Source organism: Sciurus vulgaris (assembly GCF_902686455.1).
Source record: "Sciurus vulgaris genome assembly, chromosome: 3".
Classification (NCBI taxonomy): domain Eukaryota; kingdom Metazoa; phylum Chordata; class Mammalia; order Rodentia; family Sciuridae; genus Sciurus; species Sciurus vulgaris.
Window position 1 is genome coordinate 6595775 of NC_136463.1, and position 273390 is coordinate 6869164.

At 53.5% G+C, this 273390-nt stretch overlaps 11 protein-coding genes and 1 long non-coding RNA gene across 36 annotated transcripts in view; 6 read left to right on the top strand and 6 right to left on the bottom strand.

Moving 5' to 3' along the window:
• Positions 1 to 9642: 9642 nt before the first annotated feature.
• LOC306656602 (CMRF35-like molecule 2) lies at positions 9643 to 205267 on the top strand. 3 transcript variants are annotated; one of them, XR_013762578.1, is made up of 5 exons: positions 10041 to 10083; positions 19840 to 20187; positions 20830 to 20938; positions 21661 to 23749; positions 205257 to 205267. XR_013762578.1 is itself a non-coding variant. In XM_079131967.1 (4 exons), exons 1-4 carry the CDS (start codon positions 9654 to 9656, stop codon positions 21857 to 21859), a joined length of 696 nt encoding a protein of 231 aa, XP_078988093.1. In that variant the 5' UTR covers positions 9643 to 9653; the 3' UTR covers positions 21860 to 26364. The 3 variants fall into 3 exon arrangements, 2 of the variants coding, with proteins under 2 accessions (XP_078988093.1, XP_078988092.1); XM_079131967.1 differs by lacking the exons at positions 10041 to 10083; positions 205257 to 205267 and adding an exon at positions 9643 to 9693 and having other exon boundaries at positions 21661 to 26364; XM_079131966.1 differs by lacking the exon at positions 205257 to 205267 and having other exon boundaries at positions 21661 to 26364.
• Positions 33109 to 54829, top strand: CD300LD (CD300 molecule like family member d). The gene is made up of 5 exons (XM_079131968.1): positions 33109 to 33528; positions 39250 to 39592; positions 49743 to 50084; positions 52215 to 52332; positions 54379 to 54829. The coding sequence occupies exons 2-5, from the start codon at positions 39484 to 39486 to the stop codon at positions 54497 to 54499; spliced, it is 690 nt and encodes a 229-aa protein (XP_078988094.1). The 5' UTR covers positions 33109 to 33528; positions 39250 to 39483; the 3' UTR covers positions 54500 to 54829.
• On the top strand, positions 87337 to 98256 carry LOC306656604 (CMRF35-like molecule 6). Of its 3 annotated transcripts, none has more exons than XM_079131971.1 (5): positions 87337 to 87513; positions 87990 to 88188; positions 92257 to 92589; positions 94242 to 94359; positions 95512 to 98256. In XM_079131971.1, exons 2-5 carry the CDS (start codon positions 88128 to 88130, stop codon positions 95651 to 95653), a joined length of 654 nt encoding a protein of 217 aa, XP_078988097.1. In that variant the 5' UTR covers positions 87337 to 87513; positions 87990 to 88127; the 3' UTR covers positions 95654 to 98256. The 3 variants fall into 3 exon arrangements, with proteins under 3 accessions (XP_078988097.1, XP_078988096.1, XP_078988095.1); XM_079131970.1 differs by lacking the exon at positions 87337 to 87513 and adding an exon at positions 87733 to 87852; XM_079131969.1 differs by lacking the exon at positions 87337 to 87513 and having other exon boundaries at positions 87859 to 88188.
• On the top strand, positions 99138 to 107295 carry CD300LB (CD300 molecule like family member b). 4 transcript variants are annotated; one of them, XR_013762375.1, is made up of 5 exons: positions 99138 to 99553; positions 104139 to 104477; positions 105634 to 105715; positions 106377 to 106515; positions 106729 to 107295. XR_013762375.1 is itself a non-coding variant. In XM_079130733.1 (5 exons), exons 1-4 carry the CDS (start codon positions 99514 to 99516, stop codon positions 106509 to 106511), a joined length of 627 nt encoding a protein of 208 aa, XP_078986859.1. In that variant the 5' UTR covers positions 99138 to 99513; the 3' UTR covers positions 106512 to 106515; positions 106729 to 107295. The 4 variants fall into 4 exon arrangements, 3 of the variants coding, with proteins under 3 accessions (XP_078986859.1, XP_078986858.1, XP_078986860.1); XM_079130733.1 differs by having other exon boundaries at positions 106346 to 106515; XM_079130732.1 differs by having other exon boundaries at positions 106346 to 107295.
• Positions 123444 to 141300, bottom strand: LOC306657070 (CMRF35-like molecule 8). Of its 6 annotated transcripts, none has more exons than XM_079132743.1 (8): positions 141180 to 141300; positions 137706 to 137904; positions 133337 to 133669; positions 132568 to 132727; positions 130082 to 130173; positions 127358 to 127395; positions 126838 to 126945; positions 123444 to 125500 (listed from the first exon to the last, which is right to left on the bottom strand). In XM_079132743.1, exons 2-8 carry the CDS (start codon positions 137764 to 137766, stop codon positions 125348 to 125350), a joined length of 945 nt encoding a protein of 314 aa, XP_078988869.1. In that variant the 5' UTR covers positions 137767 to 137904; positions 141180 to 141300; the 3' UTR covers positions 123444 to 125347. The 6 variants fall into 6 exon arrangements, with proteins under 6 accessions (XP_078988869.1, XP_078988870.1, XP_078988871.1 ...); XM_079132744.1 differs by lacking the exon at positions 141180 to 141300 and adding an exon at positions 138863 to 139088; XM_079132745.1 differs by lacking the exon at positions 141180 to 141300 and adding an exon at positions 138381 to 138657.
• Positions 154422 to 170541, bottom strand: GPRC5C (G protein-coupled receptor class C group 5 member C). Of its 4 annotated transcripts, XM_079131959.1 has the most exons (6): positions 169979 to 170541; positions 169425 to 169726; positions 161387 to 162469; positions 159149 to 159243; positions 157137 to 157286; positions 154422 to 155569 (listed from the first exon to the last, which is right to left on the bottom strand). In XM_079131959.1, the coding sequence occupies exons 2-6, from the start codon at positions 169525 to 169527 to the stop codon at positions 155537 to 155539; spliced, it is 1464 nt and encodes a 487-aa protein (XP_078988085.1). In that variant the 5' UTR covers positions 169528 to 169726; positions 169979 to 170541; the 3' UTR covers positions 154422 to 155536. The 4 variants fall into 4 exon arrangements, with proteins under 4 accessions (XP_078988085.1, XP_078988084.1, XP_078988087.1 ...); XM_079131958.1 differs by having other exon boundaries at positions 169425 to 170541; XM_079131961.1 differs by lacking the exons at positions 169425 to 169726; positions 169979 to 170541 and adding an exon at positions 169050 to 169261.
• Positions 169242 to 203728, top strand: LOC306656601 (uncharacterized protein). 3 transcript variants are annotated; one of them, XM_079131964.1, is made up of 4 exons: positions 169242 to 169364; positions 198375 to 198488; positions 200921 to 200968; positions 202465 to 203728. In XM_079131964.1, the coding sequence occupies exons 2-4, from the start codon at positions 198411 to 198413 to the stop codon at positions 203272 to 203274; spliced, it is 936 nt and encodes a 311-aa protein (XP_078988090.1). In that variant the 5' UTR covers positions 169242 to 169364; positions 198375 to 198410; the 3' UTR covers positions 203275 to 203728. The 3 variants fall into 3 exon arrangements, with proteins under 3 accessions (XP_078988090.1, XP_078988089.1, XP_078988091.1); XM_079131963.1 differs by lacking the exon at positions 169242 to 169364 and adding an exon at positions 197614 to 197756; XM_079131965.1 differs by lacking the exon at positions 169242 to 169364 and adding an exon at positions 197614 to 197743.
• LOC306656605 lies at positions 182198 to 189547 on the bottom strand. 2 transcript variants are annotated; one of them, XR_013762579.1, is made up of 3 exons: positions 188028 to 189547; positions 183395 to 187773; positions 182198 to 182923 (listed from the first exon to the last, which is right to left on the bottom strand). It is a non-coding gene; the product is annotated as an uncharacterized lncRNA (long non-coding RNA). The 2 variants fall into 2 exon arrangements; XR_013762580.1 differs by having other exon boundaries at positions 183395 to 188164; positions 188244 to 188318.
• A 1088-nt stretch (positions 205268 to 206355) lies between the features above and the next one.
• On the bottom strand, positions 206356 to 210615 carry GPR142 (G protein-coupled receptor 142). The gene is made up of 3 exons (XM_079131962.1): positions 210140 to 210615; positions 209267 to 209425; positions 206356 to 208477 (listed from the first exon to the last, which is right to left on the bottom strand). Exons 1-3 carry the CDS (start codon positions 210162 to 210164, stop codon positions 207594 to 207596), a joined length of 1068 nt encoding a protein of 355 aa, XP_078988088.1. The 5' UTR covers positions 210165 to 210615; the 3' UTR covers positions 206356 to 207593.
• Positions 210616 to 213473: 2858 nt separating this feature from the next.
• On the top strand, positions 213474 to 219359 carry BTBD17 (BTB domain containing 17). Of its 2 annotated transcripts, none has more exons than XM_079131518.1 (3): positions 213474 to 213971; positions 216481 to 216757; positions 217884 to 219359. In XM_079131518.1, the coding sequence occupies exons 2-3, from the start codon at positions 216537 to 216539 to the stop codon at positions 218956 to 218958; spliced, it is 1296 nt and encodes a 431-aa protein (XP_078987644.1). In that variant the 5' UTR covers positions 213474 to 213971; positions 216481 to 216536; the 3' UTR covers positions 218959 to 219359. The 2 variants fall into 2 exon arrangements, with proteins under 2 accessions (XP_078987644.1, XP_078987643.1); XM_079131517.1 differs by lacking the exon at positions 213474 to 213971 and adding an exon at positions 215072 to 215227 and having other exon boundaries at positions 217884 to 219358.
• Positions 219360 to 219616: 257 nt separating this feature from the next.
• Positions 219617 to 243493, bottom strand: KIF19 (kinesin family member 19). 4 transcript variants are annotated; one of them, XM_079131949.1, is made up of 20 exons: positions 243325 to 243493; positions 241787 to 241867; positions 232305 to 232415; positions 231476 to 231563; positions 231052 to 231188; positions 230120 to 230245; positions 229574 to 229768; positions 227477 to 227623; positions 226551 to 226673; positions 225117 to 225282; positions 224329 to 224503; positions 224014 to 224212; positions 223096 to 223366; positions 222895 to 223016; positions 222329 to 222462; positions 222002 to 222107; positions 221731 to 221893; positions 220864 to 221261; positions 220502 to 220661; positions 219617 to 220224 (listed from the first exon to the last, which is right to left on the bottom strand). In XM_079131949.1, the coding sequence occupies exons 1-20, from the start codon at positions 243361 to 243363 to the stop codon at positions 220136 to 220138; spliced, it is 3030 nt and encodes a 1009-aa protein (XP_078988075.1). In that variant the 5' UTR covers positions 243364 to 243493; the 3' UTR covers positions 219617 to 220135. The 4 variants fall into 4 exon arrangements, with proteins under 4 accessions (XP_078988075.1, XP_078988077.1, XP_078988074.1 ...); XM_079131948.1 differs by having other exon boundaries at positions 219621 to 220266; positions 243325 to 243492; XM_079131950.1 differs by having other exon boundaries at positions 219626 to 220266; positions 221731 to 221818; positions 243325 to 243492.
• Positions 243494 to 250573: 7080 nt separating this feature from the next.
• DNAI2 (dynein axonemal intermediate chain 2) overlaps positions 250574 to 273390 on the bottom strand; it is a 23208-nt gene continuing 391 nt past the window's right edge. Inside the window, exons 1-13 of one of the 3 annotated variants that reach the window (XM_079131955.1) lie at positions 271645 to 271738; positions 270606 to 270799; positions 269107 to 269268; positions 267982 to 268103; positions 264945 to 265087; positions 263717 to 263830; positions 260151 to 260290; positions 259055 to 259177; positions 255728 to 255951; positions 254592 to 254727; positions 253648 to 253794; positions 252679 to 252906; positions 250574 to 250970 (exon numbers count right to left, since the gene is read on the bottom strand). In XM_079131955.1, coding sequence (XP_078988081.1) covers positions 250884 to 250970; positions 252679 to 252906; positions 253648 to 253794; positions 254592 to 254727; positions 255728 to 255951; positions 259055 to 259177; positions 260151 to 260290; positions 263717 to 263830; positions 264945 to 265087; positions 267982 to 268103; positions 269107 to 269268; positions 270606 to 270788 — 1809 coding nt within the window. In that variant the 5' untranslated portion in view covers positions 270789 to 270799; positions 271645 to 271738 and the 3' untranslated portion in view covers positions 250574 to 250883. Of the gene's footprint in view, positions 250971 to 252678; positions 252907 to 253647; positions 253795 to 254591; positions 254728 to 255727; positions 255952 to 259054; positions 259178 to 260150; positions 260291 to 263716; positions 263831 to 264944; positions 265088 to 267981; positions 268104 to 269106; positions 269269 to 270605; positions 270800 to 271644; positions 271739 to 273390 lie in introns of those variants that run through there. The other 2 variants (XM_079131956.1, XM_079131954.1) reach the window with 2 other exon arrangements.

Below are 273390 nucleotides of genomic sequence, written 5' to 3' on the forward strand. Positions count from 1 at the left end.
TAACATCCACACAATCACTATTGACATCACTGTTCACATGGTGCATTGTTTAGGAGAAATAGGAATCAAAAGAGAACAATCTTTCATCATAAGAATTGTCATTTTGTATTGCTAAACATGTCACGCTAAGTAATTGATGATGGGCACAGAGGTGGGTGTTCCCATGGGAGAAGCTCATCTCCTACATAACACGGAGTCTCAGAGCAAAATGGAGTCTGTGTAGCCATTGCCCACATAGCCTGGCCTGTAACATTTCCACAAGCCAAATCTGTCACTCCATCACAGTGGCTTCTGTCTCGAGGTCTCAGGTGAGACCGTGTTCACCAGGACAGCCCCAGCAGATGCTGGTTCACAATGACTGTGAAGTGGTGAAAGGAGACAGCTGTGTGTGGTGTGTAATTAGAGATGTTTTCATGGAGATGGTGACTATTGGCTCAGGTAGAGGTGTCCTGTGAGAACATAGGCTTGTGCCTGAGAGTTGGTGAGTGTGTGTGTGTGTGTGTGTGTGTGTGTGTGTGTGTGTGTGTGCACGCGCGTGTGCGTGCAGGGGAGAGTTACTATTTGGGAAATTGGGAGTGCTTTGGAATAGCTGGAGTAAGGTGTGCAGGGAGATTGGGAAAAGTCTGCGTCCTGGGCAGTTTTGTGTATCAGAGTAGAGTTTGAACTTGATACAGGCAAGGTTCAGAGCAGGAAGCCACTGAATCGGATTTCAGAGTGTTCCCATTTTCTCTGAAGTGCATCACCAACTTCTGCAGTCTTCCAGCACTGGATCTGGGTGTGAGTCTGCTGGAGAGCACCCCCTCTCTCAGCCCCGGGGCCCTGTGTTTATGGTAAGTGCTGCGGGAAGCTTGCTTTGTCTCCTTTCAATAGCTATACTAGTCCTGGGAATATTCTCCCCTTAATCCTCACTTTCTCAAAATTTTGACTCACATTATTCTTCATTTCCATTGTTATATTTGGATCTCATCTGCATTTTTCTTAACACAACTTTTTATCCACTAATTTGATTTTATAGAACTTTTTCTTGATTGTCTCCCCAAAGGCACATAATTTTTAAAAACAAACTGTTAATAAAAGCAATTATGGGACATCTGCTTGGTATTATTTTGTTCCCTTTGCTCAGCTGCCCATATAGGCAGGTATCTAATTAAAAAAAAATTTTTTTGAAGTTGGGTTTCCTGAGATTTTTCCTACTCCTCGGTCATCTACTGTGGAAAGGGGTTAGGGATGGGAGCTCGGACCCCTGCCCAGGTGGCATGTCTTCCTCTGCTGGCCCTAAAGACAGTGCTGGTCTTCCTGAGCCTGGTGCTGTCTGCTCAGCATGAACACACTGGAGGGGAGGCAGAGAAGACCACCATCCTGAGACCCCCTCCCCTCCCTGCCCGTTGCTTCCTGCCCAGAAGTATATCCCTCCACTCTCTGTTCTCATATACTTTTTTAAATAGCTCTATTGAGATTGGGTACACCTATCATACAACCCACCCATTTAAACTGTCCAATTCAATAGTTTTTAGCTTATTCACAGATATGTGTAACCATCATCACACATTGAGAGCATTTTTACTACCTCAAAAGAAACCTTGTAATTTGTAACTATTACCTCCTATCAGCCTTACACCCCAGTCCAAAGAAACCACTAATTGACTTCTGTATGTATAGATTTCCCTATTTAGGATTTTCATAAGAATGGAATCATGTGGTCTTTTATAACTAGCTTCTCTCACTAAGCACAGTATTTTAAGGTTTATCTATGATGTAGCATGTGACAGTTCTTCATTCTTTTTCGTGGTTGAATAACTTTCCATTGAATAGATCTACCACAGTTTGTTTCCCCATTCATCCATCTATGGCCATTGGGAACCCTTTGGCTATTATGTATAAAGCTGCTATAAACACTGGGGTTTAAATATTTGTGTGCATATGCATTTTCATTTCTCTTCAGTATGTACCCAGAAGTAGAATTGTTGGGCCCTATGTGACTCCATGTTGAATTGCTGGAGGAATTATCAGACTGTTTTCCAAAGTGACTGCGCCAACTTACAGCAGTGTGTGGGAGTCCTCCTTTCTCTACATTCTTGCCATCATCTTGTTATTGAATTGTGTGATTTCAGCCATGGAAGTGGTATCTCTTTGCAGTTTTGATTGACATTGCCTCTGATTAACGATGTGCTTATCTTTGGACCACATCAACTTCTACCTCCCTGCTAGTGTGGCCACATGAACAACAAGATGGGGCTTCTCTTCTAGGAGCTAAGCTCCGTCCCTCTGGTAGAGCCCCCTAAATGCAGTGATGGTGGTCACTGGTGGTGCTGGTATCCTGCTGCTCCCAGGAAGACTGAGTCTGGACAGCGAGTAGACCCCTGAACTGTGATGTCCATGCCACACTAAGTCACTCTGTGTCCTGTCAGCCTGCAAACCCCTAGTCCGGCAATGGCGATGCGACCTCCATCTTTCCACTGAGGTCTTGTTCTCCTTTATAAGCAGGCTTCCTCCTTTGGCTTCTCCCAAAATAACAAAGGACTACAGGCAAGCTGGGATTGGTGGGCTTGATTAGATGACCTCTGGGTTCAGGACCTCCCTGAGCCTATGATTCCTCATCTGTAAAGAGGGGATGTGATCTCTGCCTTGCAGCTTTGTCATGGTACAGGTGGTTCTGGAAGCTTCTAGCACCATGCTCAGGGAAGAAAAGCAATGAGCGCTGTTGTCAGGAACCCTGCCCAGCTGCTTCTTCCTGTTGCTGCTTGACTATTTCTTATTTCCTAGAGATGTTTCCTCATGCTTCGGGTCTTGTGTCCACATGGCCAGCTGCCCACTCTGGACTGGGATGTTCAGTGTCCATTTGCAGCTAGTGCCTGCCAGGAAGGGAGGCTGACGCCCTTTGGTGGTTGAACAGAACCACTGACCCAGCCGCCAACCTTGGCCCTGAAGTGTTCGGGAAGTGAGAAACACCTAGGAGATCTGAGAGTCGAGCTCCGGATTCTTGTTCTTTTTTTTTTTTTTTTTTTTTTTTAACTTAAAAAGAATTGTATCTTTTCTCCAAAAATTAATTTTAACACTTTCAATAAAAACAATCAAGTTAATAATAATGATTTAGACATAAATTCTCAAATGTAACTGGCTTTGTTTCCCAATATTATTTCCTTTATGCCACATCTTCCTCAAACTTCAGTTCTTTCTTTGGATTGATTTCTAAGCTGGGTGGAGTACTTTGAGTCTGGTTTTTTTGTTTGTTTGTTTCTTTTTTTTTTTTTTAAGAAAAACTAAGTGTGCATTTGGAGCCCTTGCATTTAACAAAAAATGCCTTTCTATTTTGGTCCCTGAGGTATATCATTCTTGAGTACAGGTTTTATCCCTCAAAATCCCATAGATGCTTCTCCATTGGTATATATTTTTGTATACATATATGTGTATATTTTATGGCAAATATATACATTTGATTGTATGCAATACATAGATGAGACTATGCATAGATGTGTAAAATATCTGTGTAGTTCACAGAATAGTGTTTATGTAACAGTCAACGAGATCAAGAAATGGAACGTAGTCAGCATCCCAGAAATTGTCCTCCTGCTCACATGCTCTGCCTCCTCCACCGGGGGGGCCTTTCCCTAAAATCTGTGATATTCATCCCTCGATTTTAAAAATCACCTTTATAGTCATATTATTTATATATAAGATTTGCCCACTTTGTATGTACTGTTTAATGAGTTTCGATGGATATACACCTGTGCTCAACACCACAGTCAGGGTGTAGGACATTGCCAGCTACCCCAAAGTATCCTCCTGCCCCTTTGCAGACACCTCCACCCCAGGTAAACTGTCAATCGGATGTCTATCAACTATATACTAAGTTTGTCTGTTTTAGAACTTCAAATAAATCATTTTCTTGATATACATTCCCAAATATCAAAACTGGTTTTGCCAGCTTTGGGGATTTACATGAAAGGGGTCATATCCTATGAACTGTCTTATGACTTGCTTCTTTTACTTAACATTAGGCTGGACATTTATCATGTTGCAGCTTTAATTGGTCCATTTTCATTGATGGCTATGTTGCCATCATATGACCATCCCACCAGGCATTTATTTAGTCTACATATATATATTTTTTGGTGGTGCTAGGGATTGAACCCAGGGCCCTGTGCATGCAAGGCAAACACTCTACCACCAAGCCATAGCTCCAACCCTACTTAGTCTGTCGTTGATGAGCATTTGAATTGTTACCAGATTTTGCTGTTCTGAACACAGTTGCATTCTGTGGTCATGCACCTGAGAATCTATAGGACAATATGTTAGTCATTTGCCTGTTTGCTTTTAGACCCACTCCTTGGTCTGTCTTCCATCTCTTTATCTATCTACCTGCCTATCATCTATTTATATCTATCTATCTATCTATCTATCTATCTATCTATCTATCTATCATCTACCCACCAAAAATAACAATAGTTTCTTATCGTTGGATGATTATGATCTTCACGTTTCCAAACTCTTCTTAGACTAGATCAGGAGGAGTGGAATTTCGGGGGCAGGAGAAGGCCCGTTTAGAGTTCCTCTTGCTAACTGTGGTCGAGGGTCGCCTCCAGCAGCCCACGCCTTCCCACAGCACCTCACGGCTCTGGCCTCTGCTGGGACCTACCGTAAAAATCATCAAGGCTAATTTGAGAAAATCGTGCTAATTTTGTGATTTTAATATACCTCCGTGTTTACCGGCGAGGTCAGACCGTTTGTCTATCTTTTGAGAATGGTGGGTTCACGGGCTGTACCAGTTTTTCTTGCAGGGTTTCAGTACTTTTCTTTGTATTCACAAGAACGCTTTACGTTTTCGGCATTTCTGTTTTTGGTTTTTCCAATACTAGTTTTTTTTTTTTTTTTTTTTTTTTTTAACAATCTAGTGATTTTGATCTTTTGCAATTAACTCTTTGTACTTGGATTTCAAGGTCTGGGAGCACCACAGTAATATCTCAGAGACCGCTATCAGCGAAGACAGGTTTGCCAGCAGGCTGCCCTCACCTGCTCAGAGAAATCCCCATGGTTCTGCCTAAAAAGAACGGAAATGAAAACCAACCAACCAAACAAACAGACCCCCCCCACCCCCGCCAGGTCTGTGCATTTTGGTCCACCTCTGCCACTCTTCCAGCTACCACCCGCCACCCTGGGGGACTGCAGAGCCTGTGGGAGTGGTTAATATGTAAACCGCAACACACAGAGCCTGGAAGCTTCCAGTGCTACTGTTGCTCTAGTTGAAAATTCAAACTCCTTCCAACCTTGGCGAGGCCCTCAGTGTGCCCTGCCCTCTTTCCCTGGCCGGCGACCTGCAGCCTCACTGTTTCTTCCCTGTTCCTCAAACATGCCTAGTGCTTTCCCACAGCAGGGCCTTTGCCAATGCTGTTCCCTCTCCCTGGAATGCTTTTCCCTCAGTTCAGAGTTTCTCATCCTTGGCTCTCTTGACATTTGGGGCTAAATAATCCTCTATCATAGGGGCTGCTCTGTGTGCTGTAGGGTGGTTAGCAGCATCCTGGCCATCTACCTACTAGATATTAATAGTATCTTAGTCATAACAACCATGGAATACCTCCAGACGCTGCCAGGTCTTTCTGGGGACAGTATTGTCCTGATTGAGACTGCCTTAGCGCTTTAGATACAGAGAAGTCTCATCCCTTTGAGTCTCTGCCTGAACATTGCCTCCTCCTGATTTTCCCTGATGTCCTGGGTGGCTCTCCTGGCATGTCACTGTTTGATTCTCTCAGAGCAGCCCTAGGGATCTCTATGTGTCCTGCTTCTGTGTTTATTTACTACAAGTAGCTGGGTAGATTAGGTGGCAGACAAGGGTAGATTCTGGGACTCAGCTACCTGGACTCTCAAATCCCAACTCCACCACTTATCTAGCTATGAGGCTTCTGTCGACTGGCCTCTCTGTGCCTCGGTCTCCTCATCTGCAACATGGGGATAAAAGTCTTATCTCACAGGGTTGTTTGGAGGATAACATGAAGAACGTGTGTTTAGCTGTTAGAACAATGCTAACAGCCTACAATAAGTGCTGTGCAGCTGGCAGCTGGTTGGATGCTGTCATTTCCCTTATGAAAATGGGAGCTCCATTCACTGGGGACTTATCTTTCTGCTTCATCCTTAAATGCCCTGACTTTATGAAAGTCTGGCACACAGTGGGTGCTTAGTAGGTGTTTATTGAGTGGACGAGTGGACGTGCCGTGGGGGCCGATGGTGGGGAGATGCAGTTTATGTCCTTGGGAGATGGAACCTTTCCCCCATCCTTGGCAGAAATCTCTCTGAATTGGCCAATTTAAGAACGACTTTTAAATATGCAGTAAACACCTCTCCTCCCTCGATGCTCTTTCTTTACAAACGTCTCCCTTTTCCGATTCTCTACTACTTCTCTGTGCGGAGCGGTGACATGGATCGAGGTGTCTGATGGCCTCATGGTCGTGGTGGGCTTGCGCTGGGATTCCCCGATGCAAACGTACAGGGTTAATGTTTCCCAGTTGCTCTGGCGATGCCGGCTCTTGGCCACTCTGGGCAAATGCTCTGTTATCAGTTCTGGCCTTGAAATTCAGACAGGGTCTCCCAGGGACAGAGGATTCTGGGAAAACAAGATGACTCAATGTCTTGCCATCTTTCGTCCTTCAGGTTGCCTGCTTTGCAGAAACCTTCCCACAAATAACCTTCTGATGATAAAACCTATATAATAAACGTGTGCAGCCAGCTCGGGGGCACGGTTCTCAGTCAGAGTTCAGTTTCCCACCTAATCCCGCTTTTCTGTCTAAATGTGTGCTTTTCTTAATCCCCTTCGCCTCTTGCTGGTTTCTGGATTAACGGCCGTGCAGGTCAGAGGGAAACTTAAAGCTGGCAAGAGTGGTCTCCCAACGTGCTGATCTTCCTCTCAAGGAGGGCATTTCCTGAGTGCAGGGATGTTTGGGCAGGAGTTCTGTGACCGCCCCAGGAGCAGAAAGTGAAAGTTCAGGGTGGGGACCCTCCAGGAGGAGAGGGAGAGAAGCAGGTTGTCGTTTTCGTGGCTGTTGGGTGGGAGATCAGCGAGAGAGAAGGGCTGGACTTTGGTCAGGTTGAATTTGGTCCACTGGTGCCAGTGGATCCAGGGCGAGGTGTCCTGAGGGCACGGGGCACAGCAGACATGTGGGACACAGCATGGGGACAGCAGGCAGGGAGTCCTAGGTCCTAGCTGCTGCTCCGAGGCTCTGGGGCTGTCCTGGGCTGGCAGGGAAGTCCTTGTACTGCAGCTCGCTCTGCGCAGCGCAACTTGGGTGTTGTCCTCGTGGGAGGCTCTTTAATAGCTCCTGGCTCGATGGAGCTGAATGCCGTGAAGCTCCCACGAGCCCAGCAGTGGGGTCTCGCCTCCCCATGTTCCGTGGGTGTAGGGATTCACAGATCCCAGCTCTCGGCAGGGAGCTCTGCTCCTGATCCTCACCTGGGAGGGACCTGAGTCAGTGGCCTCTGGCCTGAGTGACTGTTCAGATTCTAATGCTTCTCCTCCTAAAGCCCAAAGTCATTTCCAGCAGTCTTCATTAGCCTTCGGTATCAGATCTGCTCACATCCTGGCTTTCAGGCCCCTCCACCTTCTGGTACTTGAGAATTACCTCTGCTGAACTTGGCTTCAGTTATTGTATTAGTCAGGGTTCTCTAGAAGAACAGACTCCACAGGAACTGTGATTATAAAAGGGGACATTATTAGATTGGCTTACACAACCAGAAGCTGGAGAGTCCACAATAGCCGTCTGCTGCTGGAGAGCTAGAGGAACCAGCAGCTGTGCAGTCCAAGAAGCAGAAGCCCCAGAGCAAGAGGGACCAATAGTGCTAACCCTAGTCCAAGATCAAGGCTTCTGGAAACTTGTTCACCTTGGAAGAGTGAAGAAGCGGGAGTCCGATATCCTCAGAAGGTTGAAGCAGCAATCAAGAACCTGTTCAAGAAGAGCCGGGCTGCATCTGCATCTGCTTCCTTGCTCTTCCAGCCCTTATTCCATCCTACTGGGCGGTGCTGCCCACGCTTAGGGCGGGGCTCACTGCAGTTCACTGTCCCACCTGCCAATCATTCCTAGACACGCCCTCATGGACACACCCAGAGGCCTCTCAATCATCGGCATCTCTTAATCCATCAAGTTGACAATCCAGATTACCATCACAGTTATATCGTACTACTCTCGCAGCTGTGTTTTAATGAGAATTCCTCTCTTCAGAGCCAGTGGAGAGGTGCTGAGCTGACTCAACCTACTGTATTGTGTGGAATCTGGGCTTTCTTCTTGAATAATAATGAATTGTGCTCACAATTTTGCATTTTTTTCAACCATTAGCATGTACCTTTGCTAACGTCCACTTTCTTTTCTTTTTTAAAAAATAAATAACTTCTGGAATCAGATGCTAAAACAACAAGCAAAAGCAGAACCTAGGATGCTGGAGATTTGTTTGATCTTCCTGGTGGGGAGACCAAAGCCTCTGCCTGCTGTCCCTGCTGGATAATGGCACAGGGTGCATCAGCTTGGCTCATTCTGGGTCCCCCAGACCTGTGGCTAAGTAACAGGCAGGACCAGGATCTAGGTGTTCCCTTGTCCCCCTCAATCCTGCGATGTGCCATACTCATCAGTCCCATGTGGCTGAAGAGATAAGTTAGGAAGTCGCTCTCTCACAGAAAAAGTTTGAAATGGCAGATGGTCCAGTAGAGAGTTCTAGAAGATAGTGAAGTGTCAACACCCAGGGAAAAGAAAAAGGAAGAGCAACTGGTGTGGGTATCACTAGGATTTTGTTTTCAAATACCTGCATTTCCAATACCTGGTGTGTAAGCTGGGTGAGAGAGAATGTGCAGCTGGCCAAGAGAGCCAATGAGAACTGGCCTCCGTGGTTAGGATCACGTTCAGGATCGTTCAACACTTATTGTACAGCCTCTACGTGCCAGGCTTCTTACTCCCATCCACTCATCTGTTTCCTAAGGCAGCCCCGAGAGGAGAGTTGCTCCCTTGGATGGATGAGGAAACCGAACGTGGAGTGGATCACGACGCGCTCAGGGCACTCGGTCAGTAAATGATGGAAATGGGACGTGAGTCAGTGACTCCCCAGTCTACACTCTTCACCAAGACCCGACTCTGCAGTAGGTTAGGGACACCTAGCCCAGCGAGCTTCCCCATAGGAAGGTAGGAAGTCAGGTCTGGAGCCCAGGAGGGATAGTGGGACGTTGGGTCTGAGCAAGAGGTGTGAGGTCGTCTGCATGGAGAAAATGGGGTGCTTCTCGCAGCTCTCTGAGTGGGGGAGTTTATGACCCCAAAGTAGGCAAACACAGAGAAAGGGAGGCTGCTTAGATGGAAACGGTAGCCGTAGACAGGAGGAAGGGTGAGAGAGGAAAGGGAAAGGGTCTCCTCTGTCGGAGGTTCCGCGTGCTGAGATCAGCTTTCACGGAGGCTCCTTGAGTGAAGGGAAGCCCGCAGATTCCCCTCTTTGCCCGTGGTTCATTCTCGGAAGTGCCTGCGGATCCTTTCCCCCTTTTGTCAAATTAGGAGGAAGCTGAGAGATTAAAAAGGAAGTAGGCGAGAGAGAGAGAAATACAAGGGAATTGGAACAAGCAGAAGTGGGTGCCCTAGGCTGGTACACATATCTGGATTCTAGCTGGGACCCAGATTTGCCAAGGAGACAGGACCATGTGGCTGCCCCCAGCTCTGCTCCTCCTCTTCCTCCCAGGTGGGTGTGTGCGTGCATGTGTGTGTGTGTGTGTGTGTGTGTGTGTGTGTGTGTGTGTGTAAGAGAGAGAGAAAGGCTGTAAGCAGGGAAGTGGAAGCAGATTCCAGAGGAGGAAGCCTCTTCTCATGAGCAGAAGGTCCTACCAACTCTTAAGTATGTGACATTTTATGGAATTAAAGACTTTCCAAGTTATAAGGAGCCTGCCGATTCTCTTTGGTGGGGCTGCTCATCTGCTTCTGGAATCTTCTCGATGGGAAAGGCAGGAGTCTCAGGACACCATGGGCTCTGAAGGGGCTGGCTCTGTGCCTGGATTGAAGGCCCCAAGCTCTCCAGGCAGAATTCCTTCTGGAAGGTGCCACATGATGGCTGTGGCCTATGATTTGCCCCTTGGTAAGTTCCCGCTGTGGGCAAGGGCACCTCTGAGCTCTGTGCGGAGCTGGAAGGAGTGTGCTGTGGGGAAGAGACTAGGAGGGGCGGGGGTGAGCCAGGTCTCCGGTCGTGGGGGGCAGGTGGCAGGAGAGTTCTTGGGGGTCAACGTAGGTGCGGAGCAGTGCTCTGTAAGTGAGAAGGTCCCCACAGGCAGGGTCCGGGGTGAACAGGGTTCTCACACTCTTAGGACCGCAGGAGAGATGGTAGAGCTTGCAAGGCGAGGGGCCAGGACCACTTTGCCTTGGCTCAGGGAGCACGGAGGGAGGAGGCCACTGTGAACGCACAGCTTAGCCTCTTTGCTGTTCCTCTCTGTCTCTGTCTCTCTCTCTCTCTCTGTCTCTCTCTCTCTCTCTCTCTCTCTCTCACACACACACACACACACACACACACACACACACGTGCATACATATAGGTATACCATGTGTGCAGTCCACACACTCACGTTCAAACCAGGAGCCCACCTGCTTCTGAGTGCTTGCTTCAGCAAGGGGAGCTCTGTGGGGCCTCCCACCCGGGCACAGCCCTCTGCCACCTGCAGCCTTCCTTTCTCCCACGGCAGCATCTCACATTGTGCATCCCAGATTCGGATCCCTGCTTTCCTTCCAGGTCCAGAACCATCCCACTCAGTGATGGAGGGCAGCTTCCTTCTTTCCTCCAAACACACGGTGACCGTTGACACCCAGGGGCCAGGGGCTGTGACTGTGGGGGACAGCCGTGCCCAACCCAGTGTAAAGAGACCTCTCAGGGCCTCCTCTGGACCAGCCCTGCTTCCCACATGTCGGTTCTCCTTGGAGAGTAGTTAGATTATAACCGGAAGTTTATTTTACCTCCCTTAAACATGATTACCTCATGTTCATGCAGGACTGCGTGACCCATGTGATTCTGCAATATGCATAATCAGGAAAATGAGATTACACTCTTTAAAAAAAACAAAAGAACACATGAAGGGCAGAGGAAAACACAAGTGGCACTTTTATTATTTTTGAAATAAAATTCAAATTTAAAATTAAGATGATTTTGTTTTTTCTTACTTTATATTTGACCTCTCTGTATTTACATAATAAAAATAACCCTCTTAAAACGAACCTCTGGATCAAATGAGAAGTGGTGAACATTATGGGAGATTAATCTAGGAATGAACGCTCAGTCTATCTGCATTCCAGAATACTAGTACATATGAAACTTTGATGAATGCAGTTAGATAATTATTTAATGAACACTGCTTAATAGACTAAGCCCAGCGTATTTATGGTTCTACTTCTTATTGTTTTGTTTTCCTACATTTTTATTGGTGCATTACAGTCATACATAAGGATGGGATTTGTTGTTATATATTCCTACGTGCCAGGGTGCACAATGTAATAATATAATTTGGCCAGTATCACTCCGCACCCTTCCCTGCACTTCCCCACCCACTTTCCTCTACAGATCTCCCTTTGATTTTCATGAGATCCACCCCCCATCTTTCTTTTCTTTTTTCCTCTCTAGCTTTTGCTTATGAGAGAAATCATGTTCCTTGATTTACTTCCCTTAACATAATGGTCTCTAGTTCCATGCATTTACTGACAAGGGTCATATTTTCATTTTTCTTTATAGCTGAATAAAACTCCATTGTGTGTTTAAACCACATTTTCTTAATCCATTCATCCACGGATGGACATCTAGGCTGGTTGGATAGTTTGACCATTGTGAACTACTCTGTTGTAAACATGGGTGTGCATGTATCACTATAGTAACATGACTTTAATTCTTCAGGGTAAATTCTGAGGAGTAGTATAGCTGGGCCATATGCTGGTTCCATGTCTGGTCTTTTGAGGAACCTCCCTACTGTTTTCCATAGTGGTTGTGTTAATTTAAAATCCCATCAACAGTGTAAGTGTTCCTGTTTTTCAACCTCCTCGCCAGCCTTTATTACCATTTGTGTTCTTGATGGTTGCCAATTCTGACTGGAGTGAGATGAAATTTGAATTGCATTTCCCTAATTCCTAATGATGTTTACTATATTAAAAATGTATTTGTTGTCCATTTGTATTTCTTCTTTAGAGAAATATCTGTTTAATTCCCTTGCCCACTTATTAGTTGGGTTATTTGATTTTTTCGTGTAAAGTTTTTTGAGTTCTTTATTTATTCTAGATATTCTAGATATTAATTCCCTGCTAGAAGAGTATCTAGCAAATTTTCTCCCATTCTGTAGGTTCTCTCTTTACATTCCTAATGGCTTTTCTTTGCTGTGCAGAAGCTTTTTAACTTGATGTCATCCTATTTATGAATTCTTAGCATTATTTCCTGAGCTTTAGGGGTCCTAAAGAGAAAGTTGTTTTTTTGTGCCTAAAGGCTGAAGTGTTGACCCTATGTTTTCTTCTAGGAGTTACATAGTTTCTGGTTAAATTCCCAGGTCTTTGCTCCATTTTGAGTTGAATTTTGTGCAGGGGGAGAGATAAGGGTCTAATTTCTTTCATCTACATATGGATAACCAGTTTTTTTTTTTTTTTCAGCATCATCTGTTAAAAAGGGTATCTTTTCTCCAATGTGTTTTTGACATCTTTATCAGGGATCATATGACTATAGGTGTGTGGGATTGTCTCGTGTCTTCTATTCTGCACCATTGGTTTATGTATCTTTTTTATGCCAGTACTGTGCTGTTTTCTGTTACTATAGCTCGGTAGTATAATTTGAAGTCAGCTATTGTGATGCTTCCAGTATTGCTTTTTTGTCTTAGAATTATTTTGGCTATCCTGGATCTTTTATTCTTCCAAATAAATTTTAGGACTGTTTTTCCTAGTTTTCTGAGGAATGTCATTGGTATTTTGATGGGAAGTGCATTGAATCTATCCATTGCTTTTGGTAGTATGACCATTTTTAACAACATTAATTCTGCCTATCCATGAACATGGAAGTCTTTCCATCTTCTGAGGTCTTCTTCAATTTCTTTCTTTATATATATATATATATATTTTTTTTTTTTTAATTGTCGATGAACCTTTATTTTATTTTTTATGTGGTACTGAGGATTGAACCCAGGGCCTTACACATGCCAGGCAAGTGCTCTACCACTGATCTTCAACCCCAGCCCCTTCTTCAATTTCTTTATTCAAAGTTTTATAGTTTTCCTTGTAGTGGTCTTTCTCCTCCTTGGTTAGATTTATTCTTAAGTATTTTATTTTATTTTATTTTTGAGGTTGTCATGAATTAAATTATTTTCCTATTTCTTTCTCAGAAGATTTGTTGTTAGCATATAGGAAAGCTAATGATATTCATATGCTGATTTTGTAACCTGCTACTTTGCCAAATTCATTTATTAGCTCTAGCAATCCTTTGGTACTTTTTTAAATCTTCTAGGTATAAATTCATATCATCTGCAAACAGTGATAATTTGACTTCTTCTTTTCCTATTTATACCCCTTTTATTTCCTTTTCTTGTCTAATTGCTCTGGTTAGAATTTCTAGCACTATATTAAACAATGGTTAGAGAGGACATCCTTGTATTGTCCCAGATTTTAAAGGGAATGCTTTCAGTTTTTCTCCATTTACTATGAGGTTGGCTTTGGGTTTTTCATATACAGGCTTTATAATGTTAATGTAGGTTCCTGTATCCCTAGTTTCTTCAGTATTTTTATCAGAATGGGTACTGAATTTTGTCAAAGGCCTTCTCTGCATCTATTGATGACTAAGTAATTTTTGTTCCTAATTCTATTTATGTGAAGAATTACATTTACTGATTTGAATATATTAAACCATCCTTGCATCTCTGAAATAAAACCAACTTGATTGTGGTGTATAATCTTCTTAATATGTTATTGGATATAATTTTTTAATATTTTATTAAGCATTTTTACATCTGAGTTCATCAGGGATATTGGTCTGTAGTTTTCTTTCCTTGATGAATTCTTATCTGGTTTTGGTATGAGTATGATACTGGTTTCATAGAATGAATTTGGAAGTGTTTCATACCTTTCTATTTCATGGAATTATTTGAGGAGTATTGGCATTAGTTTTTCTTTAAAGACTTGGTAGAATTCAGCTAGAATCCATCTGGTGCTTGACTTTTCTTTGTTGGAAGAACTTTTCTTTGTTTTTATTTCTTCTATCTCAATGCTAGCTATTGTTCTGTTCAGGTTTTCTGTGTCCTCTTGATTCAGTTTTGGCAGATTGTATTTGTCTAGAAATGTATCCATTTGTTCTAGGTTTTCCAATTTATTGGAGAATAAATTTTCAAAATAGTCCCTAATGATCTGCTGAATTTCTGTGATGTCTGTGATGATATCTCCTTTTTCATCTCTAATTTTATTAATTTGGGTTTTTTTTCTCTCTTTTTCTTTGGTTACTTTAGCTAAAAGCTTATCAGTCTTGTTTATTTTTTCAAAGAACCAGATCATTGTTTAATCCTTCTTTGTATCTTTTTATTTCTCGATTTCATTGATTTCAGCTCTGACCTTAATTATATCCTTTCTTCTACTGGCTTTGGAATTGGTTTGTTCTTCTTTTCCAAGGGTCTTGAGATGATCATGAGGTTGCTTATTTGGGATATTTCCAATTTTCTTATGTAGGCACTCATAGCTATAAACTTTCCTCTTAGAATTGCCTTCATAGTGTCCCAAAGGTTCTGATATGTTGAATCACTATTCTCCTTTCTCCCTGGATTTTTTCTATCATCATTCGTCATTCAAATTGTATTGTTCAATCTCTATGTGTTTACATAATTTCTGTAGGGGTTTGTCATGTTGATTTCTAATTTTATTCCATTATGATCTGATAAGATGCAAGGAATTATATTGATTTTTTGGTATTTGCTTAGAGTTGCTTTGTGGCCTAAAATATGGTCTATTTTGGAGAAGGTTCTATAAGCTGCTGAGAGGAAAGTGTATTCAGCTGTTGTTGGATGACATATTCTATAGATGTCTATTAAGTCCATTTGATTTATAATTATTTTTCAGGTCCAAAGAGTCTTTACCAAGTTTATATCTGGAAGACCTATCTAATGGTGAGAGAAGTGTGTTGAAATCACCCAGTAGTTTAATATTGGGATCTGAGACTTCAATTTGAATAGTGTCTCTTTTATGTAATTAGTTGCACCCACGTTTAGGGCATACATATTTCTTATTGTTATATCTTCTTGTTGTATTTTTCCATTTACCAGTAGGAAGTGACCTTGTCTCTTCTGATTAATTTTGGTTTGAAGTCTGCTTTGTCATATGTGAGAGTAGCTACTCCTGCTTGTTTTCCTGTTCCATTGACAGTATCTATTTCCATCCTTTCACTTTTGGCCTGTGGTTGCCTTTACCTGTAAGGTGCATCTCTTGCAAACAACATATAGTTGGGTCTTGGTTTTTAGTCCATTCTGCCAGCCTATGTCTTATAATTGGAGAGTTGACCATTTATTTTCAATGCTGTTGTAGAGAAACGTTTACTCCTTCCTGCCTTTATGATTTATTTATATTGTTTAATTTGGTCATGTTTCTCATTTGCTTAACTACTCTTCAAATGAGATTTGTTCATTTGTGAGGTTGGGGGTTTGTTTTTCATATCTTTTGTTTGTAGTATTTTGTTAAGTTCTATAGTACCAGTTTAAATGTCATGAATTCTTTTAGCTTCTGCTTGTCTTGGAAGGTTTTTATTTCTCCTTAAGTTTGAAGGATAGTTTTGCTGGGTGTAGCAGTCTTGGTTGACAGTTATTTTCTTTCAGGACTTTAATTTCTGGCCCTTCTGGCTTTTAGAGTTTGTGCTGAGAAATCAGAAGTGATTCTGATAGGCTTGCTTCTAATTGTGATCTGACATTTTTATCTTGAAGCTTTTAAAATTCTCCCCTTGTTCTATATGTTAGGCATTTAAAAAATGTGTGTGTGTGTGTGTGTGTGTTTGGTACCAGGGATTGAACCCAGGTGCTCTTAACCACTGATTCACATTCCCAGTCCTTTTTATTTTTTATTTTGACACAGGGTCTCACTAACTTGTTTAGAGACTTGCTAGGTTGCTGAGACTGGCTTTGAACTTGTGATCCTCCTGCCTCAGTCTCCTGAGCTGCTGGGATTACAGTAGACATTTTAATTATAATGTGTCATGAAGAGTTTTTTTGTTTTGTTTTGTTTTTTGAGCTTGTCTATTGGTGTTCTGAATGCATCCAGTATCTAAATGTTCATCTCATTCTCAAGGTGTGGAAATTTTTCTGTTATTATTTCCCCAGAGAGAATATCAATTCCCTTTGCTTGCATCTCACACCACTCCTCAATTTCAGTGATTCTTAAATTTGATCTCTTAATGTTGTCTCAGAATTCTTGTATATTATTTTTATGATTACTTCTTTTCTTTAATGCTTGTGTAAATAATCAAGACTGATCACTTTGTCTTCCAGTTCTGAGTTTCTGTCCAGCAAGGTCTACTTTATTAGAGAGACCTTCAACTAAACATTTTACTTGATTTATTGTGTCTTTAATTTCTGGTATTTTTGTTTGGTTCTTTTAAAATATTTTTATTTCCTTATTAAATTTCTGATTCAACTTTCTTAATTTATTCAGTGAATTGTTTTTCTGTGTTCTCTTGGAATTCATTTGTCATTTTTATAATGCTTCTTTTGAATTCTTTATCTGATATTTCATTCACTTCAATATTTTTTGAGTAGCTGATGATGAATTATGAAGTTTAGGAGGTCTCATATTATGTTAATTTTTCATATTTTTGTATTCCTATGTCAGTTTTTATCCATCCATTAGGAGGTATTTCTCTTCTGCCTTATGTGTGGACATTTTTCAGGGCATAGTCTTCATCTGCCAAAGTGTCCTAGAGTGATCACAGGTGTGGTATTCACAGACTTTGTGTTAATTCTGTTTTTACTATAGAAGTGGATGTCTGTAGGTGGCACCTGAGTGCCCACCTCTATCCATTTGTACTTGGGGCCTGTTTGTTATTCAGGTTTTTATCACTTCTTTTCTTTGTGTTAAAGTATAGCTGAAGATCGAGTGTCATTAATTTGTGCATGCAACAAGATACACTGTCTTTTGGTTGAATTGAGTTTGACAGTAAAGTCTCTACCCTGTGAATTTGTAGTGTTCCTGTAGGTTTCCAACACTTCACAGAATAGGGAAAAACAAACAATAGCAACAATAAATGCAAACAGTATATAGCATTAAAATAAATACCCCCCAACAATAAATAACTACCCAGTTCCTATCATGTCGTGTATAAAATTAATTAATACACACACACACACACACACACACACACACACAAAACAACAGGAATGCTGGGGTCAGCAATAGTCAACAGTAAAATCAATATCCATGAAGTAAATCTGGCTTTAAAGCAAACAGCGTAGTTGACACTATGTCATCCACAGCAGAAATAATTGCATCACCATTAATGGCGGGGGCAGAAGTTCTATAAACCAGTCAGTTCTGAAAGATGGTAAAAATACAGTTTTAAGGAAAGAAAATGTACTAGGAAGGTAGACAAGAGTTTACAATTTCAAAGAGTGAACAGAGAGAATGCAGAAGAGATGTAGCAGGTGATGTTCACAAGAAAGAAGGAGAACAAATGGGGGAACTAGGTAAAGGGAGATAGAAAAACAATAGAATTTGGCTGTTAGCAGAAGAAAAGACAGAGAAACAAGAGGAGCAGATGAAAGCAGTGCAAAAAGCTCCAAATTTACAAACATAAAAACCCTAACCCTCAAGAGACAAGGCCTGGGGTTGTGGCTCAGTGGTAAAGGGCTTGCCTAGCATGTGTGAGCACTGGGTTCGAGTCTCAGCACCACATATAAATAAATAAAATAAAGGTCCATTGACAACTAAAAATATATTGAAAAAAGATTCAGACAGGGAAAAATACCTGCATTAAAAATGTTAAAAATGAGAAAAATGAAACAAATATTTATATGTATATATGTCCCTGAACCAATCGGCACAGCAAGAATTCCCTCCCTGCCCCTCTCTCCCTCTCTCTCTCTCTCACACACACACACACAGAGGGAAAAAAAAGATTCTCAATGAATATTGACAGAATCATCTACACTGAGGTGGTCAAAATAGTTGAAGAACACAGATCATTTCACCTGCTTTCTTTCCATTTCTTCTTGAGCTATGTTGAGGGGCGGGTGCCCAATGTCTGGGGCTTGTTCACCTCTTCCTCTTTTTGCATGGCCCTCGGAGCTGCCAGCTGGAGTGGCCTAACCTGAAGCTGGTTGAAGCCAGTCTTAACTTCCCTTCTCACCACTCTGAGGTAGGATGGAGTGGGGAGAACTGTGAGTTGGAGTTTTGTCTGCACAGACCAGATCGGTGGCTCCCAGGGTGGAGCTGCTGCTCTAAGAGGGGAGTTCTGGTGGTTGGGCTTAGGTCTAGTCAGGCCTCTGGGGCTTGGTTGGGTGGTGTCTGCTCCGGAGAGATTAGATCAACACACCCCTAGAGCAGGGCAGTTGCCGATCTCTGTTGGTGGGGGGTCTAGACCTCAGGAGTCTCCAAAGAATTCTACAGGTGTGTTGGGGAGTCAGTCTTCCATCCCCTGTGCTGCCCATGAACACAGCCTTCCTGGGTTTAGTCCCTGAATGTGTTCACACCTGTCGGATCAGATTCCCAGCCCTCTTCAGCTGGTCCTGTGAGTCACCAGGCTCAAAAGAGAATTGAGCTGGCTCACCTTCACTTTTCCAATTTGAATCCCCCTGGGTGCAACCTTCTGTGCCTGTTTTGCTCCTGTTCTGTTCGGTACACCCCAGGCCACATGGCAGGTGCTTGTGGGGATCCTGTGTCAGTTTGTCCTGGTCTCCCAGCTCTGCAGCGGCAGCTGCAGTCTGGCCTTCAGTTCAGCTCTCCGTGACCAGTTGGGAAACAGCACGTTTTAAGCACCAGAGCACAGTGCAACCTCCGGATCAGCTAAGAGCGGGTTGTCTTTCTGATGGCAGGTTTTTCTGTACCAAATCTGTTTCTCTGGATTGTCCCTCCCTCTCAGCTGGAACAGCACTACTCCCACGGCTGCTGCCACAGCTGGCTCAGCTTCAGTGTATTCTTTCTTCTTTGTTGAACGTACCCACATTTCCGAGTCTCTAAGACACTCTGACTCCAACTGAGTTTTGGTGAAATTCCACCTTGCTGAGGAGCAGGCCTCCTGCTGCTTGACTCCTGAGCCAAAATCTCTAAGACTGCAGCATTCTTTTAATTTACCATCCTGAATCACCCTTGGAAGTTATACTTTTATTTTTAAAATTTATTTATTTTTAAAGTATTTTTAAGGTGTTGATGGACCTTGGCTTACTCATTTATTTCACTGTGGTGCTGAGGCTCGAACCCAGTGCTTCACACATACTAGGCAAGCGCTCCACCACTGAGCCCCGCCCCAGCCTGGAAGTTATACTTTTAAAGAAGAGGTTCGAGTTGCAGAAGATTCTAGAATGCAGAGACCTATGACCAAATCTCATGCCTGGTAGAGTCTGCAGGACAAGGGGTGGGGCCAGACCTTTGCTCCTCTCTGCTCTCACCTTCAGCATTAGACCAACTACCCCAGGTCCCATGGCAGGGTCCACTTGAGGCCACTTAGTGTTCTGCTCTTACAGGGGACAGGCTTCTATTCATCCTTCTGGCCTCTGCCTCTGGACTCTTTGGTGTCCAGAGGTTCTTCCACGTCCTCCTTCCTGGAACTTTTCACATCTCCCCAGCAACTTCCCCCTCGAGCTCCGGGCAGGCAGCTGACAGGCCCCTGAGCGTGGAGACCGAGACTCTGGCTTGTGTTTTCCAGGCTGTTTCTCTCTGACGGGCCCTGGCTCCGTGAGCGGCACGCTGGGAAGCTCTCTGAGCCTGCAGTGTCAGTATGAGGAGGCGTACAAGGGATATAACAAGTACTGGTGCAGAGGACAATATGACACAGGATGTACCAGCATTGTGGAGACCAAAGGAGGGGAGAAAGAAGAAAGGAATGGCCGTGTGTCCATCAGAGACTCTGCTGACGACCTCACCATAACCGTGACCATAGAGAACCTCAGTGAAGATGATGCTGGATCATACTGGTGCAAAATTCAGACGATATGGATCCTGGACATATGGTCTCGTGACCCCTCAGTTCCTGTCGAGGTGTACGTGAGCCCAGGTCAGCGCTCCCCTGGCTCCAGCGACGGGGCTCATGGAGGGTGACTGGACGTGGGCATAGGGCGGATGCCAGGGTGAAGAGCGGCTCCGAGTCCTGCCTTGTCCTCCCTTGTCCTCCCTCAGGGGTCAGGGCAGGGAGAGAGTGGCTCATCCCTCGGCCTTGGGCAGGGCAGGGTGGGGATATAGGTCATGGATAATCTGACACCTGATGTCCTTGGAGGAGCTGAGGAACGACCTGGCCCTTCCCCAGTGGTGGGTTCAGGTGTCCTTGAGTAGTCCAAAGAGTGGTTGGAGCGCCTCTCCTGGTCTCTGGGAGGATCCTTCAGCCACAGGCTGAGCTGTCTTCCTCCACGCTCCCTCCCATCGAACTGGGTGGACCTTGAGAGACCCCTGCCCTCCTCCTGGCAGAGTCAGATAGGGATGGAAAGACCTGGCACTTCTTAGAGGCGACCCTTGTGATCAGGTCTGTTAATAGGCTCCTTTGGTCCCCGAGGGGCTCCACCCAGGAGGTGGGTTTGGTTTGGCGTCAGGGAACCTCTTGATCTTCTGAGTGGATGATTCTGTGCAGCGTCAGATCCAAACAGGGGCTTAGCACAGGCTGGGGGCAGAGCAGTGCCCTGATGTGTGATTTCATCTCTGGCAGCAACTCCAGCCCCCAGGGAGACCACAGTTCCAGCCACGACTCCCGCCTTGCAGAGAGCGGACCCCGGGCAGAACATCAGTATCAAGGAGGCGTCGGCCCAGTACCCATGGTAAGGGCCCAAGGCCTGGAGACGGAAGGGGAGTCGCAGGCTGAGGGCCCTGGGGTGGGGACTAGAGGCGGAAGCACACCCTGCCCAGCAGACCTCGCCACCTGCCGCCTTTTCCTCCAACTCTGGTCTCCCCGCTCACATTTTCTGAGGCGCATCTGAATGCGGTGTGGGGAGGCTGCAGGGACACAGGCCAGAGGCCCCCTGTCCCATTCCCACCTCTCTTGCCCACCCGATTCCGCACTCGGGCTCCTAGATCCGTGGCCTCTTTCGAAGGTCTTTGCTCAGCTGGGCATCTTGCTCCCGGGGGCCTCTTATGGGGTCTGTGGGGAGACAGGCAGCTTCAGGCTGGAGCTTCACTCCCAAAGATCCCCAGAAAGGGCTGGGTCTGCCATCAGACCCTGAAGGGAGGGACAAGGGACGCGGACTTTGAAGTGAGAGTGAGGATTGGTTTCAAGAAGCCAGCGGGTAGAAGGGACAGAGGGGGTGTCCCTGGAGCTCGCTTTAAGAGAGTGGGGACTTCCTGGGACCCTGTTCTCCGTCCTCTCCATCACCTCTCCTTAACGAGACTCCTGTGGCCAGTCCTTGGGGGAGAGGTGATTCCCTGGGTCCTTTCTCTGTTTAATTCTGAATTATTTTGGGCTCTACAATCAGGGCATAGGGAGAGGTGGAGAGAGAAAAGTCCTGAGGAGGACACTCATTTCCTGTCCCCATGTCCCCCCCAGGTCCCTGCTCAGCAGTGTCCCCTTCCTGCTTCTCATCTTCTTGAAGGTGCCCCTGTTCCTGAGCATGCTCAGTGCTGTCCTCTGGGTGAACAGGCCTCAGCAGGGCCCTGGGGGAAGACAGAGGCAGCTTGTCCAGGACCTCTGCAGCCCACCACCCCAAGAATGCCCCCTGCAAAGGCGAAGCTCCTTCAGACTCTAGAAGAAGGACTTTCGACTCGACTCCAGGCTGGGGAGACGGCAGTCACCAGCTTCTATAGGGACTTATGCTCCTGTGCCTCAAAGGAGGACCTGGGTCTTAGAGGACTCTTCTTTGCAGTCCTCAGCATCAAAGAGGGAAGGAAACTCTCCTGCACCCCTGTTTGCAGGGTCTTCTTTTCTCCTCCCAGGTCAAGTCCACTTCCCAAGGGCAAGAATTCTCTGGGATTTTCATGCTCATGAACTCTGCCTGACGCAAAATTGTCTGAGGTCATTTTCCCCAGGGAATGATCACCTCCTTCCTGCAGACAGGAGGCTCCCTGAGGACACACCGTACAGCCCGGGCTTTGGGCTCACAGGGCTCCAGCCCCTCCTCTAGGACAGCCCCAGGGGACTTGGGTCCTGCTCATGCAGCTGCCCACTTTCCTGAGCACTCAGTGTTCCTACATCTCTTCGGATGCTCTTGGGTCTCCCTGGGCTTTCAGCCTCTCTCTGTCCCTGAGACCAGGGAGCAAGTGGCTGGGCTCAGCACACCTGCCTAGGCTGGACAGGTTGGAGCAGCAGTGGGAGGTGGTGGCTTCCCCTAATGTCACTCCCGGAATTCCCCAACCTGGGGGATCTCCGGTGCTCAGTGTTGGCCAAGAGTCCCCTTTTGTCCATGACCAAGAGTCTGTCTGACTGAGACCATCTGTCGGTAGTTAGTTCTTTCCCTAGGGGAAAAAGCCAGTTTTTCACAGGCAGGGTGCAGGGCCCAGAGTGAGGGGATTCTTCCTACACTGGGATGGAGTCATGCCACAGCCACTGGGACCCCCAGCGCAGGAAGAGGCTCAGTTGGCTTGCTTGTCAATCACTGCCCCCAGGAGATTTGCAGGGAGGACTTGCACAGTCTGCCACAGCCAAATGTCACCATCTCCACTCATTCCCTGCATCAAGGCCAGTCCCCTCCCTCCACCCCTGGGGACACCCCTGCCCTGAACTAGTGACGCCAGTTTCCAGAGAAGGGACATGTTCAGAGGAACAGCATAAATGAAAGCAGAGTAGCAGGAACAATCACCCTAACAACAGTGACTCATGGAAGACCTACCAGCAGATGAAGTGTGCTTTTCACGAGATTTTCATGGTGTCTAAGCAGGCGAGCTGACCTAGAACTCAGACGGAACACGTGGCGGAGGCTGAGGACTCGACTCTCACCCAAATTTTCATTTTTCTATTTCTTCGAGGTGCTGAGGATCGAGCCCAGGGCCTCGGGCATGTGAGGCAAGTGTTTGACCACTGAGCTACACTTCCAGCCCCTAAGTTTTTATTGAAAACACTTGGGTGAACTTGACCAGAACATGATGAGATCACGGATGTCCTTCAGGAGAGCTTACGTAGCAAATGTGAAGCAGAATCTGAAAGGAAGAGTCTGGAAGCCCGGGAGACCAGAGGAGGGGTGTCATTGACAGGTGTGGGCTAGTCAGGAGCTGGCGTGGTGATGCAGAACTTAGGTTTCTGTGTGACTGGGGCCACCAGCAGAAGGCCTCACAGGAAGCTAGAGAGGTGAGTTGGTAGCCTGTTGAGGGCCCGAGAGGAAGGAGTGTGTAGAGAGTGACCGGAGTGTGTGGAGAGTGACCAGGGTCCAGAGAAGGGTGAACTGGGCGAGGGGAGAGTTCAGTACCAAGGACAGAGCCTGTGGCCCACCACCAAGGGTAGAGGAGACCTTGAACCAGGCAGAAAGTGGGAAGCCAAAGACCATGACTGTTTCAGGGAGAGCCCAGTGAGAGAGGTAGAGGTGAGCAGGGTGGAGAAGTGGCCAATGAACTTGCAAGTCACACGGTCACTGCGGAAGTCCAGGAGAGCAGGTCAGCAGGCAGAGTCCAGAAAGAGTGGACAGGTGGTGAGCCCCAGGGCAGCAGTGTGGGAGACTGGCCTGGTGGCTTCCCCAGGCTTCAACACTTCCTTCCTCCCCTCCACCCTTCCTTCCGGCTTTCCTTTATTTATCCAGTCATTAACAGGGTTTCACTGAGGGTCTGTGGTGCTGTTCTGGGCATTACGGATAAGGATTTAAACAACGTGGAGTCCCTGCTCCCCAAGGGAGAGCTGGGAGATAGGTCCGCAGTGAGGGCACAGAACACGGTACTCGTGAGGCCGAGCCCAGGGGACTTGATTCACGAACGTCAGGGGGGCGGGGATGGTTGTCTCAGGCAAAGGCAGGGATGGGGCCCAGAGCATGCTGGGTACCAGCACCTCTGCTTCACCCACGGCCACGTACACTCTGGGAGTGAGACCCGGGACTGGAGTCACATGGGAAAGGCTCTGTGTCCTAGTGGGATCTTGGTATCCAGGAGACCAAAGGCAGTCCCTGGAGGTTTCATACTTTCAAACTTAATTTTGAAGTAATATTGAGCTTAACATGGTGGATAGAGTACAGAGGGCTAGGGACCCCTCCTCCTGGTTCCGCAGTGTGGCTTGTCAGATGACTGCAGGGCCGTTTCCAAGCCAAGGAGCTGGTGTTGGTGCAAGCCCTTGGTTATCAGTTCTCACCAGCTTTTACATATATTCGCGTGTGTGTATGTGTGCACGCGTGCGTGTGTACGCAATTGTATCCCATGTATAGGTTCATATAAACACCACCACAGTCAAAATATGGAGCCGTGTCATCATCACAAGAATCTCTTGCTGCGCCTCTATATTTGTATCTCATCTCTAATCCACCCTTATGCCCCGGAATGCATGAATCTGATCTCCATCTCTGGTTTGTCATTTTGACAATGCTATATAAATGGACGTATGCAGGATTGAGTTTTTTTTTTAACTAAGCATAATGCCCTTGAGATCCAGAGTTGTTACACTTATCATTCATTCCTTTTCATTGCTGAATAGTATTCCACTGTGTGAATATACCTCACTTTGTTTAATGATTTGCCTGTTGAAGAATGTTTGGGTTGTTTCCAGTATTTTACCACTATAAAGCTGTTGTGAACGTTCACACATGGGATTTGTGTGTGTGTGAATACACATTTTTTATTTCCCTGGGTTATATCACAGTGAAATTATCATCATGTGGTGATGACAGGTTTAGTCTTTTGAGAAACTTCCAAACTATTTACAGAGTGGCTACATCATTTTAGGTTTCTACCACCAATGTCTGAGTGATCCAGTTTCTTTGAATCTTCACTAGCATTTAGTTTTTTATTTTTATTTTTATTTATTTTTTTTGGTACTAGGGATTGAACTCAGGGGTGCTTAACCACTAAGCCACATTCCAGCCCCTTTCATTTTTAATTTTGAGACGGAGTCTCACTAAGTTGCTTAGGGCCTTGCTAAGTTGCTGAGGCTGATTTTGAACTCACGATTCTTCTGCCTCAGTCTCCCAAGTCACTGGGATTACAGGCATGTGCCATCAAGCCTGGCTTGCTATTTAATTTTTTTTTTTAATTTGGATATTCTAAGAGGTGTGTGGGTTTAATTTAAGTTTTCCTTATAGCAAATGGTGTTGAACATCTTTTAGCATGCTTACTTTTCACCCATGCATCCTCTTTGGTGAAATGTCTGTTCCTGTCTTCATGTAACTAAGGGTTTTGTTGTTGTTGTTTTACTATTGAGTTTTGAGCACCCTTCATATGTCATAGACAATAATTCCTGACTTCTCTTTTCACCCTCCTCGCGAGCTCTTTCGCGGTTTTTAACTGTGAAGAAGTACAATGTGATCTTTTCTCTCTTTAATGATCATCTTTGGTTTCGTCTAACCCCAGGTGCCCAGGGTTTATTCCTGCTTGTTTTTCTAAAAGTTTCATAGTTTTTATGTTTTACATTTCAAGTCATGGGCCGTGGTGTATGTTGGATTGCTTGTCCCTAGTGGCACGCAGTTGGAAGGTCTGGTTTAGCTCGGAATTTGTTGAGGCCTGTGGACGTCCAGTGGCTTCAGCTGCATTTGTTGAAAAGATTTTCCTTCTTTCGTTGAATAGGTTCTGCTCCTTTGTCAAAAATCGAAGGACCTGAGGTCGACCCTAATAACCTAGGTTTTCTCCCAGCCAGCCAGCCAGAAGATGTTCTCCTTAGAGAGTTTGGTTTCTATTTGGTTTTACTTTTAATTTCATCATTGCCATTCCCTATAAACTAGATAATAGTATGAATTAGTAATTATTTTTCAGGGAGCTGTTTCAAGTTACCAATCAGACACGAATACCAGCTCTGGTGGACAAAAAGAAAAAACATACGGCTTGAGAGCAGAATGGAGCTGACACTTTTTTTTCCCCTCATTTTATGAAGTAGAAAATCTTTTGTGATACAAATAAGTGTAAGCAGGTGTTATACAATGTTTATATGGGTCTATTTACCCAACTCTGTGTGATAAGTGCTATGAATGTCCTCAATTAATATCCCCAAAACTGATGAAGGGTCTTTTGTCAAAAATGTCACAGATTTTTCTGGGTTATGTTTCAACTTTCTACAACAGTATGAAATTGAGAAATAGTTTTGCTTAGGAAGAGATGATGAAATGGATTTGTGAATGATTCTGGAGATAAATATAGTATGAGTAAGAATCTAAACTGGAAAGAAACAGTCTAGGTGTCGAAAAGAAGAAAAAGGAAATACATATTAAACCCAGGAGCTATTACTGTTCCATTCACACTGTAGACCAAAATGAGTGTCTACCTTTTTGATAAAATGGTAGGTTTTTTGGGAAATGTGATTATTGTAAATTATTGAAATATTTATGTAATGGTTAATCTGCATTGTCAACTTGATGGATTAAGAGATGCCGATGATTGAGAGGCCTCTGGGTGTGTCCATGAGGGTGTGTCTAGGAATGATTGGCAGGTGGGACAGTGAACTTCAGTGGGCCCCTCCCTAAGCGTGGGCAGCACCGCCCAGTAGGATGGAATAAAAACTGGAAGAACAAGGAAGCAGATGCAGATGCAGCTCTGCTCTTCTTGAAGAAGTTCTTGAATGCTTCTTTGATCTTCCGAGGATATCAGACTCTGGTTTCTTCACTCTCCAAAGTGGACTCTGCCGGTGATTCTCCAGGGAGAGTTCCTGAAGGCTTGGTCTTGGACTAGGGTTAGCACTGTTGATCCCTCTTGTTCTGGGGCTTCTGCTTCTTGGATTGCGCAGCTGCTGGTTCCTCCAGCTCTCCAGCTGCAGATGGCTATTGTGGACTATCCAGCTTCTGGTCATGTGAGCCAATCTAATAAACCCCCTTTTATAGTCATACTTCCTGTTGACTCTGTTCCTCTAGAGAACCCTGACTAATACAATTCATGTTCATTATTTTGCTTGAGTGCTTGCCTTTTCCATCTTTGATAGATTTCTTTGCATTTCATTTATTATTTGAGCTCTGAAGGCCATGTTAGGAATGACAATATAAAATGCCCTGTAAAAAGAATTTCTAAAGCAGAAATGAATAAAAATTCTTTTCAAGCAATGTTGTTTGAATGACATGACATGCCAGAGTTTGTCTGCTCTACTGTATCACTGATTAGTTGGATTGATGACTTTTGAGATTCTTGGGCACAGAAAGGGACCTGAACTGTTAAACAGTGAATGCCTCTATTTTTGGTGCATGCTTATTTTGACATTGAAGCTCATGCTATTGCGGTCTCAGCTCTCCTTGTCATATAGATACCTTACTATGACTTAACCCATTTAAATGCCCCTTGCAGTTAAAAAAAAATCAATGGAACACATTTGTGTTGGAAGACGTGATGTGAACTGGAACCCAGGGAGAGCTGGGTCCTCAGAGGACGAGTTCAGGACCAAGGACAGAGCCACGGGAGCCATCTTGGTGACACCTGCTCATGCTTAAATGCCATCATAAAGTATAGTGACCAAAGCTTGACAGATGTGTCTTCATGTCTGTAAGTCCACGCAAGCCGTGGATGCTTCTCTGTGGCCTCTGAGCAAGAGAGGAAGGTTTCAGAACTGGGTCCTTATGCCTGAGGCCATATGGTGCCCCCAGCAGGCATGGGGACTGACCTTCCAAGGTGCACAGATGGGCCTGGAGGGACGAAACGGAGGCCAGCCCCCGCCTGGCACTCAGGGGCAGAGCCAGCTCTGCTATCTGCCTGGTGACTGGGGACCAGGTGGCATCACACTGTCAGGTCTCTTCAATCTTACACGTGACGCAAAGGTGCTAGGTTAAGAATCTTCCATGTGGCAGTTTAAGACCATGGCTGGAGATTCCTTGACACTCCTTCCATTAAGAGTCTGGGTTTATGTCCCCTTCCCATGAGTCTGGGTGGGCTGGGAATGATCCAAATAGCAGACTACAGACGTGTTTCTCCGCACGTACTGGGGATTGAGCCAGGATGCTTAGCCACTTAGACGCATCATCCCAGCTCTTTGGTTTTTTTTTTAAATTTTGAGGCAGGGTCTCACTAAGTTACTTAGGCCTCACTGAGTTGCTCAGGCTGGCTTTGAACTTATGCTCCTCCTGCCTTAGCTTCCGGAGCCACTGGGATCATAGCTGTTTGCCACCACAGCCAGCACCGATGTGTCTCTCCATCTCATTTCTATCTGCATTTTCCTCAGGAGGCTGGGTAGGTGTTTTCCCCCTAAAACCTCTGCCCTGTAAAGTTTTAATGAGACACGGTACATGTATTTATGTCCATATACAGTTACCCCTTGAATTTCAACCACCTGCAGATTGAAAATGCTCAAAAAATTGCATCTGTGCTGAACATGTACAGACTTTTTTCTTTCCTAAGCAATATGCCATAACAACAATTTACACAGCATTTATATTGCCTTCTGTATTTTAACCCAGAGATTATTTTTATGGGAGGATATAAACATGTAGGTTATATGCCAACACCTTGTCATTTTATACAAGGGACATGAGCGTGAGCATCTGTGCATTTTGGTATCCTGGGGTAGGGAGCGGTTCCCCTACAGAGGCCAAGGGACAACTGTATGGACGTATGTTTTGTATCTGAAAGAAGCAAATATTTTCTCCTGCCGGGAATGCACTATTGAACGTGCATTCACCTGTCTCCCGAGGTTACATCAGCGATCAGCCACCCTTTTCTGGGTCTGGCCACGTTTGCTCTGTGGATCTTGCTCTGCACTTAACCCCTCTTGGAACCAGCTGCCCCAGGGAGGCCAGGGTCTCCGGGCTTAACCCCTCTTGGAACCAGCTGCCCCAGGGAGGCCAGGGTCTCCGGGCGAACTTCCCAGCCGAGTTCAGTCCTCGGTCACTCCAGCCTCGAGCGTGGAGAAGCTGCAGGTGATAACAGCGCCCTTCCATTTGCCACCCCTAGCCATCCACGGCATCCCAACCGAGGCCCAGAAGCAAGCCATCTCTTGCTCCCCCATCTGACCAATCTGCAGTGTAAGCTCGTGGATCTTGCTGTAGGCCACAAAGTGACATGTGGGCATGTGACGGTTGGGACCCTCCGGCTCAGTCAGCTGAGGGGGAATGAAGTTCCAGACAGCGGTGCGCGCAGGGCTGTGCACTGCCGTGGAGGTTGACAGCCCTCAGTTGTTGACCCCAGATGGGATGCGAGGCGGGGCTTCCCACCTGCAGCAGCACGGGCTGGTCTGTGATTCACAGGCTCCTGAAGGAGGTCTGCCCTTCCCTGAGAGTGAACTGTGGTCACAGGAAGTGAGACGTGGCCACAGAACTTCCCTTGCTTTGGCAGCTCTTCTCACCCTCTGTTGCCCCTCAAGCCACTGTGACCAATTCCCAGCCATTCGATCATCAAAAGTGACCGGTCGACTGAGGAGGCTGAGGCGGGAGGATTGCAAGTTCCAGGGCAGCCTCAGTAACTTAGTGAGACCCTGTCTCAAAATAAAAAAAATAATAATAAAAATAAAAAGGGCTGGGGTTGTGACTCAGTGTAGAATGCTTACCTAGCATATTTGGGGCTCTGGGTTTGATCCCCAGTAACCAAACAAACAACAACCACCCCCCCAAAACAAAAGGTGGCCTGTTCATAGCTAACAAGATCAGGCAGAGGGAAGGTACTCCTGCAAATGTCACATTTACATTCTTTGTATTTTTTGGTACCGGAGATTGAACTCAGGGGCACTTGACCACTGAGCCACCTCCCCAGCCCTATTTTGTATTTTATTTGGAAACAGGGTCTCCCTGAGTTGCTTAGTGCCTCACCATTGTTGAGGCTGGCTTTGGAACTCGGGATCCTCCTGCCTTAGCCTCCTGAGCTGCTGGGATCACAGGCCCACATTACTGTGCCCAGCCACATTTACATGCTTGTTGAAGAATCAGATCACAAGAGGAAATACTCAAGGGAGCGGAAGAAGAGATTACATATTTCCGCCCAGTCTCAAAAATCACAGATGTGCAGCTGAAGTCCTCTGAAGAAGCCACTTCTACATTAAAGTCCTGTCTTCTGTTTGACCTTGACCAAGTAGAGTGTCATGATTGTGGAGAGATAAAATGTTGGAGACCAAAAGCCAGAACTGCCTTGGGCTACTGTAGTCCCTTTAATAGCCAGTTACTTTCATCTTCTGTATCTGACCTGACAGCCTTTGGACTACGAGGTAAAACTCAGACTCCTCACACACTTTTCAGACCTCTAGTCTCCACCAGCCCTAAAGCTGAGGATGCTCTAACATCTGAAACACAAAGAGAAGACTTCCCCGCTCTGTGGTCGCCTGCCCACCTAATGCCCCACCAACCTATTTGGCAAATGTGTTTGGTTTATGACCTTCTTTGTTCTATGGCTAACCTCTTTGTTCATGTAACCTCTTCCATGGTGGAACCTTGCAACCCAGGCAACTTGCAATCACGTTCCCAGGCCATGGTCACTGATATTTGACTCAGAATAAACTCTTTTCTTATTCTTTTAGAGCAGAGTCATTATTTTACAGCAACACAGAAAACCTGAACTCTCCAAAAACTAAGCTCAGCAAAGAGATTGAACAGTTTAAGAAATGGTTCAGAGCTGGGGGTGTAACTCAGTTGGTAGAGTGCTTGCCTCGTGTGCACAAGGCCCTGGGTTCAATCCCCAGTACCACACACACACACACACATACACACACACACACACACACAGACATGCACACAATGTTTCAAAATAAAATATGGAGAAAAATGAGCAGACAGAACCCAAGAAGAATGTAAGTGACAGCCTTCTCGTTCCTTCCTCCCTGAGCCAGAACAGTGGGTCTGATGACCTATGTGGTCCCTGGACAGAGAATCCCTTCCAAGTAGTAGTGCTGCCCAATGCCTAAGCCCAAAGTGGCATCCCACTGGCTTAGCTGGGCCAGCCCTTGCTGTCTGTGGCCGACCTGAAGTTTGGTTGGTCTCCTTTCCCACAATCCCCTGTCCTTCACACGTGTTCCAGCTGAGTTTGGGGGTTTGCAATGTTCTCTGCTCTCTGCTTCTGCTCTCCTGCTACCTTCTGCCTCCCTTTGTAAATTCCATCCATCAAACTCTGATTCCGCTTTGAAGCAGAGGAAGACATGACCCCCAACCCCCTCAACCTACCAAGTCCTCCTGGAAGGGGTGTCTTTCCAGGCTCTGACCCCTAGAGGGCAGCAGCAGTGAGTTTCGCCATCTCCCATATCCCATACACTGGACATCCATTTGGTCTGCTAGATTATTGAGCCATTCCTTATTCACGTCCTTTGCAAAGTCCCTATCATTGTGTAAGAGCCTGACCCCTCCTGTCACGCTGTGCCTCATCATCTTCCCCCATACCATGCTGGGACAGCTCCATCCCCAGGGACCAACCTGGTTCTCTCCTTGAATTGGCCTTGATCCCAGTGCATGGCAGCACTGGCGAGTCATGTGGATTTCAGAGAGCAGGATGCCACCTTGTGCATCCTAAAAATATCCTTTAAGCCACTGTGCTCTGCTCAGAAGTTCCACACCCTGCTGCCCACTTTGTCTCTCCTGCCAAGCTTCCTCTGGTGCTTCTCCAGTCTTGCTGAAGTCCTAGTTCTGCACTCTCAGTCCATCAGAACAACCTTTCTCCAGGCAGCGGACAGCAGAATAATGACCCCTCAAGACATCCCAACCCCCAGAACCTGGGAACACATTATGTCACAGGGCAAGGAGGAGTTAAGGCAGCAGATGGATTTAAGATGGGCATCAGTGGACCCAGGGGAGACTGTCCCAGGCAGCCTGGATGACCCAGTGCAATCTCAGGGTTCTGATGAATGAAAGGGGGAGCCAGGAGGGTCAGCATCAGGGTGATGAGATGTGACAGAGCACAAACAGCCTTTGCTGGCTTTGCAGACAGAAGGACATGCGTGTCCTTTAGAAGCCGGAAGAGGAAGGGGAACAGATTCTCCCCTGGAGCTCCAGAGGAAACCAGCCTGCTGACACCTTGGCTCTAACCCAGTGAGACCCACGACAGACTTCTCGTCTCCAGAACTGTAAGACAATTAAACTGTGTTTCAAGCCACCAAGTTTGCAGTGACTTATTACAGCAGCCACAGGAAACTCACACCGAGAGCTCCCCTTCCGGCTTACTCAGGTTTAAGCACACCTTTGCCTCTTGGGGACAGGGGACCTGTGGGAGGGAGGAACAGTGTTCGTTAAGGTTCTATGTGGGGAATGTCCTGAGGTCCTCAGAGCTATAGGCAGGGGACGCCCCTGGTAGACTTTGCTGCTTCCGCCTGGACCAGGCCACACAGGAGTCCCCAACAGAGCCCTGCAGGACCAGCCGTGGGGTAGCGGTGGAAGAGTCTCACAAACCGAGAGGTCTGCTCAAGGCCGTGGCTTTGCTGCAGGGGTTTGCTGTGTGGGTGGCTGCAGGCAGGAAGTCACCCGTCATGGAGTCCGTTGTCACAGGCTTGGGTGGGTTTGTTGGACCTGCTGCCAACACACAGAGCAGCGTGTGTGTGTGTGAGAGGCGATGCAGCTCTTTGTCTTAACAGTACAGGTCGCTCCATCTGTCTCTTTGCAGATTGTCATCCAAAACAGAAAATTCCTTCGATGACAAAAGCAAACCCACACAGATGGGAAATAGAAAAGAATCAAGAAGTGACACGGGGGTAGAGATAGCATGTGACAGAGCAAGGGCAGAGGGACCCTCTGAAGGAGGTGCGGACAGACGGGAGAATCGCCCCGAAGGTCATAGAAGAAGCAGTTGTGGAGCAGTGTGGTGACCCAAAGCCACCAGCCAGGGTGACGCATGCAGAGAGGAAGCTCCCCAGGCAAAAGGAGGTCAGAGAGAAAGTGTGGCTTCTCCTTCCTGACACTCCCCGCACAGGCCAGTGCTGCAGAGTGACACGGGACCCCGGAGGAAGCTGTCCTAGGGGAGACGGGTCAGGCCGGGGCGGGGAGGACAGCCCAGCGCAGGAGGGGTGGTACGAGAGGCCCTGTGCCCGGCCGTCTGGAGGGAGCGTGGGGCAGCAGCCGTTTGGCCAGCGAGGCGGGGCGTGAGCCCTGCGTGTCCTCGGCCCTGGCGGCAGCCCGCCACCATGGCTCCTCGGTTCCTGGGCTGCCTCTCCTCCGCCACACATACGGAAGTCATGACGCGGTCTGCAGCTTGCGCCACTCGGGCGACTCTGTCTTCCCAAAGAACACCCTCTTTTCTGCTGACACGTGAAACGGGGAAGTCGGTGCAGACAAAGCAGACGTCGGCCAGAGAAGCCCAAAGGAGGCTGAGGCAGAGCTGGGCTTCGAGTCTCAAGGTCCTTGGGTGCCTGTCACCACCCACAGGAGTGGACACAGGACCATGAGGCTGTCCCCTGCTCTGCTTTTCCTCCTCCTCCCAGGTGAGTGGAACCGGAGGTGGGCAGGGAATGTCGGAGGCCAGGCCGGAGTCGGAGGCTCTGTTCTGGGGAGGAGAACAGGGCCAACTAGTCACCAGAGGCTTCTGCATTCAATAAAAAGCTATTTTCTGTCACCTGGTGGGTTCTGTGGTAGGTGTGGAAACGAGTAAGAAACAAAGCAAAATCAAAATACCCCCCTTTTCAGAAGCCCGCTTCTCAACCCTGGTGGTTCTGCACAAATGGAGGAACGAATGAGTGAAGTAACGAACAAATTCAACCTTTCAAACTGCATTTTTATTTTCAATAGACAGAAATCATGCACATTTAGGGATGACGGTGTGACATTTCAGCACGGGTGTGCAGGGGACAGTGATCAGAGTGGAGTCTTGGGCACATCCGTCCCCTTGGCAGCCCACAGAATTCACCATGCAATGGATGGTTGCCAATCACAGTGTCCTGCAGGGCTGGACAACTCTGGGAGCTATTCCTTCCACCCAGCGGCCCCCTGTCGTGTCCACAGCCCGTTGTGCCAGGGCAGAGGGGCAGGTTGCAGAGAAGCCAAAGAAAATGCCCAGAGACAGTAATTTATTGGGAAAAGCTTACCAGAGATCTGTGGCTGCTCAGGGAAATGGTCAGAGGTGACAGACCAACAGACAGCACCTCCGTCCCCCAGCGTGCCTCACCTGCAAGGCTTCCTCCCCTGGTGGAGGCCAGCTGAAGGAGTGACAGGTAGCCTTTCCACAGTGCCCTCAGGTGGCCCTGGTGGGCTGAGAGAGGGGTTTTATGTGAAGCTGAGGAAGCAGCAGCAGCTTAGTTTGCTTATCTGAGCAGCATCCCAAGGAGCGAGTGTCCCGGTGCTGGATTCGCCCTGGGTCCCGTGTGCGTGAGGAAAGCCAGCGTCCTTCGAGATGACCCGTGTCTGGACATCCTGACCCAGGCCTGCTCTCGCTGTCCCCTTAACGTGGCTAGGCCTTGGGGGGATGGAAAGGGAGTGTTCAGGACAGGGCGTTTTCCTGTCCCCTTTTGCTTTAAGGCTGTAACAACCCTCTACCCACTAACCCATCTCTCAACCCATCCCTCCCACGTGATTCCCCTGCACTGGGAACCATTATTCTGCTCTCTGCTTCTTTGAGATCAACGTGTAAGTGAAAACGCGCAGCATTTGTCTTTCTCTGTCTGACTTGTTTCACTTAACAGTCTGTCCTCCAGGTCCATCCACAGTGCCACTAATGACCGTTTCATTTGTTTATGGCGGAATGAAATTTCACTGTGTATATGTCATAAGTTTTTTTTGTCCACCCCTCCATCAATGGGCACCCAGGGTGATTCCACTCCATGGCCCTTGTGACTCGTGCTGCAGCGTGAGTGCAGACGTCTCTTCGACATGCGAATTCCATTTATTGTGGCCATGTACCCGGGGATGGGCCTGCTGGGTCCTATGGTAGTGCGTTTCTAGCTGTTGGGGAACCTCCATGCTGGTTCCCCACAACAGTTCATGAGAGTTCCCCTTTCCCCACACCCTCACCAGCATGTGTAAATTTTTGTCTGTTTGGTAATTGCCATTCTAGTTGGGGGAAATGACAGTGCCCCAACACTTTTTCATCTACTTGTTGGCCACGTGCATGTCCTCTTGGAGAAAGGTCTATGCAGGTCATTTGCTCATTTTTAAATTTCGTTCTCCTCCTCACTGTTATTATTATTGTGCTGTTGCGCTGTTTGAGTTCCTTATATATTAATCTCCTGTTGGAAGCGTGGTTCCTGAGTATTCCTCCCACTGCGCAGGCTGCCTCTTCACCCTGCCTATTGCTTCCTTTCTCATACAGAAGCTTACTTGCTTGGTGTGATTCCACGTCTCAGTTTTTGCTTGTGTGGCATGCACTGCGGGGGCCATGTCCAAGGAATATTTCCTGAAGCCCACGTCCTGAAGCATTTCCCTGTATTTCCTTCTCGTACTTTCAGGTTTTGCATTTAAGGCTTTAATCCGTTTTGAGTTGATTTTTGTGTATGGTGAGAAATAAGGGTCTAATTCCTCTCTTCTGCATATGAATATCTGGTTTCCTCAGCACCATTTGTTGAAGAGATTTTCTTTCTACACTGTATGTTTTTGCTGCCTTTATGAAAAACCAGGTGACTTTATTTCTGTGGCTTTTTTCTCTTTACTGGTCTCTGTGTCTCTTTTTCTATCGGCACCGTGCTATCTTGGTTACTATTGCTTTGCTCTATGTTCTGAAGGCAAATGTTGTGATCCTCCATCTTTGTTCTTTGTTCTCAGGATTCCTCTGGCTATTTGGGGTCATTTGTGGTTTCACAGAAATTTTAGGAGTCCTTTTTCTATTTCTGTGATGGGTGCTATTGGTGTTCTAAAAGGAATTGCATTTAATCTATGGATTTCTTTGGGTAGTATGGACATTTTAACAATAATTCTTCCAATCCAGGAACATGAGCTATCTTTCCTTGTTTGGTGTCCTCTTCAATTTTATTTTGTCAGGATTTTTCAGTTTTTTATTGTAGAGATCTTTCACTTCCTTGATAAAGTTTATTCCTAGGGATTGATTTCTTGATTTCTTTATTGGCAATTTGATTGTTGACATTTTTTTTTAAATTGCTGATCTTTGTAAGTTGATTTTGTATTCTACAACCTTAGTGAGTTCATCAGTTCTAACAGCATGTTGGTGGAATCCTTAGGTTTTTCTCTCTATAAAATCATGTCAAAAAAACAAAAACAAAAACAAAACAAAAACAAACAAACAAAAACAAAACAAAAAAAAATCATGTCATCTGCAAACAGGGATAACCTGAACTCCTCCTTGCCTCTTTGGATGCCCTTTATTTCATTCTCTTGTCTTTTTGCTCTGGCAAGAACTTCTAATACCATATTGAATGAGACTGATGAAAGTGGACCTCCTTCCCTTGTTCCTGATGTTCAAGGAGTCATTTCAGCCATCCCTCGTTCAATATGGTATGGACTGTGGTTTTGTCATATATGGACCTTATTAGGTTGATGTACATCATACACCTAATTTTTGAGGGTTTTAATCATGAATGGATGCTGAATTTTATGCAAACACTTTTTCTGCTTCCATTGAGATGGTTGCTCGGTTTCTATCCTTCATTTTGATGATGTCTTACGTTTAATCATCTGTGTATGTTGAACCATCCTTGCATTCCTAGGATGAATCCCACTTGCTCATGTAATGGGGGGGGGGGCAGAACTCCTCAAAAAGAAAAACCCAGAACCAGACGAATTCACTGTTGACTTTTACCAAGCTTTTAAAGAAGAAATGATTGCCAGTTCTCAAATTATTCCAAAGTATTGAAGGGAGGAAACCCTTCCAAATTCACTGTATAAGGCCAGCGTTACCCTTATGCCAAAACCAGACAAGAACACAACGAAAGGAGAAAACTCCATGCTAATGTCCCTGGTGAACACAAATACAAACATTTTCAACAAAACACTAACAAATCCAATCCAACAGCACGTAAAAAATATTATACACCACATTCAAGTGGGATTTATCTCAGTGATGTGATGCAAGGATGTTTTTTCTTTGTGAGCACTTGGGGAGGAAGAGAGGGAGAAGGTGAGGGAGACAGAGAGAGTGCTCTAGTGTCCCTTATAAAAGAATTAATCCACTTAGGAGGCTCCTCAGGACTTCATCTAGCCCTGATCACCTCCCAAAGGCCCCATCTCTATCACCACATGGGAAGCTAGGGCTTCAGTGCGTGAATTTAGGGGTAACAGATTCAGTCCATAACGTGAATATGGATGTGGGGTTGATAAGGGCCACACATCCCAACCTTGGGATAGTGCCACATGTTCAGTGAGGGGGCCTGTTTTGAATACTTAGAAGTACTGAACACCTTCATAGCTATTGCAATACACTCATTTTGATTATTTATGCTGCATCATTTTTATGGATTACTTTGTTGCAGGATTTTCTACTTTATTGTTATGTCTTACTCCCTTCCTACATCAGAACTAGACAGTTTTTTTTTTTTTTGTTTTTGTTTTTGGTGGTGCTGGGGATTGAACACAGGGCCTTTCTCATGCTAGGCAAGCACTCTACCAACTGAGCTATATCTCCAGCCCAGAACTAGACAGTTTTGAGATTTAGTGGGTCAATGTTACTGTTTTTATTCTCTAATTATTAATTTCTCATATGTACAACTTTTTCCTCTCATTGCCTTGGGATGACTAATGCTATCTTCTTGAAGCTAATGACTGCACTAATTTCCTTTCTTTCTAAAATGAATTCAAGAGAGTTTAAGGTTGAGAATTAACTTTTCTCCACTTTTCAAGCTCCAGATAAAGGGCCGGGGATGTCCATCAGTGGTCGAGTGTCTGCCTAGCATGTGCAAGAGCTTGGGTTCCACCCCTAGTGCTTCAGAAACATTGAGTTACAATTCACACACCATGGCATTCACCCTTTTAATGTGTAAAACTCAGTGGCTTTTAGTATATTTGCAAAGTTGCACGACCGTCACCTCTGTCCGCCCCTGGACATTTTCATCAGCTCAGGAGGAAGCTGGGAACCCACTAGCAGTTGCTCCCCTCCCCACAGCCTCAGCGTTTGACAGCCACCAATCTGCTTCCTCACCTCTGTGGATTTGTCTATTGGGGAAGTTTGCTAAGAATGGAATCACTCTTGGGTCTGACTTCTTGCACATCACATGATGTTTTCAAAGCTCATCAATATTACAGCCTGTATCAGAACTTCACTCTTTTTGCTGACTGATAATCCATTGTGGATATACCACATTTTGTTTACCCATTTATCAGTTGATGGATCTTTGGGTTGTTCTCACTTTTCGGCAGTTGTTAGTAACACTTCTATGAACCGTCATGTAGGTGTTTTGTGTTGGGATATGTTTCAGTTCTCTTGGGTATATACCTAGGAGTATATTTGTGGGGTCAGTTGTTAACTCTATGTTTTACTTTTTGGGGAATTGTTGAAGTTTTTTCCTAAGAACTTACTTTTGGAGTAAGTTACTACAGCTATGACCACATCATTCAAGTTTTAATATGTAATGTTCTCATTTTTTTTAAACTCGAGTACATCTTTATATATTTTTTTTTCATATTGTCTGTAATGAGATCAACTTCTGTAAGGAAATTTTACCTTCAATATCAAATTTTGTTTTCTTCAAGTGATTTTCAATCATATTTTTATTCCTGGTAAGTAATTTTCAGATATACTTTTAAACAATATTTACCTTAATGTTGTCTTGCCTTTTCGAGGCAGAGTTTGTTTTCTTTCTTTTTTTTTTTTTTTCATAATTAACACATGGAACTTCAAAAGCTCATCTTTCTTCAAAAGGATGTGTGTAATTGTCTCAGTTCCCTGCAGATATCCCAGAAGCAGATTGGAGGATGCAGACCAACTTCTGATCCTGGCAGATATTCATGATGGAACTCTGTCTGTGGTGACATTGTCCCAAACTCTCATCACTTTGAACTCTGGCAGAGAGGGGTGAATGACAGAAGCCATGATTGCTGTGCTGCCATTTTGGTTTCTGAGGTGTCCTGGGCTCGTCAGTGACCTTCCTGAGCCTGCAGCCCAGCGGCATGTTAAAGTAGGCAGGTCTGTCTCCTGGAAGGCGGATCCCCTCCTTGACCACTACTCAATTCATGGCGCACTTGGGTTTGGGAACTCTTCCCAGTGCAGGACTCTGGCCATGCCCTTGGGGTGGGAAGTGACAGCTACTTGGATTTGTGTTTTCCAGGCTGTTGCACTGCTCAGAATGAAGTCACTGGTCCAAAGACTGAGAGTGGCCCAGAGCGGGGCTCACTGACTGTGCGGTGTAATTACACCTCAACGTGGAAGACCCACCAGCAAGTACTGGTGTGGAGGAGCTTATTGGAGTTCCTGTGTAATCCTTGTTAGCACCACTGGGTCAGAGCAGGAGGTGAAGAAGGACCGTGTGTCCATCAGGGATGATCAGGAAAAGCTCACGTTCATGGTGACCATGGTGGACCTCAGGAAAGATGACGCTGGCACTTATTGGTGTGGAATTGAGAGGTCTGGACGTGACCACGGGTTTCAAGTTAATGTGACCATTGATCCAGGTAAGAACTCTTCCCTCATGCATCATGTGACCACTGTGCTGAGGATGGAGGTTTCAGAGATCCTGCTCTCTCTGCCCCAGCAACAAAAACGAATCTCCTTGTCCCCATATGTGTATGTGTGAGACTCCTTGAGGTAGAGACTTGAATTAGAGACAAAAAGTGGGATTCCAGAGACATCAGAAGAAGAATACCGCCTTAGCTTCTCTGCCTGTCATTAGTGCTCATTGCCATCAGCAAAGCAGGACAAACTCAGCTTGGGTATCAGGGTTGGAAAAGACAGTGGCCCCAACCTGCTTATTAGTGGCACCAGCTCTGCCCTACCAGGAACCTACAAACCTGATATTCACGTTAAATAGAGCCTCCAGTTTGGTTTCTGGGGCCCGAGTAATTCACTTTTGCACACTTTAAGTAAAATTAGCTCTTCTCTTTTAACTCATTAGGTACAGAAGGAGGTTTAGAATCTTAGGAAACTAAAGTCTAGATAGTCCAGTATTCCTTTCTACCATGAAAGTGCTAAGACATTCCAGGAGTTCCTAGCTAGGGGTGTGGGAAAGAAAAGGAACACATTCCACTCCGCGGCAGACGCCTTCCCCTCTCTTCCTCTGACTGCTTCTGAGACTTACTGGGGTCTCTAAACCAAGCCTCACTTGCCTGAAAAACTTGAGCTGATCCCCGGAAAGAGTGATGTATGCAGAGATGGAGCAAAAGACGCTGTAGATCTACCGGCAGAGCCCCAGTGCTGTCTCCAGTGGGGTGGAAGGTGAGGCAGGGAAGAATTCCTTCACCCTGTTTTGCGCGCATGCGCGTGCACACACACACACACATGCACACACATACACATACACACACAACCACACACAGTCATATGAGAATCTTGCATATTCTCATTTATACAGAGATAAAAGCCTTTTTTACACAAAATAAACAATGGAACCTCTGCTTCTGGACAAGTTAGAATAGAAGGAATCAGATTTCCCTCCTGCCTTAAACAGCAATAAACATATAGACAAAATATATGAAAAGAATATTTTCAACACATTGGATATTAGGCAAGAAAAACAGTGGCCCATGAGAGGCAGTAAATTCAAAATGTGAACCAATCGACTGCCCAGCTCAGAGCCCTGAGAGGAGTTTGAGGTTCGAGACCCACAGAGGGTCACTCAAGCAGACCCTAGAAGATCTCTGGGATTGAGGAGATGTTGCTTAGCATCTGTGGAGATAAAGGTGGTTAGAGTTCACAGGACCCAGTACAGAAAGGAAAGAGTTGAAAGGCGTGAGAATCCCAGAGGTCTGCAAAGGGGCTCCCATGAGCGTTCAGGAGAGTAAAGATCACCCCATGTATGAGGAAGCTATTTGAGGTCGGGCAAAGAACCACCCAAAGTGATCAGAGGGAGTGGAGCCCAGCTTCCCCAGGGCCAGATATTGTGACGATTCTCATGAGCCAGATTGGCAGGACTCATATATCTGTGGGGATCAGGCTGTGTTTATCAATGTCTTGCCTCCGTAGTGGTGAATAATTATCTCTGGGCTAAATGCTACTTTGATATGTAAGGCCTTGCAGATCTTTTTTTTTTTTTTTTTTTTTTTTGCAGTTTCTTGTTTTTTAATTGTTTGTTCTATTTAGTGATACACGACAGCAGGATGCATTTTGATTCATTGTATACCAGTGGAGTACAACTCTTCTTTTCTCTGGTTGTACACAATGTAGAGCCACACCATTCCTGTGATCATACTTGTGCATAGGGTAAAGAGGTCTGTCTCATTTCTCCATCTTTCCTACCCCTTGCCCCCTCCTTTCCCCTAATTTCCCTCTACACAATCCAAAGATTCTCCATTCTTCTCTCTCCCGCCAGTTATGTATCAGCATCCACTTATGAGAGAAAACATTTGGCCTTTGTTTCTTGGGTTGGCTTATTTCACTTAGCATGGTATTCTCCAACTCCATTCATTTGCCTGCAAATGCCATGATTTTATTCTTCTTAATGGCTGAATAATATTCCATTGTGTATATATACCACAGTTTTTTTATCCATTCATCAACTGAAGAGCATCTAGGTTGGTTCCACAATCTTGCTATTGTGAACTGAGTTGCTATAAACATTGATGAGGCTATGTCACTGTAGTATGCTGATTTTAAATCCTTTGGGTATAGGCCAAGGAGTTGGATAGCTGGGTCAAATTGTGGTTCCGTTCCAAGTTTTCTAAGGAATCTCCATACTGCTTTCCAATTTGGGATTCCAATTTGCTATCCCACTGGCAATGTCTGAGTGTGCCTTTTTCCCCATATCCTCACCAGCACCTATTGTTGCTTGTATTCTTGATAAAAGCCATTCTAGTTGGAGTGAGATGAAATCTTAGGGTAGTTTTGATTTGCATTTCTCTTATTACTAGAGATGTTGATCATTTTTTCATATATTTGTTGATTGATTGTATATCTTCTTCTGTGAAGTGTCTGCTCAGTTCCTTAGTCCATTTATTGATTGGGTTATTTGTATTTTTGATTTTTTGAGTTCTTTACAAATTCTGGAGATTAATGTTCTATCTGAAGTGCATGTAGTAAAGATTTTCTCTCTGGTCCGTAGGCTCTCTCTTTACATTATTGATTGTTTCTTTTGTGAGCAAAAGTTTTTTAGTTTGAATCCATCCCATTTATTAATTCTTGTTTTTATTTCTTGTGCTATGGGAGTCTTGTTAAGGAAGTCTGGTCCTAAGCCGACGTGATGAGGATTTGGACCTACTTCTTCTATTTGGTGCAGGGTCTCTGGTCTAATTCCTGGGTCCTTGACCCATTTTGAGTTGAGTTTTGTGCAGGGTGAGAGATAGGGGTTTAATTTCATTTTGCTGCATACGGATTTCCAGTTTTCCCATCACCATTTGCTGAAGAGGCTAACATTTCTCCATTGTATATTTTTGGCTCCTTTGTCTAGTATGAGATAACTGTATTTATGTGGGTTTGTCTCTGTGTCTTCTATTCTGTACCTTTGGTCTCCCTGTCTATTTTGGTGCCAATACCATGCTGTTTTTGTTACTATTGCTCTGTAGTATAGTTTAAGGTTTGGTATTGTGATGCCTCCTGCTTCACTCTTCCTGCTAAGGATTGCCTTGGCTATTCTGGGTCTTATTTTTCCAAATGAATTTCATGATTGCTTTCTCTTTATCTATGAGGTATGTCATTGGGATTTTAATTGGAATTGCATTCAATCTGTGTAGTGCTTTTGGTAGTATTGGCCTTACAGATCTTTAGAGCAAGTCTTGAAAGATTCAAACTCTTCCAAGTAATTTAACTACATACCAGCACAAATCTCAGGATTTATAGGAATACAAAAATACCTGACAGTAACAGGGTGAAGATCACAAGATGTGCAAGACAGGCAAAGACTGTGAGATGTGATTATGTGAAAAATCAGGAAAACACCACTGATGCTGAGATGAGTCACAACCGAAACCAACCCAGAACTGACATGGATGTTAACCTTAGCACAGCAGGAGATAAAACAGTGTGGTAACTAGATTTCAAATGTCTAGGAGACACGGAAAATATAAAAAGACCCATTTCAGACTTTTAAAGCTGAAAACTGTATCTGAGAGGAAAAACACACCAGATGAGATTAATGGCATATTAAAAATGACATTTACTCAAGCAAATATGGGATCATATTTTTTATTTAAAAAAATTTCTTTAAAAGGTAATTATCTTTTAATAGCTATCATGTATTGTGTAATTTATAGCGTGTAGTGAGTAAAAGTCACTGACAGCATAAAACGTGAGAATGAGAAAATGGAATTATATGATTGTGAGTTTATTATACTATACAAGAAGTGCTGTGCTATACTTGGAGGTTATTATTGAAAAATGTACATGATAAGACCGTAAGCAGCCAGTAAAATAACAAAACAAAGAGTTATAGCTGATATACCAACAAAGATATGAGAATCATGAAAAATACTCAATAAATTCCAAAAGGCAGAAAAATAAAAAAGGAACAAAGAACAAATGAGATTAATAAAAAATTGATAGTAATATGATAGAAACCTAGCCATATAGATCATTACATTAAATATAAATGTCTAAACATGCCAGAGATCGAAAGATTAAATTTAAAACCAAATTCAGTCTAACTTAGATGATCCATCTCTATTATCTACAAGAAGCGTACTTTAGGTATAAAGATATGAGTAGACTAAAAGAATGGGAAAAGTTATAGCATGTAAACAATAGTTTTTTTAAAAGCTGGAATGTGTATACTAATTCCAAAGTGGATTGCAGAGCAAAGACTTCTGCTAGTGACAAAAATATTATTTCATATTTTTATTTCTTAAAGATCTAGAGGTAGATTCAAGAAAACATAGTAATCTTATTTACTTATCTACTAAAAGAGTTCATAACAGAGCTCCAAAATGCATGGAACAAGACCTGATAGAACTACAAGTAAAAGGGGTAAATAACCCTTTTAATTCTCCTTTCTTGGTTGTTGATAGAACAAATAGAAAATCAGTCAGAAGGAGTAGGTTTGAACAGCACTGTCGGTCAACTTACCCTTAATGCTGTTTAATGGTCTGTCCAACAACAACAGAATATATATGCTTTTCAAATAAACATCTACCAAGGTATATACATGCTGGATTATGAACCTGTCTCAATAAATTTAGAAGGATCTAAGTCATTCTCTGATCACAATAAAATTAAATTGGAAATGAAAGACAAGTTCTTGGAAAGTTCCCAAATATTTTAAAACCAAAGAGCTCCCTTCTAAAACCCCCAAACAAACAAAAAAGGAAACTGTAAAGTTTTTTAATTGAGTGGAAATAAAAACACAATGTATTAGAATTTGTGGGAGATAAGTCACGAAGGCTCTGCCCTCCTGAATGGATCAGTGCCTTTACAACACGGGCATACCCCAGGATATGCATTTTTTCTTACTGATATTTAAAATCTGCTTCTACATTTAGGAATTTAAAGCCTGTTATGAAATATTTTCCCCATTTTTCATTTACTTTGTTTATGATGTTTTGAGATTTTAGGTAGACTGATCAGTAATATTCAGTTTCCAATTAAAATCCAAGATTACTAGTCGGGTGTAGTGGCACATGCTTGTAATCCCAGAGAGCCAGGAGGCTGAGGCAGGAGGATGGCAAGTTTGAGGCCAGCTTCAGCAACTTAGCCAGACCCTGTTGCAAGATAAAAGTTTAAAAGGACTGGGGATGTAGCTCAGAGGTAAAGTACCCCTGGGTTCAAGCACCAGTAGTAAAATAAATAAATCAATCTTACTAAACAAGGTACAGTTGTGCCTGCCTACAATCCCAGTGACTATGTACAAACCTTATCAGACAACAAATCTGCTCATGCCTTTAGCCTTGGACTTCTCAGCCTCTAGGATTGTAAGAAATAAATTTATGTTGTTTATAAACCACCAAGTTCATGGCAATTTGTTATAGGAGCCTGAATGTGCTAAGACAGTGAGATGCTACTAGTGTAGTACTTAGGGGAAAATAACTAAAGATGACTGTTGGAAAAGAAGAAAGATTACCTTAGCTTAAGAAACTACAAAAAGAAAATAAGATGAAGCCCCAAGTAAGCACCAGGAAAGAGTTAAGAAAGATCAGAGTAAAAAAAAAATCAATGAAATAGAAACAGAAAATCAACAGAAAAAAGTCAATGAAATGAAATGCCATTTCAGTGATAAGATACAAACACACTGATAAACTTCTAGTCATTGTGACCGGGAAAAAAAATAGAGAAAAAATAAATTGCTAATATCAAAAATGAGAAAAGTGGAATTACAATAGAACTTTCAGAGGTGAAAAGAACAATAAGGAAATATCATAAGTAACTTACATATTTACCACCTTAGATGAAATGGAAAAAATCTTTGAAAGGCACAAACTATCAAAGTCACTCAGGAAGAAATAGATAACTGAAATAACTCTATCTGTAAATGACAGAATTTGTGATTTACAACCTTCCCACAAAACCAAACCAAAACAACAAAACCAAACACTCTGGGCTCAGATGGTATGCCAGAGAATTCAAATTTAAGGCCCAGACAATAGCAATTCTATAAAACTCTAGAAACTCGAGATCAACAAGGCCACCATTAACCTGATACAAAAACCGGACCAAGACATCACAGGCAAATATTTATGTGAATGTTTGCATAAATGAAATTGCAAAATTCCTAAGGAAAATTTTAGCAAATTGAATTCAATAGTATGTAAAGGAATGAAGCATCATGACCAAGCAGGTTTATCCTGAGAGTGATCTTCAAAAATTAATCAGTGTAAATCAAGCACACTACAAAATAAAACTCATACGGTCATCTCAATAGACACAGAGAGGGCATTTGATAAAATCCAACTCTGTTCCTGATTTAAACAAAAATCAAAACAAAACAAACAGAAGATCAAGAAAAACTCTTGGCAAGAAGGAAACATTTTCAACCTGATGAAGGGCAATTATAAAAGGTAACAGACCAAATGCTTTTTCTTCCTTAACCTCAGGAATGCTTTCTTCCACCATTTCTGTTCTACATTGTAGTGGAGTTTCTAGACAGCACTAAGATTTTTTAAGAACTTACTCATATATGACATCCAGATGGAATGAAGAAATAAAACTCTCCTGAGCAGCAGACAACACAATTATCCATTCAGAAAACCCTTGAAATATCCCCCTCTCTAAAGATAACTACTGGAACCAGAGAGAGAGTCTCCCCAGGTTGCAGGTATCAATTGATACCTATATATAAGTAATAACTGAGCAGAAATTGAGATTTTAAAATACCACTTATAATAATATAAAAATATGAACTCTTTAAGGATAAACCTACAAAAGAGCAAAACCTAAATGGCAAAAATATACAATGACACTGAGAGAAACTAAAGAAAACCTAAATAAATGAAGAAACTTATCTTGTGTATGGCTTGTAAGGTTCAACATTGTTAAAAAGACAATTGACTTGTAGATCCAATGCAACCCCTAAAAATCCTAGCAGAATTTCTTTTCTTTACTTTCCTTTTTTTTTTTGGTAGAGATTGACAGGCTGATTCTAAAACTGATGTGGGAATATAAAGGACCTGGAATCGTTAAAATAACTTTGAAAAAGAAGGACAGAGTTGGAAGACATCCACTCTCTAATTTCTAGACTTAAAATAAAGCTGTCGTCCTAACATCAGTATTGGTGTCAGATAGAAACATACATCAGGGTGTACCAGAACAGGGAATCTGGATGTAGGTACACCCCACACACATACATATAGGCAATGCTGCAAGGCAATTAAATGAAAAAAATGATGAAAATACATTCTTTTTTTGTTTTTAAAATTTTTAATTTGGTCTAATTAGTTGTATATGACATTAGAATGCATTTACACATTTGGATAGATCATATGTCAATGGAGTATAATTTCTCATTTTTCTGATGGTACGTATTGTACGATCACATTGGACATGCAGTCATATATGTACATGAGGCAATAATCTGTTTCACTCTACTATCATTCCTTCCCCCATACCCCTTCCTCTCCCTTCACTCCCCTCTACCTAATCCAAAGTACCTCTATTCTTCCCTATCTCCCCTTTATTGTGAATTAGCATCTGCATATCTGAGAAACCATTCAGTCGTGGTTTTTGTGGGTTCTCTTATTTCACCTAGCATGATATTCTCTCACTCCATCCATTTGGAGAATTTCATTCTTCTTTAAAGCTGAGTAATATTCCATCATATATATATATATATATATATATATATATATATATATATACACACACCACATTTTCTTTATCCATTCATCTGTCGAAGGGCATCTAGGTTGGTTCCATAGTTTAGCTATTGTAAATGAGCTGCTGTAAACATTGATGTGTCTGTTACTGTAGTATGCTGATTTAAGTCCTTTGGGCATAAACTGAGGAGTGGGATAACTGGGTCAAAGGTGGTTCCATTGAAATGCATTCTACTATTGTGTATAACCAAATAGATCAAAAAAAATTTTTTTTATAAAAAGCAACAGAAATAACATGGCAAGGGATTAAACTGACACAGAATTGTGAACTGGAGCATACATATGGAACGACACTGCAATCCATAATGGCATTTCAACTACATTTTTTAGTTCAGTACATGGATAAATCTGGTTTTAACTTTAATACTAATGCCACAAAGTCCTTCTGGGTTAATTTAAAAAATAAAGAGGAGTTGGCTCTCTAATACAGTGGTTAATATCAAGAGACTCCTTCCTTTAAATTTATAATGGTAATTAGGTTATCTTGGCTTATGAACAATAACATCTCAGTGACAAAAACATTGATATTAAAAAAAAGAAAGAAAAAAAATGATGATCCCGTCAACAAATTGTGCTGGTATCCCGATGTAAAAAATGGATTTTCACCCATACCTTGGATTATTCACAAAAATTAGTTCAAAATAGATCACAGATCTAGATGTAAAACTCCAAACCACAAAACTTCCATAATAAAACAGGGAAGAAATCCCAGCCGCTAGGGAGGCTGAGGCTGGAGGATCGCCAGGTGAAAGCCAGCCTGAGCAATTTAGCAAGGCCCTGAGCAACTTAGCAAGATCCTGTCTCTGAATAAAGTATAAAAAGGGCTGGGGATGTTGCTCAGTGGTTAAACATTTCTGGATTCAACCTCTGGTACCAAAACAAAACAAAACAACCAACAAAAAACCAAAACCAATGTATACACTCTTTGAGGTACTGGGTTGGGTACATTTTTTCCCTAGGTTTCACACCAAAAGTACAATCTATAAGACTGATAAATTGGACTTTGTCAACATTAGAACTTCCACTCTTTGGTAAAAAGCATTAAGAGAATATAATGAGACTAGGAGAAGTCATTTGGGAGGTAGCTGCAGAAGCTGTGCGTAGGGCGCCTTGAAGGTGGATCCAGGGATCTTCACCTCTGGGCACTCAGCCTGGTGTGATTTCTTCCCGAGTGTGGGCTGGACCTGGTAACTTGATTCTGGTGAATAGAATATGGAACAGTTGGCGGACTATCGATTCTGAGATTAGATTACAAAAAGGCTGTAGCTTCCATCTCACGTGCCCACTCGCATTGTCTTCTCCTGGACCTTGCTCTCTGTCAGACTCAAGCTGCCATGTTGTCAGTAGCCCTGTGGGGAAGCCTGAGTGTCAAGGAACTGTCACCTGGCCAACAGTGAGAGGGAACCTGAGACCTGCTAAAACCCACGTGAGGTGCTTTCAAGCAGATCCTCCTCCTTGAGGCATCTGAAGCCCCCGCTGGCTGACACCTTGGCCACAACCCCGTGAGCCAGGGGACCTAGTCAAGCCATGTCCAGCTTCCTGAACTGAAGAAACTATGAGATAATAAATGTTTGATGTACCACTAAGTTTCTTGGTAACTTGATACGCAGCAATAGACAACTAGTGCAATCTGATAAATAATTTGTTCCAGAATAAAAAGAAGTCTCAAACCTCAATAATAAGAAAACCCAATAAAAATGGGTTAAAGATTTGAATAGACACTTTACCCAAGTCTATATTTGGATGGTAAATAAATTCATGAAAAGATGTTCAACATAGCTGGGTGTGGTGGAGCACTACCTGTAATCCCAGCAATTTGGGAGGCTAAGGCAGGAGGATCCTGTTCAATCCCTGGTACAAGGAAAAAATAAATCCTCAACACCATTATTCAGTGGAAAGGTGAATGAAAACCACATACTCGAAATAACAGCATTATGTCTACCCATGAGTTTGTATAAGGACATTCATAGTTGTTTTATTTGTAATAGTCCAAACTGGGAACAACCCAAATGTTCACCAATACATGAATGTATTAAAAGACTTGTGGACCATCCATACAATGGATAGTACTTACAATAAAAAACAATGGCTCATTGGCCATCAGAGGCAGAGAGGGGTGAATGACGGAAGCCATGATTGCTGTGCTGCCATTTTGGTTTCTTGAGAGAGGTGTCCTGGGCTCGTCAGTGACCTTCCTGAACCTGCAGCCCAGCGGCATGTTAAAGTAGGCAGGTCTGTCTCCTGGAAGGCAGATCCCCTCCTTGACCACTACTCAATTCATGGCGCACTTGGGTTTGGGAACTCTTCCCAGTGCAGGACTCTGGCCATGCCCTAGGGGTGGGAAGTGACAGCTACTTGGATTTGTGTTTTCCAGGCTGTTGCACTGCTCAGAATGAAGTCACTGGTCCAAAGACTGAGAGTGGCCCAGAGCGGGGCTCACTGACTGTGCGGTGTAATTACACCTCAACGTGGAAGACCCACCGCAAGTACTGGTGTGGAGGAGCTTATTGGAGTTCCTGTGTAATCCTTGTTAGCACCACTGGGTCAGAGCAGGAGGTGAAGAAGGACCGTGTGTCCATCAGGGATGATCAGGAAAAGCTCACATTCATGGTGACCATGGTGGACCTCAGGAAAGATGACGCTGGCACTTATTGGTGTGGAGTTGAGAGGCCTGGACGTGACCATGGGTTTCAAGTTAATGTGAAAGTTGACCCAGGTAAGAGTGTGTTGATTTGTCCCTGAGGTCCCACTCAAGTGAATTAACCATTACTCAGAGTGACCTGTCACAGAGGGGACTTGAGTCCCCAGGTCTCACAGTGAACGCTTGGGATTGGGGAGGGGCGGGGCTTCTCTTAGATGCCCCTGGATCCTGGAACCTCCTGCAGGAAGTCAGCAGGCCACTCAGACACTTTTCCCTCTGCATAGCCCAGTCCTGAGTCTACTACCAATAAAGGTCAAGGTGATGGTCCCCAGTTTCAGCTGGTCTGGAGAGACCCCCCTGCTATTGCTTTCCGGGACCTCAGTGTCCAGGGGTGCCCTGCTCTTTGGGCTGGACCTTCACAGGTGCTGTTCTCACCCCAACTCTGCATCTGACCCTGGGGCGACCCTGGGGTGAGAGAAGCCCCACGTAGGCAGCCAGAGTGCTGCTGCTCTGACTCCCGAGGCCTGGCAAGGCCACACAGACTGCTGCACTTCTGGTGCTGGAAGTCCTGCTGGGAGTCTTTCATGCCTCTGGCTTAACGAGTCTGGTTCTGGATCCTCCAGAACACAGGCACTCCTGGGAGGCTCCACCAGGGTCCCAGGGCCTGGGTCTGAGGGCGTTTCCTGTTGAGTCTGTGGTCCTGCCCTCAGGCACACTAGCTGGCAGGGGTCTAGGGGCATGAAGGAGCAGCACGGTCACCAGAGCCCATGCCTGGGACTTCTGAGCATGTTTGCTGACACAGTGGGGAGCAGGCATTGTCTCTGAATCCTGACAACGCCCAGGAGGAAGGTGACCCCATTATCGAATCTTCAGAACTTGCCTGAAGTGAAGGCCTTCTGGAACATTCTGTTTCATTGCATGTAGCATAAAATTCTAGACAGTGCAGACTCATGGATAATCTCAGGAAGCAGATCAGTGGTTCCCGTTGTGTTAGTTTGCTTAGCTGCCACGCCACAATCTGGGTGGTTGAGACAACGGAAACATCCCTCACCGTTTTAGAGGTTGGAAGTCCAAGATCAGGTTTGGGATCGCCTGAGGATGCCCATGCAAAGAGCCACCCTCTTGCTGTCCTTTTGCGTGGTCATCCTTTTGAGCTTGCACAGAAGGGATCTGGGATCTCTCCATGGGTTCTAATCTCTTCTTCCAAGGAAATCAGCCAGCCTGGATTAGGGCCCATCCTCTGTGGCCTACCTATGTGGCCTAGTTCAGTTGTTGCCTCTTCGAAGGCTCTGTCTCCAAATACTGTTCCATTCGGAGGTACAAGGCATTGTATGGATTCAATGATTTTCAATCCACAACACCTGGGGACAGCATAGGAAAGAGGGTATTACTGAGGAAGCTTTGGGTATCTTGGATGTGTCACTATCTTGATCGAGTGGTGGTGTGACCAAGTGAATGTATCCTCAACTTAACAACTGTATACGTCAAACATTTACAGTTTATTACATGCCAATCATGCCTGGATCTAATATGGAAAGATGATATCATCAAAAAAAAAAAAAAAAAGAGCCAAATGTAATGTGATCTTTTATGTTCAGATTGTTCTAGAAGCTCAGCAGGGGTGAGAACAATGTGGTGCAGCCGGTATTGACATCACAGTGGAGGCTGGACCTCCCCAAGCACCAGACTCACTGCAGAAGGGATGGGGACATGACGAAGCTATGGGAAGATAGGAAAGGATGGGAAAGGAAAGATAAAAGAGAATGGCACTTGGTCCAGTCCTCTGGCACCCAACCCTCAGTGCCAGGAAGCCTGGGTTTCCCAGAAGAGGCTGAGGAAAGGGGACCAGCTCAGCAGGTTGTGTCACCTCTGAACAGGTGGCAGTGAGCTAGCTTCAGCCCAGGCATAGACTCAGAAAGAGCTAGTCTGGCCTAGAGACCACAAAATGCCCGAGTGTATTCAGCAGTACCAAACAGGGCTGTAACTGATTATCATATCTTGCTTCCTGAGCTTGGTCCTCAGAATCTCTTGTGTGGTCATCAAATTATTTTCTTTATTAAAGAACTACTGTAATATTTTAGATGACAGCCAAAGGGTCCTGGTGGCAAAGGAGAAACTCCTTAATTCTCAAGTGAAGAACGTTTTAGGCCACATCCAGAGCTGGGCTGTTCATGGAAGGAGTGAGCTCTGTTTGGCCTTGTTTAGCCACAGGAAACCCAGGGGCAGTAAGGACAACCTCAGTGCCAGGTCTGGCTTTCATATCTTCAATCACTGAGAAGACCCGCAACCCACCAGTGACTCACACCACCAGTCCCCTCAAGTGGTAAGTGGAGCTGGGTCCTGCTGTCCTTTCTTGCTGGCCTGGCCCTGTGGCTTCTCCCCTGGGAGGGTTTTCAGATTTAATATAGCATGCCCAGGAATCCTGGAATTCAGACAAGCAATAAATAATGCTTTAGCATAAGGGATTCCAAGTGTTTAATGGGACATACTAACACTAAAAAGTACATGTTGTTTATCTGGATACCGACTTTACCTGAGCATCCTGTACTTTCATGTGCTAAACCTGGCCACTGTATCTTGTGGGTGTACTCAGGATGGCACCCCCACATGGCCCCTCTGATATACCCTCACATTAGTAGAGTCACTGTGAAATCTGAGGTGGTTCCTCCAACTTCAGTTTACTTTGGAGCATGGTAAGATTTCCCACTGATCATGCACGAAAGCCAAGTCTTCCACTGGGTGGCAGGAGTGGAGACTGAGCATGGGCCTCTGGTCTCTCTCCGACTTGGCCCCTTGGGGACAAGAGACTGTTACAGTTTGGCTGGTAGTGGGTTGCCAGAGACTCCTCTCCCATCTCTCCTGGCAGGTCTCACTGTCCAGCCCACCTCTCCCAAGCACCAGAGTGGAGGTGAGGGAAACGCAGAGGGGGAGGGATGGGGAGCTGGAAGTTCGGCTCGCTTACTCATGGCAGAGGGCCCTGGGGGCCAGTCTGATGCTTACTTCCCAGGAAGATCTCCAAAGGAAGTCAGCGTCTGATAGCTCTCCCGGTTTAAAGCCCCGGTCAAGGTCACAGCTGAACACAAACCCCCTGCTCCTTCCAGAGCTGCAGAAGTCCCTTTCTCCAGCTCCTTGCCTTGTCTGGTTCCCTCTCCAGTCAACTCTGTTCCTCCTACTCTCCTGATTTAGGTAAATACGTCTGAAGAACTCCACCTTGGGAACTGGTGTAGGCCTCCTTGCTTTGACTTTGACTTTTTTTTTTTTTTTGGTACCAGGGATTGAACCCAGGGGCACTCAACCACTAAGTCACATCCCCAGTCATTTTTTTTTTTTTTTTTTTTTTTTTTAAATTTTGAGACAGGGTCTCACAGAGTTCTTAGGCCCTCTATAAATAGCTGAGGCTGGCCTTGAACTTGCAGTTCTTCTGCCTCAGGCTCCTGAGCTGCTGGGATTTATAGACATTTGCCACTGTGCCCAGCTCTTTGATTATTTTTGTTCGTTTGGTCGGTTTCCTCCTTTGTGTTTTGGAAGTGCTTTTGTGTAAATGTATGGAATTTTAGCTGCTGAGAGACAGAGGGCAAGAGACCAGAGTGCAGAGCAATGGGAAAGAGCACACTGCCTCAGGACATTCAAGGGCATTTGATCTACGGCTGCCTAGTGGCCGCTCCCTCATCTCTCAGGAACACATGCACTTTAATCCAGGACTCATCCAGCATTCTGAAGTTGGGTAGCCTTCAGATTTTTCAAATCTACCCATGAGCTGAGGATAGCCTCCTATTGGACTGAGGGAAGAAACAAAGATGGCCCCAGGGGGTCAGGACCTATGAAGGGTGTGGAGAGTGGTGCGGAAGGTGGGGGATTGAGGATTAATAACATTCAGGGCCTTACAGACCCAGAGGGAGCAACAGAGGACTGCAGGGCCAGGTGTCAATCCATGGGACAGAGGGTCAGAGCAGAGGTAAATGATTCCCAGGTGTGGTGTCCCACAAGCCTCCGAAGATGTGACCTCAGATCTGACCCAGGCAGCAACGAGGATGGGGAGGGCCATCTGGGTGGAGAAGCCAAGACAAAAATTCAGAAAACAGCCAAGCCTCAGCCTGGCTGGGGAAGACTAGGTGAAGGGAACAGGGGGAGGCCAGGCCCCGGGCAGGCTGGTGGTGGACAGGAAAGGGAAGTGGCTTCAGGCCAAGCAAACTGGGGTGGGGATATCCTGTGGGCAGCAGGACTGCACCCCTCTAGGGGACCATCCTGATGCTTCCAGGCTTGCCCTCAGCTGGCTGCTGGAACCCCGGATCTGGGCACAGGGACGACTGGAAGACTGCAGACTCCTGCCCCAGGTGGCAGCTTATCTCCTGTGCTCTTTTTCCCACAGGTCCCTGTTCAGCAGCACCTACTTCCTGCTCCTGGTCTTCCTGGAGGTGCCCCTGCTCCTGAGCATGCTCTGTGCTGTCCTCTGGGTGAACAGGCCTCAGAGATGCTCCGAGAGGAGGTAAAGTCAGCAGATGAGAACCAGTAGCCCTGGTGCCCTCGGTGCCTGTCCAGAGACAAAGACCCTCCAGTAGAAGAGAGAGAACGTTTCTGTGAGGAAGTGATGCGGTCAGCAGCGACTGTGGTTGAGGCCACTCAGGCAGCTTCAGGGAGCAGCCTCTGGTCCCCGCTTCTGCAGCTGCGACACCGGGGCGGCCAAGGACGTAGGAAGTGCGAGCAGAGACGGTGCTTCCCCTGGGCCTCCAGTTCCTCGGAGGTCACATGTCATCTCAAGTGTGGGTCACCTGTGGCATTAATGGACCTTTCTTTGCATTCCACAGGGTTCAGGACTCCAACCAACGAAGTGTTTCCACATCCTAAATCTCAAGACAAAGAAAGGCTGCCAGCCCCACTCCCGCCAGCTCCGCCCCTGGCTCGGGGACCTGAATGAGTGAAGGTCGGAGACCACACCCTGCCTGCTGGCACTCCTGTCAATCTCTCCATGTTTTCTTCCCTTTTTTGAGCAGTTAACGCTGCTGCTCTTGGAAGATGAGGCGTACATTTTGGTAGTAATGACCCACTTGATAATGCACATTTTTTTTTTTTTTTTTGATCCTGGGGATTGAACCCAGGGGTGCTTAACCACTGAGTCACACCCCCAACCCTTTCATTTTTTATTTTGAGGAATGGTTTCCCTAAGTTGCTGAGGCTGGCTGTGAGGTTGCGATCCTGCCTCGCCTCCTGAATCGCTGGGATTACAGGCATGTGCCACCACACCCGGCTAGACATTTTGGGAACTGTGGCGGAACCACGGGTCAGAGGCCGGATCTAGAGCAGATCCAGGGCTTGGGGCGGCGGGAGGGAGGGGCAAGGCTGGGACACAGCTGTGTATCCTTTCAAATGAGCCCAGACTAAGATTCTACCGAATGGGTGAAGCTTCCGGGGTTGACTGTTCAGAAAGTGACGCTGGTGATCAGGAGAAAAGATTTCCTTATCTCAAGTCCACCTCCTGGACTTGTACTTCTTGGAAGGAGGCCACTATGGAGAAGGCATAGCGGTCAGGGGCAGAAGCCTCAGGGCCCTGGCCAGGAAGGACATTCTAGGGCACAGCGGGAGGGAGGCTGTGACATTGCAGCTCCCTTCTAGAAGCTGTATGGGAGTCGGGGTTCTCCAGAGAAGCCCAAGCAGTAGGATGAACACCTGGGACCTGTATGGCAAGATGGGTCGGCTAAGGAGTGATGGTGGAGGTGGTAGGGCTGGCCGCAGGCTGGGGAGCCAGGGAGAGTTGCTGCTGCAGGTGGAGCAGGAGGACCGTCCGGAGGCAGCATCTCCTCTTCATGGGGCACCTTGGTTGGTTTCCTCTCAAGGCCTGAAACTAGCTGGATGAGGCCCGCCTGCATTTTGGGGTAACGTGCCTGGCTCGACGTCTACTGGGGCCTGGGACTGTGGCTCAGTGGTAGAGCCCTTGCCTAGCCCTCAACGTCTACTGGTTTGAATGTCTACTTCTCAAACATGCCTCACAGCCACACCCAGCCCGGTGATGGACCAAATGCCTGCGTCCCGTGGCCTGACCAAGTGACACAGATTCGCCATCACACTGGCTGTCCTGGCACCTGGGGCACCGCTGGTACTTCACGGAGCCTCCGTCTCTGAAGCTCTCCTTCCCACTCTCCTGTATCGCTCCACCTGGTTTGCCTTGCCTTTGGCTGCCACTTCCTGCTGTCTCTGGTCCATACAGCCTGTGACTGAGCCCATGCTCAATATGGCCAAAGCAGGGGCTGGGTCCCCAGTGCCACCTGCCAGGGTCCCCTGCCCAGTGGGACAGACACTGCTGCTCCTTCAGGAAACATTAGTCCAGACCACCCCATGGCCCCACTCCGGCCAGTCTCTGCACCCAGGCCAGGTCCCTGTTTGCTCAGCCCCTCGTTCACTCAGCAAACACAGGGTGTCTATTAAGTACCAGGCCCTGTTCAAGTCTAAGCCCCAAAATAGACAAAAAAAAAAAAAAAAAAAAAAAAAAAAAAAGGCCCAGTTAAGTGCCAGGAAGGAAATCCACAGGTTCAAAGATAAAGGCTCACTCAGATAGAGATGGGAAAATTATAGTTATTATCCAGACCCCAGCTCCACCCTTCCTGGGCTCAACCACCCCTCTCTGAGCCAACCCTCCAGAGTCTTCTTCCCTTTGCCAGACTCTGATGTCCGTGCCCGTGTTCGTGTCTCTTGTGCAGATGCCCTTTGCAGAGGCCCCCGTTAGCATCTTTAACACATGCTTCAGCTCTGTAGATGTGCTGTGAAACAGGACCTTTTCCTCTTAACCTCCACCCCCTCTCCTCCTCTTCCCGGGACTGGTTTTGTTAGTATAGTATTTTTTGTATGCACGATATTTTTACTCTCTTCTGTTATGGTTTGGATGTGAGGTATCCCCCAAAAGCTCACGTGTGAGACAATGCAAGACAGTTCAGAGGAGACATGATTGGATTGTGAGAACCTTAACCCAATCCATGAATTAATCCCCTGATAAGGATTAACTGATAACTGAAGACTAATAGGGTGTGGCTGGAGGAGGTGGGAATTGGGGTGTGGCTTTGGGGTATATATTTGTGTCTGGCAAGTAGAGACCTCTTTCTCTGCTTCCTGATCACCATGTGAGCTGCTTCCCTCTGCCACACTCTTCTGCCATGGTGTCCTGCCTCACCTGGAGACCTGCTGTCTATGGATTGAGACCTCTGAACCTGTGAGCCCACAAATAAACCTTTCCTCCTCTATAATTGTGCTGGTTGGATCTTTTAGTAACAGTGGTGAAGTAGCTAACTAAAACAATGGGCCACCTTACAGTGGGGCCTGCACACCTGTGAGATGTTTGTCCAGGTTGAGACACCAATGTCCTGGCTGGGTGCGTTTGGGAGGTGAGGAAAGGGGCAAGGCAGGGCAGGAATCTCAGATGCCATTAGTGTCCTGCCCACGACCCCTTGGTACCTGCTCTCCCTTCAGAAGAGCATGGGCATCCTGTAGTAGTCTGGATGGATCCAGAAAGGGCAGATAAGGGGCCTCAGTGGACGCCTGTTTGCACCTGTGTTTACTGCCCTAAATTTTCTTCACAGATGCAAACCTCCCCATGAAAGATCAGCTTTTTAGAGCTACTTCTGTCTGGCCCCTCTGAAAAGTCATCTCAAAATTACAAGAAAGAAGACAGTTAGGGGTGGCATGTTTTAATTTCCCACAAGAGGAAAACATCTCTCTGATCATAGAGCTCGGTTTTATCTAGCAACTTTGAGCAGGAATCTGGTGGGCATCACGCAAAGCTCAGGGCAATATCCACACAGAGAACAGTTTTGGTTACAGAATAAGCTTTGCTGTACAGACCTTCAAGGTAAGGGCAGCATAATACAGAGTGCAGTCTCCCATCCTTTCATGTGACTGAGAGGCATGATGACATGCTTCATGCACAGGGGTTTATACTCCAGCAGAGAGACCTTGCCCCTGCTACTTTCCATTCTCATAGGACAAGTTTGAGGAGGTCCTTGTGAACTGGGGAATATTATTCAGGTTTCTCCTGAGAAAGAGAATCAATTGTGTGTGTGTGTGTGTGTGTGTGTGTGTGTGTGTGTGTGTGCACATATACACATATATATCCTATTCACATACATATCCACACATATGTATCCACAAATATGTACATATTTATACACTTACATGTACAAATATATAGATGTGTGTGTGTGTGTGTGTGTATATATATTTCTAGAGATTTATTATAAGGTGTTGGCTTGAGGTAAGAGAAGAAATAAAGATAGGTAGACAGGCAACAGAAGGAAGGGTGAGGGAACACAATCCAGATTCAAGCTCCACATACCTTTCAGCCTTGTCTCTCCCAAATTTCTGGGAAATCCATAAATCTTAGAGTTACAGGAAATCCACTCACTTGTGAAAACTAGCTTGTACACTGTTAGCCCACATGATAAATGGATTAAGCAAAGGGACATTTGCTAATTCAAAAAACCTATAACCTAGGTACTGTCCAATGTTTCCTACTGGTCAGATAATGGAGACCGCATCAAAGAATCCTGAGGATCACCAGGCCACCATAAAACATACTGTGATCACCAGACTGATGTCACCTGTACATACCTACCCATTCCCACCAAGTCTCCTTAAAGAGCCCGAGAATCCCCAAAGCATCTCTCACTCGACATGTCTCTGCTCTCCTCAACACATCTCTGTGCCTTCCCTCATGCATCCAGACATTCATTTCTGGGCTGTTTGTCCAGAACTCCACTCATCCTGAATTGAAGCCCCCCTCTCTGAGAACCCTTCAGGCCTCCTCTGTTGCCAGGTTTCCATGGAGGCTAAGCAGTCCGTGATCTGCCCGATGTCTGTCTGCAAGATGGACATCCAGGAGAGCCAGAGTGGAGCTCAGAGGCCCGAGCCCACCAAGGGAAGGGGTTCAACATCCCAGCTCCAGGAGTCAGGCAGAGGGCAAATTCAACCTTCTGCTTCCTTTTTGTTCTACTCTGGCCCCCAACTGCTGGGATGGCTCCCCATCTGCTTTGGGGAAGGCAGTCTGCTTGACTTGGTGCACCCTCTAGACACACCCAGAAATCATGCTTGACTAAATATCTGGGCATTCCATGGCCCAATCAAACTGACACATAAAACTGATCAATGCAGGAGGATAAGCAGACTCCTGGGCACTACTGAGTCAGGGATGTGACACCAGCTATTTCAGCTTTCCCGAGCTACTCGAAGAAGTTTCAGGTCCTCCTGCTGTACTTAGTAGCCACCAGTCCCATGGAAGGTGGGTGGGCATGTGTCCTGGAATGCCCAGCTCATGCAGGAACCCAGACAAGATTCCAGGCAGGCTGGCACAAGCCTGCTTGCCAGGGGGCAGTCTCACAGGGCAGCTGTCCCCTTCCTGAACACTGATCTACTCTAGGCATACCTGTGGCTCAGAAGCTGTGCTGGCCCTCTTTTGCCCAGTTACTGCCCTGAAACCCAGGCAAACCCGAAATAAACCCTCTAGCTGGATTTGCTCTTAGCTATTTGCTTTCATCACCTGTTTTAGTGGTCGCCTCACCAAGCAAAGGACTATAATCAGCTTTGCCATAGCTGACACCTCTGACAGTTCAAGGTGGCCACAGTGGCCCGAGTTGTTTTTCAGAAACTTAGAGGTAGCTCAAACTGGTTGACATCTGACCCTTCACTTGGGCCTGCAAAAGTGACCATTGGGCAACGTTTTTATGTCAGAACCTGCTGATGCTACCATTTTCTGAAAATCCTGTGAAGAGCCATGGAATTGGTTACTCGTGCCCAGATCACTGATTTCTTCACTTCTCCCTACCTCCATCCCTTCTCCCCACACCGCAGACCATCCTGTTTCTTTACTACTTGAGTCCCCCGACCCCATCCTCAGGGATGCTCACTCTCCATTTCCACATGATTGACATCTCATGCATCAATTCTCTTTTTTAAAGTTGTCTTTTCAGTGATTGGCATTTTGCCTATACAGCAGGCACCTAGACCTGAGGTCTAGGTCTCTTGCCCATCCTGAATCTTGTATGATGCTTTACTCTAAGGTGCAAAAATCTGGTCACCAAAGAAATAAACTTTGAAATCTTGGTGCTAATCTGTTTCCTAACGATAAATGAAAAAAAAAAAAAAATCTCCTTTGCAAAGTAAGTGGTGTTATACGTTGAATAGCCCTAAGCCCAGCACCTCAGAAAGGAGTCTTGTTTGGATATAGGTTTCAAAGATGTATGAGGGCAAACTGGTATAGAGTGGGCCCTAATCCAATGTGACCAGTATCCTCACCATAAATGTCATGGAAGAGACAGGAAGAGAGCGGTGTGAAGATGCAGGCAGGTGGGGGATGATCCAGAGGCAGGGACACACGACTGCTGGCAGCCACAAGAAGCCACAGAACCTCCCTCAGTCTTAGAAGGAAGTCCCCCTGCCAACACTTGAATCTGGACCTCTGGCCTCCAGAAGTCCAAGATGGCAGCTTTCTTAGGTTTAAGCCATCTGCTTGTGGTGCTTAGTTCTGGCCACTGTAGGCAGTGACCTGTTCTTTACTTTCAGAAAAGAACTGGAAGAGGTTATGTAGTAATAGCCCATAAACAATTCTGAGATGTTTTGATTGTAGAGCATAAGGAGATCTCCCTGTTTTGTGTATATTCAGAAAGAATTTAAAGATTTGGATGCTGTTGTTCCAAGAAAATATTTCTGGTTCCATCAACTTATTTATGTAACTAAGAGTCTTCAACTAAAAACATGAAAGGAATAGGAGGACATTTGATACCAAATCTTAGTCATTGGGGCAGAGGATACCCATCCCTAGACACATGACCTAATTGGATCAAAGAGCCTCGTCTGTTTCATTAAGAGATACAGTTCAATTAAAATGTTGGTTTTATGCTTTTAACAGGTATGTATTGATATCCTGATTGAAGTTACATAGTTTTCCTCGATTATGTATTAATTATTGGAAGTAAAAGGCTAGCAGGTGTTCGTGTCCTTGGACCTCAGGGATGCCTAGCACATGTAGTTGTTGGTTAAATACTTGCTGCCAAGTCAACTTGAGGACACTTTGTAGGAGTAGAAGACTCCCCATCCTCTCTATGAGCTGCTTCCAGTTTCTCTCTCCCTCCCAGACCACCCACCCTCCTTCCTTCCTTCCTTCCTTCCCTCCTTTCTCCTTCCCTCTTTTTCTTTTTTTTTTTTTTTAGCAGACTCTCCTGTCTGCTAAACACGTGCTCTACCACTGCACTACCCAGCCCTTTTTTCAAGTAAATTGTTTTCTGAAACAGGGTCTCACTATGTTGCCCAGGCTGGTCTCAAACTCCTGGGTTTGAGCCATCCTCCTGCCTCAGCCTCCCAAGTATCTGGGACTTCAGGTGTGTGGTACTGCACCTGGCTCCCGTTTGGGGTTGGAATCTCTTTCTCACCTCCTCAGACTGCTCTGTCCTTTCTCCTCCGCTCTTCCAAATAAATGCTGCTTCTGGCTTCCATGTGGATCAGGTGTCCTCAGTCCTGGATGCCCATCAGACGCACCTCAGGCATAGTTTTAAAGTGCAACCTGAGGAGGAAGGCTTGGGGAGGACAAGAGCCACAGCTTGACACTCACTTCCTAACTTTCCAGCATTAGAGCAACCTCCGCAAAAATGAGACAGTTCTGCCAGCAACCAGCAGATGGCGAAAGCGGGCACTGAATTCTGTGCACCTCTGATTGCCTAATCGGCTCCCTCGCAGCTGACTGGACATGGGCACACGACCCCTCAGGGTTCAGGATCTGGACCATCGTTCTTCCCTCACACCATGAGGCGGCCTGCCTGCTCCAGTCCAGCCCCAGCTGCCTGGCCCTGTTCTCTCCCCTCCCAGACGCCCCTCCCTCTGGGGCTAACCAGTCGGGGGCCCTTGGAGTGCATCTCAGCTGGGTCTCCATAGCCTCAAAGACCTCAGTGCTGAGCTCGCTGGGATGGGAGAATGAACGTGTGTCTCAAGCATCCCTGCCCACTGCCGCAGCGCCCTCCCTGACGCTGTCCTCCATGTGCTCCTGGTATTGTGGAGAGCCACATCCAGGCCTGGGTTCAAATCCTGATTCTAAGTCTCCCAACAAGTTACTCTGAGTTCCAGTTTCCTTTTGTGAAATAACACCCCTGGTGCAGGGCCCTGGAGGGGTGGAGAGCTCTGTGCAGAGGCCCCTAGGTCCACGGTAGGAGCAGCAATCCAGCCTTCCAAGACGTTCACAGCTCATGCAGGCATCTCATGCTTCTGAGATCCACGTCCGCCCTTTCAAGTGGTTGGAATGTGGGGTGAAGATCGTCATTCTGATTTTCTAGATGGACAAACTAAGGCTGAGGACGTTCGAGTGATTTGCGTAACCAGCAAGTGGCAGAGCTACAGAGTGACCGGGAGTGCTGGTAGACGGAGAGATGCAGACGGTGCCCCAGGTCAGGAGCTGCCTCCTAGGCACTTGCCACGTGCGTTGGGGTGACCTGTCCCTTGATGTGGCTACAAACTTCCCCTTCCAGTATCTGAAGGTCACGGCTTCCTCCGCTTCTTAATCCCTTTTCTTACCTCTCCCTACAGGATAGAGTTTGGCAAGTGATCAAAGGAACCTCATTCCATTGTCTTGGCTGTTGCCCCTTATCTCATTGTGGCTGCCTGGGTCATCTTGGTCAGAGGAACGTGAGTGCATGTGATCGGACACCAGCCTGGGACATGCTCTGGCCACTACCTTCCCACCTTCCCCTGGCTGGAATGCACGTGTGGCGATTGCCATCTTGGACATGCATATGAAGCCAATTCTTTATAGCTGGCAGAGCAAGAAGGTAGAAGGAGCCTGGGACCCTGAGTTATGGAGTATGTACCTCACCAGACTCCAGCTAGAAGCCGTGCTATGCAGTCCCCGTGTCCTGCAGGCAAATGTAGTTTTTAACTAATGCAGGTCCCGTGAGCAAGGCACAGAGGACAGAAAATTAGTGCCATCTCTACTAACAATTTAGTACCTCCAGGTATTCTGCTTCCACCCCGGGCTTGTTCCAGAGCGGGGCGATTGCTCTGAGCTGCCCATGCCGTCAAGTCTCCTTCCCAGAGCACAGGAGAGTAGGCATCTGCTTTATCCCCACAACGGGTTCCTGATGTCGGTTGTCTCCTTCCAAGGAGCAAGGTCTAAACCACAAGGCAAGACAGCTCAGGCGCTTGGCTTCCTGCTTTATCAGCTACATGGACACCAGCCAGAGCACCTGGTCAACAGAGCCAGCAGCTCAGGGTGACTGACTCTGCTTACGGTCCTGTCCCTACCCTTCGTGGCTTCTGTCTTTGTCTGATTCCTTCCCCGACCTGCCAGTGAGAACCAGCGGACCAGACCTGTGCCCTCATTCTTAAGGTTTCAAGCTTAAGCAAACCGCTTCTTCATTCTGCCATTTTCCTCCTTTGATTTTTGAAATCTCCCAAGATCTCTATCTGTCCTGTCAAGACTACCGGATTTACACAATTTTCCCCTCACTTCACTGACTTAATTCTTTCCCTAAGCTGACTTCTCTATGGCTGCCGTCCATACAAGAAATTCCTTCTCTGGCCAAGACTCCCCGCTGAAGAGGATTTGTGGTATTCACGGTTCTAAAGTAGCCAAAACTAATTTTTTAAAAAAGCAATCCAACCAAAATCGAATGCCCATGAAAAATAAGACCCAAAGCTATTTCCTTGGGAAGACATCAGCTGGTCTAATGAAATCGAAAAGATACATGATGCAGGTGTCTGCCACTGAATGAGCCCGACACTTCCCGCGCCGCTGGGCTCATTGTCTGAGTGGAATTCTCTCCTCCTGCCCCACGCGCCCTCCCACCTGTGGCACCCAGTGGTCAGGGTTCCAGTAGACACACTTTGGGACCTGGCTTGATGGCACCTGCCGTGGCTCGGCTCTCCGTCACAACAGGTGGCCTGTGTCATGTTGCACTCTAAGTTCAGTCTAACTTTCCCTCTGGGGTTGGAAGTCCCGAGAACACCCTCAGGCTCACTACAAGGACTCAGAGAACTGGGAACAGCGGTAATGCTGGTGGCTATTGAGGAGAAGTGGGCACCGTGCCTCGGGTGGCCGTTTGTGCCGGCAGAGGGAGATTGCTGACTGCCCCTCCCGGGAAGAGGAGCGTGCTTCACCTGCTGACTTCAACCTTGGCTGTGCAACTTGCTTTGGACGATGAAATGTGACCTGAAGTGACATGTGCCTGTCCTGAGCAGAAGCTCTGAGTCCTGTGTGGTTCCTTCCCTCTGCATGTGGGGCGGCCCCTCCAGCCTGGGTCCCCAGGCAAAGCCGACTCACTGCTCACATGAGAAACAAATTTTGTGGTTCTAACAGTCAGAGGTTTGGGAGATTTGCTACAGTAACGTGACCCAGGAAAGGCCAATCGACACGCCCCAGCACACACGTCCCTCTGGGGACGTCTGCAGCCGCGAGTCCTGGCCTTCACAGACTCACACTGCCTTCCACGGGAGGAGCAGCCTCTCCACGGCCACCTCGCCCCAGGAGAGCTCCTCCAAGGACTAAGACCAGGCCACTTCTCAGACATCCAGAGCCTGGTGCAGTGGTGGCGCCCGCCCTGGCAGGACTGGTGGTGTGGCACAGGGTGGAGGCAGGCTGCCTGTCACTCATGGATAGTTATGCAAAACGGGCCGGGTGCCCATGCCACCCAGCCAGGTGTAGATGGAACCTCCACCCAGGCTCGGGAGGGACATGCTTCATCAACCCCTGCCTCGACCTCACACACACGCACACGCCACACACCACACACAGATACACACACCACACACCACACACTCCACACCCAGCACACACTCCACACACCACACCACACAGCACACACCAAATCTACCACGTATGTACACACACACACACACACACACTGCACACCATTCCACGTGAAACCCCAGAAAACGTGGGGACTCCGGGGGCAGCCAGACGTGAACAAGCAGGAAATACATTTACTAAACAGAAGCTGTTTGAAAATAGAATCCCGGGACTCAGAATTTTCTAGTTACACAAGTCTGAGTTCTGGGATGAGGTTTCCAGGTTTGTGTCTGCCTTCACAAACCTCCACAGCTATTCTGTGCACATCAGGTGACATGTGAGAGAACTTTGAGGGCTTGGAACGTTTATATCAGTGAGAATCTGGGGTAGGGGGGACCCCCAGGTTCTTGGTGAGGCTTGGGACAGCTGGTCTCATGGTGCTGGGCGCAGGTCTTGGAGACTGGTCAGGAGCGTGTGTTCCCCACGAGCTGTCCCTCCTGGACAGAGCCGAGGCTGGCTTCATGGTGCACTCCCTGGGCAGCCACACGGCCTGCACACACAAGGCCTCATGGAGGTGGAACACTGCAGTTGCCATCTTGAGATTCTTAATTTTGGAGCAAAGGTCCTGTGTTTTCGTTTTGTACTGGGTCCTGCCAAATACTGGTTGCACCCGAGAAGGCCAAGGCACGCCAGCTCTGCCCGGACCACTCTCCATGGTCACAGGAAACGAGCTTTTCTTGAAGGGCAGGACCCACTGGGAAGGTGGCCCAATCTTGCTGCTGTCCTGTCCTGGGTGCACTGTGGTCTGGAGAGGGGCAGGCTTGGCTGCTGCGGGTGAGGAATGGGGGAACATGGTCTTCACAGGAAACAGAGATGGGAACAGCAAGCGTGAACGTGTTTATCGGGAGGAACTGCGGCCATCCTTCAGCACCATTTTCCACTGACCACGCCGTTCCCTGGTCCTCCAGCTCCGACCAGCTATGAGAACAGACCAAGAAGAAGCCGGAGACGGAAACAGGTGCCCAGTAAAGCAGAAGAGGGGTTCTCAGGAGCTGAGCCTCTGTGAGCACCTCCGGCCTCAGGCCCAGCTGCTGAGGGACCTCCAGCTGGAGAGGGAGCCCAGGGGGCCGGGCCACAGGGCTGCCTTCAGCTCCACTACTTCTCTGTGTCCCAGGTGAGCGGGGTGGATGCAGGGAGGTCTACTCTGGGGCCAAAGTGAGGAAAGGGTGGTGAGGGGCGAGGGAGGAAGCAAAGACAGGAGGGAAGAGGGAGGAGGGAGCCGGGCGGGCCCAGGAGACCCACACACTCGGGATGGATGGGGACTAAAGGTAGAACGCTCCCCTCGCAGTCAGCCCTAGGTAAATCTGGCCACCTTCACCATCACGGCCATTGCTATTAGAATGCGCAGTGCTGTCTTGCTGCATCAGTGGAAGAGGGAAGAGGGAAGAGAGCAGTCAATGGGCCCTTCCCTGTACTGCACAGGTTTCCCCATTATCTAATTTAATCCATATCACAATCCTTATTGAAAGGAGAGGCTGAGTCTCAGAGAGGGGTAAATAATGTACTGTGGGTGAAACTGTGCAAAACCCAGCCAAGCCCCACGCACTTCCATTTCCACGATCGCTCCTATTTTTATGAAACGATGACAATTTCTGCAACGCCTCCTTGCGAGGATCCATCTGCACAATGAGAGGGGCTCAGGCGCCCCGCCGTGGGGACCCTGTGCGTCCCAGCAGGTCTGGGCTGGCCCCAGGTGCTCTACACAATGGGCCCGGGAAGGTGAGGCCGCTGCTCAGTCCTGGTCTGGGAGTTTGGATGGAGGCCGTGGACAGAGAACAGCTAGCATTTCTTTTCAAGGCCTGTGCGTGGGGAGCTTGCGGGGTGGGGTGCAAGAGGGAGGGGGAGTGATGCTGCTCAGGTCTGGCTGAGTCTCAGAGAGGAAGGAGGCTCTGCAGTGGGACCCAGTGTGCCCTCCACCACGTCTTCCCGTCCAGACCTGAGAAGGTAGCACCAGATCTCCAAGAGGGGGACTAAGGACCTGAAAGAGCAGGCAAGATGGAGTCCTGCCCTGGGCCTCCACCCAGCCTGTCAGAAGTGGAGAGAACAGTGCTCCCGAGCCTGAGCCCAGGAAAGCTGATCAGACAGAGAAGGGCCAGGGTCCCCATCCTGGGAAGTCCTCGCTGGGGCAGATGGCCCCCTAGGGCAAGGCTCCTCAATCTCAGTGCTGTCGACGTTGGGAGGTTCTGTCCCGTGTATTGTTCCAGAATATTCCCCAGCATCTCTGCCCTCTATCCACTATATGCCAGGAGCACCCCTCCCAGAGCGTGGCCACCAAAAATGTCTTCAGTCATTATTAAATGTCCCCTGGGAGCAAAATGACCTCAGTGTCCATCCTGGGTCATTCTGGGACTCTCCCCTTCACTCTGACCTTGGAGACCCTCACGGTAGAGGCTGCAGGAAGATACCGGTGTGGGATTGCCGCAGCGACGGAGGAGGACAAACTCAATGCTTCAGAGGATGTCCGTGGGCCTCTGGTGCTCATTTTCTGGGAATTAAAGTGAGATAATGTGAGACGTTGAAATGAAGAAGCAAAACACAAGGGTTTTCTTTAAATTTACATTTGAAAAAAATCACAGAGTCTTACCTCTGACGAGGACAAAATATTCCCTCCATGAATGGGCGAGTGGACGGACGGATGACACAGCAGATACGTGACACCCATAATTCTTTTTCAAGAGTTTGTTCCTCCCCTTTGCTCTGGGTTGAACCCCTTCCTGTGAGGAGGATCAGATGATGGTTGAGTGCTGGCGAATACCTTGGGTGGTCAGCACCAGCAACTCCCCAAGCAGGAAGCAGTGAGTCTATGGGGCTGGATCCTAATAACTTGGAACTGGGGCTTCCAGAGTAGATGGAGGGACCAAAGAGGGGCCTGGAGGAGGGAGAGCAATGTCAAAATCTCGGAGGGGACAGAGGACCTAGAGAAGAGCTTGGTGAGGCGGCCGTGTGGGTGGTGCTGGGGAGAGCAGGGGAGGAGCCGGGGGTGGGTCTTCAACATGGAACAGGGGGCACTGAGATGTCACGGACGGCAAGTGTCTGCAGGATGCTGTCCCAGGAGGGAGCTCCAGACGCAAATGTCCTTGATCAATAGCTAAGAAGAACCATTCCCGGTGGTCTCTCTGTGTCCCCAGGGCCAGCCCCTCTCCTTTCTTACCTCCGCCTGTGAGGATGATGAGCTTGAGACCTACAGATGGATTTGGAAAGGCAGCCAACCAGAAGCTGAAGGTCTTCTTCTTGCCGGGAGAACTGGGCTTCATCTTGTTTTTTCCTAGCTCCTATTCTTAGATCCTCTTTCTTATTCCATCCATCCATAACCCTTCCATCTGTTGTTCGTTCCAACTGTTTATCCAGGGTGTACCTAGGGGCTCCATTCAGTTCTTGGTGGTTGATGGGCACAGGTGTTTCCTCTCAGGACAGACCCTTCTGGGGGACCCAGAACTTGTCAGAGGCCATCAAAGTCTCATTTGCCCCTACTATTTTAAGTTGGCTGAGCACATGCAGGCAGGGCTTGGCCTCCCCAGTCCCAGGATCCCACACCAAGCATCTCCCTCCCTCTCACCCTGAACACAGCCCCTAGCTACTGGTTCCTGCCCTCTGCCTCCTCCAGCTTTAGGGAGACACTGGGCTGCTAGACAACCTGATGCCGAAGGTCTCTCTGGTGCAGGCTCTTCAGGGTGAAGAGAAAACTGACTTGGGTTTTCCATGCTGCCTGACCTTGTCTCTGAGCACTGCTTACACTGTGACGGGCACCGTGGGGAAGTCTCTGAGCGTGCAGTGTCAATACGAGGAGAAATTCAATACCTTCACCAAATACTGTTGCCCATAGCCATGCTTGCCATTTTGGAATCAGATTGTGAAGACCAGAGGATCTGAGGGGAGGGGATCAGCTACCGAGGGTCCAGCATGGACCATTCTGGGAATCTCACCCTCACCGTGTCCTTGGAGAACCTCATGGTAGAAGATGCAGGAGAATGCTGGTGCTGGATTGCCACAGTGACGAGGGAGGACGAACGCTTTGCTTCCTGCCTAATCTCAGCTTCCTGTTGAGTCTGACTGCCTTGATTCTGTCTTCTAGGTTCAAGTGCTTGTAGCCCAGGTAGCGACCTCTTGTCTCTGGCACCAGAGAGGATTAAGTCTGAGTTCATTTATGCAGAGCAGCCAAGGAAGTTTCAGCTTTCAGCTCAGGAGGCAAGAACTGGGTCTAGAGTGTGTGTCAGAGATCAGGACTGAGTGTGTTGTGTGGATGGAGGTGGGGTGCCTGTGTGTGCTTGAGGGTGTGAGAGAAGCACGCAGGAAAACACAAGTGCTTGTGTGTGCATGACAGTGAGTGTGCTGAGCGTGTGAGTGTGAATGTGCAAGTGTGTGAGATGACTTGTGAGTGTACATGTGAGAGGTGTGTGAAAGCATGTGTGTGTGTTGTGAGTTGTGGGAGTGTTAGAGTGTGTGTGTGTGTGTACGGGGTGGGTGGTGGTGGAGTGTGCATGCGCTGACTTCAGTACTCTGTTTCCAGGAGATGATGGACGCTAAAATACTTAACAGGAGATGATGGTTCTCTGGTCTTGGTTTATGAGTCATCCACCTGGTCCCAGAGCTGAGCCTCTCCTGAGGTAGATTTGGACAGACATGCTGACAGGGAGATGCTGGTCCCAGAACACCTGTCCAGCTGTTTTCCTGAGTGCCCTCTGGTTCATGAAGTGAGACCGTCAGGTGCCAGGTTCTCTGGGACTCTATTCTTCCTCAGTCCCCACCACAGCCTTCAGGATTCAGAGCTCTACAAGGACAACTGAACCTCCCCCAACCCTGGCAGCGAGCGCCAGACGCAGCCAACACCAAAGGTAAGGTGACTCCACCCAGTGTCTTCTTCCATCTGCAGAGCTTCTTTCCTAGGATGGGGCTTCCCTGACAGGTGTCTCTGATTATCATTTACTCAACAAGTATTTATTTGCTAATTCCAGAAACCAATGTAGATTTTAGGGACAGAGCAGTAAAAAACAATCAAGGTCTTGCTTTCAAGAAAGTTTCATTTAAATAGGTAGATTTAGGCAATGTCCAGATGGATAAGAATATAGACAGGTTAGATAATAGAGATGGATGGATGGATGGACATATAGAGATGATAGATGATAGAGACAGAGATACGTTATAAAGATAGAGATGATAGATAATGATAGAGATGGATGGATTAATGGATGGATGGATAAATGGATGGATGCATGCATAATGATAGTAAATGAGAGAGATAGACATGTAATATGGATGGATAGATATGGTGTGCTATATGATATGATATGATAGATGATAGAGATGAATGGATGAATAATGATGATAAATGATAAAAACAGACACACACATATGGACTGATAGGTGGGTATGGTAAGTATGTCAACTAGTGATGATTACCATCAAGAAACATAAAGCAGGAAGTTGTCAGGGGGTAGAATATGGGAGATGGGAAGATAATGGGGCATGACGAGGGTCATCAAGGAAATGCAAGAGGATCAACAGAAGCAAAGAGCCAAAGGACTGTCTTAGAGTGAGTTCCTCAAATCGCCCTGAGACAAGGGTTTGGGTGGAATTAGCTTGGGACATCTCAGGAAGCAAAATGAGGATGGAAAAGCCTATGAGGGACCACAGGAGGTTCCATGGCAGAGTCTCCAGGCAGAAGGCACACCTGGGGGCTTGAAGTCTGTGGCCCTTCCGCCCTGCCCTTCACTGCACTGCAAGTCATGCCCACTTCTGTAAAAGGTCCCTGGGCAAATAGATGTGGAAGCTTGCTGTGGGATGCCTGTAGCTGCTGAGAGCTCAAGTGGACAAAGGGGACAGAGGGCAGGCCACCAACTTGGTTGATACAGGGGTTATTGGTGAGGATGAGGGACGGCATTAGCCAAGCCCTAGAGTTGGGGGCTCTAGAGCTTGAGAGTGCACAAGCTCCCAGCTTGGGGAGTGGACAAGCCCTTGAGCAGCCGGAATGGGCAGTGTTCTGGGACCCAGAGATCAGGGGATTGGCCACGAGCTGAGGTTAGAGAGGTTACCCCTTGGGGTTGAGGTTCTTGAATGGTTTAAGAGGAAGAGCTGCTTTCATGGTTGGATTTAAAGATGAGTCAAGACTTTGAGTGAGGATGGTTCTGATACCACCGTTTATCAGTAATGAGCTCTGCTCCCTCAGATGTTGAAGTATAACACCAGAGAAGTACACGGAGGCAAGCATATGAAGCAGGTTTAATTTAAAGGTAGTAACACAGACTTCTCCCAGGAGGGAGAAGGGGGCCATGGCTGATGTTCTGGTATCCCAAGAAGTGATTGCGCCCTGCATCTTTTATAGATTATGGTCTCCTTCGTTCTCCTGATCTCTCCCCCCTTATCTCTCTCCTTCCTGCCTACATGACTAGGCCCAGAGATGCTGGTGAGATGGCAAAATGGTGAGGAGCAGATGGGCAGGAGGGAAGGGCCAAATGGAGCAATTCAGGCAGATAGGGGTCTAGGGAGCATTAATTAGCAATTCCCTGCCTGCAGCTTTTTGGGAGGGATAGTATAGGCAGGCAACCTTGGTGATCAAAAGGTCTCTGGAGACATTGACATTCCAAACTCCCAGGAGCGGTCTCCAACTTCCCAGACTCAGATGGCCTCCATTCCTTGATTGGACCAGATTCCCCTATTCTACATTAACTGCCTGTCCTCGATTCTGGCTTCAGTTCCTTCCTGGATTCCTTCATCTTCTCTCCATTCCTCACCACCATGCCCTCCTGCATCTTCTAGGTCTTGATGCTCAATGTAGATTCCTGAGTTGAAGGACAGGAGCTTGTGGCCCTTGAATTGGGCTGCCTGACCTGGTACCACCAGGTTTGATGCTGAGGTTGAGTTTTGAGGGCACGAGATCAGAGCTCAAAGGGAGGTAAGGGAGAGGCTGGGCTGGGAACTCCCCTGAGGAGGCAGCTCACTTCTGGTCACGTCTCTCTACAGGTCCCCATTCAGTGACATTGACTTCCTGCTCCTCATATTCCTGAAGGTGCTGGCCTCTGGGTGAACAGGCCTTGTTGAGAACAGGGTGACATCTGTAAAACCCCTCATAGGAAAGGACGCGCAAACACTAAGGAATGAGAAACTATCTTAATCACCAGGATGCAGACGGTGGCCACAGCGCCCTCAAGAGCCAAAACAGGACAAATAGGACATGCTGGGCCCAGGGCTTATCAAGGTTATTAAGAGATACCTGTCCGAGGAATGTGCAGCTGCCCAGGAAACTTATCTATCAAGGACGGGGGGCCTAGCCCGACTCATCTCCTGCACAGTTCACCCCTTCCCTCCTCCCTTCTTCCTCCAGGACCGTTCAGTTCTGGCGGGACCCAAAGAGAATCAAATAGATTGGCGGGACCCAACCAAAGAGGACAAATGTTTAGCTGTTCAAATGTTAACCAATAATATACAGGTCCTCGTGTGTGAATGCTGGAAGATCTCTTAAATAGAGTGCTTTCTCACCCCTCGGGGCCGCTCCCCACTCAGCCATTGTAGTGGTCTGAGAGGCTGGTTGCGGTCCAAGCTCGAGCTTACAATAAAACCTTGTTGTGTATCTTACATTATCGTGTGTGCACTTTGACTCTCTGGGGATCGGTCGATACTGAACCCCAACAGCCTCAGAGTGCTCCTTGCAGGCTGACAGCATCGGCCTGACCAAGACAGCTGAAGGCCCCAACACCCTCCAATGGCCTGTCCTGCATGGCCTCAGACGCAAGAGGGAACCTCTGACCCTGACCCTTACATCCATCTTCATCGCATTGATGGACACTTAAAGTCACTTTAAAATGTGTCACATCCACAAAAGCGTGTATATAATGCAAGTGTACATTTCAAGGACTCGAATAAACGTGTGCTTGCCACTCAGCCTATCTCAAACCTTATGGAGATTTCTGAAGCCCGGAATGCTCTCCCTAACTTCCTATCTTTCTCCTACTTTCAGAGTCTGCCGGCATCTTCGTTTTTCTTGTGGTAATCATTCCCTTGCTTCTCTTGAGTGCTCTGAGAAGAGTGTGGTTGTTTTTGAATCTTGAACAAGGGAAATCTCACTGTCTGAAGCGCCTCTGTTCGCAAAGTCACACTGGCTTTCCTCCTTGGTCGGTGGGTTGTGGGGAACTCCCCATGAGGCCCAGTTGCACAAGACGGCAAGGGTCTCTGTGACTGGAGTCACTCTACTGACTGTGCGGGGCTACTGTCACAGCCACCAAACTGTAGGGTTGGTCAGGCCTTCTGCCTTTTCTGTGCAGTTACATGCTCAGGAGCACCTGGTGCAGGGCAGGTAGCTGTCTGTGTGGGATGGCGTGTTCGGCCCCAGAACCTACCGTCAGCACCACTGTCAATACTGAGGCTCACCAGGGAAGCCACAGCGCATCCTTATCTCCACTGAGACTCCTAGCTCTGTGGAATCATCCAGAGCAATATTTCCGTGGTTGGAAGGTACTAGTCTCCACAAAGAGGCCCACCAACCCCTCCCGCTCATCCATCATCAATACAATAAACCAGGGTGGTGGTCTGTGGAGTGTCTAATCAAGTCCCCTTGGACTGAATTGTGACAAAGGTGTCGATGTGATGTGATTGACTTGAAAAGTGTACTATGAACCTTCCCAGGTAAACGCGAAGCACTTCTCATCTCCCTCTCGGGCTGGAAAAGAACCACATCAACACAACCACGTCAGAGTCAGCAGCACGTGAGGGCCAGAGGCAGTTCTTGTTAAGACAGCACATCACCAAAAACAACCGTGAGGGGGCTGTCGAGCGCTTAAGTGTGAGTGGTCAGGGGCAAGGCTAGCGAATTACGCAGGAGTTTAAGTAGGTGTGCAGCACTGGGTTAGATCAGGTGTGGTGAGGCAGGCGGACATGGAAATGACCTTCAGGAAAGAAGAAGTTTGCACTCACAGGTCCCTAGAAGCGGGAGGCCTGTCAGGTCACATAGGGTCACACGGGGAAGCTCCAGGGACAAACAGGAGGCAGAGGGAAAGAGGAGGCAGAGGGAGAGAGGAGGCGTGGGCAGCAGCCTCTACTGTGGTTGCCACAGGGAGCAGGAGGCAAAGCAAGGTGAGCCAACCGAGCCGGCTGAGGAATGGGCAGTCGCCATGATTCTGCCAGGCTCTGGGCCACAGGGATGGTCCCTCCTCGTCTGGCACCTGACCCTGGGTGGCTTAGGGCAGGGGGATATTGTCCCAGACTGCAGGAGCCTAATGAAGGAGCCAGGTGGGCATGCGCATTCAGGATTGGTTGGTTTGCAGATAAAAGGCATATTTGCAGGCAAGGCCCCCAAATATTAGAGGATCATAAAGTATAAAAAAATCATACATGACTAACAGAGAGAGGATGAGAACTCACCCCCTTACATCCTTAACCCTTGAAGGGGCATCAGTCTCTGCCATTGCGCTCAGAACAGGGATGGCCTATAAATTGCCGTCTCTATGGTGGTTAGGGGCACAGTTCCAGGGGTTTTCTGCCATTACGGATTTTACTCCACATGAAGCTTCTGCCTGCTTTTAGGCATATCTATCCTGCTGGGCATGATGGTGCTTGCCTATAATCTCAGCTACCTGGGAGGCTGAGGCAGGAGGATGGCAAATTCAGGGCCAACAAGCCTGGACGACTTAGCAAGACTCTTTCTCAAATGTAAATATTTTTTAAAAGGGGCCGCGTAATGCAGTTCAGTGGCAAATTTCCCTGAGTTCAATTCTTAGCACCTCCCCAAAAAAAACTATCCCAATTATGCCAACATGAATCTGGGTTATGGCCACGCCTGGAGACCCCAGACTCATTCCTGTCACTAAGAGATGGTTTGGCCAGGAAAAAACTGATCACCTGTTTGCCAGGCATCCCCTGCTTGAACAGAGATCTCTCCTCACTGAGACGGTGGTGTTCTTGGTTCCCTAGTGCCCGTGACTGCCCCGACTTGGTGTCCAGTGTCCCAAGGACCTCGGCAGCCCTAATATGGTGTGTGCTTTCCTTCTCTTCCTGGAGGCCTGTGTGACCCTTAAGGGAGGGGCATCCTTATTGTACATACCTGCTGCGGCCTCATGGGGAGCTTCCCCAGGGAAACCAAGACTCGAGTCGGTCAATAACTCTGAGCTGGAGAACGGTCACAGGTCTGAAGTCTGAACAAAGGAATCATGATTTTTCTATTAAAATAGCTAAAATAGCCCTTCTGCTCACCCACTCTGCATCTCTTTGGTGACATCTCTCTTGCCCCTGGGAACACTGTGGTCTGTCGGCCACTGCCAAGGATCTCCGTGAGTCAGGACCTCTGGCAGTTTCTCCGATCTGGCTGCCTTCGCTGCGATCATGTCTGTGTTGCCTCTGAGGATTAAGCGATGCTCCCTGGCTCCTGCTGTCCTGGACCACCACCCTCAATGACACTATCCAGCTCCTCATCAGCATCTCCCTACTCTCACCTCTGGCCCTTGTAGATGGCCAGCGCCCAGCTGCCCTGAAGCCCAGGAGACCTTATTATATAACCTTACCTTGGTGACGCGAGCATTTCCTGCCACTTTCGGGAAACATAGTCCCATTTATGCATCTATGAGAGCTGCATCAGATGGCAGTGGGGCCAGGGTCCTCCTGAACACAGGCAGTATAAAACAGGTGGTACCTAATTTGCCTCCAGTTATCTTTGGTATTTTAAGCAGCAAGTAGAGTTGGTGCTCACAAAAGCTTTGTACAGGCTGAGAAAGTTGTTTCTAGTCCAGACCTCCTGGAATGGCTTCCAGAACAATCAGGAGCTCTGTGTTCTCCACTAGAAACCAGAGAACGGGCTCCCTGTTCATGATCCAGTCAGGAAGTCAGCCAAGACGCCCAAGAAGCTGGACGTAAACACTGGACCTCTGCTTCACGCGAGGCCATGTTCCTAAAACCTATCAGCGAGCGGCAGCAGCTGGCCATCCCGGGAAGTGGCCAGGCAATCACTGCCAGACCTCATATAAATATCAAAGTCACAGCTCAATTTGTGTCCCACTGTCACCAGCTGCCACCATCTACAAGGAGTCGGGTATGTAGTTTTCAGTGTCCCCGGCTCCCCAGATAGAAATAAGATGGAATGTACACGAAAGTATCAGACTTAAGCCACTGCCACCTGGGGCTGCAGGCAGGCTAAGTATCCTCCTAGGTGTAAACCATAAACTCAGAAAAGGTTCCCTTGGGTATATGGAAGCAGCTGGGGCATTGTTTTCAAATCAGAGAAAGTAAATAGCTGGAGCTAAATAGCAGAGAGGGGGGGGAGAGGGAGGGGGAGGGAGGTGGCGGCAGCGGTGGTAAGGTGATCAGAATCCTCGTGTTAAAAATGCAAGCAAGCTGATGTGGAAAACCACAATGATATCGGATCTGCACTGTGTGTGCATGTGTGCATGTGTGTGTGTGTGCATGTGTGTGTGTGTGTGTGTGTGTGTAAAATAAAAAATCGCGACTACACCAAAAACCAGCACTGATGTGGAGAAACTGGACCCCTCATACGGGACCGGCAGGAAGAGGACAGTGCGACTACCCTGGACAAGTCTGACTGCTTCTAACAAAACTAAACAGGCAGCTGCCATGTGACCCAGAGAGTGTGTTCTTGGGTGTTTATCCCAGAGAAACTAAAACTTTCATTACATCTGTACTTGAAAGCTTATACGGACTTCATTTATAAGAGTCCCCAGCTGGGGACGGTGGTGGAGGAGGAAGGTGATATGTGTGCAGTTGGCTTGGATCTGTGTTTCAGAGACCCTCAAATCCCCTGCTTAGCAGGATGACCCCCTCCTCTAAAAGAGCACACTGGCCTTGGAGCAGCTGGTGAGCGGGTAGGAAGGGCATCCCAGGGTCTGACCTGAGTGCGGCCACAGGATGTACCGGACTCAGGACATTGTCTGGCATGCCCAGATTGACCTCCTCTGTGCGTCAGAGGTAGGTGGGCGGAGAGCAGGAGATCCAGCGGTGGTCACCATCCCTGACCTGTGCTTCACCCTCAGCCCTGACCGCAGCTTCCAGCCCTGAGAGCCCCACAAGCATCCAGGGCCCTCCCACGTCCCTGTCAACACACACCTGGCCTGTCACCACCAGAGAGGACAGCCCCGGTCCCCACCGACAGCCTGGGTAAGGCGGATGCTCAGGGCTGGGCCTCTGGGTGGTGGAGGTGCTGAGGTCTCTGGGGGGCACTCGGGTCTCCCTCCTCGGGGCCCCAGCTTCACTGTGAGGCTCCCACCAAGTGCCGGGAGCTCTTCTTGGCACTGGCACACAGCGGCCGCCGCCCAGACAGTCCTGCGTGGGCTGAGCTGTGTTCTGCTGGTGGACTTGGGCGGTGAAAGGTGGGCACTGACGGCATCTAAAGGCAGCAGAGCAGGAGGAGCTGGGCAGGAGGACTGTCCCTCGGTCGGGGTGAGTGGGGCTGCTGTGCTCACGGGACGGTCAGGGGAGGCCTCGCTGACCAGGGCCCGTGGGTGGAGGCCTGCAGGGCTGGGAGCCAGGCACCGGGAGCTGCAGGGAGCGCTCCAGGCAGAGGGAGAGAGAGCACGAATGTGCTGCCAGGGAGCCCAGGACCTGGCAGCTGGCAGGGCGCAGGTGCTTGGTGGCTCAGCCCTCTCTCCCCTCTGCCTCCCTCCCCGTGCCTGGTCAGGGTGTCGGCCTGTTTCACTAACCCCGTCCTCTGAGGCAGGTGGGGCTGAGCCGGGGGCCTGGTTCATTCCATCAGCAGCTGGGAGTCCACAGCTGTGCTGTGCCTGTACGAGGACAGCGAGGGCCACTCTGTGAATGAAATGCAAAAGCAGTACGTGCACATAAGAGAAGGGAGATAGGAGAGACCAGGAGTGCACAGGGTGAGATGCAGTGAGCAGGATGTGGCTGGGCCGCAGACAGGGCAACTTCTAAGCAAGGGCCAGCTTGAGAAGATGGCTCTTGACCTGCCTCCTCCACCTTCAGGAAAATGCGATGCTAAGAGACACTGTGACTAAGGATGTAGGTGTGTCCACCAACCTGTGGGCCTTCTGTCCCCTTCCATGCACTCTCACTACAGGCCAGGGTACCACTGTAGATCCAGGAGGCTTGCCAGCAGCCAAGGATCTGGCAAGCCGTCCTATTAATGATAAGCCTGTGCTCTCTGGGTATTTGGGGAGGAGTGTCAGCCTCCTGCCATCCCACACAACCCCTCATGCCTCTGAACCCCTCTGTTCCTGGTTCTCTGCACTGACTCTCACTGGGCAGTAGTGTTTGGTGAGAAAATAAGAGTGGAAGAAGCAGGTCTCAGAGGATGGTGCCAGCTGCCCGCCACTCCATGCCTAGGTCTGAAGGTAGGGCACGAGGCGCCAGAGCCGCAGCCGGGGGATTGATGCTGGCTGGGACTTAGCACCAAGATGGCGCCCCAAGGAAGGCGTCTAGGTCACAGCTCAACCCCACCAGGTGTGAGAGGCCAGAGGTAGAGCTGGGGGCTAAGGGAACAGAGTTCTCACTGGTATCAGGAGCTGAGGTTGGAAGGACACGGCCCCTCTGTGGTCACCATTCCAGCTAGGGAGGATGGATGGGTCTGAAGTCCAGCACAAAGACTGTCCATCTAGACCACGAGGAAGCGACTCATCACAGAGGGTGGGGAGGCCCCATCATGGAGGAAGTGCCCCAGCTGGACTCGGCTGCGTGTGCAACTGTGAGTCCAACTGCTCTGGGCAGTGGGCATGGGGCAGCTCTGCAAAGGTGTGGGCCCTGGATGTGCCCAGTTCCTGGGAATGAGAGGCAACAAGGGCTTCAGGGCCTGGGGGCATCTGCACTGGCCCAGGCAGCCTCTCTCCCTGGGCTTCCTGTACCCCCAGCTCGAGGTTATCACCAGAGATGGGAGGACCAGGAAGCAGAGTGGGGCAAAAAAGCCAAAGTGGGCATAGACCCTCTGTGAGGAGCCTCCACCTGCTCCCCCTGGACCTGGTGAGCGTGCAGGCGACATCTGTGCTGGAGAAACGACCTCAGGAGACACGACTTGGTGGCTGTCTTCAGCTCTGCTCCTCCTACAGGTCCCAGGTGAGAGGCTGACCCTGGACGTGGGAAGCCCTGTCCTGGGTGGGAGGGAGCAGGTGTGGACGGGAGTCAGGAAGGAGATGCCCATAGAGGTCAGTGGGGCCTGGGGGGAGGGCTGGAGTTTGGCCAGCACCTGCCTCACCAGTGCCTGCCAGGCCTCACTGCCACTCATGTGCACTCTGCCCAGAAGCAGTGCTGGTGAGGGCTGCTCTTCATGGTCATTGCCATGATCATACCTGCACGATGTCTTGATCCGACACACACAACACGCTCTCACAGCCACGCCCCAACATGTGACACATGTGCATGCACAGACATGCAGTCATACAATCACAGGCAGGCGCACACACACACACATACACACACACACACACAAAGTGTACACCAGGGGCACCCATCCTGGGTCCTCTCCATCACCGTGGACAACCCCTCTGCCTGTTCCCACCTCTGGAGGAGGGAACGCTCACCCATCAGTCCTGACGCCTGGGTGTGGCAAGGCCAGTCTCCTTGTGCTGGGTCCTCCAGACCTGAGGGCCCTGGGGACCTGCCCCTCTGTGAGGCCCAGGATCAGAGCTTGTGTTTTCCAGGGTCTTTTCCCCGGCTCTGCCCCAGCGCCATGACGGGCACCGTGGGGGATCCCTGAGCGTGCAGTGTCGTTATGAGAAGGAATTTCAGGCATACGACTGAAATTTCAGGCATACTGCTGCGGAGAACCGACCTTGTCACCCTGGAATATTAAGACCAAAGACCTGGTGAAACAAGTGGAGTCTAGCCGAGTCCAGGACCTTCCTGAAAACCTCACCTTCACCATGACCTTGGAGAGCCTCAGCGTGAATGGGACAGGCTCCTACCAGTGCTGGGTCGACACCAGGGTGTTTGTAAAAGGAGCACGAGGACCTTGGCATGACTCCCCCTTCCAGGTCGTGGTGTCTGTCCCCAGATGAGCCCCGCACTCCACCTGCACCAGGCTGCCTGAGCATCTCGTAGTTATCCTGTTCCTGGGGAAAGACACGGGATGGAAGAGTTGAGCCCCAGTGACAGGCGGGGGACTTGGAACCAGCAGCGCGTGTGTGCGTGTGTGTGAGCATGTAAGTGTGCACATGCGTCTGTATGCACAAACACACAAGCAGAGGGGTAGCTCGATGTGCCCCACACTGAGTCTCAGGACTAAACATTTCCAGGGGAAGTTGGGGAGACTCCGAGTCCCAGACTCCTTGCTGCCTCCTAATCCTGGTGGGGGCTGTGTCCTCTCTGAAGCTCACCAGACCCGTTTCCATCCCCCCAGTGCGAACAGGACCCTTAGGACATTTGCTTCCTGCTTTCAAAGGCTCCCTTGAGCCTGCGTCCAGGTGGACATCTGCTTGCTGCAGGTGGTCCTGAGGCACCAGCCTCATCACTATTGTACCGGGGTTTCTGAATGGCCCCCAGAGAGACCCAAAAAGGAGCCAGCCCAGGCCCCATGCAAGGCTCCCTGTCTCCTGGGGGACCCTGCCAAGTCCCTCCAGGTGACCTCTGCCAACTTTTCTCTGCCACCTTTTACCACAGAATCAGAAACCCAGAGAATCTCCTAAAAGGGCTTGGGCAGGGGACAAATGGGCCCTTGATTGCTATGGAGCCCAACGCTCCTCTGCACCCTCCCTCAGGTAGTAAGAACAAACGCAGTGCCTCTGCCTGAGGGGCAGGTTGGCGCCAGGTGCTGTGATTCTAAGTGCCCTGGTTTCTCTGAGTTCCTCTGAATCACAGTTTCTCCCCTGTGCCCTTCATGGGTTCCCACTGAAGAGTGGGGAGTTTAGCCCCCACTGATGTCTCTGGGTGTGTGCAGGGAAGGCCTGCTGACCAGCTGGCCTCACGTTAGGCCAGTCTCCATGGGGTCTTCCAGGTGTCATGTGAGTAGAGGTCTATGGGGCTGGGGCCAGGCGCCCAGGGACTTGGAGAGGGTGGTCCAGGCACAGGGAAGAGAGTGCAGTGCCTCGCCAAGGAGCCTCGGGACCTGGCCAGGCTGGGTAGGGGGCGGAGGGACTCTGACACTCTTCACCGTGGAAAGACCAGCCGTGGTCACAAGTGCCAGCCTCTTGCAAACCCAGTCCGCCGAGGCTGGCAATGGCTGAGCTGGGTCATTCATCACTGCACCAGCTGCCAGGATTCTAAGGCTGATGTCTTGGAGATGCTGGGCAGGACCAGGTTCTGTCTGTACAACAGAAGGTCCCCGCCCTCCCGACGGAGGCGGTGCTGTGCAGAGGCAGGCTCCAGACGGACCACGTGTTACGGAGCCCTGTGCCCCGACCCTAATGTAGAGAAGTAGCAATTCCTCTCCAGACACCCCTCCCGCCTGGGTTCCTGGGCTCCCATGTCATTCTCCGGATGGCTGTGCCCTTCCTAAGTCCACCGTCCTCCGTTCCAGGTCAATTCTGAATCTGAGGGTCATGGGACGGGGCGGACCTGTCCTGGTTTGGTCTTTATGTGGATTGTTGTGTCACCAGAACCTGGGCATAAGGAACTGGGGAAAGTAGAGCATCCCCCCACCAGGAAGGTGACTTACTGTGTGTCACTGTGTCACCCACAGGCTCCCGTTCAGCAGCACCCACTTCCTGCTCCTGGTCCTCTGGCGCTCATGCTCCTGAGCATGCTCAGTGCTATCCTCTGGGTGAACAGGCCTCAGGGACACCCTGGGAGGAGGCAGCACCAGCGTGACTGAGAACTGGTGCCACCCTCGTCCAGCGACGGGCCCTCTGGTGGGTTGGATGACCTTCTCGCTAATAAATGTTGTGTTGCTCTCCATGTATCTATCAGAATATTCTGTCTCCTTTTTCTTCTGTAAGGCTCGGGGCCTCCACCATTTGACCCAGTTATCCCACTCCTCCATTTATACCCAAAGGACTTAAAATCAGCATACTACAGTGACACAGCCACATCAGTGTTTATAGCAGCTCAATTCACAATAGCTAAACTGTGGAACCAATCTAGCTGCTCTTTGATAGATGAGTAGATAAAAAAAATGTGATATATATATGTGTATATATATATATATATATATATATATATATATATGATGGAATATTACTCAGCTTTAAAGAAGAATAAAATTCTGGCATTTGCAGGTAAAGAGATGGAGTTAGAGAATATTACGCTAAGTGAAATAAACCAAACCCAGAAAACCAAAGGCCAAATGTTTTTGCTGATATGTGGATGCTAATTCACAATAAGGCAGGAGGGAGCTAGGGAAGAATAGAATGATTTTATATTAGGTAGAGGGGGGTGAAGGGAGGAGAAGGGGTATGGGGGTAGGAAGGATAGTAGAGCGAAACAGACGTTATTACCTCATGAACATACATGACTGCATGACCCATGTGATCTTATAATATGCACAGTCAGAGAAATGAGAGAATACTCCATTTATGTATGATTTATCAAAATGCTCAAATGCACTCTACTGTCATGTATAACTAATGAGAACAAATTAAAACATTAAAAATTTAAAAAGAATACTCTGTCTAGAAGATTCTTGAGCACCTTTTCTTGCATGTTCCTTGTCCTCCTGGGGTGCACCTCATAGGTAGGTACTCCTTGAAGTACCACTACACTCAGCACCACCTACCCACCTGCCTGCTTAGCCTTGGACCCACGTCAACACCTCTGAGCCCGTGGAGTCTTCTGTCCAACCAGCAACAGGGCATTGCTGTGTGCACACAAAGAGGAAGTTCCGTGACCTCGCCTTGTCCTTCACTCCCGTAACTACCCACATCCCTCGACTCCCGAAGGCAGTGTGCGCATTCTCCCATTTACTGAGTCTGTCTATTCAATTATGAAATCCGGCGTTCATGAACTAAGACAGGTCAGGGGCCCACTGTGTCCACTATGAGACAGGCCCAGGTCAAACTCCATGCTCGCTGATCTCCACAAGCCTCCATTCAGACCAGTGGACCAAAGGGAGACATTGAGCCTGTTGGTGACCCTGTCAGTTCAGAACAGTATCCAGGACCCCCCCGCAAAGTCCGATGAGTCCCTTCTGCATGCAGACAAAGTGGTACTGGTGTTGGCGTCTTGACAGCAGGACAGTCAGGATTAATACTGAAGAACGTGGGCAGCCCAGCCTGACCCTTCCTTCTTTCCTCAATGTGCACCCAATATAGCCTCCATTCCAGGGCTGTGGGATTTTGAAATAGCTCAAGTTTGGAAATTAATTGACAGTTCATGACATTATGTTGGGTGATATTCTAGTTCACTTTTCTACTTAAGGGTTAGACCTTGTTTGCTTCTTCAGAAAAAGGAAAACCAGAGGCTGCCCATCAGTTTCAGTTCTGAGGAACGATGATGAATTTGCCAACACCCGAGATTTGAGAGTCACACACGTCTGATGATTCCTCCAGGTTTACCAGCCCCCATCCTGTGTCCCCTCGTCCTTTTCTGTAACAGCACACACTTAATGAGAGCTGAACTGATGTCAAGACCTGATTGTGGCATTCGAGTCCAGCTAGGAATAAATATGGCTCTGGGTTCAAGTCTCAGCCTGGAGGAGGAGGAGGAAGAGGAGGAGGGGGAGAGAGAGGAGAAATGGAAGGAATGCACACAGACATTATGAAGCACAAGTCGGAGGGGAAGAACGCCATGAAGCATGTAAGCAGGATCAGAAATGAACGGAGGTGGTGTGTGGACACCGGGAGGAAACCCCTGAGCAAAGTAGTGGCAGGTGCTCCCCACAGAGCCTTTCAGGCCTCCATTCAGGCAAGGTTGCAGGTGACGCTCAGGATCAGGTGCATCCCTGAGTTCCAGGAATCCTCTTGCTTTCTTTCCTAACCTGAGTAGGAAAGGTTCAACTACTGTTGGAGGACTGAGCCTGTTGAAGAGAGGTCCCAGCCAATCACTCTTCCACTCATCTCCCAGCACCCACGACTGTGCACCCCTCCACATCTAGATCTGGGGCAGGAGGACCAGAAGACACAGTTTCCGCCTAAGGGCTGTGTACCCTGGCTGAAGGCTCAGCACCAAGATGGGACACGGGGGACCCGGTCAGAGGTCACAGTGTGAACCAGCCCAGTTGTGTGCAAGGAGAGCGCTGGGGATCCATCAGGGTCAGAGCACACCCTGGATGAATAAGCTCCCCTGAGGTCACTACTGGAGCGAGAGAAGATGGACAGCTCCACTGCCACTCCCAAGATTGTCCGTCCTGACAGCACAGTGAGCGAGCCCAGGTCCCCGCCCTCCTTTGCCAGGTCAGATCCTAGGGCTGAACTGGAAGTCTCGTGGCTGCACTGCACAATCCTGAGCCACTTCTGTCCAGTGGGGCATCTCAGGCCAGGGGCTGGCTCTATCAGCTCCGGCCAAGTCCTGGACCTGGGATCCCCAGCAGGGCTGCGTCTGCAACTGTTCACGAGCTGTACACTCTGAGACCTTCTGCCCCGCCATTCCCGGACTGGACCCGGTGGCCACCGCCTTCATCCCTGTACCTCTCAGCCCTGCACAAAACAGGGGTCAGGAGGCAGATCCCTGCCCCCCGGAGGAGGGTCCCCTCCGGTCCTTGGCTTTTCCATGTGGTGTGAGGGAGCCGTTGGCTGCGGTCGGTCGGGCTACAGGTTCTCAGCCTGAGCACCACACATCTGGGAGGGTCCTTCTTTGTGGTGGGGGCTGTGCCTTGGAGGACGCTAAGCAGCATCCATCTGAACCGCTGGATGCCCGGAGCAGCAGCACCACCCTGGGTGTGACCACCAAAGATGTCTCTAGATGTGGCAGATGTCCCCAGGGGTCCAGCCCCCTAGGGTGTTAGAGAGGACATAGACCCAGGGCCCAGGGCACTGGATCTGAGCCCGGGCCTCTCCCCAGCAGTGTTCCATGGTCTGCTTGTGCTCTGCCCTCTCTGCTGGTCCAAGTCGCCTCAGGTCAGCCTGGGGACAGAGATCCTTGACCACATTTGGACAGCACGTGACTTTTCCGGTCCTTTCTCCATTTGAACATTACAGCCCAGTTCTGGTTCCCTCTCCCCAGACTATGTGGGGCTCTGACCCCTCTCTCCAATCCCTGGATGAGCCCGAGGCTGTGGGACCTTTGCGGTCCTTGCTTTCCTGAAGTCTTACAGTCTTACCTGGAGCAGGGCACACAGGTGAAGGTGATCAAAGGCAGAAACAAGCACAGCCAGGGACAGGGACGTGGAGGGTGGCCCTGAGGCAGGGGTGTCTCCTGAGAAGGTGGCTGTGTGAGCCCTGGGGAGTGAGGGGAACACAGGGAGGCTGGAGATGAGGAAAGGCGAGGAAGAGCCTCCACACACCCCGTCCCCTTCCTGCCAATCAGCATCTGCTGGGCAGGTCCCCAACTCTGCATCGTGACATGGGGAAGCCAGAGCCCTCTGTGCAGGGGGAACCAGGTCCTAGGTGCTGGTCCCTTCCTGAGCTGGCCCTGGGAGCCCCTGCTGAGCTCGCAGGCCCAGCAGGGCCAGGTCTCCTTCCTGGCTGCTCTGTGGAGTGAGGGGACAGGGCTATGTGGAACAGGGGCCCTACGGGCAGGAAGCCTTGGCATGGCCAGGGTCCTGGGTCTCTGCTGCTCTGCAGCTTCCTCTTCCTCTCTGTCCATCATGACCACAGCACCAGGACAGGAGGGGACACGCTATGGCCACCATGACTCACAGGTGTGGACTGAGCTTGGGAACTGAGGGGTGCACTAGAACCCAGGTTCAAGGTGGCCAGGCCCTTAAGGGTCCACCAGGCCAGGGCTGATTCCCAGACACGGTCTCTCCCTTTGGTTTCTGGTCTGGTCGTGCAGTACTTGGGGTGAACCGGGGCCTTGCTGTGCCAGGCAGGCTCTAACACTGAGCTGTACCCCAGAGATGGGCAGGAGGGTGGGTGGGGTTGGGCCACCCCGCTGGTCTCGCCCATCCCCTTGGGAAGAGAGACCAGAGCCCTCTGTCCTCAGGCTGTCCGCACTGTGTCCACTCTCCGGCACTGTGTCCTGCAGACTTGGTCTGTCTGTCTGTCTGCATCTTGCAGGTGTGAGAGCCCTAGTTGCGTGCACCTGGCCTCAGCGGAAGCGCAGGGTCCTGGTGGCCGTCATTTGTTCTCAGCTTCCATCACATGCTCATTCAGCTGTCGGGTCCCTCTGCCTTTCCTGGGCACGACCACAAAGACCTGCTTCCTGCTTCTCAGGGCCTGGTGCCTGGGCTCTGGCTGCACTGGACGGCCACCCACGGGTCAACATCCTCCCTGAGGCCCCCTCGGCCTTCCTCAGGGGAGAAAGTGGCAGACGGGAGGGGAAGCGTGGCCTGTGGTGGGCTGGGGCTCTGACTGCGCTGTCTTGGGGGCACAGCTCTGCTGACAGCCTCCCCAGCTTGTCCTCGCCAGACCTCTCCTGGGGACCCTGCTGCCTGCGGGACTCAGTGGCTCCCACTCACCACCGCCAGCAGCTCCCCGCCTGGCCTGCAGGGTGTGCGTCTACACTGGGAAGAGACTGGGGCCAGAGGCTCTGTGGCTGCAGAAAGGGGGCTCAGCCCTGGGGTCCTCAGGTTCTCCTCCTTCCCCTGCATCGGGCGCTGGGGAGCTGTGGGAAGGTGCCGCCTCCCTGGTTTGAGGTCGTGAGGTCGCTTTGCATCGTCTGTGTCGTCCTGTGGGTCTGGGGTCAGCAGTGGGGGAGGGGCCGCCGGCCATGGCAAGGATCGGACCCTGGACCTCTTCCTCCTTCCAGAGGTCCTGATGTTTCTCCCCGTCCTTATGGAGAACCATGTCGCGTGGGCGATCTGCAAGCCCTTCTCCCCCGTCCCAGGCTCCTACTGGAGACGCCTGCCTGGAGGGAGGCTGTCGTGATTCAGGGAGCAACACTTTGGGGTATCTTCACAGCCATCGCGGACTAGTCCCCACATTGGGCCTGTTGTGCTGGACCTTCAGCAGAAGCCACGGGTTCTGCTCAAGCGGACGAGCCGCCCGAGCACCCAGCCTTCGGCTTCTTTGTGTGTTCTGGACACTTGAGCCCCCAGCAACGTCTTTGGGAACATGGTGGAACTGAAAAAATATACCTGTGGGGCCAGGTGTGGTGCTCATGCCTGTAACCTCAGCAATTTAGGGGCTGAGGCAGGAGGATCGGAAGTTGAAGACGAGCCTCAGCGACTTAGTGAGAACCTGTCTAAAACAAAAGACAAATAAATTTTTTAAAAAAAGGACTGGAGACAGGTTCAATCCTGTGTGTGTGTGTGTGTGTGTGTTTACATTACAACTGGAAATGTTAATTCTGGAAATGATCAAGCCAGGTAAACCACTAAATTTGGCACCTCTCCTACACTCTCATGTTCAACTCAACAAGGTCAACTCCTGAAGCATCGTGGGGCTCATCCAGCTTTAGTGAGTCTATTATGGTATTCTCACAGATTCTTTTTTTCCCTTGGACTCCAGAGCCCAAGTGATCCTCCTAACTCAGCCTCCCGAGTAGCTGGGACTAAGGAGCATGTCACTTGGCCTGGCTGTTAGGCAATTTCCCCGGGTCTGCCAGGCTCTCCTCAATCCTTCCAGCAGTAGAACTGGCGAGTCTCCTGGGCGGGCTCTCTTGAGGTCAGGGGAGAGGAGGAAGGTGAAGCTCCCAGGGAGCCCCAGGAAGGGCACTCTGGGGACCTCAGAGCTGGTGGGGCTCCCTGTGGGGGTGCTGACTTCAGTAAGCTCCAGCTGCTGGGTGAGCACAGAGCGGCCTGTGCTCACACGGTCACCTGTGCCAGCTGGGGACACGCATCATAGGCAGGTGTGTGGTGGGGGAGGTCCCTGCAGCCTTGCTGGACCCTGGCTCAGGGCCACAGGGGCTACGTGGGAGAAAGGGAGACTCACAGCCTGTGGGCCTCACAGTCAGATTGAGGACACGTTTCCAAGACCAGGGACCATTCAGGGGTTGTAGGGCCACTGTGCCATCTTGGGGTCAGGCCTAGAGCTAGGCTCCTGCAAGGGCAGCTCTGAGGTTGGCCTCCCGCAGGGCACTGCCCAGAGCTGTGGACGCAGGCTCCACGGGCCCCTCCCAACTGGTGCCATCCTGACCACAAGGAAAGGAGGAGGGGCCAGAAGGAAGCGTGGCCCTGCAGGCCTGAGGGTGAGGGCGGGCCTGCCAGCTTGGGGGCCGTGATGGGGTTCCATCCTGCTGCACCCCCTCCCTGGCGTTCACAGGATGTGGGGCTCCCAGGGCGGCCTTGGGCTTGCTTGGTCCCGCAGCTTCTCCATTTTCCCCAGGAACAGAACTGAAGAGGACGAGCGAGGAATCAGCAGCACAGAGAAAAGCAGAAGTGGGACCTTGGAGGCTGACCCCCTGGGGGCTGAAGCCTGGGGCCAGGGGGCCTGGCACTTCCCCGTGACAGCTGTGCGGGAGAAATGAGCCCCGGAGGCCCGGCTGCCTGGCCAGCTTTGGCCCTGCTGCTCCTGTGGCTCCCAGGTGAGGGGCCCTCTGCCCAGGGAGGGTCTGCTGCAGGGAGGGGAGGCAGGAGGGCGGCCAGGAGGCGTCCTTGAGGAGCCCCAGGAACAGAATGGGCTGCACCGCGCCCCCCGTGTAAGATGGACTGACCAAGCCCCGCACCCCTGGGAGGGAGGGCCGGGGCTCCCTCCTCTGAGCCCCCTGAGCTTGGACCAGCCCAGGGGAAAGGGTGGCCAGGCAGGAGGGGTGCTGAGAGAGGTCTGAGGAGTCAGGACAGAAGAGAAGGGAGGAGGCAGCCTGGCCCAGGGTGGGCGTAGAGGCCACCCAGAGCGCACCTGGGGGCCTGTGCTGGGGAGGCCCTCCCGGTTCACAAGGTTGGGGTGCAGAAGAAGGGTGGGGACTGAGAGGAGAAGGTCTCTGTCACAGGACAGGCAGGTTCAGCCAGGGCAGCTGAGGCTGAGGCTGAGTGGGAAGAGTCCTGTGTGGGGGCCCAGGGGCTCAGTGACCCCCAGGAGGGGAGGTGGGGACAGGAGAAGGGCAGCGGGCAGGGAGGGGGAGACCGAGGGGAGGGCAGGAGGAGACTTTCTCCAGGCAGAACTGCCAGGGGGCGGAGTCTTCCCATAGGAGCAGCCCTGCTCCCTGGGGTCCCCAGCAGGTTCACAGAGGGCTCCCCCAGGTGCTGCATCCTGGGCCGAGTCCCAGGACAGGGTCGTTTTACTTCACTTACCTCACAGAGCTGGACTATTTTGAATCTTTTGGTGGCTCTTCTTACCAGTCACGTGCTTTCTCTGGTCATAGTTGCAACGTAAACTCAGCGTCGCTGGGGAGCTGTTTCTTTGTGGGTCCACTGGGACCGGATGTCCTCCTGTGACCAGCATCTCTTGGTTCTCAGGGTCTTCTTGGGCTTTCATGGCAACTGCGTGGGCCGAGAGTCTGGCTCCTTCCTGACACCTGTTTCTCCGCCTATCCCTCAGCCCAGGTCTGGTCCAGGCGAATGAGGCTGCATGGCTGTGGTCATCTGCCTGGCCCTGCCTAAGGGGACGGTGACCAGTGTTTCCTATGAGGCAGGAAAAGGGCCTACCCATAACTTCTCACACAGCTTTGTTATTTTTCCTTTCCTTTGCTTCTCTCCCTCCCTCCCTCTCTCTCTCTCTCTCTCCCTCCCTCCCTCTCTCTCTCTCTCTCTCTCTCCCTCCCTCCCTCTCTCTCTCTCTCTCTCTCTCTCTCTCTCTCTCTCTCTCTCTCTCTCTCCCCCTCTCTCTCTCTCTCTCCCCCCCCCCCCCCCCTCTCTCTCTCTCTGTGGGCGCAGGGACACAGTCCAGGGCCCCCTGAGCCACTCTCCAGCCGCCACAGACCCTTAAAACAACAGTGACAAGCAATCGGAGCTTCTCCTGATCTACGGAGCTGATTTTCTTTCTTCCTTGAACTATTAAGCTGTTGAATTATAGGACGAGATTTGGCCCAGGTGTGGTGGAGCTCACCTGTAATGCCAGCTACTTGGGAGTCAAAGGCAGGGTGATGGCAGGTTCAAGACCAGCCTCAGCAACTTACTGAGACCCCATCTCCAGCGAAAATCTTCCAAGGGACTGAGGATGTGCCTTGGTGGTTGAGTGTCCCTGGGTTCCACTCCTAGTGCCCATCCTCTGCCTCCCCCACCCCACCCCCACATGGAGAGATTTGGCCAGATGCAGTCTCAGTTTATTATGACGACTTCATGAAAGAATCACAGACATTTCCCTAATTCTGTATTTTGGGTAAAGGTAAATGAATTGGGATTGAGTGAACTTGACGGGTTTTCCTTCAGTACAGGGGCTTGAGCCCCGAGCGTCACACGTGCCAGGAAACGGTACTGCACTGAGCCACATCCGGCGTGAAGGTTTCAGAGAGCTCTCTGGTCAACCTGCCCCAGCTTTGGCCATTTGGGGGAGAACTCTTCATAACTCTCATTATTATGGATGCTTCTATTTTCTCTTATTGCTCACTTGTATTTCCTAGAAAATAAATCGTTTCTTCCGAGTTTACAGACGTACCTGCAGAGACTGGAACTGACGCTGCTGATTTTTCCTTGTATTTGTGATTTGGCCTCTTCGTCCTCCTCCTCTTCCTCCTCTTCTCCTTTTCTTTTTCTCTTGACTGAGAGACAGGACTGGGTGTGGCGGGTGAGGTGGAGGCCAGGACCAAGACCCCAATGAGGGGAGCCAGCAGGCCAGAGCAAGGAGACGTGGGCACAGGGGAGGTGGGCAAAGGGGAGGTGGGCACAGGGGAGGTAGGCACAGGAGAGTGGGGACAGAGAGGTGGGCACAGGGGAGTGGGGACAGAGAGGTGGGCACAGGGGAAGTGGGCACAGGGGAGTGGGGACAGAGAGGTGGGCACAGGGGAGTGGGGACAGAGAGGTGGGCACAGGGGAGGGGGGTACAGCGTCAGGAGCAGGCCAGGGACAGCATCTTCATGGAGGGCTGGGAATTGACATTTATTATTAATCACTGAATACTTTCCAATTTTAGCGATTCCTGTTTTTCTGGAAAATCACTCTTTCATCCAGGGGACACGCTTATTTATAGAGAATTTCTATGACATCTCCTCTTGGCTCCTAATTTTCTACCTGGCCTATTTTCCCTCTTCATTTCTCACGGGTACTGGACAGTTATCTGGTCAAGTGTCGTCACACCACATGGAAGTCCTGTTCTCCTGGTCAGGAGCAGGTGACCAGCAGTATCTCTGTGCGTCCCTGACGTTACCTGCAGACAGTGGACAGCCACCATCCATCTTTCTTCTTTCCTTCCTCCCTCTTTGGTTTCCCTGGTGCTGGTGGAACCCGGGCCTGGGGCTGCTGGGTGGGTCTCTCCACTGGCCCTGGCCCCAGTCCCACTCCTGATCTTCCATTGAACCCCCAAATGCCATGTCAGGTGGGTATGATAACCTGCCACTTTGTGACTGGCCTCTGAGGCCCAGAGAGGCCAGGTGCTTGTCCGGGGGCACACAGGATGCCAAACGGAGCTGAGGCACAAGCCCGGTTCATCTGAGGCCCCTTTGGCTTCACCTTGGCAGTTGCTACTGAGCTTCTCAGAGAATGTCACACTGTGACAGTGTCACAGGCCTTCTCGGCAGGAACCTCACACCCAGGCTGGGAAGGGGTCCTACTGGGCCCTGGCAGAGGGACAGAGGTGCTACTGGGCAGCTGTGGGCAGCTGTGCTCTGAGTGGGGTCACAGTGGGCAGGGTCTGGGCTCAGGCTGAAGTATTTACCCATGGCCTCCGTGTGCCAGGCACAGTAGGCACTGAAGGACAAGGAGGAGGCTGTGGCCCTCTTGGCTGTGCCCACGGTGTCGCACAGTCTCGGGTCAGATCTCAGGTCCCGAAAGGGTAAATAAACAAAAGAATCCAATCCCAGGTAGAGAGCAAGACACCCCAGTCCCCCTTCTCCCCGCCCGCCTGGGCCTGATCACAGGGTCACCAGGGCGAGAGCGAGGTGCACATGCAGATGGCCCTGGGCTGGGGCCCTGGTGCAGGGCAGGCCTGCTCCTCCGCCTGGAGGTGGTAGCCTTGGGGTGCTCACCTAACCCCAGCTTCATGTCTGAGCCATTTGGGAAAATCGATGCGAATCATGGGAACACGAAAGAGTTTCCTAGGAAACGAGGTCCCCAGAGCTGGGCCCACTGAGGTGAGAGGGTGACGGCAGGCCCTCGCCGTGTCCACCCACACGCTGGCCAAGAGCTCAGGTTCTCATGGTCTGCAACCCTGCTTCTGCCCTGGCTCGCGTTCCTGCTGAGACCAGCTCCATCATGGCTGCTCCTCCGAGTCTGGAGAGTCACGGGGCAGGGTGGCTGTCCCAGGAGAGGGGTGCTCAGGGTGTTTGCGGCCCTGGGCTCAGGAAGCAGGAGGCGAGGTTGGTGAGAGGTGGCGCTCTGGGCTGAGGGGAGGGCTGCTGTGTCAGCCTCTTGGGGTGGAGGAGCAGGAGGGCAGGGTGAGGGCTGATCTGGTGGAGGCTGCGGGATGTGAGGTGAAGGCGGGAGGACTCCTGAGGACCCGCCCAGGGCTCCCTGACCCAGGGCCATCTGCGAGGGCCTGGGGTCCGGACGTGTGTTTTCAGGCTGTGCTCCCCTGAGCGGCCCCAGCAAGGTGACAGGCACCGTGGGAGGATCCCTGAGCGTGCAGTGTCGGTATGAGGAGGAACACAAGGACAAGCCCAAATCGTGGTGCAAAAAGACAATCCTCTGTAATGACTTTGTGAAGACCACAGACTCAGAGAGAGAGGTGCGGAATGGCCGAGTGTCCATCAGCGACCATCCTGCAAACCTCAGCCTCACAGTGACCATGGAGCACCTCACGCTGGAGGACGCAGGCTCCTATGAGTGCCAGGTGGACACACCGTGGAATGAAGGCTTTGATCCTGGCTTCAGGGTTGAGGTCACCGTGCTCCCAGGTGAGCCCCTCACACCAGGGCCAGGACTTCCCTGTCTAGGCCTGGTCATTCCCTCCCTAGGGAAAGCCTGGGGCAGGGGCGCATGTGCTTGGTGATTCTGTGACTCAGGCAGGGTGTTTGTGTGTGTGCACAGGCCCTTGTGAAAGCAGGCTTCTGGTAAATGTGTGTGTGTGCCTGTGTGTGTGATGTGTGTGTCCCAGCATGCAGGCACCTGTGTGTGCACACACACAAACACACCGCTGTTGCTCGAGTCTCTGCGTGCCCCTAACACTCTCCGGCTGAGCCTTTCCTGTGGTTAGGCGTGGGACTGGCCATGGGCCCCTGGCTTTTTGTTGACTTCCTGACCAGACAATGGCCAGGTCCTCTCCATAGGGGCCTGTGTCTTGCCTGGGCCTTCTCCATCCTCCCTCTGGGAGCAGGACCCCTGGAGCATCTGCTTCCCCTGTAGGAGGTCACCTGCACCTAGGTCTGCATGCCTGTCTCCCTGCTATGGATGGTCTCTGGACACAAGCTCCACCATGATGGTCCTGGGGGCTTCTAAGTGACCACAACAGGGGCAGAGGAAGGAGCCCATGCAGAGACATGTTTAAGCAGCCCTAAGATGGCGGCTGGCATTGGGCCAAGAGGTGGTGCATAATTAGTGTTAACACGGCATGATCTACCTTTGCCTGATTAGTTGATGTCTCCTCTGCGCTAGTGGTCAACAGATGTTCCTCATTCTTTCTTAGTTGGTACGGTGGAGCATGCTCCAACCCTGCTACTTAATCCTAAGCTGATTGGCTGCCTTAGTGTATATAAACATTCTCTTCACCTGGGAGGAGATCGCAGAATGCGGGACTAAGAACACACTCTAGATCGCAGGTCGCAGAATGAAGGATGCAGTACACGGGTCGCACTACTAAGAAGGACCTCTGATAGCACGCACCTTTAGCACTCAGGATGCAGGACGCACCTTTAAGAAGAAGCAGCAGACCTCTAAGAAATAGCTCCTCTGAAAGCGTAGCACCTCTAAAACTAAGCAAAGTCTCTCTTCCTCTCAAAGCCTCTCTTCCTCTATAAACTAGCGAACAAGCAAGCAAGCAAGGAAGCAGCTCAGAAATAGAAGTAGTTCATTCACAGTCCACCTCCGATAAATTCCCGCGGGATTGTTGCTGCGGGCGGCAACAAGCCCAGACCCAGTGCAGTGCTTCCTGACTCCTAAGAGGACTCTGCCTTAGTGGACCAGGTGGACATGGGGCACATCATCCCTTGTGGACCCCATAGCCTGTCCCTGCTCTCATTTGAAGTCACTGTGGCCATCATCCCTGCCACAGGCCCTGCTCCGTGTCGCCTCTGTATCCACCTCTGCACAGCAGGCCTCACTGTCGTTGTCCCCATGTAGGAGGGAGAGGGTGTGGCTCTAGCAGGACCGAGGCTGGGGCTGTCTTCCCTCGGAGCTCCAGTCCCTCCTCTGCAGCACAGTCCTCCAGCCAAAAGTGCCACCAGGCCACGGTGCACCTTAGAGGGGCTGGGATAAAGCCTTGCTCAGGCCAGGTGTGGCCATGAAGCTTGCTGGATGCAGGACCTTTGTCCAGGAAGCTCCAAGTGACCTGGTCTGTGTGGGTCAGAACAACAGGAGAGGCAGGGTGTGCTGACCTGTGCTTCACCCTCAGCCCTGACCACAGCCTCCAGCCCTGAGAGCCCCACAAGCACCCAGGGCCCTCCCATGTCCCTGTCAACACACACCTGGCCCGTCACCACCAGAGAGGACAGCCCCCACCAACAGCCTGGGTAAGGCGGATGCTCAGGGCTGGGCCTCTGGGTGGTAGAGGTGCTGAGGTCTCTGGGGGGCACTCGGGTCTCCCTCCTCGGGGCCCCAGCTTCACTGTGAGGCTCCCACCAAGTGCCGGGAGCTCTTCTTGGCACTGGCACACAGCGGCCGCCGCCCAGACAGTCCTGCGTGGGCTGAGCTGTGTTCTGCTGGTGGACTCGGGCGGTGAAAGGTGGGCACCGACGGCATCTAAAGGCAGCAGAGCAGGAGGAGCTGGGCAGGAGGACTGTCCCTCGGTCGGGGTGAGTGGGGCTGCTGTGCTCACGGGACGGTCAGGGGAGGCCTCGCTGACCAGGGCCCGTGGGTGGAGGCCTGCAGGGCTGGGAGCCAGGCACCGGGAGCTGGAGGGAGCGCTCCAGGCAGAGGGAGAGAGAGCACGAATGTGCTGCCAGGGAGCCCAGGACCTGGCAGCTGGCAGGGCGCAGGTGCTTGGTGGCACAGCCCTCTCTCCCCTCTGCCTCCCTCCCCGTGCCTGGTCAGGGTGTCGGCCTGTTTCACCAACCCCGTCCTCTGAGGCAGGTGGAGCTGAGCCGGGGGCCTGGTTCATTCCATCAGCAGCTGGGAGTCCACAGCTGTGCTGTGCCCGTACGAGGACAGTGAGGGCCACTTGTGGAGAAAACACACAGTCCCTTCTCCAGCGGCAGATGCTCCTATGGAGGAGCAGACGCCATCACATAGCATGTTACAGATTCCCGCCCCAGGGGGGTAAGCCCCAGAGGTGGTGGGTGAGGTAAAAATCCCTCTTCTAGCTGGGGAGATAGCTCAGTTGGTTAGGGTGCTTGCCTCACATGCTCAAGGCCCTGGGTTCAATTCCCAGCACCACAAAAAAGAAAAAAGAAAAATTCCTCTTCTGGACATGGGTCCCTGCTAGACACCTGGGCTCTCCTCACATCCTCCTTGTGGCCATGCCCTTCCTACAGCCTAAGTTCAAGGGCCATTTTTAGGATGCACTTGGGGTACTGTGGTGTTTTATGTGGGACTGCCTTGGCCAGGGCTGGTCTTCACATGGATCCCAGTGGACACAGGAGCTGGGTGTAAGGGACTGAGGAAACATGCAGGGCACCAGGGCCTCCCCCTGGGGAGGCAGCTCACAGCTACCATGTTCCCCACAGGTCCCCGGGCATCAATGTCCATCTCCTGCTCCTGATCTTGAAGGTGCCCCTGCTCCTGAGCATGCTCAGTGCTGTCCTCTGGGTGAACAGGCCTCAGAGAAGCTCTGGAGCAAGAAGGGGGCATGACTATGAGAACCAGTGACCCCTGCTGTCCAGGAGGCCATGTCCAGTGACACAATCCTGCTGGAGGACGGGGACGACCTCCTGATTTACCAATCTGCATTTCTCTTAGAATGCTCAGAAGCTTTTGTGAACATTTCAGAAGCTTTTCCTCGGTCTGTACCAAACACATAAACAGATACGATGCTTCCAGCCAAGAACAGTCCAGCACTGCGTGTCCCCCTCCAGCTTGTCACAGAACACCAGGAACATTGAAGAAGCAGCCCCTTTTTCTTCTCTGGCGTCTTCTTCCTGCCCACCTGGAGACAACCCCACCAGGGCTTCACGTTCCTCCTCTGCTTGATCTAAGGGTTTTGCCTCTCACATGCATATGGGGTTTCCCAAGGGTATGAGGTTTAGCTTTGCTTATTTTTGAACTTTATATAAAGAGAATCATGCAATTTTTCCTCCCTGGCCCTGGCGATGGAACGCGGGCCTCGCGCCAGCTTGGTGGTCAGTCGCTGCGCCACCCCGCCCCGCTCTGGCCCCGATGGCTCCTTGGCTTCCAAGTACTGTGATGGATGCTTCCACGTCGTACTCTGGAGATTCATCCATACGGATGTGCGGATGCCCCACGTGATGTTCATTTGTGTTGCTCTGGATCTGCTGTGAGAACGTACCCCAACTTACTCTGCCCGTGTTTTGTGGAGGGACATCAGAATTCTTCCTTCCTTCTCTCTCTCTTCCCCTCCTCCCTCCCTCCCTCTCTCTTTCTTTTTGTTCTTTTCTTTCTTCCTTTCCTGGTCCTGCTGCATCTCCTCCTCCTTCTCTTCTTCCTCCTCATCCTCTTCCCTCTCCTCCTTCCCCTGTCCTCTTTACCTCCCCTCTACCTTGCTTGGCTCTCTTCCTCCTCTCATCTTCTCTTCCCCTTCTGTAATTTGTTTGCTTCGTTGCTTACCGTGTTGCACAAACATTCTTGAACATGTTTCCTAGCATATATGTTTTTAGTGTCTCCTGGAGCCCGGCTTTGGATTTTACTGGGCGTGCTGACTCCACTCTGCTAGGCAATTCCAATCGATTTCCAAGGTCCCTGTACTCAGCAGCTGTCGCAGGGCTCTGACCCTCACCAGGCTTCCTAATTCTGCCCCCTAACTGGATGTGAAAGGACATCTGCTCTGTTCATCTGGATGCATCTGAGCACTCACACCTTTCTGCACAGTTTAGATTTTCTCTTTTGTAGAATTCTGTGTCCTGTTGTGGGGCTGTGTTTTCATATTGATTTTCGGTTTGTAGAAATTATTTACAAGTCCTGTGTTAGTTACATGTGTTCTGAATATCTTTCCCCAGCTTGTTGACTTTGAGGTACCTTTTGAGAAAGAGTCTTTTTTTAAAAAAAAATTTTCAGTACTAAGGATTGAACATAAGCCCTCTTACATACTAGGCAAGTGCTCCAGCACTGAGCTATGCTACCAGCCCCCTTTTTAAATTTTATTTTGAAACAGGGCTTCACTAAGTTGCCCAGGCTGGCCTCAAACTCATGATCCTCCTGCCTCAGCCTCCCAAGTAGCTGGGATTACAGGTGTGCACCACCATGCCTGGCTTCCAGTTTTCAATTTTAATGTAGCTAATTATTTAATATTTTCCTTTATGCTTTATACCTTTTGTCCTTGCTTAAGAAATTATTGGTACACTGAATTTTTACTCCTCTAAAATTTTTTAAAAATTCCTTTTACAGGAAAGTCCTTACCCATTTTTAATTGTTGTGCCTATGCAAATCGTTTTCCTTTCTTCCACATGGTTGAACTTGTTCACATCTCCTCCTTGACTTGCAATGCCTGTCTTAGTCTACACTGATTTCTGAATATGCTTGGATCTTTTTCTGATTCCTCTCTATTCTGTTTGATTTGTCTAGTTGCATATCTCTTAACTAATACAGCATTGTATTAATTACTGCAGCTTTATTTTTAAAGTCTTTAGATATGGTAGCACATGTCACTGTACATTGTTCTTTGATATTGGAATATTGTTGCAAACATTGGCCATTTCCCCTTTAAATAAATTTTTGAATTAGCCAATTGAGTTTCTAAAAAGGAAAAGAAAACTGTTGGGACTTTCAGTGTAAGTGTATTCAATTCATCTTTATGATAATTTCCCTATCCATGAACACAGTATGTTACTCCAATTTTTTTAAGCCTCTAAAATGTCTTTTGATAATATGCTATTTTATCCTTGAAACTTGTTTGTGTGTTTGTTAAATTTAATTCTGCAACCTTATGTTTTTATTCTTAGTTTAAGTGCTGTCTTTCAATTGCATTTCCAAATTATTCATTGCAGGTGTGTAGATAAATAATTGATTTTTGTATGCTGATTTCATATCTACATGTCCAGCATCCCTGACAAATCTTAGTAATTCTTTTCATTTTTCTTTGTAGACAATCAATTATTTATGATAATTTAGAGTTTTGTTTCTCCCTTGCCAGTGCTTATATTGTTTATTCCTTTTTCTTATTATATCATGCAAGATGATCAAATGGTGGATGATAGTAGTGATTTCAACCTTGTTTTCTTCTTCATTTTAAATAGAAGACTTTTAATGATTTGCCATTTATTCTAATTTAGTTCCTTATAGAAACACTTCAACTAGCCTAGCATGAAAAGTAATAATATAAAATGCTTTTCGGCATCTATTTACATGGCTATGTGGTTTTATTAATGTGACTAATTATATTAATTGCTGATACTCAAAGAAACTTGCTCCAGCTTCCCAGAGGAAAGAAGATGGTGGGGTAATGACCTGTCCTGGACCCACCTGTGCAAGGTCCATGTCCCAGACTCTGCTATTTCCCAATGCTTTCCACGTGACCTTTGTCCTCCCCAGCTTAGGAATGAGCCCTTTTTCCTCCTTTCAGTCCTCCTCTGTGAATCCTGAGCCACCACAACCATAGGACAACCCAGGACAGCCCCGCCCTCCTCGGCTGGCCCTAGAGATCTGAAAAAAAATACACTCATCACTTCCCAAAACGTTCTTCTTCATGAGTTTTAGCTGTGGGTTCTAAATAAAGATCCAAATTAATTGTCAGCTAAAGGTTAAAATTTGTGTTCTTACTAGTGAAGGAGACTTGCCCACCAGCTTCCGCCTGACCTCCTGTTCTGGGTTTGTCCTATCTCACTCTTCATCTAGTGGTTAAAGTTTTACACAAGTACCAACAATAACAGAGTACTAACTCTATCCTAGCACTCTGTCCTTAAAACTTCACATAAGTTTTCTCATTTAATCCTCTTACACTAGCTGTGATGAGCCCATTTTATCAATAAAAAACTCTAAGACTCAGGGAAGTTAAATAAATTGTTCCCAGTCACACAGCTTATTAATGGGGCAAGATCCAGGTCTATCTGATCCCACAGTCTGCATTTTTATGCTGTGACACCTGAGTAAATGCATCTCCAGGCGTGCTGAGCACAGCCCACCTGACACCTGGGTTGGGGGTTTCCTGCTGCTGGGGCCTATCACTGTAGTGCAGATTCATTTCTGGAGTTGGCACCTGGAGGGTTGTACCCCTGACCCAAGGCCTGATAGGCCAATTGTCCCCCAGTCGGTCTGCAGACTCATCTGCCCTGCCCCTCCTCACCCTGCACAATCCCCTTGCCTCCTCTATCCTACCCAGGGAGGCACTCTTGACCTATGATGAAGCTCTGCCAAGACAGGATGCCCCTTTTGCTGAATAATTGAAAGCAGGAAATACCCACTCTATAAAAGGAAGTGGGTGAGTAAGACATTCAAAGGCAATCTGGACATGTAGAAGAGAGGTGCGCCTGGACTCAGACAGAGCTTCGAGAGTGCAGCTGAGGTCCACGTTGACTGCTCGTCCGAGGCCCAGGGGTGAGGAGCTGGGAGGCAGGACCATGTGGCTGCCCCCAGCTCTGCTCCTCTTCAGCCTGCCAGGTGAGTGCAGCTGGGGCCTGGGGGCTTGGTATGACAGGAGCAGAGCAGGAGGCAGAGGGTGTTGGAGAGCTGTTAAGTCCGAGGAAATGAGAAGTGGCTTTGTCAATTCATCCAGCAGAAGTTCAGTGGGTCCCACACACAGGCATGCATCAGCCCTGAGGTCATGAAGGGAAGAGAGAAATGGGGTTGGCCACTAGAGAAGACCCCACTGGGCTTCACAGGAGAGACACAGGTACCAATCACAACCAAGGGCAGGATGCAAAACGGTACTGCAGAGGTGTGCTCAGAGGACGAAGCCACTCCCCTCCGGAGGAAGACAAAGCCTGTCAGAGGCTGTCCCTCCAACAGAGTAGAGGGAGGGCATTCCAGGGAGAGGGTCCTGCAGGGGTAAAGGGACGCAGGCTCAGAAAAGAAGGCAAACTGGTGCAGAGGAGCTCTCGGGGTACAGGATGGCCAAGGGGCCACATTAGATTGCAAGATGATGTGGGGCTTTGGAGGTCATGGACTTACTAGAAGAAAACTGCTCAGGAGCCCAGCAGGAGGGTCTGGGGTATCATCCTGTCCATGGAAAAACTATGGACACCTCGAGGACCTTAGAGGACAATCTGGAAGTTTGAACAGTGTGGGCAATGTGTTGGGTCACATGGTTCCCCCCTCAGGGTCTGGGATCTGACCGTATGGACAGGAACAGACTGGTCCACGGGGGTCTGCCTGACAGAGCACAGCCAGGACATTGAGAGACCAGCCCTTGTCCTGGGACCTGGATTTCTGGTGGGAAATCCCAGAAGTCCTTCCCAGGTCGAAAGTTGTAGAACTCTGCAATTCAGCTCAGACAGAAGGTCTGAAGGCATTCCCTGAATTAGTGCTGCTGCTCCTGATTTTGCTGACGACGATTAAGCCCAGCGATGACACAGTGGCCTGGCGAGAAGCCAACAGCCCTGTTTATTAATCAGGATGCACAATTCACAGAGGATTGCACCTTGGAATGTCTGCATTACCCCAAACCAGGCTTGCATGTGAGTTCCGATATCCCAGCTGCTCCTTCTCTTAATCCCAACACCGGGCTCCTTTGGAAGAAGGGGGCGGGAGAGCCATGCTGGAGCCGGCACCGGGCACACGCACAGGACACACTCACACAGTGCACTCAGGGCTCACGCATCACCCATGCACACCTCAGTGTCACACACTCATTCACAATTACACACACACACACACACACTCACACGCTCACACACACACTGCGACACGAAAGGACACCCATCCAGACCATTCACACAAGAACTTTGCACAGGTGGCAAACTTCCCTGCGGAATCGACACAAAGGAGAAAATTGACGTCCCACAAAATGCAAAACTAAGTGTGGACAGCCTTACGCCTGTTCCCCGAGCTCTGCTGGGAGCTGACCGCTGTCCCATCACTGCCACCCCGGCCCCAACGCCAGCTCCTCCCGATCGCCTGCCAACTGGCCCCATCACCCTGGGAGCGCAAAGGCCGGGGCAGCAGCATCCCTCCTGCTGAGGGCCATGGGTACTGAGTCCACCCAGCTCTCCTTTCTACTCCTGCGGTGTTTTTATTTTCTTAAGAAAGAAAACGTCCCTCTGGGCAGACTTGGTGACACTGGATCTTAATTGCAGTAGATGCTGTCCTAACTGACCCTGGTTTATTTTTAAGACTTCTCCTGCTGTTTAGCCTGTTCATGGCTTTGCAGACGTCTTCACCCCATCGAAATGCATGATCCCGAGAGAGAAGCGTCCCCTACAAAGCCTCAGGACTAACCACCTTTGAAAGTCACATGTTTTCACATGTTTTTCTACGCATGTAATGTAGGAAAAAACACAGAAAAGAAATAACATGTATTCTCTGTTCAGTAACTTTTAGAAAACAATAATAACACATCTTGGACATCCTTCCCGTCCCTGTCGGGAGGTCTGCCTCTTTCCTTTCACCATGTTATGCATGGACCGTAGTCTGTCAGTGCAGTCCTGAGAGTAAGTGTCCCTGCATTCCCTGTCCCCTGGCTAACGGGGTTAATCTCCTTCCCTTCATTGTCCACGGGTGCAGAAACTCCAGCGAATGCTAGAATCGAAATGACTGTGTCCAAGGTCGTGATGACTGATTTGCCAAAAACAATCATGAGCTTTATTGGTACCTGTCTGGACCAGAAGCCGAGCAAGACCCCCAGACTGGGGAGGAAACGGGGAGGAAAAATGAACACCTCTGTTCTTTGGGAGTGAGCATCCTGGTGAGAGAGGCAGGAAGAGAGACAGCTGACCAAAATAAAACAGCAGCCAGCCTTGAGACTCTGGTTGAATGGTCAAGGGAGCAGCCGAAGGAGGTGGAATCCAGCTTGCAAAAAGATTCCAGTGCCAAATGGAAGCATTTAATGTTACTCTGCAGCAGTGGGGAGGGGCTGCGGGAGAGGTCTCAAAGACTCCAGGGCTCACAGCCAGCGCCCGGAGGCGGAGACAAGCTCAGAGGATAACTCTGGCAGCCACGTGGACAGGAGCTGGGAGAGTGGGTGCTCTGGACTTCTCTGGATACTACTGCCATGATCCAAGCACCAAATGAGGTCCCGACCTGGTGAGCAGCCATCGCTGACATAACAACAAATATCTGGTGTTGGACACACACCCCAGTCTCCTAACAACTGAGCAAGGCAGAAAGTAGCATGGCCGTTTTACAAATAAGGAAGCAAGTCTGAGTTAAGTAACGTACCCAGGATTTCCCAACTAGCCTGTAGGAGACATGTCTTTCTGTGTCCCAAGCTTACTGTGACAGCTAGAGATGGAAGGAAGGTGGTCATCCTGAGGAGCGTTTCCACAGTAGAGTTCACAGAGTTGATTGCCAATCACTTCTGGGGAGTGAAGGGGAGGTCAGAATCAATGACGATGCCAGTTTCTCCAGTTTGGCTCCACAGCAGGGTTTTTGGTCAAAAATCACAAACTTGGTTCTGCTGATCGAATAGTTTATCAGTTATCTGGTTTACTGTGTTAATGACTGCCATAACCAAAGATCACAAATTCAGAGGCTTAGAGCAACATAAATCTGTTGTCTTACTGTTCTGAAGGTCTGGGGTCTGGAATGGTCTCAGTGGCTAAACTCAAGTTTGTGTTCCCTCTGGAGATCCTAGGGGAGACCTGTTTCCTTGCTTCTCCAGAAGCCTTCTGCTCCCCTTGGCCACGACCCTAGAGACCGGGTGCAGTGACACAGACCTGTAATTCCAGCAGTTCGGAAGCCTGAGGCAGGAGGATTGAGAGTTCAAAGCCAGCCTCAGCAAAAGTGAGGCACTACGCCACTCAGTGAGACCCTGTCTCTCAATAAAATACAAAATAGGGCTGGGGGTGTGGCTCAGTGGTGGAGTGCCCCTGAGCTCAATCCCCGAAACCCCCCACACAAAAATCAGCCTGGAGCATCTTCAAACCTCTCTTCCAACCCTCACTTGTGAGGACCCACAGGGTAATCCCCTCGTCTCAAGATCCTTAATCAAAGGACCCTTAATGCAAAGCCCCTTTTCACCTCTTAAGGGTCATGGTTTCTGGGCAGTAGGACCTCAACATCTCTTGGGTGGGGGGCGTATTCTGCTGACCACAAGCACAAAACTCAAGTAAACCGAACCGGCTTCAGGGAGCACTTAGAGGGGTGGGGAGGTGGCACTAGCCTGGTGCGACAGATCTGCTCCACCTGTGGAGACCTGGGCCAAGGCCAGGAGTCACCAAGGGAGGCCTCCGCCTGGGTCTCTGCCCCTTGGTCTACTCCCATGGACCCAAGGAACAAGGGCTATCGGAAGGAGGGAGCGGGCGAGAATTGAGTCCACACAGCCTCCCCTCTAGCCTTCAGCCTCTGTGAGGACTTGCTATTCTTTCCGCGCTGAGTCTGGATCTCTAAAGTGGCTGGAGAACTGGAGTGGCAAACAGGGCCGGGGGACACCAGGAGACAGGCACTGAAGGAAGCCCTGGCAGTGGAGAGAACCCCTCTGTGAGGCCCCCTGAAGAGAGGCGAGTGCGGGCTCCAGACGGCGGGGGCAGCGGGACCTGGGTTTACCCTGGGCGTGCTGGAGCCGGCTCTTGCTGATGCAGAGTGGGTCTTGGGCGTCTCTCCTCAGCTGTGCCAAGTGACATCTCGTCAGAGCCTAACGTCGGCCACGGTGGGAGCAGTTACACTGCAGAAATTAGCAAAGGTTGCAAACCAGAGAGTTTGGGGAGTTTGGTTTTGCTTTGCTGGAGAGCTGGAGGCTAGGTATTTACCAACACAGCCCTGGTCAGGTTGAGACTTATAGAGAGAGGAAGAGAAGAGGAATTGTGGGGGCCTTGGAGACAGAGTAGTCAGAGAAGGAGATCAGACGAGAACAGCCCAAGATGGGGACAGAAGCTCAGCGGTGTCACATACTGCAATAGGCCTAGGGAGATGAGGCTGGAGAGGCCAGGGGTCATCACTGAGGGGGTGACGGGAGGCTGGGCCTTGGAGGAGGTGGGGGTGAGGAGGTGGGTATGTGGGATGGAGGGGAGTGGCTGGGACCCAGGTCCAGGCCCTGGACATTGCCTGGCTCCGGGCAGCAGGGGCTTTATCTTGAGATTCTGTTTTCCAGGCTGTTTCTCCATCTTCTCCATCCAAGGCCCAGAGTCTGTGCGAGGTCCGGAGCAGGGGTCAGTGACCGTGCTCTGTCGCTATAGCCCAGAATGGAAGGCCCACCACAAGTGGTGGTGTCAAGGAGCTCGTTGGCATACATGCCATATCCTCGTTCAAACCAGAGGGTCAGAGCAAGAGGAGAAGAGTGGCCGGGTGTCCATCAGGGACAATCAGAAGGACCACTCATTTGAGGTGACCATGGAGAAGCTCCAGCAAGATGACACGGACACTTACTGGTGTGGGATTGAGAAAACTGGAACTGACCTTGGGACACAAGTCAAAGTGACCGTTTGCCCAGGTAAGAACGTGCCTGTCTGCGCATTCTACTCAGGAGGCTTTCTACTGAGGATGGGAAGCCTCTTACCCCACCTCCCCGAGGGCTGAAAGGAAATGACAGACAGCCTGGGACCCAGCAGACAGGTAGGCCGGTGGGGCGGGGAAAGAAGCCCCTTCCTCCTCCTCTTGCCCCCTGAGAAATAGCTGTCCCCATGTCCACCCAGCACAGTCGGCTGATCCTCAGCCAGGGACCACCGGGTCTCCTAGACGGCGATGCGCAGACAGTGCCAGCTCCCGCGCAGACCCGTGTATGGTCGTGTTGGAACCATGGCCCACGCATGGGCTGACCCTGGGGAAGTGGGTGCAGAAAGAGTAAGCAAGACGTCCTAGAGCTACCACATAGAGGAAGCAGAGATCTGTGGGGACAGAAGGAGGACTGAGTAAGGCATGTGGGTGAACCCGAGAGGTCAAAGAATGTGCCTGGTGTGCAGCTTTAGGGGGAAGGCATTTAGGGATCTTGAGTGGGGGCCCACAGCCTCCAGAGGCACCAACAGGACCGGAATTACCCAGAGCTCATTCCGTAGCTGCCTAGCATGGCCAATGCCTGGGACCGTCCAGAGGAGTTTGCCAGGCTGAGGACTAAAATAAAGAACTGCAGGTCAGGGAGGATCAGTGCCAGGCTGGTCTCAGGAATTGATGAGCTGCCTTCATGTCTCTCATAAAAATGTCCACTATTTAGCTGAAATGTGCCCCCCTTACTTCCCGGCCTCCAGAAGTCCCCCCTCTCCCTGAGCCCCCTAATCACTAGATTCCCCATTTCTAGAACCTTCCATCTTGAGCCCTGCTCAGGTACTACTTGAGTGAAAAGGACCAGAGATAATTTTACCCCCCAACCTAGAGTAAGTGGAAAGAGACAATGGAAAGATGCATCTCTCTCCCCCAGAGGACACGATGCTGCTTTTTCCTGTTTGATCCTTATTTCTTCTTGCCATACCTGAAGGTGAAGGGAGATGACTGTGTGTGGAGAGTGAGGAGGCTTCGCTGAAGCCCAAGCAGCTATTTTCAGAGGGACAAAGCTCCCCAGGCCAGGGAAAGCGGGGTCTCCTGGGGACGGCTGGCAGGGCAGGACAAATGCCAGGCCTGCACCCTTAACCTGTGGCCGGCTTGCCTGTGTCTAGTGAGAACAGACGATACATCTTCCAAACCGCCCGCCTTGCCAACTACCAACAGTCTGGGGATGTCCTCTGGCTCCTCCAAGAGGTGAGTCCCTGGAGGCTTCTCTACCCCCCACCTGGGGCCCTTCCATGGAACTCTTGCTATGTTCTGTCACCAGGTGCCAGTACCTGTTACAGCCAGAGCTAAGGCCCCGAAGCCCCCTGCCCCTATTACTCCTTACCTGCCATCTTCCCATTCTGGCCCTTAACAGAAACCCCCTCTGCAGAACTTGCCTCTCTAAGCATCATGGTCCAGGCAACTGGTCAACAAAATGCCTTGGTGGCATTGTGGGTGGTGAGGAGATAAGGTGCCTTTCTCCAGGGACCAAGACATCATGGGACCCAGACAGGGAGAGTGACTTTCCAGCCTGGAGTGGCATTAGGCAGAACAGACTGGAGAGCACAGCCTGCACATGGTGTCCTACTGGGCTAAGGAGAGTTCCAGAAGATAAAATTAGAAAGGAAGGAAGGAAGATGGACGGGCCCAGTGTAAGAGCAGCTGAGTTTACTGTCCGAAGAGCCCTGGTGGTCGGATCATGTAGGAGGTTCTGAGCATCTTCAGAGTGGGGCTGCAGGCCACTCTGAAGTCTCAGGTTCTACTTAGGTGGCGATTGGTCCCCGTATCAGGGATGGGAAGTGACGGGGCTGGAGGGTTCTGATGCTGTCCGTCTCACAGACACCACTACCTGCTCCTGGTGCTCCTGAAGGTGCCCATCTTACTCGTCCTGGCTGGTCTCATCCTCTGGTTGAAGGGGTCTCAGAGGATCCCCAAGGAGGAATGGGAAGAGTCTGTCTACACGAATTTGAACTTCAACCTTCCGACCAAAGACGTGGCTCCTTAGGCAGGTGGGTGAGCAGTGCCTTCCCACCCCAGACCTGTTTCCAGAGGAACCAGGCTGTGCAGGAGAGTCCCCTGAGTCCTCGGGGTGCAGGGGCTGAGGCTGGCGTGTGGGGGCTGGCTGGGCAGCTGCCCTGCTCTGCACAGCTCGGGGGTGCAACTCGGCCCTTCCTGGGGTTCATGGCGCCTGCAGTACCAGCACCTCACGTCCACCTCTCCAGGGACAGATGCCCACTCATCCCCTGGGGCTGGCTCCCAGTGGGAGCTGCTGGGATGGAGCCCAACCTGCAGACAGCCACATCCCACTTCTGGAAAAGCTCCGTGCAGAGCCGGGAACGGAAGTCCAGAGGAGACAGAGAGGGACCAGCTCAACACCCTCCCTCCCTGAGCGCCTAATGTATACTTATTTTTTTAAATCACATTTTCTTAAGCCCATCAGATTGGGTTTGACGACCTGAGGCCATGAGTCCCTGACTGAAGGGTGAGCCTTTCTTGCCTGGGAGGTGGTTCTGGGTGAGTTCCTGATTCTAGGGCTAGAGGTTGGATGTCCCCTTCACCAGGGGGGACGTGGCTCTGAGGCCACCATGCCGAGGGGTCTCGGTTTCCTCCTCCCTCTTCTTCCTCCCCCTGTGGGCTGCAGCCTGGGCCCAGGGCTGCTCTCGTCTCAGCGTAGCGCTTGGCTTCTCCTGAGGACCTCACTGAGCCTCTCTGATGCCGTCTCCGGTCGGGGGTGGAGGGGGAACAATGAGAGGGAAATGATGTTGTCCCTTTTAAATAGTGTTTGAAACTTGTCTCAATGATTTAAAATGCTTGAGGAAATAATGTCTCAAACACCTCACCCCAGCAAGGACACCCTTGAATAGGTAGGTCACTTTGTGCCAAGAAGGTCAAGGGACGTTATCCTGAAGCAGGCTTTCCTTCCCGTGAGGGAAACGGTTCCTCTGGGACGTGCCCCCACCCCCACACGCAAAACGCACAGATGCAAACCTTTGAAGGTCCCTGCGAGGCTGTGTCTACCTGTTGTCCCAACAGGCAGACCTCAGGGGCCAAAGGGACGAGGCCACCACAGGGGACCAAGGACTCCTGTCCCTAGCGTGGTAGCTGGAGCCTGCACGCCCCACTGGGGCTCTGTAATCCCCTCTTGTCCTTCAGCCAAAGAGAAACGTCCTCTGACTTTGAACTTAGCTAGGGCTCTGGCCAGTGATGAGTCAGAAGGCACCGCAGTGCCCAGAAGGTCAGAGCGGAAGCCAGGCTATGGTGCTTTGAGTCACTCTGCGGGGGACCAGGGCCCTCAACCCACCAGCTCGGGGCCCTGCCCTTGTGAGCCCTAGACTCAGGGACGTTGCCGCACTCTGGGGGAGAGGCGCCTCTGGCAGGTGCCAGCCTGTGGCACGGGTCGGTGTTTCCCCCGTTTCTGACTGTTCTTGGAGGCAGCGTGGTAGGGCTGCCACTCTCTCCACTCCCCTGCTGGAAGAGAGTAGGCTTCTTCCGACTGTTTGTCCTGAAGGTCGCCCTGTGCACACTTCTGGAAGGCAGCCCTTGGAGTTCCAAGGAGAGCTGACCAGCAAAGGTTGCCAACTAGGCTCGCTCTCTGGGGTAAAGATGAAGAAGTCGGCGCGTGAGCCAGGAGAAGCCGTGCTTCAGTTAGGGGCAGGCACGGGAGGCCTCCAGCCCTGCGTGGCAGCAGCCGCAGCCCTGACCAAAACCAAGGTTGGAAGTGGAAGAGCAGCAGGGGAGTAGCCGTCTCCACCCACCCAGATTCCTCCTGGCCTTCCCCTCCAGCAGACAATGCAGGCAGAGGGCAGCTGGCCCAGCCAGGAAGTGACCTGGGACACGGGCTCACCTTCTTTTAATTGTAAAAAGTGCCCCACATGAAATCTGCCCCCTTGGCCAAGTTTCCAGTGCCCAATGCTGAACTGTTAATTGTCCCACACGGCAGTGCAGCAGGTCTGAAGGACTTTTTCATCATGCTTTCTGCCTGTTCCTCACTGTTGTCATCTTCCTAGGGCTGGCTCTCCTCCTGGTCCCAGAAGTCCCTAGCACATAGCCATCACACGTAGACACCAAAGCTTCCAAGGAATAAAACCAGACCTCCTTGGGGAACCTTCCCTGAGTCTCTCTTACCTCATCTCCCCTCCTATCTCTTTGGTTGCTTCAGACTCCTATCTCCACCCTTAAACCAATCAGTGACAAGATGACTGGGACCGTCCTCTCCTGACTCCCACCCAGGCAAGCTGCTGGCTCCATGTTGCTGTGGAAGTTGGGTAGGAAGTGACCAAAAATGTCTGCTACCCGTGACTCATAGGACGCTGCCGCTCTCTTCTCTGGCTCTCCTCCTGTCTCCTGGATCCTGTGCCTTGGCCCGCGTGAACACGTCACTCTCCCTTATCTCACCCCCGTTCCTCGAGGCCTAGGGCCCTCCCTGGGCTGCAGCCGTGGGACCTTGACACTTTCCTTCTCTCCTTGGCCACTCAGTTCAGTCTCCTCCAAGACAGTGTCACCCTTGTTTTGTGACAGAGGCTCTGTGAGGCACCAGCTCCTCACAGCTGAAGTCTGGCATAGGTCACCATCCCTTCCCAGGTCCTGGGGACAAACTCAGGACACTAGGTTCCTGGCAGTCAATACTAGGACTTCATTCCACTGCCAACTTCTCTCCTAAATCTATTCTTCAGGGAATGGCTGTCCCTCACATGCTCATGGGCCTTAACTCAGCTGTTCCCTGCAACCCCAGAAAATCATCCTCAGGCAGCATCAGCCAAAGAAGACAGGCATGGCCAGCACAAGCCTGAGACCAGGAGGGGCAGAATTCTGCCAGGCATAGCTCAGAATCCCTGTCAGGAGGTCCCCTGTCTGTGGCTTGGAAGCCTTTGACAGAGCTACTTGACTGGGCCCCTGTCTCAGACACCTCTGTTCTCCATTGGTGATCAGCTGTTTATCCAGAGTGACCAAAGATGGCACAGGTTGCTACTTATCATCTGACTTCTCAAGGGGAACTTTCAATGTGTCTTGGGGCCTCTCATTTGGTGATGTATCCCTGTTGTGGGTCCTTGGTATGCTACAATCTGCCACCCACACCCACCAGCCCTAGAAAGCCCCAGCAGATCATTTTCCAGAACACCAATTCAACGGGTCCTGCAGAGCAAGTGTGAGAATCCAACTCTAGTCTGTCCCTACCTACCAAGCACAGAAGTGCTCTGAACCTTTGCTTTAAAGGGTTTTATTGAAGAACACTGTCCTGACCACAGCAGGGAAGGACAAGGACTTTGGAGAGAAAGGGCAGCTGGCCAGAGGCAGGAGGGAGCTGTAACCAGGACTCAGGAATAGTGCACCTGCTGTGGGGACTGCTGTGTTCAGTGGCCTGTACAGGGGAATCCATGTGCATTCTGCTAAAATAAAGCTGTCCGTCATGTTTCCCTTGTTCCTCAAAGTCTTTCTCTCTCTCTCTCTCTCTTTTGGTACTGGGTACCAAACCCAGGAACACTTTACTGCTAAGTTACATTCCCTGCCCCTTTTATTTTTTACTTTGAAACAGGGTCTCACTAAGTTTCTGAGGAGCTAAAGGGGGTCCTGAGGCTGCCCACCCAGTTCCTCCTCAGCCTCCCGGCCCTGGAGGGATCAGGGTGCAAGGGCCTGTCCTGTCCCCAAGTGGGGCAGTTTTGAGGGAAAGGCAGACGGCACAGGAACTCATCCCACGCACACAGACACAGGGGTGTCTACCTGTGCCAGGCACTGAGCTGGGCTCCGGGGACTAAATGTCCATCCTGCACGTGAAGATCTCACACCTACAAACCATCTCTGTTCCAGGAGCAAGGGCTCTAAGTGTGTCACAAAGTGCTATGGAGGTGGCTGCCCAGGGGTGGCTGACATCACATTCTAGGGGGGCCAGCAAAGACTTCAAAGGGTGGGACATCTCTCGTGGGCCCTGAAGCAAGAGTCTCTTCAGTGGAGAAGGAGGGAGAGGCCTTCCAGACAGAGGGGGACATGGGCACGACATGAGGCTGTTGAGGAGCTGGGGACATCGCTGAGGACGGCAGGAGGAGAGGACATAAGCCACCCAAGTAGGTTGGGTCTCGTAGTTAAGGGCATCAAATGCCACGCTAAGACCAATACCTTCTGAGAATAAAATCAGGAAGGATGAAGGAGCATTTCCTTGTCTTTCCTCGCTTGGGCAAGTCTTTCAGGTCCTTTTGGACTCCATGATAAAGGTGTTCAGACTGGGAAAGTGAAGTAAAAGACGCCGTGGGTTTGTAGGGTGTTTTCTGCAGCCGAGCTCCTAACGCGCCCTGCTAAATCCTGGGCACGATCATCTCAGGACAGACACACCCTGCCCAGAATGACGGAAGCCAGGGAGGCTCCTGGGTTCTGGCTGGGCCGCACTGGTCCCCTCTCTGAGGGCCCGGCTCTTGTCTTCCCCTGTCGTGAGCACACCAGGGCAGGAGCGGACTTACTGGCTTCCAGCAGGCTCTTCCCCACAGTGCTGAAGCACACAGGAGCCCTCTGCACCGTAGGCACCAACAAACCTTTGCTTGGTGACCAGCAGAAGGAGGAAGAGGAACCTCGTTATCTTGCTTCCTTCCCCATCCCAGGGCGAAGACAGCTGTACCTCTCAGACGGGCCACAAATAGTTGCTACGCAATGGAATGAAGAACCGGGGAGTGTGGGGGTAGTGGTGAGCATGAGCAAGGGCTTGGTTCCAGGGAAGGTCAAGATGATTAAATTAGAGGTCAACTTGGGGGTTGGGAAGGGAGGAAGTTGAGAGAGACATGAAACGTTTTCTAGGTGCAAAGGCCCCGGTTTTTCTTTAATAAGCCAACGTACCCTTTAAACCAGTGGTTCTCAACTTGGCACTATTAGGAGTCGATTTGGGTTGTCACAGTTGTAGCAGTTCTCCCTCTACGTTTACACCTGAGAGAACTGACAAGGTTTGCCATGACGAACCCTCAGGGCAGGGTATTCACAACAGCCAAAGGCTGAGACAACGGAATGCCTGTCAGCTGATGAGCAGATAAACAGAACACGGTATAGCTCTGTCAGCAGATGTCCAAGGAGGTCTCCTAGCGGAGCAGCGAGACTCTGGCTGAGTGGGACCCCTGGTGTGCAGGACAGAAAAGAATTTCAGCCCGCACCAGTCAGAGACCCAGACGGAGGTTTCTTTAGGAAAGCAGAGGCAGAGTCGAGGGGGCATGTGGGCTCTCCTGAGAGTCGGGTAAAGCAAGAAAGATGGCCCAGGAAGAGCACAGGTGGCCTCAGAGGGGAGGCAGCACCCCCCTGGAGTGGGTGTCCAGGCGTATAGAGGGACGGTGGCTAGGGGCTGGACAGGAGGTAGAATCAGGATGCCACTGCACAATGTGGAGCCAGTTTTTCCAGCACATGGGTATTGTCCTTATGTCACTCTTTGCAGGCAAGGGCAGGGCCAGGGGCTCAGCTGAGGACCTGGGCTGGTGGCTCACAAATGCTCGTTTTGCATTTCAAAGGCTCATGGGTATCTCCTGCATTCCAGCAGTTAGTGGTCATTTCTTTTGAGGCTCACGTGCATGCAGTGGAGTGAAGCGCTGGTACACACTGGGACAGGGGGGGCCTGAGAACGGATGGCGCGTGGAAGTAGTGATACCAGAGGCCACGTGGTGTATGATTCCATTTACATGAGGTGTTCAGAGCAGGCAGAGCCACAGAGACGGAAGCAGATGGGCGGTCGCCAGGGGCTGGGGCAGGCAGGGGTGGGGCAGTGACTGCTGGTGGATATCAGGTTTGTTGGGAGGGATGAAAATGTTCTGAAATTAAACCGGTGGTCCCACGATCTTGGCCTCTGCTAAGAGACACTGAATTGTACCCCTTCAGAAGTTGGACTTTATAGTTCACGAATTATAGCTTTTTAAAAAATCACCCCGGGGACTGGGGGTGTAGTGCTGAGTCAGAGTGCTTACCCAGTGTTAGGGCGGCCAAGGCAGCTGGATGGGGGCGGGGCTTCAGGCCGCGAGGCAGCTGGATGGGGCGGGGCACCAGGCGGCGAGGCCGCTGGATGGGAGCCCGGCATCAGGCAGGCTGCGCCAAAGAACAACCAATCAGACGCCGACAGATAAACCCTGGTGGCCTCTGCAACTGCCAGTCAATCAACGGAGTCCTCAGCCAACCTCAGGGGGACTCAACCTTTGAGCCTCCCTCCAACTCTCCCCGACTACAAAAACACCACCCCACTGGAGCCACGCCCTCCACCCTGGTCCTCACCCTGGAGGACCTGTGAACCTCCCCCGAGAGCCGGCCCAATAAAATTCTTTTTAAATTACGCCTGTCCTTCGGTTACCTCCATCTGATCTTACACCCAGTATGGGCCAGGCACTGGGTTTGATCCCACAGAAGAGTGCGAGGTTTTTTTGTTTTGTTTTGTTTTTTAAGTTTTTATTTTTTTATTTCGAGATAGTGTCTCACTATTGCTGAGCTCACCTCAAACTTGCAGTCCTCCTGCCTCAGCCTCCTGAGTTGCTGGGATTACAGGTGTGCACCAACATACCCAACTAAACACTAACTTTTAATGGGACTAATTTAATAGCATGCCCCTCCTATTAGGCATTGAGAAAAACAGAAAAAAGTCCTGAAAACAATGTAGAACCTGAATCTTACCATGAAAGACAAACAATGGGCATTCTACAAAATAACAGCTGTTAATGTCAAAGACGTCAATGTTATGGAACAGAAAGAAAGATCTGGAAACTGTTCTGGATGTCCAGAGATATGACAAAAAATGCAACACATAATCTTGGATTTTCTTTAGCTAGAAAGGACAATTATTATAGGACAATTGGCAAAAATCTGAGTAGATAACTGTATTAAATCAGCATTAATATATTTTAGATAATTGTGGGTTTGAGAAGCAGGATTTGGAGGCAAGCATTTAGGAAATGCAAAGTGTGAGTTTTTAATCCACATTTTATAAGAAAAAATATTTGGCATTATTTTTAAATGTCTCTATTTGAACATTTTTCTACAACAAATAGATATTCTATAGTTTTTAATATTAAAAACACACCTCCAGGGCTGGAGTTGGAGCTCAGTGGTGGAGTGTTTGCCTTGCACGTGTGAGGCACTGGGTTCGATCCTCAGTACCACACAAAAATAAATAAATAAAAAAAAATAAAGATATTGTGTCCATCTACGACTAAAAAAATTTTAAAAACACACATAATTCCATTAACAGTAGCTAAGGTATGGAACCAAACTAGGTGCCCTTCAACGGATGAGTGGATAAAGAAAACAAGGTGAATCGGTGGAAGGTAGATAGCAGATGAAGGGTCATTGGCTAATTATCAAAGAAAAGGAAACGGGTTACTAACATCTCCAGAAATCGCTGTCCCCAACACAAGGAGTTGCTAATGACCACCCGCTGGGCTGCTCTTTTTTTCCTGCCCTTAGGCACATGGGCAGGTCAGAAGGGACAGGAAAACTGGGATCTATAAAAAGGCAAGACACACTCACTCCTGCTGATACCCAGCTCTGGGTCCCATTCTCTCTGGAGAAGTCTATCTCTGTGTCTCTTTTTTAAATAAAACTTGCTTTCTACACTTGCCTTGATGTCTCTCAGGTATTTAATCTTCAGCACTGGTGGGGAATCAGGACTTGATCCTGATTTACAAGACCGGTACCATATACACAATGGAATATTACTCATCCATAAAGAAGAATGACTTTATGAGTTTTGCCGGTAAATGGATGGATCTGGAGATTATCATGCTAAGTAAAATAGGCCAATCCCCAAAAACCAAAGGTTGAACGTTCTCTCTGATATGTGGATGCTAACACACAATGGGGGTGGGATAGAAGTTCATTGGATTAGACAAAGGGGAAGGAAGGGAAGGGAGGAGGATGAGAATAGGAAAGACCATGGAATGAACTGGACACAACTTTCCTATGTTCATATACGAATATGCGACCGGTCTGACTCCACATCATGTACGACCACCAGAATGGGATGTTATACTCCGAGTACGTGTAATATGTCAAAATGCATTCTACTGTCATGTGTAACTAAAAAGAACAAGTTAAAAATTAAAATTAAAAAATGGACTCCTGATGCCTCCTAAACCATTCACAACGTGAAATCTAGGCCCTGGTGTCACCCAGCTGTTCCTGACTGGGCTTTGCCTGCCAGCCCCCTCTCAGCACCTGCCACTCGTTCTGGCTCCAGGCTCCTGCCATTCCCCAGGCCAGTCTGCCCCTCCTTGGCTGCCCCGCCTCTGCTGCCTGGCTCCTCGGGGCTTCTATTCCACGACTCCCGGCATCCTGCATGTCACCGTGTTCAGGACGCCGCCCTGACACCCACTTGCCTCCAACAGAGTTGGGTGTCCATCCCTCCCCTGCCCCCAATCAAAAATGGACATTTGGTCATTTATAGATCAGTCTTTTCCTTGGGTCTCTGGGCTCTTTCTACTCTGACCCCACTTGGAAGTCCATACATATTTTTAGTAGAAGAAAGAGGAAAGAAAGAGAGGAGGGGGGAATGAGGGGAGGTGATCTGCAGAGAGGAAGGATGTCTCAGGGTGGAGGACCCACCAGGTGTGCTGTGTGGCTCTCCATGGTCCTGAAGGATGTCTCAGGGTGGAGGACCCACCAGATGTGCTGAGTAGCTCTCCATGGTCCTGAAGAGTCGAGTCCTCCGGTCCTGCGTTCCACTCTCCTTCCCAGGTACATGGGGACCCAGCGTGGCCTCAGCCTGGGTTTCAAGAGTGTGTTGTGGGCTCTGCTGCACTGGATGGCCCAGGTTTGTAGGTCAAAGGGCAGCAGAGTTCAAAGGTCAAATGCAAAGGAGCCAGGAGAAACTTGGCAACAAAGAGCAAGAGCAGAAGCCCAGGGTACCTGGAAGGAGCACTGGAGGGGCCCAGGCCGCTGCTGTTCCCAGTGAGGGGATGGACACTCAGATGACCTTGAGTGCTGGCCTGGGGCCAGGCAGCTGGCAAGGCAGAGATGAGAGGTAGGACCTGTTCCGAACTCCAAATCTGTTACACCAACCACAGGGGCAACTCCTTCCCTGGTCTGCAGCAGGCAGGGTGGGGAATCCAGGAACCCTGTATGGGAGACTCAAGGTTGGGAAGGATGGATAGCATCCTGGAGTGGACAGCAGCTGGCCTGGAGGGCTGGATCTTGACCTGCCCCGGGTCAAGTCTTTGGAAATCCCTCTGCCTGACCTCACCAGCTGGAGTAAATGCCTCAGGCTCAGCTGTCTGGGGCATGTGACTCCAGACATGGCCACTGGGTGGCAACCCTGACCCTTGGATCCTTAGGTGTCCATTCAGGGAGGAGCCCCATCTTCAGACCACTGCTGGGGCTTGCCCAGACAGAACCACCGGAGCTCACAGAGGGAAAAGCAAAGAAACACAGCACTCCCCAAACCCGGGTGAGTCAGCCCAGACTCCTCCTTCTGAGGACTCGGGCTACTTTAGGAGCACCTCGGTGTCCCTGGACCAGTGGGAAGACACTGATAATTAACCTGACGCTATTTAATCCTCCAGATGCTGGCTGCGCTGGCCCTCTGTGCCAAGCCAGGTGCAGTACTGTGGGTTATAAAACAGACAAGGAACCACAGGGCAAGGTCCACCCAAGGTCTGCTCTCAGGTGGTCCCAGGGTAAATGTATGGAGTGGGAGAATGCTTCTGAAAGTAGGTGGAGCTGTATAAAAGATACATGGGCGTTCTTTGTACTGTTTTTCACAATTTTTCCATAAGTTTTAAATTGTTTCAAAATAAAAGTTTTGCCAGGGGTGGTGGTGCACACCTGTAATCCCAGCAACTCAGGGGGGCACAGATTGGAGGATGGCAAGTTGGAGACCAACTTCAGCATCTTGGTGAGACCCTAAGCATCTTAGCAAGATCCTGTGTCAAAATGGACTGGGGATGTGGCTCCATGGTTAAGTGCCCCTGAGTTCAAACCCCAGTACCCCCCCCCCCAAATTTTTTTTCTAAACCATAAGGTCTGCACCCTCTCATCTACACCAAGTCTTAGACTCAAAGCCCTTCTCGGTTCGTACTGGCCCGTTTCCAGGGCTGATGCCGTCCGTGGTGAGTGGCTCTCGTGTTGGGCAGCACAAGTGCCCGAGCCGGTTCCCTGGGCTCCTCCATGCCCTGCCTTAGCTCTGAGTCCCACTGGCCCTCCTTCCCTGCCCTTGTCCAGGCCACTTTTTCCCACCTGTGGCTGGAAGTTCCTCTGGTTCCTCCCTGTTCCCTCAAATCTGCCTGCACCTTCCTTCCTCCTCTGGCGGAGGCCGGAAGGCTTCGAGATGACACAGCCAACACAAGTTTTCAGCTCTGCTTGCCGCTGTCTCTCCTGGTCCCTGAAGAAGGAGGGCAGGTGGCCAAGGGGGCCGGCTGGATTAGAAGCCCTGGAACTACATCAGCCATCTCCAAAATAGCTGGTCCCACCACATGCCTTGACTGGGCTATGTGCGTACGTGTGCGTGTGTGTGTGTGTCCACTGAGCACTGATGATGTGTGGGGTCACCTTGATCATGTAGGTCCCCGTATATGAACCACATGCACTACGGTCCCCACAGGCACGAAGGCAGGGTTGGACCACACACCCCAGCTAAATGAAGCTCCTTGCTCCAGCCCTCATCTGTCTGTCTGTCTGATTCTGTGCCAATTTACCACACCTTTTTAATTCCTGTGGCTCGATGGTCTGTCTTAACAACTGGGATGACAAGTCCCTTGGCTTTGCTCCTTTGAAAAGCCTTTGGAAATCTCTCTGCCTGACCTTACCAGCTGGAGCAAATGCCTCAGGCTCAGCTGTCTGGGGCATGTGACTCCAGACATGGCCACTGGGTGGCAACCCTGACCCTTGGATCCTTAGGTGTCCATTCAGGGAGGAGCCCCATCTTCAGACCACTGCTGGGGCTTGCCCAGACAGAACCACCAGAGCTCACAGAGAGACGGAAAAACAAAGAAACACAGCACTCCCCAAACCCGGGTGAGTCAGCCCAGACTTCTCCTTTGAAAGGATGAAGTAGATATTCACAGACTTGTATCCAGCTGTATACATTTTAAAATAAGTTTTAAGTCCACCCCCCCCCCAAAAAAAAAATTGTAGCCAAAATTTTTTTTGGCCTGGTATTGAATGTATTGATTAATTTGGGAAGAATTAATCTTTGTGATAGGAAGTTATCCAAAATCAGAATCTAAACTATCTCCACATTTATGCAGGGTGTCTTCTGTGACCTTTATTAGGATTTTATCATTCCATACATTTATCAAGACATTCGACCGTCTTGTTAGAAATCGGTACATTACTTTTATAGACTGTGGTTCCCCAGCATCCATCAGAAGGACAGTGCAGACCCTGGGACCCCCTGGACTCTGTCTCTCGCCTCTACCTGCCCATGGCCAAGAGTGTATGTGTATCTTATAGGACAGTCAAGCAATGGAATATGACGGAATGTTTCCCGCATTTACAGGAGGACGTAAACAACCTCTGAGATGGTTGTGACATGAAAACCCCGGGGTTCCGGAAGCTGGGGGCGAGGGGAGCACGGTGTGCAGGCCACCTGCGCATGCGGCTGTGTCCCCGCAAAGCGACTGACCGCAGTCGTGGGCCTCACAGCCGCGTCCAGGCCCATGCGGAGCCCAGGTACCACACTGGTTCTAAAAGGTCCTGAGAGCCAGGAAATCCCGCCCCCCACAGAAGCGGCACAGCGCATGCCTGGTGTTCGTGGTGACGCAGGTGCAACCAGGCCGGCTGCGTGGAAGTAGACGGTGCGCACAGCCCCGTGCTGTGGGTGGCGAGAGCGGCCGCGTGACTGCAGCGGGCGTGTGTCCCCGTGTCCTCCCCCCGACTTATTAGAAAAAACAGTTTGCTAGGGGACAATACACCGCACCGTGCGGGCAGCAGCCTCGCGCGGCTGAGCCCCAGGAGCAACAGGCGACACCCGTACCTGCTCGCTACGCGGCCTCGGCGTGCGGCAGCTGTCCGTCCGGGTCCGCTGCGCACACTCCGCGACTGTTCCCAAGGGCCGAGATGACCCACGACCAACTTCTCAGCACTCCTCCGCCCCGCGAGGCGACGCGTGGTCTGAATGCCCTCCCCACGGCTTATGTTGAAATGCAGTTGCCACCGGAGGCATGGGGAGGAGGGGCCTTGAAGAGGTGATTGGAAGCCAGGGGAGGTCGCCACGGTGGGACGTGTCCAGCTGCTTGGGAGGCTGAGGCAGAATTGTGAGTTCATGGCCAGCCCGGACAACTTAGTGAGACCCCGACTCAGAATAAGAACTAAAAGCACTGGGGTGTGGCTCAGTGGCAGAGCGCCCCTGGGTTCTATCCCAGCATGGGGGTAGAGTCCTGGACTCTGGGGAAAGCCAGGTGAATGGCCCACAGCCCAGAGCTGGGCAAGGTGGTGTGCACCTGCTGTCCCAGCTACTTTGGAGGCTGAGAGAGGAGGGTGGACTGAGCCCAGGAGTTCAAGGTCAGCCTGGGCAACCTATCGGGACCCCAGCATGATATGGACAAAGGAAACCTGGAAGGCAGCTCACGAGCTCTCCAGCTTGGTGAATGGGTACATTCAGGAACGGGCTAGTTATTGTGGGAGTGGTTGCATTTTGAGTTTTTAGTCCTGTGTCACCTCATTTTTAGTAAATAAAAATTTAAATGACAATAAAATAAACTGAAGCTTGCCGTATTTCCACGTGATAAATCATCCTGGAATGAATCTCTGTTAGGAGGTTAGGGTCACCTTAATACTGCTCCTTGTTATGCAAGAATAACACCAGCATACCCCAGTCGCCCTGGAGGAAGAACATTTTTGAAAATCTGGTTTATCCTCATGCAGGGGTGCACACCTGTAATCCCAGTAGCTTGGGAGACGGGGGCTGGAGGATTGCAAGTTCAAAACCAGCCTCAGTAACTTAAAAGACCCTGTCTCAAGTTAAAAAATAAAAAGAGCTGAGGGTTTAGCTTGATGGTTGAGCCACAATACCCAGTACCAAATAAACAGATTAATTAATTAATCAAAATTAAAATCTGACTTGGTGAAGATGGACCTTCCTGAGGTCCTCTGTATGCAGAGCTTCCTAGAATGGAGCTGGGTGAGTCTGTACAGATGAAAACAGGCTTCTGGGAGGAGGACACAGAGCCTGCCACGCCCTTAAGCTGCTAGAGCGTGTCTAGAGATGTGGGGAGGTGCCCATCACCTTGTGGGGAGCTTACCCTACACTCTTCATGAGATTCATGGTGGCAGGGGGCTGGGAACAGTGTACGGCTGGAAATAAAATGCCCTCTAGGCCCAGCCCCCAATACCACGCCACCCAGTTTCATTGGGCGTTTGTGGTTGTTACAGCAGCTGACATTAGTTATCCTGACTGATACCTAGATGTGCACATTTGGCAAAGGATTCATTTCTAATTGGCAGAAATTCCAGCTGAATAAAGAATCAAATTCACTCTGAGGAGAAAGTGCCCTTCAAACAACTCCTTAAGTCCTCGACCCTGTCTTCTACCACATCTCTCTGTGTTCATACTACCTGGCCAAGTCCTGTCTCTAGGAACAGGTCACCTGGAAGGTTACTTCAGGTCAGGCCTGGAATGTGATGGGACTGAATTCAAATCAACAGCGCCTTGAATGCCCCTTCGTACCAGGTGCCTAACTAAGCCCTGCCCAAGTTACAGGAGTGTGTTAGTCAGCTTTCTGTCACTGTGACAAAATACCTGAGAAAATCCATTTCTAAGGAGAAAAGGGTTATTATGGCTCACAGTTTCCAAGGCTTCACTCCCTGGTCCCCTTGTTTTGGGGCCTGTGGTAAGACGGCATGTTATGGTGGGCAGGGGAAGCCCATTCTTCTCATGCTGCCAGGGAGGAAAGATTGAAGGGGCCAGGGTCCCAATATCCCCTTTGAGGGCACACCCCAGTGACCCAACTTCCTCCCACCAGACCCTACCTCCTAAAGGATCCACCACCTCCCAGGAGCACCACAGGATGGGGACCAGGCCTTTAGCATGTGGGCCTTTGCAGGACATTTAAGATTCAAACCATAACAGGTCCACGGCACACTCCTGCCTTCAGACCCTCATTGCCCGGACGCCACGTCACAAGCCTCCGGGCCACACCTAACGCTGCTCCACGTGAGAGTGCCGCCAGGATGGTGCAGTGCTCGGACTTCACAACTGTGCGAGGCCCTCCTGCTCTTCCTCCTGTAATTTCCTGATTTCACTTCCTCACTCCACAGGCTGCAAGTTCCTTCAGGACAGAAACGGTGTCTTTTTCGCCGTTGAATTTAATAACATGCCTGTTGTACCCATGACCACGTGAATGAGGGAGTAAAGGAGTGACCACTGCCCAGATTAGAACATCTGGAAGGAACTCCACCCGGTGGGCATGAGTCCTCGGCAAACCCCGGACAAAATAGGAAAGGGAGCTGGGTTGCACAAAATGTGAGTCAGATTGCAATTTCCTGTAAACAGCAGAAGCCCAGCTAGCTGTGACATCCAGATTTTCAGGTCTGTTTGTCTCATGACAGGAACTTGGAGGAGGTGGCTTGAGCTGAGGCAGGGTTCAGAAGCGCCCTGTTACAGCGCTGCTGTAACAAAATACCACAGACCTGGCGGCTTGTATGGAACGGGAGGTTATTTCCTCGACATTCTGGAGGCCGGGAGTCCCAGGTGACTGCATCCTCTAGGGCAGGGGCACCAGGTCTTTGCAGGGCAGAAGGCAGAAGGGCAAGAGAGAAGAGCCCCCCTCCCACCTCCAGTCCTTTTGTGAGGCTCAGTTCTCCTGTGGCCTTCACCCTTTAAAAGTCCACCTCTCCGGAGGCTGAGTCTGGAGGATCACAAGTTCAAGGCCAGACTTAGCAATGTAGCAAGGCCCTAAGCAACTCAATGAGATTCTGTCTCAAAATAAAAACTAAAAAGGGCTGGGGGGTGTGGCTCAGTGGTTAAGCACCCCTGAGTTCAACCCCAGGACCAAAAAAAAAAAAAAAAGTCCCTTACTCAGTCACATTGGGAATCAGATCCTAGCAAGGAAATCTGCGGGCACCAGCATCCACCACAGCCCCGGACGGCAGCTCCCGTTTGCCCACCTGTGACCTTCTGCTGGGCTCCCGTCCACCCCTCCCTCCAGGCTCCTCCTCAGCTCTGGGGCTGCCTGCCCTCCTGTCTGCAAACACTGTCCCTCTGTTCTGGACACAGTGCCGCCCCTGCTGCCTGGGTGGCCTCAGGGACCCCTCAACCCGTCCACCCGATAATGCAGGCCTGTGAAGGCTCTGCTGGGCGTTGGGGTCAGCTGGGTGGCAAGAGGACGCTGGGACTCACGTTAGAACTGGGTCCTCCGGGGATGCCCCGGGGCAGAAGGGAGGATGAGACCCCGCCTCCATCCTCGAGGCCGGCGCAGCCTCCCCAGACCTCTCTGCTCCCCGCTCCCGCCTGGGCCACCACCTCCCCACCCCGACCTTCCTACCTGCCCCTCTCCTTACGACCCTTGTGAGTCACTGGGCACAGCCGGAAAATCCAGGAAAGCCCGGCCTCTCAGGATCCATGTCGCCGTCGCCTGCGTGGAGGACTCTGCCTCAGAGCAACGGGTCCATAGGTTCTAGGGAGCGCCACGTGGGCACCCCCGGGGCTCACCGCTCTGTCAACTGCCGTAGCACCAGGGGGACCCTCGGTCGGCAGCCCAGGCGGGTCAGGACACTCCAAATCCCATCCTTCTGGGGTCCCAGCTGGCGTGATGTGAAGACGTCCCTTCTGACAACCTCAAATGAGCAGAAGAGAAAAGCTTGCTGAAGACCAGTTTGGGGGAGTAACCGGGGACAGCAGTGGGGGTGCGTGTGCCTTGGTGACCTGGGGGCCCTGGGAGTACCAGAGGGCCCAGGAAGGCAAGGACGTCCACAGGTAAACCGAGGGAGGTCGCATGAGACGGCGCGAGACCGTTCCTCTGGGCTAAGAGACCGAGACGAGGAGTGGCAGACCTCACCCGCCATTGCAGGGTGGCCTTTGTGGGAGGCCGCCATAGCTTCTGTGCCAGTGGTGCTTTTGGCAGAGTCTTTTGTGATCTTTCTCATTGCCAGGCAAATATACCCTCTTCACAGATGCCATGGTGTCAAGGACCCCACCAAACCCCATGTTGAGATTTAATCCCCATTGTGTGGACCAGGCGGGACCTAGAAGAGGGGATTAGTCCTGGACCCATGGGCTCAATGCAATGGGCTGTCCTAAGAATGGATCTCTTGCCAGGCACAGTGGCCCACGCCTGTAATACCAGCAGCTCAGGAGGCTGAGGCTGGAGGATCGCAAGTCCAAGGCCAGCCTCAGTAATTTAGTGAAACCCTAAGCAACTTAGCAAGGCCTTGTCTCTAAAAAAAAAAAAAACATAAAAAGAGCTGGGGATGTGTCTCTATGATTAAATGCTCCTGGGTTCAGTCCCTGATACAAATGTGTCTCTTTAAAAACAAAAGCAAAAGCAAAACAGTTTGGCTCTCATCTCCGGGAAAGCCCAGGCTCCTAACCACACAGCCAAACCTAGGTTTCCAGTCAGCCTAAAACGACAGTCCCTCTCCCTTTGTGTTGCCTGGCGAGACCTCCAAACTCTGCAGAGAGCCCCCTACCAGCAAGAGGGTCTTCACCAAGTGCAGCCGCTCAGCTCTGAACTTGCCAGCTTTCAGAACCATGAGCCAGATAAACCTCTTTTTCCTATACATTTCTGAGTCTCAGGAATTCCGTCATAGCAACAGAAAATGAACTAGGACAATGACCTCTGGACTCCCTTTTGCTGACTTAAGTAACTCCATTTTGATTCTGACTACTTTCACACTCCTCTTTCTCCCTGAAGACTTCCTGTGACCACACACACACACACACACACACACACACACACACACTCACACACACTCACACACACACACTCACACCACCCAAAGGCAAACAATAATTCTTAGAGACGGCACCACCTGAATTCACAACTGGGCACAGGTTTCCTGCTCTCCGTGGGGAAGCTCTTTTATTTGGGGATGCTGAATAAATAGCTGTTCCACTTGATTCTTTCTCCTGCTTCACTCCAGCCCAGAGGCCTCTGCCTCGTCCAGGCCTTCGACCCCTGGTAGCCCCTGTGACTCAGGTGTGAATGTCCAGCTTTCCTCTTCCTTGGTGGGACGAAGCCCTTCAGCAGGCCTCTTCTATTGCTCATCTCTGCAAGTGGAGAGCAACTGCCTCTCTCCACGGACCCAGCTCCAGGACGGGAGGTGAGTGGAGAAGGCCTGAAAGTTCACCTGGGGTGGGGGCTGCGTCACCTCGTCCCTGTGTCCCCAGGGCCCAGCCTGCTGGTTGGCATGGAGCAGACTGTCCAATGCTCGGGAATGGACAGGTCTGTCCAGGCAGTGGAGAGACGGGGAGGTGGGAGTAAATAGAGGAAGGGACAGGGGGCTGCGGCCTGAGGAGGGGAAGGCTCCGTCTGGCCGTGTAGTTGGGAGCCCGGGCTTTTCCCAGAGATGAGGGGCTCGCCCCAGGGAGCAGGGCCCTCCCTTCTCCCCACTCCGACTCCACAGCCCACGTTTGGTGGCCCAAGGGCACCCAGTGTGCGCCTGCACTTCTTTGGGGCCCAACCCTCTGTTACTTTTGGCCATGGCTTCTCCACCTCCTCCTGGGGTCCCATCGGCAGAGCCCAGTGCCCACTCGGTCCCTCTTGGCCATAGCACGCTGCACCGCGGGCTTGGGGCTGAGGGCACCCCAGGGCTCTGTGAGCCGCACCCACGGGCCCTGCCGCTGACACCCAGCCAGCCCCACCCAGCAGGACCGGCTGAGGCCACGAGCATCCACGTGAGTATTTGCGTGTTTCCTTTGTGCATCTCAGAACGTTAGTTTAAAAAAAGAAGGGAAAGTATCTGGGATGGCCACGGGCATAGACTCTGAAGACGACACCAGCCAGGGCAGCCCCGGGGACCCTTCCTCTTCAAGAATCTTCCGGAACAAAGGTCCACACCCAGAAGGAAACTGCCCACAGGGACCTCTGGTCGTACTATCAGGCTCCAAAACCCTAGTGGAAGCGGAGGACAGCCCCTGCCTTGGCTGACATGTACTAGACAGGAGGTGGACGCGTCCTTGGGGCTACAGGAGGTGGCCGGGGCTTCGCACAAGCGGGCGAGGATGGCAAGCGGACCCGGCAGGCTGAGGACAGTCCTGGCTTTCAACTCTCCCCAGCAAGAAGACCTTGCTGCGCTTTCCACCGGGGAGAGCAGTGGCCACGGCCTTCTCCCCCCAGTGGACGCTGGCACGGTGTCCCCAAGCCCTTGGGTCCTCAAAGCTGTCCTGGGCTGGCCGTCGGAACGTCCTTTGAGAGGGGGTTGTGGACAGGTAGCGGGTGTCACTTCAACCACTTTTTCTCTTGTCCCTTAGGATGATTTTCGGACTTTATTTATATGCCTCGTGATAAGAACGAGGAGTCCAGGGGAACTTGCCGGTGGTCAGCTCCTCTCCTCGGGCCTGTTTCTTTGTGTGTGAGACGGGGAGGGAATGGACATCCTGCGCCCTCTCTGGGCCCCTGCGCAGGCACCAAGCGTCCCTTTGCGTCCTCTTGGCTCTTCTTGCCCCCCTCCCACTCCCCAGCGGTCCCGGACATGGCTCTGGGGCCACGGTTCACAGAGCGTTTGCAGGTGCCTTCCTACGTGAGCCTTGTCATTTCCTGGAGCCACAGGGGACGGAGGAGCTGCATCCTCCACATACGGAGCAGGAATAAAGCAGAGGCAAAGAGGAGAGAGACGGGGGCCTCCCTCCGGCCCTGCAGAACCCCAGTTCCTGTTTGTCCTCCGTGGAGCCAGCTGGGCTGATGGCAGGGCAGGGCAACCTGCAGGGAGTTCGGCTGCCTGGTGGTCACCATCGAGGGCAGCAGGCTACGGGGGACATGGGTGAGGGCTAAGGTGGCTGTGCCTGGGCTTCCCGATCACGCTGTACTCTGGTTCCTCCCCCCGGGGCCTCTGGGAGGAATCCTGCTTCTCCGAGTCGAACACCACTGAGGTGTAGTGAAGATCTTCGCTGGCACGTGCCTGCAGAGAGAGATCCCCGGCTCAGGAAGGTGGGGGCAGGACAGCGCCCCCCGGCCCAGGAGGGAAGAGGGGGGACACCTGTGGGGCCCTGGGGAGGCTCCACTGTTGAGGCTCCAGCCTCCCCACTGTCCTGGCCTCTGTCTCTACAGAGCTGATCTCAGCCATCCTGCCCCCCCACCTGCTCAAGCCACGGCACAAAGTCCCTGGACATCAGAGTCAGGGACCCCTGGGATCCTCAGTGCTGACCGGGTGGGTCCTTTTACAAGGACACTGACTCTCTGAGAGGGTTGCAGAGTTTGGGGGGCCCCCGAGAGGCCTCTGGTTCCCTTTGATGGGACATCCTGGCCATGGTGCAGGGGTGGGTCTCTTTCTGAGGACTCAGACTCTCACCTGCAGCATGCCTGGCCATCTAGGTGGGGCCTGGCTGGCTCTATAGATCTACCCTGAGCTTGCCGTGCCAGGGACACAGGTCCTGGCCTGTCCCAAAGCAGCTGGCAGAAGAGTCAGGCTGTGCCCCAGGCCAGTTGAGACCAGTAGTCACCACATGAGATGAGCGAGGCAGTTGGTAGTCTCAGACCTAGCAAGTGGCCATGTGGGCATGAGAACATCACGTGAGAAGGAAACAGGCCTTCAGATGACGGCCAAGAGCCACCAAGGGTAACTAGATCCTGCCAGTGGCTCAGAAGCCCAGGGATGAAACCAGATGCCAGGCCCACCATGCCTCAGCCTCATGCAGACAGCTGACAAAGGGCAGGGCGGGCATGCCTGGGGCGCAGGAAGGGGGACAGCACAGTGCCCCTGCTTCCCCTGCAGGGTGCAGGAGCAGCAGCCAGGATACGTGGTGCCATTGGACACAGAGAGCTGGGCCACCTTCCCAGAGCAGACCAGCAATGGTGTCACGACTGAGGTGGGCTCAATGGGCTGCAGGCCTGGGTGGAGACTCAGAGGGCTCCCCGGCAGCCCCCCTCGGATGTTTAAATCTCTCCTCAGTCTGTCAAAATTCCCCACCAGTGGGTGGGTCACCCCCGGGAGGTCACCCGTTCCATTATATCCTTTTAAGGTGACAGTGCCTACTGCTTGTTCAGGTCATGGACAAAAACCTGGAAAGCAGAATTGATACCCAGGAGATGACAGGATCCACACAGAGGAATCGTGAGCTTTGACCTTGGCCGTGTGGTATGCCGTAGGAGTTTAATACATGCTATACTCATTGACTGTGAGGCCACCGTCACTGGGCCATACCCTTGGCCCAGCCACCACACTCTTCCCTCTCTGCCCACTCCCACCCCTCCTGGTGTGCGCAGGCTCCCGGGCCACCCAGCCAGGCGCTGACTTACCACGGTGCTGTATTCCACCTCCACCTGCTTCGGGGGCACTGGCTCTTCCTGCAGGGACCATGTCTGCAGCTTCAGATTCGCGTAGTAGGGCTCACTCTGCTCCGCAGCCTGCAGGGGGCCAGGGGATGTCCACGGGGCCCTCCCCACCCTGCCTCTGTCCCTCCTTCTCTGCAGATGCCGCTTCCTCCCACGCTCTGGGTGCCAGCCCCCAACGTCCCACCCTGCACCCTGGGTCTGCCCGCTCCTGCACCCTCCTCTCTGGGCAATGAGTGCCACTGGCTCGCTCCTCCCCTGCCCCACTTGCCCTGGGGAGGCAGGGGGCAGGCCAGGCCTGGGGCAAGACTAATGACCAGCTCTCAGGAGCCTCTCCTCCTGCTCTGGGGAGAGTCCTGCCCCATCCACCTCTGATCCACTGGCCCCTCCACCAACTCCATGGGAATGTCCAGCTGCAACCCAACATCCTCGGTGCCTCCCTGCCACCTGGCCACCCTGACACACCTCCTGCTGTGGCCCTCCTTACCTGCCTGAGGTGCTGGGACAGTTCTGAATGCTCACCAGCTGGAGACGAGAGAAGAGCAGGGTGGGAACCCAGGGTGAGCCAGGGTGGGGGTGCCCGGGAAAAACCCTGGGCACCTCTCCCTTCAGATGGGAAGCTTGGTGGGAACCAGCGATGCTGAAGGAGTGAGGGAACGCGCGCACGTGTGCAGGGAGCGCGCCTCTAGCCAAACGACATCGGGTAGGCGCAGGCAGGAGGGAAGGCAACCCACCAGGGACCCACCGAGACTGCACCAGACCTTGAGAAGAATGCCGGGGTCTGGCCCTGAGGCTGTTGGGGGAGGCCTGGCAGTCGCAGGTTGCAGCTCAGGCCTGTTCTGCCATGGCTGTGGTGCCTGTGGGGTTACTGTAGGTGTCCTGCCTTTGGGCACATCTACATACACCCTGACCTGTCAATCCCAGGTCCCCGGGGGGCTGACAGACAGCGGGCAAGGCATGGGTCTAGGTTCACAGCCAGGCCCCCCAGAGCCTATTGCCCTGCATGCTGCAGAGACACTGCAGGAAGCCCCAGGGCCAAAGGGCAGAAGCCAGAAGTTGGGAGACCCAAGTCGGCAAGACAGCTAGCACGCACGTGAGTCATCTGCTGAACTGAGACCACCGGCCGGTGCTCTGGGACGCGAGCGCAGTCTGTTCTGAACGCTGTGTGCGGGCTCTGCGGCACACCTGGGACAGGTGTTCTGGTGGGAAGGAGGAGGAGGGCTGGTGGGGAAGATCCAGCTCCATGCCAGGCAGGGGAGGTTTGCAGGGAGCCAGCTGCCCGGAAGCTCACTGAAGGCGGGACTCAGTCTGCACTAGTCACAAGGTTGTCCCCAGGGCCCAGCACAGGCCCTGGCACACCGCAGGCGCTCAGGACAGCTTTGTGTGAATGAATGGATGATGTGAGGAAGCTGGGGGAGAGCTGGGCAGGGTGATAGGCAGGTGTCCGGCTGGGGGCGGCCAAGTGGGGCGGTGGGGAAACAGCCCCAGGCAGTCAGGAGGATGGGCGGGCACTCGCAAAGCAAGGGACAAGGAAACCGAGAGCCTTTCTCCTGTGCCTGAGGATTCGCTCAACGAGTACAGTACGCCTTCTCCAGTGAAGAGTGCAGCGTGGTTCCGGAATGTTTAATAGCAGGGAACGGGACAATATGTTAAGTGCAAAATTGTAGGCCTTCAAGAGAACTCTTGCTATGCAGCAAATTCTCTAAGAAATCATCTCTGCGTCTGTAGCCTCGAGGAAAGGCGCGGGAACACGCCTTGGAAGTCAGTGGCTGGATTTCTCTGGGTGGTGGGATTTTTTTTTTTTTTTTTTTGTTATTTTCTGCAGAGAATTTACCAACTTCTTGTGCTTTTCCTCATTTTTTAAGTTCCCGACAGTCATCATGTCTCTCTTTTAAAAGAAGAGGAGGCTATTTGAGGAGCCAGAGACTTTCTAGGTGAAAGGGCACTGGGGAGCCTGCTGGGGCCCACAGGACTGAGCCATCCAGGCGGGAGAACCCCCGTGTGGTGAGCAGCGTCCACGTGGAGGCTGCAGCTCGGGAGGGACCAGAAAACCACACCAGAGAAACAGATGGGAAAGAGGAAGCGGGTCTCTCTCCATGATCTGCACAGATGCTGAGGCTGACCTCTCCCCAAAGTCCGAAACCCCCCGGGAGAGGCTGACGTGAGAGCGCAAGGCCATGTCCCCCGGATCCTACAGCATCCAGTGGCTCACCCTGCCACTGTGGAACAAAGGAACCCATCTCTGCCTCCCAACCTCACTGCTGTCCCCAAAGGCTTCGCACTGCCCTGAGAATCCTCCCCTCTCAGAAGTGCCACTCAGCACGGGAGAGGAACTGGAGGCTCTCACTACCTCCAGGCAGAAACCAGCTCCCGGGAGGGGGCTGGTGGCCTCCAGCCAGTAGCAAGGCCACACTTCTGTCGACTCTTCCATTCCCTAACTTGTTTAACTTGCTCCTCTGCCGTTTCTGGAGCACCTCCTTCCTGCGGGCCAGGCACTGAGTGTCCTCTCTGTTAATCTGAGCTCAGAGAGGACGAGGCTTCAGGATGCGGGGAGCTTCCTGGGATGCCCTTCGTGACTGGAGATATCCAATGACACATAAATCCAACAGATTCTCATGCCCCTGAGAGTCATGCTCCCTGGCCTGAAGCAGTGCATTGGCTGGGGGGACACAGGCAGGGACATGGATATCGATCTACTTCTAGCCCAGGTACGAAGGTACACCCGGGAGGGGTCCGGGCCCTGTTGGGAGGCCAAGAAAAAGGGTCCAGGGGAGAGGACATCTAAGGGCGGTCTTTGGAGTCCAGAAGGTAGGAGCCAGGGAGAGGGCAGGGGAGGCCCTCCAGGCACCTTGAGCAAGCCCAGAAGGAGGGACTGAGGCTGCCGAGTTACAAGAAGGGGCCTTCCAGAGTGGCAGGGAGAGAGGTGGGCAGGGCCACCCGTGGAGGCCCTGACTGTCCTGTGGGGGCTGGATGGGGGAAGGAGCCGTACAAAGGGTCAACAGAAGAGGGCACTGTCCCAGGGCACTGTCCCGGCCCCTGGCAGAAAAGGGAATCACCTCCCACAGCCTACAAGTGCACTCCCAGGACGCATCCTCTGGGCCTGCCCCTGGGAGAGCCCTTGCCGCCCACTCTGAGGTCCAGGAGAGTGTGGGAGGTGAGCTGTGGCCCGGGCTTCCCACAGGGCCTGCAGAGGAGCATGGAGTCGACTCACCTTCCACCCGTCTCTGCAACCTGCGCCAGGCCAGCAGCGAGGAGCCCACCAGGAGCAGCAGCAGCGCCAGCCCGGAGAGCAGCAGGGGGAGCCTGCGGAGGGCAGGAGCTGAGGCCGCGCATGCCCCCCAGGTGCTCCCGAGCCGCCTCCCCTGCCCTGCCCTGACTCTTCAAATAGATAGTCTTTTTTTTTTTTCTTTTCTTTATTTATTTCTTTGATCTGCAGAACCCAGAGGAGGTCTACCACAAAGCTACATTCCATTTTTTATTTTGAGACAAGATCTGGCTAAGTGACTGAGACTGGTCTTGAACTTGTGATCCTCCTACCTCAGCCTCCTAAGTCTCTGGGATGACTGGCATGTGACACTGTGCCCAGCCAAGTCAATTTTAGTTTAGTTTTGTTTTTTTTTTGCGGTGCTGGGGATTGAACCCAGGGCCTGAGCTTGTGAGGCAGGCACTCTACCAACTGAGCTATCTCCCCAGCCCTTTTTTTTTTTTTTTTTCATTTTATTTTTTTTCCAAGTCAATTCTTTTTAAAAAGACAGACAGCAGTGGAGCACAGTGGTACACATCTGTCAGTCCAGCAAGTCAGGAAGCAGAGGCAGGACGATCACAAGTGTGAGGCCACTTTGGGCAACTTAGACCCTGTCTCAAAATTTTAGAAAGGCTGGGGATGTATCACTGCAGTAAAGTGCCCCTGGGCTCAATTCCCAGTACAAAGACAAGAAAAAAGAGGTGGACCCCAGAATGTCCCCTGTCTACACTCCCACCTACACGTGCCCCGGTCCTTGCACTACACACGGTGTACTTAAGAACTCTCCAGGGACCCAGAGACTCTATTCACAGACACGTGTGCACAAATATGCAGGGCTGGTGAGGCAGAGCACAGTGGCAGGGCACGTCCAACCCCATGCCAGGTCTGGTTCCATCCCCAACATCCAACAGTAACAAAGGTGTGGTGTGGTGTGTGTGTGTGTGTGTGTGTGTGCGCGCGCGCGCACACACACACAGGTGCACGTACCCATGTGGTGCTGGGGGTGGAACCCAGGGCCTTCCTTCATGCTAGGTAAGCACTCTGCCCCTGAGCTACACCCCAGGCATAGCCTTTTCTTAAAGATATACCCCTCCCCAGGTCCCCAACACACACACACACACACACACGCACACACAAACACAAACACACACACACACATTGCACAAGCTTCAGACCCCAATGACAGCTGAGCTTCTCTGCCCTGCGCCTCTGCAGGCCTGAGCTTTGCCTCGTCTGATGTAAACCTTGTGACTGGCTCTGGAAGGGCTTGGGGGGTGTGGAATCTGGCTGGCCTTTGACCCGGGTCTGGGGAGGGAGGTTGTTATCCTGGGAATTTCAGCTTTGCTGTTCGGGGACCACACCTGCCTTTTGCTAAGAGATTAGATGACAGGATGGGGCTGGCCCCCGGAAAGACCACGTGGGTGCAGGTACGCAGGGACTCTGACCTCCAGGGAGGGAGGGCTGGAGCCCGAGTTCGATCATGTGACCAGTGATTCGACAGTCGTTCCAGTGTCGCGAAACCCCAGCAAAAACCTGGACGTGGGAGATGGGAGGGGCTTCGGGGGACAGACACACAGAGGTCCCTGATCCCACCTGAGAGGGCCTGGGAACTCTGTTTGGGAGCCTCCCAGCCCTCGCCTACCTGTCCTTCCGTTTTGGGGATCCTGATCTAGATCCTTATTGACAAAATTGTCATCTTAAGTATTTTTTTGCAGAGCTGTGAGTCCAGTGAATCACTGACCCCAAGGGGGCCATGGGGCCCACATTTGCAGCCAGCTGGTCAGAAGCACTGTGACCAGGGCTGCCCAAAGTGTGGGGTCCTGGGGTCAGAGCCCTTAACCTGGGGCTCTGCACTGACTGCGGTGGTCAGCACCAGGAGCACCTCACTGCCCCTCGGCGAGGTCAGAATGGGGAGTCTGTGACCCACAGAAATGGCTTGTGACTGCTTGCATTTTTCTGAGGAGTCTATAGATGTGGTCACATCCTCCATGAGATTGGTGAGTCCCCACAAGAAAAATGAGACCCATGATTTAGAGGTGAGAGTCCCAGACTGTGGGGTCAGGCAGGCCGAGCACAGCCCCACACCTGTGCCCATGACAGACGGCACAGCCTCCCTGCATGGAGTCAGCGGAGGAGCATGAGAGCAGGTCTGGCGCTGTGAGGAGCGAGGGAGGACCGCTAGGTGAAGCTCTGAGCGTCCTGGCGGGACAACCCCGGCCCCCAGTAGTAGCTACCGGCTTCCTGTCCCCTAATTCCTCCTTGGCCTGAGCCCTCTCTCCAAGCCTGGGGCAGGTCCAGCGTGGCCTCAGTGACCCAAACCAGGTTACACAGACTTCCAACCTGGGCCTGGGGCCAAGGGTCAGCAGGCCTCCGCCAACAGGGTGTGACTTGCCCCCCGACTGACCAGAGCCCTCCCATGCAGAAGACCCCAGTCAGGGACGAGGACACCTTACCCTGGGCCCTGGCCATGGTGGAGGCCCTGGTGGCTGGAACCAGGAGTGTCACTCTCTGTGGCCAGGATGGTGGACAGTGCAGCTGGTGTTTTGATTGTGGTTGTCGAGGTCTTGGGAAGAGGGACACTTGTAGGTGTCTCTAGTGTTGCTGGGGGCAAAACTACAAATGAGACACAGGGGTCTGTCCTCCAACTCACCCGCCACCGGCTGACGCCTGTTTGGTTTGATTTCATGCCAAATGCTCACAGGCGGAGGGGGTGGGTTGTGGCCCAGGACCGAAGCCTCCTCGGGACCCTAGGAGCATTTCTGAGCTGGACACAGGTCACCCCCAATGGGCCTGATCTGTTCTGCTGTGAGGGCCTTGGCGCTCCTGGGGGCTCAGGATCACCTCCCCATGCCCCATCTTGTCCCCCTCTGGTCACAGCCACACGTCACAGGGACGTCTAACTACAAAGACAACTCGTCACTTGACTTGTCACTTGTGGGCGCTGCCTCTGCACACAGCACCTGTACCATGAGGCCCCCTCTGCCCCACGCAGAGCTCTGCCTGTCCGTTTCCCCAGGCCCAGCGGGGGTGCTCGCTCACTCTGCCCTGCACAGTCTGCCCTCTGGCCCTCCCTGGCAGCTCCTCCAAGGACTGGGCAGGCTGGCAGCTGCTCCCTGGCCCCCAAGAGTCCCCTCCCAGCGCTGAGCTGCTCCTTTCGGATTCTTGCCCAAGGCGTTCCCATCGGAGACTCTACAGGAGCCCCGAGGGGTGTGAGGGGCTCACCTGGGAGCACGGTGACCTCAACCCTGAAGCCAGGATCAAAGCCTTCGTGCCACGGTGTGTCCACCTGGCACTCATAGGAGCCTGCGTCCTCCAGGGTGAGGCACTCCATGGTCACTGTGAGGCTGAGGTTTGCAGGATGGTCGCTGATGGACACTCGGCCACTCCGCACCTCTCTCTCTGAGTCTGTGGTCTTCACAAGGTCATTACAGAGGATTGACTTTTTGCACCACGATTTGGGCTTGTCCTTGTGTTCCTCCTCATACCGACACTGCACGCTCAGGGATCCTCCCACGGTGCCTGTCACCTTGCTGGGGCCGCTCAGGGGAGCACAGCCTGAAAACACACGTCCGGACCCCAGGCCTCACAGGTGGCCCTGGGTCAGGGAGCCCTGGGCGGGTCCTCAGGAGACCTCCCGCCTTCACCTCACATCCCGCAGCCTCCACCAGATCAGCCCTCACCCTGCCCTCCTGCTCTTCCACCCCAAGAGGCTGACACAGCAGCCCTCCCCTCAGCCCAGAGCGCCACCTCTCACCAACCTCACCTCCTGCTTCCTGAGCCCAGGGCCGCAAACACCCTGAGCACCCCTCTCCTGGGACAGCCACCCTGCCCCGTGACTCTCCAGACCCGGAGGAGCAGCCATGATGGAGCTGGTCTCAGCAGGAACGCGAGCCAGGGCAGAAGCAGGGTCGCAGACCACGTGGATGAGAACCTGAGCTCTTGGCCAGCGTGTGGGTGGACACGGCGAGGAGCACAGAGGCTCCCGAGGGCCTGCCGTCACCCTCTCACCTCAGTGGGCCCAGCTCTGGGGACCTCGTTTCCTAGGAAACTCTTTCGTGTTCCCATGATTCGCATCGGTTTTCCCAAATGGCTCAGACATGAAGCTGGGGTTAGGTGAGCACCCCAAGGCTACCACCTCCAGGCGGAGGAGCAGGCCTGCCCTGCACCAGGGCCCCAGCCCAGGGCCATCTGCATGTGCACCTCGCTCTCGCCCTGGTGACCCTGTGATCAGGCCCAGGTGGGCAGGGAGAAGGGGGACTGGGGTGTCTTGCTCTCTACCTGGGATTGGATTCTTTTGTTTATTTACTCTTTCGGGACCTGAGATCTGACCCGAGACTGTGCGACACCATGGGCACAGCCAGGAGGACCACAGCCTCCTCCTTGTCCTTCAGTGCCTACTGCGCCTGGCACACGGAGGCCATGGGTAAATACTTCAGCCTGAGCCCAGACCCTGCCCACTGTGACCCCACTCAGAGCACAGCTGCCCACAGCTGCCCAGTAGCACCTCTGTCCCTCTGCCAGGGCCCAGTAGGACCCCTTCCCAGCCTGGGTGTGAGGTTCCTGCCGAGAAGGCCTGTGACACTGTCACAGCGTGACATTCTCTGAGAAACTCGTAGCAACTGCCAAGGTGAAGCCAAAGCGCCCTCAGATGAACCAGGCTTGTGCCTCAGCTCCGTTTGGCATCCTGTGTGCCCCCGGACAAGAACCTGGCCTCTCTGGGCCTCAGAGGCCAGTCACAAAGTGGCGGGTTATCATACCCACGTGACATGGCGTTTGGGGGTTCAATGGAAGATCAGGAGTGGAACTGGGGCCAGGGCCAGTGGAGAGACCCACCCAGCAGCCCCAGGCCCGGGTTCCACCAGCACCAGGGAAACCAAAGAGGGAGGAAGGAAAGAAGAAAGATGGATGGTGGCTGTCCACTGTCTGCAGGTAACGTCAGGGACGCACAGAGATACTGCTGGTCACCTGCTCCTGATCAGGAGAACAGGACTTCCATGTGGTGTGACGACACTTGACCAGATAACTGTCCAGTGCCCGTGAGAAATGAAGAGGGAAAATAGGCACAGGTAGAAAATTAGGAGCCAAGAGGAGACGTCATAGAAATTCTCTATAAATAAGCGTGTCCCCTGGATGAAAGAGTGATTTTCCAGAAAAACAGGAATCACTAAAATTGGAAAGTATTCAGTGATTAATAATAAATGTCAATTCCCAGCCCTCCATGAAGATGCTGTCCCTGGCCTGCTCCTGACGCTGTACCCCCCTCCCCTGTGCCCACCTCTCTGTCCCCACTCCCCTGTGCCCACCTCCCCTGTGCCCACCTCTCTGTCCACACTCCACTGTGCCACCTCCCCTTTGCCCACCTCCCCTGTGCCCACGTCTCCTTGCTCTGGGCTGCTGGCTCCCCTCATTGGGGTCTTGGTCCTGGCCTCCACCTCACCCGCCACACCCAGTCCTGTCTCTCAGTCAAGAGAAAAAGAAAAGGAGAAGAGGAGGAAGAGGAGGAGGAAGAAGAGACCAAATCACAAATACAAGGAAAAATCAGCAGCGTCAGTTCCAGTCTCTGCAGGTACGTCTGTAAACTCGGAAGAAACGATTTATTTTCTAGGAAATACAAGTGAGCAATAAGAGAAAATAGAAGCATCCATAATAATGAGAGTTATGAAGAGTTCTCCCCCAAATGGCCAAAGCTGGGGCAGGTTGACCAGAGAGCTCTCTGAAACCTTCACGCCGGATGTGGCTCAGTGCAGTACCGTTTCCTGGCACGTGTGACGCTCGGGGCTCAAGCCCCTGTACTGAAGGAAAACCCGTCAAGTTCACTCAATCCCAATTCATTTACCTTTACCCAAAATACAGAATTAGGGAAATGTCTGTGATTCTTTCATGAAGTCGTCATAATAAACTGAGACTGCATCTGGCCAAATCTCTCCATGTGGGGGTGGGGTGGGGGAGGCAGAGGATGGGCACTAGGAGTGGAACCCAGGGACACTCAACCACCAAGGCACATCCTCAGTCCCTTGGAAGATTTTAGCTTGAGATGGGGTCTCAGTAAGTTGCTGAGGCTGGTCTTGAACCTGCCATCACCCTGCCTTTGACTCCCAAGTAGCTGGCATTATAGGTGAGCTCCACCACACCTGGGCCAAATCTCGTCCTATAATTCAACAGCTTAATAGTTCAAGGAAGAAAGAAAATCAGCTCCGTAGATCAGGAGAAGCTCCGATTGCCTGTCACTGTTGTTTTCAAGGGTCTGTGGCTGCTAGAGAGTGGCTCAGGGCAGGGGGCCCTTGATTGTGTCCCCGCCCCCAGAGAGAGAGAGAGGGAGGGAGGGAGAGAGAGAGAGAGAGGGAGGGAGGGAGAAGGAGAGAGAGAGAGAGAGGGAGGGAGGGAGAGAGAGAGAGAGAGAGAGGGAGGGAGGGAGGGAGAGAGAGAGAGAGAGAGAGGGAGGGAGGGAGAGAGAGAGAGAGAGAGAGAGAGAGAGAGAGAGGGAGAGAAGCAAAGGAAAGGAAAAATAACAAAGCTGTGCGAGAAGTTATGGGTGGGCCGCTTTTCCTGCCTCATAGGAAACACTGGTCACCGTCCCCTTAGGCAGGGCCAGGCAGATGACCACAGCCATGCAGCCTCATTCGCCTGGACCAGACCTGGGCTGAGGGATAGGCGGAGAAACAGGTGTCAGGAAGGAGCCAGACTCTCGGCCCACGCAGTTGCCATGAAAGCCCAAGAAGACCCTGAGAACCAAGAGATGCTGGTCACAGGAGGACATCCGGTCCCAGTGGACCCACAAAGCCACAGCTCCCCAGCGACGCTGAGTTTACATTGCAACTATGACCAGAGAAAGCACGTGACTGGTAAGAAGAGCCACCAAAAGATTCAAAATAGTCCAGCTCTGTGAGGTAAGTGAAGTAAAACGACCCTGTCCTGGGACTCGGCCCAGGACGCAGCACCTGGGGGAGCCCTCTGTGAACCTGCTGGGGACCCCAGGGAGCAGGGCTGCTCCTATGGGAAGACTCCACCCCCTGGCAGTTCTGCCTGGAGAAAGTCTCCTCCTGCCCTCCCCTCGGTCTCCCCCTCCCTGCCCGCTGCCCTTCTCCTGTCCCCACCTCCCCTCCTGGGGGTCACTGAGCCCCTGGGCCCCCACACAGGACTCTTCCCATTCAGCCTCAGCCTCAGCTGCCCTGGCTGAACCTGCCTGTCCTGTGACAGAGACCTTCTCCTCTCAGTCCCCACCCTTCTTCTGCACCCCAACCTTGTGAACCGGGAGGGCCTCCCCAGCACAGGCCCCCAGGTGCGCTCTGGGTGGCCTCTACGCCCACCCTGGGCCAGGCTGCCTCCTCCCTTCTCTTCTGTCCTGACTCCTCAGACCTCTCTCAGCACCCCTCCTGCCTGGCCACCTTTCCCCTGGGCTGGTCCAAGCTCAGGGGGCTCAGAGGAGGGAGCCCCGGCCCTCCCTCCCAGGGGGCGGGGCTTGGTCAGTCCATCTTACACCAGGGGCGTGGTGCAGCCCATTCTGCTCCTGGGGCTCCTCAAGGACGCCTCCTGGCCGCCCTCCTGCCTCCCCTCCCTGCAGCAGACCCTCCCTGGGCAGAGGGCCCCTCACCTGGGAGCCAGAGGAACAGCAGGGCCAAAGCTGGCCAGGCAGCCGGGCCTCCGGGGCTCATTTCTCCCGCACAGCTGTCACGGGGAAGTGCCAGGCCCCCTGGCCCCAGGCTTCAGCCCCTGGGGGGTCAGCCTCCAAGGTCCCACTTCTGCTTTTCTCTGTGCTGCTGATTCCTCGCTCGTCCTCTTCAGTTCTGTTCCTGGGGAAAATGGAGAAGCTGCGGGACCAAGCAAGCCCAAGGCCTCCCTGGGAGCCCCACATCCTGTGAACGCCAGGGAGGGGGTGCAGCAGGATGGAACCCCACCACGGCCCCCAAGCTGGCAGGCCCGCCCTCACCCTCAGGCCTGCAGGGCCACGCTTCCTTCTGGCCCCTCCTCCTTTCCTTGTGGTCAGGATGGCACCAGTTGGGAGGGGCCCGTGGAGCCTGCGTCCACAGCTCTGGGCAGTGCCCTGCGGGAGGCCAACCTCAGAGCTGCCCTTGCAGGAGCCCAGCTCTAGGCCTGACCCCAAGATGGCACAGTGGCCCTACAACCCCTGAATGGTCCCTGGTCTTGGAAACGTGTCCTCAATCTGACCGTGGGTTCCACAGGCTGTGAGCCTCCCTTTCTCCCACGTAGCCCCTGTGGCCCTGAGCCAGGGTCCAGCAAGGCTGCAGGGACCTCCCCCACCACACACCTGCCTATGATGCGTGTCCCCAGCTGGCACAGGTGACCGTGTGAGCACAGGCTGCTCTGTGCTCACCCAGCAGCTGGAGCTTACTGAAGTCAGCACCCCCACAGGGAGCCCCACCAGCTCTGAGGTCCCCAGAGTGCCCTTCCTGGGGCTCCCTGGGAGCTTCACCTTCCTCCTCCCCCCTGACCTCAAGAGAGCCCGCCCAGGAGACTCGCCAGTTCTACTGCTGGAAGGATTGAGGAGAGCCTGGCAGACCTGGGGAAATTGCCTAACAGCCAGGCCAGGTGACATGCTCCTTAGTCCCAGCTACTCGGGAGGCTGAGTTAGGAGGATCACTTGGGCTCTGGAGTCCAAGGAAAAAAAAGAATCTGTGAGAATACCATAATAGACTCACTAAAGCTGGATGAGCCCCACGATGCTTCAGGAGTTGACCTTGTTGAGCTGAACATGAGAGTGTAGGAGAGGTGCCAAATTTAGTGGTTTACCTGGCTTGATCATTTCCAGAAGTAACATTTCCAGTTGTAATGTACACACACACACACACACACACACACACACACACAGGATTGAACCTGTCTCCAGTCCTTTTTTTAAATTTATTTGTCTTTTGTTTTAGACAGGTTCTCACTAAGTCGCTGAGGCTCGTCTTCAACTTCTGATCCTCCTGCCTCAGCCCCTAAATTGCTGAGGTTACAGGCATGAGCACCACACCTGGCCCCACAGGTATATTTTTTCAGTTCCACCATGTTCCCAAAGACGTTGCTGGGGGCTCAAGTGTCCAGAACACACAAAGAAGCCGAAGGCTGGGTGCTCGGGCGGCTCATCCGCTTGAGCAGAACCTGTGGCTTCTGCTGAAGGTCCAGCACAACAGGCCCAATGTGGGGACTAGTCCACGATGGCTGTGAAGACACCCCAAAGTGTTGCTCCCTGAATCACGACAGCCTCCCTCCAGGCAGGCATCTCCAGTAGGAGCCTGCGACACGGTTCTCCATAAGGACGGGGAGAAACATCAGGACCTCTGGAAGGAGGAAGAGGTCCAGGGTCCAATCCTCGCCATGGCCGGCGGCCCCTCCCCCACTGCTGACCCCAGACCCACAGGACGACACAGACGATGCAAAGCGACCTCATGACCTCAAACCAGGGAGGCGGCACCTTCCCACAGCTCCCCAGCGCCCGATGCAGGGGAAGGAGGAGAACCTGAGGACCCCAGGGCTGAGCCCCCTTTCTGCAGCCACAGAGCCTCTGGCCCCAGTCTCTTCCCAGTGTGGACGCACACCCTGCAGGCCAGGCGGGGAGCTGCTGGCGGTGGTGAGTGGGAGCCACTGAGTCCCGCAGGCAGCAGGGTCCCCAGGAGAGGTCTGGCGAGGACAAGCTGGGGAGGCTGTCAGCAGAGCTGCGCCCCCAAGGCAGCGCAGTCAGAGCCCCAGCCCACCACAGGCCACGCTTCCCCTCCCGTCTGCCACTTCCTCCCCTGAGGAAGGCCGAGGGGGCCTCAGGGAGGATGTTGACCCGTGGGTGGCCGTCCAGTGCAGCCAGAGCCCAGGCACCAGGCCCTGAGAAGCAGGAAGCAGGTCATTGTAGTCGTGCCCAGGAAAGGCAGAGGGACCCGACAGCTGAGTGAGCATGTGATGGAAGCTGAGAACAAATGACGGCCACCAGGACCCTGCGCTTCCGCTGCGGCCAGGTGCACGCAACTAGGGCTCTCACACCTGCAAGATGCAGACAGACAGACAGACAGACATCCAAGTCTGCAGGACACAGTGCCTTCACCTGTGTGCCCTGCTCCAGGTAAGACTGTAAGACTTCAGGAAAGCAAGGACCACAAAGGTCCCACAGCCTCGGGCTCATCCAGGGATTGGAGAGAGGGGTCAGAGCCACTATATGGCCCAGGGGCGGGGGACCAGAATAGGGCACAGGTACAAAAAGCCTTCCCTTGAGCTCTTGCCAAACTCCACCCAGCAGGGAGAAGAAGGGGCAGAACTGAAGATGTGCAGATGTGCAAGTGATGGTGCATGTCCCTCATGTCCTGCTACACCTCAATAAAACAGAGGTCCAGGCAGACTCAGGTGAGGAGGAAGCCATGGCTACCTGAGTTGCTGATCCAGGCACGTGCGCGCGCGCACACACACGCACGCACACACACACACGCATGCACACACATGCACACGCACACACACGCACGCACACATGCACACACGCACACTCACACACATCCCCAGGGACGTGCAAAGATGGCAGATTTGAGAGGCAGCCTCTCCTGGCACTGCCCTCCTGTCTCTTCTGAGTCACAGGTACCTGCCCAGGACCCCTCCCCAGATGACAAGGGGCAGGAGTTGGGTGAGAGGTCCCCCTGCCGGTGACAATGGCCTTCCCAGCTGGAAGGTCAGAGCCCTGAGCTGCAGGCACGTCCTGGCTCAGTTTTCTCCTTGCAGGAAGGAACACTGTCACTCACCCTGCCCGCATCTCCGGTTATTGGGAGGCTTGAAAGGCATGGGCAGCCAGGTGCCAAGGTGCATGCGTATCGTTCCAGCAACGGGGGAGGCGAGGCAGGAGGGTCGCAAGTTCAAGTCAGCCTCAGCAACTTAGCAAGATGCTGTCTCAAAATTAAAAAAAAAAAAGAGAGAGGTGGGGGATCCTGGGGTGTAGCTCAGAGCTAGAGCACCCGGGTCCCATCCCCCACACAGGGACAGCAGGCGATCAGATGTGAGTGACCTTCAGGGATGTTTCGGCCGTTGACTGGACACCCGCCGCGCACACGGTTTTATCCCTACTCCTCCCACACAGAGGGATGAGATGACTTACCTGTCAGAACCCACGCCTGTCCTTTAATCTCTGTCACCGTGCTGTGACTCACTGTGGGGTGACCACACGGGGCAGGGGAGAGTGGCTGGGAGGAGACAATGGGGGCAGGAGGAGGGCACTGCAGATGCTGACCCAGGGGCACCGTGGGAAGAGGGTGCGGGACATTTGGGGCAAGAGAACCCCAGGGGACAGACTCACAGGAACTGGCCGCCTCCCGGGGCCTCCCAGGCCCCCACCACCACCCTTGCTCCTCCCCTTCCTCACCCCAGGATGGCCCGGGCCTCTTTCTTAGCACGATGACCTGGTGCAAAACGGTTCCTGTCAGCTCTGGCCTCTGCTCTGGTCAAGGGGGGAGCAGCATGAAGCAGTAAGGGGTCAGTTCAAATCACTTATATCTGACCCCAGGGCACATCTGACCTTGAGTTTGAATGTGTGAGTTTCTGAACTGGCGATGACCACCTACCAAGTCCTCAGGAGGGTGGGCAGCTTCCTCCTGCCCACACCCGGCCATCTCTATGCCACAGATACTTCTGGAGCCTGTGGAGAGTGTGTCCTTTGAAGGGCGACATCTCCTGGGCTGGGCTGGCCTGGAGGTGACTCCAGAGTGCCCATCTCATTCCTGTCTGGTCCCAGACTTCTTGGACTCCAACTCCTGACTGCTGCCTGGCTCCAGAGCCCTGGCTCCATGCTGGCTCCAGCCCAGCCCATCCCTGATGTCTGTCCTTCTGATTGGCCCCCAGGGAACAGGCAAGGGCCCTAAGGACTCATAGTGAGAGGAGGGAGCAGACAGAGAGGAGCTGGGTGGACCCATGGCCACACCGAGCCTGGGAGCAGGGACATGGCAGGGCAGTGCGTGGAGAGGTCCCACAGTGCTGGTCCTAACTCCACAGTGGCCAGAACCAGGGGCTGCATACAGGCTGTGAGACGCTGCTGTGGAAGCAGAGTGTCTGCGGCCAACAGAGGCAGCTCCCGTCCAGCAGGCCAGCCCTGGGCCCACCAGCCATAAGCAGCCCCGTCGCCATCTTCTGGTCACTGCCAGAACTGCCGGCTTTCCTGCCGGTAACTGCCCCCCTCAGCAGGTGGACAGGCTTCTTCGAGTCCAAGCACGTAGCATTGACCCTCGCAGACTGCCCAGCCACAGGCCTTGAGCAGGCGCAAGGCTCTGGCTCCATGGCAAGCTGGTCCTCCAGGTGGAGGTGGACAGCGTGAAAGGAGAGAGGCAGAGACAGGAGACAGGAGAGCGCCCGCCCCCAGCCAGGCCAGCAGAGGGAGCTGGGGGCTTCTGGTCCCTCGGCCTGGATGAAACCCAGGGGGCTGAGCTTACGGTCCAGCTGCCCCCATTAGAGTGAGCAGGCCGCTGCTCTACTTCTTGTCTCTTCTGGACTATTCCAGAAGAGAGATGAGCTAGGTGAGAGGCGGAGGCAGCACCCGCCTTGCTGCCTCAAAGACTGGGAGGCAAAGGCAGGGGACAAGGATGTGGCTCGGTGGCAGAGCACTTGCCCAGCATGCAGGAGCCCTGGGCTCAGTCCCCAGCATCTCCCTAAGATTTGTCCCTGTAAGGCTCTGTGTTGGGGCACAGCACCCCAAGGCTTTCAGCTAACAAGAACCCTTTGGCCACAGGGGGAGGGGCCCAACCATGTGACTTTAACCACTGCTGAGTTTCCAGCTCCCAAAGAACAGGCCAGCTTTTATTGTGGGCCATTTAGGGGGGGAGAACATAGCAGAAACAGAGCTGAAGGGGCTCTGGAGTGAGGCAGGAAAAGGCAACATCCTTCCTGTCTTCACACCAAGGCGAGCACATTCCGTTCCCGGATGCTGCCAGCGCTCCAGGCAGGTGCACGTTCGAGCGTCGTAAAAATACTCATGTCTGCTGGGGCCCTGGGGCACCCTCAAGCCAGCCAGCCCAGAGACGGGAGCAGAACGATCACAGGGAGACTGAGGTAGGGGAAGCACAAGTTCAAGGACAGCCTGAGCTACTGAGCAAGACCCTGTCTCAAAATAAAACTGGAAAGGACTGGGATGAGGCTCAGAGGTAGAGTGGCCTGGGTTCAGTCCCCAGTTCTGGGGGAAAGCATGCCGGTGCCTGAGCCAAGCAGCCCCCTGCTTTCTCCTACCCAGCTGCACCTGAGCTCCTGATTCAGTAGAAGTGGGATTCCTGAAGAAGAGGGAGGAGGAGGAGCTGCAGATAGAGCAGCGAGGGTCCAGGCAGTGGTCAGCCTCTTGGAGGGGCGGGGGAGGTGCCCAAGTCAGCCGTCGATTCTAATCACAGGAGCACTCTCTGATCCTAGGTCACCAAAGCTCTCCTCAGGGAAGGAGAGGGTGCCCACAGGGAGGACTCCACAGGATAGCAAAGGACAGAGCAGCGTGGCACCTGTTGTCCTGCCGTAACCCCAGTACTGCACATTTGGTTCTGAAAAGGAGAGAATGAATGAACCAGTGGATGAAGCTGAAGTGATTCAGAGCATTAACCCTCCAGGTCTAGGCCTCACTGCCTGACTTTGAGTCCCAGCCCTGCCTCCAATAAGCTGTGTATCCTGGGCTAAGCTACTAACCTCTCTGGGCCTCACCTTCTCAACCAAATTGGAATAACCGCACCACTTTATTGTAGCCATATTCCATAAAGGCTCAGGGGTGTTGCTGTGTCCATGGCCTCTGTTACATCATGACCACCCTACCATGTTCACAGGGGATGGAACAGTGGCCTCTGTGGCACATGCCTCATCTCACATATCCAAAGCAGGCCGGGCAGCCTCCTGTCCTTGCTCTGCCCGTGCAGCCTCCTCTTTTGGCCTCCTAGGAGAGCCCTCCATGCCCTAACAGACCTTGTCCAGGGGTCCTACCCCTCACACTTGAGCTGCCCCAAATCCAAGGGCCAGGCCACCTCCCTGCAGGCCCGGAGCTCCAGACAGGATCTGAAATGGACCACACTCCTCCTCCACCAGGGGGCGCTCGATGCCCACAGCCCATTTATTATTCAAAGGCTGCCCCTGTTGTGCCAGGCACTTGCCCAAAGAGGGGTTCCTGGAGATTACAATACAACGAGGAGCTCATGGTTTAGTCAAAAGGACATAAACAAAGTCAGGAAACAAAGGATTCCCTCAAAACGTGAGAACTGCTGCTGAAGTCAAGGCCAAAATCCCAGAGGTCTAGTGAGGCAGGTGCTGGCCCTTCCCTTCCAGCACACACAGGGAAATGGCAGACGGGTGGCCGGGGTTGCTGGGCTGGCCTCCTTCTCACTCTGCTTGGTCTCTGTCCTCCTTGAATTCTGGGAATGGAGGCCTTGAAAACACATGGTCTGGCCTGTCCCCAAATGGATCCTCAGCCATGGGGGTGTTGGGGGACCTCAGCCTTAGGTCACTAGGCCCTTCCCCAACTGTTCCACAACCCCACCCCACCGTGAGAAGTGGGATTCCCACCCAAAATGTGAGCAAGAGACTATTTTATGTTTGTGTTTTGAAGTACTGGGGATTGAACCCAGAGGTGCTCTACCCCTGAGCTGTATCCCAGCCCTGTTCATGTTTTATTTTGAGATAGGGTCTTACTGTTACCAAAAGCTCAGTCCTTGTCCCCAGATGTCAATCTAATAAGGAGGACACAGTTTTGAGAAAAAGGAAAAAGGTTTATTGCTTTGCTAGCAAAGGATAAACACAGGGGACCCCTGTCCCAGAGGCTGTGATTCTGCCCGTCAAGGGAACACGGGGTTTTTATAGAGGTGATTTTTCTGAGATCTTCTGGTGCCTTCCCCAGTCTGAATTACTCGGTTCCTGTGGTGGGTCTGTACTTAAGGACAGATAACTCTGCCTAGGATAGGGAAGAAAGGTCATCCTGTTTCTCCTGAGATTAGGAAGGGGAAGAGATTAGGGAGGAGCAGGAAAAAAGGAAAAGAAACAAACATGTGTTTTTAAAATAAATTGCAGCGGGGCATGGTGGCTCACACCTGTCATTGCAGCAGCTCCGGAGGCTGAGGCAGGAGGATTGAAAGTTCAAAGCTAGCCTCAGCAAAAGTGAGGCGCTAAACAACTCAGTGAGACCCTGTCTCTAAATAAAATACAAAATAGGGCTGGGGATGTGGCTCAGTGGTCCAGTGCCCTTGAGTTCAATCCCCGATACCAAATAATAAATAAATAATAAGTAGCAGTGGCAGAGCGGCAAGGGCTATATTCAAAGCATGAAGTGGACCACTGTTCCATTACTGAGTTACCAAGGCTGGCTGTGAACTTGGCAATCTTCCTGCCTCAGACTCCTGAGAAGCTGGGACTGCAAGTGCGTGCCCCTGTTCCCAGCACAGAGATCAATGAGAAGACCTCCCTGTCGCCCAATCATGCTGCTCTTCTGACTCCTCCAGGCAGCCCTTGTGGGATTGGGGTCTCAGTGCAGACAGGTTCAGCCCCTCCGGCTCATCTTAGGGCAGGGGCTGCCCCGCATGGGCAACTGTGATGGACATCTGGGGTTCCAGTTACGTAGACAGATCCTGGGTCCAGCTTCGCACCCACTGAATCAGGATGCTCTCTGGCTGGGGACTGGGGATCTGCTATTGGAAACGCTACTTATCAGGGTTTACGGGAATTCCTGGCCCTTCCCTGGTGCTCAGTGGGGCTGGCGGGATGGGGTGGGGTGGGGTGGGGTAGGATGAGACAGGAGCGGGGGCATGTCGAATGCAGTGCATGGGCATCAGTGGGCTTAAAGAGCCCCCGTGCTGGGGCTCCCCAGCTTCCCTCACACGGCGTCGGAATACCTCTCGGTTCCTGGAGGACTGGGGCATTCAGGGGAGTGTCCACTGTCTAGGGCAGCCATGTCCTGCTCTGAGCCACATAATGCAAAGAACAGCAGTTCCCAGGCTGTGCCTCGCCCCAGGTCACTCCGTTGTACAAAGCAGTGGTTTGCCACGAGCTACTCCATGTTGAGGCAGGTGCCAGGGCAGAAGGACTACATACCTTGTTTGTGCAAGTGAACGACCTCGCCTGCCTGGCACCACCAAAAAGCACAAACTGACAAATAACCCTGCCAATAAAACTGGCCACCCCTGGACCTATCAAATAAATTAGAAGCAAATAGATGCATATCAGAAAAACCAGGCCCAGGAGATTTGCAGACCCCAGACCAGCCAGTGAAGCAAGCCCCTCACCTGAGAACACACAGGAGGAGCACCTCAGACTGAGGAGCACCCCAAGACGGATCACAGCCGCACACACCAGCCTCATCAGACTCTCCGGTGAATGTGTCCCAAGTTCAACAGACCACATACTCCCAACTCTGCCCCTGGGCTTCAGCTCGGCTAGCTCACTCTGCTTGGTGAGGCCCACTTTGAAGCTGCCTGCCGTCGGGACCTGCTCTAGAGACAGCTCCCATCAGGTTCTCCTGCGAGTTCATAGTCTTCTCTGACCACCTGCAGCTACTCCTGAGCTGGGCATGCCCTCTGCCTCTGCTCCCAGGGCAGCCTCCAGGGACCTTGTGGCCCCTCATCCTTTCCTCACTGTGGTGTGTGACTGGAGCGTTAAGGACGTTAATTATTTAAGACTGGAGTAAAAGAACCTGTAATTGCTGATGACCCCAGGTGACCCCCAAAGGCTGGGTGGATCACAACTGCTGAAGATGTAGCGGCTTGTGAATTTGTTATCCAGTTAATCCTGACATTGTAGAAAGGCGCAGACTTGTTTGGTAGGCTAATGGCCCAGACGACTCACGACACCCCCCTAGAAGGGGGCTCCGGAGTCCACGTGGAGGATTCAAAGCTGTGCCCACTGTGCCTCACGCTCCCAGGTCAGCAACACTGGTTGGGCAAGCAACAGAAAGACCAGGGCTGCGGGGAGCTTGACCCGCCCACGAACGCACTGATGGGCCAGGGTCAGGGGAGACGGAAGGCTCCTGCAATAATTCCTGCTGGGGACAGTAGTGGCCTGCACCTGCCCCTGGTCACCGCTCACAGCACCTCATTCGTAGACCTTGCAGCTGGGTTTGCCACTAGTTGAGGTACCTGGGAGGGAGGAAGGAGCTGGGAGCTGGGATCCCAATGAGAGGGAGAGTGAATCCAGCAGGGGGAGGTGGGTGGGGGCACAGAGGTCATGTGCTGGGGAGGAGGGAGGGGGCTAGAGGTCATGTGCAGGGGGAGGAAGGAGGGGGCATAGAGGTCATGTGCAGGGGGAGGAGTTCAGAATTGGAGGTTTGGTGGGGGCTTATAAAGACACTCAGGGTCCTTACCCAGGTAAGCCCCAGATCTTCCCAGGTTGCAGTGAACTAACATGAGATTCCTCCAACAGACAGGAAGGGCAGAAGTCCTGACTCTCCCAGTCCCTGCTGGCCCAGGGGAGCACTGCACATCCTTAACACTGGTGCAAGGGTGACCGAGAACCTTCCCTTGGGCCATCATTAGGACCACTGAGTCAGGGTGGCCAAATTAAAAGTCATTGTCCTGAGTGCTGTGCACCGCAGGGACCAGGACGGGGAGCTGTCTTCTGCCGGGATGAGGATGAACTCCCTTATGAGGAGTGGGAGGGGCTCCCTCTCGCTTTCGCCCTCCAGTTGGAACAGGGACCTGTGTCATTCAGGGTTAGTTACCCGAGAGTTCCAGCCCAGTTACCTGGGAGATGGGATTCTTCTCCACCTGCCCAGGGGTCTTGGCCTCAGGGCTGGCACTGCTCACTCTTGGGGTGGGTGGCAGGCACCTATGGGTGGGGAGATGGCCATGGCTTTGCGGCTTTTGCAGTGGGGACACTGAGCCCACCGTGGCATCGCATTGGGACTCCTACCTATGAGGACGCTGAGGGGCCAGCTTCCTGGTTTTTCACTGAGACAGGAAAGTCCAGGAGGCATATAACAAAGAGACTGAGCTGCAGTCCTCTCACCCAAGCCCTCCCTGGGCCCAGATCTGTAGACGGAATCTGGAAAGGGGCTCACACAGCGCCCTGTCCTTGGCTTACTGACCACCTGCTTTCCTGGAGGAAGAAAAACCTCAACATGCCAGAGCCTGGGCTCCCGTGTAGGGTGTCCCCATCGCCACACAGGTCCAAATGCACAGGATATTGGCACCCAGCGGCCCTACAGCAGATTCCACACCAAAGGCTGCCCCAGGGCCTCTCCCTAGCCCTCAAGCTGCCTCACGAAGCAGCCGTGGTCCACAGGGCCCGCTCCTTCAACCCCCCGGGACGCCAGCCCTAGTGTGTCCCCCACAAATTCACATTTCTGGAGTCCTCAACCCCAGTACCTCAGAATGTGATCGTATGTGGAGATAACCAAGTTATGAAGAGGTCTTTAGGGTGGGCCCTAACCCAATGCAACTATGTCCTTCCAGAAGAGAGCTGTGTACCCAGACACACGTGCAGGGGGAAGATGACGTGAAGACACACTGGACGGATGGCCACCTGCAAGGCAAGGAGGGGCCTAGGGCAGCAGACCTTTCCTCAGCCCCTCAGAGGGACCAGCCCTGCCCACACCTGGGTCGGGACGTCCAGCCTCCAGCACTGAGATGAGAAGTCCCTGCTGCCACGCCTCCAGTCTGTTGGGCAGACGCAGCAATGAGGAGCCCAGGGTCCTCACTCATGGGCCCAGGGGACGCACCGTCGAATGAGCCAGGCACCACCCGCTGACTTTCCTGATGCCCACAGAGGGACACTCTCCTCCCAGCCCAGGCTGGCCCCTTAGCCCCACACTCCAATCTGAGACAAGGCCTCTCCCATGAAGAAAGCCCTGGTCACAGCACAGGTCCCCTGACATGTGCACTCAGGGAAGCTGCTTCATCGCTGCAGACCCAAGAGCACATCTGCTTACTGATGCAGGAAAGCAGGCAGAAGTCACACGTCCCCTAGGAGTCCCCTAGGACACGCGGCACCTGGTCAAAGTGACCTGGGGACAAGGAATTCCCAGATTTCAGGAGTACTGGAGCCAGATGGACTGGGGACCAGGAGAGAGGTCAGAGAGGGGATTGAGGTCAATTAGGATGCTGGCGGGGAGTGGCCTGTCAGAAGCATCGACAAAGAACCCACGGACGAGTGAGCTCATGAGCCACCAGCTGTTCCCATGTCTCCGTTGTCTGCCCTGTGGGACGTGGCACGTCCACAATGAAGAGCTATAGGCAGGGACGCCGCAAATGGTGACAATGCACCAATCTGTTCCAGAAATGCTGGCATCTGTCTTCTCAGAAGTGCTGGGGTGGGGGAGGCACAGTCAGGCAACCAACATCCTCCCTTCCCAGGCCTCTGTCCTCTGCCTCCTCACAGAGCCTCCCATGGGAGAAGGAATTGGAAACACCAAGCAGGGTGAAGCCCTGGAAGCCTCCTAGGAAGAGGGACGAGGAAGGACAGGCGTGGCCAAAGATGGCTGTGGTCTGGCCTTTGTGGAGGCAGGGCCCGGGGTGCAGGACACCACAGAACCACAGACACGGGCTCCAGGCTCCTTTTCTTTCTTCCACTTTAAAAAAAAAAAATGCTTTTGGGATTTAAAAATTTTTATATTCTTTGCAATACTGGAGATGGAAACAGGGTATCATGCAGGCTACACAAGTGCTCTACCACTGAGCTGTATCCACAGTTATTTTTTAAAAAATTATTTTTGAGACAGGACCTTGCTAAGTTGTAGAGACTGGCCTCGAACTTTCGGTCTTCCTGACTCAGTCTCCCAAACACTGGTACTATAGGCATACACCACCCCACCGGCTTCTTTTTGAATTTTTTAAAATATGTGATTCAGGGCTGAGGGTGGAACTCAAGTGCTGGAGCACTTGCCTGGCCTGCCCTGGGTTTCATTCCCAGCACCACAAAAAATTAATAAAATAAAAAATGTTATTTATTGTCATGGAAAAGGAAAGAGAAAGGGCAGGAGGGAGAGCAGGAGACAGAGTGGGGAGGGGAGACAGTGAAAGCCGCCTTCTGCTTGTCCGTCTGGCATGGTGACACCTGTCTTCTCTTTTCAGAGTCACTTTGTGCAAACACAGGTAAATGTGAATACGCAGGAGAGGGGCAACTAGGAAAACTGTCCCCTTCTTTTTGGGACTGGATCCTCCAGAAACTCCTCTTTGCATGAGGGGTAGAAGTCAGTGCACCTTGTCCCCACCCTCTTTCCCTCCACCCGGCCCTGCTGACCACCAAATGGTCAGTCCCTGGCAGCAGGGACTGAGGGGCTCTTCCCTACTTTGAGGGTGTGTAGGGTGTGTTAGGGGTGGCCTTATTTTTGCCTCCCTGATGGCGAGAGGACAGCGGCCTCAGGGGCTGAGGTATCTACACAGAGAGAAGAGTGGGTAAGTCACATGCTGTCCAAATGTTGTGGTCCCCAGGCTGACCAACCGACTTGGACCAGCAGGGAGGGCAGAGCACAAGCAGACCATGGAACACTGCTCGGGAGAGGACCCAGGCACAGATCCAGTGCCCTGTGCCGTGGATGGATGTCCACTCTAACACCCTAGGGAGCTGGACCCCTGGGGACATCTGCCACATCTAGAGACATTTTTGGTGGTCACCCCCAGGGTGGTGGAGCTGCTCCGGGCATCCAGTGGGTCGGATGGATGCTGCTTAGCATCCTCCAAGGCACAGCCCCCACCACAAAGAAGGACCCTCCCAGAATGTGTGGTGCTCAGGCTGAGGACCCTACCCTGGAGCCCGACCGACCGCAGCCAACGGCTCCCTCACACCACGTGGAAACTCCACGGACCGGAGGGGATCCTCCTCCTGGGAGCAGGGACCTGCCCCCTGACCCCCCACTTTGTGCAGGGCTGAGAGGTACAGGGACAAAGGTGGTGGCTGCCGGGTGCAGTCCGGGAATGGCGGGGCGGAAGGGGGCAGAGTAAAAGGCTCGCGAACAGTCGCTGTCGCAGCCCTGGAAGCTCCGGGTCCAGGCCTGAGGGTGCCGAGGGCTGGGCGCGCGACGGCCCCGCAGCGGCAGCGGCAGGGACAGCCGGTGCGGGCGGGTGGGCTCGCCCGGGGGATCGGGTTGCATGGCGTCGGGCGGGGCTTGGCGTGGCAGCGGAGGCGGCCGCGGGCAGGCTGGGGGCGGGACGCGGGGCGGGGAGCCCGGGCGGAGAGTGACGCGGGGACGCCAGATGCTCGGGGCCAGCTCCCCTCCCGCGCCGGGAGCCAAGTGGAGGGGAGCCCTACGCGGGGAGGGGGACTCGTGGCCTCCCGCGTGGTCAGGGTGGCCCGCCCCTCCCCCGACAGCTCGGCCAGGACGCAGCACAAAGCCCCAGCCCTGCGGGCCGTCCAGAGCCGTGCGAGTGTGAGCCCCGCCCCGCCTCTGCGCGCTCCTTCCGTGTGGACCATCCAGGCAGGGCGCCTCCTCCGGGGCTCTGGAGTGGAGGAGCCTGGGGGGCCACCAACCGCTGGCATGGGATGGGTTCCGCTGATCCCAGGACCGACCCAGCGCCTCTGTCCAAGGCACATACAGGCGGTGGCCCTGCGCCTGCCAAGTTCTGCTTCTGACCTTGAGTTGCGGTGGCTGGGTGCGCCCATAGCTCAGCTGTGAGTCTTGAGGTTCCTTCCCAGCTGCTGGGTACCCCAAGACCAGGGCCTAGCCTGAGCTAATAGAGCCTGGCCCTGTATGGAGGATGCCCAGCTGATCAGAAAGGGGCCGCTCAGGAATGGGCGATGCAGCTACCATGACTACTGCCACTTCAGCCCTGGGGTCTGACCTGGTGGAGGGTGGGGACCAGAGCTCCCTCATCTCTAATTGCCTGGAGTAGGTGCTGGAGGAACACTTGTTGGACTAGAGGCAGTTTGATCCCAGCCCTTCAGCCTGGTTTTCTGGACCTCCTTTGTGCCCAGGCCACCTTCTAACTTTTAGGTTAGCTCCTCTCCCTTGCCAATCAGGGAGTTGCCAGGATCTGTCCTCCTTGGCATCCCCTGCCATCACACTCACCCTGTGCAGCACAGGAAAGGGGAGATGTGGCACCCCAGCAAGTGGTGAGATCTTGCCTGAAGACCAGCTCGTGTGGAGAGGACAACTGGACAGCTGGTATCTGGATGCTGTGCAGTGGCCATAGGGGTGACCTGGGGCTAGAACACTTAACATGAACCCACGGTTTTGTACTCCCATTTTCCAGATAAGGAGAGTGAGGAAGGGCCTAGGGGGCTGCCCAAAGTCACAGACCTGGTAAGAGAAAGCAACTGAACTGAGGGCCACTGATTCTAAAGTCATGTTCTCTTCATTGCAAAGCTGCCTCCTGCTTCAAGGGCAGTTGGGTCTCAGGTCCCCTCCTCCTTCCGTCAGTCATCCCCCACCCTGGAGGGACCCTGCTTCTGCCCATTAGCAACCTTTTCTCAAGGAGGATGAGGTCAGAGCTGCACCCCAGCCCAGGAGGATGAGGTCAGAGCACTGCCGGCTGGTGCAGGTGCTAAATTATTCATGGGGCTGCTGTGAGCAGGGGCGGCAGCTTCCTGGAGCCCAGTGTGGAGACAGCAGACAGGAAGCAAAGTCTGGTCCGTGCCTGACCTTGGATCGTCCTCTGGGGGCTAGAGAAAGTGCTGGTCTTGGTGAGAATGGTTGGAAGGCTGACAGACCCCTCTGCGCTGCTTGACCATGGGCAAGTCACTTAACCTGTCCATTTCTTGTCTTCTGTGAACTGCACGGGGCTGAACTAGTGCAAAGAGCCGCAAGCGTACTCTGGAAAGCTGGGTGTGGCATGTGACAAGTCCCCCTTACCTGGGGCAGCTGTCCATCACTCCTGGCCCAGTACACCTTTCTGTGCCAGAGGATTTCACCCCATAAGCTGCCCCGGCCGCTTTGCCAGCAACACCAGGCAGCAGCAGGGCTACCATCAAGGTGACCTCCCAGTCTTCTGTGTGGGTCGCTACTGGTCTCTGGTCTTGGCTGGTTGAGAACTCAATCTCTCTCTCTCTCTCTCTTTTTTTCTTTCTTTTTTTTTTTTTTTTTTTTAATATTTTTTAGCTGTTGAAAGACCTTTCTTTTTATTCATTTATTTATCTGTGGTGCTGAGAATGGAACCCAGTGCCTCACACGTACTAGGCAAGCGCTCTGCCACTGAGCCACAACCCAGTCAAGAACTCAGTATCTTTGAAGACCTCATTTTCCCCCTTTAGAAGAGTAAGTCCCCGACCAAGAGAAAGGTTAGTTGGGGTCAGTCAGCCTTTGCTGGTGTAGAAGGCAAGGTGTCTGTGAGGCGGGGAACACACATACACATCCCAGAATTCCTCAGGAATACACAGGACTCCGTGGCAGAAATTCCTCCCAGATAGAGGACAGTTGTTTAATTCTGAGCACAGTTGTGAAGTCCTGTTTCCAGCTGCAGGGGCAGACAGGCAGGTGTTATTGACCAAGGGGGTGCCAGAGGACAAGGAACCCGCTCCAGGTCTGCCTCCTCCGGTTTTCTCCCACTGCATGAGTCTCCCGTAGGATGCACCTTGGCCACCTCAGAGAACACGCCTCCTAAAACACATCCGTCTTCCCCACTCTGCCCAGGACGGCAGGAAGCAGGTCCACTGGGCACTCCAGAAGCTAGACTGGCCTGCATCTTTGAGGAGCCCATCCCTCCTGAGCTTCACCTGCAAGCCCGAGGAGTCTGGCTACAAACCCACCTCCATCCGCTGCAAGCTGAAGCCCCCTGATCACCCGGCACAGCCCGAGACTCCTGTGAGATTGTTACCAAGAACAGTAAGCAAGGGCTTTCACTCCCTGTAAGGGACCTTGGGGTCACTAACTCAGATCAAGGGCAGTCTGAAGTGCAAGTAGCCCCCTTCCCCTGAGGGAAATACTACCCTATTCGTGGAGGTGAAAGGGAAGTGGCGATCACAGCTGGAGACACAGCTGTACTCTGTGGGAACTCTTCACCCGGTTTAGCTCTGGAAAAAATACTCCAGTGATAAAGGCACAGGCTGCTGGGGACAGGAGGGTGGCACTGGGGAACCTGTGGGGCTGACCACAAGGTGCCTCTCAGAGGCCCTTGCCCTCCGCCTTGCAGACATGACGCTGGGCTGAGGGCTGAGCTCCCGGGCACACTCAGGGAAGCCCCTTGGGTGGGCCAGCTCTGTCAGGCACCAAGGGCACGACAGAGGCAGGAGGGAGGTGCTGTGGCGATCTCAGACCTGCCAGTCTGGAGCTGTGCTCATCCCTGTCCTTGGGACCAGCATCACGCAGGTCCTGAGAACGGACCCTCTTCCCTGGGTACTGTCAGGACCCTCTAGAGCATGCCCAAGGCCAAGGACACTAGAGGCCCCTCCAGTGATGAAAGCAGTGCCAGCCTGGCCAGGCACCCCAGGAATACCTGCTAGCCAAGCTGGGGTAGAAACAGCCACCTGCCCATCACAAGTCCCACCGGTTTGTCACAGGAGAGGCCTGGATCCCAACTCACCTGGACCAGGACCATCAACAGGTCTCTGAGAATGCAGCCTTGACCCAGCCTTGTATCTCCTAAGGGTACTTCCAGGCCCTGACCACAGATGCCCAGGCAGTCCCAGCAGGCCCCCTTGCACCTCAGAACCCGTGAGGCCCCGGTCATTCAGGGGCATCCATACCTGCCCCTATCCCAGGAGCCACCTTCCAAACTAGCTGAGAAGCCAAATGCAGACCTGGGAAAGGAGGTCACAGAATCATGGCATGTAAACAACACAGGGCCCAAATGCCACTATGGCCTGACAGCTCTCCAGCTTCTCCGTGGGGTTCTTCTGCATGAGGTAGCACTGGACGATGAAGAGCTTCCTGGGTCAGAACCAGAGTGGGAGTCCCTGTCCCAAGGGGCGGAGGCAGCTGGGACCAGGGGACAGGCAGGGCTGGTCCTGGCCTGGTGGTGGGACCCACTCCATTGAAGCTGGGGAAGGCTGTCAGGGTCCTGGTGTAGAGGGGCTCAAATTCAGGATGTACAAGCCATGAACAGAAGCACCGCCGTCCAGGCTGCGCACTGGCCTCAGCTCAGTGGCCTTCCACAGTCTGGGTGGTAGCAAAAAGCTGTAGGGAGAAGGACAAGGGACAACTTCTGCCATGGTTTGGCTCCAGAGACTCACAGAGAAGATTCACCTAGGTGCAGAGTGGGACAAACCAATGCTGGACACCAAGATGGCCAGCCAGGAAGGTCCAGGGTCAAGACAGAGGCAGCTGAAGCTGCCGTTCCCCAACAGGAGGGCCGTCTGCAGAACCACAGCTTGGAGACACAGGCTGTGCTCTGGAAGGAGGGGAGATGGGAGTCCACCAGCTCCTTCCAGTTGCGAACACCTGGGGACCAGGAGGCTGGCTGGGCAGAAGTAGGAAGGCCCCAGGAGGCCCAGGCCTTCCCAGGGCCTCCACTCAGTCCACTGCTTCAGGTTGGTGGCCTCTGGTCCCTCCCAGCTCCAAGGACAAGGGCGGGAGAGGTGCTGGGCCCTGCCCAGCCTGGGTAGAGAGGAATGAGGACATCAGGAGGCCGAGCAGTCCAGGGAAGAGGGCGTCTACCGTCTCGTTTTATTTTGCGGGGACTGAGCCTAAAGTAACCAGAAAGAACAAGAGTCAAACGGGGGGACCCTACGGCTCAGGCCCAGTCACTTGCTTTTATTTACTTATTTTTAAAAAAGGGCTTCAGTCCCCAGGGGGCCGGGGCCATGTGAACATAGAAGGAGAAGTTTGGAGAAGTTTATTTTTCTCTCTCTTTCAACAAAACATGTTCTTCCTACAACCAGTGTGTCAGAAAATAGCTCCTGACCAGCTGGGGAGAAACATTCCCAAGCCTGGGAGGGGCAGCCTCACAGCCCCTGAAGAGGCCTGGAACCAGAGTCCAAGGGCCAGGACGCCTCCGTCCCAACCACTCGGCTGAGAGGAGCCTACAGCCCAGGCCACCAGGGTTCTCTGGCTTTCATTCTGGAGAAAACCTGACCTGTCTTGGCCTGGCCACCAGGAGGCCACGAAACTCTCTGGGTCACTCTGCTTAACCTGTAAAAGGGGGTGGGACAGCTATCCATAAAGCCCTGCCTAACTCCAACATGGTACCACTACAGGATTTCGACTCTGGAAAGAGATTATTAGTCCTGTCCCCTTCCCTTGTAGTCATGGGATTACACTCAGCTGTTGGGGACAGGCTTGGGCTGACTGTAAAGGGCAGCAAATGGACATTTTAATTCCTGAACCCATAGGGACCTGGTGGACCCTTTCCACCTCTGTAAACCCGTGTTGGAAACAAGTCCTGATCCCTCTGAGCCATCCCATCCACGTACTGCCAGGCGACCTGAACTCTTCCCCTCATGAGCTGAGACTGGCTGACCTTCCCTCACACAGAGCCTGCGGGTGGCCTGCCTTCTCTGTTCTCTCTGTCACTGAACATAACCACTGGACAGAGGTCCCAGAGGTAAGATGCCCGGGGTCAGACCAGCCCAGATGTGGGACCACATCCACAGCATAAGTGGGGCCCAGGTATTGGTTCTGGTGGCCCTCAGGGCAGATAGGGGATCACTTCCCTGGTGGAGGCAACCACTAGGTGACTTCAGGAGGACACACCTGCAACAATGTGTGGACTGAGCTGCTGTGGAGGGAGGAGAGGAGTCTCCCACTGCTCATCGAGGAGGAGAGAGAGGGTCACCAGAGGCTGAGAGCCCTACCAGAAACCACGAGCCCAGAGCATGAGTTAATAAAGCAGAAACATGTTTATTAGGCACCTGTTCCTCACAGAGGAGCAAGACCCAGGCCCAACGTGCCCACTTGGAGATTTCTTGAGGCTGCAGGAATCTCCAGAGAACGTAGGTGCGGACCGGCCACCACCCCAAGAAGAACACTATTTGGCTGGAGCAGGACCGCCGGAGGGGGCCCTGGCACGAAGCCAGGCTGGCTCCTGGACTCCGTGAACACTGAGGAGTGGGTGGGGCACCCAGGACACCCCCTGAACATTGGCAGCTCTGGGCACAACCACCTTGAGCCTGTGCGGGGTGGGGGTAGTCACAGAGCAGGGGGGTCCTGGAGGTCCCTCGCCCAGGCCAGGTCCTGAGGGCCCTCCCCAAATCTGCCCGCTTCCTCCTGGCCATGGCCACCGCCTCAGTCCCACACATAGGGGTTTCTAAAGACCTGAGAGTTCTTGCCGTCTTTCGGTGGCGTGGCCGCCTGGTGGCTCTGGGCCGCGTACATGTCTTCAGCCCGCAGGGTCGAGTTGGCACTGCTCATCACCTGGCTGTTGGCAGTGGCCCGCGGGAGGATGACGTCGTAAGCGCCTTCGGACTGGAAGGAAGAACAGGCGGTGTCACAGTGAGGGGGATCGGGCCGGGCTCCGCCAGGGCGGATGTACAAATACTCTGCTTCCTGCAGGGCTCCCTGTGCCAGCTTCTCCTTGTCCCCTCTGCCCCGCTCCAGCCAGGTCCCAGTGGCAGCCTGGGGTTGACGACCGTGGAAAGACAGGACTGACCTCGAGCCCCTAACTCCTCTGCTTCTGGGGATGGGAATGAGGGCTTCGCTCGCCTGGGGGCTGCCCAGTGCGCATCCCCTCCAGCTGCGGGCTCAGGGAGAGCTCCCGACCAGCTGCTATTACCTGCCCCCGGGCTCCCTTCCTCCAAGAACCTTACCAGAGCCCCTTAAATGCCGCCACAACACTGGGACACCCTTCTCTTAGGCAGTGAGTATACCCACACAAATCTGCTCTAGGCGTCTGGGCTGACCAGTTGGATTTAGAGACTAAATCCCGGAAGGCTCTGGAGCTTGGCTGCCTATGGGGCCAGGGTCCTGAAGCAGCCAGCTCCCACCTGGAGGGAAGATGGACTCCTGCCCCACCTGCCTTATCCCAAAGGAAAAGACCTACCACCAACCCTCCGTAGCTCAGAACCAGGTTCCCTCCCACCTGTTTGCAATCTCCACCTCAGGAACATCTGGATACATGGTCTCAGCGTACCTGGGTGTGCACCAGATCACCTGGACTTTTTGTGAAGGCATACATGCCCTTGGAGCTAAGCCCCACCTGGAGGTGGGAAAAGTTTAACTTCTGGGGTGGGGAGGTGGGAGCCCTGAGCAATAGGACTGCCGTGTCCCTTCCTGGTGGACACCAAGCTACCCAGGTGGTGTCAACAACCCTGGTGGTCTGGGAACCACAGTTTGAGAACCAGGTAGAAAAACTATCTGTGCTTGGGCTGGGGAGGAGGCTCAGTGGTAGAGCGCTTGCCTAGCATGCGTGAGGCACTGGGTTCGATTCTCAGCACCACATAAAAGTAAATAAAGGTATTGAATCCATCTACAGCTATAAAGAAAAATTTTAAAAAAGGAAAAAGTATCCCTGCTAGTTCAGATCTCCAACGACACATGCCGGGAAGGACAGAGGGGTGGTGGCCATGGTACAGCACCCCCTTAAGGGAAGGGTTCTGCGGCTGCCCACACCACTTGGTGACTGCCGGTGGGGGAGAGCCTCTGCTCATGGTCTCAGGGGAACTCCTCGCTGGTCACAGCTCCTGGCTTGGACCTGCTCTCCCTGGCTTAGGGAGAGGGACAGAGCTGGGGAGGGGGTAGAACTGAACCCTGCTGACCTCCCGGCTTCCTGTTCCCAGCATCCTGCCAAGGCAGGTCGCTGACCTCTCCCCGTAGCCACTGCCAGCCAGGAGGAGGAACATATATGGAGTGGGAATCTAACTCACCGCCTTCCTGTCCCCTCCCTGCTTGGCTAAGGGAGCATCTGGCTTCCAGAGCCCAAGGGAGGTGGCAGGGGGTGGGGAACCGGAGGCCCTCCCGGGACAGCTGTGGTTGAGAACTAAATACCGGTACAGACCTGCTACCGTTGGGTCCTCTGTCACTTTGGGGAGTACCTGGCTGAGACCTTCCTCTGTCCCTCCCCAAGCTCTTTAGGGTAAAGTTGGGAGCTCCCACCAGCCCACTGAGAGTGGTCTGCATTTTTAACAGCAGCTGGCCCCAGTCTGTGTGACGCCCAGTGACACAGGGCAGGTCCCACGGCAGTGTGGCCAGAGGTGGTGGCTACATCATCTCCAGGCGGTTGGTAAGAACTAGGGCCCTGGGTTCCCTGGGCACATTCCCCAGCTGAGAAGCCTGCCTTCCCCCTCCTCCCTCCCAGCAGGGCTCTGCGGGCTTCCTGGGACCCCACTCACCGGGCCTTTGTGCATCAGGGTCATCTCGGTGGGCTGGTACACACTGGTCAGCAGCTGACCGTTGTAGCCACTGTAAGGTGACACCGGTCTCTTAGCTGTGAGGAAAGACAGGTGTGGACTGAGGATGCCTGGCTCTGACTGCGTCCCACCTCCCACAACCCAAGCAGCGCTCTCAGGGGTGGAGGGCCACGACAGCCCTGGTGGGACACCTGACCAGGAGTGGCCCACGGTGGGGAGGATGTGGAGGGGCGGGCCCTTCCAAGCCAGAGCCCCTTGGTGCGGAAAGAGGCACGGAAGATCACAGTGCTGGTCAGCTCCCTGCAGTACCGGAGCCCCCGCCACCCAGCAGCTCAGAAAAACGCCCCGTCAGCATCCTTCACATCCCCATCCGCCCCAGGGCCAGAGGCCAAGAGGGGCACATGGGCCTTCGGCTGCCTTCCAAGATGGCCAGCCTCCAGCTCCAGCCTCTACTGCTACGGGCCAGCTGCCAGGCGCTGGAGTAAACACTGCTGAGACCCCTCAGCCCACAGATCTTCACACCCTCCCAGGGCAGGGCTGGCGGCAGATGCCCCTCCACACCCACCCGGGGCCCGGCCAGGGAGACTGCTTGCCTGCCCCGTCCTGGGCCCTTGGCAAGTTTCCAGAACTATTTGCAGCTCCAGGAATTCTCCTCTGTGCCTCGGGGTGTTGGTTTCCTGATCTGTTCCAGCCTGCTGGGCAGGCACCCTGAGGTGTTGGAGGAGACCCGCTGACCAACCCAGGGGTCCAAGCACAGGCCACAATGCTAGGCCAGCCTGGCCTGTCTCCTGCAGGGCTGAGGGACCACAACCTATATGAGGCTTCCAAGTGCTGGGTTCATGCTATTGATTTCTCCATTGGGGGGGGGGGGACTATAAAGTCACAGCCCAGAAGTGTGCCGTGAGAGGAGAGGAGAGGAGAGGAGAGGAGAGGAGAGGAGAGAGGAAGACAAAGGCTGGAACTCTCTGGTCTGACAACAGGCAGCAGGGAAAGTGCCCGGGGCAGTGGGCAACAAGCTGCAAGCTCCTGACACCTGCCCACAGTCCCCCTCTCCTGTGTGTAGGAGCCACCCCAGGGTGAGGCCAGTGGTCAGCCCCAGTGGGAGGCAGATCAAAGATCCAGTGCCCAGTAGGACAAGGGTCACTGCTTTCCCCAAAGCAGGAATTTTGAAGATCTCACAGTTTGAAGAAAAGCAACAGACTTCTCCGATTCTGGATCTTCCACAGCCTCCGACTCTGACTGTCCATCCCACAGAGGCCCCAGAACTGGCACAGGGTGACCAGAGACAGTAAGAACCCGAACTCGCAAGCATCTTAATCAGCACACACAATTTAGGGTCAGGGTAGGGCTTCAAGGCTGTGCCTCCAGTGTTTTCTCTTATGTGTGGAAGCCAGACAGGAAACAGGAAGAGAGAGATGAGGGAGTGGGTCTCACGGAAAGGGACGGGGGGAGGGAAAGGGGAATACTGGGGAGTGATATCGGCCAAATTATATTGTTACATCGTGTGCATGTAAGAATACGTAACAACAAATTCCACCGTTATGTACAACAATTATGCACCAACAAAAAAATATGGGGAAAATAAATATGCTGCTGAGGTCACAGTTTGACACCATGAGTGCTTTTTGGGGGTGGGGGACAGGCGGGATGCTGGGTGGAACCCGTGGTCTGGTGCATGCTAGGCAAGCTTCTGCCACTGAGCCACACCCGACCTCCCCAGGCCCCAAGAGCTTTTTTTCTTTACTAAGATGATGATGGAAATATACACAATAGAAAAACAAGTTCTAAAAGGATAAAATTAGAGTAAAATAATGAGACACCGAGCTAGTATTTCTAAGAGTGTTCTCCATGTGTCGCACAGCCGTTATTGATTTAATCCTCACCAGAGCCCTGAATTACTGTCATCACCCCATTTTATACATGAGGAAACAGAGGCACAAGGTACACCCACCAGCAGTGCTCGGTACTGGGATGGAACAAGACGGGCTCAGGTAGGATTAGGGAGGCAGCATCTGTAATGCTTGAAATTTTATCATGAGAATGTATTCAGGAACTACGTGAATAATGAAGGAAAACTTTAAAAAATGGAATTTTGATGTGTGTGTGGTGCTGGGGATCAAGTCCAGGGCTCTGTGAGTGAGTGCCACTGAGTCACAGGCCCTGCCCTGCAGTGAAGGACATGGGATCAAGGAAGGGGACTGGAGAGTCTCTGGGACCCACCTGAGATCGGCTCGTCCATGGAAAACGCCTTGTTCTCCACAAACATGCTCTGGCCCGTCTGCTCCTTCAGGATGGTCTCGTAGCCCACGCCCCGGGTGGGGTACATGTCCCCCTGGTAGCTCTGCTCTGGACTGGCCTTGGTCACCTGGGAGACCTCGGGGATGACATATAAGAGAACAAAGGCCCAGGCATTGGCGGCAAGGGCGATGGCCAGCGTGGGGTCATCCCAGGTGGGGCTGTTGTGCTGCCTGTTGCCGTAGGTATACATGACAATCCACACCACCCAGATGGCCATGGAGGTGGCCGTGGTGAGCAGCACGAAGACCCCGTGCTTCCGCCAGCGCCGAAAGCGGCCACACAGGGCGGGCCAGGCCCCCACGAAGGCGCCCAGCAGCAGCAGCATCACGTAGGTGAGCGCGGTGACGAAGTCCTCGTTGGCGATGGCGCAGGGGGAGGCCGCGGCCCAGCCGGCACTGCCATTGCCCCCGGGCCCGCCCTCGCCCGGCCCCCGGACCAGGGTGATGATCAGCCACTCTGTGTTGATGATGACCTCCACGAGCGTCAGCAGCAGAGCCACCGCGAAGATCACCCAGCCCCGGGGCCCGTGGTTCTTCCGGGCCAGGAAGTTGAGGGCGAAGACGTGGGCCAGCAGGCAGGAGAAGCAGATGGCGAACAGGACCCCGAAGAGGAACCGGCGGGAGGCACAGGTGGAAAAGTCGGGCTTCACCACGCAGGCAAACACCAGGCAGAAGAGGCCCAGCGTGCCCAGCAGGAAGAACACCTGGGTCCCCAGCAGGCTCCGCTTCTTGGTGTCCTGCACGAAGGGCAGGCTGGCCACGAGGATGATGGTGAGCACAAACGTGGTGACGATGCCCGCTCCAGCCACAGCCTCCAGGACGATGCCCCAAGCGCCGGAGCGGTCACACAGGTTGTAGTAGAGGGGGTTGAGGTCTGGGCTGCAGCCAGGCGGGGCAGGGCCCTGGGCCTGGGCCCCCGGGGGCAGGAAGAGCAGCAGTCCCAGGCACAGCAGGAAGGCTCTGTGAGCGGCCATCCTGGCTCCCAGGCCAGGCACCAGCTGGGTCCCTGGAGACAGAGGAAGAAGGGCAACATGAGTCCTTCGAGAGCAGCTTCCGGCATGCGTGGCACTGACCGGGGCAGACGGCACAGCTGATGAGAGGACACTCCCGCCGGGCTTCAGAATCCTTCTTAGCCCAGAAATTAGGGAGGCACATCAACTGACCAGAGACGACGAAGCCTATCTGACATCCCTACTCCTCACCGTGGGAAAGAAGGACTGTCACTGAATTTTCAGTTCCTCCCTCTCATCCACCGTAAGGCAGGTCCAGATATTCCGAGCGCCTAGGGCTGCGGGGTGAGAGAGCCCACCACCCATTCAGCTCTTCCTTGCTGCCCTCGGCCTTCTAGGGTTCAGAGGGTCAAAAGACCCCATTCCCAGTAATGCCCAGAGCACGGCTGGCCAGTCAGCCACGCATTCCTTCGTCAAATCAGCCCTCGTTCCACACGCACTTAAAAGGCACTGGTGGCAGGCAGAACCTGCAGCCCCTAAAATAAAGACAGTTGAAAATGTGAGTTTCCCCTCCTTCCCTTCTTTGCCCTTGATTTTCCATTTTGAGTGCCAACTTTCTTCTTCAGAAGAAATTCTCAAGAATTTCTCTATCTAGTTCAGAAGCTCAAGTCAAGGATAAAATAAACCTCCCCCCAAGGACTTAATGCAAAAATCCTCCTATGAGGCATTAACATTTGAAAAGAAGAATCAGGCAAGGGCAAGGACAAGCAAAACCCCAAAGAATCTTCAGTGGAAGACTTTAAGACACTGTAGCTAGAAGGGGAGAAAGGTGTCTTCTATTGACACCGGCAAGGTAACTAACTCATCACTGGGTCTCCTGGCTGAACCTCTGCCGAAGGCTGCTCATCTGCCTCACAGAAGGAAACTAAACTCTCCCTACCAACTAGATTTTCCCCATGTGAAGTGGAGGTAAAGGATGTTGCAACTGGCTGTAATTATGCCTGTAATTCTGGTGACTAGGGAGACTAAGGCAGGAGGGTCGAAACTTTGAAGCCAACCTCAGCATCTCAGCGAGACCCTGTCTCAAAACGAAAGATAAAAAAAAAAGCAGTGAGCCGGACGCGGTGATGGACGCCTGTCATCCCAGCAGCTCGGGAGGCTGAGACAGGAGGATTGCAAGTTCAAAGCTAGCTTCAGCAATGGCCAGGTGCTCGGCAACTCAGTGAGAACTGTCTCTAAATAAAATACAAAATAGGGCTGGGGATGTGGCTCAGTGGTTGAGTGCCCCTGAGTTCAATCCCCAGTACCAAAAAAAAAAAAAAAAAAAACGCAGTGGCAGAGCAGCCCTGGGTTCAATACCCAACTCCTCCCACCCAGAAAAGAGGTTGTTGCAGGTTAAGAGAAATTAAAGACCCAACCTGAGGAGCTGGGTATGATGCTCAGTGGTACAGCACCCCTGGGTTCAATCCCCAGTACCAAAAACAAACGAGTTGTAGTCCTGACTCCTGCTTGTACAGGAGGAAGGCTCCAGACCAAGCTCTCCTGGTTAGCAGGAGAATCCTACCATTTAACTCATCTTCCCCAACATCTTCTGCCAGTGGGGGTGGTGATTTGCCCAGTTTACCTCCTTTCTAGTTTTTTTTTTTCTTTACTAGGGATTGAACCCAGGTCTTTTACCACTGAGTTATATCTCCATCCATTTTTGTTTCTTATTTTGAGGGGGGATCTTGTGATCCTCCTGCCTCAGCCTCCTCAGTCTCTGAGATTACAGGTATGCACCACTGCACCCTGGCTACTTAATTTTTAATAAGCAAAAGTCCCAAATCTCAATCAATAGAAGTTCTCTCTGTAACTGATAAGTGGAAAGGCACTTATTAAATCAGAAGAAATAAAATTTGAAAAATTAATGGAAAATTGACATTATAAAGATGATCAGTTTTTAAACTTTCACAGCGCTTGAAAATACTGTAGGTACTTTAAGCCACTTTGGGGGCCCTCCTCATCTGTCAGTGAAGCTAGCCTTTCACGGACCACTCACGGTCCTGATGTAAATTTACTATTGTTTTTCTAAATAACCCGCTTTGTAACAGCTAGTTTCTCTTCATTTTGATGCAAAAGCCTGCCCCCTCCCACACCTCAGGTGGTGCTGGGGATTGAATCCCGGGCCTTCTACACATTGGGCAAAGGCTGACCACTGACTCCCCGCCAAGCCCAGGATGTAAACTTGTGGAGGGGACTTTGCAGTCGTAAATCAATAAAGCACCAACTGTATTTACAACTGCTGGGAAGAGGAAGAGGAGACCGAGGGAATTGATGGGTAAGAAGTAATATCGAGCCACTCTGGGAAACACTTTATAGATAACCTGGTTCCACTCCATCTTAGGGGCTTGTGGCCCAGAGAACCAGCCAGAACTTGGGGTGAGGTTGAAAATGTGGCACTGAACACTGAGAATGACTAGGATGGTCTTGGGACACCCGCATCTTCCTGGGCTTCTCATCCCACCTTCCTGGACCAGGTCCCAGTTTAGAACAATTATTCCAAATCAGCAGACATGGACTGCAGGTCTAGGGGACCAGGCCCTCTGTCCTCAGAGCAGAAGGAAACACAAAAGATGAACAAACACAGTCCTGGACTTGATGGCACTTAAAATCTAACAGGTGAGAGCTGAAGAAATAGCTCATGTTGGAGAGCTCTCGCCTAGCATGCGCAAGGACCCCGGTTCGAATCCCTAGCCCCTCAGACGGGAGGGGGGAAAAAAAAATTCTAACAGGTGAGATAAGGTAGGTATACAGCAAAACAGCTCAAGGAGGAAATATGCTAAGTGACCTGTGAGAGAATTTACCTGAAGGAGAGAAGGTGTTGCAGAACACAGAAGAGGAAGATGACCAGTAGGGCCTGACCTACGAAGAAGCGCTTTACTGGGCTGGGAGATAATGGCTCAGCGGTAGAGTGCTTGCCTGACATGTGTGAGGCCCTGGGCTAGAGTGTCAGTGCCTCAAAAAAAAAAAAAAAGGCAATTTTATTGGGGGGTTCAGGGTGTAGAGTGGTAGAATTCTTGCCTCGGGTTCAATCCCCAGCACCACAAAAAAAAAAAAAAAAAAAAAAAAAAAAGGCATTTTATTTAGCATAAAACAAAAATGCACCAAGAATGTTACTACTAATAAATAAATAAGCAAAAGTAAAATGAACCACATCCCAGACACTGCCACGGGCGGAGGCAGAAGGACGCTAAGCCTTGAAGAATGTGAAGTAGGGGCTGAGCACGCACAGGGGACCAGGAGACAGACAAGATGACAAGTCAAAGCCCTGAGAGCAACCAAGTGCAGACCAAGAGGGAAAAGGTCAAGTGCACCAAGCATGTTAGCTGTTTTTCTTTCCTTTTTGCAGGGCTGGGGATGGAACCCAGCGCCTACCTGCTAGGTGAGCACTCTGCCAGCTGAGCTACCTCCCCAGCCCCAGCTGGTTCCTGTACTTCTCCAGGCATGAAGTGGGCTTGGAAAGGGAGGCTCACGGGAAAAGTGGTTGGGAAGGAACTCGGGGCTTTATTCCAACAGGAAATGAGGAACCACTGAAGGTCATTTTTTGCAAGATAGGGGCACCATCGGGGTGTATGCTCTATGAGCGGTGGTGCACACCTGTAATCTGGAGGCTGAGGCAGGAGGATGGCAAGTTCAAGGCCTATTTGGAAAACTTAGTGAGACCCTGTCTCAAAAAAAATAAATAAAAGGGCTGGGGATGGGGGTGTAGCTCAGTGATAGAGCAACTCTGGGTTCAATCCTCAGTACAAAAAAAAGAAAGAATGGAAGGAAGGAAAGAAAAAGATAGAGAGTGACTTGGCAAAAAGCACAAGGAAATCAATTTCTTGGGGACAAATTCACTCCAGTTTAAAGATCAAAACCAAAGGTAAAACCATAATGGCCAGATCTGAGAGATACTTATCAAAACACAATCTAAGGACTACTAGGACGTAGGGGGAAAAGATGCTAAATTAAAAAAAATCCATACTCCCGACTCACATCTGATAACAGCCATGTCATTACAAAAAACCATGCCAGGGCTGGGGAGTAGCTCAGCGGCACAGCACTTGCCTAGCTTGTATGTGGCCCTGGGTTCTGTGCCCAGTGCCACAAAAGTAAAAGAAGAATAAAGAAATATTTGTCTCTACCCTGCTGGCCCCTCGCACCCCATAGGCACTTGGGCCAGGGTTAAGCAGGCTTTACAGCCCCCGCCTCCCCACTTCCTGCTGACTTTGCTACTGGCCCACCAGCTTCCTGGACCTTTCAAGTCTCACTTCTGCCACTCGATCCCCCCAGGAGTCTACTCACCCCGCCCTCAACCAGGTACCTTGCTGCCATCCAGCTGCCCTGGCCTCAGATGAAGCAGTCCATTCCCATCCCACAATGTCTTAATCCTCTGCTTCCCCCCAAAGTAGAAGGGCAGGTGTGGAGGCAAGAAATACAGTGACTCAGGTGGAAAAAAATGGGCCAGCTGGGCCTGGCTCTTATCCCCTGCATAGGACAGGGACCCTTGGAAGTCAGCAGGAGAGTTCAAGAGAATAAAGCTAGAGGCGCTGGGTTCCAACCTTTGACACCCAGGAGTACAGGCACATTCGACCATCCAGTTGGTGCCCTTTTGGGGATGGTGGCTAAGGGTGAGGCCAGATGACCCCCGCTCTGCCCGAGGTTCTTCCTCAGGGCTCTGGAAGTATCTTCTGCCTCCTATGGATCCTTCCACTGAACCTCCTGAGCCTGGAACATTAAAATCATGAATGCCTGTCTTCCCTCCTAGGCTAGTCCAGGGCTAGTGAACAAGACTGAGCATCCCTTGAGCGTCTATGCTGGGGCTTGAAAAGAGCAGGCATTTAAAAATCATTCTCTGAATGGACACAACGCTCAGTTCTCCTCACCCACCCAATCTTTCCCGCCTTCCTTTTGGAGTCACATCTCCTGTTTAAAGGTTTTTAAGAGATACCAGGGCAGGAATGGGAGAGGGACCTCCTGTCCTGGAAGCCTCCCCCTCCCACAGCTGAAGTCCAGCCTCAAATTTTCCTGGACAAAAGGGCTCTTTTGCCTCACCTCTCTAGAACCAGTCACACAAATATTTTTAATCACCTCTGAAATCAGCCTTTCCCTGGCTCAGCCACCCAGCCCCCAGGTCTGGTCTGAGTCAGTCCAGTCCAGCTCCAGAACCCTCTTCCTTTCTCTCTCCAGTGGGAGCAAAGAGGCCTCCAGGCTTGGTGAACGGAGGCCCAGCCAGCCCTGACTGGTTTTACCCAGCAACAGGTGAGGCACCCAGCCCCCCTCAACCCTCCAGAACAAGCCCCCTTCATCACCCCACCGCCATCCACACCAAAGCCTGAGAACTCCCCGGGGGTAAAGGATATCATCATGAAAAGAAAGCTCCAAGAACTTGGGAAAGCGGTCCTGGTCTTTCTCCCAGGTTCAAGGGTGCACAGTGAGATACAGACCTAAGGTTGCTCTCAAGAGTGCCAAGAACATTTGGAGCCCCTCCCAGAGGGGGCTGCTGAGCCAGGGAGAACACAGAGCATCCTTCTTCCTCCCTGGCTGCCGCCTCTCAGCAACTGCAAAGATGGGTGGACTCTGCCAGTTTCCTCTCACCTCCCATTCATCTCCTCCTTTCTCTCTCAGTCTCTGGCTGGGTCCTAGGGTGTTAGCCCTCAGTCCAGAGGGCTCTGATATTTAACCCATCCAGTAAGGGGTCTAGGAGATGCCTGTGCCAGGAAGAAGCCACTTCAGTCCCCACCCCACCCCACACCAAGAATTGGCATTTGGGCCAAACTGCCTGGAGCATTCAGAGACTCAGAAGTCTTCAATCCAAGGGTCTGCTCTGGAATGTCCCTCTGGAATGCGCCCCACCCCCCATCAGCACTCCCTGTCCCAGCCACACTTGAAGGCACATGGTTGGTGGTGGGAGGTGGGGCTCAGGTCACAAAACCCTGTTTGTACACATTCTGGTACCGGTGCTTTAGAATCAAGATCGGGGAGCTCTAAGTGATGAGTCTTTCTGGGTGTAAAACTGCGTTCTGGACTGGAAGTGAAAAGGTCGCTGGAAAAGCCAGGAGGGTGGGGGTGGGGTCTTCAAGTCAGAAGACCCCAGAAATGCAGGCGGTGTGACCGTCTTAAATTCCAAACTCCTCGCACACAGATCCGAAACCTTCCCCTTCCCACTCCAGTCCCCAATACTAAGGTCTACACCGCGCTTCCCTGGATGTCTGAACAGAAAGGGCAGGGAGGCCAGTCACTTTTCGCCCCAGTTCCCCTGTCCACGGAAACCTGCCCTCCCCATCCACAGCAGCTGGCAGCGGAGAGGGGCCACTCGTCCGTGGACTCCCGCTGAGAAGCAGGGAGGTCGAGGGGCACCCTTGGGACCAGCCGACAGTGAACTCCTTCCTTTGCACTCCACCCTGAGCCGCAGCGCCTGGCTTCCTCCACCCCCAGTCCCCAGCTGGCTTCGGTTTGGAAACTTTCCGCGACGAAGTGGAGTTGGCGAGGCGTCCCCCGCCCCCCGGGTCTCCACCCCAGCGCCTCTGCCCTCGCCCACTCCCTGCCAGCCCTACCCGGCTCTTCCGGGCGGCCGAGGGGAGGGCGGAGCGGGAAGGCAGCAGGCAGCCTTACCTGGGACGCGCCGCCAGCCCGGCTCCGGCGCGGCGTCTGGGGCCAACTCCAGCTCCAGGCAGAGCGCGGGCGGGGGTGGGAGGGACTGCGCAGGGCGCAGCGCCAGCCTCAGCCTTGGCTGGGGTGGCGGGGCCCCGGCGGGGGCGCAGGGCCTGCCTCCCCGGGACCCGGGCTGAGCTGGGCGCGCTCGGCGGCTCGCTCTTGCGCCCGCTCTCCGGGTGCACGGCTTCTTTCTCTCGGCGAGGGTGGGCCGGCCGGTATCGCCGTGACATCACCTCCATTCAGGGCTCTTATCCGGCGCCCGCGGCGCTCCAGGTACGTGCAATCCGTTTACACAGTAACAAAGCCCGCCCTGCCCTCCCCCCGCCGGCTCACCTCCAGCCTCGGCCGAGGCGCACTTTCCGGCTGGTTCGGGAGATCGGAGTTTCTGGCCCAGCTGGCGTGTGGGTTGTTGCTGTTTACTGCCACGCCCCCGCATGCGAGCACGCGCACACTCACGCGCACTCACTTTCTGGACTCGGCTTTTTCTCTGGAAAGCGGTTTGGGGTGCAGCCCAGCGGGCGGGCTCTCCCTCGCAGCATCTCCCAGCTCGCGTACGCACCGACTGGCGCGGGGGCTACTTTGGCGCGTCTCTTGGTGGCGGACACCCAGCCTTTGTCACCTTCGTCCTGGCTTTCCTGTGAGACACGCCAGACACCGTTCGCTGCCCCGGGTTGGAGCGAGGCGCACACTCAGATACAAAGTCGGTCTTTGTCACGCCTTCTGCGCCCCCTCCCCTCCCGAGCTGGCACACGTGGACACACCACACACCCAGCGTCCACCTCTTTCACGCGCGGTCCTTCCCCGATACCCCCAGTCACCAAGATCACGTGGGAAGGCCGCCGCGCACGCCCCTAATCCCGGGGGCCGAGCCCAGCACCACTTCGGACCGTGGGCAGACGTCGCTCTGGGTTGACTGTCCAGCGCTCGGGTTTCCCGAGACCGCCCCAGACGTGGCTCCACTCGGCGCGCGCGCTCCCCTCCCCGCGTCCCTGTTCCGCGTTGCGACTTGTCCTAATTAGCCTTCACGGTGTTGTTCCCCGAGGTACAGTGTTTAACCCGGCCCCGATCTCTGCGCTACGGGTCACGCTGACCCTGACTCCGAGTCCAGCCCCTCCCGCTGCCGGGGGACTTTTCCACGAGTTCGGGTTCCCCTGCGCCCCGCCTCCTTGCCGGGGTGGATCAGCGGGAAACTATCCTATCCCCCTCCGGCCCCAGGAATCTGCTGAAAGGGAACCGCAGACGAGGAAAGCGAATCCTGGCTGAGACCGCTCTGGCCCAGTAAACAGGAGATTTTCCGGACGCCTCCTCCTGGGGCCGCGGGCCCCTCGGGAGGTGGGCTGCGCTGCCCCTGGAGGCCGGGTGCGGGCCTGCTTGGCTTGCGCTTGAGGCCCTGAGAGGCCAAGGCGCACGGAGAAAGGGGAGGTTGTTGGGCCTGGCCCGGCCCCTGGGGACGCGGGGGCGGGCAGGGCGACGGTCTCGGGGTGCCCGTTCTCGTGACGCCTAGTTGCCTGGGGGATCGCCAGCAGCGCGCGGTCGGAGCCAGCCGGTGGCGGGGCGGACTGCTGGGCATGTTTGCTCAACCCCGAGCGCCCGCGAAGGGGAGGGGAGGCAGCTGGTCACGGGTGAGGGAGTAGCCAGGTGGGGTCGCGCAGGGAGAGGGAAGGGGTACCTCCCGGGCTGTTTGTTTGCGTGCCTCGGTCTATGACAACCGGGAGTCTAAACTCAATCAATCACCCAGAGTTGCCGGGGCGATAAACCTCAGGCCGTCCCTCCCCTTGCACACCGGGCTTTCTGACCAGGAGAGAATGTTTGCTTAGCCCGGTACTGGCGGTAGGGCCCTGGCTTTCTAGAACACTATATCCCTTCCTGTGCCTTGTGCTGGGAGGCTTATCTGGAGAACTGCTAAGACCATATTGTTTCAGTGTTGCTGCTCCAGAGCTCTCTATCCCCTATATTCACTTCCCACCCGAGTCAGGGACCAAGGCTTGAAGAGGATTAGCAGCTCCATGCCTCTGAGTGAGAGATGCTAAGTTGTACTGGCCTCTATTTTTCCTTAACCAGGCCACTAATGCCTAACTGGCCGCTCGCTGGGCAGAGTTGGTGTGGGAGAAATAGTCTGAGACTAGAGACGGTAGCCCTAAGGAGTGGGCGATGAGCTGTGGCCCTGCATACTATGTCAATTTGCTGTCCATCTTCAGGAGCCTGTCACCCCCACCTGCGTTCCCCAAACATCAACTCTGGTCCCCTGCAACCCTGCCTCAGGCCCGTGAGGGGTGGACTGCCTGTTGCCTGATCACTGATGGCCACCTGGGAGTCCTTTGAAAAGAGGACCCCCTCTCAGAGGCTGCGACCTGCCCTCAGCCAGTCCTGCCAGGCAGCTGGCAGTGGAAATGTAGGACAGTTTCTGAGGACTCTCTGCTCTTCCCTGTTCACCTGTTCAGCTCTCTTCTGTCTTCAAAGGACAAAGCAAGTCTCTTGGCGCAGATGACCTGGGCCTCTGAGGGTCTAGGATTCCTGTTGCGCTCTGCTTCAGTCCCTGGGCCTGTGCTGGTCAGGGGTAGGGAAACTGGAGTTGGGAGCCCCCAAGCCCCCTGAGCCTCACCCTGGTGGGCAGAGCTGCACCCACCCAGCCAACCATGCTGGAAAGGGAGGTTTTAGGGAGGTGCTGTGTTTTCTAAGACCTCAGCCATAGGGTCGTCTGTGCCCCCCATGCCCCTCACCCTTATTTAATAACCCAGCAGGCATGGAACCCACTGTGAACTCCCATTTGAGACACGGTCCCTGCAGGTACTACACACCCGCTGATCCAAGCCCTCCTGGACTTACTGGATTGAGGCGGAGCACCCCACTGCCCCCCCATCTGCCCTCCCCAGGCATTTGAGTTCTACTGGAATGCAGAACGACGCCACCTTTACTCACTGGAAAGCCCCTTCTAGCTGCCTGAGTGCTCTCACAAGGCCAGGGTGCTACCTGCCAGCTGTGTGACCAGCAGGTCGCTTCATCTCTCTGAGCCCGACCTTCTACTGTAAAATGGAGGTGATAACACCACCCCCAAAATGCAGCGGGTCTAACATGTTCCTCCCACAAGCCTGGCACTTACAGATGGTCAGTGTCCAGCCTCTCCTCTATGTGACTGTCCAGCCTCTCTGAGCCTTGGCTAAAGACACCTAGCAGTTTTGAACCCAAACTCCTGTCAAATCTGCTTTTCTAACACTTCCAACTCCATATCACCATCAGGACAGCCTTGCCTGACCACTCCTTGGGACATGTGCTCTGGGCCTTCACCTGTGCTGGTCTTTCTACCTCAGATTTCCTGTCCCTCCCACCTCCTGTCTCTGTTTGACCAAAAGTTTTTAAATCTGCCTGCCTCGGTGTGAAGACTTCCTCGGTTTCCCCAGGAAGCACCGTTGTGAGCTGCCTTATTCCCCACAGTTCATTATGCATTTGTGATTTATGCTAGTGTCTCATAAGTAACCTTCTGAGCCTTTCTCAAGAGCAGGGACTCTTCTATCTGTCCCCAGCATCTGACCCACAGCCTGGTACATGGTAGATGTTTTCAGCAAATGCCTGCAGAGTAGCCATTTTGCTGCTGCCACGGGGTCTGCCCCTGAGCTGCATTTAGGGGAATCGCCATTATTCCGTAGCAGACCACTGCCCACCTTCCCTCTCACACCAGCAGTCCTGCAAACGGTGCCACACCTGCCCGGGTGACACTATGCCTGCTGGAGAATTCCACCTCCCCTGGGCCAGCCAGCAAAGCCCTGCACCAGACCCCGGGGTAGGGGCCCTGACAACCCAAGTTTAGAGATGGACGAGCCTAGCTGGGTTGTCCTAGAGGTCACTATGTTCCTCAGAGGAACTGCCTAGTTTGCCCGGTGCCTTATTCCCATTCCCTGTCCTGGGTCACCGTTTCAGCTTGCAGAGACTCTCTTGGGGTGGGGAAGCATTCCTTCCTCCATGGTATGGAGGTGCAGACCCTTTTCTTAGGGGGTCGAGGGCCCCAGTGAGTGAGAACAGTGCCTCACTGAACTGAGGGTGGGTCCAGACACCCTGACAGGTAGGGGCCTTGTTCCTGAGCTGGGTGGCCAGGAGCCCCACCGCCTGCTGCTGGTTAACCGTTTGCATTTCACCTGGCCTTGCTCCCAGGCTCTGTATGAACTGGTCACTGCCCCTGCTGCCGTGTTGGGTCTAGTCTTTTTCTTGGTCTCACAGGACTTCCTGCTTGGAGCAGCAGAGACGGCCTGGGTTTTGTTTTTGAGAGGACTGTGATATCATGATGGCCCTTTAAGAAGCAGGAAGCCAGACAAGTTAAACACTCATTCACCTCAACCGGCTACCCATGGGTGACCCCTCTGGAAATGTACCCGGAAGCAGGCTTAGGGCAGAGCCGGCTCGAATGCCAACCAGTGCGGCTCCCTCCTACGAACCTGCATCCGCCTTAGCCCCACTGCCTGTCCACAGCTCAGTGACCATTAACCAACTCCCTGGGAAGGGGAGAACTGCATTTTCTGAGTTGCCCAGATCTGGCCAGCCTCCATTAACAAACTCAGCAAATCCTACCACCAGACCCTGAAGCAAGGGGCCAGGCATGCAGGCCACTCAACCCGCCACCCGTTGCAGAAACAAAAAGGAAATAAGTAACCACGCAACATTTAGTTCCCCCTACCTCCAGGAGTCTCACCCTCATCTAAGAGCATTTCAGGGGTGAACATACCTTCTGTCTCACCCCAATAGCTGCTCTAGCCCCCAAAGTGATGACCCTGCTTGCGATGTCCCCTCCAGTCACCTGCGAGCCCCCATCTAGTATGGGACATTGCCTGACTTCACTCCAGGGCTCTGTAACATTCACTGGCTCCTGTTGCCTTTAAAGTCCAACCCCCGTTGCCTAGCATTCAAGGGCTCTGCAGCCTGTATCCAACAAGGACTCCTTCCTCTTCCCCACGGGAATGGTCACTCCTGCCTGAGAGGCCTGAGCCTGCCTTGCTGTGACTTGCTTCCATTGTCCCTGCCCTCAGTCTAGGAGGCCCTCCTCTTAGAGACCATGCCCTAGAGCCCAAGGCTCCTCCTGTAAGAAGTGCTGGTGACCTCAGAGTCCTCCCCGTCCCACCCCTGGGCTCCCCCTCCCCCAACATTTGCTAATCTTATATTTTTCACAGTGTTAATGATATCTTGTGCAGAGACACCTTGCCTCCCTAATTCTGTGAGGCCCTGCAGGAATTGGATTCTAGATTCCGCCCCTCTCCTTCCCAGCACAGTGCTCTATACATTCAAAAAAAAAAAAAAAAAGCATGAAATATTGGTGAATCGATTGTATTGATTGGCCAAGAGAGAGGCTGTCAGCCTTCTCTAAGTGGGAGAGGAGAGAGGACACAGGATCAGCAGGAATCCAGTGAGCAGAACCTCATGCGGAGAAGTTCAGAATGCTGACTTTTTGATGATATGATATCCCTGAGAGCTTACCCCATGTAGTGTGTACAATCTCAAATCTTCTTTTACATAATTTGATGCTTTCAACCCTAGAAGCATCCAGAAGGGTAGATCTGAATCCTTAAGGGAGAAGTTACTATCTCCGTTTTATAGACTTAAACAAATCTGAGGTTCGCAGAGGCTAAGGCCAGCTGTGGATGGGCCTGGGTCTTCACTCTGTGCCTGCCTGTGCTTCTCTTGCCTCCTCCGCAGCCCTTACCATTTCCTGCCTGTCCCTTGGAGAGCTAGTCAGGCACCTGCCGTGTCCCTGGAGGGAAGGGTGTGTGCTCCCTTCATCCTGGTGTTTCCCTTCCTGCCTCGCTGGCCTCCGGTGGCCGCATCCGCTCTGCAGCCTGTGGCCCTGTGGCCCTTCTCCAGCCTCTCCAGCCACCACCAACACAGCACACTCAACAAACCCTTTCAAAGACCTGGTCACTGCCCCACCCCTCGCCTGGGATTTGAAGCTGCCCCAACCTCTAATCCAGCCCAGACCCCTAGTGATGTGGGGAGAGTCATGGGACCACAGGGGACCCAGATTCGGTGCCTCCAGCAGGGCAGGGCAGGGCTGGCCAGCTGGCTTCTGGTTCGTGTCCAGTCCCAGCTGTTCCTGGCACTGTTTGGGGCTTGACTGTCTCCCTCACCGGAAGCCCAGTTGCGGTGCAGCCTGGGCTGCCGGGAACCCGTGCGCTATTCTGGGAGGGTGATGGGGCTCTGAGGGGCCTGGCAGCGGCTGAAACTCCAGCCCCTTTGGTTTCCAGACTGTTCTCCTTCCCTCTGATGATAAGGCGGCCTTCAGTCATTATGCAAAGTTCGGAACCACTGATGGCGCGTTGGAGGGTCTTAATGGCCCTTGTGGTCATGCTAAAGTGGGACCTGGGCAGAGGCGGCCTGCGCATCAGCCTTCGGATGCAACGGCAGCCCTCATTCCCGCTGTCACTCACACGGCCCACGTGCCTTTCCTTCAGTTTGTCCACGCTCACCCTGCTGCATTACCCCAGGCCCGGGTTCCGGCACCATCCCTCCCAGTGCAATCCAACGGCAGACTTCCTCCAAGGGCCTTTCTTCTTTCTCTTTTTAAATCGAAACTGGATATTTCTGCAACGTAGGCAATAAAAGCCTGAAGGCTGAGTTTGGTTGACAAAAGATTAAAGTCGTAACCCAACTTAGAGCAAATTTAAGCCCTTACAATTGACCTGGTTTTGGTAGAAGCCTGGGGATTTATGATCCTGGTGTGGAACTAGAGGCCAGGACTGGAAGAGAGCCCACCAGGGTCAGTCGCTGGTGGACAGAAAGCAGATATCTGGACCTTTCTGATCGTGGAATCCAGCTCCCTAGGCAAGGAGCCCATGCGCCTGCCTTGTGTCCACGCCCCCACGCGTGCCTAGAGATGCATTGGCCTTGAGAATTGGTGAGACTAGGTTAGAAAGAATTGTGGGAATCAGCTAGGAGAAACAGGCATGCCACAGCACAGGACGCCCTTGAAGGAGTCTGGCCAGCCGGTCCAGGCTGGCTGCTCCTTTGATGACAGTGGACTTGAGGATGTGCAGAAGCAGGGCCAAGGTGGGGGAGCACCGAGGGCCCACGCTGAATTGTTTCGGAAGTTGAGCGCTGAACCTCTTTCTTCTCTTCCTCCCAGGAGTGGGGTCTGCGTCCCACATCGCGGAAGGGATGATTAGGGAAGAGCGAGTCACTGTGAGGCAGCCCCTCTGTTCTCTTGCCCTCTTATCCCCCGGCCCCAAATATTTTCCAGCCCTGTGGGAAGTAATCACATGAGGGCATATGTCCTCAAGTTCAAGGTTCACTCCTTCACAGTTCCCTGGAGCATATTAAGACTCAGGGCTTCTGAACCCACCCAAACCTGTTAGATAAGAATCTACAAGTGCAGCAGGTGACTCTTAGGTCTCCTACAGTTTGAGCCACTGAAATACGAATGCATTTGGGATGCAAGCCGCCGTGCATGAGCATCACGGTGGGCCCTGGTTGGGTGGTGGATGGGGGAGGGCGATCCTATTAAAAGCACATCCTCTAGGAACAGAGTTTAGATGGATCAAGGAGTCTTGGGAGCAAGGGAGAGCCTGCAGTGAGAAGCTCAGCCAGACTCACAGTGGAAGGGCACAGAGCTCCGGGAGGAAATGGGAGCCAGCCCCAAAGGTGAACCCTTTGGGGTTCATAAACATTTAAAATTTTTGTTTATTTGGTACTGGGGATGGAACCCAGGGCATCTGGCATGCTAGGCAAGCACTCTACCACTGAGCCATCTCCTCCAACTCTTTTTAATTTTATATTGAGATTGGGTCTTGCTAAATTGCCCAGGCTGGCCTCGAACTTGGATTAGCCTGCCTCAGCCTCAAGAGTGGTCGGATTTGAAGGTCTCTCACGCGCCAGGTTTCTGACAGTTTTCTGAAGCTGAGCCCCTATTGGTTTCCTCTTCCTGGGCATCAAAGGCATCGATCATTGAATTCAATCATTTTGTATTGGACACCCAACCTTCTCTTTCTAGAAATGGCAAAGTTGCAGAGAAAAGGCAAGTTGGTGAAGGGATCCCAGGGCCTGGGATGTTGCTATGGGGCATTTTAGGTCTGGTGACAATCTAGGGACAACCACACCCAGGAACACTCCGCCTAGCAGGAGGAGCCCTGGGCGCTTTGAGCACACCTGCAGGTCTTTGCATCCTATTTCCATAGGGGCCTTTGCTCACTCGAAGGTAAATTTCACTTGCCATTATCTTGTTTCTGCTCTTTTTTTCTGGAAATCTGGCCTCATTCACTGGATCATTGACTGTTTCCTGCTATCAAATGTGGGACCAGAGCCACGGACAGAAGAGAAAGGAGAGTGGGCATTTATTCTAGGGGAGCCTATGGCTCTTCTGCTTGTCCAAGGTCATTTTGATCAGCTGGAACTAAGGCAGCCAGCACAGTAGAGATTTCCTCCCGACAGCCCTTTCGCCCTAATGCCGTATTGCATTTCAAAACAGTTGTCTTGCTCTCCTGGCTATTTCCTAACTAGGGCTGCACACAGCCCAGCTTGGCTCCCTCCCTCTCCTTGGACCTGCTCTGGCAATGAAATGTGATCCACAAAAGCCCCTCTCAGAATGTGCCCAGCCCACTGCCTGCTCCTGCCCACCTTCCTAACAGCTTGGTGATGGGGGTGGTGGGGAGAGGGGGCTCTCTGCCCAGAATCAGGCCCAGAGCTGTAGACCTAGACCGACCCCGCTGGCTGCCCTCCCCACCCCCGAGGTGATGTGCACAGCCAGCTGTTGGCAAGCACAGAGTGGGCAGGAAGTTCTAGACTCGCAGAGCGTCTGACTTCCCCAGCTGATGTGCTCCTGGGTTCCAGTTAAACAGAACCTAACATTATTATGGGATGGGACTGTTAGAAGTTATATATTAACTCCTGCCCCCCCCACCCTGCAACAATCTTATCAGTTGGATGCAATTACTCTACCTACTTATAAAGGGAAATTGGCTGGGTGTGGTGGCACACGCCTGTCATCCCAGCTACTGGGGAGGCTAAGGCAGGAGGATTGCAAGTTGAAGCCAACCCTGGGCAATTTAGCGAGACCCTGTTTCAAAATAAAAGGGGCTGGGAAAGTAGCCCAGGGTTACAGTGCTCCTGGGTCAGTCCTCAGTACCACAAGTAAACGTGGACACTAAGAGAGGCTGAAGCAACATGTTCAAGGTCAGTAGGCAGGTGTGTTGTGCACCCCAGGCCCTGACCACCGCGCGTGCTGCTTCTGGTGGGATAGGAAAAGTATGCAGGCTGCCTCTCGGGAAAGCGAGCGGCGTCAACATGAACCCCCATGATGTGCGGTTTCTGTGGTCAGGAGTTGGAGGGGCTTGCGCGGAGGGTCAGGCCCAGGGCATCTCATTTGGTTGCAGTCAGGATGTGGGCTGGGGCCTCTACAGTCGCCCAAAGGCTCACCTAGGGTGATCTGCGTCCAGGGCTCACTCTTATGATGCTGGTTGATGGCCAGGGCTTGCAGGTCCTCACCACAGACCTCTCCACAGGCCGTTTGTGAGGTGTTTGTTTCTTTGTTTGCTAGTTTTTTGGTACCGGGATTGAACCCAGGGGTGCTTAACAACTGAGCCACAACCCGGCCCTCTTTTATATTTTATTTAGAATCGGTCTTGCTGAGTTGCTTAGAGCCTCACTAAGTGTTGAGACTCGCTTTGAATTTGCGATCCTCCGGCCTCAGCCTCCTGAGCCACCCGACTGTTAGTGGGCTTTTCCTGGATCAAGTGATCCAAGGGGGCCAGGCGGGTGCTGAAGCCTAGCTGTGGAAGGCAGGCCTGGTCGACGGTCCTTTTCACAACATCCTGTTGGTTACACAGAGAAGCGAATGCCAGAAGAGGGACCACCGGGGCCACTTGTAGGCTGACGGTCACACACAGCAGTTAGCAGGGCGGTCAGGAAGCTCAGATCAAAGAATAGTTGTAAACGCGGCGCTGCTTGAGTTTGCTAGGGCTGCCAGTCATGAATTACCATAACTGGTGACTTGATACAACAGGAATTTATTCTCACACTCCTGGAGGCTAGAAATCTAAAATCAAGGTGTCTGCAGGATATGTGTCCTCCGAAAGCTCAAGGGGGAATCCTTCCTTGCTCTTCCAGCTTGTGGCGATTCTTGGTGTTCTTTGATTGCAGGGGCATTGCCCAGCCTCTGCGTTTGTTGTTCGTGACCCTCTCCTGGTAGGTCTGTCTAATCACGTGACCTTCTTTTAAGGACACCAGTCCTATTGGGTTTCGGATCCACCCTAAGGCTGTAGAACTGCATCTTGACTTGATGACAGCAGTAAAAAATCCCAGTCCCTGGGGTCAGGACTGATGCAGACCTTTGGGGCACACCATCAGCCGACAGCACGCTCGGTGTAAGGTGTAAGTGCTGTCTAGGTGGGAGCTGCTGTCTTCCTCACTGCAGTGGCGAGATGGTAGAAGCAGTAATCATGGGAGCTGGAGAAAGGGTGCTGGTTAGGCCCCAGCACAGTGGCCATGCCCAGAATCCCAGCAACTCAGGAGGCTGAGGCAGGAGGATCACAAGTTTGAGGCCAGCCTGGGCAACTTATTGAGACCCATCTCAAAACAAAAATTTTTAAAAAAGGACTGAGATACAGTTCAAAGGTAGAACACTCCGAGCTTCAATCCCCAGTACTGGGAAAAAAAAAAAAAAGGTGGTAATTACAGTGGACAGTCTGTTGATGTCATTGTCATGGCATGGCAGCACAGGTGGGCAGTTTTTAAAGTCACTCCGAAAGCCCTCAACATCTAGGCCATTTTCCCAAGTGTGGCTGTTCTCTCTCACTGAAACCTCCTCATGGTTTTCCATGGATTCTGAATTTTGTCCATTAAAATTTTCTCTACCAATTTCTTCCATGGATATTTCATTTCCTTGTGGCCGATCCTGCTTCAGCGCTGTCTCACCCAGCTGTCTTGGAGGGCCATCCCTCCAGGATACACCACCCAGGCCCTCATTCCTGGTGCTCCTGGACCCCAGCCAATTGGGGCATGCGGCAATGTGTGCCAGAAAAATATGGAACTGGCAATTGGCTTTCCAGTGGGCCCTTCCCGATTGGCTCACTGGCCCTGCTTCCAGGGAACTGGGTGACCTCAGCTGAGTTCCTCTGCCTCTTCAGACCTTGGCTTTCTGATTTACAGACAGCATGCACTTTGTGACCAGAGGATCACTTCTGGGCACGATACAGTCTAGGTGGCCACACAAGAGCCAGCCCCTCCCGCTGGGCTCACGCTGTTAGCAGGGCCACAGGCGAATCCAGAAGTTGACCCCAGAGCCAGAGCCATGCACACGAGGGCCTGAGCTGGTGTCTCTTGCCTCTCCTCTGTTCCTCCAGCCTGGGAGCCAGGCAACCTGGCTCTGGCCCTTACGTTGCCATTGCTGCCTGTGGGGCTTCGCGCTGCTTCCTGCTGGATGGCACTGAGAGCTGGTGCCATGCTTCCTTTGATGGCCGTGCTAAGTGCCTGCAAAGCTCTTTAATGCTCTTTAAATAAAAGGTGTTTTCTGTCCCTTTGATTCCTCTGAGTGCTGCGGACATCTAGCTGCTTTACAAATATTTGTTGGTTTTAGTTTGGGATTTGCCAACCCCAGGAGCAGTGCCACAAGGCAGCTCTGACTGTCACCACGACCGGACACCAGGGACAATGTTGGGGCAGGTCAGTAATGAGGGACTGGGGATTTGGAGGTTGGGGGACCTTTTGCCCCTAAGTAGCAGTGAGACGGGAAAGATGGGAAAGAAGGTGATGGGTGAATCTTCCAGAGCATTCCCATGACCGATAGCACTATAGAAACTACCCGGAAACCTAATGGCCTAAAACAACAATTTATTTCCACCTCTCATGGTTCTATGGGTTGGCAGGGTGGTGGGTTCTTCCTTGGGGGTCTCTATGCAGTCAGATGGCAGCTGGGGCTGTGGTCATCTGAAGGCCCCACTTGGCTGCATATTCAAGATGGCAGGCAGCGCAGGGTCCTCCCCATGGCCTCCCTCTCCAGAGTAAAGAACATGTCACCAGCCTCATTTATTTGCACTTCTCAGACCTAGAGGAGGTGAAGTCATGCTTGTCTTCTTCCATGAATTTTCTGACCTTGCCCCTACTCCTGGCTCCCAGCAGGGGCTTGCTTCCCTTGAACTGGATTTCCAAGCCACCCACTCCCCACCAACTGATTTCTTCCTTCCTTTGTCTCTTTGCTTGTCCATTCTCTCACATACGGGCGTTGCTGTATGCCTCAGAGTTGGCTGGGCCTGAGGGACACCCAGAACCACCAAGCCCACATATAATGTATTAGTCTCTTGTGGCTGCTGTAACAAATTACCCAAAACTGGGTGGCTTCACATGAGAAATTTATTCTCACAGTTCTGGAGGCCAGAAATCCAAGTTCAAGGTATTTGCAGAGTTGGTTCCTTCTGGGTGTCCCAGGGAAGAATCCATTCCTTGCTTTTCTCCCAACTTCTGGTGGGGGCCGTCAATCCTTGGCACTCCTTGACTTTTAGACACATCACCCCGATTCATGCCTTGTCATTACATGGCCTCCTCTAAGTCTCCAAGGATCCTCTGTTTCCCATGGTGACAGTCTCTTTAGATTTAGGGCCCATTCTGATCTAGTACCATTTTATCTCAATCCTTGGTGTGTGTGTGTGTGTGTGGTGCTGGGGATCAAACCCAAAGGCCTGTGCTTGGCAGGCAGGCACTCTACCAAGTGAGCTATATCCCCAGCCCTTCCTTTTCTTAATTATATCTATATAGACCCAATTTCCAAAAAAAGGTCACATTCTGGGGTTCCAAGTGTGTAATGAGACAAGGAAATAATAGGAATTGCTATAGTTGTGTGTTATGTAGCAATAATATGCTGTATTTGGTATTTGCTTGGACTTGTAAAACTAAAATAAAGGTGCCAGGTGACAAACTTGCTGTGTGGCAGGATGACACTCCTGAACAATGCTGATATGAACCTTTATCTATGATTTGAGTGGTGGCTTCTAGTCTAGTCATGTTCTGGTCTTTATCAGTGAAGACCAGAACATGACTGGGCTGAAAATCACTACTTAAACCCCTGGACTTTTGGAGCAAGCTGTCAGCAGCTCCATGACCAGAGGACTCCACATTGCTCTGTCTCTTGACGGCCCCAGCTGCTGTCCACTCCACTGATGGGTGACAATGGTCGATCAGCCAGATGACTGACCACCTCTCCCAGGGTAACGACTGCCACCCAGCCTCCGGCTTATGGGACACCCGAGGACACCCAAAGACATCCAAGGAGCTGAGAGAGGCTACGGCTGAGAAGAGTCCCCTCGGTCTTGCTGACTAACTTCTTGGCTAAGAGACGTTGCATTGAGTCAGTCTATGAGGATTGGACTTAGGTGAACAAGAGAGTGAATCCTCAATGTATTTGTGACTTGCTATCATTAGGAAGGTTAAGTTGAGTGTGCATTGCATGAATAAATCCACTTGTTGGAACCAAACTTGATTCCTCTCTTACTCACTGCTTCAACAAAGTGGACATATAAAACAGTGAGGGACACCTGTCAGCCTTTTACAAATGGCCTTGGATGTTTATCCCAAAGGTCTTTCTACTCAGGGCAGTCTCAGCGTTTCCAGGAAAGACTGGCAGGTGTACCAGAGGCAGGACCCCTCAACCGCGCTCACAGTGACTTGGAAGCAACCTGCTCTTCCTCTGCAGAACGTGCAAGCAGTTACTGCACTGGGGAACCAGTTTTCCCACCGTCTTCCGAAGGCCCCAGGTCCCTTGCTCCTGCCCATTCTTTTCCGGTACAGTGACCTTCACGTTTCCCTTGAGTGTAGCTACATCTGTGTGCCCTTGGGCAAATTATTGCTTCTCTGAACCCCGATTTCCTCACCTGTAAAATAGGAATAAGAGCTGTCTCAGAGTTTCGTATTAGATAAGATGTCCCTTTGCGTTTTCTAGCCCACAGAGCAGCCCAGCGGTCACCAGTCATGGCCACAGGTCTGGTCCCGCCAGTACTTGCCAGGTATTGTGCTAAGTGTTTCATGGGGGTTATCTGATCTAAACCCCAGGGCTCCAAGTACGATTTTTATCTCCCTCTTTTCAAACAAGGAGACCAAAGCTTAGTGAGATGAAGTAACTTGCCCAAGGTCACTCAGTAAGGAACAGCAGATCTAAGTTTTGAACCCTCCTCTGCCAGTTACTGATGGATCCTTAGCCCAAGGCAATAAGATAAAGATAAAGGGCTGGGGAGATAGCTCAGTCGGGAGAGTGCTTGCCTTGTAAGCACAAGACCCTGGGTTCGATCCCCAGCACCGCAAAAAAAAAAAAAAGATAAGGATAAAAATATCTGGCAGGCACTCACCTGCGATCCCAGCTACTTGGGAGGCTGAGTCAGGAGGATCACACGTTCAAGGGCGGCCTGGGCAACTTGGGGAGACCCTGCCTCAAGACAAAAAAGGAAAAAGTTGGGGATATAGGTTAGTGGTTGAGCACCTGCTCGCAAGCCTGAAGCTCTGGTTCAGTCCTCAGTGCCAGGAGGCCCCCTGGCCCCCTCCCCACCCTACACAGCCTACCTGGGTGACGTAGGAGTCCACAAACCTGTTCACTGGGGAGGTATCTACTGAAGGTCAATTAAATGGGTGGATGAGGAGGCTTTCCCGGGGAGCTCTCCAGCAAGCATCTGCTTCCCTGTTCTCCAGGCACGCGCACCAAACCATCCTGCCCACAACCCTGACGGGCAGCCAGGTTCTTGGGGCACCTGCGATTCCAGAATCTAGGGAGGACAGCTGGCCCTAAAGGGTACACAGACCTGCCCTCGGAGGGGGCTGGTAAATGAGAGCAGGAATCAGCAAACTGCACGTCACAGGCCAGATCCAGACCGTCATTTGTTCTTTTAAATAAAGTTTTATTGGAACACAGCCACGGCTGACTTGCTGACATGTTGGCTGTGTCTGCTTCCTTTCATGCTACAAAGACAGAGCTGTAGAGCTGTGATGGAGACCACGCAGCCACAAAGTCAAATATCTTTGCTCTTTGGCCCTTTATAGAACTTGCACGCCCCTGAGTCAGGGAAGTGGCACATCTTCTGGCTGCGCCCTGCGTCCCGTGGTTCCTGTCTGGGCTTCTGTGGGGCAGAGAAAGGAGGCGAGGGTGTGTTAGTGTTTGTCTCAACCTGATGGGCTGGACTAGTTCCAGGCCAGAGCAGGGCAGGGATCTGAGGTGACATTGACCCAAGGTCTGTGTCCCCCTTCACTCTTGCCTGAGCCTGCTCATGGCAACCGTGCAGCTGCAGCCCTCTCAGGCTCTGTGCCTCTCACCAGCCCCGACAGCTGGTTCCCCACAGCCCAGGACAGGGCAGAACTTGTCCAGCACACAAGGAATTCCCCCCACCCCATGCCCCAAACTGACTGGGGCCTGGGGGTAGGAGGCGAATCCCTTTGAGCCCCTGGACTGAGAATAGCTGCAACTTGATCTTAGCTGTATGACGGTGACCTGGTTTATGTGGCTGGCTAGAGGGCCTGGCCATCCCTGCCCTCCTGTCATTGGTCAGAGGGACAGTCCATTGGGACTGCCTGATGAAGAACACCAGTTATCTCCTTACTTGGTCTCTTTTCTTGCTCCTGGGGTGTCCTGGGTTCTTGATGGGCTGCAACCCTGCCACTTTCCAGATCTGGCAGGGGATCTAGGAAGGGCGGACCTCTCCTGGGGGGCCTTTAGCCACATAAGGAAACCAGAGCACCTTCCTGCACCTGCCAGGGCCTTCAAACAGCAAATAAACAAGTACAGATGCACACAGCCCCATTCCTCCTGGCTGCTTGGTGCAGTGTGCCAGCCCCGGCTGTGCCTTTGGGCACTGTACCCTGCTGGCCCAGGCTGGCCACAGGGCCTCCTGACATGCCTATTATAGCCATTGGCACGCCTATACTCCCCAGGGCAGCCAGCTCCTGGGGAGGATGGCCTCGGAGCCTGGCCCCCTTACTCCAGCGGGCTGGAGCCCCAGGATGGATTTTTGTGTGAACTCTGTCCTGTTCTGCAGTGTCCCTTGCTCTGGCACCACTTGGCCTGCCTGCAGGCTAATCCGGCCAGATTGCCAGGGAGGAACATAAGTGCCTTACCTAGGAGGCCCAGGGAGGAGGGAAGAGCCTGGCTCATAGTTGACAGGGAGCCTGCCATTTCTTCTCCTCCATCTCCCACCCCAGCTGATTTCACTAGCACCCTCAGCTTTCAAATATCTGGGGACTCAGCCAGTTGTGCCCTGAAATCCATGTGATAAATGCAGGGCTCCGTGACCCACGACGCGGGCTTTAAAGAGTAACTAGCTGCTTCGGGGTGGAGACTTTGCAGACCACAGAATGTGTTATTGCATGACCATATTTAGTCACTGCAGTGAACATTTCACCCTGTTTTTGGTTTGCTTTGGTTTTTAGTGCTGAGGGTCGAACCCAGGGCCTTGCACATACAAAGCACGCTCTCCACCCCTGAGCTGTGCCCCCAGCCCTACAAACTGTTTAACCATAAAAAGAATTCATAGTCATTAATAAAAATTTTGAAACGAGATCAGAACTGCTTGAAGAGGAAAGTAGAAATCCCCATGATCCACTCATTCTCTAGAGGAGCCACTCTGAACTGTTTGGGTGGTATCTTTCCAGAACTTTTTTTGTGACTGATCATTTGTATCTTGCAATAATTCCACGAGATGGGCAGTTCAGATTGCAGAGTGGCCAGTTTACATGTGAGCAAAAGGAGCTGAGGAAGTCAAACTCCTTGCTCAGGTCCAGCAGCCAGCCAGTGGGAGAACGGGTCACGCCAGGCACGCCCTCTGCTCTTGCCCCTGGGATTGGCTGCCCTAACCAGTGGCCCATGATTCCCGCCTCCCCACCCCCTTCCCTCATTGCACAGGTTGCAAACTCTAGGCCTCCTTTCAGGTAATAAATGATGTAATATTGGCAGAGTGACCAGCTCAGAGAGGACTTTGCTCTCCAGTTCTCCCTGGCATGTAGAAAGGTCTGGAGCCTGGAGTCTTCCCAGACTGAGTAGAGGATCTAGAGCCAGGGGCAGGGGGACAGCAGGCTCAGCCCAGGGGTCCTAGTAACAGTACAACTAGTCATTCCCACTCCCTAGTTGGCTCAGCTCTTAAGCCACGGCCTCAACAGAGGGCTGGAGCCATGTATTCAGAGCTGCCAATGACAGAGCCAGATGAATTCCCACCCCTACTTGGAGGTTGTGTGCAGTTCTGGCAAGTTATTCGACCTGGTGAAGACCACGTTCCGAGCAGGCAAGTCATACCTTGCAGACAGGTCAGAAGTGTCGTCACCGTTTCGCTGTCAGAGAGGGCATGAAGCCTGCCTTGCAAACTTGTGAAGAGCGTTTATTGGTCTGGATCTTCTCATAAAGCCTCAGTAGTGGATGAGAAGCGAATTTGCATCCTGCATGTTCCTCAGGCAAAATACCATCTGTTCTTCCAGGAAGCAGGTGAATGGCTGCTCGAGTTTTCTAAAAAATTGGCATTTTTCCTCCTTCCCCAGAAATTACCCAAAGGTTTCTACCTAGACGGATGAGTGTTGAGGGCCTACCTAGAACAAAGAAACACAGCCAGGGCCCCAGACATCGGTGCCCTGGGAGATCAAAGACAAAACGAGGTGGTAGATGGAGACAAGATGATCCCACTATTTCTATAGAAGGGCAAAGGAATTGGAATAACCAAAAATAGCCATTTTGAAAAAGAAGAGAGTAATGTCACTCTGCCCAGTTGGGTGCGGTGGCACTCACCTGTGATCCCAGTGACTCGGGAGGCCAGCCTCGGCAGCTGAGCAAGAACCTCTCTCAAATAAAAAATAAAAAGGACTGAGGATGTAGCTTGAAGGTGGAGCAGCTCTGGATTGAATCCCGAGTATGAATGAATGAATGAATGAATGAATGAATAAAATTTAAAAGTAATCATCACACCACCTGATTTTAAGGTTTAGTATAAAGCTCTCGTTATCACAGAGCCAGTCTTGTCTTTTATTTTATTTATTTTACTTTCTTCTTTGGCAGTGCTAGATATTGAACCCAGGGCCTTGTGCATGCTAGGCAAGCACCATACCCTGAGCAACATCCACAGCCAAAATTAACAATTTTGCCTCTTGCTGGGCATGGTGGTGCCCACCTTTAATTCCAGAGACTCAGGAGGCTGAAGCAGGAGGATTGCGAGTTTGAGGTCAGCGAGACACTGTCTCAACGTAAAAAGGGGTGGGGATGTGACTCAGTGGTATAGGGCCCCTGGACTGAATCCCCAGTAACACACATGCACACACACACCAACACACACACGACACACTTAAGAGAATGGAAAGAGAGCAGAAAATACAAATCACATACTTCACACATGAAAACACTTGTACCCATAATATATAAAGAATTCTCAAAATTCGACAGTAAGAAACAACCTAATTTTAAAAATGGGCAAAAGATTTGAACAGATACTCACCAAAGAAGATACACAGATGGCAAATAAGCACATAAAAATATATTCAACATCATTAGCCACTAAGGAAATGCAAATTAAAACTGTGATAAGATACTGCTACACACCCATTGTAATGACTAAAATAAAAAGACCCACAGCAGCAGACCCGGGGAGATGTGAATCTCCCAGAACCCAGACGCGGCCTTGTGGGAATGCAAAACAGCTACCGCGGGCTGGGGCTGTAGCTCAGTGGTAGAGCTCCTGCCTAGCATGCTGTGTCTGATCCCTGAGCCCTGGGAAAAGAAAAAAGGTAAAGCCATTTTGAAGATGGTGTGTGGATTCCTTACAGAGTTCGACATGCCACGTGACCCCGTAGGCTCAGCCCCAGGTGCTCCCGGGGCAGGGTTGCTCACTAAGCACTGTGGATACTTTGGGCCAAATCATCCATCGCCGCGGGGCTGTCCTCTGGGTCTGAGGGATTCAGCAGCACCCCGACCTCTACCCACCAGAGCCAGCTGCACCCCTACCTCGTGACAGTCAAAAATACCTTAAGTAGTTGCCAGTTGCCTCGTGGGGGCCAATCGCCTCCCAGTGAGAACGCTGCCCCAGAGAAACGAAGACGTTGGTTCTCACAAAAGCCTTTGCACAGAGATCTACAGCAGCTCTGCTCATAGTCACCCAAACCTGGGAAAGACCCAAATGTCCTTCTGTGAATGAATGAAGAAGCAAACCCTGGCATGCACAGGCCATGGACACCACTCACCAACACAGCAGTGGGCTGTGGATCCGCACAGCTGCTGAGGTGACGCTTACAGGCACGATTCTGAAGGGGGACACCTGTCAAAAGGTTAGATGCTGCATAATTCTATTTCTGTGACATTCTCACAAAGATAAAACAACAGTAACAACACATTTGGAGTTGCCTGGCAGAGGTTAAGGGTGGGGAAATGGTGTGGGTCCCTAAAGGGGCTGCTTGAGAGAGGAGTTTTTGGCAATGGAACTGTTCTGGATCCTGATTGGGGTGGTGGTTCTATGAATTGAACACACACACACACACACAAACACACACACACACAGTTTTATTATTGTGTTATTCAGGTTTCTGTTACTATCACAAAGTACCTGAGACAATGAACTTAAAAAGAAAAAAGGTTTATTTTGGCTCACAGTATGAGGTTTGAGTCCAAGATCTTTGGCCTTGTTGGCTTCGGGCCTGTGGTGAAGGACATATATGATGGTGGGAGCATTTGGTAGAGGAGGGCACCTACCTCATGGAGGCTGGAAAGCAAAGAGAAAAGGAAGAAGAGGGACCAGCATCTCAGTACTCCACTCCCATATAGCCCATGGACTGTGACCATGTCTTTAACTTGGGCCTTTGGGAAACATTCAGATTCCAATGATAGCACTATGTATTAATTCTAAAAATAAGAACAAGGAAGGGGAGGCTGAATTAAGAGGACAATTTGTTTTTTCTGCCCATCTTTTCTTTGGCGATGCCCGGCTAAGGGCTCAGTGTTCAACGCCACTTGGTGGAGAAGATGGAGAAAAGCTCTTGTCATTCATTAGCCTTCTCCCCTCCTTTGCCCTTCTCTGGTTGATTGTCAAACAAAACAAAATTTGTCAGACAAAACAAATATTTGAATATTTAAATGGAGGGAGGGTGAGAAGATTTAGAAGGGAGTTCCACATCCGTCCATCCTCCCCTACCTGGTGGGAGCTGTCCCAGTTCCCAGGTTGCTGAGACCCAGCTCAGGGGCAGGAAGGAAACGCTAGACCAGAAATCAGAGAAGGGAAGGAGAGAAGATTGACAGAAAGAATGCGGGAAGGCGGACAATGCGAAACAGATGCTGGAGTAAAAATAATTTTTTAGAGTTTGTACAAGAGTCATAAGTAGCCAGCAGCCCCCAGTGGGGCAGGAAACTTGGCCTGATTGTAGTTGAGGCTACTGATTTCTTAGACCACAGAGCCATCCTCTGAGCTGGCTTCTATTATTGTTCTGTCTTATCAATGAAGCAACTGAAAGTCAGCCTCAGTCCATTCAGGCTGCTATAACAAAACATGTCAGAACAGCAAAGAAAGTGCATTACCCACAGTTCTGGAGGCTAGGAAGCCCAAGATCAAGATCGTGGCAGATCTGGTGTCAGAGGAGGGCTCACTATTTGCTTCAAAGATGGCATCTTCTTGCTGAGTCCTCATGTGGCTGAAGGGGTGACAAGCTCCCCTCAGTCCTCTTTTATAAGGGCACCAGTCACCTCTTGAAGGCCCTGCCTCTTAATACTATCACATTGAACAAAGTTTCTATACATGAATTTTGGGGGAAACAAAACCTCAGCATGGCCTAATAAGCAACCTGATGCAGCTGACTCAGAATTTCATGCTACCCCCGGACAGTTAGTGTCTAAGCCAGTATACAACATGGCCCGGATCATGTTCTGGGTAGAAATGGGGACATAGCCCCCAGGACTCTCCTATCACAGAATGAGGGAGAAAAAGGCACATAACAGGAATCTCCAAAGCTGGACTGGAGGTCTGGCTCAGCCACTTGCTGTGTGACTACCAAGAAGTCACTTTGCTTCTCTGAGCCTCCATTTCTCCATTTGAAAACACCAGACTGTCCTGAGGATTGAACAGGGAAACACAAATGGAAATATTTATAAGATATGACAGATGGCATGAACATAAAGTGGCATGAATGCTCTCTCCCCCCTCCACCACCTCATTCAGTCCTGGAACTTGCTCACTTTCAAATACTGGGGTCAAGTTGTCATCCCCAGCTACTCAGGAGGCTGAGGCAGGAGGATTGCAAGTTTGAGGCCAGCCAGGGCAATGTATCAAGATCCTGTCTCAAAATAAAAATTTGAAAAGGACTAGGAAGGCGGCCGAGTAGTAGTGTGCCTGTGGGTTCAATCCCTAGAACCCCTAAATAAATAAACGCAAAAAAAAAAAAAAAAAAAAAAAAAAAAAAAACAAACCACCCTACATAGTGGAAATATTATTTTCATTAAAGACCTGGGGTCACGTCACATGTTTTAAACTGCACTTTTTATTTTTTAACAGATAACATGTCCACACAGCTCAAAACTTTCAAGTTATAAAGCTGTATATTAAAAAAAAAATGTTCCTGGGCTGGAGTGTGGCTCAGTGGTGGAGCGCTTGCCTAGCGTATGGGAGGCGCTGGGTTCGATTCTCAGCACCGCATATAAATAAATGAATAAAACAAAGGCCTATCAACATCTAAAAAAATATTTAAAAAGAAAAATATTCCTCTAGGGGCGACGCAGCCAGTTTCCTGGGGATGCAGCCAGAGACACGCTTCCCCGCGCACAAGCACGGAGCATGCGCACTGCGGCTCCTTCGCCCGGGGTAGATGCCATTTCATCTGCTCTTTGAGACCTGAAGCCAGCCAGCGCCCCCGCCCCCCGACCCGTCATAAGCATCCAGCTCGGCCACTTCACAAATGGTTGGCTGTGACCTTTCTAGAAGTGGAATTGCTGGGTCAAAGACTCTGCGCTTGGTAGCTACTGCCAGATCGCCCTGCGCAGAGGTCGGATCAGCTTACAGTGCTGCGGCGGAGCCTGGGCGCCTCTTGCCGCCCTTGCCAGCTGAGCGCCTCACCAGCCTTCAGCTTTGCCAAGCGGCTCAGTGGACAGTGGGGTCTGGTGTGGCTCCTGGGCACTCCTACCCTCAGATTGAGCATCTTTTCAGGGCTCACCCCTGCGATGGCCCTGGTTCCTCTCCGTCCACAACCCACGGCCTTGGCCTGGCACCTCATTCCCTCTGCACGATGTGGCACTAGATGTGTTTCCATCCAACGGCTCTAGCTGAGTCACTCCCAAGAAGGAAAGGGCACCAGGCTTAGGTTATTTCTGCCCCGGAGCCATCCAAGCGTCCAGTCCTGGGAAGACCTTGGGCTCTGATATTTCCTGTAGCACCCTGGACATTGCACCTGTCGAACTGGGGCTTCCTGGGAGGGATCAGTCATGGAGAGAACTCAGGGCAGATTGGGAGAGGGGGCAGTTGGAGGGAATTCTTAGCACAAGGTCCTCAGTTTTTGTTTGTGCTACTAAGGATCGAACCCAGGGGCACTCTACCACTGAGCCACATCCCCCGCTGTTTTACATCCTCAGTCTCCTAAGTCGCTGGCATTATAGGCTTGGGCCACCATGCCTGGCTCACCAAGTTTTAAGCTTTAAGTGACAAAATCAGAGGACCCAGGCTGAGTGTAGGGAAGGGATTTGAGTTGGTGGACAGGGCAGGGCGGGGAGGAGGGGGAGCCACAGGGAAGGGATGGGAAATGAAGAAATGTTCTCCCTGGAGACGGCATGAGATGCGGCTCACAGCGCCCACACCGGTGGCGAAGCTTTGTGAGCTAACTGCTAAGGGCTGCCTGGCGTCAAAACCATAGACGCCATAAGGGATTCGGGTCATGGTTGGACCAGACCAGTTAAAGATCTGGAGAGGCCCTATTGGCCACTGACCCTCCCTGAGTGGGGGTCTCAGCATCCGCGGGGACACATAGATCAGGCTCTTGTCACTTCACTTCTGTGCTGCCTGTGCGGCTGGCTGAATCTAGCTCACAGAAGGACAGGAGGAGCCAGTGGCTGGATTCCTGGGCCCCTGGGGAGTCTGCAGCCTGTTATTTCCTGATTCAAACAAACAGCAGATTTGTTCTGGAAGTTGCTGAGGCAGAATCCTCCTGGAGCCCCCTGAAGGATGGGCCTTGTCATTTTATAACCTCCAGAGCATCTGACCCCATAAAGGAGCCAGGCCTTTGTGTCTTGGAGCTGCGGCAGAGACCCCAGAGACCCGGGGCTATTCTGGGCTCAGCCCACCATCCACAGTCCGGCCTCTACTCTCTCCTCTGCTGAAACCTGCCATCCAGAGCCACACTTCAGGGCTGGGGACGGTAGCCCAGTGGCACCGCAAAACAAGACAAACAATAACAACAACGAATTGATCTGAACAGAGCCAGACTTCAGAAATGGACAGCTCCTTGGTGTCTTGGGCCCCATTACGGCCCATTCCGAGGCTCCCCAGAGAGGAAGCAGCCTGGATGGCAGGTTCGTAGGGGTCGGGCTGCCTTTCTGCAGCGAGCTTTTGCATCTTCCCACAGCCCCAGTATGAAGCAGAGTTTTCAAGAACGGCAATCATGGATGTCTTCCTCCTCTGCTCTGCAGCCTCCCCGGGGAAAAGTACAAAAACTTGAGATTGTCCCTGAGGTCACCAAGAAATGCTTAATTGCTTTCTGAGAGAATTGTCCCTGTCCCCCTCCCCCCTCTCCACTGCTCCCCTCCACCTCTCCCCCAACCTCTGGAGGCTCTTGCTCAGGGAGTTGGAGCTGAAGACATAAACTCCCTGGCTGGGTCCCAAGCAACCAGGAGCCGTGTGCGGAAGAGCAGCTTGCCTCTCCAAATATACTGCACCACCTTTGCTGAAAAAAGAACCCTATGTTTGGGGGAATAAATGTGCATTTTGCTGGGAGCCAGGCACTCATCGACAGCAGATGGATGGTGGCCCAGGCCGGCTGAGTCGGCCAGACTTCAGAGCAAGCAGACAGTGTGAACCAAGACAGGGATGGGAGCCGGCCAAGGAAAGTGAAATACAGGGATAGCTGGAGGTTTTCATCCCAGGAGCTTTGTCAGCATCTTGTGCAACTTGATTTAAGTTGAAGGCCAAGCAGAGGGATGTGCCTTGTGAAGAGCAGGCTAATAGGCACTCCCAAGCAGGCTCCCAAATATATCATGGTCCAAAGGCCTCAGGAATTTCACCCTTGCGTAACAGGTGAAGATGGCTGTTCTGATTGACCAGTGGCTTTCCTCCGCATGGTGATTCAGGGACCCAGGCTCTTCTCATCTCAGGGCTCTCACATTCCCTAGGGTCTCACTATCGCCGACATCCAGCTGGAAGAAGAAGGCAAGCATGGAGGAAGTCAACTTACTTCTCAGGGCCTTCACTCAGGAGGGTTGGACTCTCTTCTGCTCACATTCTATTGGCGGAGGCTTGTCACATGACCACACCTAGGTGCATGGGCAGCTGGGAAATGTAGTCTTTGCTCCTTAGTGACTATGCTAAAGGGAGTGGGAATTTTGGTAGACAACTAAGCATCTCAGTCACGGGATGAAATCAAGGCATTTAGGTCAGGGGATCAAGATAAAGCAACTCCTTCTGAGTCTTAAGGGACTATGTGGAAGAGTCTTAAATTAGGAAGTCCTGCCTGAAAAACTTGCTAGAAAGAGTTTTGCTTTTGCCGAGGACTGGAAGATCTGACAGCCTCAGAACTGGGCAGAAATAGGGGAAAGTTAGCCGAGAAGCGAATTTATAAGAGATTTGAATAATTGGGTCTATGAGGCTAAGCTGTTCACCAGCAACTTGTCTATCTGTAACTAGTTTGCACTCTGAGGACAAGTGCTCCAGCAGAGACTGAGTGGAAAAGAACTGGACTTCTCTGTGCATGGAGCAGGGCTCGGCCAGAGAGCGGGGAGGGTGAAGGGGAATGCTACATTTCCTTCTCCGCTGGGACCAACGTACGCCCTGGAACCTCCATTGCGTAGGTGCCTGTACTAGATGTTAGGGCTGCACAACAAATCACCATACATTTAGCAGCTTAAAACAACACCTGTTTGGGCTGGGGTTGTGGCTTAGTGGTAGAGCGCTGACCTAGCACGTGTGAGGCACTGGGTTCGATCCACAGCACCACAGATAAATAAATAAATAAATAAATAAAATAAAGGAATCCTCTCCACCTACAACTAAAAATATTAGGAAAACAAAACAAAACATTTATTAGCTGTCCACTTGAGAGTCTCCCAAGGCCAAAATCAATGTGTTGGTCAGGCTGAGCGCTCATCTGGGAGCAATGGAGAAAAATTCCCCTCCAAGTTAACTTGAGGTTTGACAGTGAAATCACCCAGAACACCACTTTGGATGCGGGAACTCACACAAGAGATTTTATTAAGCAGAGGAGCAGCGTGTCTGCCCTGGGGCGGGGGAGCTATTCTTAAGTAGTGGAATTTTAAGGGCTAATAACAATCTGACCAAAGACTGAGGAAGTTCCCATGCTAACAATCTAGGTTATAAAATGGTGTGTGGGGGGTGGGGGACACAATAATGGCGGCAGTAAAGTGGCAGGGGAGAAATGGCTGCAGCCCTGTTAACCCATTGTCCCTTCAGACAGATCCCAGTTCCTTGTGGCGTCTGAGGCCTCCGTTTTCTTGCGGGCTATTGGCGGAAGGTCTCTCAGGGCTCCTAGAGGTCAAGTCCATTCCATGTATCACCTCCATCCTTAGATGCCTAGAATGCTTCCTGTGCTTAGAATGGCTCCGATTTGCCTTCTCTGTGCTAAATGGGCTCATGGATTAGGCGAGGCTCACCCGAATAGTGGCCTTGTAACAGTGTCCACTTTATGCTTTGAGTACAGCCCTTGCTGCTGTTACTGCAACTTATTTTTTCGATGGACATGTTTCTTCCTCTTCCTCTTTCTTTCCTCCTCCTTAATCTCTGCCCTCTCCCTAATCTCAAGGGAGATGGGATCACCTTTCTTCCCCATCCTAGGCAGGTTTATCTGTCCCTGAGCACACACCCACCCTAGGAATGAAGTCATCCAGACTTTGGGGATGGTACCAGAGATCTCAGAAATGACTACCTCTCAAATTAACAAGTGAATTACAACTCCAACAAAGAATACGTGGAATGGAGCCTTTGAGTCACCTCTTTAAAAGCCCCTGTTCCTGCTGATAGGAGAATCACAGCCAATGGGACAGAAGTCCCAGAGCTTCCCCTTTCCTAGCAAAGCAATAAACCTTTTTTTTTTTCCTTTTTCTCAAAACTGTGTCCTTGTTATTGGATTGGCATCAGAGACAGGGACCGAGCTTTCAGTAACCGCTTCAATCACATTTCAAACCCCTTTTGCCACAGGATGCAGTGGGGTTGTGGGAGGGAAACCCAGGGACAAGACTCGGTGGCATCTGAGAATCCTGCTTTCCTCAGCAACTGAAACTCTGAGTCTGAGACCAGGGCATCATCCATCCTCTGCAGCCAAAGTGACCGTCGTCTTCTGACCAAAGGCTGCCCACTTGGCTCCATCCAGCCATGGTGGGGAGACCAAGGGGCTGGGCCCTAGTTCTTGCCACAAACAGAGGAGATCTAGGAACAGAGAGGGATTGTCCCCTCCCGCTGCCAACTCCACACTCAAGCCTTGTGGATACCAGATGCCTCCTTAGTTCCCCAGGGAGGCTCAAGACTGTACAGAGTCCTCTGACCCTCAAATACATACAGCTGGCCCTGCCCTCAGGGAGCCTGCCCACTAGTGGCCCCCACCTGCCTCTTGACACCCCACCGACTCAGGGAATGGCAGGCCTGGGCACAGTGACTTCAGGACCTGGCAGTTCCCCAGGCATTCCCTGGCCCAACTCCTGGCACCCAGAGAGGCAACTCCTAATTTGTCCCCACAGGTGGTACAACACTGGGGCAGGCAGAGGGGAGAGGAGCTGGTGGGCTTCCCAGCATCTGCACACGGCTCCTGAAACGGTTCTAGTTCCTTCTGATGCCTCCTCCTGAGCCAGTTCACCTGGAGACCCTCCCCTCCCCAACCTAGGGCCTGTCCCCTGCAGTGACACGCGAGAAAGTGGGCACCCCCACAAACCACTGAAAATGTCTTAGCGGCAGAGCCTCTGCCCTGGATGCCATGGGGGAGAGTGACCCCGTGAGCAGCCTTCCTTTTCCGTCCCTCCGCAAGCCGAGGGCCCAGCCTCACCTCGGGCACAGTCTCGATCTTCCCCCTGATGGTGTTTTAGATCCAGGGTGCTTGAAGGGGGACCCTCTTGATACTGCCGTTTAATGGTGACGAGTCCTGCTCCCTCTAATGTTGAAGTCTGAACACTAGAGAAGCACGCCAAGGCAAGCAGATTAAGCAGGTTTTATTTAAAATTAATAATACAGACTTCCCCCGGGAGGAGAAGGGGGCGAGGGCTGATGTTCTAAAGTCCCACCCTACATCTTTTATAGGTTAAAGTCTCTTTTGTTCTCCAGTTCTCTGCCACTTATCTCTCCTTCCTGCCTACCTGACTAGGCCTGGTTTTGCATAAAGTGAGAAGCCATGGGCAGGGGGAGGGCCAAGGTGATTCAGGCAGGTAAGGGCCCAGGGGCACTAATTAGCAGCTCCATGCTTGCAGTCCTTGATACAGGCGGGTAAATTTGGTCATCAATGGGCTCCTGAGATCCTTGACATTCCATTCTTCCAGGGGCAGTCTCCAACTTCCAGAGGCAGATGGCTTCATGGCTTCATTACCTCGATTTGACCTGATCCCCTATTTCTACACTAACTGCCTGGTCTTAATTCTGGCTTCACTCTCTTTTCACTCAGACCCCTTAATGCAGAGCCCCCATGTGAAGCTGTCTGTCCGTCTCTCACCTGGTCTTTCCACTGGGATGCTGTGGAGAGCAGCAAGAGGTGTGCTGGATCCTCGGCAGGTGACAGAGCTGGGCCCCAGACACTGACTACAGAGTCCGCTGGACAGGACTTGGCACAGCCAAGGCAGTAAGGTCAGTGGCCCTAGTGTGTCTGCCCTTCCCTGCATTTCAAAGCCAAAAGGAAAGCAGAGCGACTGGTTATCACGCATGCATCCCATGCACACACCTGAGGGCAGGACCTGGCACCCTGTCTGAGTTAGGTGTTGGGAGTCCACGGTCAGTGCCTCGGCTTGACTGGAGCGTGGCTGGGGGTATCTGGGGAGAGACAGGGCTGAAGCTGGGAGTGTGAGGCCATGCTGACAGGTCAGGATTCAACCCGGAGTCCTGAGAAGCCACTGGGAGCTTTGCACTGTGACAGGCTGGATCTACCTCGGGGGAGTGCCTGGCCACAGGGAGGAAGGTGACTGATGTAGGCGCATGACTCCCCCACACGAGCGCCCAGAATCCACTATTGATTCTACCTGGGCAACAAGCAGCTGTCAAAGCAGAGGTTGGTCTCCCAGCCTGGGCTGCTTTTGCTTTGTCTCCTCCTGTCCCCTCTCAGCCCTCTGGCTCTAGACAGGTGGCTGCCTCTTTGTCTCCATCCTCAAACGTCTGCTCCGTTCTGTTCCTCCTCACTCTCCTGCCAGTCACATGACACTTCCCCCCTCAGCCTTTCAAGGCCGGAGGCCACTGCTGGACTCAGAGGAGGCTGATGATAACAGGGGCCCTGAGATGCCCCCAGGCTGCCTACAGACCCCGCCCACCACCGGCCACCTCCCCTCCCTGGACTCGGGCTCCGAGGCACAGCGTTGGGTATAGCATGGAGGTTGGCTGGATGGTCCCAGGCTCTGGGATTGGAGAGGCTTTATCAGGTCCTCACCACACCCTTTCTACATGGCCTGGGGAAGCGTTCAGACAGCGGCAAGCAGAAGAAAGCCCTTGTGAAAGTAAACAGCCACACCTGTTGCTTACCAAGTACCTTTTTGCTCTGTAGGTGTGGTCCTTCCACCCTGAGGTGGCACCCAGGGGGAACCGGGGTGGAGGGATGACACAGCAGGAGTCCTAAAGCCCACCCATGCTGCGGCCACATTCACAAGTGATTTCTTCTGCCCCGCCCCCCCCAGAACCGAGGCTCCACCTCCCTCCACTCACCTGACCACATGACCCGGGGGAGACAGCCTTAATCCTGGCCTCTCTTGGGCTCCAAAGAATCTGGATCACAATAGGTAGGGTTAGGTTACTTGGGCCGGTGCCCAGCTTTGCAGATATAGAAACTGGGGCTTGGAGATGGGCAGTGGCCTAGGGCCATAAGGCCAGTCCAGGACACAGCAGTTTGCCCAGACAGGTCACCTGGTCCCCCCAAGTCACCTGACATTCAACCACCACTGGTTCCCTGTGGTGCAGGTCTCTTATACCCTAAATCCCTTTCACTGTATAACCACAGATATGACAGAGTCCTGGGAGTCACAACAGGGAAGGAATGAAGGCCATGGCGCCATCTTGGAATTCTCTCTGCCACCTAGTCCTGCTGTCTCTCCCTGCCTGGCTGGACTCCCAGGTTAGCTCCTAGGTGGAAGTGCCCTTCTCCACCACTGACTGGCCCTCCCTACTCAGTAAGACCCCACCCCACCCCAATCATGGATGAGATCAATGTGACTGGTTGGGTGGTCTGCAACCAAGCCAGGGAGCCTGCCTGGGTCCTCACTGCCTAGATTTGGTTGCCCACTTACAGAAGAAATAAGCAAATGAAGTAAAAAGGAATAATGAATGTAATGCAGTTTGGTCAGAACTGGGGAGAAGCGGCTGGTCTCTCTCTCTGATGGTTCTACAGGAGCACTTTCAACCTGTAGAAACAAAAGCTAGGAGTACACGTGTGTAGATTTAGTGAGGTTGTGCTAGCCAGAGAACCTGTCACAATTCCTGTTCCCCGGGGCCAGAGGGTAGCTTTTCAGTTTTCATTCTCAGCATGAGGAAGTTCAGGGAGAAAAAAAAATAATAACTTTTACCAGGAAGTTGAGAGTGGGTTGAATATTTCAAAGGTGCTCTGTTTCAGACAGGACCCCTCAGATACTCCACCCTTACTCTTACAGAGGCCCAGTACCTCAGCCATAGGGGCCAGCTTCGTAGTAGAACAATTTCCTAGCCTGCCCAAGTCCCTGGGTTGGATTCCCAGCAACCAATAAACACACACACACACACACACACACACACACACACACACGATCCATACTGGGTGCAGCAGTGCATGCCTGCAATCCCAGCTACTTAGGAGACTTAAGCAGGAGGATCAGAAGTTCAAGGCCAGCCTGGGTAACATGGTGAAACCCTATCTCAAAATAAAACAAAAAGGACTGGGGACGTAGCTCAGTGGTAGAAAGTGCTCGCCTAGCATGTAAAAGGCGCTGGGTTAGATCCCCAGTACTGGAAGAGAAAAAAGAAAGAAAATGTGCAGAGAATCAGTGGATTCTTGTTCAAGTTCTGAAATTTACCAGTTCTGTGACCTCAACGAGGTTCGCTTATCTTTGCTTCCTGCTGTGCTTGCCTGAAACCTTATTGACATGTTGTGGGTGGATGAATGGCCCAACCAGACATCAAAATAATACTCTGGCCCCAAACGATGGTGCACACCTATAATCCTAGAGACTTAGGAGACTGAGGCAGGAGGGTCTCAAGTTTGAGGCCAGCCTCAAGTAAGACTCTCAGCAATTTAGCAAGACCATCTCAGAATAAAATATAAAAAGGACTGGTGGTGTGGTTGAGTGGTAGAGCACCCAGTTCAATACCAAGTACCAAAAAGAGAAAAAAAGAAGTCTGAGGCTCAAGGCCCCGGGTTCAACTCCCAGCACCAAAACCCAAACCAAACCAACCCCCCCCCAAAAAAAAAAAAAAACCCTTGGACCCTGATCTACTGCTACCAGCCCAGAAAACCAACCCATTTCCTATGGTAACTGGCTCAAGAAACCAGCCTGTACCTACAAGTCACAACCTGGAAGTCAGACCACCAGCTGTAAAGGCTAGCTGGTCCAGGAAGCCAATCTCCCCCATAATGAATAGCCCAACAGGGTCAGGACTTGTATCATGGGCAGATTGTCTAATTCTTGTTCCTGTTTCAACCTGTGCCCCCAATTCCCGGAAGACAAATATGCTCCCCCGGCCAGCAGGGATGGCTAGCTTCTAATTAGCACCTCCCACCCCCCAGGACAATAGCCCCAGGGTGGGGGGCACAGCTGAAGTCATTTGTTTTTCCACTTCACAGGCCTCCCACTCCTTGGCCACCTGAGAGTCCCTTCCAAATGCAAGTGACAGGGGACTCCCTGGCCTTAGCAAGGCCTGGATAAATAGCCTTGGTGTATTCTTATTCGGGTTGGCTTTATTTCCACACTGAGATCAGAGGAGTTAGAGAATGTGGGGGAACCAAGAGTCCAGAACTCAGGGCAAAAGATGACTTCAGGTGTGCCCCCTGGGGGGCTATTGTCTGGGGAGTGGCTCAGTGGTAAGAGCACTTGCCTAGCACGTGCAAGGTCCTGGGTTCCATCCCCAACACTCATGCATACAGAGGTCCAGAACCCCTAGGAGGAAAGGTCAAGGTCAGTACCTGAAGAGGCCTTCAGAGAGAGGAGTGGTCCAGGCCTCCGAGGTTATGGTCTGGACTTGGTCCAGGCCACTGGGCTGGGCTCTGACCTGCACCATGGTTTGGGGCAGCTGTCTCACATGCACCATGTGAGAACAGGCTCTGGCTCCCCTTGACACTGGAAGTGGGACAGGCAAAAGGAGAGAGGGCAAGACCAGGTCCCCAGGCGCACCAGGTGGTGCCTCTCTATGAAGCGGGAATTTTGAGGTGAAACTGGAGTCACTGTTCTGCTGTCAGGGGGAAGCTGCGCAAGCTGCAGCCTCCGCAGCCCGGGAGGGCTGAAGCTCCTAAAGGCGGGCCCTGCCCTCCAGCCTGGCAGCAGACCCCAGCAGCTCACCACCAATTTCTTCTTCTTTCAGGGTTCTTGTCTCAAGCACTCGAAGAACAAAATCCACAGACCAGGACCGGTGAGTGTGCAGAGAAGGATTTATCGAGGAATAAAAACAGGACCAGAACTCTAGAGTGTGCGCTGGTCCAGGGGTTTATACAGCACTTAGGTCACTGTGGTTGATCCAAACTCATACTAATGAGGGTCTGGAAGACGTGCCAACACTACTGGTCCAAGTTCATGTTGATTAGGGTTTGGAAACGCAATGACCTTATTGGTTAGCCCTGAATTCCATTCTGATTGCCTTACTTCCATTTTCTCCCGACTTTGGGAAGCTGGAGCACGAAGTCACTGATTGCACATGCTCCATGGGCTGTCTGGCCTGGAGTGCACTTCCACCGCCAGTCTACTGCGGGGAAGCAGACTGTCAAGATGGGCTTGCCCCAGCTCACCATGGCACTGGCCCACTGGGCACCGCTGGGTCTCTCAGGACCACCCTGCAGCCTCACGTGGTCACGGGCCATGCTTGCCACCCACCTTGCAACCCACCTGGGCTGCTGCTCCGCTGCTGCTTCTTGACAGGGATCAGTAGGCCGGCTGTGGGCCTGGCAGCGGGGGAGCCCTGTCATCTGTACCCACACCCGATCATCCCTTCCTTTCAGATCACCTCGGGTGCATGTCCTGGAAGACACCTGTGAGATCCCTGGACCCAGGGCTAGCCCACTATGGGCACAGGGTGGTCAGCTGAGCAGGGCAAGCTGCAGCCCCATCCACGTAGTTTCGGAAACCCAGGGGAGGCGCAGTGAGGTCTGTTCTGCCCTGGTGCCTGTGGAGGGCACCTCTTCTCCCCCCGAGTCTCTCACTTTCTCCCTGGAACTGCCCCAGGGACCACAGAGGGTGTGAGCATTGTGTCCCTTAGTCTCCTCCGAACTCAGGGTACCCTGCAGAGGCACCCTGTGTCCCTCTATCCCACTGCCCCCTCTCACCCAGTCTCCCTCACCCTCCTCAGCCCTCCCAGGGCCAACAAAACGAAACAAGTTGTCGTCCCTGTGAGGGAACCTCCCAGTGTCTCTGACACCTGAGGGAATGGAATGCAGGTGGTTCTCAGGTTTCTGCTCACCTGGCGGTGACATCACTGAAGACTGGGCCTTGGAGGACTCTCAGTGGAGGACAGAGAAAAATCCTACCGTCCTGACCTACATCACTGACTTCCCCGGAGCTGGTTGCAACCCCAAGTGGACGCACGTCTCCGAGAGGGTGGGCACCGGGTCCTCCCAGGTCTTCCAGCCCAGGTGCTCCTTGCCAACATGGTCCCTGCCCCAGGGTCCCAGCCGCTCGGTGGGCGGCAGGAGCTCTCGCAGTCAGCCCTGCCCAGCTGCCTGCACCACGAAGCTCTGTCCCAGTGTCTTTTCCACAGTCCGTCCATGACCCTGGGAGACTGGATCACGTGGTCCTTCTATGTATAAAGAGCAGCACCCTTGCCTCTGGCGCCCGGAAGTCCTCTCCGGGACCGCAGCCTCCACTTAGTGACAACTCGGTCCCCCTGTTCCCTTCCCTCTGTCTTCTTTTCCCCAGAGACAGATCTATTTAGGAAAGCAGATACGCGTTGGAGGAGAACTGTGGGCTCGCCCGAGGCAGCAGTCTTGGGGTAAAGCGAGGCACGCACACCTGAGGGAGGGAGAGCCCTTCCCTCCGTCTCAGGGCCTCCTTCCGCCACCCTCCTCGCCACCCTCCCCGGCTCTCAAAGCACTGCGCCCCCCTTGGGAGGGTGTGGTAAATCAGGGCGTCTTGGCATTCCTCTGCTGCCCGCCTGCCCTGCCCTGCCTGCTAAATATACATCGAGGATTCTGGGAAGAAACCACCGCAGACACGATGACCTCTTCCACCCGGCAGCCGTGGGAAGAGGCTGGGCAGCATGGAAAGGCACTAAGGTCAGAGGCGAGGAGCCCCTGCCCAGGCCCAGCTGAGAGAGTGGGGGAACCAGCCCTTCCCACCAGGCTGGGGTTTGGGGAGGAGGGAGACGCTGGGCCTCACCACCCTCTCCTCCATTCCCCACCCCTGTGGTCCAGAAGGAGGCAGCTGAGTCAGGAGAGGGCAGGCGGGACCTCACTGCTCAAAGCCCCCTGCAGCCATTGGAGTCAGCCCCGGCCACCTTCCCCAGGAGCCTGCAGGAGGTCCCAGGTCACCCTCCATGGGAAGGTGAGGGGGGCTCACTTCTCCCCAGGGCGGGTCTTCTCCAGCCTTCTTGAAGAGGAGCTGACGGTCTCAGGGCAGGTCTCTGGCATCCTGCAGCTGGGTGCTGGGTCGCCTCCCTTTCCTCCCAGCAAGGCAAGTGAACTCACCAGCCCAAGGTGCCCCAGAGGCCCAGCAGGCCCCACCAGCTAGGGACAGGGCCTGAAGACTGGGGACGGCTGGAGTGGACTTCAGCAGCTGCTGGGGCATCTCCAGGGACAACAGTGGCAGGCAGGGGACGGAGCCCGCTGGTCCCCTTCCCACCTCTGCCCATGACTCGCTGTGGGCTTTGGCAGTCTCCCTCCTCACCTTCCTGGCCCCTTTCCCTCCATCCTGTCGGGTGGGACCCCTGCCAAGGTTCAAACTCCCTTGGTGGGCAGGATGCCCAAGCAGCTGCCCGCCTGGGACAGGAACCACTGGCCTGGGGTGGTGTTGGGGGGTCCTGGTGGACCTGGACTGGAGAGGGGCAGCTGACTAAACCCAGGTGCAGAGTCCCCCATGGTGGGGAGGGCTGGCCAGCAGGATTCGAGGCCAGCAGGAGGGTCTGGCAGGACCCTGCTGATGGAGGGGTGGAGAGAGGGGTGATGAAAGGGCCCTTCATACCATGCCACGCACAGGAAACCACCAGAGTGGTGTAGGAAAATTGCAGGACCTGCGGTCCTCCGGGTTGGCCAAACCCAGCATGGGGGACGTGGCTACAGGGTGGAGATGACCAGGGGAACAGCTGAGCCCTCTCACTCAATGACCCCAGCTGGTTTCAAGGTCCGCCCTCCTGCTCCTACCAATTGTCCAGCCAGCCGGTCCTGCAGTGCCCCCTGCTGTCTGAGCCGCTGGAGTTGGGCTCAGGAGCCAGCGAGGGGCTTGCGCGTCCCTCATTGAGGAGGGCAGTGCACACTGGGGGTGGTGGCAAGATTTCCCAGACACTCACGCCAAAGACTGCCGCATGGTTCCTGCCAGCACATCCACAGCCTGGCTGGCCAGGGCGCTCAGTGTCTCATACAGAAACAAGGCTGGCTGTCTGGGAACTCCTGCCCTGGGCCAGGGGTGCTGAAGACATTCTGCACACTCTCTCCAGAAGCCTGTCTCCCTGTTCCCGTCAGGCCCCAGCCATTGGTAGGCCATTCCCTAGGTGCAGGCATGAAGAGAGGGGGGACCAAACTGCCATCTCGTCAGGATCAGAGGACATCCGTGTATCTGTAGTATTGCGCTCCTACGAAAGACCCTGAAGCAGGAGGTGGACAGCTGCGAATCCCTTTTATCCAGTCAGCTTGTGCTCTGTTTGCGGCAATTTGAACGTGTTCCCCAAAAGTTCACACGTTGGGAACGATCCCCAGTCACGTTAGTGGTATTTGGAAGGGGCACCTTTGGGAGGTGATTAATATTAAAAGAGGTCATAAGGGTGGGGCCCTGGGGATGGAATTGGTGGCTTATAACAAGAGGAAGAGAGACCCAAACTGGTACACTTGTGCCATTCTGTCACAGGATACCCTCTGCATTGTTATGATGCAGCTTGTGGCCCTCACCAAGTATTGGCACTTGCTCTTCAGCAATGTAGATCAAATAAACCTCAGTGCTTTATAAATGTCTCAGTCTCTGATATTTTGTTATAACAACAGAGAACAGACTAATACAGACCAAAGGGGGGAAAAAAAAGTTGGAAGGAAGAGAGTACTAGGGGCCCCTCAAGGGAACAACTCAGGTTGGAAGTCAGAAGGGGAGAGGCTACAGCTGGGGCGGGGGAGTGAGAACATCATGGGTAAGCAAGTTGGGTGGGTATCTTGATATTCATTCCAAAGAACAAAAAAAGTGCTGTCAGAATGGAGGCTGTAATGGTAAAGCAGGAGTCTCTGTGCAAACCTGGAATCCAACCCGGAAGGAGAAACACTGCTGGGGGTAGAGGCAACAATGGGAACCCAGAAGCTCCCCCAAGCCAAAGAAGAACATTTGGCCTGAGAGGAAGTAAGAATGGTAGCAGGATCCAGGGGCTGGCAACCCAATGCGACTAAGAAAATAGCCTGTAGCCCCAGCTACTTGGAAGACTGAGGCAGGAGGATCGCCTGAGCCCAGGAGATCCAGGCCAACTCGAGCAACCTAGCAAGACCCTGTCTCTTAGAAAAAAAGAAAGACAGATGGAGAGGTGGGGGAGGAAGAAAGGAAGAAAAAAACTTTTCTGAAGGAAAAGATTACTCTCAGAGTGGAATTTAAGATCTATATTAGGCTTTGGCAAGTGACTTTGAGAAAGAACCGCTCTCAGATGCTTCAGTGAGGTCTCATACTTCAGAACCTGCAAGGGCTCTCAAGAATTCAAGAAGAAAGGAGAACTCATGTTTAAAGATCCAAGACTGCCTTTGAATCCCGTTACACCAACCAGGGAGAAGAGAAAGATGAGGCATGGATCCGTGAAAAGCTACGAGAAAAGTTCCTTTCATCGAAGACTGGATGCACAGCCAAACTAACATTTTAGTTTAAAATAACCATAGCCTTATGGATTGTGTGCCCCCAAATTCATATGCTGAAGATCTAACTCTCAGTGCCAATTTCTCCAAATGTGACACTGTTTGGACCTTTAAGAGGTAACTAAGTTAAAACAAAGCTGTTGGGTTTGAGCTAATCCAGTCTGAGTGGTGTCTTTTTTTTTTTGTACTGGGGATTGAACCCAGGGACATCACATCCCTGGCCATTTTTATTTTGAGACAGAGTCTAGCAAAGTTGCTTAAGGTCTTACTAAGTTGCTGAGGCTGACTTAAATGGCAATCCTCTGGCCTCAGCTTCCCAAGGTGCTGGGATTACAGGTGTGCCCCACCTAACCCAGCTGACTGGTGTCCTTAAATGAAGAGATTGGGACACACAGAGACACCAGGGGTCTGGGTGCACAGAGGAAAAACCAAATGAGGACACAGGGCAGCCAACTGCTAGCAAGTGAAGGAAGAAGGAGAAACCTAGCCTGTCCACACCTTGAGCTTAAACTTCTGTCCTCCAGAACTACAAGAAAATGCCTTTGTGTCGTTTAAGCCACCGGGTCTGTAGTACTTTGTTACAGTAGCCCCAGAAAACTAATATGCGGCTGGGCGCAGTGGTGCATGCCTGTAACCCCAGCTAAGGGGAGGTTAAGATGAAGGGTCACAGTTCAAGGCCAGCCTTGGCAACTTAGCAAGATCCTGCCTCAATATAAAAAGGGCTGGGAGTGTAGCTCAGTGGTAGATGCTACACCCAGAGCCCCCCACCCCCGACACACACACACAGAGGACGCTAATACGCCTGAGTCCAGAAAACAATTCTTCAACCAACTCCCAAACCAGCAGAAATCATATGTAGGCTTGAGAAGAATTGAGAGGTATTTGACAAATAACATCCCCAAATGTTAACAAAGGGTCAGTGATAGAATAAGTCATCTGACAGGAACGCGAGTCGTGCCCCACCCCACCCCGGCCCCAGCCGTCTAACCTGCCTCCGCACGCCCCGAGAGGTCTACCCTGCCTCCTCTTAGCGACCTTCACATGCCACGGCCACACCAGGACTGGAAATCAGTTCGGTTCAGGTCAGGTTGTGTCACTATGTGTCTGTGGCACTCTTGGGAATGACATTTTGGTTTTCAGCACTTTTTTGGAGCCGAGTGTGGTGGCTAAGGAACTGGGCACCTGCCCACCTTCTTTCCCGGCATGGCCCAAACTCCCCTTCTGGATGTCCTTGCTCTGGGGGGGAAGCAGAAAGCACAGGGGGGAGCTGGACATTTATTCTGCACCAGTTGTATGCCTGGTGCACATTAGCTCTCTAGCCCATGTCACCCACTGAGGGGTGGGGGTGGGGGCGGGGGTTGAGACTGGGCCTGAACCTCGCGTTCAGGGGAAAGGTCAGCTCAGGCTGACCGGGAAGCAGAAAGGGGCCCAGCTCAGCCGGCTAATGTGTTTACCCAAGGCTTGGGCAGGTGGGAGTTCCATCTGCCACGTTCTCCCGGCTGCCTTCCCAGAGTCACAGCTCAGAGGCTGGGCGGAGGCCAGGCAGAGCCCCTCCCAGCCCCTGAGTTCAGCCACCTCCTCTGTGCCCATGCTGGAGGAAACGACCTTCCCAGGGGAATGGGCTCTGAGGGTCGGGGCCACTCCAGCCTGGTGCTTCCTTCCTGAGCTCCTGGACCCAGGGCTGAGAGGCCACTTCCTTTATCCTCAATGGCAACAACAAAAACTTCAGCCCCAGAGCCCGTTCTGGGCCCCCGAATCTGTTCTGGCTCCCAGCATGGAGTAATGGACAATCAAACCAGGATGTTCGACACCTGAGGGGTTGTGTCCCCAGGGATGGCCAAGATGGTCTGGGGGCCTCCGATATACTTTAAGACCACCCTCTTCCAGCACGCCCTGGGGACTTCTGCTCCCCAAGTAGCCCCCCGCTAGGAAAGGCCTCCAGTCCAGAAGATTGTCCTAGTCAAACCCCAGCGTTGCCACTGGAAGTCCGGGGAGTGGGAGGCAGGCCCAGGCCATTCACACGCTCCTCTGCCATCCTGCCGCCTTGGGGATTTCTGGAGGCCTCAACACAGGCTCCCCTGCCGTGCCCTCTGGCCGTGAGCCCAGGGTGCAGGGTAGGTGGGCATCACAGATGACCTGGTGGACAGTGGCCCGGAAAGTCTTGCTGACAAAGCAGTAGAGGCCAAAGTTGACCGCTGTGTTGAGCATGGCCACCATGTTGGCTACATCCAAGGCCAGGTGGACCCTCCAGTCCCGGTGGACGGGGGCCACATACAGGTGGTAGAGCATGACGAAGATGCGGGGTGCCCAAAGAAGGACAAAGAGCAAGGTGACCCCCAGGAGGATGGCTGTGCTCTTGCCCACCCAGGGCTGCAGCCCGCTCTGTGCCCTCTTCCGTAGCCGGAGGACAATGGCTGAGTTGGTGACCAGGAAAACACTACAAGGGATGAAGAAGACGATGAGGCAGTGGGCCCACTTGAGTACCTCGTCCAGCGTGCCAGGGGGGCCCGTGTCCCTCCACACGTCCAGCCACCAGTAGAAGGGGATGCCAGTCAGCAGGGCAGCGCTGAGGACAATGGCCACAGCCCTGAGGGTCCTGCCAGGGGACGAGGTGGCCCGATGGCGCAGGGGATGGCACAGAGCATTGTAGCGGTCAACAGTAAGCAGGACAGTGATCCAGACCGAGGCGTGGTTGGCAGCAAACTCCAGGACATTAGCCACGCGCACCACAGCCTGGGGCACCTGGCGGGCCAGGAGGGCGCCCTGTAGGATGAAGCCCATGAACACGATGACCACCTGGGTGGTGACATCTGAGGCTGTGAGCGCCAGAAGGTAGTAGTAGGAGGGCTTCCTGGTCTTGGTGGCAAGGCGGGCCAGCGCCACTGTGGTCAGGAGGTTGACTGATGGCGATCAAGGTCATGGCGGGAGAGGTCACGGCGGGCAAGGTCACAGAGGGAGAGGCCAGAGGTGTTAGAGGGACGTTCAGATTCTGCTTTCCAGAGTGTTCACTGTCCCTTCCCCACTGCAGTGCTGGGGCCAGTTCTGGCTTCTAGATTCTTCCCCAAACCCACTTTGCCAGTTAGGGATGTAGCTGAATGGAAGAGCCCAAGGTCTGGGGTTCCAGCCCCAGCACTGCAAAATCAAAACAAAATCCCCACTTTGTCAGCCCTTCCCTGTCCTTCCACACCCCAGGTCACTAGGCCACTGACTACCTTGGTAACACGTGGGTGAACACACTATTGGGTGTCCACCTGTCCTGTGGAATCCCTCCTCCTGGGTCCTTTCCAGATACTCTGTGTCCTCTGGAGCACAGGCTTCCCTGGACGAGGTGCCGTTAACTTACCAGCCTGAGGCGCTCCCCCAGGTGAGACCCCCTGTCCTTTCCTCTGTCCGTCCCCAGCCCACGCACGCTCTGCCTCTGGGCGCGGATGCACAGGGAGCTGAGCAGGGTTCTCCATGTGCGCAGTCCCTCTGCGAAGGTCAGCTTTGCACGTGGCAAATCCCTGGCCTCACTTCCCCTCCCCTCCAGGCTTTGCTCCCGTGTGACCCAGAACACGCTCTCCATTAAGGCAAGGGGAGAACTGTGGGCCACCAGGGTCTCAGGGGCCGGTGCAGAGGACTGGCTCCCATTGAAGGAGGACCCCAATTTCTGGCCACGCCTAAGACCCCAGTCCCAGTTCCCCGCTCACCAGGCAGCCCCAGGCTCAGCAGAACACTGTAGTAGATGACAGGGATGATACCAGCCACACACGGTGACCTCTCTGGGCTCTCTGGCCAGTGGCCTTCAAACTCCTGGCCTGGCCCACTCCCGTTGGGTGTGGACAGCAGGGCTGCTCGCGGCTGGCCAGCTAGGGAGGGCAGAAGGGCAAGGTTAGAGCATTCGTTTTCTTTCCAACCTGGGCCGCCAGCAGCTCTCCATTCAACCCTACTCCGTGCAGACCCCGGTCTCCATGGCCATGAATATTCTACCCCACACTGCTGATGGGACAAAGTCTCGGCAGTGGGGACTGCAGGCTGTCTGGGGACTTCAGCCTCCAGAGCAGGGAGGCAGATGAAGCGTGAGGATCACTGAGCACACTGGAAGCTTGGGGTCTGCAGCGGGTGGAGCGGCTGCCCCTTTAATCAGCAGGCGGAGAGGCTGGCGAGGCGGCACCCGGCAGCTGCACAGCTCACCCGACAGCTGCCCCCTCTCCAAGGAGAGACTGTTACTAGGTTCCCTCTTTTCTAAGTCAAAGAGCGTCTCGCTTCACAGGTCAGCAGCGCTGAAGCTGGGTGGCTCTGTTTTTGGGATGGGGAAACTGAGTCCCCAGGGGTAAGGTGACTCAGTCGGTCTGTGGTCAGTGGGGAAGAGGGCCCTCCACCTGCTGTGGCCCCCAGCCCCCTCAAACCACATTTCAAGTCTCTTTAGGTTTTTCCGTTCTCTGATTTCCTGCTGAAGGTGATGGAGGACCCCCGGCTAAGCCTGGTTCCCCACCCCACTGCCCTTTCGTTATCAGCTCCCGCCAGTCTCAAGCCTCAGGGTCCCTCACCTGCCCCCTGCCTTCCACCCCCCAATCATTTACCTGTCTCTGGTCCCTCAAGTCCCATGCTCCAGGGTCCTGGGCCCCAGGTCACCAGGGGCTTTCCTGGGTGTCTCCACAGCTCCCTGCCAGCATCACCAGTTGTCCCTGTCACCCCCAGCTCTCCAAGTGGTGTTTGCCCCTCCGTCCTTCCAGCAGCACTGAGCCTGTCAGCATGCAGAGTGGGGGTGGCGGGGAGGAGGGAGGCGGAGGGAGGGTGGGGCGGAGGCACAGGGCAGCCTTCAGCGGATCCCACCAGGAGCAAAGCGCCCTCTTCCCGCAGTCTGTGGCAGGGAGGGGGTCTGCCAGGTGGGGGCTGGAGGACAGAGAGCCTGGCACCCGTGTGGGGTTAGGGGGTCTGTCTGTGCCTTGGGAAGGGGAAGGAGGGGAAGCAGCAGGAAGGCAGAAGCTGGCTCTGGACAGGCTGCCTCGTGGTGCAGGGCACTCTGCAAACTGGCCAGCTTACCTGGGGCAGCCACACCCTGAGGTGAGGATGCGGGGGAGGTGGAAGGAGTCAGGCAGCTGATCCGTGGGCATCATACTCTGAAAGGCCTGCGGGCAGGAAGGGAAAGCACGCCTGCTGAGGGGCCGGGGGAGAAGGGCCAGCGGGGAGGCGAGGCTGCCTGGGCAGGGCTCAGATCCCCTGAGAGGCCTGAAGGACCCAGCGCAAGTGGGTCAGACGGCAGAGGCAGCAGGGGCTGGGATGGGGTGAGGGATGTCCCGTGGCGCTGCAGGCCCGGAGGAAGGGCAGGAAGCCGCGTGCAGTGGTGGCCACCCTGGCAGAAGCTTGGCCAGGCTGCCAGGGGTGCTGGGAAACCAGGACCGATGGGCCCACGGGCTATTGTTTTCCTGCCCTGGTGAAGTGGAGCAGTCCTCAAGAATATCAGTAAACAGCAGCTGGAGCTGGTGGCTTTGGAAGAGGAGGAATCTGCATCTAGCAGCTCCCCTCACCTGGGAAGGCGTGACCAGGGCAGCCCACCATGGGCCCCAGGACACGGGCATCCAGGGACTTCCAGGGAGTTAAGACCCAGCCCTGCGTTACTTCCCACTTCCCATCCTCTGGGATGCTCTCGAACATGTAGCAGGACATGTGGGTGCATCTCCCTGGCTCCTAAGTTAGATCCTGGGCCTCTGGGCTGGAGCCAACCTACCTTGACCCCAAGGCCCGCCAGGGTGCTCACAGCTGGGGCCTTGCTGCCTCCAGGTGGCCGTACCCCGATCCTGCAAGCCTCTGAGACCCAGCTGGCTTGGGCCAGGCACTCCAGGCAGGCACTACAAGTCCAAGGTGGAGTGTTGGAACTCCAGCTCCAGAAAGGACAAGTAGGACGGACAGCTCCCCAGCCTGCCACCTCCCTGCCCCATGAGGCCAGGAGTGAGTAGAGGCACTGGCCCTGCTTCACGGAGTTGGAAAGCCCAACCATGTTGAGCGTAAGGAAGTTACCCCCGTCCTCCACAAGAGGAGATCAAGGCTCAGAGAAGTTAAGCCAATAGGTCAGGGTCACAGAGCTAGTATACAGCAGCTGGAATTTGAACTTGGGTTGGTTCTTGCCTCCATTTCCTCCAGAGCTGTTTGCTTTTCATTCCTCACACAGCCTTCTGGGAAAATAAGAGATTGCTGTAAACTTGGGCTTCATGGAGGAGGTGGCCATGGATCAGACAGACAGTGCTCAAGCGGGGAGGGCACCCTAGTCAGGGGGAACAGCTTCTGACAGTTTGGGGGTTATTTCAGGGAAAGATTCCTCCTCGAGGAGGCGTTTCTCCCTGGCTACAAGGCGCCTGGAGTCCCTCTTTTCCAGTGAAGTACCCGAGTCACTCCTGGAACCCTAACCCAGGACAGGGACGTTATGGATGTAAGGGAGGCTGTGGGTCAGGGTAGGGCTTCATGTTCCCGAAGCCCAGCGCCTGATCACCCCCTCACAGATCCAGATGGCCTCCTCCTGTCCCAGGCGTATGAGCATTGCCAGTTAGGGCACGGGAGAAACCTTGCTCAGTGGGGAGCCCTTTATCAGGACTGAAATGCCTCTCAGAAAAGAAGTCATGGGGTCATGAAAGGCAAAGACAAGCAGAACTTGGCGACACTTGAATTCTGGATCTACTAACTTCTGCCGAGTTCAGAGGAGTCACTTAGGTTAGACACCCTCTGGGACAGGAAGTTACACTCCTCTCAGGAAACTTCTTTATTTATTTATTTTTTCTTTTTTTTTTGGTACTGAGGATTGAACCCAGGGGTGCTTGATCACCAAGCCACATCTGTCGCCTTTTTATTTTTTATTCTGAGACAGGGTCTCACTAAGTTGCGCGGAGTCTCCCTAAGTTGCTGAGGCTGGCCTTGAACTTGCGATCCTCCTGCCTCCGCCTCCTGAGTGGCTGGAGTTATTGGTGTGTGCCACTGCACCCAGCTTGTCTGGGGGAACTTCTTGCTGTGGTCTCCAGCCTTGCTCTCGGTGATGGATCTTCCCGGCCACAAAGCAAAGTAAAATCTGGTGCTGCAGATCTGATCTTGAGAACTCTGGGGTGAATGTCCTGCTGCCTCTCTCCTGCCCCGACTCTCCTCCACGTGCACACGTGCACACACACACACTGTGCACAGAGACGTATGCACACGTGTGAACACTCTACAGTGTGCATCAAGTTGAAGGGTGCACACTAAAAAAATGACAAGGACACACTGTTATCTGGAAAGTGCGTTTCTACTTGGTAGAGAAGGGTCAGGAATTAGGGAGGTTAGAAATGGTGGGAGGAGGTCTCTCAGGGGTGGGGGAGTCAGAGGTGACCTTCTGGGATCTTCTTGGCAACCTGAGTCCTCCCAGGCCCCTTCACACTTTTTGTGTGTGTGTGTATGTGTGTGTGTGTGGTACTGGGGATTGAACCCAGAGGTTTTTTACCTCTGAACCACACCTCCAGTCCTTTAATTTTTTTTTTTTTTTTTTTTTTTTTTTAATTTTGAGACAAGTTCTCACTAAATTTCTTAGGGTCTCACTAAGTTGCTGAGGCTGGCCTCAAGCTTGTGATCCTCCTGCCTCAGCCTCCAGAGTTGCTGAGATTTCAGGTGGGTGCCACTGTACCTGGCTCCCCTTTACACTTGGAATGCCACCTGTCTAACTCAGATAGGTAGGTTTTAGCTTGGGGAGTCCACAATGATCAGCTGGGGTGGGTGTTCAGAAAATACAGATGCCCAGGCCTGCCCCTGGGAATTCCTCCTTAGATGAGCACAAGAGACTCCTGAGCAGGTGAACCGCCCCTCAAGAGAGGCTGGTGCAGATCCTCCTGGAGGCTGGTGTTCAGAGGCATGTCTACGGGATGGCCGTTTGGTGGGTGCTGGGTTCTCTGATCAGCAGCTCTCCATGGGCAAGCACTGTGCACAGAAGCTGGGGCGCCTCTGGGCCTGAGCTGCCCTGTTGCACAGAGGCTTCGACTTGCTGGGTGAGCCAGGATGTGGTGCAGCCCACAGGAAGGGCAGGCGGGCAGCCAGTGGGCAAGGGATGGTGGATCTGGAGGAGGGGGACCAGGCGCTAGAGTGGGGGCAGCTGGGAGGGGTTTCCGCTGAGCAGGGCAGCTCTGACTCTGCCAACCCGGATGACGCTGGTGCCAGACTCCGTTCTTGCTTTCTTTGTGGCTCCAGAGAGGGAGGGAGTGGGCTGTTGGGTCTCTGTGCATCGCGCTGAGCCCTGGGATCCAGAGAGCAAGGGCAGAGACCCTTCCACCCGTCCTTAACCCGGCCTTGGCCTCCGAGGAACTCAGTGGGATTTCTGGGGAGCCACCCACCTCATTCATCAACCTCAAGGATGTCCCTCCCTGGAGGAGCTGGGGCCCGTCCTGCTCCCTCGGTGCAAAGGTGAGGCCTGGATAGCGCCCGCCCGACCTCGCGCACACTCACTCACGGCCTCTAGACCGCCCCTCTCTTGGTCGCCTTTCTTTCTGGAAGAGCACACTGCTGTACTTCCCAGCTGAGACTGCCACCCCGCTCTCTGCCTCAGTTTCCCTGCAGGCGGCCTGGGGTGCTGCAAGTCTCCTTGGAATTTGGGGAAGGGAGAGGTTACAGCCGGAATTGGAAACTGGTGGAGGAAGCCTTCCAAAGACGGGAACCTGGAGAGTGGGGCTATGTGGGGAGGGAATTGAAGGAAGAAAGAAGAGGGGCGGATGGGGGCCCAGCATCAGGGTCTCCGGTCCCCACGCCCTCCGAGCTACTGCACTGCCCTAGGACTCCAAGGCCTGCTGACCCGGGGGTAGCCCTGCGCTGGGCAGGGGTGCTCCTCCGCAGTGGAGCATGGGGGAGGCCGAGTTCCTCTGTGCCAGCCCTGCCACCTGGGCTCGCTGAGGCCATAGTCCCTAGGGATGATCTTTCCTAAAGGCCCGTGGCCCACTCCAGAGTATGCCAGAAACTTTTTTCAACAAAGGACATGAGAATGATCCCAGGGACCCCAGGGACCCCTGTTGGAGATCTTGTCCTCTCTGGAGCGCTGGCCAACCCCAAAATGGGAGCCGGGAGATGGGAGCTGGAGCCATCTCCTCCGCTCTTCCAGGCCCTTCCGTCGCGGTCGGCTGGTCATGGCGCTTCAGCACGATGCTGCCAAGTGCTCTGAGCCAGGGTGGAGGCTGGGCCTGGGGGTTGGGACAAGGGCTGGGGACCCTGGGGCTGGTGGCTGCCAGTGGTCCTGGAGCTCCTTGCTCGCCCTTCAGGAAGCCTAAAACTTTCTGGGAGAAGAACAGCCTTGCTGGGTCATAAGGAGAAGTGGGGGAGGAGGGTGCCGGATCTGTTCCCCTGGGGGCCCAGGGCTGCACAATAGTCCCTGTGGCTGCCACTCTCTGGCTTAAGTGGTTGCCTGGGCAACAGCAGGGGCCAGTTTCCACCAATCCATGGCAGAAGCTGGGTGGGGGGAGGGGGCCGGCAGAAAGGGGGGTGTCGTCCTGCTGTGCTGGATCCTATATAAGGAGGAGGGATGCAATTGATCAGAGTGGCTTGGACTTCAGTGTCCCTGCAGTGGACCTGGGGGTGGAGCACAAAGATGTTTAGGATAGGCCACTGCAAGCCTGGGTCCTGGGGCAGCTTCTGGACCATGCTGACCTTGGTGGGTCTGGCCACTCGTGCAGGTGAGGGGGCTGTGGGCAGGTGGGGCGTGGGCCAGGGTGCAGGGTCAGGCCCTTCTGGCCCTAACTGCTAGTGGCTGCCGGGAGGGGGCAGTGTCCAGCCATCCAGGGTGGACTGGACAGCTCCACAGACACCTCCCAGAAGGGAGGAGGGCAGCCAGCCTGAGAGGGAAGAGGGCTGGGCATCAGGCAGGGTCTTAAGGACAAAAAGACCCTCCATTGTCCATTGTCCCAGGCAGCTGGGTCCCGGCAGAGGCTGAATGGGGACGCCATTAGCATTCAGTCCCCTCAAAGTGACAGCTGAGCGGGCAGGCTGCAAAATGCACTCCCCCGGCCTCTCTCCCTTGCTTTCTCTGAGTCTCTCACACACAGCCGCTCCACTCCGTGTGAGCCTCATCCCCACCAGAGCAGGCGTGCCACAGCCTGCGCGTGTGTGTGCACACTTGAGTGTGCCCAGCCGCCATCTGCTGCCGTCAGACACCCTCCTGGCTCCTTCCGCCAGCCTCCTTGCACTGCTCTCAGCTGGGGAGAGCTGCCAGCAGCGACTCTGTCAATGGGTTCTCTGTAACTGAGTGCACGTCCCCATCTAACCGCCACAGCGTCCGTGGGAAGGAGGAGCCCACTGGTCAGCCTCACACCAGTGATCCAGAGAGGGTCCCGCTCCAGCTCCAGCTGGCCCTTGGGACTTTCTCCTGTCCCTATCTGCCTCACAGATCCAGAACTGCAGGGGCAGGGCCGGTCCTGGAAAAGGGCTTCCCTCCCCTCCCAGCACCACGGAAGTGCGCTTCTTTATCCACTGCCATACTCCACGCTCCTAGGAGAGTGTCTGGCGCATAACAGGTGCTCGATATTTGCTAGCGAGTGTGCCCCTCCCACAGCTCCTTTGAGGGGAGGGTGGACACCTGCTCAGAGACAGGAGGGGTGGGGCCAAGTCTCCAGTCCTCTCCTGGGGGGTGGCTGGCATCTTGGACACCACTTCATGGATATTACGAGAGGGCCTAGAACCGGCCCCCTTAGGAGAGCATCCTCTCAGGTCTGCATCCGTAAGAACTGCCCGCCTCGCGCGCGCCTCGGGTACATCCATACACCCACAAATCTCATAGGCACAAACAGGTATGCGCACACAGCCGCCCTAGGCCCTCCCGCCCTCCCCCATGCCCAGGCATGTGAGTCTCCAGCTGGCCCCTCTGCACCCTAGATGGAGGCCCTGGGGCGAGGTGCCTTCTCAGGCCATGCCATGTCCCTTCCTGCCGCAGCCCAGAGAGCCGATGTGGGCGGGGAGGCAGCGGGCACCTCCATCGACCACTCCCAGATGCTGCTTCACCGCCTGCGGGAGCTGCTGCAGCAGGGCAACGCCAGCGACGTGGTTCTGCGCGTGCAGGCTGCAGGCACCGACGAGGTCCGCGTCTTCCACGCCCACCGCCTGCTGCTGGGGCTGCACAGTGAGCTGTTCCGGGAGATGCTGAGCAACCAGAGCGAGGCGGTGCTGCAGGAGCCCCGGGACTGCGCCGCTGTCTTCGACAAGTTCATCAGGTGGGAAAGCAGGGACGGGCCTTCGTCTGTCCCCAGCCCTGGCTCCTTCGCCCACAGAGTCACAGGAGCCCAGGCCCTTGAAGGCCATTACGCCCATTCCCCGATGTCACCGGGACAGCAATGCGCCACCCCTCACCCCTTCTCCGCCCGCCCTCCCTCACACGGCGCTGTCCTACGCTGCCTTCACCTGTGTGCTCTGCTTGGTTTGATGTCACTGCCCACCCCTGGCAACGCTGGCAGAGCTGTTTCCAAACTGGCCAGGAGAGATTTTAGAAACTACGGATTCCTGAGCCTGGACAGTCCATTTCAGGTCTAGGGGTTGGGACCAGCAATCTTTTTTTTAAGTACCTATGTGGTTTTGGGGTCTGCCCAGGTTTGGAACCACAGGGCTAGGGAGCTGAAAGGTTAGCCAGCTCCCTGTTTCTTGCCAGTGTGCTGCACAAGGGGAACCATTCACACTATGGTCTAAAGAAGTATCCCAGTTTTAATGACTTAGACAAGATGGCTGCAGGATTCTGGACATCACTCCTAAGCTCCAGGCCACAGGAAGGGGGACAAAACAGAAGGGCTCCTATAGAGCCAAGTGTGTTCCAGGGAGCAGAGGGACAGTGGCAGGAAGGATGAGCAGGTGGATAGCAGCAGACTGAGAAGAACCGGCTGGGGCAGGAAGGAAGCTGTGCTGACTGCCCACTCGGTAGCAAGATTCTTCACTCCCTCCTGTTGTCTCCCTAACGCTGAGGGGTGCATGCTGCTCCTCCTTTCCCAGATGATTCCAAGGTTGATGGAAGTTAAATGATTCGCCTAGGCTCAAGGCTAGGAGGTGATAAGACATGGCTCTGGACCCAGACTACAAACTCCACACTGGCAAGAGCCTCTCTTCATCTGTTCTAGCTACAGTTAGCACCTAGTACGTGCTCAAAATACATGTGATTTTCACCTGCCCCCAGAAACCCAAAGAAGTGGCTGTCAAGTAGGAACAGTGTGGAAGGGTCCTTAAGAGGGAAGTGGCAGGGCCTGTTACCTGCCACTTGATTGCACCGCCAGCCCCTGACCACAAAGTTCTCCATCCAAGCTGCCCGTGGAGTGACCTTGTCCTGACTCCGCCCTACCTCTGCCTCTCCGGCAGGTACCTGTACTGTGGAGAGCTGACGGTACTGCTTGCCCAGGCCATTCCACTGCATAAGCTGGCCACCAAGTACCGGGTGGCCACCCTGCAGCGAGGCATGGCCGACTACATGCGCGCACACCTGGCAGGAGGCGCAGGCCCTGCGGTGGGCTGGTACCATTACGCAGTGAGCACCGGGGACGAGGCCCTGCGTGAGAGCTGCCTGCAGTTCCTGGCCTGGAACTTGTCTGCCGTGGCGGGCAGCGCTGAGTGGAGCGCTGTGAGCCCCGAGCTGCTGGCACAGCTCCTGCAGCGCTCGGACCTGGTGCTGCAGGACGAACTGGAGCTGTTTCACGCGCTGGAGGTGTGGCTGGGCCGCGCGCGGCCGCCCCCCGCGGTGGCAGAGCGGGCGCTGCGCGCCATCCGATACCCCATGATCCCGCCGGCGCAGCTCTTCCAGCTGCAGGCACGCTCGGCGGTCCTGGCGCGTCACGGCCTGGCGGTGGCGGACCTCCTGCTGCAGGCCTACCAGTTCCACGCCGCCTCGCCACTGCACTACGCCAAGTTCTTCGACGTCAACGGTAGCGCCTTCCTGCCCCGGAACTACCTCGCGCCCGCCTGGGGCGCCCCGTGGGTCATCAACAACCCCGCCCGCGACGACCGCAGCACCAGCTTCCAGACACAGCTGGGCCCAAGCGGCCACGACGCCGGCCGCCGGATCACGTGGAACGTGCTCTTCTCGCCGCGCTGGCTGCCCGTCAGCTTGCGGCCGGTCTACGCAGACGCCGCGGGTACTGCGCTGCCCGCCGCGCGCCCCGAGGACGGCCGGCCACGGCTTGTGGTCACCCCGGCCAGCAGTGGTGGCGACGCGGCAGGAGTGAGCTTTCAAAAGACGGTGCTGGTGGGGGCGCGCCAGCAGGGCCGCCTACTGGTGCGCCACGCCTACAGCTTCCACCAGAGCAGCGAGGAGGCCGGAGACTTCCTGGCGCACGCCGATCTGCAGCGGCGCAACTCCGAGTATCTGGTGGAGAATGCCCTGCATCTGCACCTCATCGTCAAGCCTGTGTACCACACCCTCATCCGGACCCCCAAGTAGCCTCCGCATTGGGAAATAAAAGCCTGGCTTAGAGGGCACCAGGGTCTGGGAGGGATGAGGCGAGCGTGGAGATGACTGCCAGCCTAGCCCCTGGGTAACCAGGCGCTGGCGACGCTGGGCTGGATGGAGACCAGGTGAGCGGTGGTAGACCAGATGTCTGGCTTCAGCAGCTGGTTTTGCATGTAGGTAGCATTTGCTCCTGAATAAATGGATGCCCAGAGGGGCAAGGGGATGATTGAACCACTCATCCCTGGGAAAAAGCCACCCAGGGAGAGTCACAAGCCTGGGGATTCCCCTGCCCTTCATTGAGCTTCTCCCTGAGCTCCCCTTCTCTCCCAGGGAACAGGTCAGGTAAGAGCATTCAAATGCTCAGCCCCACCAGCCAGCCTGGGTCAGGCAGGCAGGGATTTTCTCACCTCATCTGAGGGGCTAAGCTAGTCAATTCTGAGCTCTGACCTCCAGGGGGCAGCCACCTCATCCGAGTTGTGAGGCTTTCTTGGCTGGCCACCCTAAGTTCCTGCTCTAGCTGCCCCCTTCCTGGGGAGGGTCCTTGGGATCTGGAGAAACCCCCTTCCCTGCGGTGTCTGTAGGCTGGTGCTTTGCCAGCTAGGGAAGACTGGGTGTTGGAGAGGGGCGCAGAGCTGGGTGAATCTGCATAACAGCCACCCTACATTTAGACGAGGTCTAGTTTGCAACACAACCATCAAACCCAATGGGATTTTATTGTTAAAAAGGAAGGAGAAAAAAAGCCACAGCCAAGTAACAAAACCAGATTCCCTCCCCAACCCCCAACCATCACACGTGAAGTGCCTATCGGCCCCTCACCAACTATCCAGATGCCCTGGCCCCAGGTGTGGGCCCGGGAGTCCAATCTCACTAACAGTTCCTCTCCCCGTTGCCAAGGTCAAGACTAACCAAGGTGTGTGCAGGGTTTTGGCAACAACTGGGGTCCAGGGAGCCCAGCCATTGTGGCTGGGCCTCCTGGGCCTACCTCCCTTCCTTGTGGCACAGAAAGCATGGAAGGGTTAGGCCGACACCCCACAACCCTTGGGTCTCGGGAGCCCCAACCTTCCGAGCTCCTGCTCCCACGTGACCCCCAATGCCCAGACTCCATTTCCCATTCCCTGCTACACCCCATTCAGTCTTGGGGGCAGAATAGCTGGTTCCAGGCAGGCCCTCAGTTATGCCGGAAGCGTCCATCCTGGCCATGAGTGTTTGAACTGTGGGGCAGGTGGGGTCCACGAGGAGCCCGTCGGGAAACGCCAGCTGGGTTGGAGGGAACAGCAAGGGGTGAGGGGTCTCCAGGCCCTGCAACAGGGGAAGGGCCAGGGTCAGGAGTTGAGGAATGCCCTGCCATCTGCTCCACCATCGCCCAATGGCCTTGAACTCCCTCGGGCACAGCCCAAGTTGCCAGTCCCATGAATATTTTTCAAGAAGCATGCTTTCATCCAGGGGCAGTCCAAGGGGCAGGGAGCTGGACACGTCCCTCCCTGGGCTGGCCAAAGCCTCTCCTTCCCCATTCATCTTCCTTGAGGGTGCTGACCTGTGTTATGGCCTGGGGGGAGTTTGACCTTGGCCAAAGGCAGTGTGACTTTTCCCAGGTGCCTGACACCAGGGGTCGGGTGCCTACTCGCTGGCGTCTTGTGGTCCAAGGTGCTCTCTGAGGGGTGGGCCCCCAGGAGGTGTGTCTTGGGGCGGGAGAGCTGTGTTGGTTGGGAACAGTGAAGTGAGGCCAGGCGCTGCCCCAGGACCTGACACAGGGTTGTGTCAGGCTCCTGAGCCAGCCTGGGACAGAGGCGTTGAGGGTGGTGCCCGTGTGTGTAGTGCAGGGCTGGAGGTGCCCTGGGGCTTGTGGGGGGGCTAGCCCTGGGCCACCACCCACAGGAAGGTAGCCAGACACCTCACCCCTTGCCCTGTGACCTCGAAGGACCGAGATCTCCGCTTCCTCCTCTTCACCTCCAGTGACTCCTCCCTTTTCTTGCCTGGGCTTTTCTTCTGGCCACGCAGCCAGAGCCCAGGGCCATCACCTCGATGCCCACCTGCCTGGGATGGGGTCTCTCCTGTACTACTGGACAGGTTGTCCTCGCTGGCAGCGTGCTGCAGCGTGGGGCTGGGCGGCCGCTTGCAGGCCAGCGGGCCCTGTGGCCGGGCATCATCAGCCTCACTCAGAGAGTGCAGGGACAGGCTGCTGCGCTCCATGGCGGGCGCCAGCAGGTGGCGCCCCTCTGTGCCCAGGGCCCTCGAGCGCCGACGTGCAGCCTTCACTGAGATGCACTTGGTACTGGTCAGGATTTCCTTCCTCTCTGCAGCAGATACCAAAGCACAGGACCTGGGGTCAGGGCCACCTTACACCCCTCCTTGGCCTTGGCAGAAATAAGCAGGAAACAGGACACCTGGCTTGCCAGTTAAGACAAACTCATCTGTAATGGGATGGTAGAACTAACCCCGTAGGTTTATTTAGAACATTAACAGAGGAGGTTAGCCCACCTTACGCAGGGAGCAAGGGTTCAGTGGGTTCATCTGTGTGTTCCTGAGCAGGTGGTAATCTTTCAGGGCACTGGTGCCTTTACAGAGTGGCTGCATTCAATGCATGGGCTCATTCAGCAGGGCAGAGCACAGGAAAGGGCTTTGGGCTGGGTGAACTGGTTGTGGTTTTTTTTGTTGTTGTTGTTTTTCGCTATTGGTGATTGAACCCAGGGGTGCTTTACCACTGAGACACATCCCCAACTTACCAACCCCAATTTAGAGGGTGCCAGGCAGGGGGCAACGCACCTTTGTGGGATAAGAGGATCTCTGACAGGTTCTCGCTGCTGTCTGGGGAAGAGGTGATCTGGCTACCCAGGCTGTCAGGAGGCAGGGCCTGGGGGTGAAGCGGTTGGGAAAGGCCTTGAACATAGCAGAGACCCCATGTCCCACTCAGCAGGGGCTGCAGGGGCTGAGAGGTGGTGGCCGTTTTGCAAAGACTTTACTCTGCTGGGTATCCACCCGGAAACCCCTGCCCCAACAGCAGAACTCCCAGAGCCAACAGGTGCCCAGAGCTCACCTCCTGGGTCACCAGGCTGCCAACCTGGATGGGAGGCGGGGTGGGCACAGAGGAGCTCTTCGCCTGCCAGGCCCGTGAACTGGCCTTGAACATGTGGTGGGCATCACTGAGGTTGACAGAAGAGGATGGGGTGGCTGTTGACCAGGCTGGTTGCACTGAGATCCCACCCCGCCCCAGGGGAGAAGCTGCTGGTGTCAAGCGACAGAGAGCCCAGGAGTCCCAGCTCCAGACGGTGCCACCTCCTCCCTTCCATTCTAGTTTGTCTTCCCCACTTAGCATGGACCGGGTTCGGCATCCCAGCTAGGACCCGGCAGGAAGCTGCCTCACCTGTCAGTGCCCAGGGGCGGGAGGGTGCTGTTCTGCAGGTGCTGAGTTTCCGAGCTCAGCGTCTTCCCGCTCTCCAGGTCAGAGTCTGGGGTTGCTGTGGCTCCTGCTGGGGTGATTTTGGGCAAGGAGCTATCCTGGGGAAGGAGAGAGCAGGGCAGTCAGAAGAGGTGGTCCTGGGACAGGCAACCGCATGGGGTGACAGAAGTACACAGAGGGACAGGGATTCTAACATGGCTGGGAGGCCTAGGGCTCTGGATCCTCAGGGCTAAGCTGTGGTCTGCTAGGCATCCTTAGTGACACTGCCTGAGGGCCTGGTCTCCTGGGAGGGCCTCTGGGGCCATTTATGATGTCTCGCATGACCCTCAGACCCTGGGTGGGCACGAGTGCCACAGTGGAATGCCCACATATGAGGATTACTCAGGCTTGGCAAGGCTTGGGTGGGGTAAGAAAGGAAATCACCTTCTGGAGCGCCAGCTAACCTGGTCCCATCCACTACAGGCATTGCCTTGGGCGGCAGCCCCTCCCTTAGCGCATGCGCAAGTGCCCAGTCCTGCCCAGGCGCCCACCTGCAAGGCCCTGGAGGCGACGCGGTCCATGATGGTGGCCCTCTCCAGGGTGCCCTCCTCCAGCTCCCGCAGGTACACTTCGTAGAGCTCCTCCAGGTGCTGGGGGACCGCCAGGTTGTAGTCTGCCGCGGGAAAGGCAGGACTCAGCGCGAGCCGGCGGGCTTCAGCGAGCGGTTCAGACCGGCGGGGTGCGCGCCCTACCGTCGATGATCTGCCGCTGACCCTGGATGATCTCGTCGCAGAGGCTGCGGTGCTGCTCCAGGCGGCGCACGGCCTCGCGGCGGTGGCGCAGCGCGCCGTCGCGGAGCAGCGCGTGAGACTGCATCTCTGTGTTCTCCACCTCGAGCTCGTGCACACGGCACAGCAGGCTGAGCACCTCGCGCTGCTCCTCCGACCCGATGCGCCGCGGCAGCGTCTCCTCCAGGCGCCGGCTCCGCGCGCGCAGGTCCCGGCAGCGCTGCTCCAGCGCCAGCTGCAGGCGGCAAGTGATCAGTGCCGGCAGCACCGCCGGCCCGTCCTGTCTTCGCCTGTGCAGCCTCCGACTCCAGGCATGGGGTAGGGCGCCATGCCAAGGCCATCCCTTGGAAGGGGCTGCTCCAACGTGGCCTCTGTGCGCACTCTCTTGCGCCCTGACCACCACCCACCCACCGCTGGAGCCAGGTGGATAACTGGTTGCTCAGGTCTCATTATACCCGGCAGTCCCTCTCCCCATTGGGTAACCCCAGAACAGAAGGTTCCTGTTATGGGGAAAACCCCGAAGTCTTGACTCTGATGTGTGCCAGGCACTGATTTTAACCTCACAACGACCCAGGGAGGGCTGCATCATGACTAGCTCCCACTCCACCCATGAGGAGTGTGAAGCACAGAGAGGGTAAAGAACCTAGCAAGGTCACCCAGGACTTGTGGCCTGAGCTCCTAGGCCTCCCTCTTCACCTGCCTCTTTATTTTATTTTAATTTTTTTAGATGTTGATAGATCTTTATTTTATTCACTTATTCATATATGTGGTGCTGAGAATCGAACCCAGGGCCTCACACGTGCTAGGCAAGTGCTCTACCCCTGAGCCCAGCCCTACCCTTCACCTGACTCTTAAGCCCGCCCCTCCCCGCAGCCCAGACACCTTCTCCTGGCGCAGCTGCTTCTGCTTGCCCACCAGGGCGGCGATGCTCTCCCGGGCTGAGGCCACCTCCGGTGGTTCCACGATGTCTGGCTGGTCATCGCCTGTGTCTGAGTCCTTCTCGCTGTCGTCCTTCGTGAAGGACTCCTTCCTCTGCTCCTCCCGCCACTTGAGGGTGCGGCGGGACTTCTCATGCTCCCAGCTGCCACAGCCCCACCCGGGGAAAACACAGGGGTCAGGCCTGGGACAGGACACAGTGCGTGGCTACAGATCCTGGCTCCTCCACCCCAGGCCCAGGGGGTCCTGAAAGGTGCTCACCCGGCGATGGTGAGCAGGTGGCGGGAGGTCTCGATCTGGACCTCCATGGCCTGGTTCTCCAGCTCCAGCAGCCGCCGGCGCACGTCCATCTGCTCCTGAAAAGCGCTGATGAGCTGCTCCCGCAGTGGCCCTATCTCCTCCTGCTCGCCGTGCCCGCCGTGCAGCTGGACCTCGGCTGCTCGGTGCGTGCGGGGGAGGCCAGCAGAGGGGACAGGTTCAGGCCGGGAAGGTCTGTGCCCCCCCGGGGCCCTCTCCGCACTTTGTTCCCACAGCTCTGCTCCCACTTCCTGCAGGAAGACTGCCTAGAGAGCCCTCCCCTCCCACGGGAGCCTCGAGGCTGTGGCCCAAGGTGACCCCAGCTCCTCCATGGGAGCCGGGCTCTGCGAGCCCCTGGCACCTGTGTGTCAGCTACAGAAAGGTGACCCTCACTTCACAGCCATCTGTTGGAAAACCGCCACAGCAAACACCCAAGTCTAGGAGGGGATGTGCCCCTTCCAGTGGTGGCAGGCATGTCCCCAAGGCACCACGGTGCACCTCCAGTGTGAAGTCCTGCACAGCTAAGTGCTCAGTGTCTCTCGCTTGTGTGATCCCGCCTAATCTCTGACTCTCCAAAGCAGGGATCGTGATCCTAATTTACAGGGGAAGGCTAGACGGCTCAGAGAGGTGGAGTGACTAGCCCAAGGCTGCCCAGCCAGAAAAAGCCAGGGTCTGGATGAACCCAGCCCCGCGTGTCCCCAGCGCAGGGAGACAGCCTGGTGGAGGGCCCACTAACAGGCCCAGGGGCACACCTTGGATGTGGCGAATGTCACCTCGCCCCAGCTGGCCCCGGGCCTGGCCCTGCCCAGCCTGCTGGTCAATCTTGCACTTGAGCCGCTGGATCTCTCCCCGCAGGTCTGCGATGATGCTGGTGTACTGGGCAATGTGGTAGGAGACGCTGAGCAGGTTCTGCTTCACCTGTGGGGAGCATGGGATGGGGGCAGAGGGGCCACACTCACCCAGCCTGCCTCTGTGCACTCCCCAGGGCCTGCGGGGACGGGGGGTTTCCTTTCTCTTTTCCTCCCCTCTGCTTCTTCCCAGTCTTTCTGGATGGTGGTAACGGCCTCTTTACCTCCAATGCCACGGCCTCCTATCACATTTACATGCCTCTCCTAGATCTGTAATTTGAAAATGCTGCTTCTGCTCATCAACCTTCCGTGGCTCCCTACTGTGTGAGGGGAATACCCTGATTCGGGCGCCTGGTGTTCAAGGCCCGCCGCTGGCTTTGATTTCTTTTGTACTCACTGCTGTAGTCAAGGAGCTATCCTGGTCTCCCATGCACCCCACAGATACCATCTCCTTCCCACCTTTGGAATCTCTGCCCTTCCTGCTTCCAAGCTTCTGGGATGTTCTCTCCAGTCTTCAGAGCATCATGGAGTCTCCACGAAGCTGGCCCCTCCCCCTCCCTGTCCGGCCCAGCACCTGCTGTTGGCATCATGCACCTGCCACCCACATGCTGACATGTCAGCGAACCATTTCAAGGTGCCTCCCCTCCGCCCCTCCAAGGTCTGGAGCTTGGGATGCAGCCTCAAGCACCCACGGTGGTGGCGGGCTGGTCTCAGTGCTGGAAGAAGGCTCCCTGCCCCCACCACCTATAGCTGGGGCAGACTCTTCCCAACAGGTGCCCCCAGCTCCAGTCTCCTGGTCAGTCTCGCTGACCAGCTGTAAGTCCCCTAACGTCCCTAAGCTCTGCTGTCCTCGACATTTAACGAGGAAGCAGTAACACCTGAATGAGATCACATGCCAAAGAGCTCAGAGCTGGGGCTGTTAGGGCCACCTCTCGCTGCGTCCACTGTGACGAGGTGCATGGGAAAGGTGGAGGAAGGGAAGATGGAGGGCTGGGCTGAGGCCCCGATGGGGAGTGGCCTGAGGAGGGCCCACGGGAACGAGGGCTTCCGGGCCGTCAGGTGCAGGGAAAGGACTTGTAGGTACCATTTGACTGGGGTGAGGCCAGTGGCGTGGTGGCTGGGGTGGGTGGCAGGGGCCAGTCCAGGAAAGCTGTACATGGGCGTTTTTGCTGCCCTGCTGGGCCCTCTACCACTGAGCCACGTCCCCAGCACTTGTTTTTTTATTTTGAGACAGGGTCTCGCTAAGTTGCTGAGGCTGGCCTTGGTCTTGCGATCCGTCTGCCTCTGCCTCCCGAGTGGCTGGCATTCCAGGTGTGCCCACCGCGCCCTGCTCCTCACCCTGGTCCTAATGTTCTTGGCCCGGCCGGCGTAGGTCAGGGTGTTCCGGGACTCCTCGAAGGCCGTGCTCGCAGGACTGATGTGGGCGATCATCACCGTGCGGCTGTTCCCGCCCAGCGAATCCTGGAGGAGGGGGATACTGAGGGAGGTCCACCGGTGACCGCCCCCTAGAGGGCCTCCTGCCAGGCTGCCCCCAGGGCCTCTCCAGGTGTGTTCTCTCCCCCTGGCCCCCTTCTCTCTCTCACACTGGCCCCAAGGGGCCGGCTGCTGGGAATCACGTGGTGTCAACAGCGTGGGAGGAAGAAAGGCCTGGCCCGCCATTACCAGCTGTGAGACTGAGGCTACTTCACGGTCTAATCCTGCGCTTCCTGATTCTGTAGATGGCGGTGCTTGGCCTCTGTCCCCACCTCCCTGCCTGTGGATGCAGTCACCACAGCGGCTGAGGCCAGTGTATGAGCGGTGGCCGTGCTGTGGGAACAGAGGGACCTGGTAGTGTGAGCCCTGGGAGAATTCCTTAACTTTTCTGCCTCGGTTTCCTCATCTGCAAGTGCAGTTCCCTCCAGCTAGCTAGATAAAATGCAGGACACCAGGTACATGTGAACTTCGGATGAAATGCAAACGATGAATGAAAACGTTTTTTAAGTGTAAGTATGTTTCAAAGATTGCGTGGGATATACTTACACTAAAACTAAATTCTTCATCTGAAATTCACATTTAGCTGGCTGTGTTCTGTTCTGTGGCCTGTGTTTGCGTCAGGTCTCACTCTGCTGCCCAGGCTGGGCTCAGACTCCTAAGCTCAGGTGACCCTCGTGCCTCGGCCTCCCAGGGGCCGGACTCGGCTCATGCCACTGCCGGGATCTGCATGTTTGTTCTGTACATGCGGCAGCCGCGGGCCTGGGGCCAGTGCCTGGGCGGGCAGCGGGTACCTTCAGGAGCCGGGTGAGCTTGCTGTCGCGGTAGTTGATGTACTTGTTGCTGCCCCTGTCGCTCAGCGCGCTGATGCAGTTGCCCAGGGCCAGCAGGGAGCGGTTGATGTGGGCCCCCTCCTTCATGCGCTGCCCGCGGTTCCGGGTCTGGGGGCAAGCAAAGGCACAGCTGGGGCCTTGGGCAGGGGTGGGGTTCCACTGAAGCCACCTACCAAGCCCTGGAGACGGGCTGCGGACCCCGCCATCTGCTCTGGGCCCTGAAATGTGGCTGTGCGGGACACCGGAGGGCCTGGGCCGCCCTCCTCCTGGGGTCCCTAGGGCACTCCCGAGGGGGAGAACGGGAGCCTCTGAGTGAGAGGTGTGGACCGAGGACCGGGGGCTGAGTGTGGCTGCGTCTGCGTCACAGGCCAGGCATGGGCACTCCGGGCTTGACCCAAGTTTTGTGAATGACAGGAGGGACGGACCAAGGGTGGCTCCTGGGGTCACCCAGCTCCATCATGGGCTCCAGGGGCGCTGCAGGTGTCAGGGAGCAAGGAGGAGCACACTGTGTGTGTGAGGGAAGTGAGTGTGCACGAGTGCGAATGCCTGTGAGATGTGGGTGTGAGCCAGTGTGAGCGTGTGTGGGGGGTGTGTGTGTGTATGAGTGTGTGAGCATGTGTGAGTGTGTGGGAGGTGTGTGAATGTGTGTGTGAAGTGTGTGAGTGTGTGGGGGTGTGAGTGCATGTGTGAGTGTGTGTGAATGTGTGTGGGGTGTGAGTGTGTGTGAGTGCATAAGTGTGAGCGTGTGCATGTGGGGGTTGAGGGCATGTGTGTGTGAGTGCGTGAGCGTGTGCAGTGTGTGTGTGTGAGACTGTGTGAGCATGTGTGGGTGTGACTGCATGAGTGTGAGCATGTGCATGTGGGGTTGAAGGCATGTGTGTGTGAGCGTGTGTAGGGTGTGAGTGTGTGTGGGTGTGAGTACGAGTGTGAGTGTGTGCATGTGGGGTGGAGGGTATGTGTGTGAGTGTGTGTGTGGTGTGTGTGTGAGACGGTGTGTGTGTGGGTGTGTGAGCACGTGTGGGTGTGAGTGCATGAGTGTGAGCGTGTGAAGGCATGTGTGTGTGTGTGAGCATGTGTGGGGTGTGAGTGTGTGTGAGTGCATGAGTGTGAGCGTGTGAAGGCATGTGAGTGAGTGTGTGTGTGAGCATGTGTGGGGTATGAGTGTGTGAGTGCATGAGTGTGAGCATGTGCATGTGGGGTTGAGGGCATGTGTGTGTGAGTGCGTGTGTGAGTGTGTGTGAGTGCGTGTGTGAGCGTGTGTGGGTGTGTGGCTTGAGTAGTGGAGGGCGCCTCCTCTCCCCTAGGCCTGCAGGCCCACTTCCAGCCGAGGGGCTCCACCCACGACACCCCACAGGAGGGCCAGGACTCTGGGTGGTGCTGAGGGAGGACAGGCCTTCCCCAGGCCCTGCCCACCCCCTTCAGGAAGGCCTCTGGGATTTACCCAGAGGGGAGGGAGGCCTTTGCTGAAGTCCCCTTGCTCCGACCCAGCCCACATGTTCAAACAGGAAACCCGTTCACGCCCCCACCCCGCCACTGTCCCCTGCATCTGTTCAGGTGTTGGCGGTGACATCACTGGCCTCCTTGCTTAGGTGACCGTGAACCCCATACTTGTACACAGAAGGGGTCTAGGCCTACGTCTGCTGGGTGGTGCCAGCACCCAAGGCCACAGGGCCAGGGAAGCAAGGCTTAACGGTGGGGGACAGATGCTGCACCAGGTGAGTGACAGGGACCTTCTCCTCTCCTGGATGTGGCTGACTGGAAGGCCCTGGATTAGGCTCACCCAGGCCCTCGGGAGGGTCTTGTCTCCCACCCACAGACTCCTCATCTGGGCCACTCTTCCTCCCCGTCCTCCTACCTGCTGGCCCTGGCCCTGGCGCTCTGCCGGATGCCCTGGACCATCTGCCCTCTGGACGCTCCTCGGTGCCTTACCCTGGGCCCCGCTTGTCCCTGCCTCCCTGGGATATCCTCTGGGAGCCGCCCACGCTGACAGCCTCTCCTCCAGCGCCCGCTTCCCTGCCCACCTTCCTCCGCAGCCTCCACTCCCAGAACTGGCCTCACCTGGGAGGCGCGCTCCGAGCCGGCCAGGTCGATCATGAACAGGCGGCCCTGCCGCACCTCCTGCAGGATGTTCTTGACCCGGCTGCGCTGGCGCACGGCCACCTGGAGCACGGCGTGGGAGCGGGAGGACGTCTGGTTGGCGGCTGTGGGCTCCTGGGTCCTCTGCCGGTTCCCCTTCGTCAGCAGCTGCATGATCTGGGAGTGGGGAGGCAGGCGGCTCTTGGGGACCCATGGAGGAGTCCGGCAGAGAGGAGCAGCCCAGGGGCTGGGGGCTGGGGGCAGGTGGGTCTGGCACCTGAGAGGTTGGGAAGGCGCAGGTGGGGCGGGCTGAGCAGCTTGGCCTCAGCTCTCTGGAGGGTGTAAGCCGGGAGGCTCTGCAGCCTGGTCACCCACCCAGGCCAGTGCCGTGGCGCACGATGGCAGGTACGAGCTTCCCTCTTGCTGCCCCTCTGGATTCTCGGCTCCCACCCCCAGCTGGGCACCACTCCCCACCCCCCCACCCCGGGTGTCCTCTCCAGGGCCCTCGGCTGGCAGCGCGAGACTCGCCTCCTCGGCGTTGAGGGTGGAGACCTCGGTGATGCCCGCCACCTGGATCACCCCTTTGGAGTCCTCCCTCAGCTCCAGGTACCCCAGGGCGGGGTTCAGCAGGTCCCGGATCATCTCATTGTAGATCTGAGGGGACCCGTGAGGGAGCAGGAGGCCGACTCAAGGGCCAGGTCCCCTCCCTCCCACACAAGAGGGGGACAGGAGGTCACGCTTTCTGGGCCGCAGCTCCTCTGAGGGAAGCCCTGGCTGGGGAGTGACACCTTCCGTTCCACGGCAGGGTGGGGCTGGGGAGGCACCCGGGCTCCAGAGCCAAGGTCACAGAGGCTCCAGAGGACTCCCTTCCGACAGGCAGGGCCCGGGCGGAGCGCCTCCTGGTGGCAGGACACCTTGGGCAGGTGGGGGAGCCCTGCTTGTCTCGAGGTGACTTTAGGCTGCTTCTCTGGGGACCCCACAAAGTGGGCCTTGCTGGCTGCTGGCTGGACAGCTGCAGGCAGCTCCGCCTCGCTGCTCTTCCTGGGCTGTTGCCCCGGAGAGCATCTGCTCCTCGGGAGCCAGATGGAGTCCAGCCTGCTGTGATCTCCCCTCCTCTGTGTGCCCCCTGGTCCCGATAGGTTCTGTTGGGGGAGGGCCCTGGACTGTGAGGAGGCGAGTGGCCTCGGAGGCTCTGTGCTAACTGCAAGGCTACTTTGGAGCATGGTCCAATGGGCAAGGCTTGGCTTTAAAGCCACGGGGTCTGGAGCTTGAATGCTTGCTCCCTCACTTACTGTGTGCTGTGGATCTAGTGGCCTAACCTCTCTGAGCTCACTTTTCATAAGGCAGGGATGTGGGAGAGCAGCCACGTTGAACTTGCCAGGAAGCTGCTGGGTGACTGGCTCCAGGCAGGAGGGCCAGCCCCATCCCGTGCACCTCTCATTCCAGCCTGTGGGGCTTACCTCCAGGTAGGACATGGACACCTCATATTCCATGTCATTGCTGGTCTCCTCAATGGCACGGAAGAGGTCATTGAGGGTCCGAACATAGATGCCCGGCTCATGGTCCGTGCCCAGCATGGTGTAGGTTTTCCCACAGCCTGGTGGAGCAGGGTGGTGGGTGACAGGTGCAGGAAGGAGGGAAGCCTTGCTGGGCAGGTGCTCCCGGAAACCCCGGGTCTGTCCTCCAGGCCACTGCCCATGGTCAGGGAGGCGGCGAGGACGGGGAGGAGCAGCCTCGGCTGGGGCCCGGGTGCGTTAGGGCCCACCCATCTTTGACCGCAGCTGCGGCGGGGGCCAGACCAGCTCTCTGGTGCGGGGCTCAGGGCCTGGCTCTTGGGGACACCTCGGGGCACCCCAGTCCTGACCCGCTGCAGGGCTTCCTCACCCGTAGGGCCGTAGGCAAAGACGGTGGCGTTGTAGCCTGAGATGACCCCGTCAATGAGGCTCTTGGTGGTGGCCTGATACACCATCTCCTGCAGGGAAAGGGAGCCGTCAGGGCCCAAGACGGGCGCAGCACGAGGCCCAGCTGTCCTGGCCCTGGATAGGCGCGGTTTCCTTCCCAGGAGCCCCGGGCTGCGAGGAGGGTGACAGGGGGTGGAGGCTTCCCATCTTACAGCCCTGGGGACGCCAGCTGGTTAGAGTACTCAGGACACCTGAGCCGCCTTCCCCACAGCTGGCTTCTGCCCCTCACCCCCAGGACACCTTCCATCTGCTCCTGGGGTTCCCAAGGGCGAGGAGGGGGTCCCTAGGAGGGTGTCCGCTTCTCGAGACTACCCTCCGCCTGTCCCCCACACCAGATGGGCTTCAGGGTCCTTCCTTGGCTCTGATATGGGTCCCCATGGAGTGTTCCATGTGGCTGTGTTGTGCAGGATGGCAGGCAGGTACTAATCCAAATGTGTCCAGGTAGGTGTATACAGGTGTGCACTCCATGTAGGAATGCAGGTATGTCCACCATGCAGGTGTATACAGGTGTGCCCGCCATGCAGGTATATACAGGTGTGCCCGCCATGCAGGTGTATACAGGTGTGCCCGCCATGCAGGTGTATACAGGTGTGCCCGCCATGCAGGCACATGCAGACTTTCTGAATGGGGAAAACTGAAGACTGGACCCTCGAGCTAATGGTGGAGGGAAGGTGAGGGTCAATGGCAGGCCCCGGGTGGAACAAGGGGTTGAGAAGGGCTCCCGAGTGTCTCCAGGCCCAGGCCTCCCTCACCTGGGTGGCGGTGAAGTCAAAGGCCACGTCGAACAGGTAGGACTTCTCCCGGGAGCGATGTGCTCGCAGGATGTCGTCGGGGTCCTCCATTGGGTCCATGAGAACCACCATCTGCAGGTTGCCAAGGGCAGACCAGTGTCACCCAAGGTCCCTGGAGCCCAGGGCCCATTCCTGCCCCTGTCCACTCTCTGGGCATCAGGGGCAGACACTTGGCTCGGAGGCCCGGAGGAGAAGCCTCCCTGGTGACAAACAGCTGCTCCCGTGAGACCCGCACTGTCTCAGGGGAGCAGAGCCACTGTGGGGGTGCCCCAAACTCTGCAGAGCTCAGATCCATCGGCCACGCTGCCCACCACGCTGCCTCTGCTGCAGCAGGAGGACGACAGGGCTGGCAGCTGTGACCTTCGGCCACCTACCCACCCAGCCTTGCGTCCCACCACTGCCACTGCAGCATCAGACAGGAAAACAGTCGTCAGTCCCACTGGACAGATGAGCGGCTCAGGGGCCAAAGAGGCACTTGCCCTGGGCCACACACTAGCTGGTGGGGGCCAGGGCTCAAAACCCAGGTCTGAGGCTGAAGCCCAGACTCAGCAACCTGCCTTATGGCTGTGCGGCAGCTGGGACCCTGCTTGTGCTGCCTGGACCCTCCATGTCCGGCTGGCAGCCCAGGGCAGGGCAGGGCAGAGAGCTGCTGGCAGCCTGTGACAGGCATGAAGAAAGCAGCTGGGCTTGGGAGCCGCTCACAGCTCACCGTGTCTGAGAGGAGGTTGGGGTGATTGACAGCTTCAAGCCTGGGCTGGGGGTCTGGCTGTGGGGCCCTGACTGGAGCTGGTGTGGGGGCTCCCTGCAGGGCTCTGTGGGTGCGCGCACGCGCGTGTGTTAATTACAGTACAGAAGGGGCCTGGCTGGGTTCTGCCCCCGCTCTCAGGGTGACCTTTTCCAGAACAATCTCTAATCCCACTCCACCCTGCACATGTCCTCAGTGTGCTGGGCCTTGCTCTGGGCTCTGTGTGAAGACACAGAGGAAGGGCCTGGATCCTTGCTGGAGTCCTGGCCTAGGGTAGGGGCGGGAGAGTCAGAGCCTGGCTCAAGGAACAACAGAAGACATTCAAAGACTCGTGGAAGGGTTTGAGTTTGGGGGATGCAGGACAAGGGAAGCCAGGCAGGAGAGGACCACAGGGACAGCCTCTGAATCCAAGTTCTGCCTCTTATAAGCAGAACTTTGCTCAAGCACTGGGACCAGCCTGAGCATCGGTCTCCTCCTCTGCAGATGGGACAGCAGCACCATCTCCCTGCAGGGCTGTGAAGATCCCATGAGACAAGCGTGAGCACATGCTAAGCGCTCAGTGGTCCCTTCAAGGGACTGTCAAGAGGAGAGAGGGGTGGAGGCAGGGGATGGGGAGGTCACCTATTTCCCCCACCCATGATGGCCATCAAATCTAGAGTGGTAACAAAATGAAACAAAAAACAAAATGAAATAGAAGAACAGCAAAAACAAAACAAAACAAAACTTTTAAAAGACAAAAAATAAAAGAGGTTGAGTGGCCCCCCTCCCTTAGCACAGAAGTCACCAGTCCTTTGTGGCCCCACAAGGCAGGCGCTCTCTCCCTGTCCCCCACCCCCCGTCCCAGGTGACTGGCACCTCTAAGTGCTGCTCTGGGGCCCTGGGCTCCCTGGAGTCCTGGCTTTGCCAGACAGCCAGGGGAAATAAGCCACAACAGCGCTCGCCGCCTAAGGAGCGGGGCCTGTTCCCTGGGGCCAGGGGTGCTCAGCAGCGTGCCAGCTGGTGGCCTCATCAGCCCCTTCAGCACTAGCAGGAGGGGGCGGGCAGCCTTCATGCCCCGGGCGCACTCTCCACCGCTGATCCTGACTGAGCCCTTTCATGTGAATTCACAGCTATTTTTCTCAGATGGACAGACTGAGGCACAAAGTCACATCCCTAGGACTCAGCAGGGCCATGGGTGGGCCCTGGCAGACTGGCCCTCAGGCGGGCACCCGCCGATCCTCTGGACCCTCTCACCCTCTGCTCCCACCCAGGGCCTGTGCTCATCATCCCTGGATAATGAGCTGCTCTTCGAGGAGGTGAGCACAGGCTGTCAGGGCTGCCCCGCAGGCCGCCCCGCAGAGCCAGAGCCCGTGGCTGCACTCCCTCCCTGGGTCAGCAGCAGGGCCAGGGCCAGTGTGTCCCAAAAGAGCTTGCAAAGGGACAAGGCATAGGGAGCGGTCACTCAGAGGGGACAGCAGAGGCTGATGACAGGTCACAGGAGGCCTACCCAGGAGTCCAGCTGAGCTCGTGGGCCTAGGAGATCTGCAGCGGGTCCCTCTGGTTCTACCTGTTGAGCTCGAGGAGTGAGGAGGCCCGGTTCCAGAAAGACAAGGACCTGGGGACCCCACCAGACTCCCCGCTGCACTCTGTGTATGTCCTGGGACCTAAGCCCCTTTCCTTCAGTCCTGGACCCCTGGGGGAGGCGCACACCTGTGCCCGTCACACCCTAACCTGCCGCGGCCCCTCAGGTAGGCGTAAGGCTCCCTCTGCGATTCTCCAGGAGGGAGGGGCCCAGTGACGGCCAGGAGTCAGAGTCCTGTCCACTCAGATGCGATTCCAGGTGAGCCAGTTAATGGCGAGGGCTCCAGACAGGCCAGGCAGGGGCTCAGTGCAGGGAAAGAAGGCCACCTCTCGGCTGGCCAAGGCCGGGGGGGGCAGAGAGAGCTAAGGGCAAGGTGTTAGGGTCTGTGCTGTTACCTGGGGACCCACCTCTTCCCAGCCACTGGTCACCTCCTCAATGCTCTCTAAGCCTCTCCCAGGATCTGGTCCTGTCCCCCACCAATGACCTTGCAAGACCTCCCGGCACTGCCAAGGACACGGCACCTTGGGCCTCCGGCTCCTCTGACAGCCGAATGCTCCTGCGTCGGCGTGCTGCCCGCACAGCTGCCTCCATGTCCACTTAGAGAGGCTTTGTCTGCTTCCATCTGTCTGCGCCCAGCCCCTGCCCCTCCCTCCCCTCCACTCCGCCACACAAGGAGTCCTTGTGCCCTTGACCGGGGGAACTGGAGCCCAGCTAGGGGTGGGTGGGAGGGGCTGGAATGCTAAGGAGACCAGCTTGGGGCCCTCAGGGGCAGAGCCCTGGGCCAGGCCAGCCAGGGGGGCTGCAAAGTGAGGCCTGTGTCCTGCCTTCTGACACTCTGTGGTCATTTAAACAAACAGGTGAGTGTGGCACCTAGCAGGAGACGCCTAATCCTGTCAGGACAGGAAGGCTTCCTGGAAGAGGTGGTGCTGGCGCTAAGGATGAGCAGCAGGTGACTGATAGAGTTGGGGGAGAACATTCTAGAGAAAAGCATCAGCAAGGCAAAAGGTGAGGCAGGCTTCAGGCGATGGTCCTCAGCTGACTGCTGAGGTTTCTTGGGAGAGATGTGGAGTTGGAAAGAACCCGGGGGGTTCACTTCTGCCCCTCCTGCCAGGAATCCCGCAGCATAGACCCAAGAACTCCTGCGTGCATCTGCCCAAGCAAGCATGCCACGTGCCCTGTGCCCCGGCCCTCACTCTAGGAGCCTCCTGTGCGTCTTCCAAGGCTCCCTCTAAATGTCACACTGGCTGGCACACAGCACATGCCCAAGGGGTGTGTGCTGAATAAAGGTGCCTTTTGAGCACATCAGGCACTGGGCTAAGCGGCCTTCTGAGTGGCCACTTTTGTGATGGCTGGACCGGAGATACAGACTGAGACTGGATAAATAATTCACCCAAAGCCACGCTGCAGAGCACAGAATCAGAGAGGTTCAAAGCTGGTTCCAGAATCGAGGCTCCTCGCCCCAGCCGCCCACCCGACTCTCAGAGTGAACGATGGGTGGGAGGTGCCCCAGTAGGGGAAGGACCTGAGCCGCGTTCCTCTCTCCTGCCCCGAGTTCACATGTGGAAGTCCTAAGGGGCTGGGCTCTGCTGGGCACCCTCTCCTCCAACCCCCAGGGAACGCCCATGTCAGGGCTGCCAGTGCTGCCGGAGGGCCAGAGCCAGGCCAGGAGAGGGAAGGTGGGCGCTCAGGAAGGGCTCTGCCTTGCAAGCCCAGCTGCCCTGGCAGTCCCAGGCCTCCTAACTCAGCTTGGTCCTCCACTCCACAGCCTCCACTCCACAGCCTCCATTCCCAGCCTGCTTTTAGTTCTGTGTAGGTACAAAGAGGAGTTCCAGCCCACGCGGAGCCTTTGAGCCTGGAAACCCGAGATCCTGCTGGGAAGTGGGGCCCTGGGGCCCAGAAAGGCTGCCTGACCCATGAGCTGCATCCCGCAGGGCACCAGGCTCTTTCCCAGCATGTCCAGGTGACAAGTGCTTTGCACAAAGCGTGCGGGCTCTTCCCGCTGCACCCCGCTGCTGGGGCTTTGGTCAGCTTTGCAGCTTTGGCAGGCTCCCTCCTGGCCTCCGCGGGGAGGGGCCCCGGCCTACACCAGGGCTTCCCAGTCCTGCTTCTTCATTCCTCGAGGCGGAGGATGTCCTGCACCCAGAATGTCTGGCAGCATCCCTGGCCTCGACCCACGCCGTGCCTGCACACCCCTCCCCCCAGTTACAACACTGCCAAATGTCCCCTCAGGGCCAATGGTCCCTGATGAAACCAGATGACCTCCACTGTTCTCTAGCCTTTAAGGTCCAGTGAAGATCCCTGGGGGGTGGGGAGTGCCATGAATGGGGTCCAGACGCGACAGTGCTGTGTGATCTTTGAACCCATGGCATCAATTCTCTGGGCCTCAGGTTTGGCCCGGTTGGAGGTCAGGGAGAACCAACAGGGAGGTAGCCCCATCCTGCTCAGAAGCGGCAGCCTGGCTCTGGCTTCATCCCCAGCTGGGCTCACGGCCCCTTTACGCTCACAGGAACGAAACCTGGTGGATTTCAGCCCTGGGTAGCTGTTCCTGGGTTTTGTTTGTTTGCTTTGTCTTTAAGAAGGAGAATGTGGCGCTGGTTATATTTCTAACTAGATTCAACCCACCTATGCGTCCTCAGTGACGGAGACTTGGATCCCAGGAAGGGGCCCCTGGGCCCTGTCAGTCTTCAGGCTGCAGAGAGAAGCCCAGGATAGAGTCTGCCGAGCTCATGAAACCACCGCCGCCCAGCAGGCTGCGTAGGACACAGTCCCATCTGACTGATGTCCTGGTCACATCCCCGCTGGCTACAGGACTCTGAGGACCCCCAGACTCAGAACGACACAGAGTGTAACTTAAAGAGTGCCAGTATGTGTCCATCACGGGGTCCGCAGTTGCCTCTATCAGAGTCCCCCAGGAGTGTGCTTGTGAGACACAGATTCCCAGGCACTCCAGATTCACGCAATCAGAACCTCTGGGTAAGGGGAGCCCACCAGTCTGCATTTTTCACAAGAATCCTTTCCCATACCCATCCAGGCACTACGTGAAGAGTCCCTGTGTCCTCAGAGCATTATACACAGCAGTCAAAAGTGGGAACAACCCAAATGGCTGATGGATCGATCCATGCCGTGTTGTAGTACTTAGCTTTGAAAAGGAAGGACCTTCTGAAATAACCTGTAACGTGGGCCAACCTCAAACACCACACCAAGGGAAAGAAGTCAGCCACAGGACCATATATTGTATCACCAAACCACATTAAATGTCCAGAACGAATAGTTCAGAGGTCAAGAGTGTGGGAGGGACTGGGGACACTGGGATGGCGAAGGGGTGAGGGAAAAGATTGTCCCTCCTTCCCTGGTCCTTTGCCACCATGCTCAGCTCTTGGGGGAATGGGGCTAAGTAGCCTCCAGATGGCTGGTGGGTAGCTCTCCTGCCCCCCAGGCAGGCAGGGGAGCTCCAGGCAGCTGCCCCAAAGGAGTCACTGCCTCTGGCTCTTCTTATCTGTCACCTAATGCTTTTTGACCTTTCACAACTGCCCCATATTTGTGAAGCCAACCCCCCCTTACATCATCACCTTTGTCCCTGGGATAGGGGAGCAGGTTCTTGTTCTCCCTTCTGAGGAGGCAGCAGAGGCCCAGAGAGGGTCTGTGGCTTGCCCATGGACACCCAGCCAGGATGTGGCAGGGCTGGGTCCTCTGAATCCCAGGCACACCCCGCCAGCCCCTCTGGCTCTGCTCCTCTCTCCCCTCCCAGGGGTCCTGCCCAACTGGCCTTTGTCCTGCTGCTGGGCCTCCTGCACCTCTGCCTGGATCCACAGGACCCCAGGAACCAAGGGGGTGGCAGTTGGGCGGCAAGCAGATAAATGCTAATTATAGGATCATACACATTGTCTACTCACTTAAATCCTGCAGATAAACAGCTGGGAAGCAGCGAGGAGGGGCAGAGGCTTTGGTGGGGCAGTGGGAGGGAGAAGGCCCCTCCCCCAGTCTGGAGCTCCTCCAGGGCCGTCCCTCCTCCAGGCCTCCCTCCAGTGCCTGGCTTCAGGGTCTAGCCCCACCCCAGATGCTGCTGAGGCACAGGCTCTGAGCACGCTCTTCCAGGAACATGTCCACAGGGAGGTGGCGCCGGGGGACACATTGAGCTCTCCAACACAGGGAGTGGGAGGCAGGAGGATTTTTAACTCTGGGGCCTGAAAACATCCCATATTTTGGTCCTTGAGATAAATGGACATAAATTACCCCCAGCTGCATAGCAGGCAAATGCGCGAGCCCTCTAACAAAGGGTCCTTTAAGGACCCTGAAGCAAAGGTGTTATGACATTGTCTTGAGTTGACCTGGAGAGCTGGGACCCCAGGCCCAAAAGGTACCTGAACTGGCCCTTTACCAATCCAAACCCTAACTCCAGCTTCCGCAGAATCCAGGAGCACCGACCTCTTGTCCCCAAGGATGTTTTACCCGTGGGGGACCCACCTCTGCTGAGATTGGTTATCACCTCCTGAGGCCAGGCGTCCCCGGAGAACAATGATGTCTGCCTCTAAGGAAAGCTGCCCTGGGACCCCGTGAGGGAGGCCCAAGCCAGTGGGAGACCCCACTGCACCTCTCCCTGCTCAGGACAGCTGGGCTGCAACACTGTCCCCTCCCTGCTGACCACCAAGGGGCTCTAGGCTACGCCACTCAGGGCTTCTCCACCCACGGGCCCCAGACGACGCCAGCAGGGAAAGGAATCCACCGGTCACCATGGCAGACAGAAGCAGGAAGCAAGAGGCCAGGCCCAGAGCCCAAGGCCAGGGGACGCTCAGAGGGGCTGGGCCACGCTGGTCAAGATGACCGCGACCCAGGGAGCAACGGAAAGCAGGTGGACGGCCCCACATGCCTTCTTTAGAAGAGGCAGGGCACTGTGCGGGCTGCTTGGGCCCAGGCACACCTTGTCTGGAAAGACGCCACTGCCATGCTGTCCTGTCCTGCCAAGCTCCCAGACTCCCCCAGTGACACCGGGCCTCAGGCCCAGGGAGGAAGGAGGCAGAGTCAACGGGCCAACTGGCCTCGTCTGCAAAGCTGAGCAAGGATGGAACCCTGAGCCCCGCCGGGCCAGAGCCACAGAGGAATCTTGGTCACTGGAGAGAGGTGGGGTTGAGGCGAGGCAAGGGACATCTGCTGTCCACGTGGCTCTTGGGCCCTTCGATGTCCTAACTCCTATGCTACTAGGGCCTCATTTGTCAGGGGGACAGCCTGCCTTAGGCGGTTCCCAGCTTAGCACTTGTGGCTTCGGGGACTAGGCCAGGCCCCCAGGACAGCTGTCTTGACAGAGGAGCCTGCAGGGAATCAGCCAGAAGAGCCCTGTGCCCACAGGCTCAGACGATGCTCTCTGCACCTCTGCACAGGGCCAGCCCTGTGGGGACCACCGCCGGTGGCCTCCTGCTGGGGGGAGGTGCGGCTCACCCAGATTAGGCAGGACCCCCAGCAGCCCCTCCCCCTGCCCGAGAGAACAGAGCGTGTTTGCTGAGCGTGGGCACACAACGGGCGTGCCCTGGGAGGAGCGCTCCCATAAGCTAATAGTTATCAGCCCCTGGGCGGCCGGGAGCCAGCAGCAGACCAGAGAGACATCATTGTCTCAACACGAGGACGCCATTTCCTTGGGAACAAGCTGGACAAACAGGGAGTGGCCTGAGCTGGAAGGTTTCTGCTCTGAGCTCTCTGAGCCCATCCCATGGCCCCCTGGGGACCTCAAGGCCTCAGGGTGAGGCTGACCACCTCCTGTGAGCACTTCCCCTGGACTAGATGAGCACGTGCACTTCATCCCTGAGAGACCCTCTAAACAAGGCATTATGACTGTTGTCTCCACGGACGAGCCGATGATGCACCTGAGGGCCGCGCAGCTGGCGGGGGCAGCACCTGCCCCACACGGTCCTTGCGTGCGCTCACCTGCCGCAGCCGGCCTCCCCGCTTCAGGTGTCTTCTCTGTCACAGTGCACCTCCCAGAGGGCTCTGAGGAACCCAGCAGGAACTGGGGAAGGCTGGTCCAGGGGCTCTGCTGTGCCCCCAGGTGCCTTGCTCTGCGCTGCGTGGTGCTGTTCTGACTTCCCTAGCCATCAGCACACCACACCGTCCCCAAGAGCCCCAGCCCTCGGGGGAGGCCACGGCACAGTCCCGGAGCAGAGGCAAGAGGCCGCCAGCAGCTCTCATACCACTGCACCACAGTGATGCATACACTCGGCACCAAACCTGCCCTCACCACCATGCCATGAGCTTCCCAGCACCGGAGATATCAACTGCCTACAACAAACACCCAGGCTGTGTCCACAGAGTGTGTGGCCCAGCCCTGCCCATGTCCCCAGCCTCATCTCACACCTCTTGCCCCTCTCTGTAGCTTGAGCCAGGCTTTTCTCAGTTATCCCGCTGCATTATAATCCCTCTCACCACAGGCCCTTTGTACATGCAAGTCCCTCTGGTCAAAATTTTCCCCCTGTGCATGCTCCTATTTATCTCTTACCCTCTGTTTGAGCTCAGCACATCTCTAAAGGGAGCCCTCCCTGGCCTCTAAGACTAGCCTGTCTTTCCCCTTACTCTCCTACACTACGCAATTTTTACAGCCCTTATTAGCTTCAAATTCCTGTTTCTTTTTTCAATCCATTAATGCCTCATCTCCCTGCTCTGGACTGTAGGTAATGGAGGGAGGACAGGATCTTCTCTGTTCACTGTAGTTCTCCAGCTCCTAGAATGGTCCCCAGCACGTTGTGAGTACTGGAGAAGTATTGTCTCTCGTGTCCTGCCCCCGTCATCATGAGGATCAATAGAGCAGACAAAGACTTTACAAAGCAGGAACCCCTGGAGGTGAGCTACAACTCTGGTCACAGAAATATGTGCAGACACATTAACACCGGAGTCAAGCCACAGGCACCTGAGAGATGAGTGACCAAGGCCCACCCAGGCTACGTAAGCGCTCAGTCTCCCAGGAGCAGACCTGAAAGACTTCCTGAAAGAAGAGCCCCTGGCTTCCTTGGTGAGGTCATTGGCAGTACAGTCAGGAGTGCAGGGGGTAAAGGAGGAAGAGCCCAGGAGCCGCAGGCCCTTCCTGCCCCTGCCAGGTGCACTGGGCCATCTGCGCAGCCTCTGCCCTGCAGCTCCTGGCTGCGTCCCACATACCTGCTCATCCACCTTATGGGCAATGAGGGTGGCTCCTTCCTCCAGCTCTGCCACACTGATGGGCCGGACCCTGAGTGCCACCTGGGAGAGAAGACCAGAGCCCCGGGGTGAGAAGGAGAGGGCCCTGCCAGGCCACGGAGAGAAGGATGAGAGGGCTTTAGAACTGGTCCTGTAGGCACAGCCATGGTTTCCTAGTGTCCTGTCTAGCTAGCTGGGCTCCTTTGTCCTAAGGAAAACTCAGTGAGTCAAGGTCACTGCCAAGGTCAGAGGGCAAAAGGTCCACAGCATGTCAGGCTGTGCGTGAGTCTACCAGCCTCTCCAGGAGCCCGTGCCTCAGGGACACCCCCAAATCAGGGGAGAGGCCTGTCTGCTCAGGCTGCATCAGTCACACGCCCAAATTAAACATCCATAGCTCCCTTGGGCCGAACTCGGAGCCCTGGGCACCGGAGCAGCTGTGTGTCTGTGAATGACACACTACACCTGAAGGTGCAGGCACGGTGGGCTGTGGGATGGGGCCTGGCAGCTGGGATGCAGCCAGGATCTTTCCCCAGGGAGGGTTTCCTCTGCTGATCAAAGGGACACACCTGCTGGCTGTGTGGGTGAAACTAAGGGCCTCACTTCACTTTCAGAGGCTCCTGCCCTACCCATCAGCCTCCTGGCTGAACTCCACTGGGGGAAGGGAGGGCCCTGTTCCTGCTGGAGAGGATGTTCCAGAGCCCGTGGCTTCTTGGGGCTGGGGCCCTGGCTTCCCTTTGCAGAAGTGAGGATACCCTACAGAGGGTGCAGGGGTGGTAACTTTATCCTCCGGCCGCATCACCACACCTGCTGGTGTTGAAGGCCCATTCCCGGATCTCAGAAGTGGGCTGGAGACAAAGACCCCTACCCAAGACTGGTGGAGGCCTTGGGGCCACTGAGTGCCCTCCTATCATTCCATACCAGGACTGCTGATAACCAAGAATATACACCTTCAGTCCCTGCATGTCCCCACCCTCACTCCCACGTCCTCATCTGTCCCAAACCCACTTCCAGAACTTCTCCCAGGTATTCAGAGTCCTGACCTGGACAGTGTCTCTGTTGCAGTCCATGGGCCAGCTATTACCCAGCCCATGCATCTCTCCTGGCACCGGGTGGTTGGGTGGGGGCTTGTCTTCCTATTGTGGTCCTCAGCTATCTTTACTCCAAACCCCTTTGGGGGACCCCCACTGGCTCACCAGGAACCCCCCACTTTCCTTCTCAGGACAGAAGGTCCAATCTGTTCCGGATCAGAGAGCACTCTTGTCCCTGAGGTTGCTCCAGCTTTGGGGGTGGCGGTCCTTGGGGGGAATTGGTTGAAGCTGGGCTAACTTTCCATCCTCAGACGGATGGCCATGATACCTTCTGGACACCTGTTCTCTGGGACTTAGGCAAAGTTGCTCTGGACAGTCCCAGGCTCTGTCCCTTGTGTGTCCTCTTAGGGGAGGCTGTCTGTAGGAGGCGGACTGAGGTGGTCTGGTTCCGGGGTTGTGGAGGGGCAGGAGGAGGGGCTTGAAGAGTCTCACCATGAGTTGCTGGTCCTTGGAGTCCCCGCTGTCCTTCATGCTTGAGGCGGGTGCGGGAGCTCAGGCCGCGACACCGGGCATGGCCGAGCCGCACCCCCACCGCCGTCCGTCGGGTGGCTCCCCGCAGCCGCTGCTGCCTGACAACCCGAAACCAACAATGCGCCGGCGGCCAAGCGCTGACCGGGAGGCGGGGCCCGGAGGGCGGGGCCGGCGTCGCCCCACCCCTGCGCTCGCCCCTCCCGCGCTGCGGCGAGAGCGGCCGCCTCCGCCCGGGACCTGAGCGGCTGCCCGCCTTGCGAGTGCCCGCCTGGCGTCCCTGCAGCCCTCGGCGCGTCGGCGAGTCTGCCCAGCGCCGCGGCGTCCGTTTGGTAGCTCTCGGCGCCTGCCCAAGCCCCTGGCTCGAGGCCGGGCCAGTCCCACTGCGCCCCGGTGCGTGCGCGCCAGCCACGCGCTCCCTGTCCCCGCTGCCACCGTCATCTGCTGCCTGTCTGCCTACCTGTTGCCCCTCGACGCCTCCAGGGCGGTGGCCGCGGTCCTGTGTCTGCACCCACTGTCTAGTGGCAGAGGGGGTTCGGAGGGTGGGTAAAGGGTTATTCCGAGTGATGCAGGGGGAGCGCGCGGATTAGCTGGGGTGTGTTCCAGAAGGCCCGCCTCAGTTACCCCATAGCAAACAAAACCTAGAATGTAGGTCAAGAAGATACCCGCAGCTTTTTAACTCCTGTTAATTGTACTCTTCTGGCTCCCTGCCTGCTGGAAGCATCACCATACAGTGCAAGAAAGCCGATGTGGAACGCTGCTGTCTCCGTTCTTGGTGACGATAACAACAAATACGCAGGGAGCGCAGTGGAAAGATTCCCGGCCTCAGGAGGCCCCAGGTGAAGCAGGACTCTAGTGTCAGCTCTGCTTCCAAGTTGCCCAGCCACCTGGAGCAGGTTTCCCAGTCCCCTCTGGTCCTCTGTTTTCTGAATGATCTCTAAACTCTCCCTAATGCCGATGGCCCATCTTTTGTGTCATCTGTCCCCACCAAAGCTGAGCCCTGGACTCCTGCAAAGACCTGGAGGGGGAGCCACAGTGGGATTCACTTCCCATGGAAGGAGCTGGGAAAGGTAGTGCTTTCATCCCCTGGGGCTGTCTCAGACGCCTGGCAGGATGCCAGCCTGTGCCCTGGGACTGTCTTCCTGGACTTCCCCAAGGAGCTTGTGTTGCAGATAGTTATTAATAAACAGTGGCAGGAAGCAGCCGGCAGCCTTGGTATTGACAAATATAATAAATTGAGTAAAGATTGGTGGAAACCAAACCTTCCTGCAGGGTCCCAGGTTTGTTCTGGTCTCTGGCTCAGGCTGCTGCTGGAGCTGGCTGGTTTGCAGCAGGGCTTGCTGCTGCCATGAGAACCAGCACATACTTAAGGATGTGTCATGCTTGCCTTTTAAACCCCTGAACTGACTCTACTTGGCTCATGCAAGGAGGCCCCTGGTCAATTGGGCTATAACTGTCTCTCTTTTTCTTCTCTCTTCCTCCACATGCATAAATTCCTCCCAGGATGACGCATAATGATTGATGGGTTAAAATGATTGATGCCTTAACAACTTAGTGAGGCCCTAAACAACTTAGCAAGACCCTGTCTCAAAATAAAATAATAAAATGGAGCCATGGGCTGGGGATATAGGTCAGTTGGTAGAGTTCTTGCCTCACAAGCACAAGACCCTGGGTTCAATCCCCAGCACTGGAATGAATGAATAAATAAATAAATAAATAAGTAGAAAGGAGCCAGGTGTGGTGGTACACACCTGTAATTCCAGTGACTCAGGAGGCTGAAGCAGGAGGATCCCAAGTTCAAGGCCAGCTTCAGCAACTTAGTGAGACCCTGTTTCGAAATGAAAAACAAAAAGGGGCTGGGGATGTAGCTTAGTGGTAAAGTGCCCCTGGGGTTAAAAATAGAGAAGAAGTTTCTAAGCAAGAGGTTCCATCTTCCATGGAGACTCATCAAATCTCCATTCTCAAACATTTTTCCTCCACTTGACTTTTGTTTTTTGTCAATGAAACCACTATCCCCTCTATACTCACATCTTTTTCTTTTTGTTCTTTGATTTGTCCTGACTAGGTATGCATGACAGTAGAATGCATTTTATTGCATCATACATAAACAGTATAACTTCTCATTCTTCTGGCTACTCGCATCTTTTTAAACTATGAATATTAACTTGTGCTGATTGTACAGATCAACAGGTCTTGCTGTGACATTTCCACATGCCTCTGTTCTGCTTAGTGGTTTCCACCCTCCCTACTCTCTCTGGTCCTCCCCTCTTTCCCCATCCCCAGCCCCCTTCCCTAGTCCCTAATAGTCTCTCTTCTACTTTCAGATCAACAACAGCCCCCAGACTGGTCATTGTGTTTTACTTCCTCTTCCCCCCCGTCCTCTGTACTGGGGTGCTGCAGATTCCACCTCCTGGACTGCACCTCCTCTTCCTCCATCCCCAGGCCCCAGCCTGCCTTTTCTCACCGCGCCCCTGTGGGAGGCTCTGCCTGCCTGGTCCCTTCCCCACTTTCCAAAGGAAGCTTTAACACAGAGGTAGAGGCGGACGCTGCACTCGCCGGGCCTCTTCTTCAGCCTCCTTTTCAGCCTCTCCTCACCCCGTTGTGCTCTGTGGACTTAGGGTCCTGCTTACCTTGCCTGCTTGCTGCTCCCCAGACATCGCTTGTGCTGGGTCCTACTTTTGGACCTTTGCTCCCGCCTGCCTCCTGCCTGGTACACCCTTTCCAACTGACTTTTGTCAAATTCCTCTTCCTCCCCCATTCCAGACCCTCCTCCCAGCCCTCAGGGAAGCCCTCCACCCACTCCCACTGGCTCTGCTCTGGAGTAGGATCACTCACTCTTCCTGCCCTGGTCCTTTGGACCCCTTCCAATCCACTCTCTACACCCTCACTGATCTCAAAGGGAGATGCTGTCCTCGCCTTACCTGAAGTCCACCATGGCTCCCCACGGCCTTCCGAATGGAGTCTGCTCTTTCCTTGGAGTCAGGGCCCTCCCTGCTTCATGGCTGCTCATCCCCTCCTCTCGCCCCTGCTCTGGCCAGGTTCAAGTGCGCACAGCCCTGATGAGCAGCCCTCTTCTCTCATCTCTGGGTCTTCCTGCTGTTCTGCCTGGGGGTCCTTTTCCCACTTATTTGTCTGTCTCCCTCCTTTGGATCTCACCTTCTCTGTGCCTCCCCTTTTCTTTGGGGAACTGCCTGTCTTCTAGTCTGTGCATTTTGGCAGAGTTCATCTCAGCATCCTCTCCCACCCCAGCCATGGCAAAAGGCCTGCATCCCAGTGATTGGCTCCAGAGGGTGGTCCAGGACCCAAACTGAGCCAATCAGAGACTTTCCCTGAGATTTTGTTGTGTGGAGAGGAGGAGCTGTCTTCCACCTTTGGTATTACTGGCCAAGATGACTGAAGCCTGGGGAGACCTATAACCATGCCGAATCCCGCCACCAACCAATGGATGGAGCCAATGCAATGAAAGAAATTGCAGAGAAAAAAGTTGAATGATACTAGGTGCGTTGCTGGATCCAGCTACACTGGGAGCCAGGAAGACTCAGTTTCTTGAGCCAATAAATGTCCTTTGTTAATTTTAGTTGGTGTAGGTTTCTGAAATATTTAACCACAAGAGTCCCAGCAGATACAGGGCCCAGCCTGAGTCCCACAGGATCAGGGCCTTTCCCTCTGTGCTTCTTCCTGACCGCACTCACCACTGAAGGTGAGAATCACCTGTCCGTGTGCGGCAGTCAAGGGGCTGTGTCTTAAATCGGTGTTTCTAAGACAGAGAGAGTTTAGTCAGCGAATGTGCGAGGAACTAACAGGGCAAAGCCGACCGCCCACACGCAGACGCTGAGACCCTGCCAGCAGCCAGCTCCTCGCCTCGGTGGGATTTGCAGTCTCCCGTTTCCCACACCGTTCCTCTTTTGTCCCGGAGACTAAGGTTTAGTGAGCACCATCTGCCGGAGGCCATGCTGGATGCTCAGCCCGTGTTGTCACCTTTGGTCTTCAGGAGAAACCCCTTTCAACAACCAGGGTCCTCAGACTCTGGGGGGTGAGGAATGGAGGGTAGAGGTCAAGCTGCATGTCAAAGGTCACTGAAAACTCACCTGGGCTCAGGCTTTCTGCGTTCACGGGAATCTTCATCGTTCACTGCATAACCTCCGTTACCCCCTGGAAAAGCCACCACCTCACACCCCGTGTTGATGACATCAGCCGCTCTCACGCAGAGGTCCGCGCGGTCTCCCCAACGCCCCTGCTATTGGAAACCATTGGCTTCAAGGAGCCCTGAGCACTTTCTAAAGCCCTGGGACCCTCTAGGTCTCAGGGGACCAAAGTCCCATTGTTTGAGAATGGGACCTGGCTGGCTACCCCTGTGCCCGACTCCCTGCACCAGAGCATGGCGGGGAAATGGCGGCAGGGAGATGGCAGAGGGTCATCGAGAAAGCAAAGCCTCTACTGAGGATTTTTCTCTTAAGAAGCCCCAACATCTCTTCCAGGTTTAGTTTTGATGTTTCTGGAGCATTTACGTCAAATCCAGTGACTTCCTTTACTGGCTACCCAAAGGTAGGTGGTGGAGATGGAGAGTGAGCCGTTCTGTAGTCCTTGCCCCAGTCCATGCTGCCTCCTCTGTCCCCTGAAGCCACACTGTCCTCCCATCTGGCCCCAGCGGCCTCCCTTTGGGCCATCCTCCATGGGCACAGTCCCCTGCTTCTCAGTGATCCCAGGAGGAAGGCCAGAGTCCCTAGGGTGGCCACCCTGACCGGCCAACAGCTGTGTCCCCTCTCAAGCTCTTGCCACACTTCAGCACCTGGGCAAATGGTGCAGCCCTTTCTCTCCTGGGGACATCGTGTGTGCTGCTTCTGCTGCCGGGAGTGGCCTCTCCACACGGAGGTCACGTCACCGTGCGCACTCAGGTGTCCACGCCTGTGCACACACATACCCTGGCTGCTCCTGCACGTTCTCAGGGTCTCAGCTTCATGGTCACTTTCTTCATGGAGGCCTCCTGACAGCTCCTTCCCCTCCAGAGTCTAGGTTAGTTCCTCCTGTTATCCCTCTTATAGAGCCTATACCATTCCTGGAAATGTCATTTGCACAACCTTCATTCTGTAGGTGTCTGTGTATGCGTTAGCCTTCTGTCTATCCCACCGGCGGGAAAGCTTGGGCAGACAGGGCTGCATCTGGTTTTCTTGCTGTCCTGTGGCTGGTGCCTGGCACAGGGCTGAGTGGAGACAAGCAAGTGCCTGACCTGGATCCATCCTAGCCCTGCCCGTGAGCTCCGCAAGACACAGCTGCTCTCCGCGGGGCCCACCTCAGCCCTGCAGGCTGGTCATCAGACCTCAGCACCCAGGGGTACTTGCTCTTGGGGCTCAGGATGCTTCAATGCCCCTGAGAGGTCACTGGCAGTCACCTGCCTCCTGCTTGGTCACCAGGGCCATCCTGGGGGTCTGGGTCCTAGAGGGCACCCCTGCCGCACCGAATGGCATGGTGGGCATCGAGTCTCCCAGCAGTCACAGGGCTGCCAGGGCTGCAGCCAAAGCTCCCTTAGTTAAGGGTCAAAGGAAGGGCACGCCTGCCCCGAGATGCGCACGGACGGGGGACACAGCTGCTGCTCTGCCCTCTGCAGCCCGGCTTGGTGCGTCCTCCCCGATGCCCCTGTCGTTCTTCCCAGCACACATTCCATACCCTGGGGCTTCTGTTTTGCTTCCTTCTGGATGAGAATAAAGCGTGGGTCCCCAGAGGCTGGTGCAGGTCATCCCCGTGAGGTCAGCAGCTGTGGGGGCCACATGTACACAGAGCGCCTGCCTTTCCCGGTGCCTGCCGGCGCTCCTCTCCCAGCCCCTTCCATCCTGGGGTCCATCCCGGCATGGTGGCACCCTCTGCGCAACAGATTTGCAGGCCCCAGAAGATGGCCCCCTCCGCAAGCACAAGCCAAAGGCCACCACTTGAGACCCGAGACCCAATGCCAGCTCCTGCCAGGGGTGGCCAGGTCAACCTGGGCTTGACATTCTCTTGAGCACTACATTTCATTCAGATCGATTTTTCCAAGTTGGAGTCTCTGTGAGGAGACCCTACTGACATTTTGGAGAGGACAAGTCTTTGCGGGGGGCTGGTAGGATGTTGAGCAGCAGATCTGGTCTCCCTGCACTGGAGGGCAGGAGATTCCCTGTACCACCTCTGTCCAAAATGCCCCCAGGTGTCATCCGTGTCCCACTGGGGGCAAAATCACACCCAGTGGAGAAGCACTGCTGAAAGAAGAGAGTCCCTTGGGGCAGCACAGGGCCCCCTGTGTCTGGCAAAGTCAGGAGCCTGAGGTGGGGACCCAGCTTCCCTCCTGATCCTGGGGCCCGGGGTGCAGTGTGCTTGGTGTGAGCTCTAGGACCAGCACCCTGGGCCAGACTCTCGGATCTGTCACTGCTCTCATTAGACTCAGCAAGTTCCTCCTTTTGTCACCACCACATCTGTGATAAGCATATTGGAGATGGTGAGCTCATTCCCAGACTCTTGTGAAGATCATGCACTCGATAAACATGACCGATGATTACTGTCAAAGTCTAGCCCAAGTCAACATCTGCCTGCCACCTTTGAACACAGGACGGGTGGCCCTGGGTCTTGCCTCAGGACAGATCTTGACACAGGCACATCCAAGATGCCTTGCCAAGGTCAGCTGGCAGCCAACGGACCAGTGACCGTCTAGGACTTCTTTGGGTGCACAGTTGGTTCTGGGGTACCCTCTCCCCTACTGATTGCTGGTGAGCTACGGCTTCAGGGCAGCTCGCCGCCCACCCTGGAGCCCCCCCGGGGCCCCACGCAGCCTCCCAGTTGACTGACGCTCAGGCAGGGGAGAGCCGCCTGGGTTTCCATTCCTGCTCTGCCCCCACCAGCTCTGCACCTCTCCTGAGACCTGTCTCCTCCTCTGTGGAATGAGGATGGTCAGGGCCCAGCCCTGCCAGGGTCTTTGTGAAATAAGCCCACGAGATAAAGTGAAAAGCTCTCAGTGCCAGCAGGACGCGTATAAGCGTTTGTCATTGACCCTGTTATTATTACTTTAATTTTACAAGAATTCAGAAAACAGAAGCCCATGACTGTCCCTTGGGGCCTCTGGGGTGGCTGGCTAGGGTGTAGCCATGCCTGGGGGGCTGCTGGGAAAGACAGATTTTGTCTCCCCAGTTTGCTGCAGACTAAGGAGGGTAGAAAGGAAGGAGGCCCTGCCCCCCCCCCCCACTTGTGGCCGGGGCTTGCAGTTGTCAAAAGAAGACAAATTGGGGGCAACCTGAGAGAAGCTTCCAGGGCCAGACCTGAAGGTGGTGCACACTCTAAGGTGGTCCTGGGTGGGCTCAGGTGGCTGAGTGGGGTGTGTTAGTGCAGGGAGGAGCCCCGGCCCTTTCCTCCCCAGCGGGCTTGCTCAGGACTCAGCTCCAGTGCGGGCTGGTGACTTGTAGGGTGGGGTGGGGGCCCAGCATGTCCCCGACAATGATGCTTCCAGGGAGCTTCTCACTTGGAGGACCGGGCAGTGCGGCAAGGAGGGTAAGGGAGGGGCCGACCTAGGTTGGCACTTCCTCTCCTTCCACCTCTTCCTCCGAGCCGCCCTCTCTCTCCTCCACATCGTCCATGTCGGAACTTTTCCTCTGCTGAAGGAAAAACCGAACTGTTGGGGAGGGGCCAGCCTTCTCCCTGCTCGGACGTGAGCCCCATGAGGCCAGAGGCAGCCGGCTGCCTGAAGCCCAGCTGGCCCCGGAGCCCACGGTGCCAGCTCTGCGCTGGCGAGGGCCTGGTGGGTGCTCAGGGCTGGAAGGGCAAGAGAGGTGGACAGGGCCTCGTGACTGACAGTCCTGCTTCTGCTGTTGGCAGGCTGGGTGACCTGGGGCCAGCTCCTGCTGCAACGTGGCCCTGACACCTTGCAGGGCTGACCAAGGATTGGAGATAAGGGTGGAGGGAGCCGTCACAGACAGGACAGCCTCAGGCCTGGGGAAATCTGGGCCGACTGCAGACCAGGAGAAAGGAGGAGCAAGGGCGTGGCGGGCGGAGGGGGCCAGGTCTGTGAGCCTCAGGCCTGAGGCTCAGCTTGAACGTTCTGCTCAAGTCGTCGTGAGGAGCACATCTTAAGGATTAGGGCACCGAGTGCAGGGCCTGTTGGCCACATCGCACCGTAAAAGGAAGCCAAGGTCACCTTTGCCTTCTGCAGGGCTGGACAGGCCAGGGATGGTGGGTGGGAGAAGCTTCAGGCCAGAGACCCAGGACCCCCGCCTTGCCTCTGCACAGATGAACGAGCTCTGTACCCTGCCTGCCTCACTCAGTGCTAGAACAAGCGGCCCCTATCCAAGGACCTCCAGATGCCAAACGCCCCGCACAAGTTCCTTAGTGCCAGGGGGAGGGGCCAGGAGGGATGTTCCCCTGTACTCCCCTCCCTCCCCCAACTCCACTGGCGACCAGGAACTGTCCTTGTTGCTCATCCAGCTTCATGGGGGGACAGTCCCAGGGGTCTGCAGTCACACAGGGCCTACTGTCTTCAAACGCTTTTTAAACAAGGGCCCCGTTTCCATTTTGGGTGTGTGCACGGGTGTGTGGATCCTAGCAAGGCTGACTTGGCCCTTTCCCCTGACATGGTGAGCTCTGGCTCCTTCCCATCTTGACATCTTATCTGTGGGCCCCTAAGGACAAGTCACAGGCAGACAAGGTCTTTTTTCTTCCTTGAAGAAGAGAGCCTGGAAGGTGACTAAATACTCTCCCCTCCCACCCCCAGCACTGGGGATGCAACCCGGGGCTTTACACATGCCAGGCAAGTGCTCGACCTCAGAGTCACATCCCCAGCCCTTTCTATTGCTGAATTGCTAAATTGCCGATGTTGGCCTTGAACTTGAGCCTCTCCTGTCTCAGCTTCTCGAGTCGCTGGGAGCACAGGTGTGTACCACCGCCCACAGCTCATCCTCCTAGCCCAGGAGATACAGCTACGAAGTGCCTCAGAGTCAGGGCCAGGGGAGAAGAGTTATCACAAACGCACTCCTGACACCAGGCGGGGATGCCCTCCCGGGGCCTCGGGGCACTCGCTCCTCTGACAGCTGGCTGTGCCCAGGGCCCTCCTGCACTGGGATGCTGTGCATATCCAGATGCGCCTGGGTGACAGGGAGGCTGGGGCACACCCTGCCCTCAAGGAGCTCGAAGTCTGTTGGGAGCACAGTTCCCCAGCGGGGAGCCAGCAATTCCTGCTTGTTGCCAGATGGACAAGGGAAAGTCCAGCCCAGAGGCCACTGGCTTGAGGTCACCAGGAAGTCTGTGAGCAGGCAGAACAGGCCCCGGGCCCCTTCCCAGCACCCCGCCGGCCCCTGCTGAGGCCCCTACCTGCTTTGGCTTCTTCTCCATGGCCTCCGCCTCCTTCTTCTTGAGTTCTTGGAAGATGACGCTAAAGAACTCCTCCTCGGCTTTGGCGACCAGACCATCCAGGTCCACCACCAGCTCATCCTCCCGCTGGTCCTCGTCTTTGCCCTCTGCCCTGCCCTTCTCCTTCAGTCGCATCTCTCGGTGCCTGGCCTCCAGGATCTTCTCCCGCCGGGTCTCCCGCTCAAATATCTGAGGCACACGGGACAGAGGCCAGTGGGAAGGGGGTGGACCGCCAGGGATGCCAGCACCGGGCCCTGCTGGGCTTCTATTGGGCTGTCCTCACTCTGCTCCAAGCAGGACACAGAGATCTGCATGCAGGGCCAGCGTCAAGGAAGGAGAGCCAGACACTGGTGCCAGAAGGCTGGCGCGGGGAAACCAGGGTGTTCAATCCCCAGGAGCGCCAAGCACAGACCACAGGGTGGAGGAGGCTTTGGGGGTTAAGCAGCATGGCGGCCCTGGGGCCAGAGGAGGGCCAGCGCAGTGGTGAGACTCCGGGCTCAGGCAGAGCCAGAAGGCTCTCCCAGGCCTCAGTGCTGGGGGCTTGCAACCCCGCGGGGAGCCCCATGCTGTTGGGGAGTGCGCCCCAGGGCTGCCCAGGGAGGGGTGCCGCAGCCCCTCCCCAAAGCACGTCCCTTCTGTCTGGTGTCTCTGTTGACACCTGCTGAGCCTTCGTTAGAACTGTTCTGCTGCCAAAAAAATACAAATAAATTATATTGTTTGGGACTAGACAAATGGACCCAGTCCAATCACTTTGGTTAACGGCTAAAAGCTGAAGCCTGGGAGGTAAAGAAACCCTCCCACGTGGTGAGCTGTGCTCAAGCACGGGCAGGAGGACACTATCGCCACCGTCCACAGAACTCACCCTAGAGGTGCCCGCCATGTCCCGGGGTGGGGGAGGGGACATGCATCGCCCTGGTGCCCGGCACTTACGGAAGAAGCTATGTTCCTCTCGTTCCTCTGGAGGGTGGAGAGCCCGCTGGAGACTTCTAGCAGGGTGGTGGTCCCCAGCTGAGAGCCACAGGCAATGAGACATCCAGTGTCCTGTACCCGGAGGCAGCAGAGGGCCTCGTCACAGACCTGTTGGAGAGCCAGTGGGTGGGGGGAGCAAAGTCACATTTGTCTGATCATCTGACCCCTGGGGAGACTTAGATCCTCAGCCTTGTTCAAACACCCTTGGTGACACCCCTCTACAGGGTGAAGTTCAGACTCAAGAGACTCAACATCAAGACCCTGGGCCAAACCAGGCACTGTGGAGTGCGCCTGTAATTCCAGCGACTCTGGAGGCTGAGGCAGGAGGATCGCAAGCTCAAGGGCAGCCTCAGAACTTAGCCAGTCCCTGTCTCAAAACGAAAACCAAATAGGGCCAGGGATGTGGCTCAGTGGCAAAGCACTCCTGGGTCAGTCTCCACTACCAAAAAAAGGCCCTTAGCCTCCAGCCCCATCAGCCCCGTCAACCCAGTCCATTAACCCCGGGTCCTGAAGCACATGGCCTCCCAGCCCAGGCCAGCAGGTCTCAGCCGCAGCTGGGCTGATGTGGGCTCAGGCCGGAAGTGGTAGCTGCCAGGAGCCCACGTCCAGGGTCTGAAGGGATTGGCCTGGGGAAGGAGAGGCCAGGCATCTGCTTTCTTTTATACTTTAATTTCCTCTGGGTGAGTCTGCCATGCCACCAGGTTTAATGTCCCCCAGGTCCCTAACTGGGTAGGAGCACATGCCCCCAAGGCAAGGGTCACAGCCAGCCAGTGTGTGACTCGCCCTGTGAGCCCCACCCAGAGAGCCCGGCCACACTCCCGCACTGCCCACACCATACCCACTAGCACCCTGGGGGGACCCGCTCATGGGGGGGCCTGGATGCACAGGGAGGGGGTGCACTTGACCTTCAGGCTGAGGGCAGGGTCACACTGCTTGAACACAAAGTCCCAGATGTCCAGGGTTCCATCCATCTTGGTGGTGAAGAACACAGCCGGCCTGATGGGGCTCCAGGCGCCATCCGTGAGGTAAGCCATGTGGTACCTGGGGAGCCAGCACGGAGGGTCGGGGACCGTGGTGGAGAGGGACAGAGCGCCCACTGAGCCACAGCTCTGCTCTCTTAGATGCTCCAGGGCCTTGCTGGGCAGGAAGTTCTTCCTTGTGTCTGACTTCTAGCCACGCCAGCCTCACCCGCCCTGGGCACATGGGCCGCTCTTCACAGGGCTCCAGGTTAGTCCTACCCATGGGCTGGGCACTGGCATTTCTCCTCAGCAACATGCTGCTGGCTTGGGGCCAGACCCGGGGCACACAGAGGCAGCAGGAGGGAGGACATACCCGGGGAAGTTCCTAACTGATGCCGGCAGTTATGCTTCCTACTTGGCTTAGTCTGGATTTGCTAAAGTTTGCTCAGTGAACATGGAACATTTTAAGACACACACACACAGACACACACACACTCGCACGCGGGCACGCTCATGGTGGAGACTTGGAATTTTCCATCACGCTCCTTCTCCCTTCCTCCAGGGTGGTACAGTCACAGCTGGGCCTGTTGCGGCCACACCAGGGACTACATTTCCCAGCCTCCTTTGCAGCTCAGCCTGTGGCCAGTGAGGCCACCGGCGGGAAAATGGTCAAGACAAAAGAACTTCTGCAGATGTTTGACAAATACATAGTTTTTAGTGTAAGCACATCCCAAATATTAGTATTGAAAATATTAGTCATTGCTTTTATTTTTTTTCCCCTGAAATTCAAATTTAACTGGGAATCCTGTACTTTGTATGGTAGTTGTAGGGATTGAACCCAGGGGCGCTCTACCACTGAGCTACATCCCCGTCCTTTTTCTTTTTTAATTTTGAGACAGCATTTCACTAAGTTGCTAAGTCCAGCCCCGAACTTGCGACCCTCCTGCCTCAGCCTTCCAGGAAGCCTCTACTCTTATTTGCTAAATTTTACCGATGGCCACGGAGGCTCTGGGCTGGCTTCCTCCGTCCCCTCCCCTCCCCTCCTCTGCATTCCTCCCTGTCCCAGCCTCCTGGGGGCTTACTTGGTCCACATGATGGACGACTCCCGGCTGTCCTCTGACCAGATGCGGGCTGTCCAGTCCCCTACGGTCAGGAAGTTCTTTGGGTAGAAGGGGTTTCTCTGGAGGGCATAGATGGGGCCATGGTGGCCTGAGAAGGTACACACGATCTTCTCGGCTGGGGTCTTGGCCTTGCGGTTGCAGGAGATGACTATACCCTGCTCAGTGCCCACCATGAACTTGGTTGGCTGTGGAGGGGGTGACAGAGGGGAAGGGGCGGTGGGACAGGGTGGCATGACCAGCAGGCTGCCCAGGGGCTCTGCAGGTGCTCACAGGACTCTCAGGTGAATCTGCTCAGCCTGAGACCCACCCAGCTCTTCTGTCCCCACTATCCCCAGTCTTGGGAACCTGCTCAAGGACCCCAGGCTTAATGAGTCCCTCCCTGATATTCTGGTCCCTGGAGGTCACCATTAGCCCCTTCAAGGAGCATTGCTGTGTCCATTAAGCATTTGCCACCAGCATCCTGAAAGTGTACAGATAAACAAGGCCCAGAGCAGGACGCAGTGCCAACCCATCCCTGGGGAGGCAGGCAGAGCCTTATCAGACACGGCGACGCGATCCCTAGCTTTGTCCTGGTTAGACGTCCCTGAGGACTCGGGCAGGTGGTCCCCCACACTGGGAAAGCTGCCTGGCAGCTGGTGATGCGCCTGTCCCCTCTGTCTTGAGCTCCTTGTGGGGAGCGTGACATTTACGGGTGCCTCCCTCTCTGTGCGGGGGCCCCGTCTTGCCAGGCCCAGGCACTGTGATCTCTCAGGGCTGAACACAGAGCGCTGCACTCTGGTGGGAGTGGGGACGCTGGGGAGCTAAGAGACGGCGCCCAGCGTCCTCAGGAGGAAGCAGAGCCCAACCCTCGCTTCTCTCCGCTGTCCCCTTCCCCTGTGTGAACAGGGCCTCCCAACGGCCCTGCAGCGGGATCTGCGTGTGCACCTGCCACCCTGTGATCACAGGAAGGCCAGAGCGTGGAGTCGGTAGGGAAGCCAGGTGGGAGAGCTGGTCCACGCCGAGGCCCTTAATAGGAGGGGCTGCAGCATGGGCAGCCAGTGGGCTCTGGGCCACCCTTGCCCCGCCACCGAGCAGTAGCCAGCGTCTGCACATGGTAAGCTGCTGCCTCGGGGCCTTTGCTGCCTCCGCCTCCCGGGCTTGGAGCACTCTCTCCGCGGTCATCCACTTGGGCGATTCTTGCTCCCACCTGTGCAAGCAGGACTCCGGATGGCTCCTCTCACAGCCAGCCTGACCCCGCAGTCTGGCCCCAGGCTCCAGACCGCCTGTCCTGCTCTCTGCTTTGCTCAGAGGCCTCGGCACCTTCCAGTACAGGTATTTTATTTCTTCATTGTCTGTCTTTCCCACAACAAAAAGTCACACGGCTTGAGGGCAGAGTCACTTTGGAATGGTGCCTGGTGTGAGCAGGGGCTTGAAAGGTCTTTGTTGAGCAATTGAGTGAGCCCCCACCCTGCCCCTGGCAGCTCCCCACAACCCGGCCCTCTGGCAGAGAACAGCAGGGCCTTGTCAACAGCAGCTCAGGAGGTGCCACAGCCTTTCCAAAAGTCCTTTCAAAACCGGTGACAGTGCACACCTGTGTTCCTAGCAGAATGAGCCACACTACCCAGGAGATGGGAGCAACCTGAGCATCCACGGACAGATGAGTGGATGAAAAAAATGGCGTCCACCCACACAACAGAGTATTACTCAGCCCTGAAGAGGAGGGGGATTCTGGCACCTGCTACAGCTTGGATGGACCCTGAGGACATTGTGCAAGGTGAAAATAACACATGTTTTATGATCACATTCACAGAACATCCCTAGCACATTCAGATCCACAGAGATGGAAAGTAGGCTGGTCGACAGGGAGGTGGGATGCTCTTTCTCAGTGAGTGAGCAGTTTGAGTTTTTGTGCTTATTTTTTGTTTGTTCTGGTTTTGGTACTGGGGACCGAAACCAGGGACGTTCTACCACTGAACCACACTCCCAGCCCTTTTCATTATTATTTTTCTTTGAGACAGGGCCTCACTAAGTTTCTTAGGCTGGCCTTGAACTTGTGATCCTCCTGTCTGAGCCTCCCAGGTCACTGAGATCACAGGCGTGCACCACTGTGCCTAGCGGGAGTTTCAGTTTTGCAAGATGAAAAAAGTCGCAGAGAAGGCAGGTGGCGATGGTCGCCCCACAACAGGAACACGCTGCACGCTGCCTTATACCCCGAAGGGGTAAAGACAGGCCATTTTATGGATTTTGAAAACCTCATTAAAAATACACACACAGGCTGGGGGTGTGGCTCAGGGGTAGAGCGCTTGCCTAGCTTGCACAAGGCCTTGGGTTCTGTCCCCAGCACAAAAAAGAAGAGGAAGAAGAAAAAACCCACACAGGCGAACTGAACAGAGCTGAGAGGCCCCGGAAGTCCCCAGGTGTGGAACGCCGTGGCACCGATGACGACCTATGCTCACGCCTGAGGCAGCCTGGGTGTCCCGCACAATGCCCACCCGGTAAGGGGCAGGCGTGGAGCTCAGGACTGGCCCGGTGCTCATCACCTCCAGCGCGGCCTGGAAATCCCCGTGTCTAGGGCAGATCCTTTCCTGAGCCCTCCGACCCACCCTGCCTGCCTCCAGTGCTCCGTCCTCTATGCCAGGGCCCAGGTCAGGAGCCAGCCCAGCCAAGAGCCGCGTGACAAGCCCTTGTCTTGTCTGGGGTGTGCTCAACAGCTGCTTGCAGAAACTTCCCTCTGCTGACGCATCCCAAGCATGGCCAAATTTTCCTTTTTTCTTTAGGGTTCCTTTTCAGTTACTGTTTATATATTTGTGTATTTTCAGGACTGAGGATGGAGCCCGGCGCCTCACCCGGCGCCTCATGCCTGCGAGGGAAGCCCTGGGTGGCTGGCTGCACCCCAGCCCACTCCTCGCTGTTAACCAGGCCTGGGCCCTGGTTTTCGAAAGGGTCTCCTCTCATCTCACTTCTCTCTCGAGAAGGAAAGCGATCACACCAACACCCCCGGTGAGGCAGGGGAAATCTGGGCTTTGGTCCTGGTCAGACCTCTTCCCATACAACAGGGCGCTTCAGGAATCCTGTTCTGTTGAAGATCACCTGTTCCCCAGGGCCACCCGGCGATGGGTGGCTCAGCGGGCATGGCAATGGGCCCTTCCCCGAGGGGCTCTGCTGCCCCCTGCTGGAGCATCCTTGTCGAGACCACGCCAGTGGAGGGCTGCGGCCAAGGTCCTGGGTCACAGGCCTTTGACACGCTAGTGCTGGCTTGTCTTGGCCCCGCCAGGGGAAGCTGGGGAAGGGAGAGCAAGAAAAACTCACCAAAGTCGACTCGAACTCCAGGGAGATGGCGCCCAGGGCGTTTTCCAGGAGCTCCTTCCTGCTGATGTCCATGACCACCACCTCGGTGGGCTCACTGATCTTGCGGATGTCCCACCACATGACCTGGCAGCAAGTGGGGGCGACTTTGAGACTTCGAGGTCCCATCGGTGGCTCTTGCCCCGCCTCCCTCAGCTGAGGGTATAAAGTGCCCTTGGCGAATGGCTGCGGAGGACGCGGGTCCCCAGCCTGGCTGATCATCGGGGTCACCAGCAGGCTGCGTAAAATCCAGGAGCCAGGGCCTGGCCCCAGCCTTACTGAATCAAAACCGCCAGCTGCGGGCCCAGGAATCTGCAATCTGCAAGGCTCCCCAGGGCACAGCGAGACCTAGCGGCAGGGAAATCCCACGGGAACTCTGACCCTCTCCCTGCGGGCAGTAATCTAGGTTCGAAGACTCTCTGTGCTCTATTTCTTCTGGTAGGAGCAGAACAAAAAATCTACTTAAATATCCCAAAGACTGGGGAGCTGAGGCAGGAAGATCGCAGGTTCAAAGCCAGCCGTGGCAGCTTAGTGAGACCCTGTCTCAAAGTACAAAAACTAAAAATAAAAAGGGCTGGAGATGTGGCTCAGTGGTAAAGTACCCGAGTTCAATCCCACAGTACAAAACAAAAAAATGCTTAAATAGACGCTTAAATAGACACCCCTGCGTCGTGCGTTCCCTAGCAGGCATGGGGCAGTGCTTCTGGAAATACGAAATGTCTTTGAGATACGCTAAATGAAAATATCACACACGGGACAGGGTGTAAAGCATGCAAAAAGACCAGAGAAGAGAGGCGTGTGCTTGCTTGAAAGGTATCAGAATGTCTCAGGCGGGCACAGGAAACCAGACCCCCGGGGCGGGCTGGCGGGTTGTGGGCAGGGGTGGAGGAAGGCGTCCCACTGTCTGACTTTGCATCTTTGGGATCCTGCTCCACGTGCATGCGTTACCCACTATGCAATTTAGAAATAAAATGTACGATGAAAGGTTCTGCAGGCCCTTGGGTGGGAAGCAGGGCCCCGTGCCAGCCTCCTCCTCTCCCTGGGGCCTGGCCAGCGGTACCTGTCCATCTGTAGATGCCGAAAAGCACTCGGTGCCCGTCTTCGACTGCAGCCAGATGGAGCCATACACAGGGTCTCGGTGGCTGAACTCGATGGTGGACAGCTCTGCCACCAGGCTGCCCTTCCGCGTGTCCCAGCAGGCTGGCAGGGCAGGGGAGGAGACACGGGTGAAAAGAGGCCCCAGCTCTTCCTTTCTGGTGCCGGGAGCCGCCAGGGAGGGAGGCTGCTGCTCTGGGTTTGACGGTGTGTAGATTCTGGGATTGGGACCAGGCTCAGACCAGCCTGAGTCCTCCTACCAGCCAGCACAAAGCCTCCCGAGGGACTCCCAGGTGCAAGCTTCCTTCTCCGGGGTGCCCTGCGGGGCGCTGAGCACCACCCAGTCCTGGGGAATGGGCCAGGCTTGGTCCACAGGAGGGCAGGGCCAGGTGGCAAGAAGAGCCAGGCTGTGATTGCTCCTGCAGAGAAACTGGCTGGTCAGGGAAGGCCTCCCAGGGGAGGTGGCAGGGAGGCTGGGGTGACCCTGGGATGGAGTGAGGGAGGCCAAGGGGAAGAGCCCGAGGAGAGGCCCCAGGAGGCCGAGCTTCCTGCTGCTCCCCCTTTCATCCTCCGCCCCTTTGCTGCCTCCTGGAGAGACTCTCGGAGGAGCTTGACCATCTGTTCTTCCTGCTCTGCCAAGAAACACGTGGAGCCTATCTGCTTTCTGTCCCGATCAATTCTGTTTTCATTTTCCAGGGGCGTGCATGAGGGCCCCCCTCCGCTCACTCAGAGCCTTTCCAGGAAACTGCTTTGTAGAACAACCAAAGTACTTGGTTCCTGAGTTTTGACTTAATAGCCTCCTAAGTCCAAGGCTTTTGCCCCTGGACTGGCCTGGACCCGCCAGTAACGGGTAATGTATGGGTCATGTGTTTTCCCCTCTCCCTCTCTCTCTCTCTCTCTCTCTCTCTCTCTCTCTCTCTCTCTCTCTCTCTCTCTCTTTCTGTAGTGGGGCTTGAACCCAGGGGTGCTCTACCACTGAGCTACATTTCCAGTCCTTTTTAAGTGGCTGGGGCTGGCCTTGAACTTGTGATCCCTGTCTCGGCCTCCTGAGTCACTGGGACCACAGGTGTGTGCTGCTGTGCGCTTTCTTGGCTAAGCTTGCTCTGCTTGGGCAAAGCAGTGCTCAAGGGTGGGTCCACGGGTCCCACATGTCCCCACTGAGACCCCTTCTTACAGCGACAAGGCTCCAGAGCCCAGGCTGCTCCGAGCTGGCAGGAGGCGCCCCTGAAGGGGGTCGTGAATAACGAGTGAGGCAGACTCCTGAATAAGTCATGTCACAAGGTCCTGCTTCGGTCTTAGAGCTCTGTCACCCAGATGATGTGGCAGGGAGATTTATGGGCGTCTGTATCATAGCCTGAGAGTTTCCCCAGGGAGGGAGCAGGTCTGAGAGGGAAATGGGGCCTCAGGAGGCCCAGGGCAGCCTGGCCACAGCCTCTGTGGCGGGCAGTCTTAGCCTTTCCTCCTATTTCTGAAAGTAGCTCATGAAGCCGGAGGATGGGGAACCCCTCTATGCCCAAGGTCAAGACTGGCCTGGGTGGTGTTGTGGGGGTGGAGAGCAGGCAGGGACATTTGGAGCCGAATGTGGCAGGGTTCTTCTGATCTTAGTAGCGATTCATTCCCTCTCCCCACAATCTGTTTTCCAGGTGTGCCATCAGCAGACACAGCAGAGTAAGGACTTCCAAAATTCTTCCAAAGTCGCAACATGAAAACTGACAAAAATGGTCAAAACCAACTTTTTCAGAACTCTGGAGTCAGCTGAGGCGTGCAGCGTACTGTCAGCATTTGGCCTATCTGGTGGTTCCCTGGAGGATTCCTCTTGCAGAGTGTCTGCATCTGACTTGACTCAGAGTTTGCTCAGGGCAGAAAAGTCTTTTCCTTGGGGCATAAATGCAGGCAGCTGGTGATCAGGGCAGCTTCCCCAGGCTGTGGGTAACAGGTGGGGTAAACAGCAGGTTTTAAAGAAGAAGTTGGATCAGGAGCTGCCCACAGGGCCTTGGAAAGCTCGGACACATTGCTGGACATCTAGAGGCCACCGGCATGGGCTGGCTGTGTGCTGGACTGTGGCCAGGCCACACTCAGGAAGAAGCATGCACAGAATACTGCCCTTGACGTTGAGTAGAAGACAGTCTTCTCAAGCACACACCGAATGTTCTCCAGGAGAGGCCGCAGAGTGGCCATACAAGTCTCCATCAATGCTGAAAAGGCTGAAATCGTGCACAGGCTTTTCTGACCAAAATGGAATGAAAGCAGAAATCCATAGCTAGAGGAAAACTAGAAAATCCCAAGCAGGTGGAAACACACACACACACACACACACACACACTCCTAAACACCACGGAGTCAAACAGGAAAGGAAGAGGGGGCACCCGGAACGTTGTGGGTCAAGCATGAGAACACTAAGACCAGGATGTAGGGGTGCAGCTAAAGCAGAGCCCAGAGGGAAATTCACAGCTGCGGAGGCCAACACGTAAGAAGCAAAGCAAACAAACACAAAAACTAGGCCAGGGCTGTAACGTGGTGGCTGAGTGTTTTTGCCTGGAATGGGCAAGAAGGAAGTAATAAAGATTGGAGTGGAGAAAATCGATAAAGTCAAAAGTTGTTTTTTTTTTTTTTTTTTTTTTTTGGCACCGGGGATTGACTGTAGGAGTGCATAACCACTGAGCAACACCCTCAGCCCTTTTGATATATTTTATTTAGAGACAGGGTCTTGCTGAGTTGCTTAGGGCTTCACTAAGCTGCCGAGGCTGGCTTTGAACTTGTGATCCTCCTGCTTCAGCCTCCCAAGGTGCTGGAATCACAGGCGTGCGCCAACGCGCCCAGCCAAAAGTCAGTTCTTGGAAAGAAAATGAAACTGACAAATCTAGACCAGGGAAGAAAAGGGAAGGTGCAGTTGACTGAAAGCAGGAATGGCAGGGGGCTGTGACCACCGTCCTTGCAGAAACGGAAACGACTGTGTGGTTGCCACGCATGGTCAGGAGCCTACCAAGCAGAGGCCACATGGCAGAGTGCCTCCAAAGACAGACTGTCCAAACAGATTCAAGGGGAAACAGAAAATGGGAAGGGGCCCGGAACACACGGATGGAACTAGGAATTCTAAAGATGCCAAATAAAGGGAAACCCAGGGTTGGTGGCTCCCCCGGTGAATTGTAGCAAACACTGAAACAATCAGTACTAATTCTTCACAAGCTCCTCCAAAAGGCAGAAGAGGAAGGGTTCCCGGACTCCTTCCACAAGGCCAGGAGCCACCGCCCCGCGGATCCCCTGGTTCCTCTCCCTCGACGGGCTTCACAGGGGTCTCGCCGTCCCTCTATGGGTGGCCCCAGACACAAGCTCCTTGGCTTGACTTGAACTTCAGCTTCTAAGATTTTTTACTTTGAGCCAACGTCAGACTTACTCAAGTGGACTAGAGCGGGCTGGCCAGTGCAGGAAGTGCCCACCCTCTTGGTCTTCCAGGACGAGCCCAGGCAGGCGTGTGGACTCTGGCCCCACAGCACCATGCCAGGCTGCTGGCTGAACGTGGGCCCTCCTTACCTATCTGGCCATTGTAGCACCCGCCCAGGAGCACGTGGGAGTCTTTGGGGTTGTACTCCAAGGTGACCAGCGGGGAAGGTGGCTTCAGAGCAATTTCAGGCCTATTAGGGTTTTCTATAAAGCAAGGGGGAAAAAAATGATCCCTTCAGGCCTGGACAGAAAAGGACAGGGTCAGCTGGTTTAACCCCTTTCCCTGAGGAGGGTGGGCAGGAGGAAGCCCGTCAGACGCCCCCCATCTTTCTCTGGGCTGCCTCCTCTGGCCTCTGTGGCCTAAAATCTTAGCTACTGGCTCTGCCTAGGGGGACTGGGACTGAGGCGTGGATGTGGTGTTTAATTCCAGTTCTACCCATTTCTCATATTTGGTGTGAAACAAGGTTTTAAGACTAAGGCTTGTACATCAAGTCAACGCTCCGCAAACTCCTTCGAATCAGGCTTATGGCGGGGGCGATGCTGGAGTCCACGCCGGGGTTGCTGCCAGAGCTTGGTGAGCTGCTCGGGTCAGCTCCAGGCAGCGCCTACGCGCTTACTGTAACGAGGAGGATAAACGGAGCCTGGGGTGCTGCTCCCCGCCAGCCCTTGTCCCCGCCGTGAGGTAGTGGTCGGGGTCCCAGCAAAGTGGGGTCAGGCCCCAGTGCCCTCCCTTCCCTTTGGGCTCCTTTTCAGTCCTGCTGGGCATCTTTCCCATGGGCTCTCTAGGGACCGACCATTGGAATCCCCTGGGGTCTGGTCATTGTTTGTTTGTTTTCAGTCCTAGGGATGGAACCTGGCTGGGGTGCTCCATCATGGAGATACATCCCAGCCCTTTATAAAATTTTACGTCAAGACAGGGTCTCACTAAGTTGCCCAGGCTGGCATTGAACTTGCCATCCTCCTGCCTCAGCCTCCCCAGTCACTGGATCACAGGCGTGCGCCATGGTGCCCTGGCTGGGGTCTGGTTTTAAGGTCCCAGATTAAGAACCTGGACTTTGGAGCTGGATGTCAGCGCGGTGTAGAGGGCCTGCCTGGCGTGTGTGAGGTCCTGGGTTCAACCCCCAGCACTGCTGGAGGGAAAAAAAGACAAAACCAAAAACACCCTGGGGTTTCCTGCCTCTGATTTGGCTTTGTGCTTGAAGCCAGGCAGGGAAGGGACGGGACTGCTTTCCTCCTGTCATTCCCCCTCGCCTCCCCCGCTGGAGTGGCCCCAGCCCCCCTCAGCCTCCCTGGCCAGCAAGAGGCCCCTGCTTCTCACCCAGGTCCCAGATGTATGACTCGTGGCTCATGCCTGCAGGCGCCCGCTGGAAATTCAGGCAAGAATAGGCCACTGCCAGCTTCCGGTTGCCATCGGGGTGCCAGGAGACGTGTGTGGCCGTCCGCTTGATGTCCTGTGGGTCCCTTTGGGGAGAGCAAGGGGAGCAGAAGGCTGGAGGGTGGGGCTCCTCTCCAGGTTCTAGTAATTCTAGCACAACTTGATTTTTTTCTTTAAAAAAATACTCAAATATATCTAAGGAACCACCTTCACTTCAGAAAATCTATTTTAAAAACAGAGTGGAAGGGGAGGGAGGAGGGGAGGGAAAGGGGAAATACTGGGGAATGATATAAGCCAAATTATATTGTTATTTAAATTATATTGTTATTTTAATTATATTGTTATTCTGTGCCTGTACAAATGCATAACAATGAATCTCACCATTATGTATAATCATAATGCGCCAATAAAAAATGGAAAGAATAAATCAAAACCAAGTTGACAAGACTCCCATAAATGGAAAACCAGTCTCACCAACTATAAATAGAAGGTAATAATAAAAACCAAGACAATGGAAACAAACAAAACATGAAATTCCAGTTTAACACTTTGCTGGCTGCAAGTTTGGCCAGGGCCTGATCTTCCATTACGATTAGAATCCAAAGGGGTCAGGAAGTCCAGCCATCTCACGCCTCCGTATCGGCTCAGATGAATCGGAAACTTCTATCCACACAAAACCCTGCATATGGATGTTTATGGCAGCTACATTCAAATTGCCAAGACGTGGAAGCAACCAAAATGTCCTTGGACGGCTGTGTGGGTAAATGGTAGTGTACCCAGACAACAGGATGGCATTCAGCGCTAAAAGGAGGTGAGCCGTCAAGACCTGCAAAGACCGTGGAACTTAGATGCTTGTCACTAAGCAGATGCCTGTTGCCGAACTGAATGATCCCAATTCCAAGACATTCTGGAAAGGGCAAACTATGGAGGCAGGAAGATGATGAGTAGTTGCCAGGGGCTCCGGGTGAGGGAGGGAGGAGGAGCCAGGCGTGGGGGATTCTGAGGCAGGGGACTACGCGGTACCACACTGTAATGATGGATACCTGTCACTATACATCACCCCAACCCATGAGCAGCCTCAGGAACGACCCCGAGGGAAACTTCAGACTGAGTGACAGGGATGTGCCTGTCCACACAGGTCCAACTGGTGGGCAGTGTGCTCAGAGTGGGAGGTGGGGAGGGGCATGTGGGAACTCTTGGTACTTACTTCTCAATTTAGTTATGAGCTTAAAGCTTTCAACCTGAAGTCTGGAGGTCTGGACTTGGGGTGTAGCCCAGTGGCAGGGCTTTGCGTGCCTGAAGTCCTGGGACAATGTCTAGTGCATCCTCTAGTTCCAGTGGTCCTTATGAGGGGTCAGAACCCAGCAGGGCTTGGAGGGTGGGGGCATCAGGAAAGGCCCTCCTGGGCTGCTGTACATCCCTGGCTATAGCCATTGGCCCTGCTCTGCACCCCACAAGGCAGCACTGGATCAGAATGGGGTCATTCCCAGTTGTGCTGGGACAGGGTCAGGTACTTCCTAGGATGCTTGGTCAGTTGTGGTGGCAAAACGAATCCCCCAAGTTGGCACCAGAGGCCAGTCACCTCCAAATGCCTATCATCCCTGTAATCTGCATCACCCAGACCAGACCTGATCCCTGCCCAGAGATGCCTTGGCCTGCATGGCTGGGGACCCGTCCGCCCTTCCCCTCCTCCGCTACCATCTCCCTCCTGTTTCCCTCGCCACCACGAAAGTGGCCCCACCTGCACCTCCTTTCACCGAGTCTTCAAGGATGGGATGTCCTGGTCCTTGCCCCACTCCCGTCCCCAAGCTCTCCTTCCTTATCCTACGAATGTGCCCCTAGGTCCTGTGTTAAGTCAGAGCTATCCTCTTAGGGCTGCGGTAACCAGGTACCACAACTAGGTACCAAATTTTTTTTTGTTTGGTTTGTTTGTTTTTGTCATTTGTCTTGTTTTGCAGTGCGGGAGTGGGGACCCAGGGCCTTGCACATGCTGGGCAAGCGCTCTGCCACTGAGCCATGCCCCTGGCCTTAGGTGTCTTTAACAATAGAAATTCACTCTCTTCCAGTTCTGGAGGCCAGAAGTCCAGAGTCATAGGCATTGCCTGCATGTGAAGTATACATGTGTCCTTGTCCATAGATGCAGACACGCACACATATGAATACATCCGTGCACATGTACACGTGCATTTCTAAGCAGGAGTTAGCACTCTCAGCCAGGTGCAGTGGCCACACCTGTGATCCCAGCAACTGAGGGGCTGAGGCAGGGGGACTGCAAGTTCAGGGCCAGCCTCGGCAACTTAGCACACCCAGTCTCAAAATTAAAAAAAATAAAAACAGCTGGCAAGTAGCTCAATGGTAGAGTGCTTGCCTATCATGCGTGTGGCCCTGGGTTCAATTCCCAGTACCAAAAATATTAATAAACGAAAACTAGCACACAGTCTCCCCATACTAGTCCACTGCTTGATTTGGTCTGGTTTTCACATAACCCATCTTGGAAAGGGGTCCATCTTGGCATGGAAGGAGTTGCCCCATTCCTTTGCCGCCCCTGATATTCCACTGTGCAGCTGAACCAGGACTGCGGGGACCAGGCCCCTGCTGCTTGTTCCCACTCTGGTCAGCACACACCCGCTGCAGTAAAGATCCACACGCAAGTGACCACACCCACCCTGCCGTCCTCTGAGCTTATCCCCAGGTCCATGTCGTGTGCCCAACGACACCACTAGATCCCTGAGGTTTGCGCCTGGTGCTGCCCCGCACTGTGGGAGCTGAGCCCTCCGTGCCTAGCTCACAGCTTGCAGAAAGCCTGGCCAGCGCACATCCCCGCAGGGCAGGACCACTTCCTGCTGGGCACCTTCTTGCTCTGCCGCTTGTTGAGCCTGGGCACAGAGAGCATCGTGACCACAGCCTGGAATGATGAGTAAGGAGGAGTCCCCTTGGGAGGTGACAGGTTGGCCAGAAGCCAGCCTCGCTAGGAGGCTACCTGAAGACATTAATGGTTTTAGCCGAAGGGGCCTCTTCGGTCACCTCCACCTCTTCCTCGTCGTCGAAATACTCCTGGTAGATGTCAATGGCATTGTTCTGCTTGATGCAATGCTCCATGATCTGAGGGGACAGAGCAGGATTGATCAGCAGTAGAGAGGGCCCTTTGGACTGGGGGGCTGGCACAGAGGGACAAGGAGGATCGGTGGCCTTTTCATGTTCTTTAGCCGGCGCATTTTTCTGTCTTTGTTTTTTTTTCTTTCTTTTTTTCTTTTCTGCAGTGCTGGGGATGGAACCCAGGACCCTGCACAGACCAGGCTAGTGCTCTCCCGCTGAGCTCCGCCCCCTCAAGCATTTTCAATTGGCTTTTAAGGTGTATTAATATCGCTTTCTGCATACAAAGCACTGGGTGCATATACGGCACATAGACGGATACACCATTTACCTATGGCATTAAAATTTCATGGAGGGAGGAGGGGACTAGAAAAATGTCTAAAAATGCTCTTGGGAAGGGATAATAATGAAAAAAAAAAAGTTGAAAAATGTTGCTCTAGTCAAACAATTTAATCAGTCCTATATATATGGCCCCCATCTCCTGCTTCCTGTCCTGCAGACACCAGGACAAGCGGTCCCTGCCACCATTCCAGACATCTAGCAAGGGAAAGCCCAAGCCCATCGGCCACCTCCAGTCCCTTCAGTGGGAAACAAAGTTCCTCCTTCAGGGCAAAACTTCAGGTCCTCACTTCTCTTACAGTGCTTCTTCCTTTCTGTGACATGGCGACGTCTTTGTGTTGGACTTTGGCCTCTCCAGGGGATTGCAAATTCTTTGGGGAAGGATGTATGTGAGACTCATTTTTGCAATCTCCACTGAGCCTGGCAAAGACTTAAAGCTAGCTCCAAATTTGTTGGGTGCACTAATACCTCTATTGGGGTCCACTTTGCCCAGGGGGGTTTCCCACTTTTTAGGCTCCTCCTAAAACCAGCTCAGTTATGGGCCTGTGTGGTCAGCGGCTGGTCTCCTTCCCCACAGTAGCCACGTGAACCCAGGGCAGGCACAGCTGGGGTGTGGCACCCCAGGGAACGGGGGCGATGGCTGAGGCACCACGTCTGGAGCCGGAAGCCTTACCGAGCCAAGCTGCATGATAGCATTGATGTAGTTCTCATCCTTCTCTACTTTTTTCCGGAAGCGGATTGTCTGCTCCAGCTCCAGGGGATTCACGTCCTTGGGCCAGCCCCCCTCTACGTGGTTAACCCCTCGGGTCTCCATCTCAAACCGCTCCGTGTTCGCCTAGACAGAGTGCCTTGGTGAGACGTCCATCTCTGGGTACCCATTCAGCCACTGCTTCTGAAAACCAGGATCCCTGAGACGGCCCTATGAGGTGCCCTGGCCAAAGCCACCAAGTAAGGCACCTTCTGGTGCTCAGGTGACCTTGCAGTGCCACCCTGTGGAGGAAGCTACTTTGCAGGTCAGGGCAAACCCAGTTCAGAGATACCTGAACCTAGGGGGCCCCGGGAGCCCACCTACCTGTTCTGCAAGATTCAGAAGGAAAACAGAAGTATATAATTCCATCCCGCCCCACCAGTAACAAAGTCACAGACACTGAAACACTAAACGCAACTCAGAGCTGGGACCTGCTCTGCAGCCCCTCTGGAGCTGGGGGAAGTTTTACCTGTTGAACTTGCTTCTTGGCTCCAGTCAACTTTTCCCCATTTAAAAAAATTGTGGTGAAATGCACATAACACGACACTTCTATCTTAATCATTTTGAAGTGTGCAGTTCCCTGGCCTTACCATTCACAGTGCCGTGTGGCCATCACCCCAAAGGGAAGCCTGTGCCCCTGAGCTGTCACTTCCAGCTCCTTTCCATGGTTAAGCTGGCTCTCCCAAGAGTGAGACGTCTTGCCAGGGTGGGGCTCTGGCAGGAGCCTGCGCATGGAGGCCAGCAAGGCCGCCATCTTGCTGGAGGCTGTGCCATGGTCCCCAAGATAGCCTTCAGGCTGTGAAGCTAATTCATCTAAACCGTGAGTCATTGGGGCCACCCACGTGATCAAGGAATGTGTTCCAGTCAAATGGAGTGACTCGCTCATTTGATTTGGGGCCTGACCTGGGTTATCTCAGTAGTTCCTGACCCAATCAGGGGCTGATCACCAGGCTCACATGGACAGAGAACTCTCCGGGCCTCCAAAGGGCAAAAGGGCATGACCATCGCCCTCAGTGCTTTTACCTCAGAGACCGCCCTCCCTGCCAGAACTTCCTGAGGGGCACTCCTTTGTCTAAGATGGGCTTTGCCTGTAGATATGAATCCCCGCTCCAAAGAAAACCCTCTTCCAGAAGTACCAAATGCTCAAAGTGACTCTAGAGTCTCAGGTGAGGCCAGAGCCCTTGGGAGAAAACATCTTGATTGACACTCACCTGGTCCAGGGGACAGTTTCTGCTGCGTCTTTTCCTAAGCCTGGCACTGTGGTGGGTCTTGGGTGACTCCCCCTCACACTTCCAAGGCCCACACTGGTCCTTAATGTAACGGATTCCAGGTGGACAGGACACCCAGGACCCCTGACCTGCTCTTTCTGTACACCTTGCCCAACTGTATCTTCACTGACCTGGAACCTTGGGGCAGGGACCCACCTCATGCTCTGACATGCTGGCGGAGCACTGGATGCCGGTGTCCACTGGGTTCCGCTCCACGAACTGCAAGGCCAGCTCGGGGTTGGGGGAAATGTCGATGTTCAGCTCGGCCTGGCGGTCTGAGAAGTTGCACTGCTTGCCAAACTCGCTGCGCTTCTTCACGTACACGTAGACGATCTCCATGGTGCCTGGGGCTGTGGGGGATCGGGGCAGAAGGGAAAGGGTGAGGGGCTCCCTTGGTCACCGCCCCTGCCTGGGTCTCATGGGGCTGCTTCAGGTTCCCTTCTGGCTCATGGGTGGGGTGGGGGGAATCCTAGGGGTCTGCCCGGTGTCCAGAAGCTACATCTGTTGCTGTAGCTGTACTGGGGATGGAACCCCAGGGCCCCACACATGATAGGCAAGCAGTCTATCACTGAGCCACGTCCCCAGCACTTTTTGTTTTGAGAAAGAATTGCACTAAGTTGCCCAGGCTGGCTTCAAATTTGGGATCCTCCTGCCTCAGCCTCGCCAGTAGCTGGGATTATGGTGTGGGCACTGCACCTGGCATGCACCTAAGGGTTCAGCATATGCTAAGCATAAATGATCTTGTTCAGTTCTTGCAAATACCCTCTGAGGCAGGCAAGGAAACCATCATTTGACTTGAAGGAATTTGATACTCAGAAGGACCCTGAGCGACTGGCCCAGCATCAATCACACAGCTAGTTAGTGGTAGGGCTGGTCTGCTGGACTCCCAAGCTCTGACCAGCCACTGACGTCATTTCTCCTGAATCAATATGTTTATTGGGAGGCAGGAAGAAATGCTGATGGCGGTTATGTTGGGCTAAATTGCCTGCCGCGCTCTGGATCTGAACCATATAGCACATGATTTGAGAGCCCTGGGCCCCTTCTGGAAGCCTCTGTCCACTCCCCATCCAATTGTGGAAAAGGCTTATCCATGCCAGAGTTCTCAGATGCCAGGCTCCGCCCCCCACGGCTCTCTAGGCCCCACGGGGAATCTCTTCCCTCTGCACCACGCCAGCCGGGCAGAGCTGAGAGTCACCTGAGAATGAACAGAGCCAGGTGGCTTCCTCAGCAGAGACAGCTAGCCCTCAGGAACCCCTCTGATTTGCACAACTGGCCATGAAAAGTGAGAACGGGAAAGCAGCTGGGCAGGGCCCTGACCTCGGGTCCTGGTCCTACCTTCCCCAGCCGCAGACCTTGGCTGGGCTGGTGGAATGAAGCACCCAGCAGTCACAAAGCTGGGGTTCAAAGGCCAGGGAGGGCTCCTCGCTGATTGGAGGGCTTCCATACGAAACGCGGTCCCCACAAACTGCCCTTCACTCAATCCAAAAGAGACCTTGACCCCTCTTGCCCCATCACACCCAGAGATTCTCAGTGACTTAGGTGGCTGGCCATCTGGCAAGGCCTGTCTGTGACATTATGCTGTGGACTTTGGCAGGGCTGTTCATTAGCTGGCCACCCTAACTCTCAGGAGTTGGGCCTTTAGTATGGAATTCCTGAGGGCTTAGACAGCTCTTGGAGGCAGAGAGCCCTGGAAAAAAGCTGTTGAATGAGAGCTCACAGTAGTTTGGGAAAGATAAACTGTGCAAATTTGCTGTGGCAGGACTTAGGACCCAAGGCCTTTTGGAACCCAATAAATTAGGCTTTGGCCTGTGAGCAGGTGTGGCTGCCTTTGAACGAAATAGGCACCTGGTGGGAAAATGGAGGGCGTATCGCCTACATATCCAAACTCAGGAAAGAGAGGAAGCCGAGTTGACAGCAGAAATGCTGGAGCAGTGATCCACTGACACACAACTCTGCCATGGAGGGATGTGGAACCTTCGTCCAAGATGCTCAGAAACACTCAAAATGACTCCTATGTTTAAAAAATTGAATCATATAGACGTTTCTGGAAAGCACAACTTTTATGACTGCCAAACTGTATGCTTTATCTTTGTTCTAATTATAGTTCCCATTACTTCATCCAATAATGCAAGAAACACTTATTAAAACCTATCATAAAAAAAAACAAACAAAAAATAAAACATTATATATTGAAGTATTAAAAAAAAAAAATCTACCATGAGTAATCAAGACAGTGTGGCCCTGGCACAAGGGCAGACGCACAGAGGGGTGAAGTGGGACTGAAAGTTCAGAAATACACCTTGACCATTAGGGTCGACCCACCTCTGACGAAGGTGCCAAGGCAGCACAACTGAAGGATTGTGTTTTTGGCAAATGGTTCTGGGACATCTGGACATTCCCAATCCAAAGAGTGACCATAGCCAGGCACAGTGGTGCATGCCTATAATCCCAGCGATTTGGGAGGCTGAGACCGAAGGATTGCAGATTATAAGCCAGGCTGGGCAACTTAGTGAGGGCCTGCCTCAAGATAAAATAAAAAGGACTGTGGATGTAGCTCAGTGGCAAAGCACCATGGGGTTTATTCCCCAGGACAAAAAAAAAAAAAATGAGAGAGAGAGAGACCATAGATCCCTACCTCCCATCATACACAAACAAAAATTCAAAATGGACTGCAAAAGACAACATCACAGAAAACAAAAAAGAGGGGCTGGGGATGTAGCTCAAAGGTCAAGTGTTTGCCTAACATGTGCAAGACCCTGGCTTTGATCCAGAAAACACACACACACACACACGAAAGAAAGGAAAGGAAGGAAAGAAAGAGAAAGAAAGAAAGAAAGAAAGAAGAAAGAGAGAGAAAGAAAGAAGAAAGAGAGAGAAAAAAAGAAAGAAAGAGAGAGAAAAAAAGAAAGAAGAAAGAGAGAGAAAAAAGAAAGAAAGAAGA

Excerpts from the sequence above, each read along its gene's own strand:
- GPRC5C (XM_079131959.1), bottom strand. The coding sequence starts at position 169,527 with ATGCGGGGGCGTGGCAGTAAACAGCAACAACCCACACGCCAGCTGGGC. Across the intron at positions 157,287-159,148 it reads CCCTGATGCACAAAGGCCCG|TCCGAAGGCGCTTACGACGT; the intron begins GTGAGTGGGGTC and ends TCTTCCTTCCAG. Across the intron at positions 155,570-157,136 it reads AAGACGGCAAGAACTCTCAG|GCTCAGTCCCCGCAAAATAA; the intron begins GTCTTTAGAAAC and ends TGGTTACTTTAG.
- CD300LB (XM_079130732.1), top strand. The coding sequence starts at position 99,514 with ATGTGGCTGCCCCCAGCTCTGCTCCTCTTCAGCCTGCCAG. Across the intron at positions 99,554-104,138 it reads GCTCCTCTTCAGCCTGCCAG|GCTGTTTCTCCATCTTCTCC; the intron begins GTGAGTGCAGCT and ends TCTGTTTTCCAG. Across the intron at positions 104,478-105,633 it reads CAAAGTGACCGTTTGCCCAG|TGAGAACAGACGATACATCT; the intron begins GTAAGAACGTGC and ends GCCTGTGTCTAG.
- CD300LD (XM_079131968.1), top strand. The coding sequence starts at position 39,484 with ATGGTGACCATGGTGGACCTCAGGAAAGATGACGCTGGCACTTATTGG. Across the intron at positions 50,085-52,214 it reads TAATGTGAAAGTTGACCCAG|CCACAGGAAACCCAGGGGCA; the intron begins GTAAGAGTGTGT and ends GGCCTTGTTTAG. Across the intron at positions 52,333-54,378 it reads ACCACCAGTCCCCTCAAGTG|GTCCCTGTTCAGCAGCACCT; the intron begins GTAAGTGGAGCT and ends TTTTTCCCACAG.
- LOC306656604 (XM_079131971.1), top strand. The coding sequence starts at position 88,128 with ATGAGCCCCGGAGGCCCGGCTGCCTGGCCAGCTTTGGCCCTGCTGCTC. Across the intron at positions 88,189-92,256 it reads GCTGCTCCTGTGGCTCCCAG|GCTGTGCTCCCCTGAGCGGC; the intron begins GTGAGGGGCCCT and ends GTGTGTTTTCAG. Across the intron at positions 92,590-94,241 it reads TGAGGTCACCGTGCTCCCAG|CCCTGACCACAGCCTCCAGC; the intron begins GTGAGCCCCTCA and ends CTTCACCCTCAG.
- LOC306656602 (XM_079131967.1), top strand. The coding sequence starts at position 9,654 with ATGTGGCTGCCCCCAGCTCTGCTCCTCCTCTTCCTCCCAG. Across the intron at positions 20,188-20,829 it reads CGAGGTGTACGTGAGCCCAG|CAACTCCAGCCCCCAGGGAG; the intron begins GTCAGCGCTCCC and ends CATCTCTGGCAG. Across the intron at positions 20,939-21,660 it reads GCGTCGGCCCAGTACCCATG|GTCCCTGCTCAGCAGTGTCC; the intron begins GTAAGGGCCCAA and ends TGTCCCCCCCAG.
- BTBD17 (XM_079131517.1), top strand. The coding sequence starts at position 215,077 with ATGCAATTGATCAGAGTGGCTTGGACTTCAGTGTCCCTGCAGTGGACC. Across the intron at positions 215,228-216,480 it reads GGGTCTGGCCACTCGTGCAG|CCCAGAGAGCCGATGTGGGC; the intron begins GTGAGGGGGCTG and ends TTCCTGCCGCAG. Across the intron at positions 216,758-217,883 it reads GTCTTCGACAAGTTCATCAG|GTACCTGTACTGTGGAGAGC; the intron begins GTGGGAAAGCAG and ends CCTCTCCGGCAG.
- LOC306656601 (XM_079131964.1), top strand. The coding sequence starts at position 198,411 with ATGAAGGCCATGGCGCCATCTTGGAATTCTCTCTGCCACCTAGTCCTG. Across the intron at positions 198,489-200,920 it reads CTGCCTGGCTGGACTCCCAG|GGTTCTTGTCTCAAGCACTC; the intron begins GTTAGCTCCTAG and ends TTCTTCTTTCAG. Across the intron at positions 200,969-202,464 it reads AAATCCACAGACCAGGACCG|AGACAGATCTATTTAGGAAA; the intron begins GTGAGTGTGCAG and ends TCTTTTCCCCAG.
- LOC306657070 (XM_079132743.1), bottom strand. The coding sequence starts at position 137,766 with ATGAGCCCCGGAGGCCCGGCTGCCTGGCCAGCTTTGGCCCTGCTGTTC. Across the intron at positions 126,946-127,357 it reads TGTCCCAGCACCTCAGGCAG|GCTGCGGAGCAGAGTGAGCC; the intron begins GTAAGGAGGGCC and ends GGCCCCCTGCAG. Across the intron at positions 125,501-126,837 it reads AGGTGGAATACAGCACCGTG|GCACGTGCCAGCGAAGATCT; the intron begins GTAAGTCAGCGC and ends CTCTCTCTGCAG.
- GPR142 (XM_079131962.1), bottom strand. The coding sequence starts at position 210,164 with ATGGGACTTGAGGGACCAGAGACAG. Across the intron at positions 209,426-210,139 it reads ACTTGAGGGACCAGAGACAG|CTGGCCAGCCGCGAGCAGCC; the intron begins GTAAATGATTGG and ends TGCCCTCCCTAG. Across the intron at positions 208,478-209,266 it reads GCTGAGCCTGGGGCTGCCTG|TCAACCTCCTGACCACAGTG; the intron begins GTGAGCGGGGAA and ends GATCGCCATCAG.
- KIF19 (XM_079131948.1), bottom strand. The coding sequence starts at position 243,363 with ATGAAGGACAGCGGGGACTCCAAGGACCAGCAACTCATG. Across the intron at positions 229,769-230,119 it reads CCACCCTCAACGCCGAGGAG|ATCATGCAGCTGCTGACGAA; the intron begins GCGAGTCTCGCG and ends CCCCACTCCCAG. Across the intron at positions 227,624-229,573 it reads GCTCGGAGCGCGCCTCCCAG|ACCCGGAACCGCGGGCAGCG; the intron begins GTGAGGCCAGTT and ends GCTTGCCCCCAG.